We start from the raw sequence: 267,125 nt of genomic DNA, 5'->3' as shown, positions 1-267,125 counted from the left end.
GCTCAACTGACTGAGCCACCCGGGTGCTCCAAGCCCATTTCTTTCATTGTCTCTTCCAGCTCCCAAGCCCAAATCTGAGCCAGGATGACTTCTAAGAGTCAAGATGATGAAGATTTCTGCCTCCTCGGCTGGCTTTATTCCCAAACCACTCTTCTCTGACGGTCTCAGCATAGGAATCTTTCTAGTTATGTCACTCTCCTGCTTCAAATCTTTCTACCCCTTCTTAGCATGGTCTATAAGGTCACTTGTGGTCTGCTCTTCCCCATCACTACAGACTCACTTCTCTCTTCTGACCTAAGTTCTAGTCGTAATGAGCGTCTTCTAGCTGCTCAAACTAACCATTCTCTGTCTTGGCTTCCTACCTTCACACAACTTGTTTCTACCTTTCCATCCAACTGGCCCAAATTCCACACTGATTCCTCCAGTTAACTCACTTCCTTGTGGAGGCTCGTCCCTTACTTCTAGCATAGGTGAGTTCCCGACGCCCTGGCTACCAAGATCCTACTTTCCCTGCATTGAAGCAACCAACATGTATTGCTATCACTCATTTATCTCCCTTCCCCACCAAACTCTAAACCCCTGGAGGGCAGGGGCCTTGTCCATCTTGTTCGTTGTTGTGTTGTACTGTTCAGCATGGTGTTTAGACATATAAGTACTCAGCAAATAGTTGTTAAATGAAACGCCAACTTCTGTTTAATCATGCATTCATCAGACATGCTAACAGCTGAGCGAGGGGCCTGGAGATTCAGAAATCAATGGGCATCGTAGGTGCTGCAGAATATCTCTACTTCCTCCTGTAACCCACGAACCATGGAGCTCCTGCCACTCTCATGAGGGAGCGACCAAGTGAAAAGTGGGAAGCAGGAGAAAAAACCGTGGATCCCAGCTATAAATTAAACAAATGCTCGGCATTAAAAAATTATTTTAACACATCAAATATTAAGTCATTCGTATGCTCTGCAATTACTTTATCTGTCATCAGCACACTCAGGCTATGTCAAGCGGTGACAGATGGAAAGGAGTCCAGGCCAAGTTTTCCTGCAGGTGTGCATCTGGGCTAGCGAGGAGAATTCTGTACGTGCAGGAAGGGAGGGGAAGGGGCAGGGTGACCGAGGTTATGAAACTGGAGCTGATGCTAGAGGCTTGGCAAAAAGTAAGAATTACAGATTTGCATCCTGGAGAGCTGCAGGGCACTGCAGTCCCTGGGAACTCAGCGTGATGGTTAACCAGGCCGCTCAAGGGAGGCGAAACAGCATGCTGCCCACATCACAGGAGGGGAAAATCAAGGCCCAGCATAACTGAGCACTTAGTAGGGCAGAGCAAGTAGTTCTGGCTCCTCTCACCCCCTCGTTTGGAGCCTAACCAGTTTGGTGAATCAATTCTGAAAGCAGCAACCCAGAGAAAGTCAGGCAATTGGAAGGGCGGGGAGAAGGGGGTATGAGATTGTCCAGAGACTAGGGCTCCTTAGAGGCCAGCGGGTGAGGGATGGAGGGCTGGCGGGAGGACCAGACACAAAATATCTGACCCAGGCCAAGGGATTTTTCTAGAATATTTCCTAATACAGGATATGAGCCTGACTCATAGCATAAGGAAAGACTGAATGAATGGTCCATTTCAACCCAACCTAATGCAACACTTCGCAGGTCTAAGGAGGTGCACTCGTGCCAGGTGGTATTACATATTTGCTCATGTCTGCTTGTCCCCAACTCCTCCCCCCAATTCCTAAACGTGGGGTTCTGCTTCACACAGCATCCTTAGCTGCCTCTGACAAGTGAGAACCTCTATCACCTACTCTAGGAGGGCAGCTGAGTCCCACCCCTCCTGTTACCCACACCGTGAAGCCCACACTCAGCCACTGTCTCTTCCTCCTTCTTCCACGGTCTGTATTCTGTCTGACACTTTGATTTCAAATCACACTGTCTTAACTCCCTTCATTAACTTTGATATCAGGGCTCACCACTCCCCCTGCCTTCTAATCTCTCCCTCATAAATCTGGACAAGTAAAACAGCCCCTCATGTAGACTGAACCCCCACCAGGACCCCACCTCACACACAAACACACACACGCTTGGCGTGTGGCCAGCTGTAAAAGCAAATCTGCTCTGCAGTGTTCGTCCTCTGAAGCCATGACAGCCTCGTCTCGGGCTGAACAGGAGGGAAATGACTGAAAGCACAGCATGAAGGAATTTAGGTTGATATGGAAAGTAACTTGCAGCTCATGGAGTTGTGGCGTTCAGGCTTAACAAAGTTCTGAAAGTCCTTTTCCACGTGACCGTGGAAGATGTCTTTCTGGGGAAGCTTGGGCAGGGCCATGCTTGGCAGAGGGATTAGGTCTCCCTGACACCAGGGTGCTCTTGCCCTGTGATAAGGCCACCTCGCTGAGAGCCAACTGCCAAACGGCCACAGTGCTAAAACCAAGACTTTCAGCAAAATTTCAGGGAACTGACTGACCCAGGGCCTAAGCAGGGCAGTGACAGGGCAGAAGAGGACTGCAGCCCCTGCAGGGCACAGCGTGTGTAGACCAGACGAGTGTATTCAAAAATGCCATCGCTTTGCTTTGGTTTAATAACAACGTCTGACTTGTTCAGAAATTTCAGTAACACTAAAGAAAAGGAAAAGATGTTGATGTTTCTCAAAAGAGGCAAAGGTTGTTAAGAATTGAGAAACTCTGTTCTTGGATAATGTACATCTTTTTAAAATATTTTTTATTAATTTTATTAATTTATTAATAAATGATTATTTTCTTTATTATTATTAACATTTTTATTATTTTAATACTTACGTATTTTTGAGAGAGAGAGTGTGTGAGCGGGGAGGGCAGAGAGAGGGGGACAGAGGATCCAAAGTGGGCTCTGTGCTGACAGCAGACAGCCTGACACGGGGTTCAACCTCACAAACTGTGAGACCATGACTTGGGCTGAAGTTGGCCGCTTAACTGACTGAGCCACGCAGGCGCCCCTACATCTTTGTTAAAGCAAAGGAAGGATGGAGATTCCAGCTTTATTCCTTCATCTGTTCTACAGAAGTGGGAACTCATTTCCTACTGCAGGCAAAGTACTCCACTAGGCCTGGGATTATATAGACAAATAAGGCTGAGGTCCCAGCCTCGAGGTGGGCCTGATATAACAGAGGGAGCCAGCAAGAGAGTGAATAATTGCCACTTGGGCAGGGTCTGGGTTGTAGGGAACTCTGGGAGGAGAACAGAGGAAATCACCAGGCCTGGCATGAGGCAAGAAGGCTTCACAGGGGCAGGAACATTTGAGTAAGTTCACAGCAAGGGGCTCAAGCAGAGGACACGTTTGGGGATGAGTCTGAGACCTGATAGTCTGTGCAGCAAACAAAATGTACGAACGTGTGCAGACAGAACCATCATCACATGTTCCAGAAATGCTCCCCAAGGCTCTGTGACTGAATGAATACGAATGACAGGGTGGTGGGAGCAGACGCAGGGGCGGGGAGGGTGGGGCCGGACCCAGGGAGCCCTGTCTACCTGTCTCCCAAGCTGAAGACTTACAGGCTTGTTATGTAGCCAATAGGAATCCAGTGAACTTTAAGGAAGGGAGCGACACAATTCAACTGAGATCTGGAAAAATCACCGTGGAAGGATGGACAGAGCCTGCTGTGTGGACAGCGAAGGTGCAGACCAAGCGGGATGCTACCACAAGACTCTGCGTGGGAGAGGTCTGTGCATGGAGACATATTCCGTATTGGAGATCGACAATGCATTACGCTTTGGCGTCCGCCACAATTACGAATTCTATCATCTTAAACTTCATAACATTTCAGATAGGAGTTGAAAATAAAATTGGAATAAAAATGCAGAAACCCTGGGGGCTAGGGGTGGAATATAAGTACCACAACACAGATCCAGAAGGATAAAGAACAGCTTTAGGAAAAGTACTCAGGAGAACCAAGAAGTTGGAAGAAATATCTTCCTAGTCCAGGAAGAACTTGAAGTTATATTCCAAAAGAATGCTTTTGGCATCGTCAAGTATCTGAGCTTCAAGTAGTTCCTGGTAAAGTGGCCTCCAGTCTGAAGGCTGCCTTGGAAGAGACTCCTCGGAGGGACCCTCAGCCCATGGGGTTTTATTTGCTGGCTGGTTCTGCTCGCTCCCCATGGGAGTCACAAACAGAACTGACCTACCCAACTCAGCAGCTCGAGCTCTGACAAGATCTCTGCCCCGGGAGGCCAGGTTCCCTGGCAGGCACCAGCTCCCTCACCACGCCTGATGTCAAGAGAAAATGATGCATCCTCCTGAATGGATTTAGGCTGAATCGGAGGACCAAGCCCTTTTCAGTCAAGTGCCAACAGGGCAGTTCTGAACCTGCCAGGCTGGGTTAGTCATCACCCTTATAAAATAAAATACCCCAATAATTAATACAGGACAAATTAATTAAAGGAAGTAGGAGCATTGCAGAGCCCATTATGAACTGGGTGATAATTATTGGCAAACACAGGAAGAGGTTTACTAAATGCCCCTGACTCTCGCTCCATTGACAATAAACTAAACCCTGAAATCTGGGCCTCCAAAGTCAGAAGGAAACCGTGTGGAGCCCACGTGACTGAAACATGCACGGCAACAGCCCAGGCTTGGCCCTTTGCCTGATCCTTTTACCCGTTCAGGGATTTTCTAAGTACCTGTGCCCCTTGGTCAGTTACAATCCCAGCCCTCTGATGAAAGAACCACAGGTTTCTCCTACATTTTTGACTGAGAAGGGGAAAACCAGGGAACATTAATCCTGTAATAACCAAGCCATCACTTTGGCTGATGCCTTTCCCACCTTTTTTCTGCCGTAGCATTCCCTAGCTCTGAAGCGATTACCCCCCAGCTCTCTGACCTCCATCCACGTTCATCTAGCCCAAATTTTCAGGGCCTCTGGGTAGAGCGTTATAGATGACTGGAAACAGGGACTATACCTAACTTCTGCTTAATCAACTCTATTTTTTCTCTTTTACCATCTTACTCACCAGCTCATTTACTACATGAACTGCTGCTAGAAGGTGGAGGAGGAACAGTAAAGTATCCCTCTAATCAAGAAGGCACTTTGAGACCAGAGAACGAAGCATGCCGCTCCATATAGTTCATAGTTTCATCCAGGGTAACTTACTGACAGGGGATCCAGCAGCCTCATATTCTCTGCAAAATCCAGACCTTGGTGCACAGATTCTATAGAGTGAGGGGACACACAGAAGGGCACTGTAGTGAGATTAAAGGGCTCACACACGCCTCAAGGGTTTGCATTCACCCAACTGACAACTTACCTTTAATTAGATCTTGTGGTACCACCTGACTACGTTGCATCTCCAACTATGCCAAGCTGATAACAGATTCAGGGGAGGCCAAAACAAGCCTCCCCCCATCCCAGCCTTAGCGTGCATTTCTAAGGTACGGATATTCATCTCCACTGGGCCTGGAACATGTAGCCCCACGAGAGGCCATTGAGTGACCCAATGAGAGCAAGGTGGAGGGCCAAAGATGGAGTCAGTATTGTCAGCTCTCCTACCATGACTTATCTGCCCATTGACCCTGCTCCCTCTCCCCACATCATGAACAGAACCGATCTTCCTAACTCAGCAGCTACCACAGCATGTCTACAAGCCACGTTTCTTGACGAGCTCTGAGAACCTGACCGACATTGGCCCTTTCACCACAACTGATGTCGAGAGAAAATGATGCATCCTCCTGAATGGATGGAACCAGATTTGGAGTTTATGCTCTCCAAAGGGGTCAAAATACTGTATTTAGTGTTTATTATCTGCCATCTGTACAATGAAAGTGCCATAGTGGTGCCTGGGTGGCTCAGTCAGTTAAGCGTCCTACTTTGGCTAGGGTCATGATCTCACAGTTTGTGGGTTCTAGCCCTGCATCAGGCTCTGTGCTGACAGCTCAGAGCCACCTGGAGCCTGCTTCTGATTCTGTGTCTCCCTCTCTCTCTGCACCACCACCACGCTGACCCCCGCTTGCAGTCTGCCTCTCTCTCTCTCTCTCTCTCTCTCAAAAATAAATAAACATTAAAAAAAATTTTTTTTAAACTGCCATAGTTTGCTTGCCAAAGTGCCATTATTTTATTGACAGATGTAGTCTGTAAAGCTAGAACAGGGCCTGGTACATAGTATGCATCAATAAATATTTTATTGAATAACTCGACGAATAAGATCCTGACAGTAACTGGGGCGCCCGGGTGGCTCAGTCAGCTAAGCATCCAACTTTGGTTCAGGTCATGATCTCATGGCTCATGAGTTCGAGCGCTGCATCGGGCTGGCTCCTGTCAGCACAGAGCCTGCTTTGGACCCTGTCCCCATTTCTCTCTGCCCCTCCCCCACTCACACTCTAAATAAATGTTTTTATTTTTATTTTTATTTTTTTTTTTGTTAACGTTTATTCATTTTTTTTTTTGGGACAGAGAGAGACAGAGCATGAACGGGGGAGGGGCAGAGAGAGAGGGAGACACAGAATCCGAAACAGGCTCCAGGCTCTGAGCCATCAGCCCAGAGCCCGACGCGGGGCTCGAACTCACGGACCGCGAGATCGTGACCTGGCTGAAGTCGGACGCTTAACCGACTGCGCCACCCAGGCGCCCCTAAATAAATGTTTTTAAAAAAAGATCTGACAATAGCATTTCAGGAGTATATTGTGTAAGTTCTGCAGAATTCCCAGGATGAAATGGCACCCGATCACACAGCACTTCTGTTTCCCATCCGCATCCCTGCACCCCTGCTCCCACAGAAACTGAGAAGAAGAAGGACCGGAGAAGAAACCACAGTAGCCTTTGTGCAATCCAAGCCTGTGAGGCTGCTTGGGGTCCCTGTGAACATGCAAGAGGCTGCGAAGAGACCAGCCATCAGTTAGATCTGAGTGTGTCACTGCACAAACATCTGGGCAGTTCTAGAGTTATAGGGTGTGCGTTCCCTCCCCTGGGGCTCCTAGAACCACATCTCCAGCAAACTCCAGTTTGCTCCAGCTCAGGCCTCCAAAGTTCCTAGTGCAGGACAGCTAATCTGGAGTTGTAGGAAGGCAAGGACCCTGTGTTCAGCACCTGATGGAAAACCCTTTGTTAGAATCCCAATCACTGGCCCTCTGACGCGGCCCAGCACCTGGTCCTCTGAGTGCCTTTGGTTCACTTTTGAGGCTTGTTGCAAAGCAGCCCAGCCAGTGTCTCTGACTGGGAGAGGCACACCCTCTGTCCTCCCAAGTCAAGGCTCCGAGTGGCTTACATTCTCTGCCATGGTCTCTGGTGGAAACAGCTGGGCTGCAAAATATTGACAGATCACAGAAGGAGAGTGTTTCTTAAATGGAGCTGAGAGCCTTTTGCAACCATTCCCTAGTAATAGACACCATCACGTTAATCCGGGTCTCTGGTTGAGTGTCCTCTTTCTCTCTAAGGCTGAAAATGCCAGAATATTTTAGCTGTGAAGCAAATAGGGCCCCTTAGGAAGAGTGACGGGTCTGTACAGCTACCTGTCCACACAGAGGCAACAATCTGCCTCCGTGGGGGAGGAGGTTTCACCGGAAGCAAGTATCTCTACACATTGTCTGTATTGCTTGAAAGGAACAAAACATTATTAATTTTGTCAATGAAGCTATAAGTTTTGGGGAGGGGGAAATCCCCCTAAGTTCTTCAGCTAAAACCCAGTTTCCCTGCCTTCTAAATATGTCTCCACTCCATACTACCCCAGCCCACCTCCTCTCTCATCTGGATGATCACACCCACCCCTCACAGCTACCCCAGCCTGTTGTCATTCTACCTCTAAACCCATTCGCTGCTCCAGCTAGAAAGATCTTCCCTGAGTCCCTTCCCTAAAACCTTCCAATGGTTTCCACTGTCCCTAGGGTTGAGTCTAGTCTCTTTAACGTGATCTGAATGCTCTCAAACACTCCAGTCTCATTTTTTACCCACTCCTCCGTCTCCTACTCAACAGAAGAGCCATACTCAACCCCCTTCCACTGTCCCCAGGACGTCTGTCATGCCTCTGTCCCTTCCAGGTCTTCCAGGATGCTATTTCCTTCACCTCGACACCCTCCAGCCCTCTAACTCCCTCCCTCCCCGCTGCTTCCAACCTACCCCTATGCTCACTAATTCCTACTTATCCTTATGGTCTGCTGCCCTCAGGAGATCTTCTCTGATCCCCAGACCAGGTTACACCCCCCAGCTGTCTATTAACATCTGTCTGAACTTAGCCTGTCTTAACTTTCATTAACACTTTGTAATGGGCAGGCTTCCCATGAAAGCTGCCCCTGGTGTCTCCTCTGCCCACCACTGCTTTCCCAGCGCCCAGGCCAGTCCCGGATCAGCAAATGTGTGCTAGATAAAAACATACACTCATTTTCAGAACAGCTATGAATCTCCGCCTCTCTGCTATCTCTCCAAAACTCTTGTCCACTATTAGCCTTTAGTTTATTTCGTATCTGGGATTCTCACTAGACCAATTTACCTGGCGTACTTCCCGATGAAATACCTGCCATTGTCACTTTTTCTTATCCCCTCACTAACTCAGCCTCATATTCCTGCCCTAGCCGTAAATTTCATCCCGCCAAGGAACTCAGAAGCGGCTGCTGAATTGGCTGCCTGACTTTTCAAGGCTGTAAAGAGGTCTGGCACGCCCCCTAGAGATGACCGTGAGTACTTTTGTAAGAAATCATCTGCACCACCTCCTGGATCCCTGGCGGCAGGCAATCACCAGAATCACTAGGTGTAAACCTGGAAGGACTGTTAGGAGTCGTCTAGCACAGCCTCCTTCATTCACAGATGAAAAATTGACTATAAGATCTTGAAGAAGGAAGATGGTGAAAATATTGGTCTGGTGTCCCCTTCTCCCCCCAAGTACCCTCCCCCTGCAGCATTCTAAACCCACCCCACCGTAAATTCAGAGTCAGCCAAGGCAGACCCCTTGGGTGGACACAAGTCTGTTTCCCTTTCCTCTCTAACAGCAGGAAGCACTGTAATTGTAACTCACGCGAGTTTGTTTCACAGCGAGGTAACAGAGGTCTAAAGTACCAAATGAGAGCCAATGTCCTTTCTGTGGGGGAACTCTGTTCCTGAATCTCTTTTCCAAAATTGTGCAAGATGGAATAGCACTGCAAAACTTCATTTTTCACAGATACCAATCATCCCTATAATAAAACGTTCTGGTCAAATTTAGTAATCATATGAAGTGAGAAATCTTTATGTCTAGACGTGTACTGGCACCTGCAGGCAGAACAAAATGAATGATATTTTCAGCTATTATCCTTAAATCAGATATAGCTTGACCCCATTTCTGCTGAGTCTGAATGAGACCGACCTATTTCAGTGTCAATACTTGGAGACATTAGGGCTTGAAAAAGATGAAGCGGGAGCTGTAGATTTAATATCTATTGATGTGCAGCAAAATGGTCACTGCACAATGAGAAGAGTAGACATGGTTTTTCAAGGGCCAGAGACTGTCTTATAAGGACACTTTCTCTTTACCACCTGTGGCACAAGCTGAATTTATCAGATTGGTGTTTCTAATATAGCATGACTATGAGTCAAGACATTAAATGTTTATGTGGTTTGAACACTCAGTCATTTAGATCAGTATTTCTCATAGTGTGATCTACAGACCAGCAAAGAGTCTCCAAAACTCTTCTGGGAGACTGTGAGGTCCAAACTATTTTCAAAATCATGTTAAGATATTATTTGTCCTTTCCACCGTGTTCACAGTTGTGCTGGTGGGTGAAACATCTGGTGCCTTGGCACAAATCAAGGTGGCAACACCAGACTTTACCGGTATCGTTGCATACTTCTTTGTGCCAAGTGCTCACAGGGGAAAAAATGCCAGTTTCACTTAAGAATTTCCTTGATGAAGAGATACAAATTAAAACCATACTGAGATACCACCTCACACCGGTCGAGTGGCTAAAATGAACAAATCAGGAGACTATAGATGCTGGAGAGGATGTGGAGAAATGGGAACCCTCTTGCCCTGTTGGTGGGAATGCAAACTGGTACAACCACTCTGCAAAACCCTGTGGAGATTCCTCAAAAAATTAAAAATCAATCTACCCTATGACCCAGCAACGGCACTGCTAGGAATCTACCCAAGGGATACAGGAGTATCCCTGATGCATAGGGGCACTTGTACCCCAATGTTTATAGCAGCACTTTCAACAATAGCCAAATTATGGAAAGAGCCTAAATGTCCATCAACTGAAGAATGGATAAAGAAGTTGTGGTTTATATACACAATGGAATACTACGTGGCAATGAGAAAGAATGAAATATGGCCCTTTGTAGCAACGTGGATGGAATTGGAGAGTGTTATGCTAAGTGAAATTAGTCAGTCAGAGAAGGACAGATATGTTTTCACTCATAAGTGCATCTTGAGAAACTTAACAGAAGTCCATGGGGAAAGGAAAGGGAAAAAAATAGTTACAAACAGAGAGGGAGGGAAGCAAACCACAAGAGACTCTTAAAGACACAGAACAAACTGAGGGTTGATGGGGGTTGGGGGAGAGGGGAAAGTGGGTGATGGGCATTGAGGAGGGCACTTGTTGGGATGAGCACTGGGTGTTATATGTCAGCCCACTTGACAATAAATTATATTTTTAAAAAAAGAATTTCCTTGATGAGAGGCACCTGGGTGGTTCAGTCAATTAAGCATCTGACTCTTGGTCTCAGCTCAGGTGTTCATTCCAGGGTCATAAGCTCAAGCCCCTCATTGGGCTCCACGTTGAGCATGAAGCCTACTTGGAAAAAAAAAAAAAAAAAGAATTTCCTTGATGAAACAGTAAAAAATATTGATTTTATTAAATCTTAATCCTTGAGTACACAGCTTCTTAAAATGTTACACACTCTACATAGAGCATTTTTGTAGCACAGTAAAGTACAACCCTGTCTAGGGGGTAAGCAATTGAGAGTTATTTGAATTGGGAGTTGAACTAGCTGCTTTTTTCATGGAATGCTATTTTTATTTGAAAGAGTGACTGACAAACTGCATTCACTCAGACGTGGATATTTAGAGATATTTTCATAAAAACTAAATGAGATGAGCCTGTCGTTTCAATGAAAGCAGTTGACAGTATTTGTTACTAATATTTGACCCTTCAACCAAAAATCACAATTTTGGAAAACTTGTATCTGCCCTATAAACTTGACAGCTTCCCCAGCTGTAAAGACTTTTCCAGTGAGGTCAGTGTGTTATTAACAAATGCGACGATTTTTATCTTGCATAATGAAATTTGTCAACACTTGGAAGATGTGCATAACTCAGTGAGTCATTATTTTCCAAATGACCAATGCATGAGGTTACAAAATCATGCATGCATAAAGATCCGTTCAAATGCGAGATTGACCAATAGACTCTAATGTAGCAGAATGTGAAATTCATTCACATGGTTTCAGATTCCACAATGCAACTACGCTTTCGGAAACTACCACTTACCAATTTTTTATGTAGAAAAGTATCCGTGATTATTAAATACTTCTCTAAGGGAGCTTGGGTGGCTCAGTCGGTTAAGCGTCTGACTTCGGCTAAGGTCATAATCTCGCAGTTCGTGAGTTGGAGCCCTGAGTCCAGCTCTGTGCTGACAGCTCAGAGCCTGGAGCCTGCTTCGGATTCTTTGACTCCCTCTCTCTGCCCCTTCCCCACTCGCGCTCTCTGTCTCTCAAAAATATATAAACATTAAAAAAAATTTAAATACTTCTCTTTACAATTACATATCTTTGCAAAGCCATATTTTCTCCATACATGTCCACTGAAACAACACCTTACAACACATTTTATTAGAAGCAAGCATGAGATATCAACCATCTTCTTTTAAGCCAAACATTAGAAAGAGTTGCAAACATGTAAAACAATGCCACTCTTCTTATTAAAAGGTATTTGCTTTGGAAAATATTTTTTTTATAGAAATCATTTTACCTGTGTTAATGTACAATGGGTTTATTATTTAAAAAAATTTTTTTAACATTTATTTATTTTTGAGAGAGACAGACAGAGCACGATCAGGGGAGGGCAGAGAGAGAGGGAGACACAGAATCCAAAGCAGGCTCCAAGCTCTGAGCTGTCAGCACAGAGCTCAACAGGAGGCTCGAGCCCACAAATGGTGAGATCATGACCTGAGCTGAAGTCAGACGCTTAACGGGCTTAACCGACTGAGCCACCCAGGCACCCCACAGTGGGTTTTTTATTTTTAATGAACACTTTTGGAAATGTCTCCGTTTTGATTTCTAATTTACATAAACAAAAGCATCCTTTTTGTCTCTTTCTAGTGCTTATCTCCGCAGAAGCTGGAATATAAATCAAGCTATCTCACTTCCTACTTAAAATCTTTAGTGGATTCCCACTGCAATTATAGTAACAAACCTGTTTCTGCAAGAGACAACGAGGACCCGCGGTCGCCCTCTGCTGCCCCCACGCGGCTGCAGCGCACGCCCCCCCCCCCCCCCCCCCCCCCCCCCCCCCCCCCCGCCCCTGCTGTTTCAGAACACACGGAGCTTCCTCTCACTTCAGGCCTTTGCGATCACCTTCCTTCCAGATCCCCGCCTGGTGGCCTGGCCATCGCACAGGACCTCCACTAACCCCCTTTAAAGCAGCATTTATGTGTGGCACTTACACTCCCTGAAATCATCCTGTCTGTGTTTTCACATCCATTTTCATCATCTGTCTTCCCACACCAGAAACAAAAGCTTCATGAGAAGGGTGGCCTCCTCTCCCTTTTCTGTCCCAAGATCCTCAGCTTATAGAACCATTCCAGGCAAGACACAGGATCTCAATCAATGCTTTGGGTTTTTTTTTTTTTAATGTTTATTTATTTATTTTGAGAGAGAGAGAGAGAGAGAGAGAGAGAGAGAGAGAGAGAATGCACATATGCAAGTGGGTGAGGGGCAGAGACAGAATCCCATAGCAGGCTCCAGGCTCAGTGCAGAGCCCGACATGGGGCTCGATCTCAAGACTGAACCGAAATCAAGAGTCGGACCCCTAACCAACTGAGCCACCCAGGTGCCCCCTCAATAAATGCTTTTGAAAATAAATCTTTCCTGTCCTAAAAGACACTTTGGCAAAGAAGGAAGAATGAAGGAGTAAGAATGATGTGACAGACACATCAGTCAAGAATCACGGTTGACAACAGCGGTAGAAACTTCATAAATGCTCAGGCTTCTGGAAACATCTGGAAAGGGGAATGAACGCAAGAGAAATCTCCTTACTCTGACACACGAGTGTGCGATCTCCCTTTCTCACGTACAAACCACACGCCCCAGTTTCACAGTCACGCATTCACACTGCTGCGCTCGTCGGCTTATGGGCAAAAATGGACATTCAACGGCACACACACAGGTACCTACCTTCACAAACATTTTTCTTTTTAGAATTCTTCTCTTTTCCTTTCCTGAAACATTCCCATTGCCTCTGTTCCTTCCAGACTTGAGTGACGACGCTACTTTTTTAATTAAGGATTTTCTTAATTCCCTGGATGTTCCGGGTGTCGTGTTCGTGACGGGGTGGATGCTTAGAGTCTTAGGCAACGTCTTCTCTTCTCTCAGCGTTCCAGCAAACCAAGCCTGCATCTGCGAAAAGATGTTTTCCCTCCGGGAACAATACTTGCTCGGTTTTATAAAGCATTTTACATACCGATGCAACTTTTCAGTGAATATCTTGCAAAGTCAACAAAATTGAAGTCGAAATCACTGAAGCCCCAGCAGTGTTTCCTTAGCTTCCACCAGCCTCCTACCAAAATAAATCTCTGAGGTAGGTGGCCACCGATTGATGCCGTGGCTGGTCTGGGAACTCACCGAAAAGTAAAGGCATTTGTCCAGAGTTGATTGGAATTCTTTACCCACATCTCCAAAGTAATTTCATTCTGTTCTGCTTCTAACTGTACAAGAGAGGTTGGGAAGGTCATATAAATGAGGGACTCTGAGGGGCACCTGGGTGGCTCAGTCGGTTAAGTGTCCCAGTCTTGATTTCATGGCCAGGTCATGATCTCACGGTTCATGGGATCAAGCCCCAAGTCCGGATCTGTGCTGATGGCACAGAGCCTGCTTGGGATTCTCTTTCTCCCTCTCTCTCTGCCCTCCCCACTCACTCTCTGTCTCTCAAAATAAATAAACAAAAACAATTTTAAAAAATGAGGGCCTCTGGGCCAGGAGAGGGTCACAGGTGTACATTGTGTGAGCTGTGGGTCTCTGATGAACTTGAGACCCTGCAGAGAGAGGCAGCCACCACGAGGGTCAGCTGCTTGCTCCCCGAAGGAGCACGGGCACTGCACGGCCAGACGTGCCAATTTTTTATGAGAAGCCAGCTAACTGGATTTTTATATTAAACTCCCCAATTGTTCAATGGTAGCTCATATTCTTTAAAAGCACTTTTAAAAACATGTTCAAAAACATACCTGCAGGTCAGACGTAACCTGACAGTCACCACTTTGTGGTTTTTGTTTGAAAAGTTCAAAGAAAAAAGAAAGAGGTACAAAACCCAAAAGCCATGGGGGTGGCGAAGGTGGGGTGGGGGTGAAGGCAAAGGGGAAAAAAGGAGAAACAAGCTTTTAGCAAAAATTTGAAATTTCAGGAGAGGAGAGAGGCCCCACCCTCAAGCACAATGTGACTGTCCCTGCCTTCATTCTGATCCAATCAAACCCCAGACAGGTCATTTCTGGGCCACTTGATGGAAGGAGGGCATGAAGAATTTGAGATGAAGAAAATGGGGACCAATCAGAGAAACTGGAATCAATCAGCCCCAGAGGAGTGGGGGGGGGGGGGGGCAGTGGGGAAGCTGACAGATGATGTAATGACGAACTTGACAAAAGCTGGAAATGGCGAAAGAATAGCCATGGAAGATTGAGGAGCATGGAAGGAGACTTTGTGGGCGGGGAAGGGGGTGTCCACACGTTGGGAAGCTAGCTCTCCACTGCCAGTCTTCTGACACAGCACTGTCCCCAATGCCCCAGGGCAGGAGGGGAACTGGCAACACTTCAGAGCTGCTGGGAGAGGCCCCCGGAGGCCCCGGCCACAGTTCAGCCTCAGCAAGCCTGCTGTTCTGCCACACTGAGGCCGGGCAGGAAGGCCTCCACCCCCTGGCACCTTCCTGGCAATAGGAGATTGAGTGGTGCTGAAAAATGACTCCACAGTTGGGAGTGAGCATAGCCTCTAGGGCTCCACTACCAACTTTAACTTCCCGCTTTTCTCCCCCAGCGGAGGCTTTTCCCAACTCAGCGGCCTCTGACGGCTTTTGACTCTTTGTCTTGTTTTTGTCCAGGAGAAAGGATAAGGAGTATGGCAGAGGTGACAGCCCCAAGAACTAAGATTCGTGAAGGTGGGAGCATCCTTACCTCCGTTAAAATGCAGCACGGGGGTGCCCAGGTGGCTCAGACGGTTAGGCGGCTGACTCTTGATTTAGGCTCGGGTCATGATCTCATGGCTGGTGAGTTCCAGCCCCACGTCAGGCTCTGTGCTGACAGTGCAGAGCAGGCTTGGGATTCTCTCTCCCTCTCTCTCTCTCTGCCCCTCCCCCCACTGGCACTTTCTCTTTCTCTCTCTCTCAAAATAAAGAAAGAAATAAACTTAAAAAGATGGAAATGACCCAAATGTCCATCACCGACGAAGAATAACAAAATGTGGCACATCCATACAAGGGACTATTATTCAGCCATAAACAGGAAAGAAATACAGATACATGCTACAACCTCGTAAACTTTTGCTAAGTGAAAGAAGTCAGACACAGAGGTCACATTTAGATAAAATATCTATCCTATCCTTCCAGTCAGAGAGTAGATCGGTGGAGGGTTGCCAGAGGCAGGGGAGAGAAGAGAATGGGGAATGAATGCCACAGGTTGCCCTTGGGGCATGATAGAGGTGATGGCTGTACAACATTTTGAATGTACTAAATGCCTCTGAACTGTACATTTTTCAATGGTTAGTTTATGTTATGTGAATTTTACCTCAATTTTGAAAATGAAAGTTAGCATAGTATGTTAGGTAAATATTGAATGCCTGATTTGGAAATCCAGCCATGCCATATTCCAGTCATGGGATGTTGGGCAAGCCGCTTACATCAAGCTTGTTGGGTAAGCTCATTGAGCCTGTTTCCTTATCCTACACTGGGGGATACTTTCCTCATGGAGTTGTTATGAAAACTAAATATGTTAATATTTGTAAAATACCTCAACCGTATTCTATTCATATTCTAGCACCATGTCAATGTTTTTCAATGGATACATGAGCCCCCAGCACGCTCCAAGCAGGCTGCTCAGACTCCAGGTGGTTCTCTCCAGGTCTGTGGTTCTTGGTCTCATAGGATGGTCTCTATGGGGAGCCGGGTGCAACGTGGGGGCTGCTGCGCTCAGCCCATGTCACCGCTCCTCTTTTAAAGATTCCCGTGGGAGCATCTGGGTGGCTCAGTGTGTTGAGTTTCTCACACTTGGTTTTGGCTCAGGTCATGATCTCACAGTTCATGAGTTTAACCCCTTGCATCTGTACTGATAGTGTGGAGCCTGCTTGGGATTCTCTCCCTCTGTGTCTCTCTGCCCCTCCCCTGCTCATGTTAGCACTCACTAGCTCTCTCTCTCTCATCTCTCTCTCAAAATAAATAAACTTTAAAAAAATTTTTTTTTAAAGATTCTCATGCAATGAAAATGAATAGGGGCTTCTGGTCTAGGACCCAAATTCTCAAGTGCCTTAGAGTATGGGACTCTTTATGGGCAGAGCCTCGTTGTTAAGAAATTTGAGACTCTTGTGAAGAAAAGGGAGATTGGGGACCTCTGGAGAAGCCACACAAGATAGCTTACAGGCATACATTGCCCGGGCTGTCACCCACAAGGCCAGAGTTCTCTGGTGCCAGCCCCTTCTCAGGCCAATCAGGATGGGCCTACGGAAGTGGTGAGGGTTCTGGAGCCACACTGTCCCCAGGCACTGGCCTCATGGAGCCCAAGCAGGGTGCTTGCACCTGTGAAGAGTCTGGGGGTGCATTCTCTGCTCTACCCCACTCAAACTCAGCTGTTACAACTGTGACCGTATTTGGGAACATGTTTTCCCCAGGTTTGTTTGTTTGTTTGGTCTTTTCCATGAAGTAGTTTTATTTTGTTTGGGGATAAGTATTACATTAGTCCAAAATCAAATTACCTAAAAAGGTATCCGGTGACATCACCCCACCCCACTTACTATCCATTTGTTCCTGACTCTACAGCTAATTTTAACAGTAGTCTGTGCATCTTTCCCGCAGTCCCTTGAAGGTAATACAAATGCAGATGTTTTCTCTCTTACTTACAGGAAGAAGGGCATATTATAAACACCGCACTGCACTTGGGCTTTTTTTCACTTAATATACCTTGGAAATCAGTTCCCAGGTAGCTTCCTCGTTCTTTTTTACAGCTGTGTAGCACTCTCTTGTAGGGCAGTATCATAATTAATTGAGTCACTCCCCTCTCAATGGATATGTGGATTGATTCCAGTCTTTTGTTGTTAAACACCAGGGGCATAATTTTGCATGTCATTTTGCAAAGATGAAATTTTCTATAAAGTAAATCCCCAAGAGTGTTACTGCCAGGTCAAAGGTTACATGTATTTGTAATTTTGATAGATATTGTCAAATTACTCTCCCTTTTACCTGCCAGCATGAATGCAAGAGAGTTCTATTTCCTCACAGATACACAACACGGTGTGTTCTCAAACTTTTGGACTTTTTCCGATCTGATGGCTGAAAAATGGTATCTCAGAATAATTTTAATTTGCATCGCTCCTATTATGAATGAAGTTGAACATCATTTTTATATATATAGGGCCCCTTTCTGTTTTCTATCCTATGAAATATCGGTTCACATCCTCACTCATTTTTCTTTTGGCGATTGATGTCTATGAGTTTTTTATCTGTTAGGAAGATTAGCCCTTTCTTCTGATCCTAATCACAAATATTTTCCCCAGTTAATCATATTTGCACGCAGTGTTTTTGCCGTGCAGCATTTTTTTATAGTGTTTAATTTCTCAATCTTCTATGGCTTGTGTGATTTCTGGGTTTTCAATCACAGAAACACATGACTCACCTCAAGGTTTCAAAGGTTTGAACATAGAAATTCTCCCAAATTTTCATCTAAGTACAAATATGCATTTTAAAAAATTAAATCTTTGGTCTGTTTGGAGCTTCCCCCCCGCCCCCACCGCCAGTTTGTTCTCACATGGGGAAGGGGATTCCTATGCCCTCTCTCTCCATCCAGCCACCCTCATAACTCTCTTTCATCCTAACCTGAACTTGGCCCTGGCACTGTACTTAGACATTACAACAGCTGCCAGCAATGTAGACTTTAGGAAAAGGCAGCAACCCTCCGGCACCTCCCAGAGTGATCAGAATTTCCACACGAGTCTGAGCTGTCTCGGGTGAAAACAAGGTTTAGGGGAACCAAAGGCAGCGACTGCCAAGAATCCAGTAGCAGGGACCCCAAAGTTGGTTGCCATAGCCACTTAAAATTCTCAGAAGCACTGCACAGAGTCACTTGGAAAGGGAGAAAAACGGACTTAAAAAGCAATTCCCGAGTTTCAACATGTGTTCTTTGTTGGTAGAATTCAGGATGAGGATTTGAAGGACCCTGTGGGAGTATCCTTTCACTGCTCGCCCCTAATCCTCTCCAAATCGCCTAGGCTCTACAGCTGTTGGTTAGCCAGATAAACTATTTGTTCAATTATTCTTGGCCTCGATGGGGCGGCTGGCCTCAAAGGCTTTGGGCTTCATAATTCGGGCTACTTCAATCAGCCCGGGCCCTCCCAGGGCTGCCTACAGGAGACAGGGCGCGTTTGAAGACACCATGCCCCTAGCAAGTCTTTCCTTCCATTTCCTTTTCATCTCCACCCAGACGGGGCCGAGGCGGCTGACACCTCCCCACGGACCCCAGTGTCGGGGAGCAGAGTTAGCTTTGGGAACAATGCCAAAGCAGAGAATCAAGGCGATAAAATAATTACAAATGAAAGGGAGATTAGCAGACACTGTCGGGACAAATGCTTCCAAAATGGTTCCTGAAACCTCGGGCAGCACATTCTCAGAGGACACGTTGCTGCAGCTGCTGTCGCCATGGCGATGGGGGCAACAGATGCCCGGCTGGGAGCACTCGCTGCAAATGTCAGACCCGACAAAACACCGGCCACGGGGAAGGAGATGACAGACCGGGTCACCTCTGCATCATGGAAATGGACTGGTAATTAACACAACTTTATTCTCTCCTTTTGTCTGCTCTCCCTCCCCCTTCCCTTGGCTTCGGTTGAGTCCCACTAATAAATGGTTGACAGCTGTTGAGAGATGGGTCCAGTCTGGCAGTTGCGATGAGAAATACTCTCTTTGGGGGTTTGATTCCCCCCACTGCGAAGTCCTCAGAAGGGCTGGTATGCTCTCTTTTCAGCTGAGTCCTCGTCCTGACTCCTCTGCCCCCATCTCTCCAATTTGCTACCTTTCCCTCAAAACTCTGTTTGGGTTTCCCGTAAGATCCCGAGGCAGCACTAAGAACTGTGGAATGTTCATCTTCACCCCATAGTGTCCACCATCTGCCTAAGACCAAACCTGAGTAACAGGAATGGAATTGCTACATAAGCCCCCGAGCTTTGTACTTCCAAAAAGATTGCCATTCCTGAGCTCTTCACATATAAAAATTCTAGAACGATTACTGATAGTGCCTCTCTACCTAAAATGGTTGTAAAATGTGACAAGCTCTTTCACATTCCATATCAACTTAGGCATCCCTCTGGGGTATCTCTCCTAGAAGCCATGACCAGGAATTGCATATAAATTTATATCTATTTTTACATTTATATTTATACATATACACACATACATACACAAAGGGTATGAATGGATACCTTCTTGGTTTTCCCCTTTTTTAGATTAAATTTTAGTTAGTTAACATACAATGCAATATTGGTTTCAGGAGTAGAATTCAGTGGTTCATCACGTAACATACAACACCCAGTGCTCATCACAGCAAGTGCCCTTCTTAATCCCCATCACCAATCTAGCCCATCCCCCACCCACCTCCCTCCATCAACCTATAGTTGGTTCTCTATCTTTAAGAGTCTCTTGTGGTTTGTTTCCCTCTCTTCTCCCCCCCCAACCCTTCCCATATAGTCATCTGTTTTGTTTTTTAAATTCGCATATGAGTGAAACCATATGGTATTTGTCTTTCTCTGATTGACTTATTTCACTTAGCATAATACACTCTAGCTCCATCCATGTCCTTGAAAATGGCAAGATTTCATCCTTTTTGATGGCTGAGTAGTATTCCATCATATATATATATATATATATATATATATATATATGCCACATCTTCTGTATACATTCATCAGACAATGGACACTTGGGCTGTCTCCATATCTTGGCTATTGTTGATAATGCTGCTATAAACATCAGGGTTCATGTACTCCTTTGAATATGTATTTTTGTATCATTTGGGTAAATACCTAATAGTACAATTGCTGGGTCATAGTGTAGTTCTATTTTTAGTTTCTTGAGGAACCTCTATAAATGAACAGGTACTTTCTAAGTACTCATGAAGAGACTCTTCTCCAAACAGTGATCTAATCATATAGTTACTGACTTGGAGTCAAGTGAACCATGCACAGTCAGATCCCCCATTCACAACAGACACTTACTTGTATAAGAGTAAACTGTAAGTTCCCAGAGAACAGCAATTACACAATTTTTTTGTGAATCTTCACTGCCCAACAGAATGCATCAAAAAACCATGAAAATTCTGTAAGGTAGGGTACTCCAAACTTTTAAAATCAGGTATCTTTATAGTAAGTTTTTAACAGGCAACCCCAATAGAGCCATGTTTATTTAAATAACATAACCTAGTAATATAATGAGCTTTACAGAACACACAGAAAAGTAGAAGTTGCTATAGAAAATTGGGCATGATTAAATATAAGTAGAAGTTCTAATATTTTCTTCTTATACTGCAATGGATCATCTTGCCCTTCTACTTTAGAGACCACCTCTCTGGAGAATACACAATTTCTACACTCAGTCTCAGGAGACTTACAGTCGACTTGAGAAGACTTAGGAAAAAAAAAAAAAACAAACAACACTGGAACTTCTGCTAAAAATAAAGTAAAATAAAATAAAATAAAATAAAGTTTAGAATGGGGGATGATCACCAAGCTCATGGATGGGCTTCATGAAGCCCAAGAGACCCACTGAAAATAAATGCTAAAGTTTATAGGTATGTACATATGTGCACATTTTTCTAAGGAAAGTTCCAAAGCTTTCAGATGATCCTCCAATGGATCTGGAATACACGAAAATTACAGAACAAGCGGCTGAAAGGGAGAAAGGAAGCAGGAAATACAGAAGCATCCTGTCCAACGGTGTCCTCCTTTGCAAAGAGAGCAATCAAGACCTGATGGAATATTGCTCCAAAAGCTACTCAAGGAGAGTATGGTTATTTCCGGGGACTGAAATTTTGTCTCTAGGTCAGTGAATTTTCAACCTCTTTCAGCAGTTCCCACTTTTCAAATGATATCTTACGTGAAAGCCACATAGATAAAAGTAGATCAGAGTGAAGGTGTTCTGGGTGAAGTAGGGTTGGTCGCAAACCACCATTCCCGTAGCATCCTCAACTTCCGCATCCCCATGATGGTGATTCCAGAGGACTGGAGTACTCCTTGGAATACAGCTGGAAATCCCTGCATTGGGTCTTCTTGAGTCTGTGATCTGACAGTTTTCCTTAACTAATGTTCTATTCAATTCAGTTTATGAACCATTCAAAATCACTCCCTCTGCCTTCAGCTCCGCCTCTGGCTATTTTCCTTTGCATCCTTTGCCAAAGTCCCCATTAGCTGTAGTCTCTAAATGTTTTTCACTGAGTGTGGTCCATGATCCACCCTCAGCAGAATTACCTGGTTTGCTTGTTAAAGATGGAAACTCGTGAGCATCACATAAGGCCTACTGACTCGGAATCACTGGCCATAAGTTCCCATCATGTGTAACTTCAACAGGCTCTTCACGTGATTCTCATGTGTCCAGAGTTTGGGGTCTACCATTGGGCTAGGGCACTTGGTCAGCAACTCTCACCCACTGACCCTCAACTACCAAAGTCACCAAAATTGACTCAGCTTCACTTGAGCCTACCCAAAAGCTAAAGAAAGAGACAGAAAGAGATGAAAATTCTCAGTGAACAATAACTGAGTGTCCTCTGGGGAGACAATCCTCTTTTTCCGGTCTGGATGCACAATGGCAGGTATTTTTCTTTTAATACAATGCCTAATGCTTTGCAGACTTGTGGAGGGGAACAAGGGGAACGCAAGTGGCATGGAATTTACCAACCTAAAAGTCAGTCATCTGTGGTGTGGTTGTGTGGGGGAGCTGGGGGGATGCTGAACCCCAGAGTGGGACCATTTGCTCTCAGGCCATATTCAGTGGAATAGGAGAGTCCCTAAACTTTTTGCATTTTTTTCCCACTTATGAAGACAGCAGTGGCAGGGTGCCTGGCTGGCTCAGTCCAAAGAGCGTGACTCTTATTCTCGGAGTCCTGAGTTCAAGCACCATGTTGGGTGTAGAAATTACTTAAATAAATGAATACGTAAAAACTCAAAAAAAAAAAAAAAAAGGCAGCAGTGGCTAAGCCTATGTGTAAGCTCCCTGGTAAACTGCCATCATGGGGATGTTCCTGAGCTAAGCGGTAAAAGTTGTTTTTGCCATACTGCTATAAAAGCAAGAACAATTCAGAGAGCTGTAAATGGCAGCAAGTCGGCAAATTAAGTCTCCATACTCTTCCCTCTTTTAGACCCAAATCAAGTTCTGTTTCTTTCACGAAGCCCTTCTTCAACCCACACTACTCTCTCCTTTTTTGAATTCCTAATACATATATCAGCAGCACATATTTTAGCACAAACTTATTCTTCACTTTTAGTATTTTGCTTCTGTCTCTACCTCTCCATATCATAAGCCCTTGAGTGCAGAGACCACATGTAATCTCAGTCTCTCCCCCAGCGTCCACCAGGGTATTTTCCACACGAACATCAATGAGTACCTTCTGAACAGAGAGACCACATCAAAGAGAGAGGTTGGGAAAAGAGGAGGTAGTAATAATAGCTAATGTTTGCTGAGTACCAATTATGTGCCAGTACTGTTGCAAGCATTTAATGTGTATCAATCTGCTTAATTTTCACCACCACTTTTTGAGGTGAACCCTACATTATAGAAGAGATGATTTAGTTACAGAGAAGTTAAGTGAATTGCCCCGGGGTCACATAGCTACAAAGAAGCGAAGCCACATTTTGAATCTAGGGAGTCTACTTCCAGAACCCAGGCTCTATACACACCCTAATGCTGCAGAAGGAGAGCTATCCCCTGTGGACGCGTGAGAGGTAGATGATGTAAGAGAAATGGAAGAAGTATAATGCTTCCCAGAAAAAGGAAACTAGATCCCAGAATCACGACCCCCCCCCCCCCCCCCCCAGCTCAATCTGCAATGACTGGCAGCAAAAATGCAATGAGCTTTTTTCCAGTGTCTCAGCTCTGGGCTCAGCCCCTGACAAGTCAACTTTTCCCTCTGCTGCACCAACCATAGCCTTCCCCCTCCGCCCCCCCCCCCCATATCCTTCCTGCTTCTGCATTGATTGGAGGAAGCAGGGAGGGAGGAATTTGTCAATGGACAGTATCTTGGGAGGAATTTGTCAGTGGAGTCACCTGTTGGGGATAACCCCCCACTGGGCTGCACCAAACCCAAACTGGCAAATGAACTCTCATTGCCCTAGAAAAGCAACCCCAAAATTGAAACAATGCCTCACTCCAGGGCGCCTGGGTGACTCAGTCGGTTAAACATCCAACTTTTTTTTTTTTTTTAATTTTTTTTTTTTCAACGTTTATTTATTTTTGGGACAGAGAGAGACAGAGCATGAACGGGGGAGGGGCAGAGAGAGAGGGAGACACAGAATCGGAAACAGGCTCCAGGCTCTGAGCCATCAGCCCAGAGCCCGACGCGGGGCTCGAACTCACGGACCGCGAGATCGTGACCTGGCTGAAGTCGGACGCCAACCGACTGCGCCACCCAGGCGCCCCTAAACATCCAACTTTTGATTTCGGCTCAGGTCATGATCTCACAGTTCGTGAGTTCGAGCCCTGTGTCAGGTTCTGCATGCTGACATCGTGGAGCCTGCTTGGGATTCTGTCTCCCTCTCTCTCTGCCTTCCTCTCTCTCTCTCTCTCTCTCAAAATAAATAAAAATAAACTTAAAAAAAAAAAAAAAGTCCCTCACCCCACCTCCTGCCCCTTGCCACAGACTTTTTCAAACCCTCTGATGCTAATAAGATTATTTGACATCCCTGAGCCCCACCTCTAAAGCCCAATCCCAGTTGGCCATTCCAAAAACCACGTGTCGCCTGAGAAGATGCTTTCCATGAGGTGGGGGGAGAGTCTTTCCTTTGAAGGTAGCAACTATTTGAAGGACTTAATATATGAAGTAAAAAGTAAACATCTTGCTCTGGTAATTATTTAAAAATGTAAATACATTCCAGGGTCTATAGAGAAACAATGACTAAAGCATCAGATCAATTGTACAAGTCATAAAATACTAGTGTGGTTGAAAGAGACACTGGCTTAGTTTGGTTTTTATGGGGAAAAAATTTTTTTGAGAGAAAGAGGGAGTGAGAGCTAGTGGAGGAGGGGGAGGGAAAGAGGGAGAGACAGAACTAAGCAGGCTCTGTTCCCAGTATGGAGCCTGACCCAGAGCTTGATCTCACAATTGTGAAATCATGACCTGAGCTGAAATCAAGTTGAACACTTAACCAACTGAGCCACCCAGGTGCCCCCAGAAATTTCTACCTTACATAAATTCTTTCTAAAGTGGAGTATACCATTTTTCCTTCATTCATCCACTCAGTAAACTGGTACTGAATGTCCACCATGTTCTGGGCTCTTCCTTGGGCAGCACACTGAAGATGTGAAGGTGTGAGAGCCTAGAAGACTCAGAAAGGTAAGTAAATAGTCATGTGCAATGACTGGGATGGACATCCATAAAGGGAATCCATGGCGGGGGAATAGTTAGATCTACCAAGGGGCTACGGAAGTGCATTATGGAACAAAGAGTGCTTTTGGAAATCCTGAAGAGTATGTAGGGACTCATACTAAGCATAGGCTCAGGGCGCTGTGAGCTGCACAGCAGATGTGAAAATTAATATATTGGAGAGGTAAGCAGGAGTCAGATCATACACTTAAATTTGGCTTCTGTAAGCACTTCCTACTGAAGTAGCCAAGAACTTGACTCAAAGTCCTTTCTTTGGTCAAAATTGTCTGGAATTCTTCAAGGAAGGAAACAAGCCTTCCACTGTCATGAAGGGAATGGCTGGCCCTGGTGGAACCCAGGCCCTCAGGAGACTGGCCCTGGGTGAAGGCCACGAGGGCAATAGAGCCAGGCACCTGAACCCTTCATGGTGAAGTGCCAGCTAGGCTCCTCTTGCAGTGCCGGCTGCTTCACACACCTGACTTTGCCTAAAGTTCAAGGGTGCTCTTTCTTCCTTTCTGTCCACAGTGCTCAGCCCAATACTTGTTATATCATAAACATTAACTGGCCAAAATTATGGTGATTTTTTTCATGTGATTGCTTTTGGGTAGTAGGATGTATGTTGTCTCTGAATTAGTTCTATAAGGTGGAACAAAGGTACTAAACCTAAGGTAGTAAAATAGAACGGGCACCACTATTTCTTGTGTGTCAGCTCTCAGGCCCTGTACTAATGGCTTGTACTATATATATATATATATATATATATATATATATATATATATAAACCTTGGCTTGTGATTGTAATTCATTCCAGAAACATGCTTATAATCCAAAGCACTTGTATATCAAAGCAAATTGCAAGAACCATTGGGGTGCCTGGGTGGCTCAAGCGGTTAAGCACCGATTTTGGCTCAGGTCATGATCTCACAGCTCACGAGTTCCAGCCCCCTGTCGGGCTCAGTGCTGACAGCTCAGAGCTTGCAGCCTGCTTTGGGTTCTGCGTCTCCCTCTCTCTCTGCCCCTCCCCCACTTGAAGCATTGGCTCAATTGTGATCATCTGATGTTTGGTGTCATGTACTACTTGTGTTGCAAGACATTGCTCGTCTATCAAGTTATAATTTATTAGAAATGTTTGCTTGTCATGTGGAACACTCACAGAATAAGGTAAATATATATTTTATATATGTGTGTGTATATATTATATATAATCCTATTTAATACTCATAGCAAACTTACGGGGAGAATTACTATCCATATTCCACAAAGGAGAAAAGTAGCCTCAGTCTGTACTCAAACTACACATAAATGGCAGGTGAGGGACTCAAATTCAGGTCTTTCTGCTCCATTACCAACATCCTGGGCTGGCCCTGGGACTCACACAGGGTATGGGGTACTGCAGTCAAACGTCTAAGAAGTGAGTTCAGTGGATGTTACATTCCTTCCCTCTTGCTCCTCCTACATCACCTCTGCGAATGGGGCAAAAGTTCAGATAAGGTATCGTTTTCTCAGGGTCCTCTCCATCCAAAATTTCACCCACTCCTTCTCTGACATTCAGATTGTCTCGATCCCTACCAGATTCACATCCTTTCATTTCCAGCATTGGGTTTTCCCTCTTTCCTCCTGCCCCTGCCTGAGAGAGAGGAACTTCTGGACGCCAAAAACCTGTGGCGGTAAATAAAAGGGCTTTTGGACTCCATGAAATTGTTGGCCTCATGGCTAGAATAAAGTAAGGAGGTAAGATGCTGGGAAGCCTGCAGCCTTCTATTCTCTGCCCAGGGCCAGTTGGAGAAGATGGTTCTGGAAGGGATAACCCAGGCTTGCAGCATTCACCTCTGACGGAGGTCACCCAGCCTCCCTGTCTCCTGTTCCTACCTGTCTCTGATGAAACCCCCAGGGTGCTAACTTGGCAAGAACAGGGATAAGGAGGTGCACTCCTTTTGCCCTTGAGAAGAAGAATTTGCCAAAGCAATTCATATTTGTGTTAAGTGATAACATATTAATAGGATCCAGTTTTGTGTCTCAATGACAGGCTTCTCCTGATAGACAAATGCCAGGGTGGACCTGGGACACCTTTATTGATCATTACATCTGGCTTCTTCAGACGACCTTTTCATGCCTTGACTTTTTCAAAACCTGGTGACTTCTCACCTCTCAGAATGATAAGAGCCCAAGAAGCCCGGAGAGAATACTGCGTGAAACGGTCTTGGTCCTGGGATGTGTAGGACCCGAGCTATACCTTGGAAGGTAAGAGGAAAAGAGAGAGGAGATAGACTTTTGCCTAGTACTTGAGTGGGCAAGCTCTGCTCAGTCCTGTACTTTTCTAGGAGAGCTGAGCATGAACCTGTCTCTGGATTAAACTTGGTCCAGAAGACTATTAACATAAGAACTCTAGCTGAATGCACACGGAGAAATAGGACTTCGAGGTCCCCCACTGAAGGAAAAGAATATGCTGAGATTGATTCGGTGGCTCTGGTGTCAGCTCTGGGGAATCAAGAGTCAGAGGGAACTCTCCTAGCAGTAACACATCTCCGGGAGCAGGACAACACCCCCTAGTGACCGAAGGCGTGTGGATGTCATTGTAATGTCGGGGAAACAGCGCCACCTACTGAACATTCTGTAACATGCTGATTTGTCAACTTAAACTTTCCTGTAGGTAATTTGCTTACTTAAATTAAGCAGTATTGGGCTTATTGGAAGTGTACTGGTGAAATGGAAAAAGCAAGTGAAAAAACAAGATGGTGTGCTTACTAGAATAGTCGGAATCAAAGAAAAATAGGCAGACATTATTTCAATAATAGGTGCTGCCTATCAATACTGAGTTGTGGAACACAGGGCAGCAAGCATGTTGCAGTGAAAAAAGCATAAATTTTGGAGTCAGACAACTGAGATCAAATTTACACTAGCTCTGTGAACTTTGGAAAGTTACTTAACTCTCTCTGAGCTTCAGCTTTCCATATCTTTAAAGGAGAGGGTCCTTGCAGTGTGTTACAGCAAAAGTTAAATGAGATGATGTACGTAAATTAAAAATGAAATGTGTATAAAGTAAACCAGATACTATTTATGATAAATAGGCTTCAAAAGTATAACAGAAAATATTTAACATAGAAATTTTTTTCCTCATTGTTAAAACTGTGAAATATTCCTGAAATGGATGTATCAAATGAAAAAATAGAATCTCTGAAACTTTTTTAAATAGTCTAGATTTTCTTTTCTCTAGAGTGGTTAATTCTGGCCCTTCTCCAAAAGACAGTGTATTTCTTTTTTAAGTTTATTTATTTTGAAGGAGAGAGAGAGAGAGAGCAAGTGAGCACGAACAGGGTAGGGGCAGAGAGAGAGGGAGAAAGAGAATCCCAAGCAGGCTCCATGTTGTCAGCACAGAGCCCCATGCAGGGCTTGATCCCATGAACCATGAGATCATGACCTGACCAAATTCAAGAGTTGGACACTTAACTGACTAAGCCACCCAGGTGCCTTGGCAATCTATTTCTGGTCACAGGGCCTGGAAAGAGAATTCTACCAAATTGAGACTCTAACGTTTATTGATAATGCCTGCCATGTACTAAACACTTTCAGAGATGGTCTTTTATTATCACCAGTAAAATATAAGGCTTCAAGAGCATCCCTTCTTTCCACCAGAAAAAGTCTTTGCCAAGATTAGGAGAACCTCCTGCTTTCATAGCCTTTCAAGATTACTCAGAAAAACCCAACACACGAAAGAACCCAAGTGCCCATTATCAAGAGGACAGATTGTAGTCTATCCATACACTGTAATACCACAGCATGATAGAAGGGACAGACAACTGGATAAACACGACAATCTGGGTAAATCTTAAATATCAGGGGGAAAAAAGACCAGACCAAAATAATAAATAAATAAATAAATAAATAAATAAATAAATAAATAAATGCTGTAATTTTATGAAGTTCTAGAATACAAACATTTCATCTGTGCTGGTAGAAATCAGAACAGTAGTTTGCACAGGTTGGGGCTGGGGAGGGACTACAAGGAGACACTAGGGAAATTGTGGGGTGGTGGAAATGTCGTAGGTCTTGATTTCAGTGATGGTTACACGGGTATATACAGGCAGTGCTGTGCCGGTACCCACAGTAACCATCAAGAGTGGTGATTGTTAAATTTTCAGGAAGTTGGCAAGCCGGTTGACATCGGTAGCTTGGAATTCACCATGGTAAAAGTATTCATACCACACCAATTCGAATACTACAACGTAGGGGCTTTCTATTCCACCAGAGAGCCAGTCGTTAAACATTTACGAACACACCACTGTGCAGTTTTCTCAAAACTCATCAAACTATATGATTAATACCTATGTATTACACCATCGAAGAGTGATACCTCAATAAATGAGAGGAAAATCTCCATTATCAAAGTGTGCAGGAGAACACAGCTATAGGCCCATACTGAGCACTCAGCTGAGAGAAGAAGATTGTTAGCAGCTTCCTGGAGTTGACAAGGAAAACTTAGGAAGTCTTTTTGTTCAGGGGCACCTGGGTGGCTCAGTTGGTTAAGCATCTGACTCTTGATTTCAGCTCAGGTCATGATCTCACAGTTGGTGAATTCAAGCCCTGCATCCCACTTGGGATTCTCTCTCTCCCTCTCTCTGCCCCTCCCCTGCTCTCTCTCTCTCCAAATAAGCAAATGCACTAAAAAGTTTTTTAAAAAAGGAAGTCTTTTTGCTCAGTCATAATGGATCCAAAGAAAGAATCCAAGTCAAAATACACGGACCTTGGAGAAGAGGCGCAAAGTCAAGTTGACATTTTAATAGTAGCTGCAAAGATTATAGATCACCAGCCTCACCTTAGTGAGGAGGAATTAGAATCCACTGTCCATCCTCTACAATTTTATTAATTTTTTTTTAAATCACACAAGGAGATTCCCTTGTATACAATTACATAACTTTAACACACGTTTCGATCCATGCAGCCACCACACCAGGGTACAAAGTAGCACCATCACTCCACAAAATTCCCTCATACTCTCCCTTTATAATCACAGCCTCCCCAACTCCTAAACCCTGGAAACCACTGATCTATGATCCATCAATATTTGTCTTTTCAAAAATTTCATGTAAAAATGACATATGAGGGGCGCCTGGGTGGCTCAGTTGGTCAAGCGTCTGATTTCTGCTCAGGTCATGATTGTGGGTTTCCATCCCCGTGTCGGGCTCTGTGCTGACAGCTTGGAGCCTGGAGCCTGCTTCGGATTCTGTGTCTCCCTCTCTTGTGCTCTGTCTCTCTCTCAAAAATAAATAAAAACATTTTTTAAAAATTTAAAAAGTGACATAGGAATGAGAAATACAATATGTGAACTGTTCGTTGATACAACTTCTTCCACTCAGCGTACCTTGAAGTGTCATTGATTGTTGCATGTATAAATAGTTGATTCCTGGGGTGCCTGGGTGGCTCAGTCAGTTAAGTGCCTGACTTCAGCTCAGATCGTGGTCTCACATCTTGTGGGTTCGAGCCTCACATCAGGCTCTGTGCTGACAGCTCCAAGCCTAGAGCCTGCTTTGAATTCTGTTTCCCTCTCTCTCTCTGCCCCTCCCCCACTTGCGCTCTCTCTCTCTCAAAAATGAATAAACATTAAAAAAATTGTTCATTGCTTTTTATTGCTGAGTAGTAGTCCATTGTATGGATGTACCACAATTTGCTTATCCACTTACCCACTGACGGACACTGGGATGTTCCCAGATTGGGCAATTACGACTAGGGCATCGGTAACCATTCCTATACAGGTTTTTATGTGAACATAAAGCTTTCATTTCTCTAAGGAGTGGGTTCTATGGCAATTGTATGTGGACTTTATAAGAAACTGTCAAAGTATTTTCCAGAATGGCTGTACTACCTTTCATTCCCCTGCAGAAATGTCTGAAATTGAAGTTGCTCTGTATTCTCAGCAGTGCTTAGGATCACCAGTAACTTTTAACTATCTTCGGTGTATAGTGACATCTTATGGCTTAGTGGTACCTTAATGCTTTCGTGGTTTTACTTGACAATTCCCTAATACCTAATGATGTTAACTCATTTGTGTGTGCTTATCTGTATTCACATATCCTGTGGACAAGTCCTATGACCATGTGTGGTTTGCGAATATTTTCTCACAGACTTTATCTAGTGTTTTCACTTTATTAAAAGCATATTTCATGGAGGTTTTTAATCCTGATGAAGAACAATTTATCAATTTTTTTTTAATGAACCATGCTTTTGGTATCCCACCTAAGAAATAGCTTCCCAACCTCAGGTCACGAGGGTTTGAGAAAACCCCTGTTTTCTTCTGAAAGTTTTAGTTTTCCATTCTATATTTAGACCTATTATCTACATTGAGTTCATTTTTGTAGGAGCTCTGAGGTCAGTGTTCTTTTCTATATATTATTTTATTCTGCATATGGATGTCCAGTTATTCTAACATCATTTATTGAAAAGAGGACACTTTCCCTCCTGAACTATTTGTTTTTGTACCTTTGTCAAAAATCAGGTGGTCCTGGGGCACCTGGGTGGCTCAAGTCGGTTAAGCGTCTGACTTCGGCTCAGGTCATGATCTCGTGGTTCACGAGTTTGAGCCCCACGTCGGGCTCTGTGCAGACAGCTCAGAGCCTGGAGCCTGCTTCGGATTCTGTGTCTCTCTCTTTCTCTGCCTTTACCCCACTAGAACTCTGTCTCTTTCTCAAAAATAAATAACTTAAAAAAAAAATCAGTGGGCCTGATTGGCTGGATCTATGTCAGGACTCTATTCTGCTCTGCCGATCAGTGTGTAACCTGCGATTCCACACTGTCTTGATGCCAGAAGCTTCATGGTATGTCGTAAAAGTGGGTGGTGGGATTCCTACAACGTTATTCGTACATTCCAAAACCATTTTAGCTATTCTAATCCTTTGCCTTTCTACATAAATTTTAAAGCCTACATCAACAAAATGTCCTGGTGAGATTTTAACTGGAACTGTGTTCAATCTATAGGTCAATTTTGGCAGAATCGCCAACGTTTGTATGTTACATCTTGCCTTTCATGAACACAGTGCGTCTCTTTATTTAGGTCTTTGAGTTCTTTGGCCAACAAAAATCAGTGAGATTTTTATCTAAGTATTTCATTTTGTGGAGCTTTTAAGTGGTATTGGTTTTTAATTTTATTTTCTAATCATTATTTCTGGTTGTGATAGTTTGTTTTATGCTGAATTGGCTAGGTCATGGTACCCAGCTTTGGGTAAAACACCAGTCTCCATGTTGCTGTGAGGTATTTTTTTGGATGTGATTAACATTTAAACCCCTAGAGCTTGAGTAAAATCTTTATAATGTGAGTGGGGTTTCATCCAATTAGAGAAAAGACGTAGGTCCCCCACAGAAAAAGGAATTCTGCTTCTAGAGAGCCTTCAGCCTCAAGCTGGAACAGCACGTTCTTCCCTGGGTCTCCAGCCTACTGGCCTGCCCTACAGATTCAGACTTGCCAGCCCCCATAGCTGTGTGATCTAACACTTTAAGATGAATCTCTTTCTTGCTCTTCCTCTTATATATATATATTCAGAGAGAGAATAGAGAGAATAGTGCATAGATATGTGCACACACACACACACACACACACAGGCACACACTCCGTATATTCTCTCTTTACACACACACACACACACACACACCCCTTTGGTTCTTCCCCTGGGGAACCCTAATACACTGGTATATAGAAATGTAATTGATATTTGTATATTGACTTTATATCCTGAAATCTTGTTAAATTCACTTACTAGTTCTAGGAAGATTTTTACAGACCCCTTAGGATTTTCTACATACACAGTTGTGTCAGCTATAAACAGGGACCCTTTGATCTGGCCTGGGATGGAGAGCCCAGGGCAGGAGGGTAGTATCTCCTTTAGATTTTCTGATTAGGTTAGATAGTTTATGAGACCAGTAATGTCCCTAGCCTTTTTGAAAGCATGAAGATTCTGAGAGAAAGTAACAGAGAACAAGAGTTTTGGCGAAGAGGTAAGGAGTGGTGATTCGAACACTAGATTAGAAAGAACAGGCCCCAGACAGTGGAACCGGAGATAAGTGGAAGAACAAAGTCCAAAGATAAACTCAGCCTGTTCCTCAATAAAAGCCAGGCCTTTAGATAAGGCAGGAATCTGAGCTTAACTAAGGTTGGGTCCATCATTGGGATCCAGGTAAGTCTGGTGCATTTGCGAGATGCCCAATGGAAGTCTTTGTAAGGTGTGGGGGATGGGAGTGCTAAGAACTTTTCTGGGCTAGAACTCATTATGACAAAGAAGAAACAGGCACTTACCCAGAGGCCTTAGAGCATTCTGAGCATAAGAGGAGAAATTTCACATAAAGTCTTCAGAATTCTGGGACATAAGCATCCCCTCTTGGGAGTCCCTCTCTTAAACTGTAACTCCAAGTAGAGAGAGGTACCCAGCACAGCAATGGTGGAGCAGATCTACAAAACTCATATGCGATGTGCAGGGGTGCTTCTAGCCCAGGAGATACAGCTGCTGTCCTGTGTAAGCTAATGTGTACATGAGCTACACGAACACATGAAATGCTCCTGTAGGACCTAAGCTTCTGCTCACCATATCCAATGTGGAATCTGTACCCAATTCCAATATGAGGGGCAGGGGTTGCCATACCACACCAAGCAATTCCTAGACACCAGCCGGGTGTCTTACAGTTTCAGTCAATTCTAACACTGTCTACCCCGAGATAACATCCACACAGAAACAACGTCTATTCAGAGATAACATCCCATCCCACAGGTTAAAGGCTCAGGCCTACAAGACTCCCTCCCCAGCCCCCCTCACTTCAGATGCCAATCATAAATCCAGGGAGTTACCTATGCTTCCAAATGACTGTCTGTAAATCAGAGATGCCCACCACCCCCTCCTTGGGTTCAATTAACTTGCTAGAGCAGCTCACAGACTCAGAAAAACATCTTAGTTGCTAGATTACCAGTTTATTATAAAAGGATATAATTCAGGAACGGGGGGGGGGGGGGGGGTGGAAGAGAAGCAAAGCCCAGGTGTATGGGAAGGGGCTCAGAGCCTCCAGACCCTCTCCAGCACCCAGAAGCACTCTGAACCTCATCCTTTTGGATTTTTATAGAAGCTTCATTACATAGGCACGATTGATTAAATCATTGGCCATTGGTGATTGAGCTCAAGCTCCAGCCCCTCTCCCTTTGGGGTTGGGGGGAGGGGCGGGCAGGAACTGAAAGTCCCAACCCTCTAGTCACTGGGTTGATCTCCACAGCAACCAGCCCCCCCATTCTTAGGCCATTTAGCAGCTTTCCAAAAGTCACCTCATTAACATAACAAAATACACCCTTATTGCTTTCATCACAGGAAATTCCAAGAGTTTTAGGAGCCCTGTGACAGAAATGGGGACAGTGGCCAAATATATATTTCTTATTATAAATCACAATACCCCAGGACCCCAGACCCTTGGTGCAGACTTTGAAGGGTCTGGCTCTCCTGTGAGATCAGAGGGATGCAAGGGCCAGTGATACTGGAGTTTTTAACTTGTGATGTGCTGCTTCTACAGGCCTGTGAGCTGAAAGAGAAATAATTAAATAGAAAGGGGAACTTCTTTTTTGTCCCCTGAGAACTCATCTTCCCTCCTCCATCACAGCACCTTTGAGATCTGTTTTTGCCATATCCACAGAACTGGAAGCTGTAACTGTGACCACCTATGAAGTCACTAAAGATGGCAGGCCGTCTTCCAGCCCCACATTAAGCTGCCTGTTAATCATCACGCCCCCCTTGCTCCCACTCACTTTTCTATCATCCCATGAAAGGTTCCTAACAGCTGTCCCCAAGTTCTTCCAGGCTGTAGAAATCATTCTCTAAACAATATGTCAAAACACCATTAGTGCCCCTAAACGTCCTCACTTCCCCACCCCTTCCTCTGCTGGCCACTTTTCTCTTCTGCCTCTCTTCCTCCACCTCCAGTAACCTCCATTGCTTCCCTCCAACCCACTCCTCCCCTCCTTTTCTCCTCCTCCTTTCCCAATTTTCCACACCGAGACTGAACACTTGTCAGAGAGCACATTACCTCTGGGCCCCTCAGAACCTCCTGCAGCCCAATCCCTGAGACTTCCAGGACTTCCTCTCCACCCCCACTCCCCCAGCTCCCTGACATCCCTGGGCCTCCCGACAGCTGGGCCCTTCCGGGATCCCTGCACATCACCAAGCTAAGCCAATGTTCCCAAATAGCCTCCCGAACAATGATGACAATTGCGTGCTTATTTGGAAGGTCTGTGCAGCGGAGACCAAAAACAATGCAGAGAGGACAATAGCATGGCGACCACTGAGAGGGATGAATTCTCAAGCCTGTACTTTTTGTAAAGGAGGACCAGGGAATGGATGAGCATTAAGGATGAATCTGAAAACAGGCTCCTATACAGGTCCCATCCTTTAGATACACAAGGACTGTGTTAAAAAAAAAATATCGACGGAAAATTTTTAATTAGTTTTATTAAATGACTTAAGAATCAGGCAGCATCCTGTGTAGGAAGTAGAGGGAGGCTCTGCTGATCTAAACAAAAGAAAGATTTTTAAAGGCAAAGAGAGGGCATAAAAAAAAAAAAAAAAAGAAGGGAATTTATCAGCAAGGAATGCATCGTTTCAGAAGGCAAGGTCGCCTTCCTAAGGAGCGGGGAAGTGCTCTATCAGTAAATTTCCTAGTATGGGCCAAGATATTTCTTGTTGACTGCTTAAAGGTTGCATTCCTAGGGGTACTGCAACTGCACTCTGGTTAGATATGAAGTCTTGGTTTGCGGACTTGGCCTAAGTGACACCATTTTGGGCCTGTGGTTTCCTTCTCAACAACTGTAAAGACATGGAGATGGCTTCCTTTAAAATCTGCTTTCTTACTCTCACGGGATGACCAGGGCCTGGATTCTTATACAGCAGGGTCTATACTAAGCCCTAGCTCCCTTCAAAGTATAGTTGCAAACTAGCCCAGAATGGAGTCCAGTTATATATGACAATATATTTCTGTATTTTTTTGTGTGTTAAACAAAAATTCAACTGAGTAATTTAAAAGATCCAATTGGCTTTTTTGAATGATTCATGAATCGGCAGCATCCCATCTAGCAAATTGAAAGGAGCCCCATCAGGCTGCAAAAAAGGGAAAAGTTTGTAAAGATAGAGAGGGAGTAAGAAAAAGGAAATTATTAGCAGAGAATCCGTTGTTTTAGGCAAGGTCTTCCTTCTAAAGGGAATGGAAGGAATCTATCAGTAAATTTCTAGTGCTGACCAAGCAATTCCATGTTGACTGGTTAAAGGTTACATGGGGAGGGAGGGCGGAAACTGCACTTAGGTTACATTAGGTATTAAGTCTTGTTTTGCTGACATAGGCCTTTACCATTAAGTGATCCCATTGGGGCCTGTGGTTTTCTTTTTGACATTTGTACATTTTATAAAACATACATATAGAAACATGCATAAGTCATTAAATTTACACCTTGATGTATGTTCACCAAGAGGACACACCTGTGAAACCAGCACCCAGATCAAAAAACAGAATACTACAAAATCCCGGAAGCCCCCAGCCCCACTTCCTGTCACTACTCCACCCCCAACCCCAGGGCAACTTCTAACTTCTAACATTGTAGATTAACTTTCCTGTTTTGTTCCTTTTTTTAATTTAAAATCATAGAGTATGTATACTTTAGTGACTGGCTTCTTTCACTTGATATAAGTTTGTGAGATTCTTTCTTCTTGAGTGTGGCTGTAGTTAATTCATTCTCATTGTTGTACAGTATTTCAATGAGGAAATATACCGCAGTTTATTCATCCATTCCACCTTTGGGCCTTTGGGCAGTTTCCAGTTTGGAGACATTAGTAATAGAGACGTTGTAAACATTCTAGAACATGTCTTTGGGTAAACATATGCATGCAGTTCTGTTGGGTATATATTTTGGAGTGGGATTACAGTTCTGAGAAATATATTTGAAAGAAAAGGAAACAAACTCAAGTTTGATATAGACTTGATTATTGCAAGAAATGGATTCCATGATTGTAGCGCACCAAGGCTGGCCGTGAGCAGTGGACAACTAGAATATTGTGACGCATGTACAGATCTCAAAGAGATTGTTTGGAGAAGCACCAGATGTATTTTATTTTATTTTTTGTTTATTTATTTATTTTGAGAGAGAGAGCACACAAGCATGAGTGGAGAAAGGGCAGAGAGAGAGAGGGAAAGAGAGAATACCAATAGGCTGCATGGTATCAGCACAGAGCCTGATGCCGTGCTGGAATTCACAAGCCCTGAGATCATGACCTGAGCCGAAGTCAAGAGTTGGACTCTTTTTTTTTTTTTTTTTTTTTATTTTTTTTTTAAATTTTTTTTTTCAACGTTTTTTTTTATTTATTTATGGGACAGACAGAGACAGAGCATGAATGGGGGAGGGGCAGAGAGAGAGGGAGACACAGAATCGGAAACAGGCTCCAGGCTCCGAGCCATCAGCCCAGAGCCTGACGCGGGGCTCGAACTCACGGACCGTGAGATCGTGACCTGGCTGAAGTCGGACGCTTAACCGACTGCGCCACCCAGGCGCCCCAAGAGTTGGACTCTTAACCGACCGAGCCACCCAGGCGCCCTGGCACCAGATTTATTTTAAATGGTAGGAGAGAGCCTTGGGAAAAGGTCACAGAATCACTCAGATAAATAAGGCCAATTGGTGGGGCCAGTAACTATCTTCAGGAAGTTTATGTGAGATCATATAGTTATTCTTCATTCTTATATGCAGAACTTTTTGATGAAGAGAGCTGTGAATCGCTGGAAAAAGAGACAAGCAGAGATGGGGAAGGTACCACATGTACATGTAGGCCCTTAAAAAAATCTGGACCAGGACACCTGGGTGACTCAGTCAGTTAAGGGACTGACTTTGGCTCAGGCCATGACCTCGTGGTTCATAAATTCGAGCACCATGTCAGGCTCTGTGCTCAGAGCGTGGAACCTGCTTCAGATCCTGTCTCCTTCTCTCTCTGCCCCCCCCCCCACAGTGATAAATAAACATTAAAAAAAGTCTGCACCAGGAGTTATTTATAATCCTGGGTGGAGGTAAGGAGGCAGTATTACCTTAAGGAAAGAAGATTCCATGTCACCATTCTCTGTCCTGGGTCCTCACACTGCATATGAGTAAAATAATTTTATTGATATCATCAGGTCCCCTCACTGATATATACAAAATACTTACTGCACAATTTTATGTCATTTCTGCTCTTTGAAGATAAGTGACAGAATTAATTTCCCATTCTAAAAATAGGAAAATGAAGTCCCAAAGGAATCTGCGGGGTTTTTTCTTCTTTTTTTTTTAAGTTAATTGATTTATTTTGAGAGAGACAGAGACAGCCTGAGTGGGGAAGGGGCATAGAGAGAGGGAGAGAGAGAATCCCAAGCAGGCAGCCAGAGCCCTTATGTGGGGCTTAAACCTACAAAGCTGCAAGATCATGACCTGAGCTGAAACTTAGGGTCAGACACTTAACAAACTGAGCCACCCAGGCGCCTCAGGAATCTGCACTTTCTAATTTCAGTTTTAGTCAATGATTGTGGAAGTTCTGTCCTAGTAACTGCAGTGGTCAACCTGTGAACCAAAGCCAATCTCCTCTTCTTGTGCCAACAAGGCAGCGTGGCTGGGCCTGCAGCGCCATCTTGTGTTCACAATGAAGCAACTACATGCTTTATACATTCTACCAAGCATTAGTCAGATATTCAGTTTTGAGTACTATTCAGAGATGGGTGAGACAGTTCTAGAGTTCACGTTTTAATTGCCATCTGGCTTTGGGAAGCTTATTTTACCTCGTTATCCCTCAGTTTTCTAAACCTGAAAATGGAGATAAAAGTAAGAAATTCAGTTTCTCAGAGGGATGTATAAGTTAAGCAACATAAGGCCTATAAAATGTCCACTTCATAATCACTCCACATGTGGTAACCACAAAGCATGATCCCTTGAAGAGTTGATATTCTTATGGGGGGAGTGGACATTAAGTGGCACACAGAATATACCTGACAAATAATGAAATAGAAATAGAAAATGTTTGTGAATATTGAAGCCACATACGCAAGCATCAAAATTAATGTTGCTCTCACATGTGACCTTCAGGCATTATGCATTAAGACTTCTTTGATCTCAGTAAAAAAAAAAACAAAAAGTGCATGCTAAAGCAACACTAAGGGATTTCCTGTGTGTCCAAAGAACCTTCAGACATAGGTGGCAAGTTACCTAACATCATGAAGTTTCAAGCTATAGTTCTCAAGTCTTAGTTGTTAGACATTACCATAGTCATATATCATGTGTATACATATTAATGTTTCAGAATTTTATTTCATCCATAACAGATATTCCCTAAGTTCATTAATCTTAGAGGGTTAATATCAAAGACTATGGTTGACAAGCTATTATTATTTAAAAAATAATAGCAGGGGCGCCTGGGTGGCGCAGTCGGTTAAGCGTCCGACTTCAGCCAGGTCACGATCTCACGGTCCGTGAGTTCGAGCCCCGCGTCGGGCTCTGGGCTGATGGCTCAGAGCCTGGAGCCTGTTTCCGATTCTGTGTCTCCCTCTCTCTCTGCCCCTCCCCCATTCATGCTCTGTCTCTCTCTGTCCCAAAAATAAAATAAACGTTGAAAAAAAAAATTTAAAAAATAATAGCATAGGGGTGCCTGGGTGGCTCATTTGCTTTAGCGTCTGACTTCTGACTTCAGCTCAGGTCATGATCTCACAGCTGGTGAGTTCATGGCTGGTGAGTTCAAGCCCTGCATGGGGCTCTGTGCTGACAGCTCAGAGCCTGGAGACTGCTTCAGATTCTGTGTCTCCCTCTCTCTCTGCCCCTCCCTTGCTCACGCTCTGTCTCTCTCTCTGTCTCTCAAAAAATAAAATAAAACATTAAAAAAAAAGTTTTTTAAATAATAGAATAGCTTCTGTCTTGAGCTCACCCCAGCAAAGACAGTGCGATGCAGTTTCTTTTCATTCTTGCTTCTTGTTATCAGAGTTCCTGGGTGGTTCAAGAATGATACCTTTAGACACTATCAACAACCTTCTTTGCAAGCATCTACCCTCCTCTGGTCAGTTGGTTCTTCCCGTCTTTGCTCAAGCTGCTTTCCTCTGTCTCTTATGATTCACTTTACTGATACTAAAATCTCTCCCCTCATCTGCCCTTGAGACTTACTGTGTCCTGAAGCTGGACCCACTAACTTTCCCAGGGGACCCTTCTTTTCCAGTCACCATTACTGCTTCTGGACTGAGCACAGACCCTTAGCTAATCGGTAACGGGAGAGCAAGTGCCTCAGGCTGGAGTGGGGACTGGAGGCAGCTGCTCCAGGAGAGGATGGCCACTTCTCTTGCTTTCCTTTCTGCATCCACAGGAAGGAGCGTCATGCCAGCTCTTGCGGCCAAATTGGTGGCCACCAAGACACTTGCTCCTCTAATCTCTTTTAGGTACAGTACCTGAGGTACAATTTACAATGTTTTGCATCCAATCAAAAATTACCAGGCATGAAAAGAAAACAAAAAGACAAAAGAAACAGAAAAATGCCATCCGTAAAGAAGAGAAAAAGCAAACATGAAGCCAAATCCGGAAACAACACACATTATACAATAAGTAGACCAGAACATTGAAATAGTTTCCTATAACTGTTGTGTATGACTGTTTTCTAAATGTTCAAGAAGTTAAAGGAGACACTGAGCATGTTGGTAGAAACGTGGAAGATACAAAATACCCAAATTGAATTTCTGAGAATAAAAATACAATTCTGAGTTGAAAAGTTGTTAGATTGGATTGACAACAGATTAGATGATGATAAAGAAAAAACTAGTGAACTTAATGACATAGCAATGTAAGCCATCCACAAGGAAATACAGAGAAAAAATACTAAAAAGAAAAAGAAAAGGAAAGAACATCAGTGCACCGTAGGACAAATTCAAGCAATGTAACATATAAAAAGAAAAACATGAAGAAAGCTTTCAAATGTAAAAAGGAATCCCTGAAAATGACAGAGAACCCATCAGAATTTTTATTTTTTTTATTTTTTAGAGAAAAAGAGCGTGTGCGCCTGCTCACTCAAGTGGGGGGGGGGGCAGAGAGAGAGAGAGAGAGAGAGAATCTCAAGCAAGTGCCACACTGTCAGTGCAGAGCCCGATGCAGAGCTTGATCTCATGATCATGAGACCATGACCTGAGCCGAAATCAGCAGTCAGATGCTTAACTGACTGAGCCACACAGGTGACCCCATCAGAATTTTTAAATAGCTTAATTGGGGGAAATTTTTTATTTTGATGCCCAAGGCCCGAACACATACATTCTTGTGATGTAATGTTTTAGTTGTCACCAATCCAAACAGTCTGCTCTTAGGCTGAGAGACTCTCATCCCAGGACTTTCAATCACATTGCTCATTTAGCAGTGTTTTTTAATAATATACTGTAGTGCCTGGGTGGCTCTGTCAGTTAAGCGTCCAACTCTTGATTTTGGCTCAGGTCATGATCTTACCATTTATGGGATCAAGCCCCACATCGGGCTCTGCACTGACAGCGTGGAGCTTGTTTGGGATTCTCTCTCTCCCCCTCTTCTCCCCTCCCCCAAATAAATAAGTAAGCATTAAAAAATAATATTAATGATAATATAAAAATAATACATGACCAAGAAGGGTTTATTCCAGGAGTGCAAAAGTTGTTCAACAATGGGAATCCTATCAATATAAGTCATTATATTTGTACACTAAAGAAGAAACCCTACATGATGTTATGAATAAATACAAAGAAAGTTTTTTCCTAATATTTAAAAGCATGTCTAATAAAAACTTTAATTAAAATATGAATAGAGGGGTGCCTGGGTGTCTCAGTCGGTTAGGCTTCTAACTCATGATTTCAGCTCAGGTCATGATCTCGAAGTTTGTGAGATCAAGCCCCATGTTGGGCTCTATGCTAACAGTGCCAAGCCTCTTGGGATTCTCTCTCTCTCTCTCTCTCTCTCTCTCTCTCTCTCTCTGTCACTCCCATGCTCATGCTCTCTTTCTCTCCATCTCTCTCTCTCAAAAATGAATTAATAAACATTAAAAAAAAAATAGGAAGAGAGGGGAGTGCCTGGGTGGCTGGGTTGGTTTAGCATCTGACTCTTGATTTCGGCTGGGGTCATGATCTCCCCGTTTGTGAGTTCAGGCCCTGCATTGGGCCCTGCACTAACAGTGCAGAGCCTGCTTGGGATTCCCTCTCTCTCCCTCTTTCTGTCCCTCCCCCACTCATGTTGTCCCTCAAAATAAATGAATAAACTTAAACAAAATAGGAATAGAAAGAAACTACTTAAACATGATGAAAACTTTATTAAAAACCAACATTCAGCTTCTGTTTTCAATCATAATGGAGTACCAGAGACTGCATTTACCCTTCCTCCTTAAACAAAAGTTTTAAATATATGAAACAAAAGTTTTTGGACATTGGAACTCCATCAGCACAGGTCAGTGATCCCTGAGAGAAGGAAAAACAGTGAGATGACTGCTAAAGTGCCCCAGCTCACCACTTGGAGAGTTTCCAGACTGGACACGGAAAGGGAACACCAAAACCGAGTCTAGCATTCTCATTGAGTTAAGGAGACAGGTTTAGAGCTCGAGCAGGGCGAGGTGATGAAAATTTGTTAGCAAAGTATCACAGAGGGAACTGGAGAGAGAGCGAGCTCCGGAGATCTACAGAGGAGTCCCTCGAGTCTTTGGCTGAGGACCTATAAGGAAACCTCCAAGGCTGAGGAATGAACACCAGAAAGGAGAACGCAGATCACATGGGGCCAGAAATTGTGCTCCCACTAGCCAGGGTTGGAAGACTCCCTAACACCTGGAACATTGGACCCAGTGCTCAGAAACATAGTGCCTCGGGGGGCCAAATTAGCCCTCTATGAAAAGTTGGATTGACCTATCCTATCAAAGCCTAAAAGCAAGCCTCAAAAAAATCAAACCCATTCCAAGTAATTTACTGTACTCTAAACCAAGCCCATTAAAATCTAAAGGAATTTTTGAAACCCCAGCACCTGATAACATACAATGTACAATGTCTGGCATCCAATCAAACATTACCAGGTATGCAAATAAGCAGGAACTATGACCTATATAGCCAAGGGGGAAAAATCTATCCATTGATCAAAAAAAAAAAAAATCAATTCAAAAAAACACCTATTAACTATATTTTAGCCAAGATTTCACTCTTTTGCCTCATCAGACCCTTTAGCAGCACATGCTGCCTCAAAATTACAGAATTGGCAGATTTCCTTTCCCCGATTTTTGGTGCTAATAAACCAAAAAGTTGTTAAAAAGAAAGAGGAACAAAAGCCCAACTGACACAGGTTATTTCTGCAGTATTTTCTAATCTTCAAGATTTCAAACCCTGCTTCACTTGACTCCTTTCTATTCTTCCTACATTCGGTTGTTTGTACTTTTCTTCTCTTTGCCGTTTGTCCTTTTTGCTTTAGATCTCTCTAGTAATAGAAAACATTTATATTCTACTGCTCTGTGCCAAGCCCAGTACGTGCCATGTATATACTCTTCTATGAAATACATGAATTTAGGTAATTATATCAGTCCTATGTGGTAGATATTATTATTGGTTCCATTTTACAGATAAAGAAATTGAGGCACAGAGTGGTCCAGAAGCTTGTACTAAGTCACACAGTTGGAAGATTTGGGTTTGGGCTCAGATAATCTACATCCAGAGCCCATGATTTTGACCATAAACTCTATTGTCTGTAACTAATACAGAGGCTATGGAATATATATTTTCTATTTTAAAAAATTAAACTATCCTGATGTAACCAATACAGATCCCTCCCATTATTTTTCTTCCCTCTCCACTCCAAATAACCACTAATCTGAAGATGTTCTCGTAAGTGATTTTCCCCTCACCTGTCCCCACCTTTGGATCCCAGATTAAGATGATTGAGTGAAGCCTTTTACCCAGTTTTCAGCAAGTAATCCTTATTGGTCTGCACAAGACCCGTCCCCTGGGTTTTTGAATTTATGTATACATTTCTATCCTCATTCTCTATTTCCATTCCCTCGTTTCCGCATCCTTCACCTCCATTGTTAACTATGTTTGTTGTTTTTTTTTTTTTTAGGTTTATTTACTTATTTTGAGAGAGAGAGAGAGATGCAGGAGGGGCAGAGACAGAGAGAGGGAGAGAGAGAATCCCAAGCAGGCTCTGAGCTGACAACGCAGAGCCCGATATGGAGCTCGAACTCAAGAACCATGAGATCATGACCTGAGCCAAAGCCAAGAGTTGGACACTCAACCAAGACTGAGCCACTCAGGTGTCTCTTAACCATGGTTTGAAGTGTTTTGTATGTCTCTTCTTAGTTCCATATTTCACCCATATTGGTGGTGGTAGTGGTGGTGGTGTGTGTGCTTTAAGTTTATATGAAGGTATTCTTTCTTCCTATTTTTACTCAGCAGTGTTTTTACAAGAGATTCATGTTATTGTGTACATTTCATTGTTGCTTCTCCTGCTGCACAACATTCCAATACTGTGTATCACCTGCATTGGTCCAGTTGTCTCCAACTACAATGACCATTTAGGTACCTGTCTTGCTGTGAGCCTGTGTGGAAATTTCTCTGGAATGCTTAATTAAACCAAATATTTACAAGTGCTCTGCAAATAAAACTGTACCAGTAACCACACCTCCTGCAATGCAGGAGAGTCCCTATTTTTCCAATACTCCTACAACATTTGGCATTATCCAATTTCTGGCTTTTGCCAATCTGATGCCCAGTGTTTTAATACACAGTATATTTTTCCAGTTGCTATTGAGTTGGAGTATCTCTTTATTACTTTTCATTTGGGTTTCTCCATTTGGAAATTACTGTTTGTATCATTTGCCCAGTTTTCTTTTGGGTTTCTCATTGTTGATTCACAAGAATTGTTTGTATATTCTAGCTAATAGCTAGAGACTAATTGTCTCTTGCCAGGTTTAGATATTGCAAATACATTCTCCCAATCTATGTCTGTGTGTTGACCTCGTCTCTAGGTCGAAAATCTGTAATCTTGATACAATGAAATCCATTAAATTATTTTGTCTCATGCTTTGTGCTTTGTGGTCTTAAATAGTAACAAAGATATTTTTATGTAAGCTTTTTTAGAAATGTGCCTTTAGATCTTTAGTACATCTGAAGTCCACCTCTATAAATAGGTAAAGATAAGGAAAGGAGGCAGTTTTATTTTTTTTATTTATGGGCCAATTTTTCCAACGCCATCTACTAAGCACTGATTTGTGGCACCAAATTTGTCATATAGAAGTTTATGTAAACAAATGGGTCTATCTCTGAGTTCTCTGTTTTGTTCCATTAGGCTATTTGTTAATCCTCTTTAAATTGCCTTTGTCTAAAATCGATTAAGCATAAATGTTAAGAACTCATTTCTCGGGGCGCCTGGGTGGCGCAGTCAGTTAAGCGTCCGACTTCAGCCAGGTCACGATCTCGCGGTCCGTGAGTTCGAGCCCCGCGTCAGGCTCTGGGCTGATGGCTCGGAGCCTGGAGCCTGTTTCCGATTCTGTGTCTCCCTCTCTCTCTGCCCCTCCCCCGTTCATGCTCTGTCTCTCTCTGTCCCAAAAATAAATAAACGTTGAAAAAAAATTTAAAAAAAAAAGAATTCATTTCTGGACTTTCACTTCTGTTCCATGCCTGTCCTTACACCAGTTCCAAACTATCTTGACTAGTATATTACAATTTAAAATCAGAAAGTGTAAATTCTCCAACTTAATTCACATGTAACAGGGCTAGCCCTCAGCTTGTTAGAACGTTTTATTATGCAATTTTTTAACACATACAAAAGTAGAAGGAATAGTACAATGAACTTTTCTTACTTATCACCCAGCTTCTCAATACTTCTCCACCCCCTATCCATCACGGATTATGATTTTTAATACCTTATACTAAGGTATAACTTACCAAAAACTTCACCCATTGTAACTGCACAGTTCAATGATTTTTAGTAAATTTATAAAGATGTGCAAACAACACCACAGGTGAGTTTTAGAATACTTCCATTGTTCCAGAATATTCCATCTTGCCCAACTGCCATCAATCCCTACTCCTGCTCCTGCTCCTGCTCCAGCCCCAGGCAACCATTCACCTGCTTTAAATCTCTATATATTTGTCATCTCTAAATTTCTTATAAATGGAATCATACAGCGTTTGTTCTTCTCTATCTAGCTTCTCACATGTTGAAGCTCATATTAGCAGCTCATTTATTTCTATTGTCGAGCAGTATTCCATTTTATAGATTTAACACATTTTTGATTACCCATTCATCAGTTAATTGATATTTGAAATGGTTCCACTTTTGAATATTATGTTATTATGTATAACACTATGAAAATTTATATATAAGTTGTTGTGTAGACACAAGTTTTCATTTCTCTTGGATACACAGCTAAGAATGAAATTGCTTGGTCAGATGATAAGTTTGTTTAATTTTTTAAGAAACTGACAAATTGTAATCCAGAGTGGCCACAGCGCTTTACATTGCTATAAGCAATATATGAGGGTTTCAGTTTATCCGTATCCTCCCCAATTCTTATAATTGTCTGTATTTTATGTTTATTTCCACAATTATTCCTGATTGACATCATCTTGAGGGTTTTTTTTTGGGGGGGGGGGCTCTGCATTTTTTATTATAATGATCTTTATGGGTATATTGATATCTCATTATGGTTTAGTTTTCATTTTCCTAATACTAATTTTGCTGGCCATCTTTTTATGGGCTTTGAGATATTCATATACCTTTGTTGGTGAAATATAGGCTCAAATATTTTGCCTGTTTTTAATTGCCTTTTTTAATTTGCCTCCTTATTATTGAATGGAAAAACTTCTTAGTGTATTCTATACACAAGCCCTTTATCAGATACATAATTTGGAAATAGTTTCTCCCACTCTGTTGGCTTGACTTGATTTTCTCACTGGTGCCTTTTGAGGTTTTCATTTTGATGATGTTCAATGTGCCAGATTTTTCTTTCATGGATCATGCTGTTGGTATGAATATCTTGGGTCGTCTCTGGTCTATTCTGTTCAGACATGTGGAAACTTGTCCTGAAATATTCCAGATCTTCTATTAAATTTTTGGCCAGTCCCTCACCTCATTCCCTGTGCCATCCAGGACTGAAACCTCAGGCTAACTGAACCATTGATGTTACATGTTTGTTTGCTACTGAGATCATAACTAACACTTCCAATCCTGCTAGGAGTAGACTTTGCTAAGTCCATTCAAAACCAAGTGAGACCCCTCTGGTGGTGAAGCTGTGGGTATTCACAGCTTGAACACCCTGCTAGAATATCCCAAAAACAGATGTGGAAGGTGGAAGCAATGGGAGCAGTCTCAGGTGCAATAATCACAGAACTTACTGTTTTTATTCAAAGTTTAGTTTCATTAATAACCACTCTAAATTAGTCATATGCCTTTGGTCAACTTCCAGAGCCCTGGAATGATTGTTTTGACCGTTTGGTCCAGTTTTATAATTAAATTTGGGGAAGAGAATTTGCTGGGGTGTTCCTTCTTGGCACTGCGCAATACTGGTTTGGGGGATGGAAGAATGCAGGTAAAATAAAGCTTTTCCTCTAAGACTGGGAGCGAGACAAGGGCGCTCACTCTCACCACTTCTATTCAACACAGTACTATAAGTCCTTGCCACAGCAATCAGATAAGAAAAAGAAATAAAGGGCACCTGGGTGGCTCAATCAGTTGAGGGTTTGACTCTTGATTTTGGCTGAGGTCATGATCTCAGGGTTTGGAGTAATATTCCATTATACATACATATATATGCACATATATATGTGTGTGTGTGTGTGTGTGTGTGTGTGTGTGTGTGTATGTATATATATATTATATATACATGTATGATATGGATATAAGGAGATGTGATATATGTGATATAAAGAGATGTGAGGTATATGTATATATATATATATATACACATATACACATGTATATATATATACATGTATATATATATATACATGTGTATATGTGTATATATATATATATATATATATACATATACCTCACATCTCTTTATATCACATATATACATATATATATATATATATATATATATATATATATAAATCCTTTCATCAATCGATGGACATTTGGGCTCTTTCTATAATTTGGCTATTGTTGATAGTGCTGCTATAAACATTGGGATGCATGTGTCCCTTCGAATCAGCATTTTTGTATCCTTTGGGTAAATACCTAGTATTGCAATTGCCGGGTCATAGGGTAGTTTATTTTTAAATTTTTGAGGAACCTCCATACTGTTTTCCAGAGTGGCTGCACAAGTTTGCATTCCCACCAGCAGTGCAAAAGCATTCCCTTTCTCCACATCCTTGCCAACATCTGTTGTTTCCTGAGTTGTTCATTCTGACAGGTGTAAAGTTTCTATTTGTGGATTTGAAGATTTCATTTGTGATTTGAGGATTTGATTGTGGTATTGATTTGTATTTCCCTGATGATGAGTGATGTTGAGCATCTTTTCATGTCTGTTGGTCATGTGGATGTCTTTTTTGGAAAAGTGTCCATTCGTGTCTTCTGCCCACTTCCTTATTGGATTATTTGTTTTTTGGATCTTGAGTTTGGTAAGTACCTTACAGATTTTGGATACTAACCCTTTATCCAATATGTCATTTGCAAATATCTACTCCCATTCCGTTGGTTGCCTTTTAATTTTGTTGATTGTTTCCTTCTCCCTAATGAGCCTGGATGCAAAAATTCTCAACAAGAAACTAGCAAATCAAATCCAACAGTACATTAAAAGAATTATTCACCATGATCAAATGGGATTTATTCCTGGGCTGCAGGGCTGGTTCAATATTCATAAATCAATCAACATGATACACCACATTAATAAAAGAAAGGATAAGAGCCATATGATCCTCCCAATAGATGCAGAAAAAGCATTTGACAAAATACAGCATCCTTTCTTGATAAAAACCCTCAAGAAAGTAGGGATAGAAGGATCATACCTCGAGATCATAAAAGCCATATATGAACGACCCAACACTGATATCATCCTCAATGGGGAAAAACTGAGAGCATTCCCCCTAAGATCAGGAACAAGACAGGGATGTCCACTCTCACCACTGTTGTTCAACATAGTACTGGAAGTCCTAGCCTCAGCAATCAGACATCAAAAAGAAATAAAATGCATACAAATTGACAAGGAATAAGTCAAATTTTCACTCTTTGCAGATGACATGATACTGTACGTGGAAAACCCAAAAGATTCCACCAAAAAACTGCTAGAACTGATACATGAGTTCAGCAAAGTCGCAAGATATAAAATTAACATACAGAAATCAGTTGCATTCCTACACACCAATAATGAAGCAAAAGAAAGAGAAATCAAGGAATCAATACCACTTACAATTGCACCAAAAACCATAAGACACCTAGGAATAAACCTAACCGAAGAGGTGAAAGATCTGTACACTGAAAACTATGGAAAACTTATGAAAGAAATTGAAGAAGACACAAAGAAATGGATAAACATTCCATGCTCATGGATTAGAAGAACAAATATTGTTAAAATGTCAATACTACCCAAAGCAATCTACACATTGAATGCAATCCCTATCAAAATAGCACCAGCATTCTCCACAGAACTAGAACAAATAATCTTAAAATTTGTATGGAACCAGAAAAGATCCCAAATATCCAAAGTAATATTTAAAAAGAAAACCAAAGCTAGAGGCATCACAATCCCAGACTTTAATCTGTATTACAAAGCTGTAATCATCAAGACAGTTATGGTATTGGCAGAAAAACAGACACATCGATCAATGGAATAGAATAGAGAATGCAGAAATGGACCCACAAATATATGGTCAACTAATGTCGACAAAGCAGGAAAGAGTATCCAATGAATAAAAGACAGTCTCTTCAGCAAATGATGCTAGGAGAACTGGACAGTAACATGCAGAAGAATAAAACTGGACCACTTTCTTACACCATTCACAAAAATAAACTCAAAATGGATGAAAGACCTAAATGTGAGGCAGGAAACCATCAAAATCCTAGAGGAGAAAACAGGAAGCAACTTCTTTGACCTTGGCCATAGCAACTTCTTACTAGACATGTCCTCGGAGACAAGGGAAATAAAAGAAAAAGGAACTATTGGGACCTCATCCCTTACTTGTTAAGCCTGCCATCCACCAATCTGGAGTGGTCTGCCTCTTTCTTGGGTCTCTTCCTGCCCTCTGAGTATGGGACCAGTTGCAGGTTTCACCTAGAAAGCATCCAAGGTTATGAACAAGTAGGGTCACTGGTGGTGTCTAAGGGAAGTAAGGGAGTCCTGTGCAGGGAGTTCCACCCAGTCCCGGTCATTTACATGCCTCAAATAAGATCTATTTTCACTCAGTGAAAAACCATCAATGGCATTGCTGAAAACAGAACTGTTGAAATGAGATCCTTCTCTAAGAATAAAATACAAAAGCTGAAAGACATAGATGGACAGAAGCCAGCGGTGTCTCAGGCAGCCTGGCTGGTGTTTCTGTTTGATAAAGGGACATTGCAAACACAAATGTCTCCGCCTGGAGGGCACAGTTAAGGATGGGGCCAAGGTCTTCAGATCCCCATTGTGGGTCAGTGGCCTTGTACCCCTGTCAGAATAAAAAGGGAAAAAAGAAAAATCGAGACTCATGGAGCTCTTGGATACTGGTGCCCGCATGACAATATTTTCAGGTCCCCATAAGGACCTGAAAATTAATGAGCTTGGGACATTTGGGGGTAAATGAGGTGACCCATGGCAGACAGGTGTTCATATGCTCCACATACTACAAGTGTGTGGGGTTTGACCGTCAACAAACCCAGGTCACTACAGGAGTTTTGGCCATCCATTACATTAATGACATCTGGTAGTGGAGCCCGCCAAAAGACAGGTGGAGGCGGTGCTGCCATTAGGCATTGATACAATGACTCACGGCAGTGGGCTATAAGCCCAGATGAAGTACAGGACCCATCACAGCAGGTGCAATTCCAAGGGTCACTTGTGCACAAAGCCAAAGAAGTATCCGTGATAGAGTAATAATTGTTGCCCCTGGTGGTGCCCGCTATTAAAAAGGAGGTGGCCTTCTCTAGTACAGCATGTATCCCCATTTGGATGTTCTTTTGTTCCCCTTGTTAAGGTGACCTATACAACTACCAATTTGAGGGACACCTGGGTGGCTCAGTCAGTTAAGCATCCGACTCTTGGTTTCAACTCTGGTAATGATCTCATGGTTCGTGAGTTTTGAGCCCCACATCAGGCTCTGTGATGACAGTGCAGAGCCTGCTTGGGATTTTCTGTCTCCCTCTCTCTCTGCCCCTTCCCCATTCTTTCTGTCTCTGTCTCTCTCAAAATAAAGAAATAAAATTAAAAAAAAATACTACTAATTTGAAATGCCTTTTGCAAGCAGCAAGTCTTGAAAACTGTTCAACAAGCCATGGCCCAGCTGCTGCATTTGAGACCTTTGGGGCCTGAACACCACAGTTGTCCACAACCTCTATACATGTTAATTAGTGTATGTAGTAACAAAAAAACTGCCACTAGGGGGATGCCCAGCTGACTCAGTTGATAGAGCACGCTACTCTTATTTTCTTTCTTTTTTTTTAATGTTTAAGGATTTTATTATTATTATTATTATTATTATTATTCTCAAGTTAGTTAACATACAATGTAGTCTTGGCTTCAGGAGTAGAATCCAATGATTCATCACTTACATATGACACCCAGTGCTCATCCCAACACCCATTTTCCCCACCCCCATCAACCCTCAGTTTGTTCTCTGTATTTGAGTCTCTTATGGTTCACCTCCCTCTCTGTTTTTATCTTATTTTTTCCTTCCCTTCCCCTATGATCATCTGTTAAGTTTCTCAAATTCCACATATGAGTGAAATCATGTCTTTCTCTGACTGACTTACTTCGCTTAGCATAATACCCTCCAGTTGCATCCACGTTGTTGCAAATGGCAAGATGTCATTCTTTTTTTGAAAAAGAGCATGCTATTCTTGATCTCAGGGTCCTGAGTTTGAGCCCCACATTGGATGTGGAGTCTACTTAAAAATTAAAAAATAAAATTAAAATATTTTTTTAAAAAACTGCCACTAGGGTGTTTGGCCTCTTGGATTTTGGAACTACGGGTTGACTAAGGCAGCCACCAGCCACACTTCATTTGAAGAGCAACTGCTGGCTTGCTAATCAGGCCTTGGTAGAGACTAACATCTTAGAGCCAGATACCACCTATGAGTTGTGACCTGAAATGCCCATTCTTACTTGGATGCTTACATCCAAGTCATCCAAGTATGACTCCACCAATAAAATTGGGCAAGTTCAATAGAGCTCAATTATTAACTAGGAGTGGTATATCCAAGGTCAGGCCCAGTCACAACCTCAAGGGACCAGTAGCCTCCACGAGCAAGCCAGCTTACCAGAAAGGACTGAGCAACCCACAAGGAATGCTTTGTCCCTGCCCCCACCCCATGACTACCTGGGGCCCAAGATTTAAAGATGTGCCTGCTGACAATATGGCATGGCTCACTGATGACTCTGCAAAACTAAAGGCTGGGACTGTACATGGACATTCTGCTCAGAGGGCTGGACTCCATGCAGTGGTGATTGTGCAGGCCACCCATACCACCAAAGCTTGCTACATTTTCACCAATTCATGAGTCATTGCCAATGGCCTAGTCATCTGGTTTGGAGAATGGCAACTGAATGATTGACTATTAAGGGATTCCTTGTATGGGGACAAGGATTATATCAGCACCTTGTTGCCTGGAAAGGAAAAATATATGTTAATGCTTATGTTAATGCTCATGGCAAAGGACTTTTTAAAATGGAACATGAAAGAACTCTCATGTCAATCAAGCTTGTACCCAATGGGTAACAACAGTAGCCCAAAGGATACGTCAATGAACTGGACACGGAAGTCTACTTCAGATGCAAGAATAGGCCAAGGCCCAAGGAGTGATCCTGGAAGATGTCAAGACTAAGGAAACAGTACAATCTTGGGATTCTTGCTAATGGACACAAATCATCCAAAGAAGAGAACTGGGACACATTAACCAAGGGTCTAGCAGATTAACCACATCATGCTCCTGACCCCAGCCATGGGCACCAGTGGTGCCTCACTGCTTTTGACTCTTATTCAGGCTATGTTGTTGCCACTCCAGTCCAACATGTAGACACTGGAACTTCCATAGCTGCCCTTGAAAATAACTTAAATCATATGTTTAGAAACTCTATGGCACTTTAGCCAAGGAACAGCTTTCACTGCCCAGACAACACAGCAATGGGTGTGCTTTCATGAAAACAATAGACTTTTCATGTGCCCTATCTCTCACAGACCAATGGAGCCATCAGATGATAAAGCAGTAAACTCAAACAGCAACTAAGGAAAGAATATCATGATGACCTGGTAGTGGAGTGGTACCCCTACCTGAGTAGGGCAGTATAGACATTAAAAATTGCACTCCAACACAAAGGGAAATATGGCGTTGCAATGCATGTTGGGAAATACCAACCGTGGTCAGGGTGAAGGTGGACCAGGAAGCCATCTGATCAGGCTGTGCCTGCAAAATCCCAATCTCAGAATGCCCAGCCTTTCTTTTCTTCTTTCTCCTTAGAGAAAGAAACATGTCTCAGGAGTGGTATGCAGTTTAGGCTGCCATAGTACCCTGGACAGGGCCTCCTGACTAATCTGGAGGTGATGCTTCTAGGCGATGGTTACAAGGAGCACCAGGGTTCTAGGAGATCTCTAGTAGTGCCAAGGACAGCTGATCTTTTCATTCAGGTGGGTGACATTATGGGATGTGCCAAGTTTGTGCAGAACATGACTTTCATGAACTAGATGCCCAGGATTGAATGGTCTGGATCAAGCAACAAGGCAATGAGTGACCGTGGAGTAGCCTTGGGACTGGGACAGACACCCAGGGCTGCAATACCTAGACAGCCAGTACCCCAAGTAACAGACAGGAACACCTTTGACCACATGAAATACATGAAGTAGTCAGGGGGTAGAAGAAAACTAATCTCTCCCCGTGTTGTTCCTTCAGATACCCAACGGTATCTGAATTGACAACACATTGGTGAAAATTGGCACGGTGGTAGCAGCAGAGGGTTTGAAGTATCTGCCACCCATATATTTGGAGCATTTCCTCCCCCTACTCAAATAGTCTACATGTGGTCTATTGCTAATCTCACAGGCGTCCCAACAGCTATCGAAAGTTCCAATTCGAGAATGACACCCTCAGTGCAGGTTCCTATCCACAGGGTACCCCATGCATGAAGCTTTCCTCCAACATAGACACAAATCAAGAGGCAGACTTTAAACATCATCAGTGGTATGAGACTGTCATACATCATGCAACTTTACTTTGTCACCTAACCTGTAGTTAAACCTGACACGAGCTTTGTACAATTGGGCTAGAGACTTTCATAAAGACTGCTCCCTGGCCCGAGTGACATGTGTTCCTCTGAGTTATATGTTCTCTGAGGGACATATGGGGCTATGAAGTTCTTGTCACCATCAGATGGGGCTTGCTGTTTGGAATTTCAGGGTTCTCGGGTGTTTGTACAAAATGATACTCTAAATTGGAAGAGCCCCACCCTTGTGACACATTGCCAGATTGCCAGAGACAGTCTGAAAGAAAAACAATCAGACAGCTGGTTCCATTCTGCTGTCACTGTCCTCACACCTGGTATATGCCCTGGAAAAAAAAAAATGGTTTACAGCTTGTCATTAACTAGAGTGGAGATATTAACACTACGCCCCATGCTATTCTCACCGAACTTACTAGCCATGGTGGTGATGGAACAGGGTGGCTTTTGTATTATTGCCAATGCCCCTTGCTGTGTATATATCAATAATTCAGGGGTGCCTGGGTGGCCCTATCAGTTAAGCATCTGACTCTTGATTTTGGCTCAGGTCATGATCTCAGGGTCTCAGAATCAAGCCCTGCATCGGGCTTTTCACTGACAGCATGAAGCCTGCTTGGGATTCTCTCTCTCTTTCTCTCTCTGCCCCTTCCTCACTTGTGCTTGCTCACACTCTCCTTCTTTCTTCCTCAAAATAAATAAATTAGCTTTTTTTTTTTTTTAATTTTTTTTTTCAACGTTTATTTATTTTTGGGACAGAGAGAGACAGAGCATGAACGGGGGAGGGGCAGAGAGAGAGGGAGACACAGAATCGGAAACAGGCTCCAGGCTCTGAGCCATCAGCCCAGAGCCTGACGCGGGGCTCGAACTCACGGACCGCGAGATCGTGACCTGGCTGAAGTCGGACGCTTAACCGACTGCGCCACCCAGGCGCCCCATAAATTAGCTTTTAAAAATAATAATAATAATTCAAGGAAAGTAGAAACCAAGCTGTAGAAAATCCATGCTCAGGTGGAATGTTTTCAGCTGGAAGATCCCCTTAGACTAATTCTTTGACTTCTTTAACTGGAATAACACATGCACTTGGGGTTCCTGGTTAAGGACCGTCCTCCAGGGAGGCCTGGCCATCCTCTTAGATCTGGTCCTCCTACTAACCCTAGTAAAGTGCTATCTCAAAATAACAAGGAGGTTCTGGCAACAAACCATATCCATATAGGTTGTTTATGGGCCTCCAAATTCGAGGTGGGCAGTGGTCCTGTTGGATTTGCTATGTTTCATCTGCTGTTTCAGTGGTCGAAAGAGGATTGCTGGGTGGACAGCTGAGAAAGGCAGTCTCAGGTGCAGACTTTCAACCCCCACATGGCCCCTTAAGGATGGGCCTTCAGCCCAGAGCACTTCCTCACCAAGAGACAAAGAGCCCACACAACTGTGCTGGCCTTACAGCCTTGTGTGGGAGTACCTTCCCCTGTTTCAGACTCAGTGTGTGCTCCTTTCTTCTGCTCAAGCATGAGTGTCAATGGCCCTCAGGCACTCCACCAGCATTCAGTATTTCAGACTCCATGGCGGAGGAGCTAGGGTCCTTCTGCTGTAGCCTGAGGGGGTGCCTACAGACCAGTTGCCCTACACTGGCTGCCAGGGCTGGAGGGAGACACGAGTAGAAATGATCTTATTCTCTCTTCTCTAGGTGAGTAAAGCATTGTTCCATCCAGGGCCCTACAGTGTTGTGTTTTCCTTGCCGACTCTGACACCAAGATGCAGTGAGCAGAATATATGGACTTCATTTTTTGTTGTTGTTGTTTAATATTTATTTTTGAGAGAGAGACAGAGGGAGAGAGAGTGGGGGAGGAGCAGAGAGAGAGAGGGATTCGAAGCAGGCTCCACACTGACAGCAGAGAGCTGGATAAGGGGCTCAAACTCATGAACCGTGAGATCATGACCTGAGCTGAAGTCAGACACTTAACCAAGTGAGCCACCCAGGCTCCCCCAGAATGTGTGGACTTCTATTCCTGGTAGTTGGCATTATGATAGCTTTGCTATCCTCTATGCAGTTAGCATGTTCTCCTGGGATTGGTAACCAATGCACTTTCTGCTCAACAGTTTTAGTCATCTTTCTCTTTTGAATATCACTATGACTTATGTTTCCAATATGTTTTTATAAATTGTTGGCATTCTATTGGATTTTCAAACTTTCCCATCTTCAGACTGTTTCTTCAAGTTACCTCCTGTGGCCTTTTGACAAAGCTCCTGCTTTTACCCAGGTTTCCCCAAATCAGAGTCTGAGAAAAAAGTTTGTGTGCAGGTAGTGTATTCGGGAAGCCGATTCCAGAGAGCAGGAGTGTCACGGGACGGAGAGACAAGTTGGCCACTGGGACTTCTTTTCTGACCGGTACCTCTTGAGGAGACTTTTGAAATATGTCTCAGAACTCTCCACCCATGGGACAAAAGAGTAAAGCATTTATTGATTAGCTACTATTCCCCATTGATGGAGAGTGGCTTCATTGTCATTGATCCTTCCCGAATTCCCAGGTGTACAGACATGACCACCAAGTGGAGTCCTGCCAAGGTTCTACATCCTGCAAGCTTCAAAGCAGCCCCAAGGCAGGAAGCAAAGCAAAGACAAGTGGGGGAAGCACTCTGTGATTGCACCTGCGGACACCTGTCAAAGCTCATGAAAACTGTCTGCCACCACCAAGACTAAACAAAGAAATGAGTCTAAGGTGATTGTGAAGTATTGCACAAGAGATGGCTGGTGTTATTCACTTTGAGCCACTCATGCTTCTCTTAAATCTAATCCATCGAGCGCTCCTTTCATGTACTGGCAAATCACAGTTTCTGCATGAGGATTAGGGGAACAAAGTGCAATCCCCACTGCTCACCTGCTCCTGAGGCCAGTATTAGGATAGTCATCACATACAACCCGATCTAGATTCCGTCACCCTTGACAGTCCTTCAGCTTGGAGCACACTTTTGGAAAGAAGTTAATCTCTCCCCTGCCTCTCTCCTGTCCATTGTTATTCCCACGAGGTAGCCAACGTAGCTTTCCACACCTCCCTTTCTACTCATACATGTAACACACACACACACACACACACACACACACACACACACACACCCCACCTGTGTGTTTACGTAGTATGTCATTATTGTGAAACAAAACAACAAACAAAAAGAAAAGAAAAAAATAAACTGGATCTAACAGACATATACAAAACACTTCACCCAACAACAGAATACACATTCTTCTCAAGGGCAAATGGGACATTCTCTAGGATAGACCATATGTAAAGCCACAAATCAATCCTCAATAGATTTAAACAGATAGATATCATACAAAGCATCTTCTCTGAGCATAACAGGATGAAAAGAGAAATCAATAGCAGAAGGAAAACTTAAAAATTCACAAGTCTGTGGGGGAATTAAACAACACACCCTAAACCCTCAATGGGTCAAAAAAAGAAATCACAAAGGAAATTAGGAAATACTTAGAGATTAATGAGAATGAAAACAACACATTAAAACTTGTGGGATGCAACAAAAACAGTACTAAGAGGGACATTTGTAGCTATGAATGCTTACATTAAAATCAAGAAGATCTCAAATTAACAATCTAACTTTACAACTGAAGGAACTGGAAAGAGAAGAGAAAAACAAGCCCAACGTTAGCAGAAGGAAGGAAATAATAGAAATTACAGCAGAGACGGGATACCTGGGTGGTTCAGTTGGTTGAATGTTGGACTTCTGATTTCAGCTCAGATCATGATCCCAGGGTCATGGGATCAAACCCCACATCAGGCTCCATGCTGAGCATGGAGCCAGCTTGATATTCTCTCTTTCCCTCTGCCCCTCTCCCCGACTCACATGCTCTCTCTCTCCCTCTAAAAAAAAAAAAAAAATACGGGATCCCTGGATGGCTCAGTCAGTTAAGTGTCCAACTCTTGATCTCGGCTCAGGTCATGATCTCACAGTTCATGAGATCCAGCCTCGCATTGGAATCTGCGCTGATGGTGGAGAGCCTGCTTGGAATTCTCCCTCTCTCTCCGCCCCTACCCAACGCATGTTCTCTCTCTCTCTCTCTCTATCTATCTCAAAATAAATAAATAAACTTAAAACAAAAACTTTAATTAAAAAATACAATAAAATAGAGACCAGAAAATAATGGAGGAAATCAATGAAACCGAAAGTTAGTTGTTCTAAAAGATTAACAAAATTAACAAAACTTTAGCTAGAGTGACTATAAAAAAAAGAGAAGCCTCAAATTACTAAAATCTAAAATACAAGTAGAGGCATTACTACTGATTTTATAGAAATAAAAAGGATTATAAAAGAACAATTGTACATCAACAAATGATACAGCATACATGAAATGGACAAAGCACACAACCTTCCAATGAAAAATACAAAATCTGAACAGACTTCTAACTTTTAAGAAGATTGAATCAATAATCAAAATCTTCCTGACAAAGAAAAATCTTGGACCTAATGACTTCACAAATTAATTCTACCAAACATTTAAAGAAGAACTAAAACCAATCCTTCTCAAACTCTTCCAAAAATTTTTGAAGAGAAAGGAACATTTCATAACTCATTTTTATGAGGCCATCATACCAAAGCCATATCAAAACACTACAGTTAAAGAAAATTATAGATCAATATCCCTGTGAACATTGATGCAAAAATCCCTTAAAAAATACTAACAGGGGTGCCTGGGTGGCGCAGTCGGTTGAGCGTCCGACTTCAGCCAGGTCACGATCTCGCGGTCCGTGGGTTCAAGCCCCGCGTCGGGCTCTGGGCTGATGGCTCAGAGCCTGGATCCTGTTTCCGATTCTGTGTCTCCCTCTCTCTCTGCCCCTCCCCCGTTCATGCTCTGTCTCCCTCTGTCCCAAAAATAAATAAAAAACGTTGAAAAAAAATTTAAAAAATACTAACAAATAGAAATCAACAGCATCTCAAAAGGATTATATCACAGGCACCTGGTTGGCTCAGTCAGTTAAGTGTTGGATGCTTGGTTTTAGCTTAGGTCATGATCTTGAAGTTTTGTGAGTTCAATACCAGCACAGAGCCTGATTGGGATTCTCTCTCTCCCTCTCTCTCTCTCTGCCCCTCCCAACTCACGCTGCCTCTGTCTCTCTCAAAATAAAGAAATAAACTTAAAAAAATAATAAGTTAAAAAAAGATTATATAGCAAAACCAAATGGAACTTATTCCTGAAATGCAAGGAGAGTTTAACATACGAAAATCAATCAGTATAATACACCATATTAACAGAATTAGCAGAGGGGAAAACCTGATATGATCATCTCAGTGAATTCAGAAAAAAGCACCAAGCAAAATTCAACATCCCTTCACAGAAAACACTCAACAAACTCAAAATAGAAAGAAAATACCTCAACATAATAAAGGTCATATATGAAAAACCCAGTTAGTTAGCATGATACTCAGTGGTGAGATACTGAAAACTTTCCCTCTAAGATTAAGAACAAGACAATGATGCTCACTTTTTCCACTTCTATTCAACACAGTATTAGAAGTTCTAGCCAGAACAATTAAGCAAGAAAAGTTAGGAAGGAAGAAATAAATTTTTCTTTACTCACAAATGATATGATCTTTCTTATATGTAGAAAAGCCTATTATACACACACACACACACACACACACACACACACACACACACAACTGTTAGAAGTAACAAACTAGGGGCGCCTGGGTGGCTCAGTCGATTAAGCATCCAACTTCGGCTCAGGTCATGATCTTGCTGTCCATGAGTTCAAGCCCCATGTCAGGCTCTGTGCTGACAGCTCACAGCCTGGAGCCTACTTCGGATCCTGTGTCTCCCTCTCTCTCTGCCCCTCCCCCACTTGTGCTCTGTCTCACTCTCAAAAATAAACATAAACAAATTTTTTAATAAAAAAAGAAGTAACAAACTAATTCAGCAAAGTGGCAGAATAAAAAATCAACACTCAAAAATCAGTTGTATTTCCATACACCAACAATAAAAATCTGAAAAGGAAATGAAGAAAACAATTCTATTTACAATAGCATCAAAAAAAAAAAAAATACTTAGGAATTACCTTAACCAAGGAGGTGAAAGACTTGTATGCTAAAAACTACAAAACATTGTTGAAAGGAATTAAAGAAAACATAAAGAAATGGAAAGACATCTTCTGTTCATAAATTGGAAGACAATATCAACACTACCCAAAGCAATCTGTATAGTCAGTGCAATCCTTATCAAAATCCCAAAGATGTTTTTTTCAGGAATAGAAAAATGAATTCCAAAATTCACATGGAATCTCAATGGATCCCAAACAACTAAAACAATCTTGAAAAAGAAAAACAAATTTGGAAGACTCATACTTCCTGACCTAAAATTTACTACAAAGCAACAATAATCAAAACAGTGTGGTACTGGCATAAAGACAGACATATAGATCAATGTAATAAAATAAAAATCCCAGAAATAAACCCTTATGTATATCGTCAAGTGATTTTTTTACAAGAGTGCTGAGACGCTTCATGGGGGAAGACCATTCAATGGGGAAAGGACAATCTTTTCAACAAATGGTGCCAGGAAAACTAGATGTCCAAATGTAAAAGAATGAAGTTGTATCCTTATCTAACACCATATACAAAAATTAGCTCAAAATGGATAAAAGACTTTTTTCCCTCTCTTAATTTAAATTTTAGTCAGTTAATATACAGTGCAATATTGATTTCAGGAGTAGAATTCAGTGATTCATCACTTACATACAACACCAAGTGCTCATCACAACAATTGCCCTATTTAGTACCCATCACCCATGTAGCCCATCCCCCACTCACCTCCTTCCAGCAACCCACAGTTTGTTCTCTATCATTAAGAGTCTCTTGCGGTTTCTTTCCCTCTCTTCTCTTTCCCCTCCCTTCCAATATGTTCACCTGTTTTTTTTTTTTTAATTCCACATATGAGTGAAATCACATGGTATTTGTCTTTCTCTGATTGACTTATTTCACTTAGCATAATACATTCTAGCTCCATCCATGTCATTGCAAATGGCAAGATTTCATTCTTCTTGATCGCTGAGTAACATTCCATTATGTATATATGCCACATCTTCTCAAAATGGATAAAAGATTTAAGTGTAGAGATAACACTATACAACTCTTAGAGAGAACATAGGGGGAAATCTTCATGACACTGAATTTGGCAATGATTTCTTGGATAAGACATCAAGAGCATAGGCAACAAAGGCAAAAATAGAAAATTGGGTTTTATCAAAATTAAAATTTTTTGCATCAATAGACACTAACAGGGTAAAAGGCAACCCACAGGAGAAAATATTTGCAAATCATGTATCTCTGATAAGATATTAATCCCAGAATATATAAAGAATTGCTAAAAGTCCATAACAAAAAGCCAAAATACCCAATTCAAAAATGGGAAAGTCACATGCATAGACAATACTCTAAAGAGGATATATACAAATGGCCAATAAGCACATGAAAAGATGCTCATCAGCATTAATCAGTAGGGAAATGCAAATCAAAACCACAGTGAAATACTACTTCATACTCATTAGGATGGCTACTATCAAAACCCAGAAAACAAGTGTTAGCATGGATGTGCAGAAACTGGAACCCTGTGCACTGATATTGGGAGTGCAAAATGGGGCAGCTGCTGTGGAAAACAGTAATGCAATTCCTTAAAAACTTAAACATAGAATTACCATTTGATTCAACACCGCTTCTGGATATACACACCAAAGAACTGGAAGCAGGAACCCAGAGATATTTATACACTAAGGTTTATGGCAGCATTGTTTGCAATAGCCAAAGGTGTAAACAATCAAAATGTTCATCAACAGATAAATACATCAACAAAATGTAGCATATTACATGTAATGTATGTAGTGTATATTCCTGCCTTAACGGGAAAGAAATTGATACATGCTACAACATGGATGAACCTTGAAGACATTATGCTAACTGAAATAAGCTAGACATAGGAAGACAGATACTGTATGATTTCAATTAAACAAGAAAACTCGAGTAGTCAATCTCAGAGTCAGAATCTAGAAAAGTGGTTACCCAGGGCTGAAGGATCAGGGAATGGATAGTTATTTAATGGGTATAAAACTTCAGTACAGGATGATGAAAAAATTCTGGAGATAGACGGTGGTAATGACTGCACATTAATGTGAATGTCATTAATGCCACTGCAGTGCACAATTTAAGATGGTTAAAATGGTAATTGTTTTCAATGTTTATTTATTTTTGAGAGAGACAGAGCATGAGTGGGGGAGCGGGGGGCAGAGAGAGAGGGAGACACAGAATCCAATGCAGGCTCCAGGCTCCAAGCTGTCAGCACAGAGCCCAGTGCAGGGCTCAGATTCACAAACTGCAAGATCATGACCTGAGTCAAAGTCAGATACTTAACCAACTGAGCCACCCAGGCACCTCCTAAAATGGTAATTGTTATGTTATGTATATCTTACCACAAAAAAAAAAAAAAAAAGGAAAGAAAGAAAGAAAAAGAAAAAAATCCCTTACCTCTCTGCAAACTTTTTAACTATAACAATACCCCATGACTATTTTCCTGGCCAATAAATATAAATCTAATTCAGCCTTTTTAGTAACTGCACACTATGTCATATAACGGACATGCTATACCATATTTAACTACTCCCACACTGACAAACATTTGCTATTATAAATAATATATATAATATAAATAATATATAATTCTGCAGTCCGAATCCTTAAGGTTCTTATGATGTATCAGTTCCATACAATGGAGTCTCCAAATTGCAATTACTGGGCAAAGTAAATAGTATATTGAGATCTTTAATCCATCTTCAATTTTTGTTTATTCATGGTCTAAAGCATGAGGAAAGATGGTCTGCGTTTGTTAGGTTATGAATTTGGTTGCATGTGACAAAAACCTCCGATAGCTGTGACTTATACCAGATACAGTTTTATGTATCTTTCACATAATCATCTAGAGATGGGCATTGCAGGACTGGTATGGAGACTACTGTGTGAGATAATCCAAGAATCCAGCCTCCTTTTATCCCTCACTCCACAGTTCATTTTCATGGTACAAGATGGCTGACTGCCATCTCCACGTTCCAGTCAGCAGGACAGGAGCAGGGAGAAGGTGGGTGTGTCCCCTTCGTTTCAGGCGAATAGTTGCCTATACTACTTCTGCTTCCAACCTATTGTCCTGAACTTAGTCACATAATCCATCCTAGCTAAAAGGGAGGCTGGGAAAAATAGTACTCATTCTGGGTGGCCATTTGCCCACTTGGGATTATGATGACTAAGGGGACTAATGAGCAAGTCTATGATAAGATCTTCCAAAAGAATCGTCAATTATGTCAGCAATGTTTATAAAAATAAGCCATTTCCCATTGAATTAAAAACCATCCTTGTGTTTATCAAGACCCACATATAATTGGATCTGTTTCTAGACATTAACCTGTTTCATTGTTATCTTTAATGGTTTTATCATAATTGGTAGCTGTTCTTGTATTAACTTATGGTTGTTGATATATTAGTAATTTATCTTTTGTTACCTGTTTGATTTAAGCTATTTGATTTATGTTCTTTTTATAGACCAAGTTAAAGACAAACTTACTTTGTAAGAACTAGTTTGTCCTCGCACTTGGATATTATAATTTGAAACAGATATAATTTTCTTAGTTCCAATTTTTCAATGTTAAGAAGCATCTCCCCCACCAGTAACTACTACTGAGGAGTCACGCATCTGTTTCATCATCATGGCCTTAAAGGACACGATCACTAAAAAGAAAGCCTGACCATTGCAGGAATCTGGTGACAGGGAACAGTGTTCCCCAGGGTAACTAACAGGCATCCAGGACTCCACCCTCTCAGCCATTTCAAAAACAATGGATGTGCACAAGTGCCAGATGAGACCTAGTAGTTAAGTAAATTCCCAAGTTGATGGGACCCAAAAGAGGTGGTCCTCCAGCTCCAGGCACTGGCGCATTATCCATCTGAGGCGTGTGGCTCCCTTAGCCTTTTAAGTGATAGCAGTGCCTCTCTGCCATTATCTCTTCCACCAGGCCTCATTCACTCTGTTCTATAGAGGAAGGATTTGCTCAAGTTGATGCCTTACTCTCAAAAGTCTCTTTTGACTTCACAAAAAAGAAAGACTACTTGATCAAGAGAAGCTGCCCTTGGGATCCTATCCCCTGCCGCCCTGCTAGGGTGTATCCTCTGCCTTTCTTTAAAACCCACATGCAGCATCTTTTCCATGAAGACTTTCTTGGTTTCCAGGACTATCAACAATGGGATCAGCTGGAAGGCATCTTAGAGATCCAGAGGGGGCGATTCTCAGCCCTGACTTCCTCTGGTCACCTAAGTAACTCTTAACCGGTCCCTCTGACGACCTCCTCCGGAGATCCTGATCAGTAGGTCTGAGATGGAGCCTTAGATCTTGCTAAGGGGGAAGTTTTCCACTTCCACAGGGGATTATGAGCTAGGGTAGGAAACTAGGAGGCCAACCCCTTACCTTACAGATGGGGGCACCGAGATCACAGGCTACTGCAAGAAAGGCGTGCATTTCTTAGCAGGAAGGGAGCCCCTTCCAGCAAGGGCTTTGTCTCCTTCGCAGCTCTTTCTCTAGCACCTAGAACTACGCGGGTGCACCAGGCGGCAGATCTGTCGGATGAATGAATGAACTCATGTGACCCCAAGCTTAAACCAGAGAACTGGACTCTCGTCCAGGATGGGACACCAGTGCCTGCCTTTGCTGGAGGGAGATCGGTGACTAGTTCGTCGGTGTGTTCACTGATTGCGTCGCTCGGTAAACAGTCTTCCTTGCGACAGCCTCTTCGCCACAGTCCTCGCCGCCTCCCAGGTTTCTGTAATTGCTTTGCATCATAGGAGGTCACGGTTAGTCGCAGTTCGCCCTGGGTGCCCAGGACCCCGCCCCTGTTGGAGCACACCTTAGGGCGTGTCTTGCGCCCCGGCGGGAGTGTCGGGGGGCGTGGAGGGAAGTTCGGGCTTAGAGCCGGGAGGCTCCGCACGTTCGGCACCGGCGGGGCGAGGCGGTCAGTCTGCGGTGGGGAGGGCAGGCAGTCGCGCTGCTGGGCCAGGCCGGGCCGGGCGCTCGCACCTGCTGGGTGGCGGCCGCAGTCGGCGCAGGACGGAGGCGCTCCGCGCAGGTGAGACGCCGCCACGGGCCGGGGGCTCGGACTCCGCGGACGCCGGGCCAGGGGAGGGGGCCTCCGATGGGGAGGGGGCCTCCGATGGGGAGGGGGCTCGGACAGGGCAGGGGGGCGCTCGGAACGGGAGGGGATTCGGCTGGGGGAGCGGGCTCCGGCAGGGCAGGGGGAGGGGCTGGACCGCTCGGGAGCGGTGCGCACCTGGGTCGGGTCGCCGGCGGCCCTAGGATGAAAACTGCTGCGTCCCCAGCCAGTGAGGTCGACCGTGTGGCCAGGCGAGCGGAGCTTCGGAGGGCGAAGCCCCTGCCCTCCATTCCACCAACGCCCCTCTCCCCCCCACCCCACCCCCGAGGACCCGAGGATCCGGGGACACCCGGCCCATGACCGCTCCTCTCCAGCTCCACACCGCCGTGGGCACTTACCTCCTACTGTCTGTCCTTTTAGCGCCACTCCACAAACACCGCCAACCAGATACTTCCTTAAACCAGGAAGCCTAGAATTTAATAAGAGGCGATTGACTGATAAAGTTTCCTGGGTCATGATTTAGCTCCCACTAATACTTCAGTGGGTAGAAACGGATGTCAGGCGCAAAGAGGTAAGATTAGCAGGGATTGGGGAGGTTTACACTAGACCTAAAAATAGTTTTAGGGGACCCTGCCTGGGTGCAGAAGGATAACCTCTAGAAACGTAATCTAGCCCTAGATATAAGAAAGATTTGCATTTCAGCCTTTCAAAGTTTTAGCCAGCTACCTCTTCTAAGAGTCACAGAAGTGACCATTTCCTTCACGTCTTCTGCCATTTCCCTCAGTGAGTGCCATGTTCCTCCCCATCCCTGACCATTTGCCTCATTGCCCTACTCACCGCCCTGTTTGGCTCATAAAGTGGCATAAGAATTTTATCTGTGTCTTTACATTCACTTTAATAGGTAGTATGGCTTATCATTCCTAAGAAACATGTACTCTTTGGCCAGATGTGCAACCTGTTCAATACAATCCGGGGTTTGTCCATGTTAAATCACGTAGGGGAGACTCCTCATACACTCTGAGAGTCCAACATAGTTCTTCATGGACTGAGAGTTCATGGGCTCAATAAGGATGTAGTTACCCTCGTTCCTAGAGTTTCTGAGAAAGCCATGCAATTGATACGAAAGCTTTATTGAATATGGTTCTCTGATTTTCCAAGGGAGAGTGCCTGACATAAGCAGAAGGGAGGCATTATTTCTGGCTGTGCACTAATGGTTCTGGTATTAGGAAAGCCAAGCATTCACTTTCCTTTTAAAGGACTTTGATAGCTTCTCACTTGTTCCATGGGAGGCACAGTATCACCACGTACTTATTTCATGTATTCTGTGGGTTCTGGAATTGGTTGTGATGGCTCAAGTGAGACTATCAAAGCTCGCGTTGACACCAGTGATTCTGTTTGGAATGTTCCCCAGTATGTCCTTGGTGTGTCTCTTGCCTAATCTCAGCAAATGGAATTTTGAGATAGGATTTGGCAAGGGCTGGGGGAGAAAAGGAGTAAAGAGAAAGAAAGACTTCTCTCTTGTCTCCTTACCACCTTCAAGTTAACATCGGCTGCCATGTTTAAACGGTCAAACTACAGAAATTGCTTATGTTGGTTATAATTAAAGGATTATCTCCTTCCCTCAAACGCATTTGTTTGTTGAAAGTGGGTAAGGGCAGTTTTACCACATGTAAAGCCTATTCCATAGCCAAATTTCCTGTTATTGCAAAACTTTTTATAATTGTCGGTAAGAGAATAGAAGTCACCACTCTGTCATCAACTAATGGGCATGTATGAGACAGATTTCAAATCTGTATTTGTTTCTATGGACAGGTCATGAAACAAAAACTAAATCATGTACAATACTATGCAATATCCAATAGGAACAATTAGAGGCTACAAGTAACTACTAGAATCCCCACACATCATTTGGACTCAGCTTCCCTTTTAATTAAACAGTCTTCTCCCCCAAACCTTTACTGGGGGCTAGAAATAAACAGAGATTATTTGAATTTGAGCTGTTTTTGTTTCTCTTGTCTGTTCTCTGTGTGAAAATAAAATGGGTCACAAGGTGCACTACTGAAGGGACAAAGAAACTCAAAAGATCTTTTTTTTTTTTTTTTAGTTTATTTATTTATTTTGAGGGAGTGAGCAGGAGCAGGGGAGGGGCAGAGAGAGAGGAAGAGAAAGAGAATTCCAGGCACGCTCCTCGCTGTCAAGAGTCAGACGCTCAACCAACTGAGCCACCCAGGCTCCCTGAAACTCAAAAGATCTATCAGCCTTCTGTGATGAAGAATTTAAGCTGAAGATACCAAAGTACACTCATGTATTTCCCTGTGGAATTTAGATATCATAAACCATTATTGATACCACGGCAGCTTTAGAGTACAAGGCGATTTCCATAAGCAGCACTGTGAGGAAATAGTAATAGCTTATTTCATAATTGAGGAAACTGAAACAGAAATACTGAGTATCTGGCCTGAGGTTATCCAGCTGTTAAGTGGCAAAGCCAACCTTAAGCCAGAACTTCTTCCGTAATACCTCAGCTCCCTACAGGGGAGCTCTTTTGTTTGCTTGTGTAATTTGGGGGTGAGGAGTTGTCTGTGATTTGTTTTTCCTGAACATTTACTTACCATACTCTCTGAGTATGAACTCTTAGAATCTAAATTTAGGAACATTCTTGTTTGGTATCTTTCATGCCCATCTTTGTTCATCGTAACTGCAAAAACATTTTAGAGCTGCGGATAGCCTGAAATATTTATCATGCCCAATCTTTTTGTTTCTTCCGAGAACAAAAGGGAATTCAGGAAAAATTAAGCAAGTACCCAAACCTACTTGGCTGAAGAACTGCAGCTAAAACCTAGGCTTCCCAGTGTTCAGACTACTGCTGTTTCCAGCATGTGGTCCCTCGAGGATTTCCTAGATACATAAGTCAAGTGGTTCAGTTTTGGGTCTGTGACAGCAAACTGTAGCCTCCCTGAATCCTGGACTCAAATATCCGTAGATTCTCCTACTCTAACTGGATTCCACAGTCCGTGAGAGAAAAAGCCTTTTGGTCTGGCCCATTGTGTTTTTCTGAGCACAGTGCCCGTAGTGGGCACTCAATAAAATGCGTTCAATACTTACCAAACAAACGTTTGAACAAGGATGAGATGTCATTAGGACTTCATTCAGCTACAAGTAACGGAAAACCCTACTACAATAACTTAGTAAGTGAGGAGTTTGTTTTTCTCAAAAGCTGGATGCCTGGGGGTGAGAAGCTGAGGATGGGGCCAGATTCCTCTGTCTTCCTGCACCACCATCCTTAGCATGCACCTTTTGTCCTCACTGAGAGACAGGCACCTCTTCATATCAGAGAGGGCTTACCAGAAAGAAGGGCAGAAGGAAGGGCAGAAGGCATGTACCAGCTGAATCTGTCCTTGTTTTTATAATAATACCACTCTTGAAAGTTCCACCCAATAGACTGCTTATACCTCATTCATATAAGAACTCTGTCACATAACCACTCCTAATTATAGGAAAACCTGAGCAAATCTAGTGTTTTAGTCAGCCATGTTGCCAATATAACAAAATAGGGAGTCTGTTAAGGAAGAAGGGGAAAATAGATATAGGGTAAGCAACTAGCAGCATCTGCCATAATATGTTTTATGAGTCATTGACTCTTTGTTTCTATATGGGTTGTTGTTGTTTTATTTTTATTTTTTTATTTTTATTTTTATTTTATTTTTATTTTATTTTTACCTGTTGTTGTTTTTTGGTTTATTAAAAAAGCAATAGATAATGCAGTGGATGTAGGGGAACTTTTTAAAATTATAGATTCCGAGGTCCACCCCCAAGAAATGCTGATTATTTAGGTCTGGAATGAGTCTATAAATCTGAATGATAAGCTGGCACTCCAGATAATTTGAACACAGGTGGTCACAGGATCATAATTTGAAAAACATTGAATTGGGGCTAGTTTATCAGAGGCACCTTCATTTTATTTCCAAAGGCTTTCTGTCTCATCCCACTTGAGGCTGTTTCTAAATTTTGGTCAACACAAATAAATGGAGAGTCTTAAAAGTCACAAGTTTTACAAGGCTTTTACTGAGTCTACACAGCTACCTCCCTAGAGGCAATGACTTTCAGTCTCTCATCTATGTTTTTCTCATACTTACCACCATATTCCCAAGTAACATGCTAATACTGGCTATTTCTCATTCTTTTCCCAGTTCTGGATAGTATCTATTGACATCCTACCAGGGAGGATAAGGATGTAGCTCTCTTATACCCTCATTATTCTTTTTCATATTTGTTTCCCTTTCTTGCAAGGTCCTAATATAGTTATAGCCTATTTTTTTTGATATAGCAATGTTTAGTGTTTACATTATTATGACTTTTTCCAGCTATGTGATACACCATGATTTCTACACTTCCTTTCTTGTACAACCTTTCTCTATACCTGGAGTTAGTAATTGCTACCTCTTCTTCAGTTGCTTAGGTTTTTTGAGTACTCATTACAATTCTGACTCAAACTTTGACAGGATGGTAAAATTCCTCTCAGTAGAGAGTTAAGCATCAAGTAAGTAGTCAGTCTGATATGCTTTTCTTGGAAGCATCCCTGCCCAGCCCCCTATTCTCTGAGACTGGTTATTCTGAGCTCCTTGTTGCACTGGGAGCTTCCTTTGCTACCACCTTGTCAATTGTACCGGATTCCTGTTTCTTGGATTCTGTGCCCTCTCACTCCTTGGTCTTGCTGGAGCATGGCTTCCTGAGAAAAGCCACGTGGAGACAGAGGCAAATTTATCCAGGAGCTGCTGAAGTTCACATTTGCAGGCCTCTGTGAGGGCTGCAAACTGTTGAAAGTTGACAAGTGGAGAGGAAAAGCCAGATCGCCATCATGAAGCATTTGGGGCACATTTTCTAAAAAGATTTTAGAAGAAAGAGCCATGAATCTCCAAGGTTCCCATTTGTTGTGATTTCTCTTCTCAATCTAAATAAATATTCACATTCACACCCAATTTTGTGTTGGTAATTTTATTATTTTTTTCTTAAAGAGGGCTCCCCAAATTATAGAAGATTCAGGCCCCCCAGGACCTGGCTTTTTGAGTCTTTGTACATTTATGATGTCATTTTTCTTCCATCATATTTGATTGATGGTTTGGCTGGATACAGGTTATCAGTTGGAATTAATTTCCCCTCAGAATGTTGAAGGCATTCCTCCGTTTTCTTCTCCCTTCTTATCGCTCAGTTGAGAAGCTGATGCCATTATGATTTCTGATCCCATGCATTTTTTTTTTCTGTCTGGAAGTTTGTAGGGTTTTCTTTTATTTAGTCCTCATGTTCTGATATTTCACAATGTTGTTAGTTCATACTGGTTTGGGTTTTTTTCCCCCCAGTCATTGTTTTGGATACTTTAAAGGACTCTTTAATCTAAAAATCATATTCTTCAGTTTTCTTCTGTCGCATAATTTCCTCTGCTCTTTCTGCAACTTACATTAAATTACTTAGATGCTGGATCTCTTGAATCTTCCCTCTTGGTTTCTTATCTTTTCTATTTTTAAAAAAAAACTCTAATCTTTTAGTTCTAATAAATATTCCCACCCTTATGTTAAATTTTTACATTTCTATCATCATATTTCTAATTCCCAAGGACTTTTATTTGGGTGGGGTGAGGCGGCTTTCAAGAAATTTTTATAGCATCCTGCTCCTATTTTATGGATGCAGTATCTTTTTCCTATTTCCCTGAGAATATTAGCTCTGATTTTTTTCTAATTTTGAGAGTATCCCGAATGGTGTCTGTATATTTTCAAAGGCCCCTTTTTTTTCTGTTGTTTCTGTTCTGCCTTTTATGGCAGAAGCTTTATTCAACTGTCCGTGTTTAAGAATGGTGTACCAAAAATGCCAAAATGTATAGTCTGTGAGTGTGGCTTGCAGATTGTGAGCTTCATTGTAGGGCGATTATCCAGAGCAGGCTTTTTTGATGGCTCATCATTGTGTCTCTAGCAGCTTTCTAGTCTAATCAGTTTCTCATCAGGAAGACCCCATCTCTAGCCATTTATTCCTGTTTGAGAAAAGACCATTAGTAAGTTTGATTTATTTATTATGTAATCCATTTAATAGGAAAGGTTCTTGTTTTGAGTGGGTAAGTGGTAGTTTAGGATTCAAACATTTAGAATTTAGTTCTTGACTCTGCCCCCCCCTTTGAAGTGGCTGCCTCTGTGTACCCCTGTGTTCCTCTGTGTGTCTTTTGTCAGCAGCAGGGAGACAATCAGCAGTCTTCCACGGAGAGTGAGTTCTTTTCTATTAAAAAGCAAGATGCTCTGGGGCACCTGACTGGCTCGGTTGGTAAAGCATGTGACTCTTGATCTTGAGGTTGTGAGTTCAAGCCCCACACTGGGCATAGAGCTTACTTAAAAAATAAATAAGTAAAAATAAAAAGGCCTGAGATTTTAGTGTAATAAAAGTCTTGTAAGCACAAGTACAACAAATTGTTTTGGAATAACCATTTGCGAAACATTTATTACCCACCGGCGGAGAAATACTTAATCCAGAATAAGTTAGGGCCTTTGGAGAAGCTCCATATCATGCCAATATTTATCTTAATCTTAATAATGACACTTAGAAGAATATTTAATTAAGATGGAAAATTATAGTTAGCTTCTTATTTCTCTTTAAGAGGTTACATTGAGAAAATATTTTCCTAATACCTCCAAAGAATGTCTTAGTTACAGAATTTGGGAGAGAATTTCTGCCCTTGAAGGTCACTCTGCAAATCCATACTATTTTCTTTCTTTGCTTAGCCTGACATGTGATACCCAAAACTTGGGGCAGGGTCAGCACTTTTTCTTTGCTGGGAAAGTTTTAGATCACAAAAAGGCACCAGATAGTATGTGTCACAGGAATGATTCCTGACTTAGCTTTCAAAGACATCTTCATCAGAAAGCCTAGGCATTAGATACCAGATTTTGTACTGTTGGCTCTTCCTTCTCAGGCACCTTTAAAGAAGACAGCAAAGCCCTTGAAGACTGGGGCCCAGCCCTGTTATCTCTGTTTCGCCATCACTTAAAACCATGCCTGATACATAAGAGGCCCTAGATAAATTGACTCCATTACCCATTTTAAATTAACCCTTCCTACTTGTCCCCTTGATGTTTCCTCTGTTTCCTTTGCATCTTTTTATGCCATTTTTTTTTTTCTGGAAGATGATACCTCCTTCTCAAATTTGATTTGTGGAACAGCTGTTGGAAAAAAGACTGGGAAGATCTTCTACCAGGACTTCAGGTAGAATTTCCAGGAGTGACAACTCCCTGTATCATCTTACTGAAGATGTAATAATTTCTTGGGTTATCACCAAACACCCTACATCTGGCACCATTTTTAATCACAGTTCTATTTGGATGTTTTTTTCTCTCTTGTTCCATGCCACTCTTGTACTGTCCTTTACTTCCTTCCACTCTTTTTGATCTGGCCCCCACTTTGACCCAGACTTTCTCTTTGTTCCGTTCTAACATTTTTTTTCTGTCTCTTCTCCCCTACCATCATTTGTCTTCTGGTATATTTTGCACAAAGCACACTGATGTACTAATTTCAGAAGACCTATCCTGCCTATCAGGTGGACACCTGTTTAAACTAACCTAGACCCAGGATGAAAAATCTCTCTCTTCTGGCTGTTTTTGAGATAATTTCTAGGCTTTTTTCTCACTGGGATTGTTTATTTTTATAGAGAACAAGAACTGAACTACAAGATCAAATGATCTTGTAGATTAGTGTTTCTCAAATGCTACCACTCACCATAGAACTTATATTCTCATGGCATGGAGGCTTGGCTGAAAACAGCATGGCATAAGCTATAGTCTCCCTTAATGCTAAAAAAATTTATGCTACCTTCAAATACATCTTTTTAGTTGTTGTTGTTGTTGTTGTTGCTGCTGCTGCTGCTGCTGCCGCCGGTGGTGGTTTTTGGAAAGAGAGCATGAGCAGGGGAGGGACAGAGAGAGAGAGAGGGAGAGAGAGAATCCCAAGCAGGCTCCATGCTATCAGCACAGAGCCCCATGTGGGGTTTGATCTCACAACCTTGAGATTATGCTCTTGAGCTGAAATCAAGAGCTGGATGCTTAACAGACTGAGCCACTCAGGTGCCCCACATCTCTGTTTTAACATGAAAATAATTTTCCCCAAAATCTTAAGGTGAAATTGATAATTCTATGATGGTAACCATGTTGGTCCTGTGATTTCAGATATTTTGACTGTTGGGGCTTACCTGTACACCAGTCTGAGAGGCATGATCTCTTAAGGACTAGAAGATCTCTCAAGGACTCATCTCGCTCTAAAAATTATATGAAAAAGTAATGATAGCAGCACCCTTAGAAATGACTGGATTCAGGAGCTAGTGTCCTCATGATTCAGGATTATGGCTAGGTTGATTTAGTTCAGTTCAGATCAAGACCTGTTATATGGCAAGCTTTATGGGAACTTTATGGGAACTTTAACACGAAGTAGATAAGATCTCTGCTCTTGAGGAGCCTATGGTCTAGTGAGTAAGACATGTAAATGTGTAATTTTAATATAACAGGTTAAGTGATAAAAATCAAGATATGCGTAATGTACTATGCTAGAACAGAGGTGGGGCCATAGCCTAGCCTGGAAGTTCACAGAAGGCTTTCTAGAGGAGATATGGCACACCTATTGAAAACTGAGAAAAGGGAAGTCACGCGAAGAAAAAATGGAAAAGACACACAAGGTGGAGGGAATAGCATGAGCACTGTAAGGTTTGTGGTGGGGACAGATGGGAGATGAGGCTTGAGAGACAGGCCAAAAGCCACATTCTGGGTATATGCAATGCAAAGGGGCATGGACTACATCTGGGTGGTGGTTAGTCAGTGAAATATTTTAGATTCTATAGTGGCGTAGTCAGATTTACATTTTAGGCAGATGACTCTGGTAGCAGAGTGGAAAAAGGATTTATGGATGGCAGGATTAGAGGCACTGCAGTGGTCCAGGCAAAAGACAATGAGAGCCTAAATGAGATAACTATCGTAGGACTAGAAAGGAAAAAGAACATCAGAAAATTTGGGTAGCCAAAATAAGCAGAATATTTTAGTCTCTTGGGGAATTGGGACACTGCAGGGCAGAGAGAGGGATAAAAGGGAGTCTCAGATGAGTCCTAGGAATCTGGCTTTAGAAGTAACTGGATGTTAAGCCATTACCAATCTGGTGGGGAAAGAAGATGATGAATTCAGTTTGGGACATGTTGACTTTGAGGTGTCTAAGAAGAATCTACATAAAAACATGTGTGTCTGTTGGTTTAGCAAGTTGTTAGATATATGAGTTTGAAACTAAGGGCAAAGGCCAAGGCTAGAGAAAAGAGTCATCAGCGTGCAGGTGGTAATGGAACTATGGGTATGTATGAGTTCTTGCCAGAAGAAGCTATATAGAACAGTGGACCAAAGTCTGCTCATGTTTAAGAGACAGGAAAAAGAAGAGGACCATTTAAGGGAGAAAAAGAAGATTATAGCAGATGAAGGGAGCCAGGAGAGAATAGTATCTTGAAAGCCAAGAGCAGTAGATATTTCCAAAAATGAGTGACTAAGGGATGGTGTCAGCTACAGAGTAGTGCAGGAACAGAAGAGAGGTCTACTCAGATAATATTATAAAGATTTCCACTGATGAAGCAATATGAAGAGATTTGGTGACACCTGTGAATGTAATTTTAGTGTCATAGTGGTGAAGGAGCAGAACTAAATGGAGACAGCAATTGTATTTCCAGGTTTTTTCATGAAATTTAACTGATTTTGACAATGTTTGATTGCAATACACAAACCATCAAAATCCTTTTCTATCCAAAGACCATTTCATTTAAGTGGTAATTTAATTCAATAATTAATGACTTTCCAAATAATTTTAATATTAGAAACTGTAATTGTCTATAAATAAACCTATTATCAAAGGCATTTTGGCTCTGGACTAGGTGAGATGGTGAGAAAAAGATCCACCTATTTTGAGAACATATGTATAAAGTTTAAAAATTTGCAAAACTATATGTTGTTTGAAGATCATGTATGTACTAAATGTATGTAGTATAGAACAAGACAAAAGTGAGTGATTGCTAAACACACAATTCAAAATGATGCTACTTCTCAAGAGGGAAGTCAGGGAAGCTATCAAGGATGTGTCAATAGGAAGCTCCAAAGATGTTAGTAATGTTCTGTTTCTTAAGCTGAGTCATGCCACACAGTTGTTATTCTTTACAACTTTTATATTCATTAGCTATATTACTTTTATGTTTGGAATAGTAAATAGGAAGAGAGATACACAATGGTTCTTCAGGGACCCAGGTCCAAACAGAATTTTTTGTTTCTTTTTCCTTTTTCTCTTATTATTTTGTGTGAAAAATTCTTGGGCCTGATTATAGTTGACAGGAAGAAGGCAACAAAGGGTGAGAGAAGTTCATGAGTGCTAGAACTCAGAGGACACAGGTGAGGATCCAATCAAAAGCACAGATTAAAGGGCACCTGGGTGGCTCAGTCGGGTGAGTGTCGCCTCTTGATTTCAGCTCAGGTCATGATCCCAGAGTCATGGGATCCAGTCCCATGTCAGGCTCCGCGCTGAGTGCTAAGGGCTGCTTCCATAGTTTGACTATTGTATTTATTTAATGCTGCTATAAACATAGGGGTGCATGTATCTCTGAATTAGAATTTTTGTATTCTTTGGGTAAACACCCAGTAGTGTGACTGCTGGATCATATGGTAGTTCTACTTTTAACTCTTTGAGGAACCTCCACGCTGTTTTCTAGAGCAGCTGCACCAGTTTGTATTCTCACCAACAGTGCACAAGGTTTCCTTTTTCTCCACCTCCTTGCCATCATCCATTTTTTCTTGTGTTGTTGATTTTAGCCATTCTGACAGGTGTGAGGTGATATCTCATTGTGGTTTTGATTTGCATTTCCCTGATGATATGTGATGATGAGTATCTTTTCATGTGTCTGTTGACCATCTGTATGTCTTCTTTGAAGAAATGTCTGCTCATATCTTCTGCCCATTCTTTTTTTTTTTTTTTTTTTTTTTTCAACGTTTATTTATTTTTGGGACAGAGAGAGACAGAGCATGAACGGGGGAGGGGCAGAGAGAGAGGGAGACACAGAATCGGAAACAGGCTCCAGGCTCTGAGCCATCAGCCCAGAGCCCGACGCGGGGCTCGAACTCACGGACCGCGAGATCGTGACCTGGCTGAAGTCGGACGCTTAACCGACTGCGCCACCCAGGCGCCCCTCTTCTGCCCATTCTTAATCACATTATTTGGTTCTTGAGTGTTGAGTTTTATAAGTTCTTTATATATTTTGGATACTAATCCTTTATGGATATGTCATTTGCAACTATCCTCTCCCATTACATAGGTTGCCTTTTAGTTGCCTTTAGTTGTGTGATTTAGTTGTGTTTCTTTGCTGTGCAAACACTTTTTATTTTGATGTAGTCCCAATAGTTTATTTTTGCTTTCATTTCCCCTGCCTTAAGGTACCTAACTAGAAAAAATAGTTGCTACAACCGATGTCAGAGAAATAACTGCCTGTGCTCTCTTCTAGGATTTTTATGGTTTCAGGTCTCACTCTGAGGTCTTTAATTCATTTTGAATTTATTTTTGTGTGTGGTGTAAGAAAGTGGTCCAGTTTCATTCTTTTGCACTTTGCTGTCCAGTTTTCCCAGCACCATTTGTTGAAGAGACTGTCTTTTTCCCCGTGGATATTCTTTCCTGGTTTGTCAAAGATTAATTGACCATATAATTGTGGATTTGTCTTTGGACTTTCCATTCTGTTCCATTGACCAATGTGTCTATTTTTATGCCAATACCATACTGTTGATTAGTACAGCTTTATAATACAACTTGAAGTCTGGAATTGTGATACCTCCAGCTTTGCTTTGCTTTTTCAAGATTGCTTAGACTATTCAGGGTCTTTTGTGGTTCCATACAAATTTTAAGAGGGGTCATTTCTTATTCATTTTATTATTTCCTCAGCACCCAGTATATTTAATGGGATCCCATTAAAAAAAATGGAAGCAGGAATGAGACCATCTTTTGCTTAGAAATCTAAACTCACTTGGGAGGTAACTGAGCTCTTATTCATGGAATTTTGTTCCACGGCATCATGAACTCATGCCAGAACAAGGCTCAAATTCTTATTCTGGTTTTGAGCCTTCTGTCCAAGGACCTACCTACCAACTTACAGAGAAAATAACAATAACAGTAGTAGCTATAAAATTTTTAAAAAAGTGACAGACTCCAGAGTTATTTAAGGGCTCCCAGGCTACTATAGAGCAGGGATACTCTGCCTGAAGTTCAGGACTAAACCATAGTCACATCAGCCATGGGCCACAGAGAACTTTCAACTCTGTACCTTGTGCTTCCTCTGCATTTTACTACTAAGCAGCTCATAGAAGAAAGCGGGAGGTATTAGGCTTGTTATTTGCAGAGTAACAGAAAGCTGAGTCAGGCAGGGTTGGTTGTATTCCAAAGTAAACTCAGGCCAGAAGCCATTTAAGTGTTTCTGTTGGCAAAGACAGATTCAAAATAATATTCTCTGTTCTCCCCATTACCTATTTGCCTACTGACCAAACACATATCCCATTTCTATTAAAAAGGTATTCAGGGGCACCTGGGTGGCTCAATCGATTAAGCATCTGACTTTGGGCCAGCTCATGAATTCAAGCCCCACATTGGGCTCTGTGCTGACAGCTCAGAGCCTGGAGCCTGCTTCAGATTCTGTGTCTCCATCTCTGTCTCTCTGCCCCTCCCCCACTCATGCTCTGTCTCTCTCTCTCTCTCTCCCTTCTTCAAAAATAAATAAACATTTTAAAAAATGAAAAAACCCACTACCTTCTCCAGGGTCAGGTAAAGGTTCAACATATTTCCCCTCTCCCCACTTGAAGTTAGTACTAAAAGATACAGCAGCCTTAGTTCAATAATTATACTTCTCCTAAAAGAGAAACCAGGTTTCTCCCCCATTAATTGTGGGAATAAGTATGAGAACACCAGAGAAGAGAGGAAACTAATATTTGTTAAACACTTACTATAGTTAGCTGCTAGACATTCTCAGTTAATCCTCACAAGATGCTTCTGAGGTAGTGTTAAGGTCCTCATTTTGGAAGAAAGGGTACTGAAAGGGTACCAAGAGGTTAGGGAAGTTGTCCATGACCTTACCAGTAAAAGCAGCAAAGATTGACGCTCCATAGTTTGTGCTCTTTCTATTATATGACTGTATTTCCCCCTTAAAGGAACATGTAGGAATCCAGTTTCCTTTAGGGAAATTAAGGAAATAGAATTCACCTGAACTAATATAAAACTTGACTTGCATCTTTCTAACTTAACCTTCCTCAGGCCCATTTGTGAGTTGGTTTATATCCTTTCTAGAGATTCTTGGGCACATAGGACTACAATGTCTGGTTGATTTGACTTTTAAGTATACTGTTCTGTTCATTCCCAACCTAAGACAATTTAAAGGTTTAATGCATTCCAGCCATGGAAGAGAATGACATTAGGTCTTTCTTGGTAAAGAAAGTAGGAATGGTAGGGTAAAGAGAGTAAGAAACATTATCTAGCTTGATTCTGACCATATGGATGATTGGCTACACCTGCTTCTTAGTCTAGGCATGTACTATTTGCTCTGTCTGGAGCTTTACGCACACTACCTATGTTTACCTGTTTTTCAAGGAAGTTTTAGGGACACTTCCCTCTATAATCTTTCTCCTATTTCTCCCAGGCTGAGTCAGAGTCCTACTTTCATTGTCATAACACTCTGCACACTCTATTAAAACATTTAATATATGTGTCATAATTGTTGAATTACTCATTCTTTACCACAGTTTCATCTTATTGTAGGCAAGGCCCTTCTTTGAAGATTGATGAAATCCATTTTCAAGAGTAGAAGGTAGACAAAGGCACTAAGACAATTCAATGGGGGAAAGAAAAACCTTTTCAACAAATGGCTGGGACAATTAGATATGCAAAAAATGAAGTTGGATCACTACTTCACACCACATACAAAAGTTAATTAAATGGATCATAGACATAAATGTAAGAGATAAAACTGTAAAAATCCTAGAATAAAACATAGGATTCAATCTTCATGGTCTTGAGTTAAGCAATGGCTTCTTAGATATGACACCAAAGCACAAACCACAAAAGAAAAAAATATAAACTGACTTCATCAAAATCAAAAGTTTCTGTGATCCAAAGGACACAATAGAGAAAGTAAAAAGACAACCCACAAAAAGAGAGAAAATATTTTCAAATCATATATCTGATACAGGACTTGTATCTATAATATATAAAGAGCTATTACAACTCAACAAGTTAAAAATTTTTTAAATGGGTAATGAATTTGAATAGGCATTTCTCCAAAGAAGATATACAAATGCCCAATAAGCTCATGAAAAGATGCTTCACATCACTAATCATTAGGGAAGCAAAATAAAACAAAACAATGAGATATACTTCACACTCATTAGTATGGTTAAAATTAAAAAGATGAACATAACAAGTGTTGGGAAGGATGTGGAGAAATTGGAACCTTCATACACTGCTGGTGAGATGGGAAAATGGTGCAGCCATTTTGGAAAAGAGTCTGGTTGTTCCTCAAAATGTTAAACATAGAGTTACCATATGACCAAGTAATTCCACTCCTAGTATATGCCCAAGAGAAATGAAAACATAGGTACACACAAAAATTTGTATGCCAATATTCATAGTATCATTATTCATAACAACCCAAATATCCATCAACACGTGAATGGATATTATATGTCAACCATACTTCAGTTAAAAATATAAAGGATTGGGCACCTAGCTAGCTCAGTTGGTAGAGCATGCAACTCTTGATCTCAGGGTCATGAGTTTGAGCCCCACATTGGGTATGGAGCCTACTTAAAACATAAAACTTTTTAAAAAATTAAAAGATTAAGATTTAAAAACCAGATGAATGGATAAACAAAATGTGACATATCTGTACAATACAATATTATTCAGCAATGAAAAGGAATGAAGGACTTTTACATGCTACAACATGGATGAACCTTCAAACCATGCTATGTGAAAGAGGCAGAGATATATGATTCCACTTAAATGAAATATCTAGAATAGGCAAACTCATGGAGATAGAAAGTAGATTAGTGGTTGCCAGAGTCAGAGGGGTTGAAAGGAAATGGAGAATGATTGCTAATGGGTGTGGGATTTCTTTCGGGGTTGATGAAAATGTTTTAAAATCAGATAGTGGTAATGGTTGCACAACTGTGAATATACCATCAATCACTGAATTATATACTTCAAAGGAGTGAATGTTATGGTATATGAATTATATGTCAATAAGGCTGTTATTTAAAAAAAGAAAAAGAGAGAAATAGCAAGAAAGCATTGAGACTTCTAGAACCATATGAGGGCGATTTTCAGATTCATTAAGAAAAACTGTCCCAGAAATACAAAGCAGCAATACTTAGTAAGGTTGTTTAAACCTTCAGAGTGTCTTCTTTGATACATCTGATTTGTCTTTTGTAGTGATTTAGTAATTAAATCTACAAAAGTATATGGAAATGTCAATTAAGTGATGAATAAATAAAATGTGGTATAATGGGCTGAATTATGCTCCCCATCCCCCAATTTATATGTTGAAGTCCTGATCTCCAGTATGTCAGAAGGTGACTATATTTAAAGATTATCTCTTTAAAGAGATAATTAAGTTAAAATGAGGTCATCAGGGAGGTGTCTAATCTAACTGTTGCCCTTATAAGAGGACACAGGCACACACAGAGGGAAGATGTATGTGAAGACACGGGGAGAAGACAGCCATCTTCAAGCCAAGGAGAACTTGGGCACCATTTCAAAAGATAAAATGTGTCTATCTGGTATCAGAAAGAAAAGGCACGAGTCAGGACAGTTCCAGATACAATTTGCCAAAATAGTCTTTGGCGCCTTTTTAGTATAAATTCTACCATTCTTACAGCATCATAACTTCTTCCTTTGATATGATAAAGTTTTCCAATATTTTTTTTAATTTTTTTTAATGTTTATTTATTTCTGAGGCAGAGAGAGACAGAGCATGAGTGGGGGAGGGTCAGAGAGAGAGGGAGACACAGAATCAGAAGCAGGGTCCAGGCTCTGAGCTGGCAGCACAGAGCCCAACACAGGGATTGAACTCACAAACCGTGAGATCATGACCTGAGCTGAAGTTGGTCGCTCAACCGACTGAGCCACCCAGGCGCCCCTTTCCAATATTTTTTTAAAGAAACTGCAAAAGCCTGAGTGTCCTACCCATAACATGTTAACCTCATATATATGTGTACAACTCATAACAACTTAGGTTATCCTAGATAAAAACAGTCCACGAAGCTTAGTGGCTCATTACAACAACTGTTTATTTTTCCTATGCCATGTGTTCATCATGGCTTGTTTGGGGCTCTGCTCAATGTCTCCTCACTCTGGGATCTAGACTGATGGAGAAGCTACTGTCATGAACATTGATAGTAATGTGGTAAAGGGAAATGTGTTCTGAGAGGTCTGGAACTGCCAATTAATTATGTGTTTCCTCCCAGCACTAACACATGTCACTTCTGCCCACAACTCACAAGACCCCACCCAACGACAAGGGGGCCAGAAAGTGCAATCATACCATGTGCCTAGAAGACAGAGAGCCAGAAATACTTAATGAATAGTGTTAAATACCCTCAAAGTAGTCTTCCATTTTGCTTTCCCTGTTCATATAATCATATACCTGTATACATATGAATACATATATGCAGGACATTACCTTTGTTGTTTAAAATGGAGTCATATTGGGGCGCCTGGGTGGCGCAGTCGGTTAAGCGTCCGGCTTCAGCCAGGTCACGATCTCGCGGTCCGTGAGTTCGAGCCCCGTGTCGGGCTCTGGGCTGATGGCTCAGAGCCTGGAGCCTGTTTCCGATTCTATGTCTCCCTCTCTCTGCCCCTCCCCTGTTCATGCTCTGTCTCTCTCTGTCCCAAAAATAAATAAACGTTGAAAAAAAAAATTTTTTTTAAATAAATAAATAAATAAATAAAATGGAGTCATATTATAAGTAATAGTTTTTTCCATCTTGCTTGTCTCAGCCAGGTCTCTCATGGAAAACCTTCTAGAACAGCTGGTATAGCTCTAATTCATTCTTTTTAATGGTTACATAATATCCCATGGTGAAGATAAACCATAATTCATTAAGTATGTATTAGTAAGTATGAAAGCCAAGTCCTTGGTTCTAATGTTGGAGGGTGCTGGTTGCTAAGCCCAGGCACTCAAGGAAGAAAATAAAATTCATTTTTCTTCTTGGTTTTGAGTCTCTCACTCATCTAGGTACATCCTGTCCTTCCACTATGTGTACTTTCTTCATCTAAAATAAGGGAAAATTCAGGCTTTTTTTTTTTAAAGGCCCATATCACGTTTTGTTTTTAACTACAGGCAAATGACATTGGCCATAATTTTTCATTTCTTTTGCTCCCTCTCTCTATGTCTATGACTCTTCTGTCCTCTTCTTTCCTTGTCCCCTACTCTTCCTTACTCTTACCCGCATTTTCTCTTCTGGACACCATCAACCTGTCTTCATTTCACTTACCTCAAATGAGAAATAGAGAATATAGAGGGGGGAAATGGCTAAAGATAAGGAGGGCAAGGAAAAGCATGTCAAACCTCTTATTCAAATGATGTTCCTTTTCCTGTGATCTCCTTAGACAAAACACGAACCACTAGTCTTCTTGGTTGCCAGCTTTAACTCAAAGCTACCCCCTCTCCACGGCTGCCTGGATGGCTCAGCCCATTAAGCACCTGACTCCAGCTCAGGTCACAATCTTGCAGTTCGTGAGTTCCAGCCCGGCATCAGGCTCTGTGCTGGCATCATTGAGCCTGCTTGGGATTCTCTCTTTCTGCCCCTTCCCTGCTCATGCTCTCTCTCAAAAAGAAAATAAACAGTAAAAAAAAAAAAAAAAAAAAAGGTACCACCTCTCCAAAACACTCAATCTTCCTTTCACACTCCCATGCTATCTCACACAATATCAAAAAACAATGAATATATTAAAATAAGAATGTTAGGAAACTTTTCCTTGCAGAAGTACTTTCTGATGTTTCTTCTCTGTGGGTTTTCCTTAGATTGAAATATTTTGTACCATGTAATTCTTGGCAGCTTACCCCTTGAGTATTTGCTTTTTTTTTTTATTTAATACTTATTTTTAAATTATTTTTTTAAGCTAGACTTCTCAGGGACTTAGCCTGTTTGAATGGTGTTATCAAAATTATCAGAAGTCTAAATTTTTATTCTTCTATTTGAAATTAGTTATTACCTTGTTTCTCCTTATTGAAACTGACCCATCCTGTATTTCTACCACATGTCCTATGATGTAGCTAAGCAAATAAACTAATCTAATAATTGATTAATGGAAGAAACCTACCTCCCTGCTCCTCTCCCTCATCAAATCAAGGTATTCAGCTTTCCAAGTAGCATAAGTAAATTTAGAAACAGTTTCTACAGACATGCTGTGGGCCCTACCATCCACTGAGGTGCATCTTAAACCAGGTAAAAGGGAAGGGTGGGGTTTGACAAGTGGTATGCACTACAGAAAGACAGACAAGGACTCTGCCTGAGACGGGACAGGAAGGATTTGCAAAGCTGGTTTTTCTGCACTTCTGGCTAGGAAGACAAGGGAGTATAACAGGCTGGATCTTGAGAGGGACCTCGGTTAAACATGAAAAGAAAATGGAGGTTTTTAAAAAAATATATTGATCAGTGGGGCACCTGGGTGGCTCAGTCAGTTAAGCATCCAACTCCGGCTTAGGTCATGATCTCACAGTTCATGAGTGCAAGCCCTGCATCAGGCCCTGTGCTGACAGCTTGGAACCTGGAACCTGCTTTGGATTCTGTGTCTCCCTCTCTTTCTGCCCCTTCCCACTTGCACTCTGTCTCTCTCTCTCTCAAAAATAAATAAACGTTAGAATTTTTTAAAAAAATATTGATCAATATAGGGTCTTAAAAAAAATGAAAAAAAGAAGGGGAAGAAGACCTTCCAGTTAAGGCAGAATGAATAGGTAGGCAGTTTCTTTCTGCAAAAAAACTAAAAACAAGCCAAAAAATTGTATAAAGCTAGACAATTTGTCAAAACCAGCCATTTCTGGGAACTGGTAATGAACTAAAGTCAGACAACAAATTGAGAAGCTGTTGTGACTTTGTTAAATTAACATTTGCTAAGAAGGGTGCCCGGGTGTCTGATGGTGAGTCTCTGTTCAACAAGATACTACTGAAATAGAGAATTTTATTACTCCCAGGTCCTGGAGAAGGTACAAGTCCTGCCTCAAGGGGCCATACGGGGAGGTCAAGGCAGAGTACACGTGGAGACTGTGGCAGGACCCGGTGTACATACCTTTACTGGGACCCACAAATAGAGCCCTTAGGATTCCCAGGCTAAGTCTGGGTTGGTCAATTCAAACAAGAAAGAACAGGGTTTTGGTAAGCCTCACAGGGGTGTTATTTAAGGGCTGAATAAGGGGAAGGCCCTGAGAGGAGGAGGACTGTTTACCACAAGGGCCATTGGGGAACTCATATCTTGAACACGTTTACTTGTGGCCCTGCAGCTGTTATCTAGGGCATGTTTGCCCCTGCAGGCCACCTGGCTACACAAAATGGAGGAGACAGCAATATTATGGAGTAGTTCAGCTAAACTCTCAACAGAAGCTTTTATTTTTGAAAAGCTACTAGACTATGGCCTTGTTGCCTGGGGCTGCTGCCATTAATTCCCTTCACTCAAAGACTTTTAAGTAACTTGGTGCTAACCATGAAAACAAATAGTTTTGCTGCCAGGGGAAACAGACACGGTTCAGGGTAGTGATTGGGAGGTTGAAAATCCTTGGCTCAATGGGTTAAACATGGGAATGAACAGGGAAAGGGAGTCAGAAAAAATAATTGAAGAATTAATGGCTGGAAACTCCCCAAGTTTGATGAAAAATATTAAACTATAGACCCAAGAAGCTCAGCCAAGATAAAAACAACAACAAAAACAAAACAAAAAACCTACAAAATGAATAACACAAAGATATGTCAGAGTCAAACGGCTGAAAACCAAAGATACCAAGAAACAAAATTTTTTTTTTTAATTTTTTTAACGTTTATTTATTTTGGGGAGATAAAATAAATATCTGTGCTCTGTCAGCACAGAGCCGGATGCGGGGCTCAAACCCAGGAACTGTGAGATCATGACCTGAGCTGAGGTTGGAGGCTTAACCAACTGGGCCACCCAGGCACCCCAACAAGAAAATTTTGAAAGCAAGAAAAAAAGTGACTCACTGGGAAATAACAGTATGAGTAATAACTGATTCCTCACCAGTACCATGGGAGGTCAGAAGCCCGTGGAATGATATAATCAAAGTGTTGAAAGAAAAAACTGCCAACTAAGAAGTCTATATCCAACCTAACTAGTCTTCAAAAATGAAGATGAAATAAAGATATTTCCAGAAAAGCAAAACTGAAAGAATTCATTGGTAACAGAACTGCTCTATAAGAAATATTAAAGGATATCCTTCAGGCTGGAACTAAATGAGATTAGAGGGTTATTCAAATGCACAGAAAGGAATGAAGAACACTAGAAATGGTAAATATGTAATTAAATATAAAAGGCTATCTGTCTCTATTTCCTGAAAAATATAAGACTATTTAGTGCTCACTTCAGCAGCACACATACTAAAATTAGAATGATACAGCAAAGATTAATGTGGCCCCTCCCTGCACAAGATTGACACACAAATTCGTGAAGTGTTCCATATTTTTTTGTTGCATTACTATATTGTACACCTAAAACTAATATAATATGTCTGTTAACTATACTGGAATTAAAATTCAAAATTTAATAAAAAAGTAAAAAAATAAAAGGCCTATTTAAAGCACTAATTGCAATACTGTTGGTTTATAATATATATCACATACTTATATTTAATATATTTATTGACTGTTGATATGTATACCAACAATGGCATGATGAAGGGGGTTGGAAATGAAACTATAAATTAACAAAGCTGCTATATTTTACCAGAATTAAGTTAATATTAACCTAAAGTAGACAGGGATGCATACTGTAATTCCTAGAGCAAGCACTAAAAAAGAAAAATAAGGTTTCAAAAACATAGCTTAAAAAAATGAAAAGAAGAATTAGAATAGTACATTAGGGGTACCTGGGTGGCTCATTCGGTTGACAGTTTGACTTCCACTCAGGTCACGATCTCGCGGTCTATGAGTTCAAGCCCTGCGTCAGGCTCTGTGCTGACAGCTCAGAGCCTGGAGCCTGCTTCGGATTCTGTGTCTCCCTCTCTTTCTCTGTCTCTCTCCTACTCATGCTGTGTCTCTCACCCAAAAATAAATAAACATAAAAAAAATTATTTATACACAAAAGACAGCAGTAAACAAGGAACAGAGGAACAAAAAAGGTCTGAGAGAACAAGTGGAATTTGAAATTAAAAACACAACATTTACATTAGCACCCTGCAAAAAAGAAATACTTGGGGTACCTGGGTGGCTCAGTTGGTTAAGCATCTGACTTAGGCTCAGGTCATGATCTTGCAGTTTGTGAGTTCAAGCCTGTGTCGGGCTCTGTACTGACAGCTCAGAGCCTGGAGCCTACTTTGATTCTGTGTCTGCCTCTCTCTCTGCCCCTCCCTGCTCATGCTCTGTCTCTCTCTCTCTCTCTCTTTCAAAAATAAATAAACATTTTAAAAAAATTTTTAAAGAAATAAGTATGAAGCTAACAAAATAAGGAGAGGAAAACCATAAAAGTCTGATGAATGGAACCAAAGAACTAAATAAATGGAAAGATATTCCATATTCATGGACAGAAAGACACTATTGTCAAGATGTCAGTTCTTCCCCACTAGATCTATAGATTAAATGCAATTTCAATCAAGATCCCAGAAAGTTATTTCATGGATGTTGACAAATTGATTCTAAAGTTTATACGGAAAGGCCAAAGACCCAGAATAGCCAACAAAATACTGAAGAACAAAGTCAAAGGACTCATGTTACCCAATTTCAAGACTTATGTTAAAGCTATAGTAACCAAGAGAATGTGGTATTGGCAAAAAAAATAGATAAATAGATCAATGAAATATAGGGCCCAGAAATACACCTTGATCAACTGACCTTTGACAAAAGAATAAAGGCAACACAATGGAGCAGAGATAGTCTGTTCAATAAATGGTGCTAGAACAACTGGATATCCACATGCAAAAAAATTAATCTAGACACAGACCTTACACCATCACAAAGCTTGAAACTTTTGTTTCAACCAAATGCACCATAAATCTAAATGTAAAATGCACAGCTGTAAAATTCCTAGAAGATAATATAAAAGAATACCTAGATGACCTTGTATATGGTGATACCTTGTTAGATTAACAACACCAAAGACATTATCCATGAAAGAAGTACCTGATAAGGTGGACTTCATTAAAATTAAAAACTACTGCTCTGCAAAAGACAAAAATCAAGAAAATTAGAAGACAAGCCACAGACTAGGAGAAAATATTTGCAAAAGGACACATCTGTTAAAAGACTGATATCCAAAATAACTTAAAACTTAAGAAAAAAAAATTTAATGGGCCAAACCACCTTGACAGACACTTCACCTAAGACATACAAGTAAGCATATGAAAAAATGCTCCACATCGTAGTATATCATCAGGGAAATGAAAATGAAAATGATGAGACAGCATAACATACCTCCTGGAATGCCAGAATCCAGAACACTGACACCAGATGCCGGGGAGGGTGTAAAGTAACAGGAACTCTCATACGCTGCTGGTGAGAATGCAGAATGGTACAGCTGCTTTGGAAGATAGTTTGGCAGTTCCTGCAAAACTATCCATACAATCCAGCAATTCTGCTCTTTGGTGTTTACCCAAAGGAGATAAAAACTTATGTCCACACAAAACCTACACACAGGTGTTTCTAACAGCTTCATTCATAATTCCAGAATCTTGGAAGCAACCAAGATGTCCTTCAGTAGTTGAGTGTATAAATAAACTGCGGTATATCCAGACAATGGAATATTGTTCAGTGCCAGAAAGAAATGAACTATCAAGCCGTGAAAAGACCCGGAGGAAACTAAAGTGCCTATTAGCAAGTGAGAGAAGCCAATCTGAAGAGGCTACATACTGTATGATTCCAACATTTGACATTCTGGAAAAAGCAAAACTATGGAGATAATAAAAAGGGGTGGTGTCAGAGGTGGGGGGGGTAGAAATGAATAGGCAGGGCACAGGGAATTTTTAGGGCAGTAAAAATACTCTGTGTGTTATTTATAATGATGGGTACATGTCATTATAATTTTGTCCAAAGCCATAGAATGCACAACATCAGTAATGAACCCTCCGGCAAACTATGGACTTTGGTAATTATGATGTGTCAATGTAGACTCATCCTTGGTTTAAAAAAAAAAAAAAAAGCACCATTCTGATGAGTGGTATCAAAAATAGGGGAGACTGTGCACGTGTGCAGGCAAAAGGTGTAGGGAAAATCTCTGTACATTACTCTCAATTTTGTTGTTGTTTAGAGCTCTAAAAAAATAGTCTTTTTGAAAAAACATAAAAGAGACATAGAAAACAAGTAGCAAAATGTAACCACGTTGATAATTACAATGAATATGAATAGATTAAGGAAGCCCGTTTTGATTATTTAAAAATGCAGAGATTGTCAGCCATGCAAATTCTCAAAGAATCTACCTTTTGTTCATATTTTGGGGAATAACTAGAGGCATATTAATGGAAATAAACCAGGACAGAAGAATAAATGGCATCCAAGAAACAGGGGGGTCAAAAACAGGAAAAGGCAAAGGGAATTTAAAAGATAGTGCCAAATGCTCCAGGATGATAGACAACCAGTCCAGTTTTGGGGACAGAGGATAAAAGGTCCTGGAAGAAAGGTCTCTAGCAATAAAATGGAACTGACAAGTTTTCTGATGTTTGAATATCTAGACATTAATTTGGAGGACATTTAGCAGATCTGTTAGCTCTTTTGGGGAAAAACACAGTGATTAGGTATATGGGAAAGTAAACAAATGAAAAACAAGGCAAATATTAATTCCAGAATAAAATAACAATGGTGAAAATACAACCCATAATATGCTACTTGGATGAGCATGTATTCGTTCCACAAATATTTGAGTGCTTACCAAGTCAGGGCCTGCTGTAAGCACTGGGCTAACGGCAACAACAAAACAAATCAAATCCCTCCTTTCAGGGAGTGTACATTCTAGTGGATAGAGCTGGATGCTAAAAAGAAAATCAATATGCAATATCAGATAGTGATCCATGCCTTAAAGAAAATTTAGACGTACACCAGATAGCATTTGTTAGGTAATGATTAGCTGTAAATAATAAACATACAATGAATTCTTAAAAACAAAAAAAAAAAAGAGGGAAGAGGAGGAGGAAGAGGACGAGGATGAGGAGGAAGCGGAGGAGAAGAAGAAGGAGGAGAGGGAGAAGGAAAAGTAGGAGGAGAAGCAGTAGTATACCTGGATTGGAAAGTGGGACATGCCTGCTACTTTTCACAAAGTAGTCAGGGAATAAAGTAACATTTGAACAGATACCTGAAGAAAATGAAGGAAAGACCTGTTGGCTCTCTTTGGGGAACCACTAGAAAGAACAGACAGCCCAGGCCCAGAAGCAGGAGGGGGTCTGTACTTGGAAATGGAAGGCAATGGAAGGGACCCTGTGTTGCACGGCTGAAGGGGTAGGAGAGAGGTCAAAGAGATAGCTCAGGATCATGTAGGATTTATCAGCTCTGGTAAGGACTTTGGATCTACAGAGCCATAATAATGAAACTAATGATTTAAGCAAATGAACACAATGTAACTACTGTGAACATGACCGGTTGAAGAGGAGGGAGAGGTTATAAGAGAGCTCCAGGAAGTTGGTGGATAACGCCTGACAACGATATAATAACAAATGGCAGCATGCACAAATGAATGAGAATTGTGGAAGTAAGTACCAGAAGAAACAGTGGGAAGGGTTTAAAGTGGTTTCACTAGTGGGTGAGGAGGGATGGGACATGGGGCTGCTGCTTTTCATTTTAAGAATTTTAAATGCAATTTGATTTTTTTTTAACTATAAAGTTTTTTTTTTTTAAATTTGTGAAAGTTCTTGGTGAAGGGTGGAGACCTCAGCTGTAAATGTATCAGATGTGAAATAGCCCTAACCATGTACCACTGATAGAGGGGTAGATGTCCCTGATGGCCAGGGCTGGAATAGCATGTGCAGACCATCTTTATGTTCCTAGCAGATATGTTCTAATCACCATCACCTGCTGTTTTTCTCCCACTTTACACATTCTTTAGGTCACCACCCAGGTCCCCCAGGATTAGAATCATTTTCCTTCTGAATCAGTTCTAGCTAACACTTATCTTTTGTTGTTGTTGTTTTGTTTTTTATTATTATTTTCTTTATTTTCAAGTTACTTAACAGACAGTGTACTCTTGGCTTCAGGAGTAGAACCCAGTGATTCATGCACACCCAGTGCTCAACCTGAAAAGTTCCCTCCTTAATGCTAATAACCCATTTAACCCACCCCCGGCACTCCCCCCATCAACCCTCAGTTTGTTCTCTGTATTAAAGTCCTTTATGGTTTGCCTCCCTCTCTGTTTTTATCTTATTTTCCTTCCCTTCCCCTATGTTCATCTGTTAAGTTTCTCAAATTCCACATATGAGTGAAATCATATGATATTTGTCTTCCTCTGATTGACTTATTTCACTTAGCATAACACCCTCCAGCTCCATCCACATTGTTGCAAATGGCAAGGTTTCATTCTTTTTCATCAGTGAGTAGTATTCCATTGTATATATGTATATTTACATAACATCTTCTTAAGCCACTCATCAGTTGATGGACAGTGGGCTCTTTCCATAATTTGGCTATTGTTGATAGCATTGCTATAAACATTGGGGTGCATGTGCCCCTTTGAATCAGCATTTTTGTATCCTTTGGATAAATTCCTAGTAGTGCAATTGCTGGGCCATAGGGTAGTTTTACTGTTAATTTTTTGAGGAATCTCCACACTGGTGGTTGCACCAGTTTACATTCTCACCAACAGAGCAATAGGGTTCCCCTTTCTCAACATCCTCGCCAACATCTGTCGTTTCCTGAGTTGTTAATTTTAGCCATTCTGACCAGTGTGAGATGTATTTCATTTGTGGTTTTGATTTGCATTTCCCTGATGATGAACAATGAGCATATTTTCATGTGTCTGTTTGCCATCTGGATGCCTTCTTTGAAAAGTGTCTATTCATGTCTTCTGCCCATTTTTTCACTGGATTATTTGTTTCTTGGATGTTGAGTTTGGTAAGTTTTTAAATGTTTATTTATTTTGAGACACAGATATAGATAGAGAGAGTGAGCAGGGGAGGGGCAGAGAGAGGGAGAGAGAGAATCCCAAGCAGGCTCCAAGCTGTCAGTGCAGAGACCAATGCAGGGCTCAACCCCATGAACCATGAGACGATAACCTGAGCCAAAATCAAAAGTCATACGCTTAACTGACTGAGCTGCCCGGGGCGCCCCAAATTTGTGAAGTCCATTATAGATTTGGGATACTAACCTTTTATCTAATATGGCATTTGCAAATATCTTCTCCCATTCCATTGGTTGCCTTTTAGTTTCACTGATGTTCTTTGCTGTGCAGAAGCTTTTTATTTATTTTTTTAATGTTTATTTATTTTTGAGAGACATAGCATGAGTTGGGGAGGGACAGAGAGAGAGGGAGACCCAGAACCCGAAGCAGGCTCCAGGCTCCCAGCTGTCAGCACAGAGCCTGATGCAGGGCTCAAACCCACAAACCATGAGATCATGACCTGAGCCAAAGTTGGACACTTAACCAACTAAGCCACCCAGATGCCCCCAGAAGCTTTTTATCTTGATGAGGTCCCAATAGTTCATTTTTGCTTTTATTTTCCTTGTCTCTGGAGACATGTCAAGTAAGAAGTTGCTACGGCCAAGGTCAAAGAGGTTGCTGCCTGTTTTCTTCTCTAGGGTTTTGATGGTTTCCTGTCTCACATTTATGTCTTTCATCCATGTTGAATTTATTTTTGTGTATGGTGTAAGAAAGTGGTCCAGTTTCATTCTTCTGCATGTTACTGTCCAGTTCTCCTAGCACCATTTGCTGAAGAGACTGTCTTTTATCCATTGGATACTTTTTCCTGCTTTGTCGAAATTAGTTGACCATATATTGTGGGTCCATTTCTGGGTTCTCTATTCTATTCCATTGATCGATGTGTCTGTTTTTCTGCCAATACCATAACTGTCTTGATGATTACAGGTTTGTAATACAGGTTATAGTCTGGGATTGTGATGCCTCCAGCTTTGGTTTTCTTTTTTAATATTACTTCAGATATTTGGGATCTTTTCTGGTTCCATACAAATTTTAGAATTGTTCTAGTTCTGTGGAGAATGCTGGTGCTATTTTGATAGGGATTGCATTGCATGTATAGATTGCTTTGGGTAATATCGACATTTTGACAATATTTGTTCTTGAAATCCATGAGCCTGGAATGTTTATCCATTTCTTTGTGTCTTCTTCAATTTCTTTCATAAGCTTTCTATAGTTTTCAGTGTACAGATCTTTAACCTCTTTGGTTAGGTTTATTCCTAGATGTCTTATGGGTTTGGGTGCAATTGTAAATGGGATCTATTCCTTGATATCTCTTTCTGTTGCTTCATTGTTGGTGTGTAAAAATGCAACTGATTTCTGTACATTGACTTTATATCCTGTGACTTTGCTGAATTCATGCATCAGCTCTAGCAGTTTTTTAGTGGAGTCTTTCAGGTTTTCCACGTAGAGTATCATGTCATCTATGAAGAGTGAAAGTTTGACTTCTTCTTTGCCAATTTGGCTGCCTTTTTGTATTTCGTTTTGTCGTCTGGTTGTTGAAGCTAGGACTTCCAACACAATGTTGAACAACAGTGGGGAGAGCGGACATCCCTGTCGTGTTCCTGATCTCAGGGGGAAAGCTCTCAGTTTTTCTTGAGTATGATATTAGCTGTGGGCCTTTCAAATATGGCTTTTATGATGTTAGGGTATGTTCCTTCTATCCCAACTCGCTTGAGGGCTTTTATTAAGGATGCTGTATTTTGTCAAATGCTTTTTCTGTATCTATTGATAGGATCATATGGTTCTTATTTTTTAAATATTTTAATGCTTATTTTTGAGAGAGAGAGAGGGAAAGACAGAAACAGAAAGAGAAGAAGCAGGGGAAGGCTAGAAATAGGGAGACAGAATATCTGAAGATCAGAAACAGACTCCATGCAGTGAGTGCAGAGCCCAACATGGAGCTCAAACTCATGAACCATGAAATCATGACCTGAGCTGAAATCAAGAGTCAGCCACTTAACTGAGCCACCCAGGCACCCCCAGGATCATATGGTTCTTATCCTTTCTTCTATTAATGTTGCATATCATGTTGATTGATTTGCAAATATTGAACCAGCCCTGCATCCCAGAAATGAATCTCACTTGATCATGGTGAATAATTCTTTTATTGTACTGTTGAATTTGATTTGCTAGTGTTTTTTGTTGAGAATTTTTGCCTCCAGATTCATCAGGGATATTGGCCTCCAATTCTCCTTTTTAGTAGGGTCTTTACCTGGTTTTGGAATCAAGGAAATACTGGCTTCATAGAATGAGTCTGGAAGCTTTCCTTCCATTTCTATTTTTTGGAACAGTTTGAGCAGAATAGGTATTAACTCTGCTTTGAATGTCTGGTAGAATTCCCCCTGGGAAGCCATCTGACCCAGGACTCTTATTTATTGGGAGATTTTTGATAACTGATTCAATTTCTTCCCTGGTTATGGGTCTGTTCAAATTTTTATTTCTTTCCACTTGAGTTTTGGTAGTATCTAGGAATTTGTCCATTTCTTCCTGATTGTCCAATTTGGCATAAAATTTTTCATAGTATTCTCTAATAAATGTATTTCTGTGGTGTTGTGATCTCTCCTCTTCCTTTCATGATTTTTATCTATTTGGGTCCTCTCTCTTTAGTTTTTGAGAAATCTGGGTGTAGGTTTATCAATTTTGTTTATTCTTTCAAAAAACCAGCTCTTAGATTCATTGATCTGTTCTACTCTTTGTTTGTTTTGGATTCTATGTCATTTATTTATGATGTAATCTTTACAGTTTCCCTTCTTCTACTGGTTTTGGGTTTATTTGCTGCTGAATTTTGGGGTCCTTTAGGTGTGAGGTTAGATTGTGTATTTGGGATCTTTCTTGTTTCTTGAGATAGGCCTGAGCTGCAATGTATTTTCCTCTTAGGACTGCCTTTGCTGCATTTCAAAGGGTTTGGACTGTCGTGTTTTCATTTTCATTTGCATCCATGTATTTTTTAATTTCTTCTTTAATTTCCTGATTAATCCATTTATTCTTTAGTAGAATGTTCTTTAACCTCCATGTATTTGGGATATTTCCAAATTTTTCCTTGTGGTTGATTTCAAGTTACATAGCGTTGTGATCTGAAAATATGCATGGTATGATCTCAATCTTTGTGTACTTGGGCTGTTTTGTGACCAGTATGTGATCTATTTGGAGAATGTTCCATGTCCACTCAAGAATATGTATTCTGCTGATTTAGGATGAAAAGTTTTGAATATATCTGTTAAGTCCATCTGGTCCAATGTGTTATTCAGAACCATTGCTTCCTTATTGATTTTCTACCTAGATAATCTGTCCATTGTTGTAAGTGTAAGTATAATTACATTATCAGTAAGTTTGCTTATGTTTGTGATTAATTGATTTATATATTTGGGTTCTTTCATGTTGGGGCATATTTATGATTGTTAGCTCTTCTTGATGGATAGATGCTTTAATGATATAATGCCCTTCTTTATCTCTTGTTATTGTCTTGGTTTTAAAATCTAGTTTGTCTGATGTAAGTATGGCTACTATGGCTTTCTTTTGACATCCATTAGCATGATAGGTGGTTCTCCATCCCCTTACTTTCAACCTGCAGGTGTCCTGAGGTCTAAAATGAGTCTCTTGTAGGCAGCATATAGATGGATCTTGTTTTTTTTATCCATTCTGATACCCTATGTCTTTTGATTGAGGCATTTAGTCCATTTACTTTCAGAGTGATTATTGAAAGATATGAATTTAGTGCCATTGTGTTATCTGTAGGTTTTGTGTTTGTGGTGAGGTTTCTGATCTTTTGTAGTCTTTGCTGCTTTCCATTCAGAGGGGTCCCCTTACGATCTCTTGCAGGGCTGGTTTAGTGGTCATGAATTGCTTTAGTTTTTGTCTTAATCTCTCCTTCTATTCTGAATGACAGCCTTGCTGGATAAAGGATTCTTGGCTGCATATTTTTTCCTATTCAGCATATTGAATATTTCCTGCCACTCCTTTCTGGCCTGCCAAGTTTCAGTGGAAAGATATACTATTACCCTTACAGGTTAAGGACCATTTGTCCCTAGCTGCTTTCAGAATTCTCTTTGTATTTTGCCAGTTTCACTATGATACGTTGTGGTGTTGATCTGTTTTTGTTGATTTTGAAGGGAGTACTCTGTGTCTCTTGGACTTGAATGCCTGCTTCCTTTCCCAGATTAGGGAAGTTCTCAGCTATAATTTGTTCAAATAAACCTTCTGCCCCTTTCTCTTGCTCTTCCTCTTCTGGAACTTCTATGACACAGATATGGTTTCATTTCATGTAATCACTTAGTTCTCTAATTTCCCCCCTTTTGATCCAGTAATTTCCTTTCCCTCTTTTTTTCACTTCATCATTTCCCATAATATTATCTTCTGTTTCACCTATTCTCTGTTCTGCTTCTTCCATCCTTGCTGTCACTGTGTCTAGTTTATTGTGCACCTCAATTATAGTACTTTCATCGTGACTGTTCTCAGGTCTTTGATCTCTGCAGCAAGAGTTTCTCTGCTGTCTCCTATACTTTTTTCAAGGCCAGCTATTAGTCTTATGACTGTTAATCTAAATTCTTGTTCAGATATATTGTTTATATCTGTCTTGAGAGCAATTCTCTGTGATTTATCCCAGAATTTTCTTTTGGGGAGGATTCTTCCATTTTGTCATCTTGGCTAAGTTTCTGGCTTTTGTGTATTTTAAAAGCTTGAGATAGGCCTGAGCTGCAATGTATTTTTATCTGTATTTAGCTGCAATGTATTTTTTGCACCTGAGAGTACTATTTTAAAAAGGGATCATACCCCATCCAGGACCTGACACTTCAGGAAGTGTTTTTGGTGCATGCACTCTGTTGTCGTGTATTTGGCTGCTCTATTCCACTGGACAGTCCTCTGCAGAGTTCCTCCCTGCTTGTAGTGGTGGAGTGTTTGGACCTTCAGCCAGATGTGCTTTGATTTGTCTGTTTAACCCTGGAAAAAGAAAACGAGGAGGGGGCGGGGGGGAGCCTGATCCCACAGAAAGAGAAAATTGAGAGAAAAGACCAGAGAAAACTGTAAAGCTAAGTTCAGAGAAAGAGAAAGGAAAAAAAGCAGGTCCCCCCTCCACTGGGGGCTCTGCTGCACTCTGAAGCCCCACTGTGTTGGTGATGGGGAAAAAATGGCAACACCCCAATTTCTCCTCCCCAGATCGAGTGTCTCAAACCACACTGTTCATGCAGCCCTCCGAGAGTAGCTGGGGGGTCAGCTTGCCCTGCTCCAGTCTCTCACGCCTCCTAGGCACTCAGCCGGGATTCAAAACCCCATGTCTTTTTTTTAAATTTTTTTTTTCAACGTTTATTTATTTTTGGGACAGAGAGAGACAGAGCATGAATGGGGAAGGGGCAGAGAGAGAGGGAGACACAGAATCGGAAACAGGCTCCAGGCTCTGAGCCATCAGCCCAGAGCCCGACGCAGGGCTCGAACTCCCGGACCGCGAGATCGTGACCTGGCTGAAGTCGGACGCTTAACCGACTGCGCCACCCAGGCGCCCCCAAAACCCCATGTCTTAAGGGGCCCTGCACTTTGCAGACCCTGTTCTGGTGTAGTGCCACCCTGCCCTGCTGATAAAAGGTCTTTGGCTGGTACCTATAGGAACTCTTGTCCTTGGGGAGGCAATAAACCCTCTTCCCACAATACTCAAGGAAGGGGGCTGTTCTCTTCCAGTGTACCTCTGAGATCGTTACACTGCACTATGCATTCTGGGCTGGATCCCTCCTCCCCAGGAGCACAGCCATGTTTCCAGCTCCATTTGGAGAAAGGAGAAAGTGAGGCATTTTTGTACCTTTGAGTTTCAGCTCGAGGCTAGATCCTGCCAAGCTGTCTCCCTCCACCTGAGGAGATCTTTCTGCCACTCCGCAGATCGAATTCCTGGGTGTTTCAAGTGATCTGACCTCAATACTGCTGTGTTTGAGGGTTGAGGAAAATCCTGGTCCCCCTACTTCTCTGCCATCTTAAACCAATACTTACCATTTTAATCGTATAGTCTGCATGACTGTAAATGGGATAAATATAAATCATGACTGCTATCTTTTTTGGAATAAGGTGGTGTTTATATAATTTTTTTTTTTAACTAAAGTGTATTTATTTTTGAGAGAGGGAGGAAAGAGAGAGAGAGAGAGAGAGAAAAAGAGAGAGAGAATATATGGGTGGGGGAGGGGCAGAGAGAGAGGAGACAAGAGAATCCCAAGCAGGCTCTTAGTTCTCAGCACAGAGCCTGACTTGGGGCTCAAACTCACAAACCATGAGAACATAACCTGAGCCAAAGTCAAGAGTTGGGGCACTTAGTCAACTGAATGTCCCTATATAATCATTTTTACTTTTACCAAATTTGAATCATATAGACCATATTCCTTTATATTAGAAGGCTGCATCAAATCTCTAGATTTTTTTTGTTTTTATTTTTGTTTTACATTTATTTATTTTTGAGAGACACAGCAGGAGCAGGAGAGGGGCAGAGAGGGAGGGAGACACAGAACCTGAAGCAGTCTCCAGGCTCTGAGCTATGAGATCATGAGAACATGATCTGAGCCAAAGTTGGGCGCTTAACCAACTGAGCCACCCAGGTGTCCCTCAAATCTCTAAATCTTCAAATTATTTTCAAATTAGGTGGAAAATGATATTATACCTTCATTTGTCATCTGGAATTACAGTATTTATCAATTTGTATCATTTTGTGAATTGCATATTCATGTCTTTTGCCCATTTTCTTATTTGCAAAAGACTAACACAATAGCCATTTACCGTAACTATTACAAATGTCTTCCTGATTTAATGTTTTTGATATGCAAAAAATACTTACATAGATGAATTTTCTTTAATTCTCTCCACATTTAGGTAAGCTTTTGCACCCTGCGATCAGTAAATATTTGCCTACCCTCCTCCCCACCCCCAGCCCCCTTTTATTTTACCCATGTTTTTAGAAAAGCCTTAGAGCCAGGAGTATTCTCTTGCGCACTCACTCAGCAGACAAGACTTTGATGACATAACATGAAGGCTTATTTTATGAGAATGAGTGGATCCTTCTTAACATGGCTTATGATCTGGAATCCTCAATCACATACTGTGTTTCCTGCCAAAATATACATTTATGTTTTCTTCATTCAGTTACCTAACAGCTGTCCCCTATTTTCTTAGGTGTCCAAGAACACTGATGGCAAACTTTAAGGGCCATGCTCTCCCAGGGAGTTTTTTCTTGATAGTTGGACTGTGGTGGTCAGTGAAGTATCCACTGATATACTTCCACCAAAAGGGGAAAAGCAGCCAACTGACTCATTACCATCAGCGCCTTGAGATCATTGAAGCCGCAATCCGAACTTTGTTTTCAGTCATTGGTAAGAAGGGGCTTATCTGGTCCAGGGGTCTCCCCATCACATGCAGAACTTGAACCCATTTTCTGGTCCCTGTGAAATGGATGTTTCCACCAGCAGATAATAAACAGGGATATTCAGTTGGCCAGTAAAAATTTTATAGTATCTGTTGTGCACTGAGCTTTGTAATGTTAACAGTTAATAGCACCTTACATCGTAGCGCACCATGAAACACTGCCAAATAAACTACATTCTTTGCCCTAGAAGGACACAGGTATAAGATGTAGGAACAGAAGATATACTTTATGAGAAAGGTAAAACACAAATAAAAATAGAACAGAACAAATTAGAGTGAGCTCATGTACATGAGTTATAAGAAAGTACTAAATGGAGTTTAGCTTTAGAAAAAAACCATCTTTTTTCCAATTGTCCACTAGAATCTCAAGAGTAGTTACCACCCACTTCCTCGGCATATCCTCCAACCCCAAATCTCAAGCAATTACAAAGACGGGAACTTGATGTTGGACGGCTAATAAGAGAGGCAGTGGAAGAGACCCCCAAAAAAAGCCAACAGAGGGCTGTCTGAAAGGGATTTTCCCTTACTGTGTCCCATTCCAACAAAATTTCACATCCTTCCACCGTGACTGGTCATCCATTCCACTCCACTAATGGCCACATGAAAAAGGGCCAGCAGTGCCAATAGTAGAAAGTGTTCTTCCTCAGGATCCGCTCTGAGTAATGTGAGTAATGAGGGATCTTATTCTGCACTTGCATTTTGCCACGAATCACTTTGGCTGTCTCTCAGAAGGAATGGAAGCAACACCAGCAGCTTCTCTTGGAGGGAGCAAAGGTGCTTAGCTTGGTTTGCCTGGTCTAGCTGAATTTTCCCATTCACCATCCAGGCATCTCATCTTTCTGGAGTTGAGAAGTGACAGGAACTATATGGCTTAAATGCTAAGGACAGCATCAACTTTGCCTAGAAAATAGAGCCAGAAAAATATTTGGCCTCTTTGCTGGGTGAAAATTAATAGTCACTCAACGTCTCCTGAGCTCCTACCATGTGCAGGAACTCACTGCTCCAGGTTTTTAGGCTACAAGGGGGAACCAAACAGTCCCTGCTGCCACAGGACTTCCATTCTAGTGTCAGTGGGCCTCCCTTCTCCCAGCTTGTTTACACCAATTCCTTGATCCTTCATGCATAAATTCAGGAAGGGGCTGGGTTTAAAACAAAACAAAGTTTGGAGAACAGGGTTCAGAATGTGGCCGTAGAGAATTATTCGAGGCCCCAAGAACGTTATGGCACCAGGCATAAAGGCCAATCTTTTGCTTTCCTAAACAAAAGACAGAGAAGGGACAAGAACTGAGAGCTACCCCATCTCAAAGGCTTACGTCTCCTGACACCGCAGTGAAGGGACCCTCACCTGCTTCTCCCAGTGTTTAGGGCACAGAGACTGAAAGCTAGAGGAAGGTGCTCACTCTGTGCTCAGGAAAACCATGCACTTGAAGTCAGCCCTCACAGACACACCTGGCAGCTGCTTCTCCCCCTTAGGCGTGCACAGGTACCTTTATCACCAGCGTGTCTCTGCTCAGATTCCATTATTTGCCACCTACTTGTTCCTTTCCGCGACTTCTTTCACTGCTCACTGAGCCCCGAGATGAACATACCAGCCACATTCTCACATAAGTGATGATGCCTTGCCTTCATCTCAGCCACTGGACAAATATCCTGGGGACCTGTGTGGCTGTTTCTATTGCTTCCTTGCTCTGCACCCCCACCCCCAAAGAAACAACAAAGGCAAGAGGTCTACACGGGCTCCTCAGCAAATGCCTTCTTTTATACTCAAGTAGCTGCATCTGAGAGAGCAAAGTAGGCTTTCACCCGCATCTCGCATCTCGACTTCATTCATGACTTGGGGGCATCTGTTTCCCATCTGCCCCGGAGCTACACTTCCCTCCTTAATTTCCACTCTCACTTCCCTGCAGGGATCCTGGCAGAGCAGTTTGTTCCAGATGGGCCCTACTTCCACCTGTACCATGAAAACCAGTGGGTGAAGTTGATGAACTGGCAGCACAGCACCATGTATCTGTTCTTTGCAGTCTCGGGAATCGTGGACATGCTCACCTATCTCGTCACCCACGTTCCCCTGGGGGTGGACAGATTGGTTATGGCTATGGCAGTATTCACTGAAGGTAACTTAGGGGTAGGGATGGAAAAAAATAACAAAGTAAGAGACAAATTGCATTTGTAACAGACCAGAATATAAAGACCAGAAGTACTGCAAAGATAATAACTTTCCCCAGAAAATCCAAATCTCTGAATTTCAAAAACCTGAATGGGACTTGGTCCTGTGCTCTGGATGATACAGGTGACATATCCCATAAAACAGCACATGAAAACCTGAGGCTCTTAGCCGGTCTCTGGCTCTCTGCACACAGCCTCTCCCTGCTCCCTCCCCCCATCACACTCATGTACCTGAGTGCACACTGAAACACATAAGAACTCTCCAAAACGTGGATGGATGCTACCCATGCCAGAGAACTCCCTCTGTCCGGGGGAAGAGACACTGTACTCCACCCCCCACCCAGGAGTGTTCTTGCCTGGACTCCATTGCAAACCTCAGGAGACCCACCCAGCAGCTAGGACAGATCTCCCAATATAACTCATATTAACCAGAGTAATGAGAAGGCACTTTGTAATCCAACCACCTCACTTCTGTACCCCAGGAAGAGACGAAGAAAGGTTGAATCGGGGCAAAACTGAATTTCAAGTACACATACACACACGATTTGTCACCAATCAGCAACGTTTTTCACCTACACATCCTGTATTGAAGCTACCACGGGTTAAGAGATTTTAAGACACATCCTTTGCAATTTATATCCACTTCATACACAAAATAAATCTAATCTGCGTCTGTTGCCCCACGTCACATAAACTGACTTTGTAACTGCTGAAAAATCTCGCTTTGAGACAGGTGTAAGAGGGCATTCTAGCAATGGAGTAGAAACCAGCAAATCTCTGATGGCTGAAATGGCTTTGTGCAGGTTTTCTCTTCTACTACCATGTCCATAACCGACCACCCTTGGACCAGCACATCCACTCACTCCTGCTGTGTGCACTGTTTGGAGGGACTTTCAGCATCTTCTTAGAGGTGATCCTCCGGGACAACATTGTGCTGCAACTTTTCCGAACCACTCTTGTTATTCTTCAGGGCACCTGGTTCTGGCAGGTAATTTTTCAAAACAGTGCGCTTCACATTGTGTGGATTCAGGGAGCCCCACTGAGTTTGTCCAAGAGAAGTCATGTAGGGGCAGCACTGACATGCCATGTGAGTGGGTTGAGATGGCCACTGGTCTCCCCATGTCCGCCCCATGACTTAATTTTACCCATTAATACCTTGCTCACGGATCGACAAGCAGAATCCACGGAGCATACAGAGCGAGCATATTAAGAAATTCCCCATCTGCCCTCCCCAGTGGAGGTGCTGACCCCATTCACAGGGCTTCACATGCAGTACTTTCAGGGGTCATTTCTATAGTTTGTTACAAGCTCCACTTGCTAAACTGCTGACTTGCAATGTGGGCCCTGAAATTTCATTTTAATAAGCCCATACTAAAACCAGAATTGACTCAGGTCAGTTCTCCTATGCAAAAAGGCCTTTTCTATGCTAACGGAGGTATGAGAAATAGGAGGTAATGGGAATGCATGGAAACTTGGGTAGCATGGGAAGGACGTAAGCTTGTGCCTCTCAGAACCAACTAAGGCCGACTTCTCTGTACTACCCACCAGATCGGGTTTGTGCTGTTCCCACCGTTTGGAGCACCCGAATGGGACCAGAAAGATGAAGCAAACATCATGTTCATCACCATGTGTTTCTGCTGGCACTACATGGCTGCCCTCTGCATTGTGGCCATCAACTACTCTCTCGTTTACTGGTAAGCCCAAAGGAAGACAACTTTTGTCTAGCTTTTTTCTCCTAACCCCTTGTCCCCAAAATCTACTGCACTGCATTTTTATTTCCAGTGTCCCACATTTCATAACTAACCAGTGCTAACTTCCACCACTTCATGAGTGCCAAATACTTGCCAAGTTCTGTGCAAGGTAGTCTACACCTGCAAACGGGCAAGATATTAAAAGGCTGAAGGGCTGTCTGGTCGTAGTAACCTCACAGACTCAGGTTTCAAAGGCAGTTCTGACAGACTGGAAGGCTGTCGGGTGAAAGGAAAACCTGTGAATTAGGCATCGGTACTGGACCGCAGACCCTTGTTCCTGGATCTGCCCCACCTCCTCCCCAGAGATGTGACAATCAGACACGATGCCATGACAGCAAGTACCCTTTTGAGGGCTATTCAGAGGTTACTGGGATAGCTGATCATTCCTGTTCACTCACTCTCCCAGGCACTGTGGGAAGCACAAGTCTATTACACCACTGCACCCTCATTGTTTTATGAAGTATACACGGTAACATTTTACAGATGGGGAAACCAAGGCTTGAAAGACTAACTTGATCAAGGTCACCCTATGAGTCAATGGCAGACCGTCTTGAACTGCAGAGCAAGCGACTTTTAGGATATGCTATTATTAGTTCTGTCATTGTAGCTGCCCCTCTAGTTTCTGATTTACCTACCCAAAGCAGATATACATCACATACACAGTTCCACGCAGATCAAGCTGAAGAGAAGGTCACAGTTTCCTTTAGTTCTACTGCCTGGTCAGTGAAACATACACTGGGAGGCAGGAGACCTAGGTTTAGTCTGTTATGACATTAACTATTAAACTTTATTAATCATGAGTCCCTTTATCTACCAGTGAACACTGCCTAAGAAGTGAGATATGCAGACAACCACAGCATCTGGTGGACTTACAAAGAAAATGCGCTAAGAACCAGTAGATACTTTAACATAACTAACTTGGTTGAGAGAATAAGGGAATTCGGGGGGCTAATTTCATGGTTTCTTATTGTTACTCTATTATAGCCATTTGACTCGGTTAAAGAGGTGCGGAGGAGAAATCATTGGGATTCAGAAGCTGAAGTCAGATCACACTTACCAGACGGCCCTCCTGACTGGCTCAGATGAAGAGTGAGGAGGCTACCCGTCATCAGTGCGGGGTGGACATGTCCCTTTGAGCACAAACAGCTAGAGTGTGCAAAGGTGTAGCTTGTCTCCTCCATTTCAATGCTTCCTTTGGTCTGCTCTTACAGTTCTATGTATTTGCACTTTCTCATTTAATTGGCTAAAGTTTGTGTTGCTGTGGTATCCTTCATAAAGAAAAATGATGCAAGCCTTTACTTTTGTCTCAGTATGAAGAGAAATCAAAGACTCTGAAAGTTTGAGAACAGGAAGTGGCCACGGGATGAGTCTGGGATAGGAATCCAGCAGAACATCCTGCTTTTGATAACTTCTCTCTTTTTCAAATTTCAAGAAAACAGGTACTTTCTTATCAGAAAGTAAATACACGAGACTGACTTTATTTTAAAGATACAATTCTACCACGTACTTCTTAAAGTAATAGTTCACAAACTTTGGTACTTTAAATGTTACTAAACATTTCCTAATTTACCATTAATATTCCAGAGTACTGTAATATTACTGATAAGTCACGACGTTGGGCCAAAGGTATTTTTTTGTTTTGTTTTGTTTTGTTTTTTTAATCAGAAAGCTAGTCAGTGGCCCAGCTGAGAGCTGGAACGCAAATGTTCTGGCTCCTCAAAAGAACTCTAATAAGAAGACACTAACAGGAAGTCTGTATAATGAGGTAGAAAAATGGCAGGTTGCCGAAGACCTTGAATTTCAATACAGCTGAAAGCAAAGCATAAGAATCGTGCAAAAGATGTGACTCTTGAACTAGTAATATAAAGTCCTGACAGTCTAATCTTGGTTCTGGATCTGGTTTTTTCTTTTTTTTAAAAAACTTCCTTCAACAAATATTTATTAAACATCTACTTTGCGCCAGCACTGAAATGGTTGAAAGGATTAAGGAGATCCCTGTCCAGCAAGGAATTCAGTCTAATGGCGAAGATATGAAAGCGTTTACATACAGGGTGACTGGTGCCCTAAGGGGTAAGTACAACTACAAGGGAGGGGAGAAGATGGGGAGTTTGCCCTGTAGGAAAAAAAAAAGCACGTTCCAGGCACAGAGAATAGGATGCACAAAGGCCACAAAATCACAAAGGAACATGGAGAGTTGGTAAAGTTCTACAAACGGATAAAAGTGGCCTAGGCCAACTCTGAAAGGTCTTCCAGACCAAGTACCGTTGGTTTGCACAACACTTTCCACACTCTGAAATGCACTGTATCCCACCTGATTCACACAACCATCTGTAATGGAAGCCACGTTAGGTTCTTCAGAGAAGTTGATTAGCCAAAGGTCACACAGCTACCAAGTTGGGAAGCCAGCCTTCAGGACTCAAAAGCCAGCTTCCTTCCTGCTACTTCCCACAAATGCGGTAGAGATCTTTTACACAAAGCACCGGGTGCTCTCTGGAAGAAATGCTGTACTTAAGTGAAAGCTGACCTCCCACGGTTAGCCAGCCTTTCAATGCTGAAGTCACACGTCAGAGGTTAAGAATGAGCTACTTGAAAATATAGTTATGAGAAGAGAACCTGTGGTCCCCTTTCAGGGTCTACTTTCATTGGCCTGCTAACTAGGAAACCACACTTTCATTCAACAAGTACTGAAGGATCTATTATGAGCAATTAATTTAAAACATATTCTTTCTTTAGAGACTGGAAGTGGGTATAAGGAACCTATTCCCAGTTTTACTTTCATAGTAAAGATCTCTATTTTAGGTTTGAAGGGTGGGGGAAGTGCACCACACTCTAAGGAAATGCAGTATTTTCTCCAGAGCAAGCAGTTGAGGTGTGAAGACCAGATATACAATATTGAAACTTACTGTAAAATCCCTTTCACAGCAGCAGTTTGGGGTACCTTCATGGAATTGGTCAACCCTGGAGAAAAACATTCTTAGATGCGTTTACAATACAAACCCATCACAAACAATCCTATTCACCGAATCCGGTCTTAGACATGTGGTCTGACCACTTTTACCAACCTCTGAACCTCAGCGTCAGAGGCTCAGTGGCTGCCATGAGTTCTTCTGGACTTACTGCCCCCCCAAAACAGCCACCATCGCTACCACATCTCTACAAGACCCCTGAGGTCTGTATGCACAGAACCACATTGCACAGCATGCAAATGCTGGTGATGTCACTTCAACAACTCCAGCTGGGGCTTGCCATTCCTCAGTACTCCACTGACAGGCTGGACAGTACCAAATCGTACTTACCAGGGAGTCAGTCCTACACTAACATCCTGAAACATCCCTGTTCCCCAAGCATGCAGACAAATGTCTGCAGGCACTCAGGGACAGGCACAGCCAGGTGACTTCAGTAAAGAAAAGTCAGTGAAGGGCTGGGGCTGAATGCCAGAGCTACCTTCATGAAATCCTTTGTTAAGTAAATTCAGAAGGGGTTTGTTTTAACCAACAATAAATACCTGAGACAGGATCCCTCAAATTTCTACCGTTTTCTCATTCAGACACTGTCACGTGGACTCTTCATGTGAAATGTGCCTCTAGGAAGCAATGATGTGCAAATATCAAAGTACTGGAGAACACAGACGTGCTCTCCTCCACTCGGCTAAAAGGCCATTTTTCTCCTTCATGGCAGTCCCTACCTCTCCCCCCTTCCCAGTGGGACATCTGTGCCAGCCCCCCACTACTAGCAAAAGCTCAGTCACCTCTCCGCCAATTCTCCTCAGCTCTCTGTACCTTGGGCTTACCACCCTAGCTCCAACTGTCCCCACAGCTCAGCATGACATACAGCCATCCTCCCCTAGGAAGGCAAAAGAAAGGATACTTAAAATCAGAAGACTGGATTTATGTCTTTTTCTCTTTAACCTCAACTCAGACTCACCACTTCTCTCAGAGATGAGAAGTTAGAAGACGGTTGATGATGTCTATTTACAGAACTGCTTTAAAAATCAAATGCAAGGTCTCAAAAGCCACAAGCCACCCTGACCTTCTCTGCAATCTTCCTGATCACTCAGCTTCCACCTTGCAACCCCTCTAAACTACACCATTGGGACCTTCTGCCCCTCAACTCCACTTCCTCACCAGACCCCATAAAAGATCATCACTGAACTTCCAGATTAAAGACACATCTTTAATAATCTGGAAACGAGAGAGAAAGGCTCTGACACTGCAGAACAGCCTTGCCATCCAACCCCTGCTCCCATACAAAAGAGGCATATATTGTTAACAACCAGTGCTTTACTTACTTACTACATTTAAAAATACTGTTCTGAGCTCTGCCACAGCTTGATGGAGGCTGAGAAATGAGAGGCAGCCAGGATTAAAGGACTTGTAAACCCCGACTGACCTCTCCTGTGACTGTGCTGCTTCGTCCGCCCAGTGGGCACACCCACTCACTCTCTCTTCTTGCCGCCTCTCCTCTGGAGCAGAAGCCTGCAAAGTTTTACTTAACGGGCCTGAGGACATAAGAGACATTTTAGGCCTGAGGAGCATCTGGACTCTATGGCAACTACTCAGTTCTGCCTCCTGACTGCAAGCAGCCAAGGATAATACATAAGCAAATGGCCATGGGCTGTGTTCCAATAAGACTTTATTTACAAAAACGGGTAGCCAGCCCCAGGGCTGTGGTTTGCAGACTCTTGCCCTGGAGCAAAGCAAAACATATAATCTCTGAACTGCAATAAAGTCTATGCCGCAAGAGCAGCATGTCTGCTGGCACTTGCCTATCCTGTCCACAGGCTCTGGACTTCTGTGTGAACAGGCCTGACAAGGAGGACAAAGTCAGCAGATGAAGATACGGACCACAGTCAAGATCCTGATACCTCATCTTTATGAGGTAGTGCCAAACTAATCCCATTTCAGGGAACCCACGCTATCTCACTTATCTCGCTCCCTTGGTTTCTTACCCAGCTGACAGCCTCCCCATTGCCATGCAGCTCTCAAGTCAGCCACCAACTCACTGAGAATCCTGCTACTCTCCCATTCTGGTCAAGAGAATAATCAGTTCGGGGCAGTGGGGAGTGGGGGCTTTATAAAACCCAGGTTTCCACTGGATAAAGACATACAACAGGTTCTTTAAAAAAATAAGTTACGTAAAAATTTCTGGACATAAAATTCCTATCCAGACCACTAGTCACAGAGAAGACCAGAAGCTAAAAAAAAAATACAATCCACATCGAGAACGAGGCTTACTGACGGTCTGCACGCTCTGCAGCTGTAAGCCTTCCCCCGGTGTCTGGCTCTCAGGAGAGAACCATGGCTCGTGTGGCACAACTATGACTTCATCCCCAAACAGAGGAGCTTCTCCTGGATCGGAGCGGAACAGCCCTTGGAGCCTGGAGGGGACTTTTCTCAGCATGCTCCACTGTGGAGTGTGGTGGCAGAATCCACGCCACTGTTGCCATCATCCCACTGCTGGCCTTCCCTTCAACAGACAAGCTGAGAAGGACGACACAACCTCCCTGCTCCCCTCCTTTAAGCCAGAAGGGCAGCCTGGGTGTGTGCTTTCACGGACGTCATCTTTCTCTCTCTGAATCACTGCTGTTCAGGTGCCTGTTTAGGAGATGGAGCTGTGGTCACAACAACAGTGGAGACTGCTTTGGAGGAACCAGAAGCTGTTCCCTGTTGAAGATGGGATGCAGGGACAGTCTGGATGCGCACCTGTTTGCAAAGAGAGACGGTCTGGTCAACAGGCTGCAAACGAGCTCCTCAGCTGAGAGCAAACAGCAAGAGAAAAAGAGGCCTGGTAGAGCCCACCGTTTGCCTGGAACCCTTACCTGTGTGGCCTGGCCTTGCTGCTGAAGCTGCTGCAACTGCTGGGCAGTGAGGAAACTAACTGGCTTGTTGCCGGCAATGAGCTTAGTCCCCGCTGGCATGGTGGTCAGGATGATATTGCGGCCCAACCCGCCGAGGCTGTGAATGGAAAGCACCAGTGAAGCATAATGACAGGCAGGGTGCTCTCTCTGGCCCAGAATGAGGCCGCATGTTTAAGGAAAACAGGAAGGTCAGCAGCACAGTAAAAATCCCTGCATTCTAGACTGAAATGGAAACCAGCTGGTGAGACCACCTTTCTCCTAGCTTCTATGCTTCCCATAAAAAAAGAGCAAGCCCAAAGGCCCCCAGGGCTCTGGATACAATGACCCCAACATCCATATCTCGATCAGTAGAAATAATGGACAGGACCCCAGGAAGGTGTGTGTTTCAGACAAGAAACTCTCCCCCAAAACAGCCACCTTCCAACCATCAGACTGATTTCATCATGCCCCTTATCCTGGTTTAAGTCAAGACCAAAGGAAGGCCAGCTTCCCAAGTAAGACCTCCTGCTCAGAACACCACAGCACGGGGCTCAAATGTGAAAGCGAGGCCTTCCCCAACACCCACACTGGAAACTGCCATCTGAGCCATGTCACCAGCCCTCCCCATTCCAGAATGTTCTGTCGTCCCCTTCCTTGCTTTTCCTCCATAGTACACACCCCCACCCCATAGGGTATTTTACTCTATAATTTCTCTCCTCACCCTACAAGGTAGGCTTGAAGATAGCACAGCTTTTTGTCTGTTTTAATCGCTTCTCTGTGTCCCTGGCACCTGATACTAGGTGTTCAATAAATACTGTTGGTGAGCACAACAAAGGAGAAATACTCAAGAAGAGCCCCAGGAAAACTAGCTGCCTCTCCACTATGTGGCAAGGAGCCACCTGGAAGCCCCACCCGCCCATCACTACAGCACTTACTTGGCTCCAAGGTTGCCTTTGATGATGGGGGCCGTGACCACACTTTTGCCCTTCATAGGCTGGCTAATAACAGAGAGAGGAACTGTGATCCGCGTAGGCAGCTTCCCCTAAAGAGAAAATGAAATCAGGTTTACAGGCTAGATAAGGAAACCCCCAAGTGTCATGTACAGGGCCACAGAACTGAGGAGTGAGCACTCAGATACTCTCTTTTCCTGTATGCTGCAGGGTCCCGATATTTCTGAGGTGTGGGCCCAGGCTGCCCTCATAAAACTGCCAATAGGCTGTAGTTAAGAGCTCATGTACTGTATTTAGGTAGTCTCTGATCTGTGTAACAGCTCCTCGTTCACACTACCTACAAGAGCAACAACCATATAAAACTGCTGCCAGCAGGATAAATAGGTGCACTAAATCACTAAGGAAAGCGTGTGTTCACTTGAGCACAGTAAGAGTCTGAGCTCCTTCGAGGCCAGGCTCCTCGTCATCTGTGTGCCTCCCGATACCTGGCACACAGTACTGAAGGAAGTGTGATGAAGGACACAGGCACTCAGGAGTTAACAGAGTGCATAACTACTGCTTCACTGGGGCGCAGGCTCACTGGTAGGGAGCAGACAGCAGGGCACGCTAGATTAGCAACAGGTCACATTTTCCAGGTGCTTTCCGTCTCTCCCAGAGATAAGAGGTTAGTTAAGGGACATTAATAATAAACTCAACCAAGTGAAAAGTCCAACCCCAAAGCCAATAAGGTCTAAAAGGAACAAAACAGAAGGTGACCACGCCTAGTCTTTGGGATTTCAGGATGGCAAAGATGAGCTCACTGCATCACCTGTTTTTAGGCCACCTGCTTTTTAACCCCTGGTTGGTAATAAAATTTATATACAGTAAAATCTTGTGTGAATCTGATTTTAAAAACAGATTCAAGAGAAGTAGTTGCTAGGATACTAAGAAAAAGCATCAACACTTCCCTTGAGCAAGCTATTGCTAAAGAAGCCGGGCCCTCAGGTGCAAAACTGTGTCACAGTTCCCCATACCAATCTCCACAGTTTACTCACAATTTGTAGTGCATCAGAAAGCACTGAAAGATGTCAACAGAAAACAGAATACCTTGAGATGGTGCCTCCAGGTGGATTTCCTGGTGGTTTTCTTAAGAATGCCTCAGTTGTGTCAAAAGTTTCAGACCACCACAACACCAACTGGAATCACCCCTTGGTGAACTAGCCTAACTAGCTGACTAGATGGAGAAAAGAATCACTGCTCACTACTTCCCACCCCCTCACATGCTTTTCAGGTTCAGGTGCCCCTGGCTACTACCTTTCTGTGTGAGGAGTCGAGAGCAAAGTGGACCAAGTAAGCACTGTTTCCTTGCTTCCTTAATTTTTGTGATATGAGAACCTAAATAAATACTTCCTTTTAAGCCGCACTGTATTTCAGAGTTTGTTGGCTGGTTGGTTTTACTAATGTTCTTCCTCCACCACTCTGGCTTTTATCCAAATTGCTGAGGTTTTATTATACAGCCTGCTTAGGAAACGTAAAACTGTGTTTTATGCTGTCCGTATTCACCCCACTGTACAGAACAGGGCTCCTTATCCAGAAACTAAAGAGTAGAAATACACATGCACCCAGAAACACACCTATGTTGATATGGGAATTTGCTTTATGATAAATGTAGTATTTCAAGTTAGCAGGTAAGGAATAAACCAGTCAATGATGTTGGAACAAAGTAAGAAATACAAAATGAGATATCTACGACATGCCATTCACAAAATATATTTCAAATGGATTATCAATGACACCTTTTCTAAAACCCTGAAAATGTTGTGAAAATGAAGGCTGATATCTTTATAACCCTGGAGTAAGAATGGCACAAGATGCAAAACCTAAAAGCCATAACAGAAAATGTTGATAGATCTAATCAGATAAAATACCTGTAGAGCAGGCTCCATATGCAAGGTTAAAAAATAACAGGCTGGAAGAAAACATTTTCTATATGTAACAAGAATTAACATCCAGAAGATATACAGAGCCACCCAAACAACATGAAAAGCTGAATACCCCAGAAGAAAAGTGGCAAAGATTTATTCTGCACTGAGAGCACATGTCAATCTCCATATGAATGGATGCCCAACTCCACTAAAGATCAGGGAAACAAAACAGAAAAAGAACTCTTTTCACCAGTAAGATGGGTACTTAACTTAAAAAAACAAAAAAGAAAGAAAAAAACAAGATATCCAGCATTTGTTAGGATATGGGGGAAACAGGAGAGCTGCTGATGGAAGTGGAAGGTGGTAGGGCCTTTTTGGTTGCACAACTAGAGTTATCACAACCTTCAGTATGTATACCTGACCCATTCTACCTCCGCTCCAGAAATACTTTCATGTGTTTCTTCCTGGCAGCACTGCCCTTAAACAGTAAAAACGTATTCTTTAACAGATGAAAGGGTAAAGCACATGCCTTCTGTGGACTATCAGGTATGATTAAAAAGAATGCCGTCAATATCCGTGTAGGATCTAGAACAATCCCCAAAACATATTTTTAAATAAATAAGGCAATCCACAGGACAGTATACAGATGAAGCTCTCTCACAGGAATTTTTGTTTAAACTGAATGTGTACACACTGTACGAAAATGCTCGGGAAAAGGACCAGAAGGATAAATGCCAAAATACTAGTAATTAGTCCTCATGAAGGAAGAAGTAGAGAGTGCTGAAAGAAATTTTATTTTTTACTCTATGTACTTCTGTACTATTTTAATCACTTACGTACACACTACTTCAGAAATTTGTTTCAAAATCAAACAAAAGAGCCTAGTAGGAAATAAGCCTGTGTGGGTCAAATGAAGTGACAGAGACAGGGTCTACTTTCCATTCCTCAAAAGACAAGTTCCCCAAGCAGAAGGGCTATTCTTCCCCACTATGTTACTCACAGCCTGGGACGTGGAAACAACTGTGGTGCTGACAGGGACCTGCCGCACAGCAGAGGCTCCTGCCCCGATGCTGATGGGGGTGCTTGCAGCCCCAGAGGCCACGGCCACAGTCTTGGACACGGCAGCATTCATACTGGGCAAGGACACCGCCGAAGTATGGACAGTTCCAGACCCACTGGCCACTGAGGACCCTTGCTTGGCATGGGTCGCAACTGTGATGGTCTGGCCTGCTTTGGGGGGCATCACGCCCAGGCCCTGCACGATGCGGATCGTGGCAGCTGGTTTTGCTTCTGAAGAAGCCACTGTGTTTTTCCCCTTCTGGTCTGCCACACTCACACCAAGTGCCGGCATCAAGCGAAAAGCTGAACTGGAGGCTTCTGTTGGCTTGAGGTCAGGAGTCACTTTAACCACGGTGGTACCTGTTGGAGTGGACGAAGGGGCACTGGCCGAACTGGCCTTGGCAGGGCTATCCGTCGCGTGGACTGGATTAGAAGTGACGTGTAAGGTGGCAGAAATGCCTTTGCCCGAAGTGCCGCTTCCCGTCCCAAAGAGGTCCTGGGTCAGTTTCACTGTGGTAACCTGGGACTTGGCCAACGTGGCCATCATGTCCGGAGTGATTCGCAGAACCGTCTGGCCTTTGGCATCTGTGGTGATGGAAGAGGGTGGCAGACGCAATACGTCCTTACCCTGGATACGGAAGTTAGTGGCTGTGAGTGGAATGCTGCTGCCTGCCTGGGGCTTCACACCAAGCTGCCCAGTGATTGCCACCTGGATAGGGAAGAGACAGCACTGACAAGGGGATTCCCAGCGCTCAAATGGTTATGAGTATGATCACACAAACCTCCATTTCGTGGGTACGTGTCTTTCACATTTTTCTAATCTTTTGTTTTGAAAACTGGTAAACATTCACAAAAGTAGAAAACAGTGTAACAAATCCATGTACTACCACCCAGCTTCAAAGTTATCACTTTGCCAATCTTGTTTTATCTATCCTTCCCCACCTTTGGGGGGGGTGTGGAGGTGCTGGACAGAGGAGTTGGAATATCTTAAAGTAGGCCAATATATAGCATTTTGCCGATCAATACTTCTTTACATATTTCCAACACAGAAAAGGACTTTTTAAATTAAAAAAATAATAGTAATCACCTACACATTGGACCAGATGGACTTAACAGAGATCATGGAATATTCCATCCAAAAACAGAAGAATACACACCTTTTTTTAAGTGCACGTGAAACATTTTCCAAGACAGATCACACGTCAGGCCACACTCACACAAAAAAGTCCCACCTATTATTACCCAATAATGACCTACAAGTATTATCTAATAATATATATTTGTATATCCCCAACTGTTTCAAAAATGTCTTTTATTTATAGTTGTGCCGATCTTCAATTTTGAGAGGAGTATGGCACAGTGATCAAGCATGGGCTTTGGAGCCGCACCAATGCCTGTGGAAGGCCAATCTCCCATGTGTAACACATGTACTCTTCTAGCCTCAGGGACTGTCTGCTGCATGAGCAATTTCCTCCTCTCTACTGACTGTTGCCATCAGAATGCAAATGTGCTTTAACATTTCCCAACGTACACAGAAGCAGATCCTCATTTACTCCACATTCCCACCAGCCCCCATTCTCTGCTCTCTTTGAAAGTGCAATTGCTTAAAAACTGCCTCTATTCCCTGTCTCTACTTCCTCATCTTACATTCTCTTTTGAATCCATTCCCAAACCACCACCAATCCGCTGGGCCCAGTCAAGTGCACTCATTACCCATAACCAATGAGTGACCAATTTTTAGCTTCATGTCATTCACACCTTCGTATACCCGATATAGATGCTGACTTCAACACACTTTTCTCTCAGTCTGTATTCCAGTCTCTGCACCCCAGTGTTTTCTTCTATCTCAGTAAATGATATCACAATCTACCCAATCACCCAAGCCCAAAGCTGTGGGGCACACTCAACTCCCTTCTTTCAACAGACCCCATAATCTGCCCACTGGAGAAGAATCACACTGGCTCTACCGTCAACCCCATATCCGGAATCCCACTGCCTCTCCTACCTCCAAAGACAACGCACACAAGCCAGCACCAGTTGAGGATCTGGACCTGCTGCGACCACCTCGCCCCTGGTTTCCCTGCTTCTGCTCCTGTCCCTTGAATTCCATCCTACGCGGCAGCCAAGGGGTTCTGTAAATGTACACTAGATCAAGTCGCTCTGGCTCACAATCTTTAAATGGCTCCCCATCACATTTAAGAGAAAATCAAAGTCCAACAGGACTTAACCACAGCTAACCTCTCAAGCAGCCCCCCCCTTCTAACACTTTGATACTTGCTCACTAAGCTACACGCTTGATGGCTTTCCTGTTGTTCTTCAAGCATATTACTAACTCGTGGCACTTTCACTTACTACTCCTATGCCTAGAATGCTTTGTCCCCAGATAATCAAAATACAGCACACTAATATCATTCTTCCCCTCAGACCTTCATAGATTACCTTAGCTCAAATGGCACCCCTGTCACTCTGTAGTCCTTCCCCTGGTTACTGATGTTCATAGCTCTTCTATACCTGTCCCTGAAGTGGTTTTTGTCCCCTAGCCCCAGGAGAAGATAAGCCCACAAAGCAGGGATTCAGTCTATGTCATACACCACCACATCCCCAATACTCTGGACAGAGCCTGGCACAAAAGAGCACTCAGTAAGTATTTAATGAAAAAAATGACAATACTTTACCATTATATGGTTCCGTTTCTTCATCTATAAAACGAGAATAACAAAAGCACCTACCCCATGGCGTTATGAGGATTAAATTATTTAATATCTATAAAATATTCAGCACAGTACAGGCACATGATAAGCACACCTATCATTGCTATTTTACCTAAAAATTCTTTGTCGTTGTTTTTACAGATTTTATTTTTAAGTAATCTCTGTACCCAATGTGGGGCTCAAACTCACATGCCTGAGATCAAGCCGCCCACTGCCTAACCATTCTTTGAAGTTCAATTATCATCTGTGCATGTTCATAACCAGGAAAATAAAAATGTATCCTACTATTATTAAAGGTAAACAGAAAGGCCAACAAAGTGTATAATGTCACACTACAAGATATTCACTAAGTAAATTCATGGGAAGTCTACTCCAAATCAAGAAGCTCAACTACTACATGCTGAATTTTTTGGAAAGAAACAGGGGAAATCTTCAGCATTTTTGAAGCCTGTACTGCCGTTGGTGGGAACTCACCACTGAAATACCCATGAACTAAAGATCAAAGGTTACAAATCATTAAGATCTCTGACTCTCCTCTGCTTTGGGAAAAAGGATTTGGATCCACCCAGAGAGATTTCCACTGACCTGCTTGATAATGTTCTGTCCTGTGACATTCTGAATGACAGCAGCTGTGGAAGCACTCGGAGCGGAGCTCCCAGGAGAACTGGTGGCTGGCTTGCTCGCGGGGCTGGCTGTGGCAGGGAGACTTGTCATCGTGAGCCCTGTCCCAGGTCCAGGCCGCTGCACAGTGGCCGCCGCAGTCTGAGCTTTGACCGGCACGGTGGCCATTACTGTCTGGTTCAAGCGTGAGGTGGAGAGCTCAATTAGATACTGAGACGCAGCCTGGCACAGCGAGCCGCTTCCGGCATGTGCCACTGCCCAGGAAGTGCTCCCCCGAGACTACTTCTGCTCTATCGGTGCTTAAGGCTCACTGTGCTCTAAAGTGCACATTGTAAAGTTCTTGTATCTGTGTGGAGCACCTTAATTTTCAGAAAGCTTGCACATTTAACATCCTGTTGTATTCCTACATACGGAGAACAAATATTATACCCTTTTACAGCAAAGGAAACTGAGGCAGGAAGTAAGACTCTTCTCTAAAATTACCCAACTATTAGCGGTATGGCTAAGATGACAGGCACAATGGAAAGGGCCTGAGATTTAGAATCACATTCCACCTCCATCCACCAGGATCCTGATGTTACAATCCTGGGTAAATCACTAAACTTCTCAAAAGTTCTGATTCCCAACATGTAAAATACAACGACTTAAAAACGCTTAGCCAGCTTTGAACATCAAATGAGTCGCTGTGTGAAACAGCAGCAGCAGCAATAATCTAACGCTCCTTGGTCCTTACCCACTCTGCCAACTGGACCCATCAGACCACCTTGAGGTCCAGCTCTGCCGTCCCCGTTTACCTGTGGCACAACTTTGGTCTGAGTAGCAGTGGCTGGAACGCGCATCTGTGGTCCTGCTGGCATCTGTGGCAGTGTCTGAGTCGGCCCTGCTGACTGCTGAGTAGCAGTAGGAAGGCCAGGCTGGGCCACCACCCGCACCTGGGGCAGTCCAGCCGAGCCAGAGTGGCTCACCACACGGGCGGCTGCCTGAGAATTTGGTGGAGTCTGGCTGGAAGCTGGGGAGAGCATTGTTCCTAGCTGTGGCATTGTGGGTGAAGACACCAGAAGAACACTACGAGAAAATGGGGGCAAGGGGGATGATTAAAAAATAAAGCAAGTTAAGCCATACACACAAAAGATCTCTGGAGGGAGAAAGCTGGAGAAAACAGTGAAAGAGCTCACCCTGAGCTAGATTTCGCTGGCTCTGAGACAGGAGTAGGGCCGCTTTTGTTCACCGAGGACACAGGAGGAGGGGAGATCGGAGTGGCAGGCAGAGCCGGAGTGGTGGGGGTCACAGGTGTGACTGGAGTGGGAGGCATGCTGGAGTCACTGAGGCTCATCTGGCTCTGCTCAGAAGGGCCACTGCTGAGGACTTTCAATGAACTCTCCTTGCTACCAGACTTCTACAAGCAGAAGGCAGATAGTTTAGCCAAAGTCACCAAAGGATGGCATGGTTCCTGATGCAGGGAATTCAGGGAAGGCCTGGCTGCCACCATCCCTGACACCGCTAAGGCAGCTGCTCTCAGGAGGTCACTTACCACCTTGGATGGAGGCTTGGGTTTTTGCTGAAGGGCTTTTCTGGCTTTAGCTGCAGCTGCTTGTGCTTGGTGAATCCGCTCTGCAAACAAAGGTGGTTAAGTTTCAGCAACAGTTCAACCTCAGCACAGTAAGGAGGGTGGTTTCATTAAGAGCCAAGGCCTCACTGGTGGCCTCGCCAACGGGCTAAGTCTTGCCTCTATATTCCTATCCTGCCGGAACGTCATCACAAAGCAGAATGGAATTGGGGCAATAACTCAGAAGCATCCCTCATCTAGTCAGAGCCTCACACACCAAATTCCTCCTCGCTCCGGTCCCGATGCAGGTAGATCCACAGCTTTCGCCCAATGTCGTATTTCACACATGGGTCTTTTTCATAATGCAGCCGATCCAGGGCCCCACTCACTACTGTGTTCACCTGAGAAGCAGAACAAAGTGGAAAAGGGACCAGTCAGACTCAGACACCAGGGAAAAACCACCGGGTGTGAGTCGCAGATCCTATCTCAATCTGGTGGCAATACTACCAATGGCAAGATTCCTGGGAGACTGCGCAGTCCCCTGAAGGAGACAGTGACCTAAGAAGCTGCAGTAGAAGCAGAAGTAAAGGGTAGAGGGAAATCTGTGCTCCACAGACTGCAAGGGTCATAGGTCATCATTGTTCACATTTCTCAGGATCTCCTTCTTTCCTCTTTTTCATTCAGTTTTAAGAAATCATTATGTTGTATATTTTCTTGTAGGTTTTCTTAAATCCATTTTGGAACAAAACATTGTCTCTTTTCCATCCTACCTGAGTGCTGGTGACATCTGGTGCCAGAAACTGGGAGTCCTTGAGCAGCTCACAAATCTCGGCCCTGGTACCTTCCCCATTAGGCAGCCGGGCTGCAGCATCTCGAACTAAGGACATCAGAAAATGGAAAGTCGAAGAGTCAAGCAGGGCTGCCACTGAGGAGCATTGTCCCTCTACCTGCTCTTGTGGGGAGAAGCTGAGGTGTCTCTCTGCCTTAGTCAGACTCAGCACTAGGTGGACACTGCCCTCTGGAGACAGTTTCCTACACTCCAGACACCCTGAGCCAAAACTGAGGTCTGTGAACTTGGGTGAGGAAAAAAGTTATATATCTGACTAAAATTTAGCATTTCCTTCAATTATGAGCAATGGTAACAAACTTTATATTGGCAGTAGTGTGATATTGCGACAGAAATCAGGTATTTTCGTATCACACACATCACAGCTACTGTAGACAACTCACGATACCATTTCCACTCATCGCTATTCGGAAATTATAGGAGCTAAGTGACCTGCTACTAAAGGCTGTCATTTAATAACATAAAAAACACATATATTTCTGCACCATAAATTTAAGATTTTGATAAATATTTTAATAGGACTGGTTTCTTTTAGAACTCTTAAGTATTTTATTCATTTAAAGACAAAATCCTGGGGGCACCTGGGTGGCTCAGTCGGTTGAACGTCCAACTTCAGCTCCGGTCATGATCTCACAGTTCATGAGTTCAAGCCCTGCATGAGGCTTTGGGTTGACAGCTCAGGGCCTGGAGCCTGCTTCGGATTCTGTGTCTCCCTCTCTCTCTGCCCCTTCCCCACCTGCACTCACTTCTCAAAAATAAACATTAAAAAAAAAAAAAAAAAGACAAAATCCTGGGGTACCTGGCTGGCTCAGTCAGTAGAGCATGCAACTGTTGATCTTGGGGTTGTGAGTTTGAGTCCCATGTTGGGTATATAGATTAAAAATAAAATCTTTAAAAAAAATAAAAAATATAAATAAATAACAATAAATAAGGACAAAATCCTGAGACAGAGTCTGCAGGATTCACCAGACTGCCAAAGAGCTTCATGGCACAAAAAAAGGTTAAACGTCTTATGTTTAAAAGAATCCGTCTAGGGGCGCCTGGGTGGCTCAGTCAGTTGAGCATCCGACTTCGGCTCAGGTCATGATCTCGTGGTCTGTGAGTTAGAGCCCCGCATCAGGCTCTGTGCTGACAGCTCAGAGCCTGGAGCCTGTTTCAGATTTTGTGTCTCCCTCTCTCTCTACCCCTCCCCCGCTCATGCTCTCCCTCTGTCAAAAATAAATAAACATAAAATTTTTTTAAGAATCCATCTAGGGGCACCTGGGTGGCTCAGTCGGTTAAGTGTCTGACTCTTGATCTTGCTTCAGGTCATGATCTCACAGTTAGTGAGATCAAGCCCCGAGTCGGACTCTAAGCTGACAATGCAGAGCCTGCTTAGGATTCTCTCTCTCCCTCTCTCTGCCCCTTCCCCACGCATGTGCTCTCTCAAAGAATAAACTTAATGTGTGTATATATATATATATATATATATATATATATATATATATGTGTGTGTGTATATATGTGTATATATGTGTATATATATATGTGTATATATACGTGTATATATACGTGTATATATATGTGTATATATATATATATATATATACGTATATATGTGTATATATATAAAAGGAAAAATAAATCTCCTCTGCTAAATATCCATTCAAAAACAATAAAAAATAAAATGAAAGAATCAGCCTGGAGGTAGCAAATTCCATATTTATGCTAGTTGGCTGGTCTGTAAAAAATTCCTGAATGAAAGTAAACGTGAGCCCAAGACATCAGGGAAGAAACTGATTCCTGGCATTAATCTCTGGGGGTAGAATCCCCCTTCATGTCCCAAACTCCAAGGCCTCGTAAAACTACATTTGACCCTCAAAGCCCTCAAAGCCAGGGATTGGGAGAGACAGCTGATGACAGAAACAAATAGATGGCACATACCAAGAGACAGGATGGTAACGTAGGCAGGACGGTCAGAGCGCAGCAGGGAGTGCTCCCGAGCCTTGTTGAGCGAGGTTTCCTTGTCAAAAACACCCTTCACAGGCCCCACTACAGACTCAAAGCCATGCATGCGAAAGGTGAATGCCTTATGGGGCTGGCTGTATCTGTAACGCTCCTAACAAGAGAAAAGGAACAAGGCACCTAAGTCAGAATTAGTGGGGTTCTTTCTAACACTCTCAAACAGTAGGAGATCAACCCGGAGAGACTAATGGGAACAGGCTATTCCACTAGGAATACTGAGCCAACCAGAGTGGAAATAGGTGGTCTCCAAAGCCATAGTCATTACCAAAGGGACTGAGAGATAAATGTAAATTTATTTTGCTAACTGGAAGAAAAACCCATCAAAACATTTCTTACTCCCTTTCCTCACACCATTTCCACCCCCCAGCAAACAATCTCAACCAACAGAATGTCTAAGGTTAAGGGTATGAATTCCCTCTAAGAATTTGGACTCCAAGAAGATCGGGCTCAGAGCTTTTTCAGCATGGCCACACAGATGCAGAGATTTTCACTGGGTTCTAGGTATTTCTTACCTGTTCCTGAAAAACTCGTTTCTCCTCCCCCGTGCTGGGCCGCACCACATAGTCAGTTCTTCTGGAACATAAAGAATTTTGTATCCATCACCCCTTCTCCAGCACCCAGAACCATTCCTTTGCACCATGAAAAAAATGTCCCTTCATTAGTACTCTGTTCCCACAAAGGTCAAAAGTTGACTTTCCAGATCCTACCAAGTAACTCCTGTATTTCCAAAAATTACTTGAGTCTTAGAAATCCAGAAAAGTACTAGGTAGTGAGACTGACATTTTTACCTGTTTTCAGTACTGTTGCTAAGCCCCATGTAATGACAACAAAAAAATTCAGCCTTAGAGGAACAAAAGACTTCATATTTGTAATATGACAATGGTGGTTTTTCTGCTTCCAAGAGACAGTGAGTTCTATACCCCTGTTACATAAACAGTTCTGTCACATTCAGGCTGGCCCTCCATGCTGGCATTCAGGAATCTAAAGAACCAAACCACAGCATCAAAGCAATATAATGCTTAGAAATAAATTCAACCAAGGAGGTGAAAGATGTGTACACTAAAAGCTGTAAGACTCTGATTAAAGAAACTGAAGAAAACACAAATAAATGAAAAGACAGTCTATGTTCACAAACTGGAAAAATAATGTTAAAATGTCCATACAACGCAAAATCACCTATAGATTCAACGTAATCAAAATACCAATGCCATTTTTCACAGAAACAGAAAAAAAATCCTAAAATTTATATGCAACCACAAAGAACCTCGAATAGTCAATGCAATCCTGAGAAAGAACAACAAAGTGGGAAGCATCACATATGAAGACTTCAAGCTTTATTACAAAGTTATAATAGTCAAAATAGTACACTGCTGGCATAAAAACAGACACATAAGCCAATGGAACAGAATCAAAAGACCAGAAATAAACCATTTTGTGTATGGTCAAACCACTGGCTCCATATTTGACAATGGAGCCAAGAACACTCAATGGGGAAAAGACAGTCTCTTCAATAAATAGTATTGGGAAAACTGGATATCCACATGGGAAAGAATGAATTTGGACCCCATCTTATACCACTCACAAAAATCAACTCAAAATGGATTAAAGACTTAACTATAACACCTGAAATTGTACAACTCCTAGATGAAAACATATGAAAGAGGTTCTTGGACACTGATCTTGGCAATACTTTTCTGGACATGACACCAAAATCATAAGCAACAAAAGCAAAAATCAACAAGTGATACTACATCACATAAAATCTTCTGCACAGCAAAGAAAACAAAATGAAAAAGCAAATGGGAGGAAATATTTGCAAATCTACATGTATCAAAACCACAATAAGAGATCAACTCACACATGTTAGAATAGTTATTACCAAAAAGATAGAAAAACAACAAATGTTAGCAAGAATATAGAGAAAAGAGAACTGCTGTGTACTGCTGGTAGGAATGTTAAACTGCTTCAGCTACTACAGAAAGCATATGGAGATTCCTTAAAAAATTAGAACTATCATATGATCCAACAACCCCACTTCTGGGTGCACTTCCAAAGGAAATGAAATCTTGAAAAGAGATGTGTACCCTTATTTACAGCATTATGTACAAGAGCCACAACACAGAAACAACCGAACTGCCTATCAGTCAATGAACATATATATTCCTTAAGACACCATATGATTCAACCATAAAAAAGGAAATCTTGCCGTTTGCAACAATATGGATGGCCCTTGAGGGCATTATGCTAAGTGAAATAAGTCAGTCAGAGAAGACAAATACGGTACGATCTCACATATGTGGAATCTAAAAAAATCCGCACTGACAAAAATAGAGTGTAGAATGTAGAGAGTAGAATGGTAGTTATCAAGGGCTGGAGGATGGGGGAAATGAGTAGAGGCAGGTCAAAGGGTACAAACTTCCAGTTAGAAAACGAGTAAGTTCTGGGGATCGAATGCACAGCATGATGACTACAGTTACCAATACTGGTTCACACACTAAGAAGAGAGATCTTACATGTTCTCACCACAAAAAAAAAGAATGGACAATTATGTGAGATAATAAATGCAACTATTATGGTAATCATTTCATAATATATGCATGCATCAAATCAATTATGTTGTACATCTCAAACTTAAACAGTATTATATGTCAACTGTATCTCAACGAGGCTGGGGGTAACAAAAGGGACCACACCAGGTTGGAAACAGTCACATGACATGATGTAATATAAAGAGCTCAGGATTAGAGGTCAAGAGGCTTAGATTCTAGTCCTGTCACTAACCTTCAGGAAGTCACTTGAACTCATGACTCAATTTCTTCATAGGTAAAATGAGAAAGACAGATTAGATGAATCCTTCTCAAATGGGAACTGAAGGAGAATTTGGGGAAAAGAGTAAGCCCTCCTACAAGATAGATTACATCCACCTCAAAGACTCCACTATGCAGTCCTCCCCCAATTCAGAATCCTCTGCTCAGAAAGCCACTCTTACTGATGGGAATGTGCTGCCCTTCTCAGGTATGTTAAGGCAGGTAAGAACAGTGGACTCCTAGGATCTTTAAAGTCCACTTATGGCTCTAACATGCTAAGAAATGTCAGCAAAACCACGGCAGTACCTTAAACTATAATTTCATGGAAAACCACCCACCATTAAAGTATTATACTCACACCCGAGGAACAGGTGTTGTGGCATCTGAGCTGTCTTCATTTTCTTGCTGGAGAAAAGGAAAACATGAACAGGTAAATGGACTAAAGAATTCTGGCTAATTTAAGGGCTCTGGAAACCCAGTAAGAAAGATCTGGTATTCCTTTAATTTTTTATTTATTTTGAGAGACGGTGAGAACACATGAGTGCACTAGTAGGGAAGGGGTAGAGAGAGGGTGAGAAAGAATATCCCAAGCAGGCTCCTGCTTGAGAAGGGGCTTGCTCCCACAAACTGTGAGATCATGACCTGAGCTGAAATCAATAGCCAGTTGCTTAACTGACTGAGCCACCAAGGTGCCCCAGATCTGGTATTTCTTTAATACCTTACCTTACAGAAAGCCTGGTCTTTGGTTTCTAGCCATAGTTGAAAGAGTGCAGCTAATTCCTTTTCATTATCTTGGGACTGGCCTATCAGAAAAACAAAAAGGTAAAATAATAATAATAATAAAACAATCTAAAGTGTTACTCAGAATCCCACTTCTTCCTATGCCAGAGAGAAAACCCATCAGGACCTGTGCACATACTATCCCCTCAGCAGGTACTGCCCTCCCATTCACTCTCTGCCTGGACCACCACTTCGGATGTTCCCTAAATAAATCACTCATTCCCTAGGGATTTGCTGAGTAATCACTGTGCACCAGGCACTGCATGGGCTAGGGTTATTCCATGAACTCAGTCTCTGTTCTCATGGAGTTTACAGTCAAGTGACACAAGAATACATATTAATAAAACCTCAAAGTGGTAGGTGTCACAAAGGATATTATGGAAGCTTACCCTAGAAAAGTTACCTTATCATGGTGGGGTGTGGGGGTCAGAAAAGGCTTCTTCTCATTAGTGGGTCACCAGAGACATTTTGGCAACCGGCACAGCAGTAAGAAGGCCCCCAGGCAGGAGAAAAGCTTGAACCCCTTGACCTTCCTTAGAGAGACGAGCACTCACGACAGCTTGTGGGAAGAATACAGCCCCCAGGGCCCTACCCTTCTCAGAGGCAGCTGAGATGACACTTCTGAGGACTCTTACATGCTTTCACTAGACAATGTGCGGTACTGCCATCCCCAGAATGTGCTGAACTTCCTTATCCTGGGAGATTCCTCGTACTCTGCTCTGTCCTCTAGAAATGCTTCTTCATAATCAGTTTCCCTATAGCCTTAATCCTGTTCCCGCATCGCTCCCTCCACATCCCTGCCTGGTGTGAAGTCGGCCTCTCCCCAGTCCTTCAACCTTCAGGTGTGCCAGCTGCCTATCCTCTCACAGCCACACCCTTCAGAGTGGAGCTCCTCCTTCCATCCCATCACTGATGCCAAACTATTTCCCCCCAGCTCTTCTGGAAAATCAAAATAAAACAAATGCCTGGTACCTAAGGATCTTAGCATCCACCTGTTCCACCCTGTCCCCTGCTCCTCTCAGCTACTTACCTAGCCATTCCTCACGGGGAGCTCTGGCTCACCAGTCTACTCCCTGCCACACTGTGCAACTGGCACATCCATACAGATGGTACAGCCAATATCCAAACCCCTTGGTTCTGTCCTCACGACCTCCTCCCTCCACTCCACCCCAGCCACTCACTCCCACAATCACAACTGGATGTAGTCATTAGCTAAAACTGCCACATCCTCAACATGACTAATCCAGTGCCCCTCAACCCTGGCTACATACACACAGGAATCACCTGGGAACTTTTAAAAACACTAAGGCTCAGGTCCCACACAAGTCTATGGGTAAGACCTAGGGCATCAGTGTTTTTAAAAAGTTCCAAGCGCTTGCCAGACACAGCCAGAGCTGACAGCCTTTACGCTAATTCACACCTTCTGCTCCCAGACCACAGTCATCCAGAACCCTTGCTTGCTTCCCTTCTCCCACCAAAACAGCACTGTGACTCAACAGGGCTGCCAGTCCACTGACACCTGCACTTCTCCAAGCTCCCTTCTGTCACATTTCCCTCCCTACTGGGTTCCATCCGTGTCCATCACTTCAATGGCAATCTTACCAATATAGTAATACCTGCTAACCACTGCTCCTGTATCTACATCATTCCAATCCCACAAAACTCACAATCTCAACTGTCCACATTCTCCATGCTTCATCTCAGAGAGCTGAGGGCTGCCAAAGAAAAAACACACAAAAGGGCAAAAAATACCACTATAAATGCCCAATGAGCAGCCTCAACGGACCCTCAATGCTGTCGGGCAATCTAACATAACCTCTGATCAAGCTAGCTTCCCATAACCACAGCAACTATGTCCCCATTCTCTCAACCTCCCCTTCTTACTCATGACAACCTCACCTCTCTCACCTCCTACTTTACACAGAAAAGCCATCAAATCCAACTCCCTCAACGTTCCCACAATACAACCGTGAGCCTACTGCTGGGTGTCCACTGTTTCTGCCTACAATAAGAAATGTGCTGCCATTTCTGCCATCCAAGGCCAATCCCTCCCCATCTTCACAGGGATTTTTATGGTGAATTCTCCCTTCTCTCCTGTATTTTCAGCCTCCTTCTCTCCACTATACTCTTCCTATCAACACCTGGACTCTCTTAGACTTTCTCTCCTTTAAAAAAAAAAAAAAAATGCCTCCTTTGGTCACAAGTCTCCCTAACTTTCATTCCCTCCACTGCTAAAACTCTAGAAAGAGATGTTTAGATTCACGGTCTCTTTAACCAGACATGTACAGGTAAAGGTTTAACTGGCTACAGGAAAGGAGGTCCTGACTGGTAGCACCTGCAGATCTACAAGGGTGCATTATGGTCACCAAACTGGCCACCGGTTTTATCTGGTCCATGAACTTAAATTCCTTATTATCTCATCCTAGACAGTCTGCCACCCTGGGCATAAGTACCCCTCCAGGCTGACTTCAAGCCACCAGCCCTACAGAGCCAGACAGAGCTGCAGTCAACTATCATGGGTCACCTTCAGCTCCCCACTGTCCTTGATGCCCATCATCCTGACAAAGAGGCATTTTTACAAGAAATTCACCATTTCTTCTATGTCCACAGATCCGTGAGCTTTATCTTACTGAAACTTTTAGGACCAATCAAAACTAATTACCACTTCCCACTTCCTGACTCTGTCCTCCCCTGGATTCCAAGATTCAACTATCTCATGGTTTCCCCCCAAGTCTGTAGTCACTTCTCCATAGGCACTTCTGCTCAGCCTGCTCTGCCTTGGAACTTCTCCAAGGCCCTCTTTTCTCCTCACTTCACACTTCCTCCCTATGCCTTGGCTTCAATTCCTGCAGACATGCCAACAATTCTCTGCCTTAACTCTCCCATCTGGATTCTAAATCCACACACCCCACTGCTTACTCAACATCAACACTTAAAATACCTCAAAGGCAGCTCACACTCAGCATGTCCAAAACTAAACTCAAGATCTTCACCCTCACCTGAGGCAAGACGTCCTCCACACCTGCCTACCTCAGTGAATGACATCTTCACCACTAGGCACAAATCTAGCAGGAAATGATGCCTGACGGCACTCTCCCTTCACTCCCCACAGCCAGTCATAACCAAGTCCTGTGGCTTTTACCACCTAGAACTTTCTCAAATTGGTCCATTCTCTCTCCTCAGGTCCAGACTATCATGCTCTCTATGTGGGCTCGTGCAATCTTTTCGAATTGAACCTTCCCTAGCGCCACAAAACCATACTGCTTCCTCCATATGGAATGTTCTTCCCCTCAGCCTGCCTAGCTCCTTCTTAGTCATCATTACTGTCTCTGCTGAAATGTTCTTTCCTCAGGAAGGTCCTCCCAACTCTGCAGAATATACCAACACCTCAACATAAACTTCCATCCTTTCTGGTACTTTCCCCTTCCAGAATGTATATATTTATTATTTCAACTGAATGAACGTTCATTATATACTCCAGCACCTAACACAATGCCTGACACCTAAAAGCTAAATACACATTGTAAGAAATAAATGGATCTACTGAGTTCACAACCTTCTCTCCATCTCTTTCTTCACAGACCACTCAAGAGGGTAAAGAGAAAGGTCTGTGAATTTCAGCAGAAAATCAACACAGAATTTTCCTCTTACCAGGGTCATAACTGTCACCAAGTTACTTCAGGTGCATGATACTACAACTTAGTAAGTGGGACTTTGTAGATTTAAAACAAAAATAAGAATCCCAATCCTTGGAAATAGTTTATTCAGGGCTAACCAACATCTTTTTTTGTTTTTCAATGTTTATTTTTGACAGAGACAGACAGAATACGAGCAGGGGAGAGGCAGACAGAGAGGGAGACACAAAAACTGAAACAGGCTCCAGGCTCTGAGCTGTCAGCACAGAGCCTGACACGGGTCTTGAACCCACGAAACATGAGATCATGACCTGAGCCGAAGTCAGACACTTAACCGACTGTGCCACCCAGGCACCCCAACGGCTGTCCAATATCTTACTGCACGTTATCCTCAACAGCAAAGCCCATTGTTAGGAAAGAAAAACAGTATACTATTACACATTAATCTAAAACCATAGGTACAATTCAAATGTGGGTGCTACTGTAAATACCCCTGCAGATTTAAATTCACAAGTACCAGGATGCATTGTAATAGAAGGGCTGTCCCACCCCTGCTGGGGTAAGCCAAAATCCAATACAGCAGTAAAACTTAGTGTGAGATACTAAAGAGGTCATGAAGGATTTTTTTACTGAGCAAAACAGGCTTAATATTGCTGTTTTCAAGATTCTACTGGACTGTATTGACGGGAAGACAAAAGAGGCTGAGCAGAGGAAGTGAGAAAATGAAAACCTACTGCTATGGATAGGCAGTATGAATTACTTACCAAGCAATTTCCACTGCTGGGTTTTCTCTTTGAATTCAACAAACGGAGAGAAACTGGAAGGTACAGCTGCAAGAAATGAATCACATGAACAAGAACACAGGTCAGAGAGAGCACTAAACTCAGAATAATTACCATCCCTGACCTCTGAGATAACTTGAATGTATGATAGTGTATCAGGACAGCAGAGACCCCCCAAGGTACAGCATTATGCAAAGCCATAATGGATTGAACCAGGAAGCCTACAGTTTACCAGGAGAATGAAATAAAGAGGGAAAAAAATACCTGACTCTAAAGAAAGAAGTACCTTACCACGACTTTCTCCAGCAAGATACTGCAGGGCTGGTAACACCAACTCTGCCCAGTTGGGGGCCGCAGAGAACCAGCTATTGAGGGAGCTGGCTGGAGAGGACTGCCAATCCAAAACCCGTTCCTCCAGCTAAGGGAAAGTAAAGGCAGAACTCAGTTACAGTTCTACTCTACACCAGCAATTCCAGAGATGTGCCAGAACAAGCCAGAGTATATTTGCAAGTCACAAAGCAAGTTAACTGCAGAGCTTTGAGAGGAATCCAAAATTATTCTTCTCTAGCTTGAGACCGTTAAAGTTTTCCACAATTCAAAAACTCTGACGTACACCTGATTTTTCCAAAACTCTTACCATAGGAAGGCTAGCCTGCCCCTCCAGCAACAAGATCTCTAATAGCAAAGAGAAGAAACTGGAAGATATTTCATTGATTCCAAGGCAAGGCTTGAGATCTTCAAGAGGCCTAACAAAGGAAAAAATATGTAAGAACAACCAAAAAGATGAAGACAACATCCCCAGATGGTTTAGGCCCTCTAAACCTAACAGTCATAGAAAAGTTCAGTAAGGGACCACACTACACAAATTCCCCAGCAGGTCCCCTGGGACTCAGGTCTTTTGTGGTGTGTGTGTGTGTGTGTTTACACAGATTCAACATATACCAGCTCATTCCACATGAGCACTAGGTACACTCCCCAGGTTAACCTTTCACCCTTGAGCAGGTTATGTGTTGTTCACTTACTCCTCCTTGATAGCAGGTATAGCCAGCGGAGAAGGGGCCTGTGAGAGAGGTGGGATCCCGTCAGCACTGCTTAAGGGTTCAGCCAAATCCTCTGCCTCTGATTTGATCAGTTTTATTTTCTTCTTCTTCTTCTCCTCTTTTTCCTTAACCTTTTTTTTAAGGACAGCCAAGTCATATAGTGCTGGGAAGAAAAGGCAACAAAAATCAGAGAACTGCATTTTGTACATCAGGAAGCGAGGGGTGTTATCTGCATGTTATTTTCCCAACACCCACCAGTAAAAGAAAGAAAAGTCTTAGTACTAAGACATTTAGTTGTTTTTGTTTTGTTTTTTAACCAAACCTAGTGAGAGATTTTACAGGTTATAAAGGTTTACAGGTTAATTTTAGCACCTATTAAAGAGACAAAGATCTACTGTACTGATTTTATATTCATTTCCACCTATAAATCCACAAGATGCAATGATAAAAACAAACGTTATCAGCAAGAAGGAAAGCTGTAGTTTCATTTATTTTTGCCACATGTAAGTAGTCTACGTAACATAACACCACAGTCAGATAATGACTACCTACAGAGAATATCAATTACCTGCTAGAGAGCCCTTCCTGCCAGCATTTACTCGAGTCATGATGTCATTGAGAGTCAGGTCCCCTGTCAAAAGGTCCGGATGATCCTGGATGTGATATTCAGAGATTTGTTATAGAGGCCCAAATAAGGAGCTAAAACTGCCAATGATTTTGCCAATTTACCTAACAGATACAATCAGATGTTGGGCGCACTTGAGGAAATCATGCTGAATCAAAAAATGTATGGAGATTAAAACTACTGCCCTGCGTAATGGGGCACAGGAGAACTCAGTTCCAACCTTTCTACTACATAGCATCCAGTTTATAAAGCTCTTTTGCATTCCTTATGTTATGTGCTCTTCAAACAGTCGTGTTAAGTATCACTGTACTTTACAGTCTGAGAATGGGGTTCAGAGAAGTTAAGGGATTTGCTGACTTCCAGGGTGTGACACTTCCCATCTCACCTTAGATGGCCTGCCTTTTCTTCCTCCCCTCAAGCCAGATGGACTGGCTTGATTGCCCTGGCATTACCCTGATTCGGTCAAAGTGAAGGAACAGAAGGAGTAAAAAGTGAGAAGAGCACAGGATTTGACCCCTGACTTCCTAGCCAAAGGGGCAACGACAAGCCCCTTAACCTCTCTGAACACAGGTAAAACGGACATAATGATCCATGTACCAGTTTTGCTGTAAAGATGAAATCAGACGCTATGTTAGGCATCTGTCTTCCTCCTATCTTTGCTGTTAACTAGCCTCTACTGTTGCTCCTGTCCCCCAACAGTGACAGAAAAGGAAGCATAAATAACGATATTGTCACTACCTTCATCTTTCAATAGCCAATCCAAAAACATTAGACCGAAAACCTCTAACAACCACCCCACCCAATCTTACTGGTTGATGTTTCCGCTTCTCATGGTGCTTCTTTAACATTATCTTCAGGTCACTGTCCCCCAGTTCTATTTTATCTGAGAGAAAACGAACCAAACCACATGGACTAGGTCATTCACTAACATGATGCTCAAATTCACATCTTTCTGGCCACTTGTGATACTCAAATATAACATGTTTCTCCGTGTTTCCCTTCTGAGTCCTGTGTACTACAAGCCCAAACAATCTTGAAACAGTCACAGGATGAACTCTTCAGCTTTTCACTACCTCAATCAAGAACAACGACCTCAGTTACTTAGCTGCTCCAAAACACACCAAAAATTAACATTCTTCTTTGATTCCTACCCCAATTAAAAATTCCTCTCTCATTTCACAGACATTCTAAGAAACTGCTATAGCTCTGGTTACCCCTCTTGTTCTATTACTGAACTGCTCCTAAGTACTATTTTAAGAATCTACTTTCTTTAGCCGAAAATACCAGCTGATCAGCAACTAAGGAAAAGTTTCTAAACAAAGGAAGAAAGGAAGGCCTACCTAACTTGTAAAAAAGTGGAACTGTACAAAAACTTCTCTCAATCTCCTACTTCTAGAGAGCACTGCTTCAGTTCCCTGGCAGGTAAGAATCTAGCGCCCACCTCTATCTAAGGGAGTTCTCAGATCTACATCCTGATCTCCCAAAACATCCACGGCATCACTCAGTTCTCACCTGCAGTTTTCATATCCGTGGTTGAAAGCGTGGGCACCACCCTCAGGGGCACCGCAGGGCTAGGAGAACGCGCTGGAGAGCTCGGAAGCCATGAGCTGAGATCTTCAAAAGAAAATTTTTCTTGTAAATCCAACGTGGCTGTGGACTCCAATAGGGGAGATTGGGTAAGTGGCCATTTGGGTTCAACAAGGCTAAGCCAACAACATGGAGGCCAGGGTTCCACCATTCCTTTCTGACCCTTCTCCAGACGAACTGGAGCACACTTAGGTCATTTAAACGGCTCTTCCAGGAAGAGAGACTTCAACAGAGTGATGGGGTCGCATTGCAGCAGGCCAACAGTCACTACTACTCTCCTGTAAGGGGAAAAGCAGTTCTCTCAAGTGGCACAATAGGACCAGAGAGGCCTACTGTGGAGAGCCCTGCTGTGCAGGGATTCATCTCATCTAAGCTCAAATGCCACTTAAGTATCAATGCTAAAAAAGGTATGCACTCATACCCCATCTACCAGGAACATCTCGGTGCCCAAAGACTAAGCGGTTCTGAGCCCCATTTTCCACCCCCACCAAAGACAGACAACTGAGATGGCTTCCTTGCTGGGGAGATAAATGGCTACCACTGGCTCCAACTGAACAAGTTGCTGGTGTAGATCCACCACCCCAGGTACTCCAAATGCCCCCAGACACTCACCCTCTTCATCAGAGGACAGGTCTGTGTCACCACACTCCTCCTTCACTTCCCTCAAGACCTTCAAGTAGCGCTGCTGGGTCCGCCACTCCCGCTCCTCAGGGGTGCGGGATGGTGAAGGGCGCTTCTGGCGGAAGGGAAGGGCCGGGCCACTCCGTCGGGCCATCTCCAGCAGGTCCTAGGAAGCAATCAGATGAGGATACATGTCATCATCCAAAGCTTGTTCTGGTGCATTCCCTGGAGACTACATCTTCTTCAAGAGAAGACATTGTTTAACAAGCTCAAGTCCCTCCCTTCAGATCACAGAGATGCACATAAGAGAGTATGTCCAAATAAAAAGGGCCTCTACTGATTACTATGTTGCAAAATATCTTAAATCTGAGGGGTGAACTGCTCCTTCAAGAATGAACACTTTTATACCAGTCACCCAACTATTTCCATATCGAATCTTAAGGACCACTTAGAACCGTAACAACTTTGCCTCAAAGATTACCAGACTTACCAGATCCCAAGGCCGTGAGGCCTGATGCACTATTAATCCATCAGGATATCTGGAGGCCTGTGTGCTCTCATATAGCAACTGCAGAGCAACCTGCTTCTTTTTAATAATCCAAGATGGATCTCAAAGTCATTTGTTTACCTTGGTAAATACTGAAGCTCTGATATTTCATCAATTTTAAGAGGTACTTTCCCATATTTTCACATCTCTGAAATCAGGCTACATCTTAAAATTAGTTAGAATGATATAGCCTAACTGTTTCATGGCTTAACTGGCAGCATTTTCCTCTTAGTGCTTGCTACCTTTTGTATTTGGTACCTGAACCAACCGTTGAAGTCATGAGATCTGTGCGTTCACTGTCCACATCTGGTATCTAGTTCCCAGCATTACTTACATTCCGGGAAGCCAGGATCTGCTTCAGCAGCCTATGGAAATACTGCTGCTGGGAGGTGAGGTATCGCTTGTACTGGGACTTGAAGCACAGCTGCCGGTACTTAACCACCTCGGGGTTAAAGTGTCCATCTTAAAAGAACAGAAGTACAACTACATATATCTACATATATACCTAGATACCTATACCTATATACACATATATATACATATATATAAATATATATGTATACATATGTACTGACAGGCCAACAAATATTTAATGCATGCTTAAAGTGTGGTAAACTCTGTATCAAACTAGAATACAGTACAGGGGGAAAGAAAACAATCTATGTCAATGTGGGGTCTACAGTCCAATAAGAGACAGAAAATAAACAGGGGTGCCTCAGTCAGTTGAGTGTCTGACTCTGATTTCCGTTCAGGTCAGGATCCCAGGGTTGTAAGATCAAGCCCCGCATCCAGCTCCATGCTGAGCGTGGAGCCTGCTTAAGATTCTCCCTCTGCCCCATCCACCACTTGCATGCTCTCTCTCTAAAATAAAAAAAATAAAAAAAAAAGAAAAAAAAAAGAAACAGGCAAACAGGTAAATAGTCAACTCTTGTAAGTACTATCGGAAATTAACGTGAAAAAATTGTAGAGAGTAAGGAGGAGTTTCAGGAAAGGGATCTCTAAAGAATGAGACATAAAATGAAGTCTGATTAAAGCAATTGTGGCAAATGTTAACTGGCTGGTAAAAGTTATACAAACGTTTTAAAAAGTTTCATTAAGAGGAAAATAAATTGGAATTTACAAATGAGAAGTAAAAATGGTGAAAAGGCGAAAGGAACAGCCTGTGCTAAGGGAGGACCTGAGGCAAGAATGAACTTGGCATGTCCCCAAACCTAAAGAAATGTCTGCATGACTAACACAGAGTGGGCTGTAGATAGGGGGGGGCGTGCGATGCCTGAGGAAGCTGGGTGGAGATCCAACCACACTGAAACTTGCAGGTCACAGGTGGAGCTGGATTTTATCCTAAGTGGAACGCAAATAATTTGAAGAGGTTAAAGCAGAATGACATGGAGGGAGGAAGAAGGAAAACTACTGCAAGGGTCCAGGTGAGATGATGGCGGCTTCCCTCCACACTTAGAATAAAAGCCAAGGTCCAAAGATGGCCTGGCAGGCCTTCACGATCTATCCTGGGCTACTTCTGGCCTCATCTTCACCAGTCTCCCATTTCCTCCCTCTACCCCAGCCCCAATGGCCTCCATGCTGTTTCTTGAACAGGCCACGTATCTGACTTTCTCAAGGCCTTTGTACTTGAAGTTCATTCTACCTGCAATGCTTCCTACTAACACCTAATATTTTCACGGCTTGCTCCTCCTACCCTCGCTAAGCCTGTTCTGCTGTCATCTCATCAGAGAAGCCCTGGCCAGCCACCAGTTCTAACACAGCTCCTTACCATCACTCTAGTACCATTACCCTCCTCTTTCTTTGAAGTACTTAATGCCAGTAAGTATTTGCTTGTTCACCATCTATTTTTCCTTCTCCGAATGTAAGGCCATTACACCTCCACAACATTGAACAATGTCTGGCACGTACAGAAGTAGAGAGACTTGAGATCTATTTCTGAGAGAGGGATTAGACCTGCTGATAGTTCTGATGCTGGGGCAGGACCAGGGCAATGGGAAGGTCAACTGAACATGGTACCCTGTCATTGAACCTGAGCATCTGAAATCACTGCCTGAAATAAACAGGTCAAGGAGAGGTCCACTGTGGACGTATTAGACTTGAGCAGATGGGCCATGATGAGAACTGAGAGGGCAAGATTCAGAAGCTAAATCTTAGAAAAGATAAAATAAGGGATCAAATTACACAGTGTTTTTCTTTTTCCGCCCAACCACCCTAATACTATCAAAGGTAAGTAATAACAAATGCTTACAACAGACCTGACAACCACCACTATGTAAGGACCTTGCATATATTAACTCACTCGATCCTCATAATAACCCCATAAAAAAGGCACTACTAAATCCTCATTTTACAGATGAAGAAACTGAGGCACAGAGAAGTTAAATAATTTGCCCAAGTTCACACAGCCAATAAAAGGGGAATCAGGTTTCAACCCAGGTAGCCTAGCTCCAGAGCCCAGGCTCTTACCCACCTTGCTATGCTGCCTGCTGTAGGGAAATAGGAAGTGTGACCTTCAAGAAACAAGCCCAGAGTTCAATGCTATTGATGCTATTTGATATATAAAAATTAGACTAATATCTTTTTTGCCTCTGTATTTCTTTAAAATTCTATTCCTTCAGTTTTTAGTTTCCCCCACTTTTTGAAAGCTTGGGTGGCTCAGTTGGTTAAGCATCTGAATCTTTTTTGGCTCAAGTCATGATCAAGTCTGTGATATCAAGCCCCATGTTGGGCTCCGCACTGACAGCACAGAGCCAATTTGGAATTCTCTCTCTCCCTCTCTCTATGCCCCTCCCCTGCTCGTGCACTCGCTCTAAGAACAAATAAACTTAAAAAAAATACTATACGTCTGTTAAAAATATTTTGTATGAAGTGAATACAATTGAAATTATTAATAATTATGGTAAATTAAAATCTTATTAAAATTAACTTAACTGCCTTTATAATTCTTAATATGTCTACTGGAAATTTTTAATTTGAACACATGGCCCATGTAATATTTCCATTGACCAGTGCTGGTCTAGATAACAGGGAGAAAAGGAGTAGTACCAGATGAAGTTGGATAAGTGGGCCGAGGCCAGGTCACAAAGAGCCTTGAAGGCACTGAATTTTACTTCAAGTGAAGGCAACTGCTAAATATTCTGCAAAGTGAGTTTTAAGAAGCTCACTCTGGGAGCTGTGTGGAGATGGCTGCTAAAGCAGCCCAGACAACAGTCATCAGTGAAGAGATGGTGAGTGAAAGAAGGCAAGTAAGGAGGTAAGAAAGGAGCCTCAACAGCAGGAACAGACAAGAACAATGAGTGGATGAGCGGTTAGCAAAGAAAGTGGGGTAGGGGACAGGGTGTCAAAGACACAGGAAGACATCCAGGCCAGGGAAGAGCCACTGATACAAAGTGGGGGAAAGTCTCAAGATGGAGGAAGTGGTCAAGACAACAGATGCTGTGCTCTACCGGGGTGCCTGGCTGGCTCAGTTAAGTGCCTTACTTTAGGTTATGATCTCATGTTCATGAATTCGAGCCCCACATCCAGCTCTGCACTGACAGTGTGGAGCCTGCTTGGGATTCTCTTTCTCTCTGCCCCTCTCCCACTCACACACACATGCACGTGCGCTCTCTCGCTCTCAAAAAAAAAAATTTAATTTAAAAAAATAACAGAGACATGGAGCAGGAAAAAATGCTCACTGGAACAACTGGTGAGATATGAGCATGGACTATATAACAGTATGTCAACATTATGTTTTATATTAATATACAAAATCTAAATACAGAAAAATTGTGTTTACAGTATTTCTGAATCTGATCATTTGTGGTTATGTAAGACAATGTTCTTATTCCTCAGAGATTAATGCTGAAAAATTTAGAGATGCAATGTCCGCAATACTTTCAAATGGTTCAGCAAAACAATGATGGTAATCATATATGCAGTAATGATGAGAGTAAATGTGGTAAAATGTTAACATTAATAGCTGGTGAACCTGGTGAAGAACAGAGCTGACCCTCGAACATGGATTTTATTTATTTATTTTTTTAGTGTTTATTTTTGAGACAGAGAGAGAGCATGAGTGGAGATGGGGCAGAGAGAGGGAGACACAGAAACTGAAACAGGCTCCAGGCTCTGAGCCCTCAGCACAGAGTCTGACATGGGGCTTGAACTCACGAACCATGAGATCATGACCTGAGCTGAAGTCGGACGCTCAACTGACTGAGCCACCCAGGCGCCCCTGAACATGGGTTTAAACTGTGCGGGTCAACTTATACGTGGATTTTTTACAGTACATGCTATAACTGTATTTTCCTTATGGTTTTCTTAATAGTGTTTTCTCTAGCTGACTCTATTGTAAAAACAATTTATGTAACACACACAATATACAAAGTGTTAACAGATTATTGTGAGTAAGGCTTCTGGTCAACAGTATAGGCTTTTAAGTTCTCGGAGAATCGAGCTATACACGGATTTGTGAGTGAGTGGGAAGCAGGCACCCCTCCGTCTGTGTTGTTTAAGGGTCAACTGTATATGAGTGTCCATTATAAAATCTTTTATGAAGTCTTCTGTAGCTCTGAAATTTAAAAGTAAAAAAACGTTGAAGGGAAAGAAAAAAAAGCAGACACTGGTGGCATTAGTAAGAGCACTCTGTGAGGTCATAAGGTAAGAGCCATGAGGGAACGGAAAGAATGACTGAAAGAGACAGCTATCTATGGATACCTTTCAACAAGTTTAGAGATTAAAAGGCAAATGACAGAAGACAACAGAGGGGACAGATGGTTGAGGACTTTTTTTAGTCTGAGACCCCTGGTCGCATCCATAGGCTGAAGAAGAGCATGTGGAGTGAATAGCGAAATAATGTGAATCCACAGGACAGAAGGGATGGTTAACTGAGGAAAAAAGGTCCCAGAGGATGTAAAAGATGAAAGGATCATGAACACAGGTTAATCTTAAACAGAAGAAAAAACTCCTCCTTCCTCTGAGACAAGTAAAGTGGGTCAGAATGGAAATGAACACAGGGAGCTGGGGTGGAGGTTGGAAGTGGGAAGTGAGGAGTTTATGACACAAGATCCTTTATGAAACAGGAGGATATTTAAAACAGAATCAGGAAAGATAACCCAAGGTAAAAGAATACGGGAACACAATGACAGCTCAGAAAGAACTAACAACCATGGAACTGCAAACATCTGCAGCAACACTAGACCTGAAACACACAGGAATTCCTGTCTTGACATTCCTTGTCTGTATCCTCACCAGACAATCCTACTGTTTTGTGTTTGTGTAGTGCAAACACTACACAAGTCCCTGACAGAACCCCTCTAAAACCAGGCAAGCTCTACTGGAAGAGACGGTTTACTCCCACCTAAGGCCGCTGGCTGCAGGAAACCTTTGCCAACTACAGAGGAGAATTCCTCTTTAAACCAATAACCCACCAAATGAGGGAATGCTAGTTTTAAAATAGCCGAGGTAATGAAAGATCTGCAATGATAAGCCTGTTCCCTCCAGGCTTCTGTAGCTATCACGTTGCCCAGTTTAACAAAACTCAAGAAGATGCACTGTACTTTCAGGACTGCCTGCCAAAGCAAAGTCACCCCAAAGAGGGGAGAAGAGGCTTCCCTCTGCTTCTCTCCATTGGAGAGCAAATGGTGGCTTAACAGTAGCCCCAAAACATCCTGCAATCCCCAGTGTAATAACAGATTCAAGCAAGGATCATCAATGGATGTTAAACCACTGAGTAAACCAAAGGCTTTGGAGTAAGAATAGTATCACGTGGTCCCAAAGTATTAATCCTACATTTTCCTTCTTAATTAGGAAGGAAAAAATATACTGTTACAAACAGTATGTCTGGCAGATACCACTTAACCAAGAGATCAAACGCATCATTACCAACATTGAAAAGCTGACATCACGTGCCTCCTGAAGTGATTGGGGCGGGGTAAAATTTCCCATTTAATATTTGTGGCAAAACGTTTAACCCAAATCTAATCATGAGAAAACAAGACAATTCCCCAGAAAGCAGGACATTTTACAATTCAAGTGCCCTGGACTCTTCAAAACTATCAGTGTGTTTTGTATGGAACCACCCAAATAGCCAAAGCAATCTTGAGAAAGAAAAAAAAAAGCACAAAATATCACGTTCCTTTGTTTCAAACTACACAGTGAAACTACAGTAATCCAAACACTATGGGACTGGCACAAAGGACACACAGATCAATGGAACAGAACAGAGTCCAGAAATAAACCTTCAAATTATACAGTCAATTGATTTACAACAAAGAAAACAAAAATATACAATGGCAAAAAGACAGTCTCTTCAACAAATGGTGATAGGAAAACTGGAAAGCTACATGCAAAAGAATGAAACTGGACCACTTTCTTACATCATATACAAAAATAAACTCCAAGGAGATTAAAAATTTAAATGTAAACATCAACACTCCTAGAAAAAAACACAGGCAGTGAACTCTTGGGACATCAGTCTGAGCAATATTTTTTTGGTTCTCTCTCAAGCAAGAGGAACAAAAGCAAAAGATAAACAAATGAGACTACATCAAACTAAAAAGCAAAGGAAAGCAAAGGAAACCATCAACAAAACAAAAAGGCAACCTGCTGAATGGAGAATATATCCGCAAATGATTTATCCAATAAGGGGTTAATATCTGCATCATATAAAGAGCTCCTACAACTCAACACCAAAAAAAACAATCCAGTTAAAAATGGGCAGAGAACCTGAATAAATATTTATACAAAGAAGACATTCAGATGGCCAACAGATAAGTGAAAAAGATGTTCAACATCACTAATCACCAGGAAAATGCAAATCACAACCACAAGATACCTACACCTGTCAGAATGGCTATTATTGGGGCACCTGGGTGGCGCAGTCAGTTAAGCATCTGACTCTGGATCTCTGATCAGATCAAGATCATGATCTCACAGTTCCTGAGATCAAGCCCATGTTGGACTCTGCACTGACATCACAGAGCCTGCTTGGGATTCTCTCACTCTGCCCGTTCCGGCTCGTCCTCACTCACTCTCTCTCTCAAAATAAACATTTAGGTGGCTCAGTCAGTTGAGCATCCGACTTTGGCTCAGGTCATGGTCTCATGGTGAGTTCAAGTCCTGCATCGGGCTCTGTGCTGACAGCTCAGAGCCTGGAGCTTGCTTTGGATTCTGTCTCCCTTTCTCTCTGCTCCTCCCCTGCTCACTCTCTCTCTCTCCTTCAAAAATAAATAAACATTAAAAAAATTTTTTTAAACATTTAAAATTTAAAAAAGAATGGCTATTATCAAAAAGACAAGAAATAACAAGTGTAGATGAGGATGTGGAGAAAATGAAACCTTTGTGCACTAATGGTGGGAACGAAAGATGGTGCCGCCACTGTGGAAAATAGTATGGAGTTCCTCAAAATGAAGAAAAGAACTAGCATCCAGCAATTCCACTTTTGGGTATTTATATGAAGGGACTGAAAACACTAACTCAAAAGTGTATATGTATCCCTATGTGCACTGAGTCAAGCCATGGAAGCAACTTAAGTGTCCATCAGCAGATGAATAGATAAAGATAAATATATGGATAGACATTTTACATATACATAATGGAAATTACTCAGCTTAAAAAACAAATGAAATCTTGCCATTGAGACCACATGGATGGACCCAGAGGATATTATGCTTCCTAAAATAAGTCAGAGGAAGGCAAATACCATATAATTTTACTTTTATGTAAAATCTGAAAAACAAGTGAGCAACTAAAAAAACAGGCTCCTAGATATAGACAATGCGGTGACTGCCTTGTAGGGGGGCAAGGGTTAGGCTGTGCAAAACAGGGAAGGGGATTAAAAGCTACAAACTTCCAGTTATAAAATAAGACAAAAGGATACAATGTATATATAACACAAAAAATATAGCTAATAATATGTAATAACTTATATGGTGACAGATGGTACCTAGATGTATTATGGGGATTACTTCAGAATATACATACAGAATCACAATGTTGTACATCTGAAACTAACATTATATGTCAACTAAACTTAAATTGAAAAAAAACAAGTCATGCTTTTGAAAGACAAAGAAAAAAAGGCAGAGGGCCCCAGATTCAGGGAGCCAAGAGACATGAAATCCAACACAATACATGAACCTTGAAGAGATCCTGAATTGAAAGACCCACTATAAGGCACCTGGGTGGCTCAGTCACTAAGGATCTGACTTCGGCTCAGGTCATTATCTCACGGTTCATGAATTCAAGTCCCCCATCTGGTGAGCACGAGCCCTGCTTCAGGTAAAACACAAGCTCCACTTCAGGTGAGCCCCACTTTCTTTTTCTCCCTCTCTCCCTCTCTCCTTCCCTCCCTCCCTCTGGGGATTCTTTCTCTCTCTGCCCCTCTCACATGTGCCCTCTCTCTCAAAATATAAATAAATAAATAAGTGACCACTATAAAGAAGATTTAGGGAACAATTGAGAACACCTGAATGTGAGACAGTCTGTGATCTTATTTGCTCAGTGCAAAATTTCTTGGGTGTGGTAACGGGGCTGTGATTACACAGAATGTCCTTGTTAAAGGATACATACATGCTGAAGTGCCTAGCAGGAAAGTATCATGTTTTCTGCAGGAGAAAAAGGTGTATGTATGTGTGATGCACAAATACATACATCCACATATGTACATGTGGTCAAGTAAATGGTAAACTATTTCTAAGTTTTCTTAAAGCCTAGTCATAAAGGGTGCTGTAAGACACTAGTAATGTTTTATTTCTTGATCTGGGTTGTGGTTACACAGTTCTTACTACAATCAATCACTTATGATTTATGTTTCCTATGTAAGTTAAAAATTTTTACTGAAAAGAATGGCCTAGGCAAAGTATTGCACACAACCAGTCTCTGAGCCAGTATGTGTTCACAAAAATAAGTTCAATAAGTGAAGAAGGAGTATTCGTGTTAAGTGAATGTGTTCCTACTTCTCCCACTCCTCTCAACAATAGAATGACAAGCAGCATACCTCGGAAAAGCTTCTGGGCAATGTGCAGAGGGTTCCCAAAGCGGAAGTTCTCCCCGCTGAACAAGGCTAGGATGAGCTGATTCTGCTGCTCGAGACTGTCTTCAGGAAAGTGAGGCAGAAACTGCTGGAGGTGTTCACGCTGAGACTCACTCAATACTTCCTGCCATGTTGAGAGGCTGACTACATCAAAGAATATTTCGGGCTAGGAGAATTCAGAAAACCAGGAGAAAAACAAGCTTTTAACTTTTCCTGTGAGCGGTAAAATATACAGAACAGAAAATTTACCATTTTATCCATTTTTAAGTGTACACCTCAGTGATATTAAGTACATTCACAGAGCTGTGTAAACATCACTGCATCCAAGTTCTTAAGTTTGTTTGAACCAACGTGTCAATTATCTTCATTCAATGCTCAAATCTTATAGAGAATAATAAAGACTACATATAAACCACTATCTTATACCCAACAGTAAATCATAATCCAGAGGAGGGGTGCCTGGGTGGCTCAGTCGGTTAAGTATCTGACTCTTAATTTCAGCTCAAATCATGATCACACAGTTGATGAGATCAAGCCCCAGGTCAGGCTTTGCGCTGAGTGTGGAGCCTGCTTAGGATTCTCTCTCTCCCCCTCTCGGTCTCCCCTTCTCTCTGTCTGTCTCCCCCCGACTCAAAATAAACAAACATTTTTTTAATGTTAAAAATAATCCAAAGGAAAAACAATCTCAGTAAAGAGAATTTCATTTCTGCCAACAAGGGGTATGATGGACAACTGAATTCAGCTTAAAATGAGGGGCAGCAAACAGTTAACATGGGAGAGAACTTGAGGAGTTGAGGTCACCTCACAAGAGAGACCAGCAGCAGGATGGTATACACATTGCCTGGAGGGGAAAACAAGCAATTACAATGTTGCTTAAGACGTGCTAATGTGCATATAAGCACATAGGAGAAGCACACCTCCCAGACTCTAGATGTCAGGGAACATATACCAGAGGAAGTGACATTTAAGGTAGTTAATTAAGGGATAAGGAAAGGGGAAAAAAAAGATGATGAGGCAGGAGAGTTAAAAGTCCACAGAGCAGGGGTGTCTGGCTGGCTCAGTCGGTAGAGCACGTGACTCTTGATTTCAGGGTCAGGAGTTCAAGCCCTACAGCAGGCACAGAAATTACTTAAAAATACATAAATAAAAATTTTTAAAATCCACAGAGCAAAACCATAAAAACGTAAGAATTAATATGAAAGAAAGGACAGCAGTTACCTGCGGGGAGAATGAAGAGGGATGAGATGGGCACTTGAATGATACTGCTTGAATGGGCCCATTCTACTTCTTAACCCAAGTAGTAGCTAGTTGGGTGTTTTATTACTGCTTCAATTGTATACATACTGTAGAAACATGGATTTTATATGCTCTTCTTATGATACATCTCACTTTTTTTCTTAAGTAGGTTCCATGCCCAACGTGGGGCTTAAACTCACGACCCTGAGATCAAGAGCCACACTCTCCACCAACTGAGCCAGCCAGGCGCCCCACATTTTACTTTTTTTATAATTAAAAGAGTTGAGGCAATGTATGGCTAGGACAAGAACACAAATGAGGGGGGGCAGCAGACAGAAGAAAAGAGGAGCAAGGGACCTATAAACGTGTTAAATACTTGTGACATTATCCTAAGGACAATAGAGAGCCACCAACGTAAGCAGGAGACAACCCAGAAATCCAACCACCTGGTAGACATTTCTGCATTCATGTACCAATGCACCTCAGTATCCAAGATCTTCCCCTGTAAATCTGTTTTTGCATACCACTTTATGCCTAGTATCTCAGTGTCGGGCAGAGAGTAGGTACTTCATAAAGTGTTTGCTGACTAAACGAATAACATGAAGAAATTTATTTGAAACAGTAGGTATAGAAAGCATGGATGAGAAGGATATATATGTCAACTTCAGTAATTGTTACTTCAGGTGGCAAAGAGAATAAATGGTGGCTTTAATTCTATCTACAATGTTTGACATATTATGGAAGAAAAATCTGAACCAATTATAACTAAGTGAAATTATCTCCTAAAATTGGATAATGCACAAATAAATGTTTGCTAAATGACGCTCTATACCTGTTCTCTATAAGTAAAACATGGCAAAATAAACAAGATAGTTAAATACATGTTTTGGCATACGTAGTGCCTTGCATATTAATAAGCACTTAATAAGTAGTAGCCACCTTAATAATGATGCTGTTTACACAGCCTACCCGTGAAAGAGGCCAGAAGCACACAAATCTCCATGCACTATTAACTGACTACAGGGTTACTTTATTAACAGAGATAGTATGTTTGGGTTTTGTTTCATGATCCACAACGTGGGTAACCAATTTAATGTAAACACAACCATAATTTTGTCCTTAAAATATACAATTTCTTGTTAATTGGTCAAAATTGGTTAAAAACAGGGCTTCTATAATACCATCATAATGACATATTATTAAACATGCAGGATGTAGCTTATAGTTTCTTCTTTAATCAGAATGTTAAAAATTTTATGTTAAAAAAGAGAGAGGGGGAGGGAGCCAAGATGGCAGAACGGCATGGAAAAAAGAGAGAGAGATCACTCTGAATGCAATATATAAAATGAAACCAAAGAGAGCACGAAAGACTGAAAACTTGTAGGGTGTGGAAAAGGTTTAGCATAGCAGTTATACACAAGGCGACAGAAAAAGGTGGTGGCGGTGCTACTACTTACATCCTCCAGAAGGTCCTCAGGCAGACTAACCCTGGTGCCCCCCAGGAGGCAGTCCTCCATAATACGTGTGCCATGGCCATCTCCACATGGACCCAGTTCCAAGGGATCCGTCAGCATATGGTCCAAGGAATCCATTGTTTATGTTCCACAGATAATCTAGACAAATATATATGCAGTCATACCTCTAGGTATACCGAAAGGCAGGAATCCAAAGGATCTGGCTGATATTAACACTCCTTCAGAAAATATTCTGGCCCAGAAAATAGTCAATCTCAAGTCTAGTTTTATACCTTATAAACTTATATATATATATATATATGGTATATATACCTTATAATACTTTTATACCTCATACCCTAAGTGTAACTACACACCTCTGCACTCTTGTACCTCTGCATCCTTATCTCAATCTTCAAACCTTTTCTAGTAGGTCTCTTACTGCTCAGAATGCTTCAAAATCTACAGAATTTCTTACACCTTCATTTTATATTTGAGCAAAATGAGACTTAGAAATTAAAGGATAAACAGATCAGAGTTCATAATTTAGACTTCTCAGGCCAATAATCTCTCCGCTATAAAATAATCTAACAGTTATTGTTTCGTTTTTTTAGTAATTCTTTGTTGTACTTTCACAAAGAAAAATCTCTGACAACCCATATAGACTAGTAAAGCTCAGACGCTAACAGTAAGTCATTTAATGAGGACCTATTAAGTCCAAGGCCTTTCATGTTTCTCATTTAATTCCTACAACTGTGTGAGACAGGGTTATCATATCTATTCTAGAAATATTAAAATTGAGGATCAAAGCAGACAAATAACTTGCCCAACCCCAGGGGTAGGACTGAAACTCAGGTTTGCCTGACTACAAACAGATATTCACTATACCTCCTGTACAAACTCTCAATTGAAATTGTGAAAAGGGAGCATGGTAATATGACTTTAGTCCACATAAACTCCGGGGCTTCCAAGCACTTGATCATGACAGCCAGTAAATTTAGTAGTCAATCTGACAACTAAAGGTCCATCTGATATTTATAACCATGTAAATGTAATGTTGTTTCTCCTTCCTATAATAACTGAACGCCGCTAGTCACCTTTAGAAATGTACATATTAACACATTTTCAGAGAGCATTTCCTTAGGCTAATGGCTAGAAATCAGCTGTACAACTGCCATAGGATTGAACAAAACTAACAGGACCACAGGGAGTTTGAAAGGAATCACTCTACAAACATTTGCTAATCCCATTCTCTCTCCTATTCCTACCTCTCTCCTATACCTACCTAACAAGCGCATTAAAATGGAATCTAAAAACAGACTTAACAGTCAAAATGCCAAACTTCTAGCTTAATCTCGGTGAAGTTAGGCAAATCTTACCTTGCCGAGTGTCAATTTCCTTATCTGGAAGAAAAGAGGGGTTGTACCAGGTCCTGTGTACTATTTCCAATCTTGCAATCCTACAATAAATAATCTCCAGATGGGTAACAGTTTATATGATTTAATGCAGTCATGTAAACACAGTATTGTAATGAATTGATTCCAAAATCCTTAAATGATAAAAAACAGAACTGTAATACTACTAAAGTAAGCATCTTCCCACAAATTATTTCAAGTTATCTTTTAGAGATTTCAGATTATGTAAAGATACAGCAGGAAGATAAGTGTTGAACAAAGCAGATGGTCTCCAAGCAATTGTACTCCATCACCTTTCAGTACATGGAGAATTACAACATCCTGAACATTCTTGGTGCCTAAATAACCCAAGCAGGTGAGAAAGCACATGACACATGAGTTTAACAAAACTTTAAAACACAAAAAAAAATTTCTGCAGCAGCAACCGATGTTCAGAGTAGGGTCCTCTTTACAGAATTGACATAGAACAGGGTAATAACTGCAAAGCCAATGTTCTACCGGACTCTTAGGAGGAGGATCGCCCGTTTCACAACTTTGTTCACAGTTTCTTCAACTACCATGGAGGTGTAGCTAAATTTAATCTATCTGAGCGGCAACCTTTGTCCTGCTACTATTCTGAACAGGATCCCAAAATACAAAAAGCAGGTAGCTGCCAGAGGATTTGAACCCCGGAAGCCAAGGATTTCTAAATCCTGTGGCGTCCTAGCCCCCTTAACTAGACCCGGAAGGCGTCTACCAAGGGCCTTTTCTCTGTACCTGGGCTAGCCTGGCCTCCTGGACCCTCCCGAACGCAGAAGCTAAACCCGTGGCTGTTTCCGGAGCAAAAGCTCTCTCCAAATCCGCCGCCCCAGCAGCAAGTCCCTCCCTAGCCAACCCCGCCCTGCCCAAGGCCCGGGTCCCGCCCCTCTAAGCTGCACCTCAGCGCCCACGGCCCCTCCCCCACACCGTGCCTAACCCTAACCCCCACCCACCCGGCCGCCCGGCTCCCAACACGCTCGTTCCCCGGTCCCTGGCCTACAGGAGCAGAGAGCCTCAGAGGCCCAGCCGCTCCCTCCCCCGGCTCCCCGGCTCCACTTTAACCCTTTCACCGCCCCGGGCCCGCCCTCACCTGAGCCGCAGGCGCGGGTCTCCCTACCCGCAGCGCTTCTCGGCCCGCGGGCTCCTGGACGCGCTCGCTCCCGCAAGGCGTCTCGGTGCGCGCACGCTCTGGACTCGGGCGGCGGAAGGGGCGGGGTTTTGCGGGGCGGGGTCTGTAGAGTGCCGGGGCCTGTAGAGTGCCGGGGGTGGGGCCGCGCGGGGCGGGGTCTGGGGCAACGCGAGCCAGCGCTGCTCTATATTGGGCTGCAGTTTGCAAGCTGCCTGTTGGTCTCACCTGGCTTGGAAGCTGCCAGTGTCCGTCCGTAGTCTACCTGGCTGCGAACTGAGGCCCATGAATGAGTGAATGCAATTTTATTAGCTAACGTTTGCAGAGAGCCCTTGCTCCAGACACTGTGCTAAGCACTTTCTATCCCCTATCTTTGTACTACAGCTGTGTGCTCTTATGCACTATTCTCATTTTACAGCTGGGAAAATCAGTTTCTTGAGTTTCAGTGAGGCGAACGCAGACTCGGAGCCTGTGCCCCTGCGTGTCCTCATATCTTCCTCCTGTCCCTGGACCGCTGACTTTCGGAAAGAAAGTACACACGTCGAAGAAATACATTTAAATTTAAACTAGATAACGTTCTTAAGAATGTAGGTCCCTTTCGTATTCACCAGGTCTTATTTAGAACAGCTTCAGACTACTTAATCCACAGCTACTCCCACCAATGTTGTAGAAACCATACTCAGCTCTCTCTACTGGATGGAAATGTCAGGAAAGCTGGCAGGCCAAACTAATGTTCCTCCCTTGATGGAAAACAGCGGTTTCCAAACAAAGCCCAGTCTTTGCTCCCCTGCTAGCTGCCCACCTACCCTTAGTCCCTGCCACTTAGACCATGGGAAAGTTCTTGAATTAGGAACCGCCAAGTAAAAGGGCAGGGGAACACCATTCCATAGTTGTCATCCCTAAGTTCCCTTATGTTGGGTCTCTGACCAGACCCTGACCTGAGTAAACCAGAGTGAAAACACCGTAATAATATTAAAAAAAAAAAAAAAAAAAAAATTAGCCATCTCAGTAGCTTCACACATACAAACAAGGAAGATGTTTATTAAAAAAAAATATTTATTAATTTTTACACCTGCTGAGTAGCACAAGACTATTAACACTATAACTCACTGAATGTACAATAAATGTTCACATTTAAATAACAGGATAGGGTCAACATTTTCAACCTGTGGGTCAGCTTTAGCATCTCATGAAGTGCTTTTTAGCCCTAGATATCTTGAGAGTTTTTTGAAAGGATAATTCCAAATCAGAAAACAATTCAAGATCAAAACAATAGGTCTTTCCAGAATAATAGGAATTTTACATGATGAAATGTCTATTTATGTGGGCACAAATCAAACAATAAAAATGTAAAATCTATACGTAACCTACTCTGAAATTTTCACACTGCACTGATTGAAGTTTAGAGTGCCAATGCGTCTGAAGAGAGGCCACAATATAAACATTGGCTACACACATTTTTCCCCCATATATTGGTCTTCAGATGGCTTTAATCTACCATCTCTTCAAATCCAAGTCCTTTTGAAAATCTATCAACTTGGAATGAACGTGCAGAATACCTGATCTTAAAGAAGTGTTGTTTGGCTTTACTGCCACCTGCATCTCTGGTTGATACAAAATAGTTTCAGATCCTTTACTTACTCCACATAAGGACAAAAAAAAGTAAAAAAAAAATTAAAATTAAAATTAAAAAAAAAAAAAACTTAGATGGCAAAAAAACAGAGAGGTCCTTCCAAAGTATTTTCTTCTGTGTATTGTACAACTTGAAATAACTGGCATAAAATGAACATTCCGTTCAGTGACAGATTTCTATTTTAATCAATAAGTTATTCCTGAGGGAAGGGGAGGTACCTTGCTGGTTCAAATTAAAAAGGACCCAACAGGGCCAAATGTAAGGTGTAAAAATTAAACTGGACCTTTGGCAAAGTCTAATATTCCCCACCTAGTCTTTCTAGATTGGACACTAAGATATTTACAATCATTACACTGTGGGACTTTGGGACCCAGAGTCTCTGTTTTGTGACTCAGGGTCAATATTTTCTATTGAAAACATCGACATTACCTCTTTGTTACCAAAGAGAGAGTCCATCCCTAGTTCCTACACATTTATCAAGTATCTTTCTCATATTCTCTTAGTGCCCAAATTTTCAGGGATAACTGAATGGATGAGGTCTCAAAAATAAAGTGCAAAATCTACATATTAGTAAAGTTATTTCAACAGAATTGTTTCCTTTCCAAGAAGGTATCTTTACTGTGATGAAGCCTATACTTTTAATTTACAGAATGAGTTTTTACCCAGAAATGTAAATAAAATAGATTAGCTAACTTCATTTGAAATTGAAGTTAGGTCTTTCTATTCTGGAGTGGTAAGTTCTATCACACAATAAGTACTCTAAAAATGCGTTAGTATGTCACAAAAAGTTGTTAAAATACATTCTGATTTCTGCGATGTTTTATGTGTACAATTGGAATGTACAGTAAAAAGAAGGGAAATACTTTCTCCCCATTGAATTCATAGTTAACAAGACTGCAAACAGGAAGACATGTAAAAAAAAAAAAAAAAAAAGAAAACAAAACTGTCACTGAGCAGATTTTTTCCCTCTCCCAAATGACAGTGTAAGATACATAAAGATTAGATTTCTTCCATATCCCTTATAATTGCCTTGACATATAAATGGTCCCAATATTTCTATTTTTCCCCTAAGTGTGAAGGTGGTCATCTTATCAAAAGGTCCAGATGAGTTATAATATGCAGAAGTTAAAAGTGTTAAGAAATAAGGAGGGCCACTTTTCCATCCAACCTTAAAGAATGTTCATTTTAAGACAGCATGAGAAGTATTAAAATACACTGAATGATGTGAGTTGAATGTACACCTGGTAAGATCAAGGAATTCATCCTTCACCAGTGAATGGTAAATGGATCCTGCAAGGCAGGACAAGGCTTCAGTGCTTTCCACTTTATCTATACATAATTATCTTAGTAATTTTTCTTGGTACCGATATCTTGAATACCTCCTTCTTAATACACCACAACCAGAGAACGGGAGGCAAAGCTTTAATGTAGGAGTTCAAATTCTGCTGACATCAAACAAACCTTTTCTCTTACAGGGAGTCTACCATTGTAGACTAAGAAAGTAACTTCTATCAGAACAGGAGGTTCTGGCCTAAGCTGCTGAAGGCCAGCATCTGTGCAAAGCACTACCAGTAATGGCCTGCCAACAGTTTTCCCAAAGAGGCAAGTCGTTTTGTTTTGTTTTGTTTTGTTTTGTTTTGTTTTGATCAGCAATAAGAAAAATCTAGACAACAATTTTTCCTTCAGAACATCACTGTCAAACCTATTCATCATTTTTATTTTCATATTCAATAGGCTCCCTTTGTTAAATTACTGAAAATGCAAACTCAGAAGATGAAGCAGTTCTGACCTAATGAAATGCCCCTCTCCTATGGTGCCATGGCGCGGAATTAAGAAGTCCAGTGGCCATGAACTTGGCACATCCTTTCTCCACCTTTGGTACAAACGTGATACACCACTTAATATTTCCACAAAGGAAAAGTAAGGCCCACCAATGTATTAAAAAAAACAACTCAAGAGCAAGGCAAAGTCTCTCCACCTTGAAATCCACTTTCCGCTTAAAGGTCTCCATTCCATGGCAGAAGTTCCTAGGGTTTGAAGAGTCATTTTGGTAAAGATGACCTTGATAAAAGAAGCCCTGGGGTGTGTACAGTGTCAAAACTGTGGTTTCCAAATTCTTGAGTGAATGATAAATCTTAAAAAAGAGTTCCAACTGTTGGAAGCTTTCAGACTTCTGAATGAGAAAAGACATGATGTGACTGCTGGATTCTAGCTCCAGGGTGGAAGTTAAGGTTTAGTGATATGCACTTCACTGCTCCCATTCCCGTTGGTGGTGGCTGTAATGATGTACTGTGTGGGCTGCTGTTGGCTGGTGGTCTGGGGGTCCAAGTCACCGTGTGTGGCTGGCTGAACCTGGACTCCCGCAGAGAGAGCAGAAGCTTGCTTTTCCTCCAATTCTGGTTGACCTTCTGATAACACATAATGACCCTAGAACAGAAAACAAACAAACAAACAAAAGATCTTTAGAAATCTGAGGTCTAAAACTGGTGGGGAGGTTCTTGGTGGAAAGAGAAAGAAGGAATAGGAAAGGAGATGTTACAAAGTAACACCAAAATAGACACCTATGTTAGATGTTTTATGTAAGTGCTTTAGAGGGGATGGATCAGAGTAAGAGACTACAAAGGTAATTTAAAGGAGCGCTTTGATTGTTCTACCAAATGAGATAGTGAAGAGCTTCAGGTACAGAAATTTGCATCATGACAGCAATCTATGTAGCAAAGGAAAACACGTGCTATTGTACTACTCCTAAGAATTTTGAAATTCATAAGATTGCTGTCTGTAGATTAATTTTTTGTTTTTTGTGAGTTTCTTTGCTAGAGTAATACAAAATACATCACAGAAGAGATAAAGTTTCCTTAAAGAGGCAGAATGGCTCCCAAGACCAGTAGTCAGGGTCAGAGGTTCCTAGACTTCAGAATTTCATAGATGAGCAAATTAAAAGTAATAATAAATATTCCCAAATTTTATTTTACCAAGTAAAGTCATTTTTAAGACACTAACTGTCAAATGAGAGAAATTTTAACACTCAAAAGCATAGGAAGAATACAATCGCAGAATGAAGTCCCTTACATTGAATAAATTTAGCTTTATGGAAATATGCATTGTCATTATTCTTTCTCTGATCGTGAAACCTTCACAGACCTGGAGCTAGCTAGTCCCTTAAGTTAACATTTTTAAAGAAAGAATGTGTCCATTGGTAGGGTGATTGGTCTGCTATATAGGCTAGAAAAAAGAAGTCACAGAAGAAAGCCCAGACAGTAGCCTTTCCAAGCACTATCCAGAACAAAAGCCATAGCCAAATAACCATTTGTTATATCTAGGGCCATGTGCTCTGAGTGCACACTCATCAATCTCTGATAATAATCTGGTTTCCCATGTGGGTCTTTCTCTAACAGGAAGGGGGCTGTTTCTCCACTTAGGGTCAATGAACTACTAGGTGGTCCACAGGTAGGCTTTAGAAATTCTACAAACCCTGGAAAATGTACCTTAAATGTATGTGTGTCTCTGTGTGTGTGTGTGTGTGTGTGTGTGTGTGTGTGTGTGTGTGTGTATTGTGGCAGGGAAAGGGGAACATCCTTGGCTATAATCAGGTTCTCAAACGAGTTCCTGGCCAAAGAAAGGTAAAGAGTCAGTGGGTCCCATAGGCAGTAAAAATTTCACTGATTATGCCAGCGAGACTATTCCATTTTATATTAGTTATGGTCTTCACTGACAATAGTGTTACTCTGGATTTATACATCTCTCCTAAGACTAGGGAATGTGAGTTTGTGTGCTGAGAAATGGGTAAGCTCTGAGCATGCTCTGGGAAAAACAATCAGGTTTTTGAGGCCACTAGACTACCCTGCTGCTCTCTGAGACTTCTTGGGAAACAGTCTTCCCTGGAAGACTTCCCAATATCCCTAGCCACATACAAGTATAATTCTTAATTTAAATTTATATACTCTGTTTTCTAATTACTTAGAGGCAAGCCAGAACAAACCAGTGAAGACAAAAACAGAGATAGCAGATACAATCAACATTGACCTGCCTAATCTAAATATAACAAGATAATTCATGGAAATGTTTTTCACCAGGAAGGGGATTGAATGTTTAAAAGAGTTCAGGGGCACCTGGATGGCTTAGTCGGTCAAGTGTCTGACCTCGGCTCAGGTCATGATCTCATGGTTCGTGCGTTCAAGCCCTGTGTCGAGCTCTGTGCTGACAGCTCAGAGCCTGGAGTCTTCTTTGGATTCCGTGTCTCCCTCTCTCTCTGCCCGTGCACCACTCACACTCTGTCTGTCTCTCTCAAAAGTAAATAAACATTTTTTTTTAATTTTTAAAAACAACAAAATAAAATAAAGTATTTTAAAAGTGGGACCCCTGGGTAGTTCAGGCCCTGCATTCAGTCGGTTAAATGTCCAATTCTTGATTTTGGCTCAGGTCATGATCTCACAGTTTGAGGGATGAAGCCCCACATTGGGCTCTGCGCTGTCAACACAGAGCCTGCTTGGGATTCTCTCTCCCCCTCTCTCTCTGCCGCTCCCCATCTTGTGTGCATGCTCTCTCTCTCTCTCAAAATAAATAAATAAGCTTAAAAATAAATTTAAAAAATAAAAATAAAATAGTTTAAAAGAGCTCCATAATATTAATTTTATTACTTTCTCCCAACCCAGTTGAGGACCAATAGTCATGAATACTCTCCACAAAGCACATAAAAAGGCAATCAATTGTGAATCTGTATGTATATGGACCTGGAAGGTTCATTATAGTTATTAATTGCATAGGTATTTATTGAGCATTTGCTATAATCCAGCCTCCTGTGTAAGGCACTGAGAATAAAGAGATAAACACCAAGACACAGCTTTCAAGGAATTCATTGTCTGCTAGGAAAAGATAGACAGTAAATCAATAATTTAAACAAATTAAAACAAGGGTTATAATATAGCATAAGGAGTTACGGGAATACAGAGGAGGTATTTCTAACTCAGATATGGGAAGCTAAGGAATAGGAAATAGAGGCAAGGGAGACTGGTGCAGTACGATGGACAGGAAAGCCCTCATCAGCAGGTAACTTACCGGCGTAACTGCCTTCACTTGGCCAGTGGTGACAGGAGTGGCCACACTGCTGTCTGTAATCACAAACTGACCTGGGGGAAGCGTCATCATTTGAATCTCTGATGCTGAAAAACAGGAAATATCCATATTTCAGTGGTCTCAGATTTTAATACAAGCTGTAGAAACAAATACCTAACCAGTGGCCACATTCCCCATTGAGACATTTTCATGTATTTGCTTGCTGTGAGAATTTTATAATGATATGATTTCTTGATATTCTGATAAGAATGATCATAGGAGGTTAGCAAAGAATTATCAAATATCAGAAACAATCAATGCATCACCCCCAAATGAGCCTTTGAATATCCATAAAACAAAATATTCAATGATTTTTTAAAACCTTGAAATAAGTTGCAAAGGTTTACCTCTTAGCTCCATATTTTTATCTTTTATATTCAGATTTGAATCACTGGCAAATGTATCCACTATTGCCTAGTAATCACAATGTAATCTAACTAGAATTCTATTACACTGCAGTGTTATTAAAGCAAATTAAAAACAAAGTTCACCCTAGCATCCAGTTGATGGTCTTTATATAATATTTTCCTTTAAAAGGACCCAAAGCTTCTGGCTTCTGGCTAATTCCCGAGCTGGTGCAGATCAGCACCAGCTGGGCTCATCAGATCATACCAGCATGCAAGATGTTATAAAAGACTACGAAGGGGGCACCTGAGTGGCTCAGTCAGTTAAGCAACTGACTTCAGCTCAGGTCATGATCTCACAGACCATGAGTTCAGGCCCTGCATTGGGCTCTGCCCTGACAGTTTGGAGCTCAGGGCCTGGGGCCTGCTTCAGATTCTGTGTCTCCCTCTCTCTCTGCCCCTCCCCTACTCATGCACGTGTGCTCTCTCTCTCTCTCTCTCACACTCAAAAATAAATAAAAAATAAAAAATGTTTTAAAAAGACTACGGAGTCATATAGAAAAGACACAGAGGCCAATTTGAAGATGCTCCCATTGGCCAAGGATGGCATAATCTTAGCATCAATAAGGGTAACAATGGTTTGAAACATATCCAATGTGTTGAAATTCATGAGAACACAATGATTCTAAGATACACACACATACCCCTCATTAGTCACCTTGGATAATACTAGGAAATAACTTATTATTTTGAAAATTGGTAAATGAAGGAGATGAACTGGATATTTAAGTGTAAAACTGTACTTTCCTGTGCAAACTGTACCTCAGAATCATCTGTTAAGACAAAAACTTTTTCTTTACAGAAGTTTCCTAGCTGATAAGTGAGTGAAGAATGATAGAATCAGAATGACAACTTTATGATTCCTAATGAAATAGTGGAACCAAGGAAAAAGACAGACAACCAAACATTATGTGCCTCCTGATGAAAGTACACACCACCAGCCATAAATATCTTATGGCAAAAAACTGAACCTGAATTTGATTGAGCCTCCAGTCAACAGGAAATAAAAGGGACAGAAGAAAGCATCTTAAATGATAATTTAGGAATGCCAACAGCAAAATCCAGAATGTGAGAAATTCTACCAAATGACTCAGTTTCTTCAACACAGAAGTTGCAACTTAAAAGAGAGAGAACACAAACATTAAAAAAAAAAAAAACCCAAAAAACAAAAAACAAAACTCAAGGGCTGGCTGGCTCAGTCAGTGGAACAGGTGACTCTTGATCTAGGGGTTGTAGGTTTGAGCCCCACATTGGGTATAAAGAATACTTAAAAATTAAAATCTTAAAAAAGACTCAAAAGAAATAACAAATTGCAATGCTTGAGACTTATTTGGTACCCAATTTGAACAAACAAATTATTAAAAGAAAAATTACGAGACAGTAACAGAAACATGAACACTGGGTATTTGATGGTTATTAGAGAATTGCTGTCATTTATTTCTAGCTTTGAGAACAGTACTGGAGTTGTGTTTTAGAAAATATTTATGGGGGCGCCTGGGTGGCTCAGTCGGTTGAGCGTCCTACTTCAGCCAGGTCACTATCTCGTGGTTCACGAGTTTGAGCCCCGCGTCGGGCTCTGGGCTGACAGCTCAGAGCCTGGAGCCTGCTTCGGATTCTGTGTCTCCATCTATCTCTGCCCCTCCCCTGCTCATGCTCTCTCTCTCTCTCTCTCTCTCTCTGTCAAAAATAAATAAAACATTAAAAAAATTTTTTTTTAAAAAAGAAAATATTTATGGATGAAATAATATGGATTATTATATAGTTGGAGGTCTAGGAAAGAATGATGGGGGGTACAGAGGAGACAAGATTGACTCTGAGTTGATAACTGAAGTTGGATAATGGCTACAAAAGCATTCATTATGCTATTTTATTTTTGCATATTTTAAATGTTTTCCCTAAAAAAAAAAAAAAAAAAAAACTTCAATTCCAAGGGCATCTGGCTGGCTTAGTCAATAGAATGTGTGACTCTTAATCTCAGGGTCATGAGTTCAAGCCCCACAATGGGTATGGAACCTACTTAAAATTTTTTTTTTTAATTAAAAAAATTTTGTTTTTAATTAAAAAAAAAAAACCCCTTAAATTCCACAATCTTTTCTTCAGGTTGGAATACTAGCTCATACTATTATTACCATGGCAATCTTCATGATTCCACATTTCTTTAACAGGAATTGAACTTAGTGTAAATATCAGTGTACTCACCAGCATTCTGGTATTTCATGAGTAGGAATCTTTCCCTGACTAGAAACAAGACTAAACCCTCATTGGACCACCAATATTTAAGAGAGTAGATTGTAAATACAACTAAAAGGTAGAGTTTGAGCCTGATTCCATACCAAATGTATATAACATGGCCAAAGATCAATGACAATGGAGACGGACTCAAAGAAGGAAATCAATAGTAGAAGAATGATCAGCACCGGTCTCCCTTTCTTCTCCACTTCTGCTGCTCATAGTCCCTGCTCCTGAGGTCGAACTGTTCCTCTATTCCAGATCTTTGACCATAAAGATCTCACACTTTCCAGCTTATATCCAAGACTACCGTCCCCACCAAATCTGTTACCTTGAGCAGTCAGTCTTTTACTGCTTCTGTAACACTAATTGCAGAGCTGTGAAAGCAACTACTCATATCTCTTTCTCTCTACTAGATAATGATTTCTTTGAGCCAAAGACCATCTTATAAGGAGAGGGCACCCACAGTGGGGTGGTTTGGAGTATAAACTCTGAAGCCAGACTGCCTGGGTTCCAATCCTCTAAATACTTCAGAAACTAGGTACTATGTTCCTTGGGCAAATCACTCTGTGTCTGAATTTCCCTATTTGTAAAGCACAAATAACAACTGTACTTATAGGGGTTCCTAAGTGGCTCAGTTGTAAGTGCCCAACTCTCGATTTCAGCTCAGGTCATGATCTCACGGATCATATGTTGGAGCCCTTCATCAGGCTCTGTGCTGACAGTGCAGAGCCTGCTTGGGATTCTTTCTCTCCCTCTCTCTCTCTCTCTGCCCCTCCCCTGCTAGCTCTCTCTCTCTCAAAATAAATAAATAAATTGTGGAAAAATAATTATACTTACAGGTTGTTGTGAATCCTGAATGCAATATACATATGGTTTAGAATCATTCCAGGCACACAGTGAGAACTTAATAGAAATTGACTGACATTATTATTGTGTGGTGTTACTGATACGAATGTCAATATAAAATTTTTGTATACCCAGGATCTAGCACATCCTTTGATATGAAGGCAATCAACATATCCTACAACCACCTATTCTGCTCTTTAGTCTACCTGCCTCCACTTACTTCCTCTGGCAGTGTTCCTCATGTCTCTGAAATGGGTGGCTCTCTGAGATCAGAATGCTGCTTTGAACTTGGTCATGAAACTCATTCAAGTACATGCACTACAGACTGCAGAAAATGGCTAGTGATAATTTAATCCAGAACATCTATTTCTAAAGCTAATGAAACTATGACTCATGGCTGTAGATTTCCCCACCCATGAGCTACTCAGCATTATCCCCATTTCTTACAGTAGCCACGGAAAGAATTCCAAGCGTTGGGTAGGTAGGTGTGTTGTACAGAGGAGCCCTGCTGCTGCTGCTGGAGAGCCTGGCCGGGTGTGGAGGAACTGCCTTGTATATGGGAAGGACTGAGCCCTTGCTGGGACTGCTGGGAGGCAGGGCTCAAGGGCTGCCCAGATACCTAGAGAGAAAGACAAAGCAGGAGTAGAAAACAATGAATTTCCAGTAAAGACTCACAAATAACGGAAGAAAATAAATCTGGCTAACATGAATTATAACACTGAAAGTATCACTGCTAAAATAATAGTATTTTCAATAAGATCAGGATTAATGAAAAGCAATCATAACGATGCAGTCCTAATTAGCTTGCAAGGAATTATCTACAAGAATATCCCCAAAATTAATTTCACCAAGCTTACCAGAACGATAAGTGAATGAAAGTGTAATTATCTCCATTACATAAGATGTAAAAAATTGAGAAGCTAAAGGACTTGCCTGTATCACAAAGCGAATCTGTAGTAGAACCCAGAAATTATCATTTCCAGTGAGAACACTGGGAAATCCCACCCAGTTAGTGGAGATGAACACAGGTACACAGGCAGACATCCAGTGGAGAGGCTTACTCCTGTCCACAGGATAAAGTCCAAGCTCCATCGTTTGTGTTTAAGCCAGCTCCAAACTGCCTTTCTGTTTTCTCAAGCATCATTTCCTGTTACTAACCTAAACAGTTTTCCTTAAATGCACCAGTTGCCCACTCTGTGTCTTTACTCACAATGAGAGCACATTCAGATCTCAATGCCTTCCCCAACTACCATGTCAAAATCCTACCCCTCCTTCAAGACCTAATTCAAACACCACTTGCACATAAATACACTTGATTCCCTGCTAAACATAATCTTTCCCTCTTCTGAACCTTTATAACGTATCCATATAACCACATCGTCCTTAGACCCTGGCAAGACCCATCCTTAGACCACAGACCTGGAATATGTATCCCCTTAGAGGTGACATGTTGGGAACCAGAGTCCCCCATTCCCTGTGGAAACAGCCCTGTACCCACTTCCAGGGCTGCACAAGTGTCTTCCCTGGGTCTGTCATCCTGCAAGGGTCCTATCTTTTGGATACAGGCTCTGTTAATGGTATTTGGGCACGTGGAACCAAGGGGGTGGCCACTGGATCCCCATTTGCAAGAATGTGGAAGAAGCTGAGACGTGTGGGTCAGAGTATCTATGTGGGTACACAGAAGGCCCTGTGAGGTGCAGGCTGGAGGCTGCATGAGAAGAAAGGGAGAGCTGTCTTGGGGAAGGCTGTCCCTGTGCCACCATATTCTTGAAAAGGAACTCACAGGAGTCCCTCCAGCCTCTTTGAGAAACTTCGTGGTGTGATGCTAGGGGTTGGGGGGAGGGAGGCTGGGCCCTTTGTGGACAGAGGCAGCCTATCTGGGACTGGGAGAAGTAAGTAACAGAAACCTCGCGGTGGCTGGACCTCACACTAGAGGGAGGGGAAAGGCCGTCAGATGGCAAGAGGCACAGCCTCCCACCGCCAACGGCCCTCAGTAAACAGGAAGGCAGAGAAAGTAGGTGTTTATCCTATGGATTTCTGCAGCAATTCAAAGGGCACTGAGCCAGCAAAGGAGGGAAGAAATCCTTTCTCTCACTTCTTCCCACCCCAGCCAGGCAACTGCCAGTGCCACCCACGCATTTGGCAGAAATGCAAGCAATTTAGAATTGGCTCTATCCATGTGATTTAGGATCAATTATTACTTTACACATACTTTTCAATTTTGTTATTATGAAAGTATATGTATATATCAAGTTGGAAAACAGAACATTTTTTAAGTTGTTATTTAAATTCCAGTTAGTTAACATAGCATGTAATCTTACTTTCAGATGGACAATACAGTGATTCAACACATCCATACAACACCTGGTACTCATCACAAGTGCCCTCCTTAGTCCCCATCCCTTATTTCACCCATCTCCTCACCCACCTTCCCTCTGTCACCATCACATTGTTCTCTATAATTAAGAGTCTGTTTCTTGGTTTGCCTCTGTCTCTTTTTTTTCCCCTTTGCTTGTTTTGTTTCTTCAGTTCTACATATGAGTGAAATCATAAGCTATCTGTCTTTCTCCGACTGACTTATTTCACTCAGCATAATACTCTGTAGCTCCATCCATGTCGTTGCAAAGAATGTATTTTATTTAACAGTCTGTCAGCATGATTTAAAACTTTTAATTACCTAGGCACATGGCATACGGAACCAGTGGATATCAGAGGTGGGACTACGTGTATCCTTTCTGGTTCAGATACCTTCACTTCATATCCTGTTTCTTTCTTTTTTTCTCTTAAGTTTATCTTTGCTTATTTTGAGAGAGAAACAGACAGGAAGCAGGGAAGGAGCAGAGGCACAAGGAGACAGAATTCCAAGTAGGCTCTGTACTGTCAGCACAGAGCCCAATGTGGGGCCTGAACTCATGAACCGTGAGATCATGACCTGAGCCAAAATCAAGAGTCAGATGCTTAACCTACTGAGCCACTCAGGTGCCCCACCTCCAGTTTTATTTTATTTTTTAATTTTATTAATTTTATTTATTTTTTTAATGTTTATTTTTGAGAGAGAGAGAGAGAGACAGAGACAGAGCATGAGCAGTGGAGGAGCAGAGAGAGAGGGACACATAGAATCTGAAGCAGGCTCCAGGCTCTGAGCTGTCAGCACAGAGGCCAACGTGGGGCTCAAACTCACAAACCACAAGATCATGACGTGAGCCGAAGTCAGACCCTTAACCAACTGAGCCACCCAGGTGCCCCCCCCACCTCCAGTTTTAATATTGGCATTGTGGACACACTTGCTTTCAGTGATTAGCTTCCCCTGACCAAAAGGAGCCCTGTGATTTTACATCCTAGAGACTTTGCTTCCTATTCTAAAGGACTGTCTGATAGTATCCAATTGCTAAGGTGTTTCTTGAATTTTGGTGAGGAAGGTGACTTTGTGGAGTCTTATTGTGTCTGAATGACAGAGTCTGTTATTGAAAAAGCAGAGCTACATCCATTCAAAAAATATTTATTAACACCTTACCCTTCGCATGAAACTTTCCTAGGCTGTGTTACCCCCCGGGTGAACAGCCGGAGAGCGTACCTGGGATGACGATGAAGCAGGGGCAGTGGGCTCTGTGACTTGGATGTGCTGCACCTGGATGGCATGCTGGGCATAGGTCTGAGGATCGTGGAGCTGGCCGACGTCCACGGTGGACTGCTGAGACTGGTGAGGGGACGTGGCCTGGAGGGAGAACCAGATGCATATTGATGGAGAGTAAGGGAGATCCTTCCAGAGAAGATACTCAGCTAGGACAATATCCCAGCAGAAGAGCAGATGGAACTCGACAGCCTAAGCCTCACTCCCAGAGAGCCCATACCTGAGCCAAGCTGGTAAATGTTAGAAAAGAAGACAGTTGGGTTTTTTTTTAACGTTTATTTATTTATTTTTGAGACACAGAGGTGAGTGGGGGAGGGGCAGAGAGAGAGAGAGAGAGAGAGAGAGAGAAGGAGTAAGAGAGAATCTCAAGCAGGCTCCACACTGTCAGCACAGAGCCTGATGTGGGGCTCAAACTCACAAACCGTGAGATCATGACTTGAGCCAAAATCAAGAGTCAGACCCTCAACTGACTGAGCTACCTAAGTGGTCCAGAAAAGAAAACAGTTTTAAAAATTATGCTTATGTGGGGTGCCTGGGTAGCTCAGTCGGTTGAGAGTCCAACTCTTGATTTCAGCTCAGGTCATGATCCCAGGGTCATGGATCAGGCCCCACATTGGACTCTGTGCTGAGTGTGGAGCCTGCCTGTGACTCTCCGTCCCTCCTCTGCTCACGTACATGCACTCTCTAAATAAATAAATTAATAAATATTATGCTTATAAAACATAAGCCACTAACACTAACTCTAGAAAAGAAGGAGATAGAAGGAATACAGCTCCTTATAAAAAGCTGGAATGAGAAGCTCTCAGGAATCAAGTCTTTTTCCATTAAGCTTCAATTAAATTTAATGACCTACCCTTGATCAGTTAAAAGAGATCAAACAAGAGAGTTTGCTTTTAGCTTTTGTCACTATTGACCCACTATGATAGTGTTTCCTAACCTTTTATGTATCCCAGACATCTCTGAAAACCTGGCAAAAGTACAGTCCCCTTTTCTAGAATAATGTACATATACATCATACTCTACAGGCAACTTCAGGGATTCAAAGGTTCCTCCAAAGGCTGAGGTTAAGAACCTTCCCAAAGGGAAAAAAAGGTAAAGAACAGTCAATGACAGTAGCAACTCCCCATTTCCCTCTCTGGTATTAATTCTAAACTTTCAGAGACCAAATGATTTCAAAGCAACAAGTTTGTTCATTTGTGCCTTGAGTACACTTCCTCAGCATAATTAAGTAAAACAATAGTTTAGGGAGGATTCCTTCTTCTAGCTCCCTAATTAGTGAGAATGAGCTACTAATCGTCTGATAGAAGGAACACAGTTATACCTCTGTAGTAATAAGATATTGACTGACACTCAAAACTCACAATTACTCTTCACAACCTCCCACTCATGTTAGTTGTTCGATGCCCACATAGGGACTTATCAAGCTGGTTCCTCACCACATAGTCAACTTTGGTGCTCAAGGGTCCGGAAGAGGCTCCGAAAGAGTTCATATGGTACTGTCCTGCAATGGCACGGGATTACAGCGTACACTCGAGCCTAAAATCTCTACACTGCTATTGAGAGGAATCTCTTACACTGCTGAGTCCAGAGCCCTCTATAGCTGGCGGGGGGGCACGGGGAGGGGTTTACAAATGCCTTAGACTCAGAACTTAGGTGCACAAGCACATTCCGTCGGGTCCAGCCCCAGCTCTGAGAGTTGGGTGCTTGTGATGGCCCGCCTGCCATATTGGCTAGTGGCAACATGGCAGGCACGAAGGTAAAGAGAAGTAGGTGTGATACGGTACCGGAGCCACTTGCACCACCTGCAGCTGTATATGCTGCGGTTGCTGAAGACCAGATGTAGACTGTGACACAGGAATATACTGAATTCTCTGGTAGTCCCCTTGCGGCGTCCGGTAATCTGTTGTTAACGTCTGGGACAGCTCTGTCATGGCTTGGGTCAGGAGGTCTGTTGTCTAGAAAAGTCACCAAAAAACACATTAGCTGGTAACACTCCTGCTTGTACAAACTAGCCCTGAGCTCAGATAGGAAAAAATCCAAAGGTGAGAAGATGCTGGAAGATTACCTATATATCTGTATCTATCTCTCTGTGTCAGGCCCAATGGAGTTACCCTCTCGCCACAGAGGAGCAGCACTGAATATTTCTTGCTACCCCTTGTACAGAGAGCTTTGGAAAGCATCGACTAGGAGACCAACCAACCATAAGCATAATGCCCTGTGCAGAAAATTGAAGGAAAATGGGCTACATTTGCAGCCAATTAAATAGCAAGATAGACACAAGCTGTGGAAATGGAAGCTGTGATAGGCACTGAAGGAGGTGAGGTGCCCTCCTCAGTCACACACTTACCACCACGGTCTCTCCAGTGGCACTGTCTGTGGTTAACACAGCTGGGGTAGCACTGATCACGGCTGTTGTCAGTGGTGTATGTAAGGTGTTAGGGAGCTGGGCATACTCTGGATGCTTCTTTCGAATGTGTTGTACCATCTTGGTCTGAAAAATTACGGCAAAACCAAGAATAATTACTAGAATTTGTTGTTTTCCACCCTTCTCAAATGTAAACCCTCCAAAGATTCCTAACGTCTTTAATGCCTTAAAAAAACAACAACGACAACAAAAATACAGTGATGCTGACGCCACGCCTGTTCCTCCCAAAGCAGCACAACAGTATGAAAGAGAAAAAGAAAGAGGCTGAAAAGAAATTGAAGATTCATGTGACCCCCCACAATGTCAAGCAAGGTCAGAATACCTCATAGCATCCCCTAATCCACCAATACGTACAGCAATCAATCACAACCTCCCCCCAACCAAGAATGACCCCTTTTCAAGATCTATCACATAAGTTCCTATGTAGTGTTTCTGTAAGCCTGAGCTCATAAACTATGATCATAGAATATTCAAATATCAGACCCTCCGCAGACCAAGGGAAGAGGAAACCAATCGAGTGCTCGGCCTATATATGAGATGCATTAACTGGGGAAATTCCACTATTCTGTTCTCATTTTGGACTTGCGGTCCCTATTCTCAGGAAGCAGCTCCTTAGCCATCTGACCTAGGAAAACAACTCCGTTAGTGCCCCATCAATTCAGAGCAAGTGAATCGCCACCTTCTCTTAAGAGATTCCTTGAATAATGACCTTGATTCAGATGCAGTCAAAGCCTTTCCCCATACCTTGCTGCTGTACTGTTTGGAGCAGTGAGGGCAGCAGACGGGAGGGGTGGCGATCGTGCCAGTGAGTTGGGTGTGGGTGCTCAGCATGGGGTCTGGTTCTCCAGGGCCAGCTGGACGGAGTTTGCGAATGCTTGGTGGGAGCTCAGCCCCTGGATGGTTCTTCAGAATATGGGCTTTTCGCTTGCTGGCACTTTTATAAACCTGCAAATTCAAATGCTCCACCATGAAAGCGGTATGCGGTTCCACTTTCTTACTTAAAGCAAACTAACGGTTCCACTGTTAGGTATGAGAAATGAGAAAAAGCATTCATGTAGCCCAAAATAAAATATATTAGCAGATATATTAAAGGATAATAAGGATATAACCTAAATAAATAAAATAAGAACATAATATAGATATGCTAAGTATCTTCTTGGAATTTATATATCTAAGATAGTAATAATAAAAATACGCTTTACCCTAAAGTTTAAGAGGTGGTTACATAATCACAGAAAAAGGATTGTTTCAAAGGCCCATTCATCCCATTTTGCCTTTCTGCAAAAGCTCCCATATGTTTACTAGTACTAGATGCCAAAGAATCCTCCAAAATGGCAAGTCTAATAGCGACTAGTACCTGAAATGATGAATCTACACTTTAGAAAGCTTCCCAGTTTTAAGCTGACACAACTACATTGTTATATAAGGGAACAATATTGCAATGGAACAATGCGTGTATATTCTGTCTTTCTGTAACTGCACAAAAGTAAGAATGAAATAGTACAAAGAGTCTTCCATTGCAAAACTTCTCTACATCCTACTCAATCTTCTAGAAATCCAAAACCTGTATATTTTACAAGGAGGATGATGAACACCTTCACTTTGGAGCTTAGGAATTTGAAATGAATTCATATACTAAGCTCCTGGTAAGCCTCTACCTTTACAACAAAAATCACAGAATGAAGGAAAAGTGTTAAACACAAAGTCAACTAATGCTTCAGAAAAAAAAAAAAAATTGGCTTAAAATGAGGCTGCGCTTCTAGCCCTTTCTCATCTGAATGGAAAACTACCGAGAGACAGGGAACCATCTGTTAAGAGTAACTGCAAGATCCGAGTATGTATTTATACATGCAGACACATGGGCTCTGCGCAGGGCTCCCAGAGAGACACGTTGCCTTTTACCTTATCACAATACTGACAAAAGTAATCGCGGTTGGGTTTTATGATGGGCAGAGTTAACTCTGGCACCTCTTCTATCTTCATGTCTGGGTGCCTCTTTGATAAGTGATTTACCTAAAGAGGGGAAGAAGCAAATGAGAAAAAGAGAGCCCATTACAGACAGACACTAACCAAACGCCCCTGGTCTAGACTGCTGGAAGTTGGCATTCTCTGAAGCAGTGCCCCAAAACAATAGGGCATGTGGCCAGAACCAGCACTGCCAGGCCCATCTGACACCAAGCCTTAACAGTCAACCATTGACGGGAGCTAACAGTAATTCAGCAAATTACTGAAGGGGAATTGGGTCACTGCAGATTCCATTAACACTCTGACTGGAAGACCCGCTGATGGAAAATTGAAAATTACACTGGCACGAATTTCGTTGTTGAATTCTCCTGATGCAAACCTGTCTTTCATTGTTTAGTGCCCTAGCCTTACTGAGGACACTGAATGAGATGCAAACTCAGGTTCTAAGTTGTAAATAATGCCCTATGCCTTTAGCTGCCAGCAGAAATATATTCTGCCAAAACCGTAATGAGGTCCAAATGAATTGAGGGCAGTGAACTGGCTACCCTAATGTGTCTGCTAACCTGGGTTCACATACCCAGCTTTGAGGGGCAGTTTCCTTTTAGTATCGTGTCACATCTGGAAAAGGGAGCAGTTGGAGACAAGGAAAGACCTCACCAGAAAATATGTTCAGGAACACAAAAGAGAAGAGGGAAATAAAGTATAAGAGCAGAGATTGAGAAGGGTGAAGGCAAAGAAAACTAGTAATGAAAAGCGACAGAAAAAGACCTCTCCCAAGAGGTCACCAGAAATGAGCTGCGGCAAAGGAGGGCAGGGGGGGCCTGGAAAGGAGAGAACCCCGTTGGGCATTACGCACTTCCAGCTTCTCCCCTAACCACGGACAGAACCTACTGACCAATCTTGTACAGGATACTGCACAGAAGCCAGCCCCATAAACAGAAATAGGTGGGTCTGGAAGCCGTTTGGCACTGACCAGCATGCCCCGTCTCCGGAAGCCCATCATACACAGGCGGCACTTGAACGTGAAGCTGTCGTAGTCCGTGGACGTGATACGAGGCTTGAACGTCTTGGAGCGGCTGATGCGGTCGGCTTTCTTGGCCTCTCTCTCAGGATTATGCATCCTCTGCATATGTTCCCGTAGTTTGTCTTTTCGCTATTTAGAGGGAAGTTTTGAAAAGGCAGGGGAGTGGGGAGCAGGGGTAGAAAAGCTTTCAATGAAAGGATTAAAAAAAGCAATACAAGTTCCTAGTAAGCACAACCTGCCATGATGCACCTGAGTTGCTAGGGTGCTGGAGGGTACAAGGACATGAAAAATGACCGGGGATTACTCTGTCCACTAGCAAGTAAGTGTGTCCCACTGAGCCTTGGTCTCTGAGAAGAAGGACTTCACGTGTATATGGAAGAGATCAAAGGATAATGGAGTAGGTTTGGTATTATGAACCACAAGGTAAATTGATAATGGATGATAAGTAATACTAGATCTACAAAGCCACATGAATGCTCAATTCCCACACATTTTAGCAAATGTTATGATATTCTTCTAAATCCCACATAAATTTAAGAATTTCTCATTTTGTGGATTTAGAGGTTCAAGTAAACAATTCCATGACCCACTGTGGATGGAGCATAACGGTCTAGGTCACAGATCTTAGTTTGATGACCTCATCTAGTGATACATGTTGATATGAGTCCGTAGAGAGAAAATCAGGCAGAGCCCATCCCGAGTAAAAACGAATTCAAACAAATGCCACCTCCCTTATCCAGCGTGGCTCTCTTCTCTCACACATATGATTAAACTGTTACTGGTCTTACAAAGTTTTTTTTTTTTTTTAATGTTTATTTATTTTTGAGAGACAGACAGAGACAGAGTGCAAGCAGGGGCAGGGCAGAGAGGGAGACACAGAATCTGTGTCTCCCTCCAGGCTCCGAGCTGTCAGCACAGAGCCCGACATGGAGCTCAAACCCACGAACCACAAGATCATGACCTGAGTCAAGGCTGGACATCCAACCGACTGAGCCACCCAGGTGCCCTGGTCTTATAAAGATTTTGATCCTGCTCACCATAACAGTCTTCCCCACGTTTCCGTATAGGGACTTTTATTTAACCACTGCATTTTTCAGTGCATTTAACAAGTATTTCTTGAGTGCCCACCACGTATCAGGAACCACGCCGAATTCAGATTTCCAAAGCTCGGCACCCCTCACCTACCTCTCCCTTCTACACGACACCCAGCTGCTCTTTCCTCCTACTGTCACCCACCTAATTCCTGGAAAGCCCAGGAGAGAATTTGAGAGTCTCCTTATTTGCAGTAAAGTCTGGATTACAAACTCTGCCCTAAATAACAGTATTTATCTTTAGTCTCTTTAGATACAGTGATCAAAGTCACCGCCTCAGACTTCTGTTACGTTTCTATATTCACCAATTTCCCCCACCTATTCCCTTTAAACAAGCCAATTTATTTTTACTGAATCACTGCCTAAATCCAAAAGCCTACTACTAGTGCTTCTCTGTGCTCTGCATGCAGAGACAGACATGTTTGCTGAAGGACAAATCTCAGCAAGGCTTTTCCATCCTAACAGCCCTAACACCAATCCATTACGCCCCTACTCTCTCCTCCTGCCTAAATCTTGCTGCCGGATCACCAACTTTCCCAAACACCTAGCCTCCCAAGCTACAAATCCCAAGCCCTCGTTGTCTAACCATCAGCCTTTCATCCAGACACAAAGTCCTACCAATTCTCCCTCAGACGTTTGTTTTGAATAGGGGCCCTCTTCTCCGTGCCCACTGCCTGTGCCTTAGTTCAGCCCAGCTTTAAAATGCCTCTGGGGCGTCTTTATCCCTCTCTCCCTCCCTCCTCCTCCTGTCCCTTTCTCTAGCAGGCTAACTCTTCCCCACCCTTTCATGAATTCAAGGGTCACCTTATTTATGAAGTCTCTCCTACACCCGGAGTCAGAGTTCATCCTCATGGCATTTTATTCTTTTCTTTATTACAGTAGCAGTAATAATGTTTTTAAGTGCTATTTATTTAAGTAATCTCTATATCTGACACGGGGCTCGAATCAAGACTCTGAGATCAAGAGTCACACGCTCCTCAGACTAAGCCATCCAGGTGTCCCTCTAATCTTCTCTTTAAACTGAGAGTTCCTGAGGCGTCTGGGTGGCTCAGTCAGTTAAGTGTCCGACTTTAAGCTCAGGACATGATCTCATGGTTCATGGGTTCAAGCCCCTGCATCAAGCCCTCTGCTGTCAGCGCAGAGCCCGCTTTGGATCCTCTGTCCCCCTCTCTCTGCCCCTCCCCCACCTGCACCTTCTCAAAATCAAATAACCATTAAAAAAAATTTTATAAGAAAAGAAAAAAACCGGGGCGCCTGGGTGGCTCAGTTGGTTAAGCGACCGACTTCAGCTCAGGTCATGATCTCGCAGCTTGTGAGTTCAAGCCCCACATTGGGCTCTGTGCTGACAGCTCAGAGCCTGGAGCCTGCTTCAGATTCTGTGCCTCCCCCTCTCTCTGCCCCTCCCCTGCTCATGCTCTGTATCTCTCTCTCTCAATAATAAATAAACATTAAAAAAATTTAAAAAAAAAAAGAAAGAAAGAAAAAAAAAAACCCTGAGAGCTCCTAAAAGCCAGAAGGTCCTGCCTTGTCTTTACACGTGCTGCCCTCATGGAGCGTGTAGTAGGACAATTACAACTCAGTATAAGTGCTATGACAAGGTTATAAGTAAAGGGTCCTAGGGGAACACACAGGAGAAGCAGAAGCACTTCAGCCAGTGGAGGGGAGGGCAGCAAGAAATGCCTCTACGAAGTGCCATCAGCTGGTTGGAATGATGAGAGAGTTGGAAAGTATATTTCAAGCAGGGGTGGGGTGTAAAGGAGAGCAGATGCAAAGCCCCCAGGAGAGGCAGCATGCCACACTTAAGCAAAGCACACAGTTCAGTAGAACAGAGTACAAAGTGGAAGGGGGAAATGCAGAGGTAACTGGGAGCCAGATTCTGTTTTTAACCAGAGGGTAGGGGTGCTTGGGTGGCTCAGTCAGTTAAGTGGACAACTTTTTGATTTCGGCTCAGGTCATGATCTCACAGTTCATGGAATCGATCCCTGCAACAGGTTCTGCTTGGGATTCTCTCTCCTCCTCTCTGTCTGCCCCCCACCCTGCTGCTTGCACACGAGCACACACACACACTCTCTCTCTCTCTCTCCCTCAAAATAAATAAACATGTAAAAAAAACCACTAGAGTTTATTATTTTTTTATTGTAATTCATTGGTGGGGGAGGGGCAGAGAGAGTGGGAGACAGAGGATCTGAAGCAGGCTCCGTGCTGACAGCAGAGAACCCAAAGCAGGGCTGGAACTCACAAACTGGGAGACCATCACCTGAGCTGAAGCCGGACATTCAACCAACTAAGCCACCCAGGCGCCCGAAAAAAACACTAGAGTTTAGATGACACACAAGGTTACATTAGTTTCAAGTGTACAATTTAGTGATTTGACAACTCTGTATATTCTGTTATGGGAGCCAAAACTTGTGGTGACTTTTTTAAATTAAGTAAACTTTATACCCAACATGGGGCTTGAACACATAACCCTGAGATCAAGAGTTGCATACCCCACTGACTGAACCATCCAGGTGCCTTGTGGTGACTTTTAAGTGATAAGCACTTAGGAATCTATCTAGGTGGCTATTAAAATTAAAGGGTTTTGGGGCACCCAGGTGGCTCAGTTGGTTAAGTGTCAAACTCTTGATTTTGGCTCAGGTCATGATCTCATGGTTTGTGAATCAAGCCCCGTGTCAGGCTCTGTGCTGACAGCATGGAGCCTGCTTGGGATTCTCTCTCTCTCTCACTCTCTCTCTGCTCCTTGCCCACTCGGGCATACTCTCAATTTCTCTCTCCCAAAATAAATAAATAAACTTTAAGAACATTAATTAAAATTAAAGGGTTTTTCTGAAGGGACATGGCATCAGATTTGTGCTCTAGAAAAATAACTCACTATAGTCTGAAAAATGGGTTGTAGGTACATTGTGCTTTTATAATGTGTCAATCTGACTGAAGGGAACTAACTACATTTACACGGATCCCCTTCCCCGTGTGGTTCCCAGTTAGTCTTAGCTAAGAAAGAGGCTCGCGCCAGACTGCAAGGTGGAAATGAAGCAGCGGCCATGAGGCTGTGGGTCAGATGCAGGACAGCCTCACTCACCCTTGTTGTCTCCCACTAGGCCACCAGCCCTCTTCCTGGGAGCAGGTGCTGCTGGCCAGTCCGCGTTCACTAACACAGGCAGCACCAGCCTCCCACAGATAGCACCAGCTCTCTTTCCTGAGCCTGGTGCAGGTGCCTGGGTTCCCAGACTCCCAGGTAAATTCCCATTATCTACCCAGACCAGGGCTTCAGAAGGGTGCCTTAGTGACTCTTCTCTGATCCTCCAACTTTTCCTGACAGACTCTTACTTCTCTTCTTCTATAATGAAGTTCTTATTCCCATAAGAAAATCCTTTACCGCACAACTCTAGTGGGTTTGCTTCTCTGATTGAACCCTGTGTAACACACTGGGTGAAGGTAAAGGAGAACATGAAAGCAGCAAGGTGTTTTACCTGCACGGTGTGAAAATAACATCTGGCACAAAAGAGATTATGAAAAAATATGGAATGGATAGGATGGATGGATGGCCAACCGGTTAACATCATAAGACAGGGATCCTTCCTTTTACATATACTGTTGGTGTTGTTTTTTGATTCAGAAACAACAACAAAAAATACTAGGCCCATTTACACCTTTCACATTAGTTCTAAACCATGCTACTGTATACTGAAAGCTATCAGGATTATATTCCACAATATATCAACTTAAACTCTGAAAATTACTCCCTATTTCTCTTTAATGTCTACACATTCTATGTAATACAACTTTTTCAAATTAGTTTTTCCTTCCTGCATCCACTTCTGATTCTTTTCATTTCTATGACAGCATGACATACAACCACATTACTGGAGTTTCTCTATTGAATGCAAACCATCTGATTTCCCAACGAAGAACACTTTATTATTTCCACATTTACTTGTTTAATTCTTTTTTTTTTTCAACTTTTTTTTTTTAATTTATTTTTGGGACAGAGAGAGACAGAGCATGAACGGGGGAGGGGCAGAGAGAGAGGGAGACACAGAATCGGAAACAGGCTCCAGGCTCTGAGCCATCAGCCCAGAGCCCGACGCGGGGCTCGAACTCACGGACCGCGAGATCGTGACCTGGCTGAAGTCGGACGCTTAACCGACTGCGCCACCCAGGAGCCCCTACTTGTTTAATTCTTATCTGATTCTCCTGTAGGTTTTTCCTTTGCTTCTTCTAAATTCCAGGCAGGTAACTGATACTTATTATGTCTCATTTTATTTTTTAAAAAATTTTTAATGTTTATTTATTTGAGAGCAAGTGAGCAAATGGGGGAGGGGCAGAGGGAAAGGGAGAGGGAAAAAGAGAATCCCAAGCAAGCTTGCTTAGTGTAAAGCCCAATGCAGGGCTCGATCCCACAACCCTGGGATCATGACCTGAGCCAAAATCAAGAGTCGGACACTCAACCAACTAAGCCACCCAGGCACCCCGATTATGTCTTATTTTAATCCTTAGAGTCATTACCATTCCCCTAAAGTTGTCTAAGCCATTCAGTGTTCTACAGATTTCCCACCTCCCTTAGATGAGAGTCCTACGACTTTCAGGGCTCAATTACCAGGCCCTAATACTTCATAAGTGCTCAATAAAAATCTCTTGATTTGGTAAGTAAATGTATTGTTCTCTTAGGAATTCCTCAATAGCAACTTAGTTCTGTTCATTATGCATTTAGATCTTTTAAGGAGATGTGGTATTACTCTATTCAGCAATTTGAATTAATTATTTGGAGAAATTAAGGTGAGTTTTTTTTCCTTAATTTTATAATAATAACTAAGTCAAACATGAGACATAAAATGCATTTCAAGTTCAGTTCTTTGTAAGTAGGTGATTAACTGATGAAATGAACAGGCCTTAGCTTGACATAATTTCAGCAGCATGAGAACTACCTTAGGCTGTTCCCTGCTTACATACCTTGAATTGCTTTCCACATGTGGAACACAGGAAATCTTTGCGGTCCGAATGTCGGAGCATGTGGAGACGCAGTTTGTCAGGACGACAGAAGGCCTTGTCGCACTCTGTACACTGGTAGATCTTTTCCGAGTGGAAGCTTCGCACGTGTTTTTTCACCTGGCAGTTAGAAGACACGAAAAAGTCAGAGGACTCAAGCACCAAATGAAATGGCAAAAGGTGGCTTATCAACACTAGAGGGAGCCAAACGCATTACCATGGATTTTCATCAACCTGGCGGTATAATCCAATCAGATGTGATTGATAATTGGCCTCAATCACACATAGTATCCCTGTCACAAAGAAACAGAACAAGTAGCCAGAAAGCCTTACAAATCTTAACCTGAATTTGAAGAAGAGGAAGAAAGAGTACTTGCTTAGTCAAAGCCCCGATCACATAAGACCCATTTTTCCTTCTCTCTCTTTAAGATTAAAAGCAAGCAGAGTTCCTTTGGATTTAAATGAATCTTGCTAAAAATTATCTGCAGAAAGATAAAGAAATAATTCTTTCTCACTTTTTCCTGCCTCCAACATGTACAGAAGCAATTTAGCCCCTTTTAGTAATTGGTCCTTTTACATCTTTCTATTAAATCACGTTCTGAAGAATAAAGACATGAATTGGATGACATAAAATATATTATGCATTTATGAGAAAAATACAATCATCAGCATCATTTCTCCTTGAGACTTATTCCCTACACTTTTAGATAACTTAAATAAAGGAATATGACCTCTGAACTCTCTTAGCCATAAATATCCAATGAAGGAGAGTTGTGAATGAGAGCTAAGTAGTCATATCAAGGTATTTCTGTAAGACATTTTGCTTCGTTGTTTTTGAGTCTCTTTTGCCATTAGATTCTGCCTTAAGCCACTTGCTAATTGCTTGTGTGAAGTGATAAAATTACCAAGAGTCCCAACACTAATAAAACTATGATCTTTTATTTGGGTAATTTTTTTTAAAAGAGAATATTTTTCATTAGATATTTATATTTAATTACTCATTGACTAGCATAGAACTAGCATATCATCACTTGAAGTCCAAATGAAATCATGAATATTCTGGAATTTATCCTCACCTATTTTGCTCCAGACTATAGTCCAAGGAAGGAGGTCAGTGCTTGACACAAAAGTATATTATATACCAACTTTCTCTTTGTTTCCTTCCAAAATGCATGACCTTAGTAAAGCAAGACAGGATACCACAGTAGTAGAGAGAAAATGTTTCCAGGCCAGGAAATGGGAGTATGTCTTCCACAGGCTCTCTATATTTTATGAGTAGAGGGTACTGGCAAAGATTAAGAAAGACTTTGTAAAAATTATAATCAGATCTGGGTATTTGTTACTTGTAATAAAACTTAAATGTTTAAATGCCAATGTCTGATTTGGACAATTGAGGGTCATAATAATCTTTTGTTTATCAAAAGCAGCTTGATTGAAGAAATACCGTTCTCAACCGTAAAGTTCAAAGAAGGGATGAAAATGCAGGCGACAGGCAGTCTCAATTTCCCAAACATCGAAGTGTCTCTTACCAAAGAAGAAAGTGTACAGGAATCTCAGGAGTAGACACTCACCTGGATAAAATCTGGGAATCGTTTCTTACAGGTTGGGCAGGTGAAGCAGCCATCATTGATATGAATGGCCACATGATCCTTCAACAAATCAAGGCGGTCAAAGGATTCTGGGCAAAAAATGCAAGAATAAGTCTTCTGATCTGAATGGAGCTTCATGTGGCTCTCCAAGGACGCACTGCTGATGAAGCCCTTGTTACAGAGATCACAGGTCAGCGGGCAGTTCCCCTCCCGCCCATGGAAGCGCAAATGTTGGTCCAGTTTGTCCTTTTCACGGAAGGCCTTCCCACATTGCAAACACTTAAAAGGCCGGAAGGACTTCCGGATAAACAGATGCTGAAGAGCTGCATTCTGAAAGACACACACAAATACGATTATTTAGTGAGGAAATCAAGTGCAGAAGCAGCTCACACCTTTATAGACAAGTAGGATGATCTCTGCAGTCAGACTTTCCATAGAAATTCAACTCTGGGACACACAGTTGAAAGAAGTCTTTCAGGGGCGCCTGGGTGGCTCAGTCAGTTAAGCGTCAGACTCTTGATTTCAGCTCAGGTCATGATCTCAGGGTTCATGGGATCGAGATCTCAGGGTTCAGGGTTCATCAGGCTCTATGGTAACAGCATGGAGCCTGCTGAGGATTCTCTCTCTCCCTCTTTCTCTGCTTCTCTGTCTCTCTTTCTCTCTCTCTCTCTCAAAAATTTAAAAAAAAAATTTTTTTAAAGAAAGAAGATTTTTCTGGTGAAGACATTAAAAATGAAGCCAGCCCCAAATGCTGAAAAGACAAATTTCTTTTATGTCTCACAATATTTATGGATGTTGGGGGGAGGGGGTGAAAGAATTTAAGTAAGATCCAAAAAAGAATTCCCAATCAAGGATTTGTATAAAAATAAATCCCCGAATGGAGTAGAATAATAGAAGATTTATTAGAAATGATGTGGATAAGTCACACACGCATTAATGAGGTTGGAGCAAGTCAGCCAAATGTTACTTGCTGAAGCTCTTGAGAAAAATAATTAGAAGCTTGATTAAAATGTTTAGGAGGAAATAAAAGATATAAAAAGGACTGAAGGGCAGTACTTGCCAGGGGCAGGGGAAGGAGGCAATGGATACAGGGTTTCTTTGAGGGTGAGGGAAATATTCTGGAATTATCATGGTGATGATTGTACAACTTTGGGAATATTCTACAAGCCACTATAAAAGGGTGAATTTTATGGTATGTGAATTATATTTCAATTTAAGAAAAGAAACTTGAGAGAGAAATGAAGGATACAGATTTATATGAACATGTTTATTCATGACATAAGATACATGAACACCCATCATAAATGGAATATGTGTATTTGACCACTTCCTACTTAGAAATTGCAGAAGACAAGTTCTCAGTGTAGCTAGTTAGTTCCACTGGTTAGAAGGCCATGCTAAGAAAGTTAAGCTTATCACTTTGTTCTCTGTCTAAACCAGCCAATTTTTTTTTTTCAGTCACAGACCGCACTTCTAATGTTGATTAGCTATCTTGTAAATTCATGCAATTGTTACAGGGAATCCTAGTGGCAGAATATGGATGGATATTCAATGCAAATTCATCACTACGGCGGCTGGAAAAACAGCTCATGCTCTACTGAGAGCAGATCAACAGAATCATCTTTCACACAGAGAATTCTGAATCAGTATTTTAGTTATACTATAATGAAGACTCATTCATTAGTTCCTCAAAATGCCAGAGAGAATGCTCTAGAGAGCTAGGAGAAGGAAAAATAATCCTTCAAAAAAATATATCTGTGAGTGGGTATGCTTATGAAACTATGAGGGAATAGTAATTGAAGGGTTAAAGGAGACCTTAACGCTTAATTTGTGCGATGAAAAAAGTACAAGGAACCATGCTTAACCCCTTACTTTCAAATTACTTACAAGAAGCAATGTCTAAACTGAATTTAAAGTGAAATAATCATTCGGGGAAAAGCAAAATAATTATGTTTTAGTTAGTGGAAATTCTGAACACAGTTACTATGTGACAGAAAACTTCCTCTTCAGGGGTCTCTCACAGGGCTGGGAGAGACATTTTACCTACTCATTTATCTCAAGTAGGTATTTAGAAATTCTGTTGTCTTCCCAAGTTGACTGAGGTTGCTTCCAGACTGCATCATATTTTATTCTCCTTTGTATCCAAATCCCTTGACATATAGCTTAGCTCATAGGAAGTGTTCAATAAAAGTTTCAGAATTAATGAAATGTATTCCATATGAAAATCAAGATGAATTTTTTCAAGGTCTTTTATAGTATCTGCAGAGATCTTAAACAGTAGCCCTTTTTCACATCAGCCACAGAGCTTTCTTGCACTGTTATACGGTTCAGCAGCTACCTAATCTTTTTACTCTGCCTGAACAAATACTTATTTTACATAAAAGCTTACACTATTCTGGCTACTTCTAAAACTTAATGGAAATATTGCAAATAAACAAATACTATCCTGAGGTTCAGACATTCAAGATTTAGAGTGCTTTTGGCAGGTAAGAATCAGTTCCTTTATCCAAGTTCGATAAGGTTTCCAAGGGCAGACACAACGTACCACTGATCTTGGTCCCACTAGGGATTCCATTCCTTTTTGGGGGCCAAATCCAGAACTCGATTTTGTTTTGGACTATTATGCTAATAAGTCTTCTGCCATTCCTGATTAGCAAGAGTGTCCTCAGACACTTGACCGCTGACCAGCCACTGGGCTCCTCATTCTTAGTTCTGTCCACAAACCTTGTTCTTGTCATCTTTCTAATCCCCATGAAGCCCTGAAGACCGTATTTCTCTGATCTAATGATCCTCATGTAATCCACACAGCACAGGGCAGTGAAAGTGCTGAAAACTGTCCCTACCCCAACCCACTTCCAGGCCACTGGTATCCTCTGTAGTTCAGAGCCGTGCTGGCACATATTTCTAGAGGAAACCATGAAAAGTGGCAGAAGCAGCACAGATGGATCCATTATGGATCTTCAGATCCCTGAGTTGCCATCAGCCAACCATGCCATACTATTTGGTATATAAGATCCTCAAGGGTACCACAATGTTATGGTTGCTAAAACCTGTGATAAGGGATTCAACCCACAATTAAATGAGTTCTTAGGTGCACCTGAGTGGCTCAGTTGGTTGAGAGTCCAACTCTTGATTTCAGTTCAGGTCATGATCCCAGGGTTGTGGGATCGAGCCCCACATCCAGTTCTACACTGAGCATGGAGCCTGCTTAAGATTCTCCCTCTCTCCCTCGCTCTCCCTCTGCTTTTCCCCTGTTCACGAGTGCTCTCTCTCTCTCTGTCTCTCTCTGTCTCTCAAATTAAAAAATAAAATAAGATCATTTAAAAATTAAAGGGCACCTGAGTGTCCCAGTCGTTTAAGCATCCAACTCTTGATTTTGGCTCAGGTCCTGATCTCATGGTTCTTGAGTTCGAGCTCTGTGCTGGGTCACACTGAGAGTGCAGAACCTGCTTGGGATTCTCTCTCCCTCTCCTTCTGCCACTCCCCTGCACTCACTCACTCACTCTCTCTCTCAAAAATAAGTAAATAAACATTTTTTTTAATTTTTAATTAAAAAAAATTTTAATGACTTCTGAGACAACATTCTTTATAGACAAATACCTATAATGATTCTCAAGTTTGATATTAATAGCTAAAGGAAACTTAATTTAATTGATCAATTTGCATATTGTTTTGATCTTGACACTAAAAAGAAATAAATCCTGTTGACTTTTTTTTAAGTTTTATTTTTATTTTTGAGACAGAGAGACAGAGTAGGAGTGGGAGCAGGGCAGAGAGAGAGGGGGACACGGAATCTGAACCAGGCTCCAGGCTCCAGGCTCCGAGCTGTCAGCACAGAGCCCAATGTGGGGCTCAAAGTCACAAACTGCCAGATCATGACCTGAGCCGAAGTCAGACGCTCAACCAACTGAGCCACCCAGGTGCCCCTGTTGACTTTTTTAAGTAGGCTCTACATGCAGCATGGAGCCCAACTTGGGGTTTGGACTGACAACCCTGAGATCAAGACCTGAGCTGAAATCAAAAGTCAGATGCTTAACCAACTAAGCCACCCAGGGGCCCTGTTTGTTGGCTTTTTAATTAATTAATTTACTTTTAACTTTTCTCCGTCTGTTTTCTACCCGGCTTTCAAAGCCTTTGGTGGACTAGCCAACAAATCTCACTCTCCACTGTCCTTCACCTGGCACCCCACTAGGGTCAAGCTACTATGTGCACTGTCCCATAACCATTCCAAGCACATGCCCGTGTGTTGGCCTTTGATCCTATGGCCACCATCCACAGAAACAGCGTACCTTCTTCCCGTCTCTCTCCCAGATTGTTTAAATCTCACATCATCCATGAACTGCTGCATCCATATTCCCTGACTGCTTCCTCTTTCTTTGGCCTTCCTAGCTTCCCAGTTTTGGTAGCAATTACAGGTTACACTTTTAAACTTAGCACTCAACTGTAAGCCACCTTACATGACCATTATCTCCCTAATTGGACTATAAGCTCCTAGAGGGCAGGACTCATGTGAAAATTGTATTGTGCCCCCAGCACAGTGCCGAGCCTATAGTCAGATCTCACGACTATCCCACAAGTCATTCAAGTTGTTGTAGAGCTGGAAGGGACCTTGGAGATCACTTGGTCCTACCCTTTATTTTGTGTAGGAGGAATCTGCCGCCCACAATTTATTCACTGACCTATCTGAAGATCAACTGTTGCTCATTAACTAATTAGCATTCACTGTAGCAACCAAATTGTAGTTTCCACCAGGATTTAGCACGTACAGGTTGCAAAGAAGAGCAGGTCAGGCAAACACTTAAATAACATTCTGTTACGTGAGACACAGGAAACAAACCTACCTGCAGCTCCAACTGAGCAGGCAGCATTAGAGGAGAGAAAAATAGTTACATTACCAATTGGATTGGAAGACTTCCCTTCAGTTGGTCATTACCAACCTGGATAGAAAAGATGAAAAAATACATAGCCCTACTTTTTAGAATGTGTGAAAGGAAAAAAAACAAAAGCTCAACTAAGACTGACCTCCAGAAGCCACATGCACATGGCTTTGGCTTTGACACAAGGAACCCTGTACCTAAACCAGTTACCCAACTCACTGAAGAATGCAAGTATGGTTATAACCACACTACGCTTGTACAACCACAACTTCACTACACGTGTGGGCTTTGAGGTTGGTTTTTTTCCTTCAAAAAAAATTAAATCTGGTAAGCATTTCTCTGAACTCAGTAAAAATTCAGAATGGCCAAAGCAGAAAAGACAGTAATTGAGCAGGAGAGTAAAACGAAGATTGAGAAATAATGTAGAATGACAGATGGGAAGGTATTAATTCACAGCTTTTTGCCTTTCTGGTCTATGTTTATGTATGTTTACATGTCCTTTTGAAAGAATATACATGGAGCCAAGAGTGTTATGTGTTTCCATCACAGGACCCTTAAAAAGGATGTTTGAATACTATTACACAGCTGAAAGTGTTTAAATGTACTTTTACATGAAGGCATGGACTGAACTATTTTTCAAGGTCCCTTCTAGCCCATAGGCAAATGAGAAGTCCAAAAGAAACATAAGCTAAAACAATCACCTATCTAGAAATTGTGAAGCCTGAGAAGTTACACAGAAAAACCCCTCTTTCTATCCACATATAAAGTACAATAAAAGTATATACCCTGCTGCCACAGACAGGGGTATAAGTAATTGTCTTCTGGATGTAAATTGGTCAGCATATGCACTTATCCTGCTCTCCACATGCATCCCCTGCAGCAACTAACTCAGACTCTGAGGCTATCTGTGAAATAAGACTAACACGCATCTGATCTGGAAGCCAAGGAGGTCCCGTGGCCACATGGTCTAAAGTCAAGACGCAGGCCACAGAAGTGAGGCACTGACCAACTCTGAACCTGGAGCTTAAACTTCAAGCTGTCCTGGGTGTGTAAAGCGTACCTGCCATATCAACTCGGCCACGGGTCCCTTGGCGTTGACGAGTAATGACATTTGCCAGTCTCCCCTTGGAAACTGTAGACAACCAAGTTCATTTACCCAGAATTAACCTGAGAGCTCTCATTCGTCACAGATCAGCCTCGCTGTAAATCACAGATACAGCTTCGCTGTAAATCATTATTATAATTAAGTGGACTTATTTCCCCATTTCCAATCTGTGAGTTTAGGGATCCAGAGCATGATCCTATTTGAACTATTCTTGTCCCGAAGCTGCCAAAAGCCAGGCTTCTGTGTCATTACTAAACTGATGGGATCTAGGACCAGCCATTCCAGCCCGTCACAGGACACAAAGACATTGAGAAGTAGTGAATACGTTCTTCTGAAATAAGGGAATCAAGCATGTGGTAGGTTAGATGCAGGATTTCGAAGTGGACGGTGAATAATAAGTCAGGAAACGTGGCGCCTCGAAAGCCAGCTGACTGGAGAAAGGGCAGCACCTCATCAGGGAGGAGCCGCGCTCCCCACTTACTCGGATACGCTTGGCTCTGCGCATGTCATCGGCCGTCAGAGTGCTCTGGGCGGGCAACGCGCTCTCCTCATGCTGGGGCTGCAGGTGCAGGCTGTGAGTCTCTGGCTCATGCTCCAGAGAAGGCTGGGTGTCCTGTGGCAGCTGTGGGATGGGGAGAGCAGTCTGCTCTGGTTGATCCAGCCCGTTCAGAGTCGCTGGCTCAGCCTCATCAAACTGCTCCTTGGTGGAAAAATGTAGCAAGTCCTGAAATTGCAATAACCAGGAATTATTTCCCCACCTAGGTAGAGACTCGTGCTACAGAGATTGTCAGCTAAGATTCAGAGTTCCTGCATGATTTTTTAAAAGGCTAGAGTCATGATACCCAGAAAAAAAAAAAAAAATTCTCCTTCTGGGAAAACCATCCCCAGGCTGTGAAAACTAGGAGATATTCCAGATCACTTCTTGAGGAAGGGACTCTAATGGGAGAACTCTTCTGGAATATAATCATTTCAACTGTTTCAACGGATTAAACAGGGTCCCCCAGTAATATCTCTGATCAATCTCAAATCTTGAGGGCAGCAATGTTGGGTTTTTGTTGTAACATTCAAGAATACGTACTTCTTATGTGGGGTGTGTGTGTGCGTGTGTGTGTGTGTGTGTGTGTGTGTGTGTGTGTGTGTATATATATATATATATATATATATATATATATAAAATGGAGTATTACTCGGCAATCAAAAAGAGTGAAATCTTAGCATCTGCGACTACGTGGATGGAACTAGAGGGTGTTATGCTAAGTGAAATTAGTCAGTCAGAGAAAGACAAATGTCATATGACTTCACTCCTATGAGGACTTTAAGATACAAAACAGATGAATATAAGGGAAGGGGACAAAACATAAGAGACTCTTAAATATGGAGAACAAACAGGGGGTTGCTGGAGGGGTTGTAAGAGGGGGGATGGGCTAAATGGGTAAGGGGCATTAAGGAATCTGCTCCTGAAATCATTGTTGCACTCCATGCTAACTAACTGGGATGTAACTTAAAAAATAAATAAATTATGAATAAAAAAAAAAAAGAATACGTTCTTCTTGCCTTTCTCCGGTCACCCTTTAAGGAACAGGCGGCAAAGCACCGGCATGGCAGGATGCTCAGCCTCTGTGGGGGGGTGTTTGTACTGAAACCTGGTAATTGCTCCAGGTCCCCTAAGCAAGCATCTGACAAGGAAGGAGCTCTTCCCTCGCCCAATACCTGTGTCGTGTCATCACACTTTTCCCCATTTTCGCTGGTTATTTCCAAGCGGATAAATTTTGGAGGGCGCCCTGGCCGTCGACCTGGGCCAAATCGCCTCTTGCCTCGTCCCCTTCCTCTGCCTCTTGTTCTGGGGACAAAAGATTGGGTTATAAACAGTCATGGTTACACAGTTCTCACTAACAAATATTTCCCTCGATGGTCCTGATGAGCCCTGAATCTTGATTTTCTCTCATTTTACTACTTGTCTTGATTCTTTTTCGAACAGGAACAGTCGTTTTGATAATATACACTTTCTAAACGTCTCATCCTTGCCATCTAGATAGCTCTTACATTATTCAGGGAAAAAAGGAGCTATAAAAACTCAAAGCACTGACACCATTTCATTATTGAAAGTTCTGGAAACACAAACATATCTCTGAAATGCCATGAGAAATGCAGACAGGACAGAACACGCTAAGCCTTATAGCCATTCCTAGAAACGAGATTCCATTCTTTCCTTCTTGTCTCCTTGCTTCACTTCCTATTCCTTCCAAGAACTGTGGCTGGATTCAAAAGAACTTTCTTGTTTTACCATAAGCTTCTGGAAGCTCAAAACAAACTTCTAATTCAATTGTTCCATAACATGCCTAGTAAACACCAAATCAATTTCATCCCCTTTAATAGATTCCTAACATACAAAAATTCCTTAATAAAACGAATTCAGAAAGTGTATCATTAAAATCTCTTTCAGAAGATGCGTGTGTGAGGGGATTAAGAGTACACTTACTTGATGAACAGTGAGTAATATATGGAATTATTGAATCACTATGTTGTACACCTGAAACCAATATAACACTGTATGTTAACTACATTGGAATTAAAAGAAAAGGAGATGTGTGCGAGAGATATGTATAAAATTAATCAGATCATGTTTTATTCTTCCACTCATCTATTTCACAATTTAACAAAAATTATACGTTGTTCCAGAACTTTTAAAAGACTCCTTACTATTGAAAATTCTGAGCCTAGGCAAATGTAGAGAGTAAGACCAATGTGCCCATTACCTAATTTCAATCCTTAGCAATTCATGGCTAATTTTATTCCATCATATTCCCACTATTTCACTCACACACACAAACACCCATTAGATTTTTTCTTAGTTACTTATTACTTTTTTTGGTAAGTAGGCTCCACACCCAATATGGGGCTTGAACTCATAACCCTGAGATCAAGAGTCGCACGTTCTACTGACTGAGCCAGCCAGGCGCCCCCATTAGATTATTTGTGAAGTAAGTCCCAGATGTTATTTCATCCGTAAATATTTCAGTAAGCGTCTCCACAACATAAAGACTCATATTATGGAGCGCCTGGGTGGCTCAGTCGGTTAAGCATTCGACTTCGGCTCAGGTCATGATCTCATGGTTCAGTTCAGCCCCGCGTTGGACTCTGTGCTGAGAGTCAGAGCCTGGAGTCTGCTTTGGATTCTCTGTCTCCCTCTCTCTCTGCCCCTCCCCCATTCATGCTCTGTCTGTCTCTCTCTCTCTCAAAAATAAATAAATACTTTAAAAAGATTCATATATATCCACAATACCATTATTACACCTTAAAAAAAATCTGATAGTTGCTCAATATTATTAAATCTAGTCAAAGTTGAAATTTTCCTAATTGTCTCAAATTTCTTTTTAACAGTTAGCCTACAAATATCTTTACCTACCATGTGTCACGCTTGTGCTAGGCAATAAAGACAAGTTCTATATGACAGTTTTTACCTTCAGAAGTCTAGTAGAGGCAGCAGGCACATAAACCAAAAATCACAATAAAACACAAAAAGTGTTATAATAGAGCCATGAACAGAGTTCTAGGGACACCTGACAGAAAATGACTCAACTCTCACTGTGTCCTCCACCCACCTCAGACATTTACTCCCATGGTCATATCCTAGACCTTGTTATCCTCAATAAGTGCAGAGCCTCCCGCTTTACACCAATTCTGTGCATCGTCCACTCTAATGCTATCTCTAGCTTTCTAGCGCACATCCTCAAATACCTGGACTCAACAATCCTTCTATCTCACTACCACCTACAATCTAGTCCTTGTCACCTATTTGCAATCTTAAGTCTTCTTGATGTTTTCCCTCCCTTCTTTCCACCCATTAAGCAAAGTCATTCGCTGTCAGCACTCCCTCGTGTATGCTCTTGATTGCCATTCCTGATCCATCACTTTTGCTGTGTTGCACGCGCTTGGGAGAAACTACTGTGCAATCCAATTCCCCAGCTGCTCTGCACTGACATTATTGCAGCAAATGGAGCTGGAAAATGACACCCAGCATGCTAGTGGTCTTATTTTAATGTCATGACCATGAACCTCAAGGGAGCTCTTACCTTGCAGGCAGTCAGGCTGTGCCTCCCTAGAACACTGACTTTCTTACTTTCCTAAATGCCTTGTCACACCATCTCTTCTCTTTTCAAGTCCTGTAAAAGCTGGCAACCCTACATCTGTCCCATCACCCTAGTCCAACGTACTCTCGTTCTTGACCTAAACTGTTGAAATAGCTTCCAGCTGGCCTCCCGTCCTCACTCTTGCTCCAATGAAAGCAAAAGTGACATTTTTTTTTATCCAGCATGACATTTCGACACATAAATTCACATCACAGGTACTCCCTGATCAGAACCATTTAAGACTTCTTATCATGCTTAGAATGAAATCCAAATTTCTTACCATTATCCACAAAGCCTACCTGATCTGGCTCCAGCCTACCCCATCCTATATGATTCTCTCTGATTTATTTCTTTCAGACAGTGGAATGAAACCTATGATTTAGTTTGATGAAGAAATCCTACTTCTGAAAAAAAGTTTACAAATCAAAGATGCAGAATGTGCTATCTTAAGAATTCCTATCCGAGAATCTCAAGTTAGGGGAGATTTAACTGAGGGGGAAGGATCTCCTGTTGCTGGGTACTCTGGTCATGCTGGAAAAGAAGTAAATAGTAAATGAGGATGGGGGTGGGGCAAAGGAAATGACAGATAAGAAACTTCCCTCAGTGGGGGCACCTGGATGGTCAGTCGGTTAAGCATCCAACACTTGATTTCAGCTCAGGTCATGATCTCACGGTTCATGAGTTTGAGACCCACGTTGGGCTCTCTACTGACAACACAGAGCCTGCTTGGGATTCTCTCTCTTCTCTCTCTCTGCCTCTCCCCTGATCTCTCTCTCTCTCTCAAATAAATAAACATTTAAAAGAAGAAGAAGAAGAAGGAGGGGGAGAAGAAGAAGAAGAAGAAGAGGAAATAATTTCCCTCAGCAGCCCACCTGATTACCTGTCTATACACAGAAACACTCATTAATTTACAGACAATGAATGTGGACCTTTAAAACTGGAAATGAATGTGGACCTTTAAAAACTGAGTTGGTGAAACTTTCTTCCTCATTATACCTGCTAAACACATCCAGTTTTTCATCATGGGAATTGAGATGCTGCTGCAACTGCTCCGAGCTTATAAATCGGCGGTTACATTCGTAGCAGGGCCAATTCTTCTCCTGCTCGCGAAGAACTGTAGTCACAGGAGAGAAATCATAGAGGCTAATGATCAACAGACAGCGATAAACTCAAGTGCCCAGTACCTCCACCAATGTCATCTCACAGGTAGCCCAGTGTTCATAAACATAGTGTCTGCTGTTTGCATCACTGTTTTGTGATAAAATCAAAGGCTACAGTTTGACAAAGAGTAGTTGTTAGGATCTTATTTTCTTCTACATTCATGTATGACATCAAAGAACAAACTCTGTCATACTACCCTTTGACACCTCCCCAACAGACACACACACACACACACACACACACACACACACACACACAGACAACACCTCACCACACCGGAAAGGCAGAAATGTGCTACAATGGAAATCTGGATTCAGATACCTTAGTGATTCAGATCCAGGTTTTATAATCTGAAGGCACATTTTGTCACAAAAAAAAAAAAACCTTAAAAGTCAATGCTCAATAATAAAATGTTACAGTATCTACTAACTATCTACTAAAGTTGATTACTGGCACACCCGATCCCAGCAATTCCACCCCTGAATACACACCCCACAAAAATATACACAAATGTTCGCTAAAGACATGTAGAAGAATGTTCACAGTGGCACTTTTCAAATTAGCCCCAAACTGGAAACAACCCTGTTGCATCATAAAGAATTTGGCTGGCTTTTATCCCTGGGTCCTGGCAAATTACCTGTAAGTCTTTGGAATTTCCCATGTAATAGGAGTGTTTGTTGTTATTCGTTGTGGTCTTTGACCATACCTGAGTTTCTGCTAATATGAATTAGGATGGGGGCTGCCTGTGCCAGAAAGCTGAGCCATGTGATTACAGGGTTGGGGCTTTGAAACAAGTGGTATCAGCCAGGGAGGAAGAGCTGGAGAGTAAGTTCAATCGTGTGCCCAAATGATTCTATCAACCATTCCTATGTTGTGATGCCTCAATAAAAACTCTGCACACTGAAGCTCAGGAGAGTTTCCCTGGTTGGAAATCACATATCAATGTGCCAAGGAAGTCACATGGCCTAGCGACATGGAAGCTTTGCATTTGGGACCCTCACAAACCCTGTCTTCAGTATGTCTTCATTTGCCTGGTCTTGATGTGTGTCCTTTATAATCCTAAGTATAGCACTTTTCTGAGTTCCGTGAGTCACTCTGGTAAATTATCCAGCCTAAGGAGATACTAGCTCCCTAAACTGTAGTTAGTTGGTCAGAAATACAGGTAGCATGGGAACCCCAAGCTTGCAGATAGTGTCTGAAGTGAAGAGAGTCTTGTAAAAGACGTGGCCTTTAACTTGCAAAAACGTAATCTAACCCAGGTAGTGTCAGAAGTGCACTGTGCAACCTAGATTTTCATCTACAGTTAAATAGATAAATGAATTATGGTATATTCATACAAGAGAACACCAAATAGCAATGAGGATGAATGAATTACAATAATATACAACAATATGGATAAATTGCACAAATAAATGTTGAGCAAAATATTCCCAGACATACATCATATAATTCTACTTATATGAAATTTGGTAACAAGCATATTATATCTGTGGTATCAGAAGTCAGGAGATCCATTGCACTTGGGAGTGAAGAAGAATTGGAAAAAGGCACAAGGGACTTCCAAGGTACAGGTCATGTTGTGTTTCTTGATCTGAATGCAGGTTACATAGATATGCTCACTTTGTGAAAATTCATCAGGCTGTATACTTATGATTTGTGCATTTCTCTGTATGTAAATTATACTTCACTAATATTTATATCAAAAACAAAGTCAATGCCTGTCTTGCTAATGTCCTCAGAGATGATTAAATCTAGATAGAGATCATCCTCTGGTCTAGGTCCTAATTTAGTATTTGGAGGTTTTCATTATATTAAATACTGTTTTCCAGCACCCACGAAAGAAATGTAAACATGTCCCTGTCGTTTGATCCTAGAATTAGACAGGGATATGTAGCTGGAAAAACAAAACAAAACAAAACAAAAAAATACTGGAATATCATTAGATATATAGAGGTAGAAAAGTTGGAGATTGCATAATGATGTAATATATACAATTTACAATTCATGTAGAAAATAGAAAATAGAAAAAAGTCCAATCACCTTTCCTTTCTTCCTCAGAAATGTCATGAATTTTCTGGTTCACAAACTCAGCATAGGATGCAGCATACCACACCTGCAAGAACCAAGTACGGCATCAAGAACTAAAGGACATCACCAGATGTTCTGTGCATGCATAAATTCTTTCTCCTGCTTGCATAAAACAATTCAGGCTTTCCCACAACCCACAAAAAACAAACAAACAACAAAAAGATCGCACTGGGAGCCGATCTCTTTCACACCAGATGGTCAGTCGGGAAGCTCACATGCCAAGACACACTAACTGTGTGTTTTCTTTTTCCTTTTTAAAAAATTGTTTTTGTTACCAGAAAAACTTCACAAGAGATAATATTAATAGTCTCTTCATCAAAATAAAGCATAGCCTTCTGGTTGTTTTATCTGTATGTAAACACGGGTTTTCACACAGCTGGAATCATAGTGGCTTCCACCCCAACATGTCACCCAATGGCTCTTGCTGGGATCGCCAATGAGGATTTCAAACGCTACCACACTCTCCTGAGTCTCCTCCTCCCTCCAATCTCACTGGCTGCTTCTGCTCAGTCTCCTCGTCGGGCTCTTCCTTTCTCAGCTTCCTCAGAGCTTAATCCAAGTCCAGGGCCTTCTTATTTTTCCCTAAAGTGACCACATCTATTTCCAACCAACTCTATGTCAACAGCTCCCAAATTAATATCCCTATCCCAGACCCTCCCTCTCTGTTCCCTCTACATACATTCCATGCCTACCTGGCATTTGGCATGTTTTACAAACAGCTCAAACTTAACATGTCCAGAATTGAATTCTAGATGCTTCCCTATTGCACCCCTACCCCTGGCCATCTTTTTCATCTCAATAAATACCCTGCCTTCCAACCAACTGCTCAGACTTGAAACCTAAAAGGTATCTCATATTTCTAAGTGTCCTTCTGTCATCCTTCAGCAAGAGCTGTGAACAGCTCAAATGTTCTCCAACTCTGCTTCTCCCACCAAGATGCATGCCAAGATGCGCTCTTGCCTGTTGTTCTAAGAGCCTCCTCTTTTCCACTCTTGCTCCCTCCAATCCATTCTTGACACAGGAGCAGAGAAGGCTTCTAAAAACATAATCAGATTTCATCATTCCCATGCTTAAACAGCTTCTCACTCATAAAAAACATGCCATGTTCGATGACGGTCTCTAAAGGGCTCCATGATCTACTCCAGGTCTTCTCACTCTCCCTTAGTGCCTTTCAGCAAGAGGGACTGCTTGCAGTTTCTCAAACGGGCTAAGGTCTTTCCCACCCCAACCTTTGCCCTTGCTGGTCCACCATCAGGAGTGTTGGGTTCTTCCCCTTCACCTCCCCTAGCCCTTGTACAGCACTGGCTCCTTCCCATTCCATAGTCCCTCACTTCTTATCATCTCCTCAGTGAGGCCTTCCCTCTCCAGCATTTCTAAATTGGTCCCTTGCCTGCTATATGCTCTTTCTGCACCATTTGTTTCCTTCATAGTTCCTACCACTATTTGATATTACAGTTGACCCTTGAACAACAGGAATTTGAACTGCATGGGTCCACTTATACACAATTTTTTTTATAGTAGAGTAGTGCGAATGCACTTTTTCTTCCCTATGACTGTCTTTTTTTTTTTTTAATACTTATTTATTTTGAAAGAGAAAGAGAGAGAGGGAAGGACAGAGAGGGAGAGAGAATCCCAAGCAGGCTCCACACCATGAGCACAGAGCCTGACATGGGGCTCAATCCCATGAACCCACGAGATCATGACCCAAGCCAAAACCAAGAGTCAGACCGCTCAACTGACTGAGCCACCCAGGCACCCCTGCCCCCCGCTGCCATGATTGTCTTAATAGCATTTTCTTTACTGTAGTCTACTTTATTGTAAGAATACAACATATAATACATACAGTATACAAAATGTATGTTAGTCAAGTGTTTATGTTATTGGTAAGGCTTCCAATCAATGGTAGGCTATTAATAGTTAAGTTTTTGGAGAGACAAAAGTTCTGTGTAGATTTTCAAATGCCTGCGGCGTCAGCAACCCTAGTCCCCGTTTTGTTTGAGGCTCAACTGTATTTGCTTATTTACATCTTTCTGCCCACTTTCCCTCTAGAACACAGGCACCAGTCTGTCTCTTCTTAGTGTCTGAAACAGAGTTTCAGAAGTTCAATATATTAATTGCCAAATGAATTAATCATGTATAATTGTTATGACATACTATTTTAACTATATGGAAATATTTGAGACCCCATTTTTAATTGTGGAATAATATTCTACAGAATCTGTGTTCTGTAATTTACTTGACCAGGACCTGTAGTTGGATTTTGAGTTTATCATTTTGCTGTTATAAATTCTACCCTATTCCATCAATTCCAAGATGTTTATTTCTCCTATTTTAATATCTCAGACCATCTCACTATCCATGGCATTCTGCAATTACTGCTGTAATGTAGCTTTCTTTCACTACCTGCTTGTTTCTCTTGTACAAACCTGGCCATGCTCTTTACGCTGTTTTCACCTCATTCAGTTGTGTGCCCCACCGGCACTCCATGACTTATGACTTATTAACACTTGATAAGAAATGCAAAATAAAGAAAAAAAAAGAAAAAAAAAGCCATCTTCCTGAGAATAAATAAAGGAAATGTCAAAGCAATGCAAGGCTGGTGTGATCACCTTGCAGGACTTCTATGAATATACCAAACATCAAATTGTCAGAAACTTCCTACTGACTTAATGAAAAACCACCTAACTTCCAAAAATATGTGTTTTAATTGAGGGAAAAGACATATGGGTTCAGTCAGTGAGAAAGTATAGGGTCAAAACTTGCACAGAAATGCCATCAGTAGTTTGGAAAAATATCCAAGAGGCAACAGTAGATCATTTATTTTAAAAATACTACAGCATCGGGGCACCTGGGTGGCTCAGATGGTTAAGCGTCCGACTTCGGCTCAGGTCATGATCTCATAGTTCGTGGGTTCTAGCCCCGTGTCGGACTCTGTGCTGACAGCTCAGAACCTGGAGCCTGCTTCGGATTCTGTGTCTCCCTCTCTCTGCCCCTCCCTGACTTGCACACACTCTCTCTCTCAAAAATAAATATATATATTTTTTAAATACTACAGCATCACGAACACCTTGATGGCACAGAAGACAATAGATAAACAAAACACAAATATCCATGACAAAGTAAAACAGTGATTCTGGTTTTTTTTTAAATGTTATGGGCGTCTGGGTGGTTCAGTTTGTTAAGCACCTGAGTCTTTATTTCGGCTCAGGTCATGATCTCGCAGTTTGTGGGATTGAGCCCCAAGTTGGGCTCTGCACTGACAGCTCAAAGTTTGCTTGGTATTCTCTCTCTCCCTCTCTCCCTGCAACTCCCCCCAACCCCCTACTCTCTCACTCTCTCTCTCAAAACAAATAAACTTAAAAAAAGTTACACCGTACACAAAGGCAGTTTATACCTTAACCAATTTTTTGCTTATATGTGCCTTTTTAAGTATGCAGAAATGTGGTATGATTTCAAAATTATCTCTAAATAAGTCTAACACAGCTCCTGCAATAAGTAGAAAATTACTCTTTTTGGTGATAAAAATAAGCACAGTAACATAGCTTAAAGTGGCAACATATTTTTTTCTTAATGGTGTATAAAATAATGGTTCATCTTCAAGTCCTGGGTATCTGAGTCAGTGAAACACGGCATTACAAAATTAGAATGTATCTAGTTCTATCTTTGTTTATAATTATTTCCTCAGACTAATTTTCAAGGACTGGATTTACCAAGCCAAGTACATTTTTACTACACACAGCCAGAAATAATCCCACAAAATACTGCAATTTTGTAACAAATATCCCTATTTTTTAAACCCTCACATTCATTGTACTACATCCATTTATTTTTTGCTAATTAATAACAATAGTAACTCAGAGTTGCTTTAAGGGTTTTATAATTATCAACATTGAAAAAACATTTTTTAATATTTCTTTACTAGTGATTCCTCCTCCAAATAAAGTCTGTTCCTGGTATTCAGTCATGTGTCTGCGTGGATACCAAAAAGGGTAGAGGTGTTTTCTCTGTTTTTTATCTTAAACCTTTTAACGTGTATTACAAATACTTATCCCACCCTGTTGCTTCCTTTGCATCTGTTGTTTTGGTTGTTCGTTACACTGATAGTCTTATTTAATTGTTTCTGCCTGTCTTTACCTCTACAGTTCTATCTACTGATTTAAGAGAGAAAATAATCTCCCTTCCTCAGTGAAGAAGTATTCACTTTGGTATCAAGAATTTACTGCGATGGATAATATGAGATATGAATCTCCTTTCCTATATTTTCTTTGGGGCTAATGAATCATCTATTTGATGGTTTCAAAGACACGGGTTTTGTATAACTTTTGAACAAAGCCCAGGTCTTTTTTCTCCCCCTAAAGAGGTACGTACTTCTCACTCTTACCCCATTGAAGCACTGTGCAATTCAGTGTTCGTGTACTGATAAAATCATTTCTCACCTCTTTTTTCATTTATATCAAGAATTTTTCCTTAGAATCACAGCAGAATTTTCATTATGTCATCAAGAGTTGGTATTTAGACAAATTTCTATCGTTATTCCCCCAAAATATATTCCTGAAATCAGAAGGCAGTGCATAGAATTCTTTGGGTAAAACGAAGTAATCCGGTAAAGAGATCTTGCCTATACATCTACATTTGATTTTATAAGATTTCCTGTTTCCAACCAATTCTGCAGAGTGTATAAATGACATTAAGTGACCCCAACTTTAATCACTCCATCACAAATACCAGTCTGTTCCCCAAACACAACTACCTCTTTACCCATGGGCCTTATTGTAGGCGTTGGACAGACCCCAAAGTCATACACTTTTCATTCTGGTTTTTTTTTTTTTTTTAATGTTTATTTTTGAGAGAGAGAAAGTGACCGAGTGTGAGTGGGAAAGGTGCAGAGAGAGAGGGAGACACAGAATCCGAAGCAGGCTCCTGGCTCCGAGCTGTCAGCACAGAGCCTGACGCAGGGCTCAAACCCACAAACCGTGAAATCGTGACCTGAGCCGAAGTTGGACGCTTAACTGACTGAACCACCCAGGCACCCCTCGTTCTTTTTCATTTATGGAATTACCACAGATGTACTGTACACAGCAGGTACTCAATAAGTAAGCAAATTATAAGGAAAGGAACATTTTTATAAGAATCCCACTTCAGAGAAAAAATAAGAAGAAAAGCGTGAAACAATCACTATTTCTGACAAAGGTACCACGGCCCCCAGCACTGTACCTTCAGTTCCTGTTTGGGTTCTACATTCTTTATTGTTGTATAATACACATGGTGGCCATATTGGTAAGCCACCAGGTTCTGCTCCAGGTGATTCTGGGCTGGACGTACGAACATCATCCAGTTACATAGGGTCTCATCAGACAATTCAAACCACAGGTCTTCATGCAAATCCCTATCTTTTCTGTCCCCTTTCTCAAGAGAAACCTGTAACCAAAGAGAACGTAAAAAGCCACACCAAAAAAACAAACAAAACTTTTAACATGCATTAGTGTAGTAATATACAAAACACTGCTCCTTAAATTAACCATGTATCCTTATTCTTCCTTGTGTATCTAGAAAGATACAGGCATTGTGTCTTGCCAAATGTAAAAGGAAAAGGACATTTTCTGAGAATTACCTGGCAAAATGTTAAAGTTAACAATCTCACTGTAGCTTCAGTTGAGGCTTCATCATTAACTAACACATCAAAAAATGCTGTAAACAAGCCGGGAAATCAAAGCAAAATACTCTCTAGTTCCTTACAAGTTCCTTATTTTAGGGATTCAACTGCATTCATTTCTAATGAGTAGCCTAGGGGCACCTTGGTGGCTCAGTCTGTTAAGAGGTTAAGCGTCCGACTTCAGCTCAGGTCATGATTTCAGGGCTTGTGGGTCCAAGCCCCATGTCAGGCTCTGTGCTGACAGCTCAGAGCCTGGAGCCTGCTTTGGATTCTGTGTTCACCAAAGAAAACCTCCCCATGACAACAGCTGATTTCTCAAAAACCACACCCCAAATATTCTTCCTTCCTGCTGCCCTTTCGTGGTTCTCCAGAGTGGCTCTCCAAGAAGCAGACAGCGCAGAGGTTAGATAGAAGCAAAAGCATCAAATGTGAAGAACAGAGATCAGTATAAATACACTTTAATATTAGGTGAGCCATTCTTTAACAACAGCTTCAACAGGACAGACCTGTTTCAGAAACTGAAAAGTAGTTTTCCTATTTTAGGGAAATTGTCCTCTCCCAAAAATATATATTTAAAAAAAAGAAGAAAGAAAAGGAGATTGGGAGACATGGAGAGACACCAGGGATGGGTGCGCACACAGAGGAAAGGCATGAGGACACAGAGAGAAGGAGGCCGTCTACAAGCCGAGGAGAGAGCCCTCAGAGGAAACCAACTCCACCAGCACCTGCATGGTGGCCTTCCAGCCTCCAGCACTGTGAAAAAAAATAAATTTCTGTTCTTGAAACCACCCAGACTGTGGTAGTTGTGACAGCAGCTCCAGCAGACAATACAGCCCCTGAGAATGGCCACCTCTCAGAATAATCCCTGAGGGGGCTGAAACTGCAATCTCCAATTTATTGGTGAGAGAGAAAATGTTTCCCTTCCAAACAAATTCAGCAGTGAAAGAAAATACTAGCAAACAACTGCTATGGAATTAAGAAAATCAGTAGGAAAACATGTGCCTCTTTAAAAGTTATTAAGAGCAAGAGTGAACTATAATAAAGCAGAAATTACCTTCAGATGAATGTAACAGTCTTTCAGCTCGGACTCCCTGACGAGGGGTCCCTCCACAGGGCCAAACTGGGTGCGCTTGGGAATGCGCCTTTTGGAGAACACCCCTCCAAGGAACCTGTCGATGTAGAGGACCAGGGGGAGGCTCGCTCGTGCTCTAGTGAGCACAGGCCGATTGGGGATTGGATGCAAGGGGCCATGCTTTGGGCACACTGAAGAATGAGCGTTATTACACTCTTCACACCCTGCAAAAGAAAGAAAATCTTAAAGTCAAATTCCTGAACATCACCTGATCTCAGGTAAAAAGTTCTAACCTGAAGCCTGCCCCCCCCCCCAATCTAAGGTTGCAAGCCAAAATCCAATTACCTCCTACAATTATACTACCCGTTCAATTGTAATATGCCAGCTTTCATAGACTGTAGACCAATAAAATCCTGTCCCTTTACTCTAAAATCAGCCAGAATTTTCTTGTGCCTATCAAAAATAATACACAGGCAGTGACTTATTTCTCTACTGGAGATTAAGTCACATAGTAGTCCACTAAATTTACAAATCAATTATAACAGTTCTGAAAAGAAAAAAAGAAGAGCTTATTAGGATAAATGCTGCAAAATCTGGTAAGACAAAATAGGTGAATTTTATAGTATGTAAATTATAGCTCAGTGAAGCTATTTAAAAAACCCTGACAATACCATTTAATCAGTTTCCTCAAAGGGAGTCATGGAAGCCTCATTGTCTGGGAATGTCTAACTCAAACAGAAAGAGCACAATGCAGAGTTTGAGATTTCAATGCATATTGTGCGAAGATAATGCTAAGATGAATGAATGAATTTAGCATTCTATCCTGCATTCTCTTGAATGATAGTTAGCCCAGACCAGACAGGACACATTTCCAGCTCTTTCTAGGAGTGATAACTGTGCACTCAGCATCTACACTCAGCCTCTCTTTCCCAGTGGTACCTATTTGTAAGCTAACTGCCAGCACTAGATATAAATGGCCACAAAACAGAGAAAAGTGCCTGGACCACACAGGCATCCTACTCATGACCCTTAACCACATTTAATTAACCAAACGTCCTTCACCCAACTGCAGCTGTGTGATGACCTGGCTTAGGAAATAGGTACTTTTCAATTCCTACAATTCTCCAATAACAGAGAGTTACTTTGTATTACTATTTGTAAGATAAAGTAACCTTATGTGTATTTGACTAAGGAGTTGCTTTGAAAACTCACGAATTCAAGGAAAAACAAAATGAGGAAGTTCTCTATTGCCCATGGAGGTGAGCACTGGCCCCAAGCACACAGACTTTCTCATCACCACACAGAAGGCCCCAGGAAAGAGTTGGCGTGTCCACAAAGTTCTGAACAGCCTCAGTAATTCAACTAAATGAGATAAGAACTTCGCCATGTAAGCATGAAAATCGATGAAAAGCAGAAATTATTTGGTAGGTGAAAGCAGGAACCCTCCCATTCTCTCCCAAAGCAGACAGTACAGACAGGCAGTAAGTGTGGCAGTTAACGGGGGTCACACTGGAGCCAGACCACCTGAGCTGCAATCCTGACTCTCAATTAACATCATCTCTGGAAAGCGACCAACCCCATCAAAAGGCTATGGAAAGCATTAAGTAACTCAGAAAATGTACCACCAGTGCCTACAATATAATAGGCACGTTTAAAAGGTTACTGTGAAGAGAGGCAAGACAGCAAAGCAAACTTGTTGAAGCTGAAGTGGCAGAAAGTTCCAGGACTGGACAAACGTACCCCAGTGGTGTGACAGCTCAAGGGCTGGTCTCAGAGACTTGGGCTCCGAACCCGATCCACCACTCACTCCTGCGTGACGTGAACCACTCACAGAGCAGGCTGCTTAGCTTCTTCTGACCATTGGTTCACTCATCACTAAAATCTGAACCCACGAGAAAGCATCAGCGCCTCCCTCACAGGCTGCGGTGGGGACTGAGTAAGATGGCACATGCAGAGCAGGAAGCACGGCATCTGCACACAGGAAGCCCTCAGCACATGGTAACCATGTTGCTGTGACCACACACACTCTCAAGGAACAGCTCATACTTACATAAGTCATGCGGGTCAAAGGGCCGAGGCGGATCCGGTTCCCAGTCATCCAGGTCTGTGTCTTCACCATCCTCCTCCTCTTCTTCCTCAGTATCTTCGTCCTCATCCTCATCCTCTTCCTCTTTGGCCTCCAGTCTACCCATAGGGTTCTGCAGTGTTGCCAAAGGGTCTGAACCGTCCACACCCTCAATTGAAGGTAACACCTGGTTATGCACCGGTAATGAGGCCTGGACAAAGTTTAACCATAAAGTTAGCACACATTTGCTTTCACCTGGCTGGTATACACACACACACACACACACACACACACTACAAGGTTCTGGTGGAAGATGTTCATCACATCAGCTCCCTTCAAGACCCTGAAGAAGAAATTATTTCCAGCTCTAGGCTGCCTTCATCTTTGCTATTTCTACCCCACATCTGGGAAAGCTGTTAAGAAAGCCTGGGCGCTCCCTCCTTTAGTGCCTGCCCTGTCTCCCCAGAGACTTCAAACCTTTCCATACCTTCTCGGTGTATCCGTGGTGTCATGTCTCAACATCTGAACTCAATTTTGAGTGTGCGTATGTGTGTGTGTGTGGGGGGGGGTCTCTCCTGCCTTTTCAGGGTGGACACAACACAGTGTAAGTAATAATTTGACCAATATTCAACCACTTCACTTTTAAAACTAAACACACGGCAGGGGGCAGGGGTGGTGCCTGGGGGCTCAGTCGGTTAAGCGTCCAACCCTTGATTTCAGCTCAGGTCATGATCTCACAGTTCGTGGGTTCAAGCCCAGTGTTGGACTCTGCACTGACAGTGCAGACACCTTTTTAAGACACCTTAAAAAGTTCCCTACCTAAGTAAGTGTCACAGGGTTATATGCTACCCCAGGTTCTTTTATCCAATCTTATTTCCACTGCCCGTACTCAAGTCATGTCCCTTTCCTGTTCAATAAATAAAGCAAGTTTTTTAAATGCCTAATCCTTTTTTCTTTATCTTCCCATATGTTGCCGTCCCCACCCAGAAGGCTCTTCCCCCACCAATCTCCCAAACCCTGTCGTGTTCCGGTTTCTCCATGAACCATCTCTGACCACTCTAGTCCTCCCTGATTCTCCTCTGCTCTGATCCCTGTAGCATTTGGAGTCATGGAATCCCATTCTACAACATCCCTCTGCTCCAACATTTCATCATCTCACCAGACAGGCCAGATCATTTGGAATCATTCAGTGATGGTTCCGTGAGGCCGAGTTCTCCCTGTCTCCATGTAGGAGGCAGCGCCTGCACCTTTCCCCTCAAGTAAGACAGAATCGGCGAAGATAAGAGGCTCTGCAAATACTCCAAGACCAAAACCCCTACCTCATTCAAGCATTTTCACATGGCCAAATTTCCAGATCCCTCACCATCCTGTTGGCTTCAAGTATTTGTCAATGGAGTCCATATTTTCAAATGAATATGGCTTCAGATTACATTAGCATTGATGACAGCCATTGTTCCACTACTGACCCAGTTTGAACTTGAAAATAACTAAAATCCCTGAGTCCTTTCTTCCTCCCACAGAGTGTCATTAAACCATTTTACTCCTCCTCATGACTTAAATAGCTGATTTTTACTTAAGTGGTGGGGGGGGGGGGGGAGGCAGATTTTGCATTTATCTCCAGTAATTTCATTTTGTTACTTTTTCTCTTCTTCCAGTCTGCCAAGATCCTTTAGAGTCTTGATTCTGACGCCTCACACATTAGCTATTTCTCATAGCTTTGTATCCAGTGCCAAACACCATCTAGGTTTCAATTAGCGTGCATTTGCATGTGAGTCCTTCTTGCCTCTCCAACTGCACCTCGGGGAAGTAGACCATGGGCTTTGGACTCACACAGACTTGGATTAAAATCCCGGCCCCACTATTTAGTGAGTTTAATAAAGCCTCTCTGAACCTCAGTTTCTTTACCTGTCAAATGGACATAGTCATACATGCCTCATTAGTTGTTGTGAGGATAAAATGAAACACTATGTATATGAGGCCAGTAGTAGAGTATCTGGCATTTAGTAACTGCTTGATATTAATAATAATCAACTACTATCACAAGTTCTTTAAGGACTGAGATATCACATACTTCCTCCACAACCTTAAAAGAGCATGTAGCAGGGATTCAATGAAGATTCATTTATAGAAATACATTTGGCCCTTTAGGAAATGACATTAATCTCTTCAGCCACGTAAAGGAACTCTACTGTATTCACAGAAAGTCCTTTTTCAGTAGTGCTTCTTTTTTTTTTTTTTTTAAGCGAGAGAGAGAGTGTGCATGAGCAGGGGAGAGGGAAGGGACAAAGGGGGAGAGAGAGACAGAGAGAGAGAGAGAGAGAGAGAGAGAGAGAGAGAGAGAGAACATTTAGCAGGTTCCATGCCACAGAGCCCAATGAAGGGCTTGATCCCAAGACCCTGAGATCAATACCTGAGCAGAAATCAAGAGTAGGATGCTCAACCAACTGAGCCACCCAGGTGCTCCTCAGTTGTGCTTCTAAGAACTTCTCAAACTCCATGAAGAAACAGTATTGTCTGTGTTTACAGAATCTGACCTGGACAGCTGTACAGCAGCTTACGATTACTGCCCAATATTTGAAGCACTCAGGCTCCAGAGAGCAGATAAAATCAGTTACCTCAAAATAGCATGAGCATGTTTAAACATGCATTCATTTAACCCAGGAGCCAGACTCGTATATGACATTCCATCTCTGGCTCAGGGCCTTTTAGAAGCTTTTATATGAGAGAACAAAATTCTGGGAGATGCTTCAGCATCACAATAAAAACAGGATAAAACATCCACTGAAGTGAGACTCGTCAAGGAAAAGAACAAGGGACTTCTGGCAATGAAACTGCGTGCGTCACCTCCCCCCGGATCCTCTCCTGATCCTGCAACCAAGCTATTCTTGCTATCTCAGAGTGCGTTTTCCTTATCACCCTTTATTCGAAGCCACTTAAATTTCATGCCAGCGTTAGTGATGAATGTTATCACACACTGAACAAACTAAAGCATATATATCCACCTCTACTCCACATAAATTCTTTATCACTTTGCAGAGCCAACCGAAACGAATAAATTCAGTAACCCAGAGTTATCCCAGTGAAGCTGTAATGCATTTTTTCCCAACAGATGCTGCTAGAGAGACTGTGGTTGGGCAAGGTTACCGCTGGCTTCTGGCCACTGCTGAGAAAGCTGACATTAAAATAGTACCAACAACCTCCTCCTCCCCCGTGCTGGAACACTCCTGAAAGGCTGTAGCAACTAAAAGGCTTGAATCCTTCAGCATTAGCTTGAAGAACTGACGCTAAAGCAGAGGTTGTGTATAGACCAGAATCACGCGAGATACTGTGAGCATTAGTATCGATGATAATCACTTCTAGGTAACCAGTGTATTTCTAGGTAGCACAGACCTTAATACACAGTGGGCACACCTTACAAATTTGTTTAATTAATAATTCAAAGCCAACTGACATTTCTGGAGAGCTAGGCATGTCTTTAAATTCCTTTGAGGTCGGGTAACACAACCACACGGCTCCTAAGTGACAGAGAGGGAATTCAAATTCAGACTCTGCCCTGCTTTTTCCACTCCGTCACAGTGGCACCTATGTGGTTAAGTCTGTTCAAGGAGGGCACCAGAGGAGGTAAACATCACACACACCTTGAATACCAGAGCAACAAGGTAACCACACCTGCTCCGGAGGCAACAACCAGGCAGTGAGGAGGCGAGCTGTGTGTGCCAAGTTCACTTACAGGAAGTGAGTAAGCAACAAAAATATGTTAATCCTATGCACTTTATCATGCACAACAAAACACAGGACAAGGAAAAAGAATGTGTTCAACTTATGGTACACTTTCTCCTGCCCACTTAATATCAGTCTCCGTAATTATTTCTGAAATTACATAATGCATTTCAGGATACAATGTATCCCAGAAGTGAAATATGAAACTACATTGGACAGCAGCAAACACAACAGAATGCTTCTGGATTCCTACTGAGACCAATTATCATTGTAGCATATTTCCTTCTCAGTGTGTGGGGAGTCACACATGTTCATTTTCAGAAACAAAGGAGAGAGCGTGCTTCTAGGTCTGGAGAGTGCCAGTGTCTTCCTTAAGGACAAGGGATGCACATATATGAAAAAGGCTTCAGATGAATGTTGCCACCACTATAAACAACTGAAAATAGGAAAGTTTTTGCTAAGGGGAGAGGGGAAAAAGCACTCATCCACTGTGGTAAACTGTCACTCTTAACTTCCTATCTAGAATTTTTCCAGGTCACAGAATAAACTGACCATCTCTAAGGTATTTATTAGAGGCAGAAATAAAAGCCATGCTGGTTGAAAGGAAACTGCAAGAAGGAAAGGTGCTAAGCCAATAGTTACACCGCCTCGTAACGCCAGGGCTCAGAGAACTCTCCGACTACAAAACATGAGAGGAGCAGATTGTTTCTGGAGATTAGAGAAAATGAAGGGCTCTTTGAGGTGCCAAGGGCAGCAAAACTTCTAATTAAAACTATGCCTTGATATTAAAACAACAAGATGCCATTTTGCCTATCAGATTGGCAAAATTTGAAAAGAATGCAAATACTCAGTGTGGCAAGGGTGAGTGGAAATAGGTATTCGCACGTATCGTCAGTGGGAAGGTAAATTTTTCAGCATCTGCAAAGCAATTTAGAGAGTCTTATCAAAATAACTTTCCCAAGTGCTCACTTCCGCAGCACATATACAAAATAACTCCCTCTCATCCCCGCAAATAACTTTCCCGTTTATAATAACAATTTTCAATCCCAGACTTTAGCCTCTACTACAAAGCTGTAATCATCAAGACAGCATGGTATTGGCACAAAAACAGACACATAGACCAGTGGAATACAATAGAAACCCCAGAATTAGACCCACAAAAGTATGGCCAACTAATCTTTGACAAAGCAGGAAAGAATATCCAATGGAAAAAGGACAGTCTCTTTAACAAATGGTGCTGGGAGAACTGGACAGCAACATGCAGAAGAATGAAACTAGACCACTTTCTTACACCATTCACAAAAATAAACTCAAAATGGATAAAGGACCTGAATGTGAGACAGGAAACCATCAAAACCCTAGAGAAGAAAGCAGGAAAAAACCCCTCTGACCTCAGCCACAGCAATTTCTTACTTGACACATCCCCAAAGGCAATGGAATTAAAAGCAAAAATGAACTATTGGGACCTCATGAAGATAAAAACCTTCTGCACTGCAAAGGAAATAATCAACAAAACTATCAACAAACTTTGACACATCCCCAAAGGCAATGGAATTAAAAGCAAAAATGAACTATTGGGACCTCATGAAGATAAAAACCTTCTGCACTGCAAAGGAAATAATCAACAAAACTAAAAGGCAACCAACAGAATGGGAAAAAATATTTGCAAATGACATATCGGACAAAGGATTAGTATCCAAAATCTATAAAGAACTCACCAAACTCCACACCGAAAAACAAATGACCCAGTGAAGAAATGGGCAGAAAACATGAATAGACACTTCTCTAAAGAAGACATCCGGATAGCCAACAGGCACATGAAAATATGCTCAACGTCACTCCTCCAGGGAAATACAAATCAAAAACACACTCAGATACCACCTCACACCAGTCAGAGTGGCCAAAATGAACAAATCAGGAGACTATAAAGGCTGGAGAGGCTGTGGAAAAACGGGAACCCTCTTGTACTGTTGGTGGGAATGCAAACTGGTACACCCACTCTGGAAAACAGTGTGGAGGTTCCTCCAAAAAATTAAAAATAGATCTACCCTATGACCCAGAAATAGCACTGCTAGGAATTTACCCAAGGGATACAGGAGTGCTGACGCATAGGGGCACTTGTACCCAAATGTTTATAGCAGCGCTTTCAACAATAGCCAAATTATAGAAAGAGCCTAAATGCCCATCAACTGACAAATGGATAAAGAAATTGTGGTTTATATACACAATGGAATACTACGTGGCAATGAGAAAGAATGAAATATGGCCTTTTGTAACAATGTGGATGGAACTGGAGAGTGTTATGCTAAGTGAAATAAGTCACACAGAGAAAGACAGATACCATATGTTTTCACTCTTATGTGGATCCTGAGAAACTTAACAGAAGACCATGGGGGAGGCGAAGGAAAAAAAAAAAAAGGTTAGAGAGGGAGGGAGCCAAAACATAAGAGACTCTTAAAAACTGAGAACAAACTGAGGGTTGATGGGGGGTGGGAGGGAGGGAGGGTGGGTGATGGGTATTGAGGAAAGCACCTGTTGGGATGAGCACTGGGTATTGTATGGAAACCAATTTGACAATAAATGTCATATTAAAAAAAGAAAGAAATAAATAAAATAATGTAATAAATAAAAAATAAATAAAACAATTTTCAACACATCAATTAGCGAGAACAGTATAATAAACCTCATGCGCCCATCACTCAGCTTCAACAATTATCAATTCAACGCCAACCTTATTTCAGTTACCCTGCCACTCACTTTCCCCCTCACTAAATTATTTTGAAACAAACTTCTGACAGGACACGTTTTCATCTATAAATAAATGGCTTAGTAGATATCTCAAAAAGAAAAGAACTTCTGTATTGTATGCATCATTCCTTAGTAATATCAAATATGTAGCTGGTGTTAGAATTTCCCCAATTGTCTTACACTGCTGCATTTTTTTAAAGTTATTCATTTATTTATTTATTTTGAGAGAGAGAGAGAAAGAGTGGCAGAGAGAGGGAGACAGAGAGAGGGAAAGAGAATCCCAAGCAGGCTCCACTCAGCACGGAGCCCAACTCAGGGCTGGATCCCATAACCATGAGATCATGACCTGAACCAATAACAAGACACCGTGGGGCGCCTAGGTGGCTCAGTCAGTTAGGCATGCGACTTTGGCTAAGGTCATGATCTAGCGGCTTGTGAGTTTGAGCCCCGCATTGGGCTCTATGCTGACAACTCAGAGCCTGGAGCCAGCTTTGGATTCTGTGTGTGTCTCTCTCTGTCTCTCTCCTGCTCGTGCTCTCTCTCTCTCAAAAATAAATTTTAAAAATTAAAAAAAAAAAAAAAAAAAGAGAGAGACGCCAAACTGACTGAGCCACTCAGGTGCCCCTCATGCTGCTGTTTTTGAACAGTTAGTTTGTTCAAATCAGGACTCAAGGTCCACATATCACATGTGAAGGATATGTCTGTGAAGACTCCTTGAATGTGTAAATTCCTGTTCCTCTTCTTTTCCTTCACAATTTACATGTGGAAGAAAATAGGCCATTTGTCCAAAGATCTTCCCACAGTCCAACTACACTGACTGCATCCTTTTGTGTCTTTCACTTGTTCCATTTTGTCTACTGTGCTTCCTCTAAGCTGAAAGTAGAATCTGGAGATGTAATGAGATTCAGGTGTTCGGTGTTGGGGGAGGAACACTTCATATGTTGTAAAATGCAATAGGAGGTACACAACACCAGGAGGCCTATAATGAATGGTTCTCTCTTCTCAGTGATATTAACTATGTCCAGAGGGTTAGGTCGAGCCATCCATTATAAAGTGCCTCATCAGCTTTTTCCTGATGCTTTCAGACTATTGTTGATGATCATTGCCTAGATCCCCATTTCATTAGGAAATGAAAAATGGTGATATTCCAAGCCAATCACCCTCTCTTTATTTATTAGTTGGAATGCTCCTATAAAGAAATTTCCCTCAAGTAATTATTTACCTGAGTGCATTCAGAGAGAAAGGCTGGATTCCTTTCGAACATTTACCAGTTTTTCAAATAATGTGGTCGTCCCCAACATCCTCAAAGAGTGACCAATGAGTTACTTCTTTTACTATTTAATGACCTTACAGATTTGAAATATATTTGATGTATTTCAATCTATTGTTGATGCTTTCCTTTTTTTACAGGTCAAATGTCCCATTTTGACATTTTCAAGCTGGATTGTGAGTTCTTTCCACAGGACCCCAGAAGTTTTCACTACCTTTCTTGCATTCTGACAAGACACTTGAGGCACATCTTGTATATTTCCTGTCCCAGAGCTTGAATCTGCCATTTCCCTTTTATTGGAAAATTGTATTAGAGACCACACTGGCTCATTGTTACTGGATTGATGACTCGGGCTAAACCTTTTCAGTGGTCCAAACTAGAAAACATGTGTTTTAAGAGAAAACACATTATGAGTTTACACAGACATTCTAATTCAGATTTAGCATTCTGGGATTTTATTTAACTTGTTTGATTTTTACATCTGTATCTTTTTTTCACTTTTACAAAAAATCTTGGCTCTTAAATAACTTTAAATATGAATACCTCTAGTCTCTATCATTTCTCTTTGGGGAATTTATTCTAAGGAAATAAGTGGATATGATATCTATGGCAATGTTCTATATAGTAGCAAAAAAAGAAAATAACTTACATATAAAACAATAAACAGAGAATATAAATAATAGAATGCTATACAGGGGCACCTGGGTGGTTCAGTCAGTTGAGCACCTGACTTTGGCTCAGGTCATGATTTCATGGTTCATGAGTTCAAGCCCAACATCCAGCTCACTGCTGTCAGCACAGAGCCTGCTTCAGATCATCTGTCCCCCTCTCTCTCTGCCCATCCCCCACTTATGCTCCCTCTCTCTCTCTCTCTCTCTCTCTCCAAACATTAAACATTAAAACATTAAACAAACATTAAAATACATATATATATATATATATATATATATATATATATATATATATGCATGCTATACAGTCAATAATGACAATGTAGCTTTTCAGGATGCTATTAAAAGAAAAAAATCAAGATGAAAGCTACTTCTGTTTTCTCTTCTTTTTTAAAAAAATGAGCTGTAATTGACATATAACATTATATTAGTTTCAGGTATACAACATAATGATTTGATATTTGAAAGTCATTTTAAAAGAAAAAAATTGAATACTCTAGTTGAAAACACCATCGACTACTGAATAAATATGCAAAATCCAAACAAAATATTAGCAAACCAAATTCAGACATATATGAAAAGGATCAAGTAGAGTTTATTCCAGAGTGCAAGTCTGGCTTAATTTGTAAACATCAATTAATATAATTCACCATATTAACAGAAAAGAGGAGAAAAATCTCAACAGATTCAGAAAAAGCATTTGAGAAAAGTCAACATCCATAGGGGCGCCTGGGTGGCTCAGTCTGCTAAGCATGTAACTACTGATTTTGGCTCAGGTCATGACCTCATGGTTCCTGAGATCCCTGCCACGCCAGGCATGGAGCCTGCTTGGGATTCTCTCTCCCTCTCTCTAAGCCTATTATGTGCTCTCTCTCAAAATAAATAAATAGACATTTAAATATATAGATTTTAAAAATCCTACATTAAACATCATTTTTAATAGTGAAAATTTTTCCTTTGAGACCAGGAAGGGAAAAAAAGAAACCTACTAGCACCACTTCTGTTCAACAATGTATTAGAGATCCCAGCCAATAGATGAAAAGGGGAAGAAAAAAGAAATAAAATTAAAAGATATAAGGTTTAGGAAGTATCGGAAAGAAAGAAAAGTGTCAGTATTCACAGACAACATGACTGTTTGTTAAGAAAATCCAAAATAAAAGTTAGAAAATGAAAACTTTAGAGGCGCTTGGGTGGTTCCTTCGGTTAAGTGCCCGACTTTGGCTCAGGTCATGATCTCGTGGTCCATGAGTTTGAGCCCCACATTGGGCTCTGTGCTGACAGGTCAGAGCCTAGAGCCTGCTTCGGATTCTGTGTCTCCCTCTTTCTCTGCCCCTCCCCTGCTCATACTCTGTCTCTGTCTCTCCCTCTCTCAAAAATAAACAAACATTTAAAAAAATGAAAACTTTAAAAATTATACCACTTATAATATCATCAAACACACCAAATATCCAGGAATAAGTCCACTGAAGGATGTGTAAGACTCACTACTCAGAAGATAGTTTTTTAACTTTTATTTTAAACTTAGGGATATATCATGTCCGCAGATTGGAGGACTCAAAACTATAAAGATGTCAATTCTTCACAAACTGATTCATAGATACAATGAAATTCCAAGCGAAATAAATCCTGCAGGACTTTTGTGGACACTTCCAGTTTGATTCTAACATGCATGTGGAAAAGCAAGGGGCCAAGAAACTCTTGAAGAACAAAGTGGAGAAAGGATCACACTCTGGAATATATATTGTGGTATATTCATAAAACCGAATACTAGATGGCAATAAAACAAGAAGGAAACAAAACCCCACAGCTTCAACACAACAACAACAACAACACAACAACACAAACGGATCTCTGGGGGCTTATGCTGAACAAGAGAAGCCACAAAGAAAGGAAATGATACTAAATGGTTCCGTTTATATACAGTTCAAGACCATGGAATATTAATCTCCGATGTTAGCAAGCAGGCGAGTAGTTACTTTGAGGAGGAAGGAACAAGAAGTGATTAGGAGGAAGCATGAGGTTGGCTTTCAGGAGCTGGGAATGTTCTATATATCTGTGTGTTGGTTATACTGCATGCTTACTTCACAATATATCAGTGTGCTATATGCTTACAATCTTTTGTGCTTTTCTAGATGTATGTTGTTAAGTCGGACACAAAGGAAACTACACAATAACATGGAAGATAACAGATATAAAAATGATTATAGAGAATAGATTAGGTACAGAACTAGAAGAAGAGTCAATATACTTGTGACTGATGTTCCTGAAAAGTAAACATATCAAATGAAACTGAAAAGATTTTCAAAAGTCTGATAAATGAAAACGCTCCTGAAATAGTCTTAACCTATACATCTCAAGGACATACACTGTATAGGGAAATTCTGATTCATATGCTGGCGAAGTCATTAGACTTCCAAGGAAAACTTCAAGGATAAAGTATCAGATAGGCATGAAGACAGAGAAGGAATGAGGAAAATAATCAAAATTAGACTCAAGATTTCTACAGATTAAATGCCAGTAGAGAATGCAGCTAAACTCTAAATAACTGTGGTTAGTGAGCAGGACATAAATATATGAGTCACAATAATAATGCACCTGACACAGAACAGTGGTGAGGACACTGGGAGGAAGTGTCAGCGTCAGTGATGCTCTTATCACAGCAGGAGCCAAGGACAACACAGGGCTAGAGCTCAAGTGCAGTCCAGGAGAACATGATGACTCCAACCTCCTTTACTTTCACCTCAGTTTTATTTTCTTCTGCTCAAGTCAATTTAAGTTTAAAGCATTTAGATTCGTCACAGCATTTAGGGCACAATGCCATTTCTCCCCCCCCCCCCCCATGCCTGTTTATCTATTTGTATGTCTAGAAGGATGTCTGGAATAATAGTCACCAAATATTAAGTTAATGAGGATGTTTCTGGACAGAATTTTTTTTTATGTACTTCTTTTTTTTTGTTTTTGTTTTTTGTATTGCTTCAATATTTTATGAAAAAAAATTCATTACCCCAAAACTGAGTAAATGAACTAATCACCTAGGAAAGACAAAATTTTTTTTTTCTGCCAAGTTGTCAAAACTAATTAAATCTAGCCTTTGCTTGCTTGATGGAATCAATAAATACAGAAAAGGACATGATTTGTCAAGAATATACCTTATTATTTTAAAACTATTAAAATAAAATAACTCTGCTATGGACTGTGTCTCCCCAAAATTTGTATGTTGAAAGCTAATCCCCACACCTGAAACTAATATAACACTGTATATTAGCTACACAGGGAATAAAAATAAAGAAAGCTAACCCTTAATGTAATGATATTAGGAGGTGGGGCCTCTGAGAGGTGATTAGGTATTGAAGGTAGAGCCCTCGTGAACGGGCATCCCCAGACACCTGGAGACTTCTTAGCCTCCAAAACTGTGAGAAATAAATTTCTGTTGTTTATAAGCCACCCAGTGTATCATATTGTATTTCAGCAGCCTCAACAGATTAAGACAAATTCTCATTCAAGTTCACAGACACCACAAAATTGCAGATTATTATCAATCAGGAATAAATTCAACTATAACTTAAATGACAAAGACTCCTAAGAATTCTTTCTAGATTTCATAAATAACATTAACAAAACTACTGTTCATATTTCAAATGGAAGTATCTGAATCATCTACTAAAAGAATTTAAATGCACAAAGTGCTTACTAATGGGAATTTACTTCATAATCACTCATGACACTCAGTAGTACCGCTAAGTAACAGTCACGCTAGCCAACATGGAAATAAAACCATTTGGATCCATAGCTCCTTTACAGTAAGACTGAGGGGTATCTAGCTTCTATACCTTCTTTACCAGTTTCACAATCTGGAGGAAAATAAGGAAGAAATCCCTCAAAGTAAAATAGAACATACTAGAAACATGGATAAAAGGGGAAAAAAACATTTTAAAATAAAACCAAGAAGGATCTCAATTTTTCAGAAGCTAGGATGAGAAAGGGTGCTATCAAATTTACATGTAGAAATGTTTTCCCTAATATTTAAAAATAGGAAAAGTACCAAAATGTTTCCAAATTTCCAAAAAGAGACATTTTTTAACTCAGGATTATTCTTTGGAACTTGAATCAATATCTTATTGATAGACTTAATTTTCACATCTTCCTGATGAATCATTTTCTTATTACCAGACTATTTCAATATGTACTGATTGGAATGTGTTCGGGCTATGTTTTGCTTTGTTTTCATCAAAGGAAGTAGAGACCATTTGTAACACATAAGAAATAGACAACCAGAGAATGCACAGCATAGGGTGGGGGAGGGGGGCACATTCCAGGGAACGGTAAACAATAAAAAGGCAAAAAAAGCAACTCATTACCTGCTGAGCTGTAGCATCCTGCTGGACATAAGCTACCTGCCCTGGGTCTGTAAACAGAGTCTAGGCAAAAAAACAAAACAAAACAAAAAACATATCAATAAATCTTTAGACAGCTTGCCTGCACAGGAAAAATTCTTGACAGGCTTTGTTCCCATGTAGCTAGTAATAATCCTTCATTAATAAAGAAGATAAAGATAGTAATTGTACTTTTAGCTAAAGCCTTTCATTCAGAGGGCTCCAAAGAGATTGTATAAGTTAACCATCTCAACTAGCTAACATACTGGACAATTTTACTCTTAAGCGAAATCTCTCTTGAGGTTGAATGTCAGCACTAATTAAAAGGGCATGTCACAGAAACGTAAAAGACATGGCATGAACAAGAGTGCATACGTTCACACATGACACTATACATCACAGGAGGAGACTCGTGATTAAGCGAAAATGGATAGAGACACAGACACACAGAAAACTAGTATATACACAAGGACATTTTTCAAACACAATGCATGCTCATTAGCAAAAAAGAACGAGAAGGAAAATAAGTTGAATTTAATGTTCCACAGATTCATCCCTGGATAAAGCCAGTAAAATCATAATTTTGAAAAGTTCTCATTATAAACACATAATAATTTGGGTCATGATACAACAAAGCTAACTAGGGAAGGAAAATCTTCAAAGTTATTTTAGCCAGGGCACCACAAAAAATCACCAATCCAGAAAAGTTTTCTTTCCTCTAATTTGTTCAAGCCTTTAGCAAACCTAGGGGAATAAGAACTGTAGTTGAGTTTTGATTCCAGAGGTACACATAGGAGAATTTCAGCCAGTTGTAAGATTTCTTAGACTTGGTATTTAAAACTTATCGTTAAGTCAGGGGGGCACCAGCCTGGCTCAGTCAGAAAAATAGGTGACTCTTGATCTCAGGGTTGTGAGTTCAAGCCCCAGCTTGGGTGTAGAGATTACTAAATTTAAATAAACTTAAAAAAATTATCATAAGTCAAACATCTAATTTTTCTAGTAAGTCAGACATTTGTACTTTTCTTCATAATCAGACATTTAGTAACATAGTAATAAACTAAAGTTGGGCTCTTTACATAAACTATATGACCTTATTTTAATATAGTTATGTGACTAAAACGCAGCAGAGGCATTCTGAAAGTACCATCTGACTATTTGGTCATTTCACCTTCATATAAATTTGAAAGGTATTAATTAGGTGGGCCCTATTTCTTCTTTAGAGTGACTAGAATCTCTTGATTAAATATTGGATGAGGGTAAATTTTTATTACCAGGATTCTACTATAAAAGTATGGAACTTTTTTGTAAATATATTTAGAAGTGCTCTGTGCATTCTAAAGTGGTAACATACAAACTAACAATTAAATATTTGTGGGGGTTTGGGGTTTTTTTTGTTTTTTTTTTTTTAAAGATTCTATTTTCAAGTAATCTCTATACCCATCGTGGGGCTCTAACTCACAATCCCAAGATCAAGAGTCACATGCTTTTCCAGCTAAGCCAGCCAGGTGCCCACCCGCGTATATATATGTGTCATGCATTTGGAAACTAACACCCCAAGTCACTGAGAAAAAAAAATAAAAGTAATTCTAATTGTGCAGCATTTACCTTTGCTTCCATCACAGTTCTACAAATCAGTAAATTAATAAATAGTAGTTAATAAGCTAGTAGGACTTTTTGCTTACACATTTAACTGAAATAGTCTGTATGGTTTTCACTGATCTGTCTTTGATTAAGCTATACGAAACTAAATGCCATTTTTGACCTGGTTCTTGATACAAAGAAAAGTAACAAGTTGAGAATCAATAGTGACTGGGACAAGAACTCATGGGAAGGCAGTGCTCTAACTCCTTATCACATTTAATTTAAATAAACAAAGCACATCTTCCTCTGCCAAGATAGTTATAAGCTCCTGAAGAGCACAAATCTTATCTGAAGCATATCATACATCACCACACCTAGCACAGTGACTGGCAGAGAATGAACACAGAAGTCACTGGTGAGTTAACCAATTAACAAACGAACTACAAACAATAATCCTTCACATGCCTGTGCAGCTTCCACAGGATGGATGTACACCAGCGTATGCTCAGGACCGTCCACTGAAGCGTAGGAGGCACCATCTGCCGTGTATACCACCTGCTGGGGTGGACGAACCTGGTCATCGGTGTAGACAATCTGAGCCACAGTTCCAGCGTCAGGAACAAAGTGCACCTGGGGCAAAAAGCAGCAAGTAGGTAGAAAGTGTCCTTGTAGAACAAAACCAATCTCACAAAGCTGTATGGCTGACCAAGCACAGTACACGATTGCATTTCTAAAACATCCCCAATGAAAGAAGAATTGATACACCTTCATCTACACTATTAGTGACTTGGAGACAGGATCCAATGACCTTGTTGTCAGATCGTTTACTGCTTTATATTAAGCAACTGATATAAATCTCTCTTTGCCTCGAATGTCCAATGCAGACATCTCTTTTGGGAGTCCTGAGGGGGCAGTTAGCTAAACCTGGAAATGTGACTGAAGATTCCTGGTTGTCGATATGACCAAAATACAAAATACAAATTATTCTGTAATATAAAAAAATGTCAACTCAACAGCCAATGGCTCTCAACACAGCATAAATATCATGCTTTATAACTAACAGTGCCTTTCGGGAGACACATTAACACAAGGTCACTTTCTTTCCTACATGTTTTTTCACAGTCCAAGTCTATATGGACACATGTCAGTGACCGTTTGCTAAATCAGTGAGTGTAACTGAACTCTTCCTTGCCAGAAAGGAAATTCTAATCAAGCACTTTCAAGGGGTTTTGGAAAACTATTGCAGTTATCACCAAGGTAAGTAATTTTCTATCTACCAAGAACTAAAGCAGAAACTGAATTCTATAAAATGCTTTCTGAGTAGTCAGCTTTGGAGGTTTGAATTCTTGAAGGCTGGAGCTTGGCACATAGCCTGATGCCTGATATTGAAGGTATGGAAGCAGATGGCCAAGTACACATTTTGGGAGAGAAATAATTTATGTGCTGATACTGAAGTTAGGTTGGGATCTTTACTCTTATATCATCTTGGCTTCAGACCTAACTTGTTTTCTTCCAGTGTTCTCCAGTGGAGAATAGTAGATTCCAAAGATGAAATAAGCAAATTTAATCCCCAGAAAGAAACCTGGGGACCAAATACAATCAAACCATCAGAGAAATAAAACAAACCTCCACTTCTATACTCAGTGATTAGTCCAGTTTCTACACAAATTTGATTGTCTATGAAGATATAATTTGTCTATTGGAAGAATTAAGCTTATAACATATTTGCAGTTTTAAGTGCTACATGATAATTTTGTGACTTTAGATTTGTTCATTAACATCAAAACTTGGTCTCCATCACTCAGCACTTTGCTAAATCAGAGTTCTTGGCTAGGAAAAGAATCAACTGAGAAGGGGGACTTCAATGAGGGGTGTTGAGCTCTACTATCTGGTTACCTACAAATGGGGACCCTGTTTCTGAATGGACTACATTTTTGTTTATAAACAAAATACACCAAAATGCATAGCTACATGAAAGTTGTCTTCAAAATGTTTTCTATGAGAAACAGCAGAGTTTTCTCAGTTATTCCGCTAGAAGCATCACTAGAACATTTTTTTGTTTGTTTGTTTTTAAGTATTGAAGATCAACTTTATTTATTGTAACATTTGTCATGCTACTTAAGCTAAATGAAATGTGTATATTTAAGGATCTCAATGTTAACTGCCTGATTTTGATTATAATACTAAGGTTATGTAATTTAACAAAACACTGAATTAAAATTGCATATTTATTACAATGCTTAAAAATCAAGTTTTATACTTTGGCCACGTATGGTTCCATATGACTGCTGACTGTTCCCAAAATTCAAATCCACACCAAAAAAGCAGACATTTGCCTTTGCTAAGAATATTCAAAAGAACATGCAGCTGGCTATGATCACAGTCCAAAAGGCAGTGATCATCCATTATGGCTACATTTTAGTAAGTGACTAACCTCCAAAGAGGTTGACTCAATGGGACCACTTTCAATTAGACCTTTACATTCTGAATTTGAAAGAAAAGAAAAAGCCACTCTACAGACATACTTTGTGCTTCATTACACGTGAAGAATCAAAACCCTATAGGAGATAACATAAAAGAAACACTACAGTTGGAGGCTTTCAGTGCCAATAACATAAAATAAAACAGTGAAACAAAGTATGACGATAAGTTGCAGAAATGGCAGAGAAGCCTGTGGGGGGGGGGGGGGTCACAGAGCTCCTCTAAATCATAGTGACTCACACTGATGGAGCATTCAAAGTGCTAAAACCCTCCTTATTCCTCCTGTGCAAGTCCTGTGTGCTGCTCCCTCCCAGCTACTCATCCCTACAGAGAAGCTGCAATTTCTGTAGCTGTCCGCAAACTGTACCCAGCTGAAAAACTGTTATCAGTACCAAGCTGGAAAGGCCACTCTTCACCTGTGCAGCATTCTCTTCATGTTCTGCAGATGTAGACCACACGTGTGAGCTGTCATCTTTGGAATCCATCCTTCCCCCTACTGGACAGCTCCACGTCCAGGGCACCTAGAACAGCACAGGGTGGGGGACAGTCATCTGTCCACCACGCGCGTGTTCATGAAGGACAGAAAGACCTCTCTGCAACGTGCCTGAAAAGAGAGAGAAAAGGAACCACGTCTTTAAATAGATAAATGCATTTTAGTAAATTGCAGTTTCAACCACAGAGAGAGAGAAAAAAGGAGCTTTGTAAAAGATAACACACCTGGACAAAAAGGTAAAAATGGAGAAATTATTTATAATGATAATACAATGTATTGCATGCTTGCTATGTTCTACACACTCATTAGATAGGTGTAACCCTCATTTAAAATACTGAAGGTCTGGGGGCGCCTGGGTGGCTCAGTTGGTTAAGTGTCCAACTTCAGCTCAGGTCATGATCTCACAGTCTGTGGGTTCAGGCCCCACGTCGGGCTCTGTGCTGACAGCTCAGAGCCTGGAGCCTGCTTCGGATTCTGTCTCCCTCTCTCTGCTCCTCCCCTGCTCGCTCTCGCTCTCTCTCTCTCTCTCTCTCTCTCTCTCCCTCTCTCAAAAATAAATAAACCCTCATCAGGGAAATACAAATCAAACCACACTGAGATACTACCTCACGCCGGTCAGAGTGGCTAAAATGAACAAATCAGGAGACTATAGATGCTGGAGAGGATGTGGAGAAACGGGAACCCTCTTGCACTGTTGGTGGGAATGCAAATTGGTGCAGCCACTCTGGAAAACAGTGTGGAGGTTCCTCAAAAAATTAAAAATAGACCTACCCTATGACCCAGCAATAGCACTGCTAGGAATTTACCCAAGGGATACAGGAGTACTGATGCATAGGGGCACTTGTACCCCAATGTTTATAGCAGCACTCTCAACAATACCCAAATTATGGAAAGAGCCTAAATGTCCATCAACTGATGAATGGATAAAGAAATTGTGGTTTATATACACAATGGAATACTACGTGGCAATGAGAAAGAATGAAATATGGCCTTTTGTAACAATGTGGATGGAACTGGAGAGTGTTATGCTAAGTGAAATAAGTCACACAGAGAAAGACAGATACCATATGTTTTCACTCTTATGTGGATCCTGAGAAACTTAACAGAAGACCATGGGGGAGGGGAAGGGGAAAAAAAAGTTACAGAGAGGGAAGGAGGCAAACTGTAAGAGACTCTTAAATATTGAGAACAAACAGGGTTGATGGGAGGTGGGGGAGAGGGGAAAGTGGGTGATGGGCATTGAGGAGGGCACCTGTTGGGATGAGCACTGGGTGTTGTATGGAAACCAATTTGACAATAAATTATATAAATAAATAAATAAATAAACAAACAAACAAACATTAAAAAAAAATTTTTTTTAATACTGAAGGTCTGGAGTGCCTGGCTGGCTTCAATAGCAGAGTACACGACTCTTGGTCTTGGGGTCATGAGTTCGAGCCCCATGTTAGGGGTAGGGTTAACTTAAAAAATAAATAAATGAATGAATAAACACGGAAGGTCAACAATGTGGAATAGAGAGGCGAAAAAAGCTAACGGTAGCTCTCTTAGCTCTGCTGATAAGGAGAATGAAGTTCCTGGATGGTAAACACAGATAAGTGATGGGTTCACATGCACTCCTGAATGCTGCACGGCCCCAGCTCAGCTCTCCCCTGCACACTTGCTTAAACACTGACCTCCTATACCCCCTACTTGAAATGAATAGCAGAATCATAAAAGTCACAAAACAAGGGGAAAATGGCAGGCGAGGAGGGCTGAGTTTTCTGAGTTTTCTAAGTTCACAATTAGGTGAACACAAATGTAAACTGTTTCCCATTTGGTCAATACAGGAGCAATTAATGAACAAATCACAAGCCTTACTAAACATCAACATGCACTAACTCTGCATCTTGAAACCCTATTGTTTTCCAAAATAGGCGTTTTAAGGAAATCAATCTTCTTGGGGTGCCTGGGTGGCTCAGTCACTTAAGTGTCCAACTTCAGCTCAGGTCACGATCTCACAGTCTGAGTTCAAGCCCCACGTTGGGCTCTGTGCTGACAGCTCTGTGCTGACAGCTCCGAGCTTGGAGCCTGCTTTGGATTCTGTGACTCCTTCTCTCTCTGCCCCTCCCCCGCTCACACTCGGTGTCTCTCTCTCTCTCAAAAATAAACATTTAAAAATTTTCTTTTTAATTAAAAAAAAAAGGAAATCAATCTTTCCTTTTCATAATGATAAAACACTGACATGTTAAGAGTCACGTGAGATTTGCTGTTTAATAGGGCAGCTGTGCCTGATATACATCCTCCCACCACCCCATGAAAGTAGCATACGTAAACAGAAAAGGTTAAAACTGTTCAGAACACCATTAAACCAAAGGTAAGGAAGACCAGATCCAGTCAGAATTTTCCCCATTATCAATGGAAATAAGCCAAGAAGCACATTCTTAGATTGTACATGCTCCAGCCTCTTAACCAGAATAAGACCCAAAGAAGAAAGAAAGAAAAGACGGGAACATCCAATGTCTGGGCCTTACTCCAGAATACAGGAACTGCCACATCCCAACCACCTGGCAGCCTCTTCCGACCTTCTGAGGAGACTGTTCCTGCTTCATCTCAGCACTGTCAGCCTTACCCCCACAGAAACCACACCCACCACACACAGTCACCCCCCATACAGCCTACTCTTCTCTCCATCAGAGGGTACTAGAAACAACACCCACATCTACCAACAGGTGCATGTACAAACAGAGGGGTTTGGGGAACTTTCTCATAAATGGAAATGTTCTTTATCTTGTATCTATCTAGACTGGTGGGTAGTTACAGAGGGAATACGTGTGTCAACAGAGGAGCCTGGGTGGCTCAGTCAGTTAAGTGTCTGACTTCAGTTCAGGTCATGATCTCACAGTTTGTGAGATCTAGCCCAGCATCCAGCTCTCGGCTTGGATCTTCTGTCCCCAACCCCCTCTCTGCCCCTCCTTGAGGGTTCTCTCTCTCAAAGTAAATAAATAAACTTAAAAAAAAAAAAGTCATCAACCTATTCAATTAAAATATGTGCAAATTAGGCTGGGTGGTTCAGCTGTACGGAGAGCAGAGCCTGGTGCCTGCTTCAGATTCTGTGCCTCCCTCTCTCTCTGCCCCTCCCCTGCTCCCTCCCTCTCTCTCTCTCTCTCTCTCTCTCTCTGTCAAAACTAAATAAACATTTAAAAATAATTTGTTTAATATATGTACATTATACCCTAAAAAAGTTTATTATTGTTTAAAAAAAAGCATACTTTCCTTATATAACAGTGCCATTTAAGCATGTATAAAAAGACATTCAGGGCAAGCTATACAATATGTGGCTTATAAGTCAACAAAGCTGTTTTTTTTTTTTTTTTAAGTTTATTTACTTATTTTGAGGGAGTGTGTAAGCACGGGAGGGACAGAGAGAGAGGGAGAGAGAATCCCAAGCAGGTTCCATGCTGTCAGCCCAGAGGCCAATGTGGGGCTCAATCCTACGAACTGTGAGATCATGACCTGAGCCGAAACCAAGAATCAGACATCTAACCGACTGAGCCACCCAGGCACCCCACCTGTTATTTTTTTTAAAGGAACAAATATATAAAGAAATCTAGGACTAAATGTTATCAAAGATATAAAGATCTACATGAAGAAAACCATAAAATTGTATAAGAGGATATAAAAGGCTCAGTATTATAAAATCACAAAATGTTCCATACAGGAAATATTTTTTTTTAATAGTTTGACAGAATAGCTGCAAAATGGTAGAAAGAATACCTGTATTTCTTCACTCAGACTCACCAAATGGTAACATTTTACCCCATTTACTTTACCATTCTTTCTTTTATTTATTTTTTTTTTTAATTTTTTTTTTCAACGTTTATTTATTTTTGGGACAGAGAGAGACAGAGCATGAACGGGGGAGGGGCAGAGAGAGAGGGAGACACAGAATCGGAAACAGGCTCCAGGCTCTGAGCCATCAGCCCAGAGCCCGACGCGGGGCTCGAACTCACGGACCGCGAGATCGTGACCTGGCTGAAGTCGGACGCCTAACCGACTGCGCCACCCAGGCGCCCCTTTACCATTCTTTCTTTCTCTCTCCTCCCTCTTTTGCTTTTTACTTGAACTACTTGAGAGTAAGTTGCAGACAATGCCACTTTACTACTAAAATCATAAGTGCCTATTTCCTAAAAATGGGAATCTAGTTAATGTCTTTTATGGTGAAAGAAACAACTTTCTTTCTGGCCCTGGATCCAATCTGGCATTGTACACAGTGCGTTCAGTTGTCATATCCCCCTATCCCCTCTGATCTGGAACAGTCCCCTAGTCTTTCTTAGCCATCCATGACCTTGACATTTTTGAAATGCACAGGCCATTTATTTTTCAGGCTGTTCCTCAATTTGAGTTTGTCTGATGTTTCTTCATGGTTAGATCCAGGATATGTATTTTTAGCAGGCGTACCACAAAAGAGATGCTGTACCCTTCCTATACAGGAATTTGAGATATTTTTCTCAACGCGGTTCATTGATTGCACAAATACGCAAGTACATACTATGCCAGGCACTGGGATGGAGCAAGGACGAAGGCAGGCTTATCCCACACATTCGTGAAACATACACAGCCTTGAAAGCCTTTCTGTATTTGTTTTCATTTCTAGGAAGGAGCTTACTATTTGAAATCCAAATTCAAGACACACAAAAGGTATATAGCAGACAATCTCCCTACCTGGAATCCCTTAACCACTCTACAGAAGTAACCTATATTACCAATCTCTGTCTATCCTTCCATAGATATTTTATGCATGTACAAACAAAAATAGAGGGGTGCCTGCCTGGTGGCTCAGTCAGTAAAGCATGCAATTCTTGATCCCTGGGTTGTGAGTTCAAGCCCCACATTGGACATAAGGCTTGCATACAAGCATACATACATACATACACTCTCTGCCTCTCCCACCACAAATGACAGCGTACTATTGATTCTATGCAAAGTAACATCTCTTCTAAATTACGTTTATTCCACATAATGCCCTACCTTTTATATTGTCCCACATCTATATGTCATTTCCTCATTCTTTAGCACAGCTGCATCATTTCATTATATAAATATATTCTAATTCATTTAATCAATCTCTTTTTTTTTTTTTTTTTTTTTTTTTAATTTTCTTTTTTAACATTTATTTATTTTTGAGACAGAGAGAGACAGAGCATGAACGGGGGAGGGTCAGAGAGAGGGAGACACAGAATCTGAAACAGGCTCCAGGCTCTGAGCTGTCAGCACAGAGCCCGATGCGGGGCTCGAACCCACGGACCGCGAGATCATGACCTGAACTGAAGTCAGCCGCTTAACCGACTGAGCCACCCAGGCGCCCCTAATCAATCTCTTTTCGATCAACACTTAGGTTATTTCTTTTTTATTATTTTATTTTTTTATATATATTTATTTTTGAGAAACAGAGTGAGACAAAGCATGAGCGGGTAAGGGGCAGAGAGAGAAGGAGACACAGAATCTGAAGCAGGCTCCAGGCTCTGAGCTGTCAGCACAGAGCCTGATACGGGGCTTGAACCCACAAACTGTGAGATCATGACCTGAGCCGAAGTCGGACGCTCAACCGACTAAGCCACCCAGGCGCCCCAACACTTAGGTTATTTCTAATCTTTTACTATTACAAGCAATACTGTGATAATAACTTGGACACTGTTTTACATTTGTTCAGATCTTGAATTCCTTTGAAGCCTCTCAGGGAAGATGCTGAATCATTTAGAGAGGCTGTCTGACTCGTAAGTTGTTATTAGTTTTCAAATTCCAACTGTGGCACACGGTGAGTGAGGGCACAGGGGACACACAGGGAAAAGTCCTTTGAGCTGTGCAGAGGCAGTAGTCAGTACAAGAACACAGTGGTTAAGAGCTTGGGCTCTGGACCTGGATTTGGGTAGCAATTCTGAAACGTAACTGACCTCACACAGAACACAGAAGTTCTCTAAATTCCATTTCCATCTCTGTAAAATGGGAATCATAAGGTTATTGAGAGAATGACATGATATAATAAATGTGAAGTGCTTATTAACACAATGCCTCTATATAACACTCACATATTAGCTTTAAAAAAAAAAAAAAGGTATTCAATCATGTTTCTATCAAATTGTCTGGCTCTCCAATCTCAACTATTAAGTTCTTACAGGCCAAGGAATGTGTGTGCTCACGAGAGGAACTCCAGATCTGCCATGTGCCAGGTACCCAATGATCTGTATGGAGTGTTCAAAGCAATTCCAGTGTGCTAGGGAAAACAGGACACCTGGTCCCAAACGGGTGCTCAAGAAGGGGCTCAGAGAAGAGGGCACCTGAAGGAAGGAGAGGAGCAGAAAAGCAAAACAGGAAGGGACAGGACATTTGCCCCAGACTGAAACATCTTGCTTCTAATCTTACCCAAATAAGGGAGTAGACATTACACGGCATAAAACACCAGTAAGCTACACAAGGCAAGGATAAAGGGCAGAAAAAAAGGAAATAACTACTTAGCAGATGTGGAGCAAAACAACGCAATAGTTAATCTACACGTAGGAAAGCTTGCCAGTAAAATTTAGCAACGAGGATGTGAAATACTGCTCACAGTCGCATTTCCCAATAATTTTAGAATACCATTAGCAAATAAAGGAACCCAAGAGGGTGAGAACTCTTTAATTCGGAAAGTGTCCGGAATCCAAAGCAGTCCCTAGATTACCCACTTGGTAGTTCTTGTTCTTTAAAATATAGTCATAAACCTATTCAGCTTCTGTAGCTACGAAACTACTTAAAACACCAGTGTGACATTCCATAATTACTTACTGTTTAATAAATTGCTCAAGAAAACTAAATTCTAAAGGGTGCCTGACTGGCTCAGTCAGTAGAGCATGTACTCTTGATCTCAGAGTGGTGGGTTCAAGCCCCACATTGGGTGTAGAGATTACTTAAAAATAAAATCTTTAGGGATGCCTGGGTGGCTCAGTCGATTAAGCATCCGACTTCGGCTCAGGTCATGATCTCAAGGTTTGTGAGTTTGAGCTCCGCGTCGGGCTCTGTGCTGACAGCTTGGAGCCTGGAGCCTGCTTCGGATTCTGTGTCTCCCTCTCTCTCTCTGCCCCTTCCCCGCTCATGCTCTCTCTCTCTCAAAAATAAATATTTAAAAAAAATTTTAATCAAATCTTTAAGAAAAAAACCACCTAAATTCTAGACATGACTCCACTACTAAGTAACTTTATATCCCCTATTATCAGTGTCCCCATTGTAAAATGAGAGTGTAAAGTGGTTTCTAAAGTCTAGTCCTGCCTTAAGCTTAGAGGGGAGGGGCATCTGGGTGGCTCAGTCAGTTAAGCATCTGACTCTTGGTTTCTGCTCAGGTCATGATCTCACGATTTGTGTGTTCAAGCCCCTCACTGGGCTCTATGCTGGCGGCTCGGGCCCTGCCTGGGATTTTCTATCCCTTTCTCTCTGCCCCTTCCACCCTCACACCATCGGTCTCTCTCTCTCAAACAAATAAATAAAAACTTAAAAGAAAACAGCTTAGAGGGGAAGCAGCAGAATGCAGAAGAAAATCCACAGAATCCCAATTGAACATCCTGGCTCCCAGACTGGCTCAACTGTTCACAGGTATATAACCTTGGCCAAATCACTTACTGTCTGCCCTCAATATCATCATATGTAAAATGAAGACAGTAATCACCTCCTAGAGTTATTATAAGGGTTACATGATATATGAAAAACTTCTAGGCACAAGATCTAGCACATAGTAGTGTCCAAATATGTCAACTTTTATATCTTACAGATGAGCTATAAGACTTTCAGAATTTTCAAAACATTTCATGTATTTTTTTAAACCCAGAAATTGATCCAATAACATATGCCCTATATACAAATTTCCTGGATAGTAAGTCTTCTCAGATTTGTTTTCCTTTCTTATTTTTAAAAGCTTATTTTTTAATATTTTATTTATTTGTTATTTATTATTTTTTGAGAGAGAAAGCCCATGCAAGTGTGGGAGAGGGGCAGAGGAAGAGAGAGAGAGAGAGAGAGAGAGGAGAGAGAATCTTAAGCAGGCTCCACTCTCAATGCAGAGCCCAATGCGGGGCTCGATCCCACAACCTGGGGATCAAGACCTGAGCCAAAACCAAGAGTCCAATGCTCACCCAACTGAGCCATCCAGATGTCCCTCCATTTTTATTTATTTTAACTATACAATCCATAGAGTCCTGTTGATCTTTTTTTTTTTTAATATTTTATTTTTTTAAGTAGGCTCCTCACCCAACATGGGACTCGAACTCACATTCAAGGTCAAGAGTCACACACTCCACTGACTGAGCCAGCTAGGTACCCCCCTTGTTGATCTTGATTTATCTGAGATGGGGAGGAAGAGTCCAGGAACTACTTTAGTGCTGTCCAGCAGCCTGGTGCTGACAGCCTCCTAGCTAGCGATGGACATCCTTCCATTCCTCACCATTGTGCTTCTTCTAAGGCCTGAAAGAACTGGTAAACTACACACTACACTTTGTCTAGAAAATTGTCACCCATCTTCCCTGCTTTTACCCATTGTCCAAAATGTATAGATTTCATTTCCAGGAAAATAGGACATGATTGCATCTGTATCCTCTCTCAAAAGACTTTATTCAACAACTATTTATTAAGTACTTAGTAAATGCCAGGTACAATTCTGGGTCCTTAAGACCTGGATGGCTCAGTTGTTAGGCGTCCAACTCTTGGTTTCGGCTCAGGTCACAATCTTGTGGTTCATGGGTTCAGCCCCACATCAGGCTCTGCTCTGATAGCACGGATCTTGCTTGGGATTCTCTGTCTCCCTCTCTCTCTGCCCCTCTCCCACTCATGCATGCTCTCTCTCTCTCTCTCTCTCTCTCTCTCTCTCTCTGTCTCTCTGTCTCTCTCATAAATAAATAAATAAACATAAAAAAAAAAGAAACATCAGTGTATCAAAAACAAAAACAAGGACACCTGCGTGGCTCAGTCGGTTAAGCATCAGACTTCAGCTCAGGTCATGATCTTGTGGTTCATGAGTTCGAGCCCCACATCAGGCTCTGTGCTGACAGCTCAGAGCCTGGAGCCTGCTTCGGTTTCTGTGTCTCCCTCTATCTCTACCCATCCCCTGCTTGTGCTCTGTCTCTATCTCTCAAAAATAAAAATAAACATTAAAATAAATAAATAAATAAATAAATAAATAAATAAATAATCAATCCTTGCCTCCTTGAAGCTTCTAGTCTAGTTATTTTTTCTTGAATAATGTTGTATAGTTGAAAGTATGAACTTTATAATCAGACAAACCTGGGTTCTACTCTCCCAAATCTACCGGGTGCTTAGTAGCTCTGACGTTAGTAAGCCACACACTGATCCCCAGTTTTCTCATCTGAAAATCCAAATGATCTGCCCAGCATGGTTGTTGTTGGAATTAACAATCTATATTTTGTCAAGCCTATAATGCATTTCCCCCCCCATTTTAACACTTCTGAATCCATTTTACAACCGTTGTGTCCTGTGGCCACTATCTTCCAGGTGGCAGTCAGGATGTGGATGCCACTGCCTGCTTGTGTGTGACCTTGCTCACAGCCATTCATTAGCTCTGTCCTCGCTTCACTGAGTCATGATGTTGTCAGCACTGGACACCCTGAGTCTAACTGCCATTTTAAATGTCTTCAAAAAGATTACACTATAATTTGGCATTAAAACTGAAAGGCATGGGAACAGCAGCTAAGCATAAATCTGATTAGGGAAGCAAATATTCATCACTGGGAAAATAACCTTAACAACCAAGGGCCAATATAGGACCTGGGGAGACAGTGATGGCAATGAATATGCACTGTTATTACTGAGATACGGACAACACTAGCCTGCCACAGATCGAGTGAAAAAACACTGGGATTAAAACTCCCAGAATGGGTACTAGGTGCTTGGAGGAGATTCCTGGAGACAGTACGCCTTCTTTTAAGAAATACTGCATCACCAACACTTTTGATGACACAGAGATACATCAATGACTCTGAGTCAAAAAAGATTCTGAAGAGTCAGACTCTGGAAGTGATAAAATTGGGGGAATACCTTAATCAATTTATTTCACTTACATTTTTCCCTTTTATGTGTGCATAAGAGCAACGTGATAAAAATCCATGTTTAAATAAACCTACAAGAGCTCTTTCAGTAAGTATATAATAAAAATTCTAAGCGGCAAAAGCACTTGTATCAGAGTTTAATTGGCAAGGCCTTTTCTTTTGTAACAATACATAAAGCAATTACGTATCTTACCATAGACATCTTAGATTCAATAAAACATGGTAACACTTGGGATAACATAGCATAATGATGAACATTCAAGAAATGGCAGCAATATTTTTTCATGCTTTGTGAACATCAAACACATAAAAAGGTGAGCAAAAACCCTGCTCCTGTAGAATTCATAGTCTGGTGGAGGAGACAGGCGGCCCAATTCCCAGCTCATCCCAGTAATACTTGCATGAAAAACTGACCACGCTGAAGAGTAAGGGGAAGGAAGAAGGAAAGATACATGCCTGCTGTTCCAGCCAGTTCACTAATAAGGTTGGGTCTAAACAGGTCAGTGGCGCGTGCTACTGTGCCCAGCCTCCCCAAATGCCTGCCCTCCTCCTACTTCCTAGAGTTCCCATCCTGCCATTCACCCCTGAGCCATACCCCTCATCATCCACCAGCCTAGTTCCCACCACCACTGGGCCTAGAGCGCTAAATGAAGCCACTACTCTAGAACTGCCCAGGACTTAAAGTTGAGAGACTCTCACTTCATCACCTGAATGTAGAGGTGTTAGACAAGGCACAGGTCTGCCTTCAAAGGTAGATGTGTACCTAAGATAAGGGTTGAACTATAAACACAATTTCACTTTAAAATGTTGTTATACAGTGGCGCCTGGGTGGCTCAGTTGGTTGAGCGTCTAACTCTTAATCTCAGCTCGGGTCACAATCTCAGTGTTCGTGGGGTGGAGCCCCGCATCGGGCTGTGTGCTGATGGCGTGGAGTCTACTTGGCATTCTCTCCCTCCCCCTCATTTTCTGCCCCTCCCCCACTTGCACATAAATTTCTGCCTTTCAAAATAAATAAACAAAGAAATACATTTAAAAAATTTTTAATGTTGTTATACATAGTTATTGGGGCACCTGGGTGGTTCAGTTCGTTGAGTGTCCCACTCTTCATTTTGGCTCAGGTCACTATCTCATGGTTCACAGGATCAAGCCCTGCATCAGGCTCTGTGCTGACAGCTCGGATCCTGCTTGGGATTCTCTCTCTCTGCCCTTCCCCCCACCTCCACCATACATGTGCTCTCTCTTTCTCTCTCTGTCTCTCCCTCTCTCTCTCTCTCTCTCTCTCTCTCTCTCAAAAATAAACATTTTTTTAAACTAGAAAAAAATTAAAAATAAAAATAAAATGCTGTTACACAGAGAGATTAAATTCCATAGGATTATTGGTACATTATTAAAACTCAGAAACATTAAGAATTCAACAGCGGTTTCTGTATTGGCCTGGCACCTTATGTGCCATCATTATTCATACGGAAAGAGCTGTCCCACATTCCAGACAGTGCACTTACAAATTAACTTTCCTGGCTCATTACAAACTGACTAATTATCATAAACTGCTGGCTCCTTCCCTGAAATCCAACACTAGACACACCATAGGAAGAAGCTAGAGGGAGACTGACAGATTTGCAAAGTGAACATAAAAAGTGTGAGAAATAAAATGGAGGAAGCGGAGTCTCAGTCCGGAGAAGGAGCTGTGGATGGGCTCATGAGGGGAACAGAAGGGGACCAGTCACCACAGAAGGGGAGGAGGAGGCAGAGTGTTTGTGTACATCTCGCCCTAATATTTCCCTGAGCTCCCACTGCCCACGTTGTACCTATCATCACTGCCACACAGGAACACAGGAGCCAGCCCGGTGCTGCCAGAGGTGAGGAATCCTCAAGGTAGCACAAGAAGGCTGGGTGGCAAACAGAGAGACCACAGGCCAGGCAGGAGACTGGCTAGCTGCCTCCCCTCGGGGTGAGGACAGAAGTGTGCACAGACAAGAGGTTCTTCTGGGGCAAGCAGAATGTGGCTGGGCCCAGAGGCTCGCTGACCTGATACACAAACAACTGCTTATGGTCATTGTTTGATCTTTCACCTTTCTTTGAACGAGTATGAACAGCTACACGGTGATTTCAGCTGACCGTTGTATAAAAAGATCATCCCTCAAGAATGTTCACATAGAGGGGCGCCTGGGTGGCTCAGTCAGCTGAGCGTCCAACTTTGGCTCAGGTCATGATCTCCAGTTAGTGAGTTCGAGCCCTACATTGGGCTTGCTGCTGTCAGTGTGGATCCTGCTTTGGATCCTCTGTCCCCCTGCGTCTCTGCCCTTTCCCCACTCCCTCTCTCTCAAAAATTAACATTAAAAAAAAAAATAGAATACTCACATAGAAATTAGTCTCCACTTAAAGGAGAGCTGCTTGAGCTTGCTTTAAATTAGTTTCCATAAACACTACAGCAACTGGAATAGGAACTCAGATTTGCTGTATTTCTAGCAGGGCAAGCTTTGGAGTCAGATAGCCTGGCTTAGAATCTTGGATCTGCCACTTAGAGCTTTTGACAATTTGTTTACTGTCTCTGAGCTTCAGATTCTTCAGCCTTAAGGACAAAGAATAAAGTATATTAGGTATTTAATGATAGATAACAATTGTAACTAATGTATGTAATATAAAAACACCTTTGCGTCAAGAAACAGAAAGGAAACCCTTCTAAAGCCCTATTTAAGATTAGATTCTACTTGATAAATGAAAAAAGTGACTTCACTCTATGTATAGAGAAAAAACATGTTCAGTAAGGCACTAAGTTATAAAAAGGGAGCAAGAAGATTATAGGAATCCAATTCTATGACATAGAATAACAGAATTTCAGAACAAGAAGAGAAATTCCAGGCCCTTGCCTCTCAAATATGTTTAAAAGATCTCGGGAAATCAATGTTCTTGGCTGAGTACCATTAGATATTTATACATTTGTTACAGAATAACAATAGCTAACATTTGTAACATACTTACTATGTGCTAGGCATGTTCTAAGCACCTTAATATGCATTGATTCATTTAATCCTCACAATAATCATGAAGTAGGTATGTTATCATCTCCACCTTACAGGTGAAGGACTGAGAAAGAGGTTAAATGCTTTGTCCAGGCAACTGAGCTAGTAAGAGCTAGTGAGAGTAAGTAGGAGAGCTCAATATGAGCTTGAGCGATCCTGCTGCCAAGCTCATGTGTTTGGCCACTATTCTACACTGTTTCTCATCCTATAAACTAAGAACACTTCACCTGTGTTATGATTCCAGCACAAATAACTCCATTACATAAACTACATAAAAATCATATCTGACCTCACTTTATAATTTTTTCAAAAATGATCAAATAGGACTCTTGATTTTGGTTCAGGTCATAATCCCAGGGTCATGGGATGGAGCCCCATGTCCGGCTCTGCACTGGGCATGGAGCCTGCTTAAGATGCTCCCTCTCCCCCTCCCTCTCCCCCTCCCCCTCCTCAAAGAAAGAAAGAAAGAAAGAAAGAAAGAAAGAAAGAAAGACCTATCAATTAAGCAGGACTAGGGTTCCAAGTTTTCCCCGATTTTTTTTTTCTTTTTGCCACTTTTTTGTGACCTCCTAGTGCTGGCTAAGACAACTGACAGAAACAGCAACAAAGGGTTAATGAGATTTCATGTGGTAAAAACTCAAAACTAAGAAAATTGTACCCTTTATTTTTATTTAAAAGAAAGAACACCTTGGTACAGCTGTAGAGCACTAGTGTTGGGCCAGAAGGGGCGGGGTGTCGGGGAGAAGTTTGAGAACCACCCATCTGGAGCAACTTCTATTTTGTAGATGACAAACTGAAAAACCAGAGATTAGGTGCATCACTTCAAGTCACACAGCAAATAAAGAGCGCAAAAAGCAGAGCCTGTGACTTGTAGGGCTCTCACCCCTCCACCCCTCCACCCCTCCACCCCACTGCCCCCACTGGACTGAATGTGGAAAAGATTTAGAAGATGCTTTAGGCAGAGATTTCTTACACTGCCTAAAACTGTTTATCTTAGCTTTCCTTTTTTTTTTTTTTAAGCTTATTGTCCTTGACTCCCCAGTTAGAGAAACCTTCCTAGTAAAGATGAGTAGAAGACAAAAAGCAACTTAGACATGGATTACACTCCAAACGGTGGTAATTTAAATTGATGGACAATGCTTTGTGTATTTCCTTTAAAGTTATGTTACGTACTATATTTTGATTCCCTGGATAATAAAAAAGTTCACTTACTAATAATTTAATTGAAATAACATAAATTTAGCTGAAATAAAAATTTAAGGAACCATCTGTTATGTTATGATGTCAGATGTCAGTGATTAAACAAAGCTAGAAAACAAAACTAAATGTATTAAGGAAAATCAGTTACCTCTTTAGAAAATAAGTTTGTCAAAATACTTTTCACCTTTATAATTAAGATTAAATGATTTTTTTAAATCATGGTACTTGAAAAAAATACAGGTTCAAATAGTGTAAGATAAAAGTTGTAAAGACTCCTATAAAGATACAAGATGATGAAAACGGACTCTGACTGCCTCTGTTCTGACCTTAAACTTTCCAGTTGGGTTCTTTTTTGTAGCGGATGGAAGGCTCTGAGAGCATAACCTTCCCTGATGGGAACCGAACCTGCCCCCTCGAGAAGTAAGGACTGCCCTGGGCCAGCAAGACACAAGACTCAGTGTGACTGACCCCAAGACAATGATTGACCTGACCTTTCCTGCCCACCTGCACGTGCCCACCCAGCTTTGCCCCACATTTTCCTTATATAAACCTGAAACTATTTTTGGCACTTTGGAGACAGTCTTTGAGACGCTGGACTATCTTCCCAGTGTTGGCCTCACTGAAATAAATTCCTTTCTTGTTTCCCCACTTGTTTCTCTCTGCCTTTGGATTCTCACAGCTGTGAGCAGCGTGCCCTGTTTGGGACCCCCGGCCAGGTGCTCTTGTGCCCCTGCGCCCTTGCTACAATGAGACTTCTGGATATGGCACCTGTAAACATTTAGAGCTTGGTGGGACAAGCATTGTTTACATTTAACTTGACCATGAACTACAAAACCCCTCTGCCCGTGAGCTAGGGAACGGCATTCAGTGTGGCAAAGTGGGTCAGGCCCATAAGCTGGAGCCACACTCCTGGGTTCGAATCCTGGCTCCACCCCTCACTAACGGTTGGCCTTGCACAAATTACCTAACCTCTCTGTGGCTCAATGTCATCATATATAACACAGAAACAAGAACAGGATCTATTTCGTAGAGGTGTAAAGAGGACTAAGGGCGCTAATATCTGCAAAGTGCGTAGAACACTAGAATATAGTCAGCACTTTAGGTGTTAAATGAAAGAGGTAATAATTAGGGTCAATTCTGAGCCATAAATTAAAAATGGTAGAGCAAGAAGAAATTAACTGGGGGAAAGAGAGAAGGGAGTAAGTAAGGCAAGAAAAGAAGAAAAGAGAGGAAAGCAACAAGGAAACAGAAGGAGATACGAGTATTCCAGAAGACAGCGATAAGACTGGGAGGAAAGGAGGCAGGAAAACACAGGAATAAACAGAGTCAGGGTGGAGAGAAATCTAAGAAAGGAATAACTAACAAGCAAAATAGGCAGGGGGGACGGGGGATGGGCAGGAGAAGGGAAAGAAAAGCCAAAGACAAAAAGTGAATCTGATTGTTCTGAGCTAACTGGGTAAGAACTAGAAGGGAAAGCCGAACATGAGATTATTCCCATGCTAGAGATTTCCTGAGGTAAAAGACGCCCAACAGTTACAGTCAGGTTTGGGGGAGGAGACACCTGTTAGGCTCCCACCATTCTCAGACTACTAAGTACAGTGACCTTTTGGGAACAAAGGGGACCCTGGTAAAGTGCCCAGAACACTGCTCTTAAAAACGTCCTAGGTGCCATCAACAAATGAAAAGAGAAACACAACGTGGTTTATACATATAATGAAATATTACTCAGCTTTAAAAAGGAAGGAAATTCTGACAGATGCTACAAGGTGGATGAACCTTAAAAACATTATGCCAAAGGGGCACCTGGCTGGTACAGTAGGAGGAGCATGTGACTCTTGATCTCGGTTTGTTCAGGGTCATGAGTTCAAGCCCCATGTTGGGTGTAGAGATGACTTAAATAAAAACTTTAAAAAAAAATTTTTTTTTCAAAGCCATTATGCTAAGTGAAATAAGCCAGGCACAAAAGGACACATATGGTAGGACGCCACTTAGGCAAGGTACCTGGAATAGTCAAATGCATCGGGACAGAAAGCAGAAGAGAGGTTACCAGGTCCTGGGCAGGTTACTGTTTAATGGGTAAAGTATCTGTGTGGGGTGATGAAAAAGTTCTGAAAATGAGTAACGATGATGGTTGTTCAACACTGTGAATGTACTTAACCTCCACCGAACTGTACGCTGAAAAATGGTTAAATGGCAGATTTTATTTTATGTATACTTTACCACAAAAACAAATTAAGATAAAAATATACCATATGGCTGCAGTAGTAATAATGGTCAACCATCTCCACCATGCCGGACATGGGATTCTACTGGTCCCTTTTACATCAGGACCATGAAGAAACACCATGGTCACTCGGGGCCCCTAATCGATTCTCCCATCCAAGATGAACCCTGCCCTCCAATGGCCTCCGTCCAGCCAGATTGAACCTGCACTCCTGAGGTCACCACTGCAATCACTCCCAGCTCAGGTCAAAGGGGCTGACTTCCAATACACCTGTCTCTGGAATTCCTGACAGCCAATTAGCTGTTCTTTTCTTCTAGCAGGATAGTTGCCATATAAAGCACCCCCTAAGTGTCTGGCACACAGTAGGTGAACAATAAATAGAAGTGACTGCTCTTATTGCCAACGTCCTGTCCAACCTTAGTCTCATTCTTCCCACTTCTTTGGTACAAATACCTCCCTGACAAGAGAGACCTCTGAGACTTTCATTTTAGGGGGAGCAGGGTGGGTGGGTGAGAGGGTACAAAGGAAGCCAAGTTCAGTTCACTTTCCTATTAAAGGCCCAGTCAGTACAGGCTGCCCTGTGGACCTATTTCAACTGCTCCTTTTTTCCCTCACATCCTGGTTTCCTAGCCCACAAACTCCCTGACTCTGGTTCTAGATTTATTTCTTGGATCTCAGCCCCCCGTCCTGATTTATCTTGGGTTTTACACCATGTTTTTTAATGCAAAGTTTGGGAAACTCCCTATCCCACCAGCCACAGGAGCGTCTACTGTTAACCATAGCCCTCTGGTCCTGGCACTGTGCCCGGGGCATGGCCCGGGGGCGCAGCGTGCACAGGGCCAACCCTGGGGACAGGATATGTGGATAGCTAACATGTATTGAGTGCCTTCCATGCCATAGTCACTAGTCTAAGCAATGACCACTTAGCAATTTGTGAATCAATTTAATAGCACAACAACCCAATGAAGTTGTTTAAAACCCATACCTTCATCATTCAGAAAACAACAGTACAGAGTCATAAACAAGCGCTCTGAACAGCTGCTAACCACTCCATGACTGAGGTGTAGTATTAAATTCGAAAGCTATAAAATTAGGCCAAGTGGAGTGAAAATAAAGGGCTTCTGTTATGTTCACTCACTTAGAATGGCAAGTAGAGATTTTACATTTAACTGACTTCTGGGAGAGATCATTTCGGAACTCAGAAGAAAAGCAAAAAGTACTGGACTCCATTCTAAAGGAGGAACAGGAACTGGTAGCGCAAGCAGCGATGGGCAAATCCCAAAATGATACAAATTTCAGCACAAATTCTCCAATCTTGCTGAGAAGGGGGAGTCTAAACAAGCTGTCACGTGAGTGTCGCAATTTTAAAAATTCACAACAAATTCGGAACATTGAGAAAAACTAGAAATGAGACGTTTAAAAGAACAATACTAGAACCTCGTCCAGCAAGGTTCCAAGCACCCCGACAAACGCTGTTGATTTGCTCTTGACCTCAACCCTGGGAAGAGACTAAGGCCACACTGTGTGCCATTTCACAGAGCGGGAAGTGACTGCAGGGAGAGGTGGCATAATTTGCCCAGCCGTGGGTCTGGTCAGCCTGAGCCCCCTCTGTTTGCCAGGGCTCAGCCCCACCCTACTGTGCCCCTCTGCCCCAGCTAAAGGGCTATTGCAAACCCATGCTTGAGGGCAGAGTCACAGGACTAAAATATTATTTTTAATTCCACAATGAAGTAAAATAAACACAATGTTAATTAGGGAAAATATGCCTACGGAACTAAGGGTTTCTGAGAAAGTAAATAATCAGGGAAGCCAGTTAGGTGCGAGCAGGGGGAAAAATAATGAGGGAAACTCGGCTCTCATAAAAGCTTTCAACAAACTTAAAATGTAATAACAACAAGCCTCTGACTAGGTTCCAAGTGTAAAAAGTGTTTCTAAGTAAGCTGTTATGCATTTGGAATATTTCCATATCACCAGAGAGGTCTGAGGGTAAAGATAAAAAATTAACCAGTGATAACAGTGGGGTCCTCGAGGTATTTTTACTGACACCGTTCACATTTAGTATTTGTTATAAGTGTTAACAGTGAAGCAAATAATGAAAAGTTCAAGATTGCAGAAAAACTCCTCCAGATAAAATCTTAGTTTATTCATTTATCTTTTTTTCAAGTTGGCTCCAGATCCAATACGGGGCTTGAACTCACCGTTCTGAGATGAAGAGTCACACGTCCTACCAACTGAGCCAGCCAGGTGCCCCTCCAGGTAAAATTTTATGCCATTGGAAAAAAAACTCCAGAAAAAACTTCCGAAATTGGGTAAATGAGCAATGATGGCAGACAAATTTCAGAATAAGCTGCACTTTTAATATTACAAGCCTGATGTGTTACAGTCTAAAAACCATGGCAGAATATATCCTAAAGAAACTTTCCTAATTCGTTTCTGGCCGTCATCAAGAACAACACTGTGTAACCAGAAGAGAACTGGACTAAGGTTTAAAAGTAATAATAATAATAATAAAGATTAAAAACACAGGATAACAAAAACAAGCAAGAAATGAAGTGTATCAAGCAGTATGAAGCAGAACTGAAATGGTAACCTTGGCCTTCTTTTCCCACTCCATTTATCTGTCCCTTTGCCCTTCTACTTCCCATGCAGAAATCTTCCCACCAGGCAATGAGTCCTCCTCCTTCCTCAAAGAAAAGAAAAACCTTGGCTAAGAGTCTTATTGAGGGTCTTAGCCTACAAGTCTACATTAAAATCCTTGAGGGTTCAAAAGGAACCACCACTCAGTGTGAGTTCTAAAGAATGCTAAACCTTGATGTCTGCCTTTTCCTTTTTACAAAGAATAGCTAGTTGGCTGGTAAAACCTGAAAGCAATTTCAAAGAGAGTCTATCAGGAGTCCTCTATTCTCCTCTCACAAGATTTTAGGAGGGAACCTCAAAGCAGCAGAGTGTATCACAGGCCTACAGAAAAGAGCACAAATCATTAGCGTCCAACTTGAGGGATGTTCACACAGTTAAGGTGGTGGAGCAAGGAACAGAACACCACCACCGCCTGAAAGCCTCATGGTGCCCTCTCCCACAGGTAGCTACCACCTTCCTCCACGATCCACCCATCCCGTGGCAGGCTGCGGGAGGACAGGGCACTGAGTCCCAGGGAGCTGACCCCTGGCTGTTCTGCAGTCTATGAAACTAGAAGATTGGGTCTGCTCCTAGCTTTGACCTTCTGGGAGTTGCAGCAGAGACTTTGAGGTGTTACCTAGGGAGGTTTGTCCTTGCTGGGCCCTGAGTTCCAGTTTCTATCACCCCAGCAATGTGAGACTACCAAAATCCGTGCTCTTCTGTTCTGTTGCTTTTGTGCTTGTTAGCCCCTTGACCAGCAGAGCTTAGCAGTGAATACCTTCAGAGGAAAACCAGTGCTAGTCTCAGGCTCACCTCTCTGTGTGTTCCTTGCCTCTGAAATGTTGGCCCTCCTGTTATGACTGCCTTCAACTAGGATCTTTATCTCTCCAGTCCCAAGAGACTGCCTAAATCTCTTTGGATTCTCTGCCTCTCAGACTTCTCAGCAAGCCCCTTCCAACCAGCTTCTTAGACTCCTGATACATCCCAAGAACTAAAAAATGGTCGAAGAGGAAAAGCAAGTGCAGAAAGCCTAGGCTCATTTTCATAAACATCCCCTCTGCCCAGGATCTGATCCCTCAAGGCCTGGCTGGCTGCCCCCCTCAGTAGGAAAGTGAGGGCAATCCCAAAGATATGAGACTGTGGAAAACATTTCCTCTTCTATCTGATGACTGTGTTTATCAAAAATGGAAGAACTGGGGTGCCTGGATGGCTCAGTTGGTTAAGTGTCTGAGTCTTGATTTCAGCTCAGGTCATGATCTCATGGTACATGACATCAAGCCCCATTCGTGGGAGCTGCACTGTCAGCCCTCAGTCTGTTTGGGATTCTCTTTCTCTCCCCCTCTCTCTGCCCCTCCTGCGCTTGCACTGGTGCATGGGTGCACACAGGCGCTAAATAAACAAACAAACAAACAAACAAACATTGAAAATAAATAAGGGGTGCCTGAGTGGCTCAGTCCATTGAGCATCTGTCCTCAGCTCAGGTCATGATCTCACAGTTCGTGGGTTTGAGCCCCACATTGGACTCTGTGTTGACAGCTCAGAGCCTGAAGTCTGCTTCGGATTCTGTGTCTCCTTCTGCGTCTCTCTGCCCTTTCCCTGTTCATGCTCTCTCTCTCTCTCTCTCTCTCTCTCTCTCACACACACACACACACACACACAAACATTAAAAAAATTTTTTTAATAAAATAAAATCTTAAAAAAAAAAAAACCTGAAACAGGGTGCCTAGGTGGCTCAGTTGGTTAAGCATCCGACTCTTGGTTTCGACTCAGGTCATGATCTCACAGTTCATGGGTTTGAGCCCCATGTCACGCTCTGCACTGACAGCACAGAGCCTGCTTGGGATTCTCTGTCTCTGTCTGTCTGTCTCTCTCTCTCTCTCTGCCCTTCCCCTGCTTGCACTCTCTCTCTCTCTCTTTCAAAATAAATAAATAAACTTAGAAAAAAAAAACTGGAATTATTTGTAGCCACCAGTAAGGAAAGTACTGTAGTATGGCATGTCTGATAGGACCAGGTGCAAAGTGCTCTGCTAAGTCAAAGAAGCTACTCACAAAGGACCAAATACTGAATGATTTCACTTGTAGGAAATATGCAGCATGGGCAAATGAATAGAGGTAGGCAGCAGAATGAACATGGCTGAGAGGTATGGAATTTCTTTTGGAGGTAATGAAAATATTCCAAAACTGACTGTGGTGACACTTGCAAACCTCTATGAATATACTAAATCCTCTGAACTGTATGCTTTAAATGAGTGAATTGTATAGTATATGAATGATACCTCAATAAACTCATTTTTAAAAAAGAAAAAGAAAGATGAGCATTTATTTATTTATTTTTTTTCCAACGTTTATTTATTTTTGGGACAGAGAGAGACAGAGCATGAACGGGGGAGGGGCAGAGAGAGAGGGAGTCACAGAATCGGAAACAGGCTCCAGGCTCTGAGCCATCAGGCCAGAGCCCGACGCGGGGCTCGAACTCACGGACCGCGAGATCGTGACCTGGCTGAAGTCGGACGCTTAACCGACTGCGCCACCCAGGTGCCCCAGAAAGATGAGCATTTAAATCAGTGCAGACCTTCTAGGAAGCAATTTGGCGATAAACATCAAGAACTTTGACATATGTGTACATACATAATATTTATGTTATTATGTAATTGTTATATATTATATATTACTGTATATATATATATATATATATATATATATATATATATATATATATATATATATATATAAAACAGGTTAAGAAAGTTCCAGACTTGAGAGGAATTGAGGGCATGCTCAGGGTGTACTAACTGAGAGAGAAAAGTCTGGAACAGGATGAGCCTGTAAAAGAGTTACAATTCCCAAAGTTCACGAACTGGTTTTATCAGAATCACCTAGGGAGCTAGGCAAAGAAACAAATTCCAGAGCCTTACTCCTGAGAATTTTTTTTAAGTAAGTTGTAAACCCCACATGGGGCTTGAACTCATGACATTGAGATCAAGGGTCACATACTCTACCAACTGAGCCAGCCCTGCACTCACTTCCTTGAGAATTTTGATTCATTCCATTGCAGACATAGGCGGGAACCACAGGAATTTTAGTTTTTCAACATCCCCAGGAGGTGTTCCCTTCGGCAGCACACATACGAAATCTGGAACGACGTTCAGATTAGCAGGGCCCCTACACCAGGATAGCACGCAGATTCGTGGTGTTCCATATTTTTAAAAACTAAATAGGGGCACCTGGGTGGCTCAGTCAGTTAAGCATCCGACTTTGGATCTGGTCATGATCTCACGGCTCATGGGTTCGAGCCCCTCGTGGGCTCTGTGCTGATGCCCAGAACCTGGAGCCTGCTTCAAGGTTGTCTGTCTCCCTCTCTTCTCTGCCCCTCCCCCGCTCCTGCTCTGTCTCTCTCTCAAAAATAAATCAACACTAAAAAAAAAAAAAAACAAAACTAAATAAGTAAATGTCCCCAAGTGACTCTGATGTCAGCCAAATCTGGCCAACCCTTGGACAAATGAGGAAAGAAAAATCTTTTATCACAGCAGTAACACTTTTTGAAAATCATTCTAGAATACGAGAGACTGATTATAATTAGGCCAAGACCTGCCTTTAATATGCAAGGAAGGATCAGAGCTCTGAATTCTTACTGGGGCTTAGTGACATTAATAGACATTCATACACAAACTTTCAGTGCCATAAGTCGTCACCTAAAAAAAAAACAAAGTAAAACGCTTTATTACTAAACAAAAACTTAGCAAGAATCCCGACACCTTTCAAAATACACAACTTACCAGCCTCTCTAAAATGTTTGTGGAATTTATGTCAGAATTCTGAAATGGCTGAGGCAATTGTTAATTTAGGTGGTCTTCCTTGCCAACCACCTTGCTCTGATGGGTATTTGATTTTCCAGCTTCCCTTCGCCACTTGCTAACAAGCAAATCTGTTCTGTCTACTTAATGAGTAACATTTGAAAAGAGCTTCCAAAGTAAATATGGATGTATGAGGAACATTTGAAGACTCAACGATGGACACGAATGGATACAAATGACTCATCAAGTAATATTGAGCACCCATGTTTTTCAACTTCAGATAATAGATTTACATAGCTGCAAGCATTTTACCCCAGCTCCCTTTTCAAACAGTAGCATTGCTTCACCAGACAACTAGCAGGGGTACAAATACTTGCTGTGGCCTTGGCACACCTAGACACAGAAAGCTATCTGGCCCAAATATCTCAAGCTCTTCTGTTGAATTAGCAATTGCAGTAACTAAGTAGGAGACTGCAGATGGGTGTTCTGAAGCTCTAAAAGCCTTTCTTACAGATGGTTCTCCATCGTCACGATGACTCAACCATCACAATCCCAAATTGTTAGGATAAATTACTGGATAATGTAAAGAAGCATAATCTTAAGTACTAAGCTGTTTCTCTCTCTCTTTTTTTTTTTAATGTTTACTTATTTCAGAGAGAGCAAAAGAGGGCAGGGGCAGAGCTAAGCTGTCTCTTTAAATTCAAGTGGTTTAAGTTGTTTTAACTAAAAAAAAAGAATTTCCTATTAAAATTGGTTGCAGGAAATTATTCTGGAACACAATTTTCCTTAATTAACATTATGTGTTTAATACAAGAGAAAACAGCGTGACTACCTGTTCAGGCTACTTCAACTCCTGAAATATACACAGCACCATGGCGGGACCATGGCGCTGACCCAGGACAAAAAGCAAATTGATACTAGTTTGAAGTAATTCCCTTTATATCCAATTCACTCCCCCACAACAGGTTAATGTGGGTCTCACCTGCTGTTCCTTTTCAAATTTTCATTCCTCAACCTCAGTCCCTTGTTTGCAAATTTAAAAATAAAACACAGAATGGTCAAAAACAAGCATTTGATTAACAAGACGGATGACAAGGGGAAGCAGTTATTGTCTCCATAAAAACTCTATCTTACTGGCATATGAGTAAGACTTGTAATCAAAATTCAACCTTCTTCAAATTTCAACTTCCTCCATCTTTAAGAGGCCAGCATGGTCTAGTATTCACAATTGTCTTCTATAAGCCAGGATCTATCTATCTTCCTCCCTCCCTCCCTTCCTTCATGTCTTTCTCTCTTTCTCTCTTTCTTTCTCTCTTTCTTTCCTTCCTCCCTCCCTCCCTCCCTTCTTTCTTTCTCTCTCTGTCTACCTTTCTCTCTATCCCTCCCTTCCATCCTTCCTTTCTTCTTCAAGCCAGGACATTTCTTAAAGTACAGAGCAAGGTGAAAACACTGAATGTGAAGACAAGTAAAAAGTTACAATATAGTACAACAGTATTGAGCATATTATAAATGTTAATAACTATAAAGTTATGATCACCCCAGGTTAAGTATTAGATCATGAAGGTATATCCAGAAAAGTTTTACTTCCAATTAAAAGACATTTTGATATGTTTTCATTATTAAACAATTGATTTGGGAATAAATATCTCTTAACTATAAGCAAGGGTTCTCTCAGCTGATATGTTTCACAAGAAAATATGTATATTTCAAACAAAAAAGAAAATGTGTATATTTCAAATTAAAACTGATAGAATTTTAAAACTACATGATTAGCATTTTCTTCCATAAAGAGAAACAAAATAGTGGCATTGCATTCCTGTTTAGAAATCTCAGCCATATCTACTCTACAAACACTTTCATTCTACAAACCATTTCATTCAGATGTAGACTAAAACATGTTGGATTCATTTGCAAATTCAGTGAAGTAGTCAACGGAAACCACAAAATTAGAATCCCCTAATGGATGCAGTTTTTTATTTTAAAATTCAGCATAATCATAGTCCATCTTAATGAAAATGTATACTGTGGAAATCCAATGTTAGTAAGTAAACACCAAGGGAATAGTAATAATTATAGCTATTACCATTTACTGAGCATCTATCACATGCCAGGCATTGTGAGATGGCCTTTTTAAAAAAAATACTCAAGGGTCACCTGGGTGGCTCAGTCGGTTGAGCGTCCAACTTCAGCTCAGGTCATGATCTCACGGTTCGTGGATTGAGCCCCGCGTCGGGCTCTGTGCTGACAGGTCAAAGCCTGGAGCCTGTTTCAGATTCTGTGTCCCCCTCTCTCTGCCCCTCCCCCACTTGCACTCTGTCTCCCTCTGTCTCAAAAATAAATAAACATTAAAAAAATAATAATTAAAAAAAATAAAAAATATTCAATTGGGGCTCCTGGGTGGCTCAATCTGTTAAGCTTCTGACGTTGGCTCAGGTCATGATCTCACCGCTCACGAGTTCAAGCCCTGCATCAGGCTCTCTGCTGTCAGCACAGACCTTGCTTCAGATCCCCTGTTCTCCTCTCTCTCTCTGCCCCCCCCCCACCCCCCACCATGCTCAGGCTCTCTCTCTCAAAAATAAATAATAAACATTTTTAAAAAAATTAAAAATTTAAAAATACTCAATTTCGGGGCACCTGGGTGGCTCTGTCGGTTGGGCGACCAACTTGGCTCAGGTCATGATCTCACGGCTCATGAGTTCGAGCCCTGAATCAGGCTCTGTGTTGACAGCTCGGATCCTGGAGCCTGTTTCAGATTCTGTGTCTCCCTCTCTCTCTGCCCCTTCCCCACTCATGCTCTCTCTCAAAAATAAATAAACATTTTAAAAAATTTAAAAATACTCAATTTCAATCTTCACAACAACCAAAAATGTGTACTTGTCCAAGGTCATAACGCTGGTAAGTGGGATTTGAACCCAGATCCCTTTGACTCCAGAGCTTGATCATTTCCTTCTCTGCTGCACAGCGTCCTCCTAGGCAAAGCTGCCAGAACCCACGCTTGGGTTGGACCTGCTGCTGTCGCCTTGGCCTCCTACCAGATGATGCAATCACTAGGCTAGGCTTGATCTCAAAGGAACCCGAAGAGGTTATAATTTACCAAACCCACAAAGAGGTTTAAATGGGCCAGAGAGTGGAGGTAACTACAAAGCTATAAAAATTATAAAAATTCAAACAACAATTTTTAGAAACACAATATTTATTAAATGCCAATTTTGTGCCCAGCATTATTTTAGGAACTAAACAACAGATTGGATGGAAGATTGTATTAAAATATTCAGCAGAAAGGGAAAATATAAATAACATTAATTCACAGTTGTACCAAAACAAAAGCTACCTGTGTGTACAGAACAGAAAATAGCAGCCCTCAAATACTCAGTGTTAACTGAGTCAGCTCATATCAGGAAAATTAATTACTCCAAATATACTTTCTGGTTATCTCATGTATATGCATTTCTCTAACACTGGAATTGCTAGGCTTTAGAGACTGCACATTTTTTTACTTTCTAGGTAATACCAAACTGCTTTCCCAAAGTAGTCATAGCAACTTATATTCCCATCGGCCAGGTGTGAATATTCATATTGCTCAACACAGCTTCAGAATTTGTTATTGCCAACTATAATTTAGGTATACAGGAATATGGCACTGTGGTTATAGCTTGCATTTTCTTAATTATTAACAAGGATGAACACCTTATTATCGGTTTATTAGACATTTGGATATCTCCTTTTCTGAAGGGCCCGTTCAAGACTTCTGCCCATTATTTTATTAGTGCAGGTAACAACTTATCTACAATAAGATTCAATATTTAAGACCTATACTGAGTCATGGATATATTCTCCTATGTTAACTTAAAAGCTTTATTGTTTTGCCTTTCAACTGCCATGCTTCCTGGTCATAAATTAAGTGTTTGAATGCATGTGAATCTGTTTCTGGACTCCTGCGGCATTCCATTGATCAATTAGTCTATCTTGGTGCCAATACTACACTGTCTTAATTATTATAGCTTTTGTTGACTTCCAGTAGAGAAGTTTTTCCAATTTATTTTTTTCTTTTTCAAGAGTCTCTTACCTTTTCTTAGGCATTGACAAATATTTTAGCATCAGCTTGTCTAGTTTTTTGTTTTTGTTTTTTTTTTGGGGGGGGGGGCAGAGGACAAAGGGAGAGGAAGAGAAAGAGAGAGAATCTTAAGCAGGCTCCACACTCAGCACAGAGCCCAACACAAGGCTCGATCCCATGACCCTTGGATCATGACCTGAGCCAAAATCAAGAGTTGGTCGCTCAACCAAGTCACCCATGCACCCCATCAGCTTGTCTAGTTGTTGTTTTTTTTTTAATTTGCTGGGATTATATTAAATCTATAAGTCTGTTTCCAAAGAACTGACACACTGCAATATCCAATCTTCCAATCCTTGACCCAGTGTATCTTCTTCATTTATTTAGACTTCACTTAAAGTCACTCGATAAAGTTTTAGAATTTTTTTGTAAAGGTCTTTTATACATATTTTGTTAGACTTAAAATATATCTCCTATACTTTTTTTTTAGGATTTTATTTTTAAACAATCTCTACACCCAACATGGGGCTCCAACTCACAACCCTGAAATCAAGAGTCACATGCTCCACTGACTGAGCCAACCAGAAGTCCTACAGCTCCTATAGTCTGAAAAAAGAAATGATTTTATAAATGATGTATAAAAATATATCATTTTTTTTTGATGAGACTAGAGTTTGGGATAACTCATATATCATTCATATATAAAAGAATGAATATAAACATACTTAAAATTTTTCAATAAAACAAAGTTCATCAAAGTACAATTTCAGCTATATAATTTAGGTTTGGGGTTTGTTTGTTTTGTTTTTTAAATAATCTCTACTCCCAACTTGGGGCTTGAACTCAAAACCTTGAGATCGAGAGTCACACATTCCACTGGCACCCCATAATTTAGTTTTAATTCTAGAATTATCATTTTGTACTTATGTCATATCTCACCTCAGCAGGTTTAATGTAGTTGAGAAAACTTATATGTCACATAAACAAGTGGCCTAAACACCTACTGGTTGTAGGTCCTTATAGTTATCAATGTATGAAGTACTTACAATGCAGAATAATTTCATTCATCAACTTCAAGACAGGATGAATAAATAAGTAAGAGACTGAAATCTTGTTAATATACACACTGTTGTCTGGGATTGAGAACCCACAAACCTTGCTCCTGGCCTTAGCTCCCACCACTCTTAAATCATTCGCTAAAATTGCCTCCTTTTTTTCCATTTGTAAAGTAGTTACAATATGGTTCTGTCAATGTCACACATTAAGGATGAAACATAAACAAATTCCTTACAAAACAACTAAAATGGTTGGTCAAAAACACAAAGCAACATTTACTCAAAGGTGTTCCACCATCAGAAGGACATGAGACTAAGGTTGCCTACAATCATGGTTTGTAGCAAGACTGAAAATAACCCCCAACAGATTGGCCTCAAAATCTTCAAGCAACGCTAAGAAAATGGTAGAGATTTGCACACAAAAATAAGAATTTTGAAGAAAATGGGGTGCCTGGGTAGCTCAATTGGTTAAGCATCCGACTCTTGATTTCGGCTCAGGTCATGATCTTACACTTCGTGAGATCGAACCCCACATCCAGCTCTGCACTGACAGCACAGAACCTGCTTGGCATTCTCTTTCTGCCCTCCCCCACTCATGCTCACACACTCTCTCCCTCTCTCTCAAAAACAAATAAACTTAAAAAAAATAATTTTGAAGGGAAGAAAACTTCAGAAATCACTTTGAATACCTTAATTACACTCACTGCTTTATTCCTCCAAACATTTAGAATCCAGTAAGTAAAAGGCATTCTTGTACCACATTCTATATGACCAGGGAGGCAAAAAAGTATCCATCACTTCTAGGAATTTATAACACGTTTAGGAAACAAGACATAAGCACAAATAATTGCTACGTGATACAGATTAATTACTCAATAAATGGTACTATTAATTACAAAGCAGTACAAAAATCCTGTAGGACAGAGACAAAAGGATCACTTCCAAGTAACATGGTCAAATAGGTCCTCAGTGAACAAAGACTATGTGCTTTCGACTTGCTCTAGCATAGAGGTTGGCAAACTACAGCCCAAGTGTGGCTCGACACCTATTTTTGGATATAACCTGTGTGCTAAGAATGGTTTCTACATTTTAAAATAGTTGCAAAGACTTAGAAAAAAAAGAGTATTTCATCATACATGAAAGTTATATTACATTACATTTCAGGGCCCATAAATAAAGTTTCATTGGAATACAGCCATGCTTTCACACGACAGAGGTGAAGGAATAGTTGTAACAGGGACCATATGGCCCACAAAACCACAAATATTTAGTCCCTGGTTCTTTACCAAAAAAACAAAAAAAATTACCAACCAACTGCTCTAGAAGGATGGATTGGAATTTGGTAGGCAGAACTGAAGGAGGAGGCTGGGTTGGGGGCAGGGGAGTGGGATGTACAAGGAGAAGACAAACATTCCATTTGAGAAATGAAGGAGTGAAAACATGAAGGAAATCTCCAGAATACTGCAGGACAGTGGGAAGACCAGTTTGGCTGAAGCAGAGGGTCCAAAATCGGCAAACAGATACTGACCCACTGATCACTATTTGCTTTGTTATTGAGCTATTTATACTACCGTACTAATTAATGACAAGCATCCTCGCACTGAGACTATGAGAGGGATACTATTATTATCCCCATTAACAATTAAGAAACTAGTCAAGACACCTGGGTAGCTCAGTTGGTTGAGCATCCGACTTCAGCTCAGATGATGATCTCACCACTTTTGAGTTCGAGCCCCGTGTCCAGCTCTGGGCTGACAGCTCAGAGTCTGGATACTGCTTCAGATTCTGTCTCTCTCTCTCTCTCTCTCTCTCTCTCTCTCTCTCTCTCTCTCTCTCTGTGCCCCTCCCTGGCTTGCGCTCTCTCTCTCTCTCTCTCTCAAATATAAATAAGCATTTTAAAAAAATTAACAAATAATAGTAATTAAGAAACTAGCCAAATGATTTGATAAACTAAGTTTACAGATATTATGTAATGGACCCAAGATGAGTCAAGTGAATCTAGTCTATAAATCTAGGTTCTTTTCCCCGCAGAGCCCATGCTGTTCAATGCTACACCATATCAAACCTCCATACAGGGTAGTAAAAGGAAATATTTCTACAAAAGTAAGTTGTGGCAAAACTCTCAATGTTTTCAATTATAGGTGTAAAAGGGATATGATTTTATCTGTAGGCTATGACTCTTTTGTGTTTAAAAGGACAGTTATCGCAGGGGCACCTGGGTGGCTCAGTTGGTTAAGCATCCAACTCTTGATCTCAGCTCAGGTCTTGATCTCGGGGTCGTGAGTTTAAGCCCCATGGTGGGCTCCACGCTGGGCATGAAGCCTACTTTAAAAAAAACAACAAACAAAACAAAACAAAAAGACAATTGTCCCATGAGCTGGTGGTCCAAAATGTTCCACAATTGAAATCAAATTATCATGGGTTTTTCCCAAGTCATAGGAGAAAAAGAACTGTGAGCTTGATTTTCTCAATTTCAAGTTTTGCCTAGAAATATTTCTTAAATCTTTGCAAAAGTGATTCATTATAAAAATCAATGAGTAAGTAGCAGACCAAGTTTGAGAAAATTCAGCTGATTATGCTTAGCTCAACTTTTTTTTAATGGATTATGTGCTCAACAGATTTCCATTTTTTATTTTAAGTTCAAATGATTAATTGAATACATTAATTCAACAGTTAACTCAATTATCTGGAGGTGGTTTTAAGATTTTCTTCAAAAGAATAATGTGTCTGAGAGAGCTATCATAAGCACTAAGAAAAAAATCAGACACATGTACACATTAGCAGTATCTATTAGATGAAACCATAAAAAGGAAAAGATAATACATTATCTTATTACTTACTCCATATTAAGTACTAAGTGTATGTAATAATACATATTAATTAATACATAGGTAATTACTTATTACAGCTTACTGCTTAGAAACACTCCCACCCCTATCAAACTAAGTCTAAAGCTGCACAGTTCAATAGAAATATCATATAAGCCATACATGCAAGCCACGTATAATTTTATTTTATTATTTTTTTTTTTTTAATTTTTTTTTTTTTTCAACGTTTATTTATTTTTGGGACAGAGAGAGACAGAGCATGAATGGGGGAGGGGCAGAGAGAGAGGGAGACACAGAATCCGAAACAGGCTCCAGGCTCTGAGCCATCAGCCCAGAGCCTGACGCGGGGCTCGAACTCACGGACCGCGAGATCGTGACCTGGCTGAAGCCGGACGCTTAACCGACTGCGCCACCCAGGCGCCCCAGCCACGTATAATTTTAAATCTAAGTAGCTACATCTTTTAAAAGTTGAAACAGGTGAAATTAACTGCAATTATATATTTATTTAACCTAGTACATGCAACATATTATCATTTCAACATATAATCAGTATTTTTTTTTCAACGTTTTTTTATTTATTTTTGGGACAGAGAGAGACAGAGCATGAACAGGGGAGGGGCAGAGAGAGAGGGAGACACAGAATCGGAAACAGGCTCCAGGCTCTGAGCCATCAGCCCAGAGCCCGACGCGGGGCTCGAACTCACGGACCGCGAGATCGTGACCTGGCTGAAGTCGGACGCTTAACCGACTGCGCCACCCAGGCGCCCCAATATAATCAGTATTTTAAGAGCACCTGGCTGGCTCAGTTGGAAGAGCATGGGACTCTTGATCTCCGGGTCATGAGTTCAAGCCCCACACTGGGTATAGACATTACTTAAAAATAAATAAGTAGGGGCACCTGGGTGGCCCAGTCAGCTAAGTGTCTGACTCTTGGTTTCAGCTCAGGTCATGATGTCACGTTTGTGGGATAGAGCCCCAGGTTGGGCTCCATGCTTACAGCATGGAGCCTGTGTGGTATTCTCTCTCTCCCCCTCTAGCTGCCCCCTCCCTCTCTCTCTGTCCCCCTCTCTCTCTCAAAAATAAATAAGTAAACTTAAAGAATTCTCTAAAAAAAAAGAAATTTTTAAAAATACTAAACTTTATAGTATTTTATACATTGAATTTTTTTCATACCGAATCTCAAAATCTAGCATGTATTTCACACTTACAGCACAAGCTAAATTTCAAGTGCTCCATAGCCACATACGGCTACTGACTACCATGTTGGACGGCACAGATCTAAGGAATAGCTCTTTTCTTTTTTGAATAAATGTATTTATTTATTTTGTTTTTTAGAGGGGTGGGTGGTACATGGTGGGGAGAGGGACAGAGGAAGAGAGGTGGGGAGAGAGAGAGAGAATCCCAAGCTGAGTCTGACACTAGGCTGCATCCAACGATCCCGGGATCATGACCTGAGCTAGAATAGAGTCGGTCGTTGAATCAACTGAGCCACCCAGGTGCCCGAGGAGCAGCCCTTCTAAAGATCACAACATGGAGCACCTGGGTGGCTCAGTAGATTGAACGACTGAGTCTTGATTTTAGAGCAGGTCCCAATCTCACAGTTGGTGGGTTCAAGCCCCGCATCAGGCTCTGCACTGACAGTGTGGAGCCTCCTTGGGATTCTTGCTCTTCCTCTCCCAAAAATAAATAAACATTAAAAAAATAAATTATATATATATATATATATATATATATATATATATATATATATATATGTGAGTGTGTGTGTATGTGTGTGTGTGTGTGTGTGTGTGTGTGTGTGTGTGTGTGTGTATAAAGATCACAGCCGGAAAGAGGCTGTGGATCACAACCAGAGAGTCAGACCCAGAAAGTGAAGGATATGGGTCAATAAAAGGAGCATGTAGCTCCAATATTCTAATGTTGAAATAAATGAGAGTTCAACTAGGAAATGAATAACAAACAATAATGGGCCATTTTAGCAGATAATGACCTTTCAGCAATGTACTGGAGGTTCTTAAAGTATTGTACAGTATTGACTTTATGATATTTGTTTCCTCTACATTGTAACTAGTCTTGCTATAATTGTGATTTGGAATTATCCATAATTTCTCCCCTCCCTCCCCATTTCCTCACCACCCCCACCAAGTAATCTCTAAACTATTTCAAACTTATCAAAAACAAAAGATAAAAACAAACAAAAAAACTACTTCCAGGTGCTTTCCACAACCTGAACAAATTTAAAATCTACACAGGTAATGTGTAAGCCTCTGAAGGATTTGGATAAGGGAATTGGAAATAATGTTTCAGTACTAATAGAGAAGTATCAATGTCACAGAAGGTGCTGTAGGCAATAAACTGGAAAGGCACCTGTTCAGAATGTTCCACATAAATCTTGAAATAGGAATGTGGCTTTGAAAACAAAAAAAAGACAGAGGCTAGATTTAGCAGTGATTTAAGTAAATCATGTAAACGGTAAAATGCCAGGAGAGAGAGAGGAAGGCTTCAACAGAGAAGAACCAAAATAATGAAGTCAGAGCTACCCTCTCACCCTCCTCCTCCCACACAATACCCAAGGAGAATTCCAGAGGTACCATTCAGCAAAGATTTGGTGGTAGCAAACGTTTCCTTTTTCTTTTCTTTTTTTTAATGTTTTATGTATTTTTCAGAGAGAGAGAGAGAGAGAGAGTGCGCGCAAATGGGGGAGGGGCAGAGAGAGAGGGGGACAGAGGATCTGAACCCAGCTCTGAGCTGACAGCAGAGAGCCTGAGGCAGGGCTGGAGCCCCAGAACTGAGCCGCATCGGACTAAGGCACCCTGGAGCCCCCATTTCCTTTTTCTTAACTCACTGGGTCTTAAGATCTAGACACCAGATCAAATTCTTATTTGCTAATCTATTGAAGTACTTATGATAAATTTAGACAATAATCAGTAAATTCTGCCTGTAAAAACACATATAAATTGCTGGACAGGGTGTGTCTCCACTCTCTGGGCAAGAGGTAGGGTCGGAGATTATTTATTTTATGTGGTAATAGGTCAAAGTACATCAGCATTCAATTTTAAAACAGACTCTCACTAAACCATTCAAACATTGCAAACAAGAGTTTCACCGTTTATCGCTTTTACCAAATCAAAGTATGTAGTTACGATGTGTTGACTAGTGCTTAAAAGGTAAAATTAAGCAAACCGAAGTGACAGCTCAGTATTTCTCAACTCTGATCAATTCTGCTTGTTATACAGAAACTCATCCCATCAGGATACGTTTGTAAAAAGTAAAAGAAATCAAACGCTGTAATTCTTGCAGTTCAGAGGATTTCATGATGCCCCTTCAAGTAATGGGGAGAACTGCAAGTGGCAAATCATCAGCGAAGTCCTCAGGGTACCAATCTACATTAAAAACAACGGAAACTAGATACAAAAACCACATATGCGATGCCAAGCTTGTAAAAATGTTTCATACACACACACAAAAGATTTGGAGCACACTAAAAATAGCAGCACGGATTATCTCTGGTAATTTTACTTTTAGTGGTTATTTTATACTGTTCCTAGGTTTTCTGCATTTTCTACAATGATCACGTATTATTGTTAAAACTAGGGAGAAAAAATTTAGACAGGTGGAATCTGAGGCAGTGCCAATCAACAGGATTATATTGGATTGACAGGCTCTCCCTTACACCACAGTAATCTAAGAAGAAAGCATTCGGGGCCCATGCCTTGTCTGTAGTAGAATCTTGATTATATTCACGCGTACAATACAGATGCACACATTAATACTTGTGCTGCAAAACAGAAAACTAAAAAATGCTTCACTTAGAAAAACAGAAAGCAGTTTAATGCTCAAGGAATAAATCAATCTTAATTGATTCCTCTTAAGGAGTCTCAAGGTGGGAAAAATGTCTTGGTCGAAAATTTTAAAATGTAGACCGACGACTAAATTGTTCGCTTTAAAACGGCTCATTTGTCAAGTTCACCTCAATTCACGAAAAAAGTAAACGTAGAAGTAACTTTCTAAATATATCAGTTCGAATCAACACTGCTTGAAACAGGGCTTTGCCCCCAACAAAGGCAATTTTGTTTTCTGAATTGGACGGCAACATAGAAGTATGGTTCCTGAGGGTGCAAACTACTGAGGTGGGGGGGAGTGGGTGTGGAGTGCGGAGAAGAGTATCCAAAACAGTGTACCTTCCTGCCTTCAAAGAGCTTACTGCAAAAGGTGGAGTGATGTCAAAGGAATGGGTCGGGCAAAGAGGCCACAGTACAGTCACGAGTGATTCTTTTGGTTTTTAATGAAGGTAAGTACTGTTGAGGATCAAGAATTTGGGGGGACAAGATTTGAACAGACGATGGCGCAGACTTAGGCACAGGGCTGAGCTGGGTGGGACTCGTCGCACACTAAATCCTCGATGACAGCACCACCAGCAGCCCTCCTTGTGCTTAAATGTACACAAACACTGTTTGAAAATTGAAATCCAACAAATCCTCCAAACAAGGCTAAACACGCCCGCACACAAAATTCAACAGCGCCGCGTTTTCATCTTACTTGGTAGAGTACCTAACACCTGGCTGCGGACTTAGAAATGCTTAAGGAAAGCTGACGATCGGCTGGAACTACACACAACCAACCCGCTCGCAAAGGGCCTCGGGCTCACGCCTTTGCACGCAACACCGGGCGCAGGTTGACCTCGGCCTGCGCCCTACCCACCCCGGGACGCTGTTTACCGAGACTGACCCAAACGTGCCATCCCCACACCTCTCCAAGCCCGGCCTCCCCGGGTCCCGGCGACGCCAGCTTGTAAATGTGGGACTGGGGGGGGGGGGGGGGGACCGGCAATCAATGGCAGGTGGGTGGCGCGGCCTCACGAGACAAAGCGGGGCGCCCCAGCCGCGGGAGCCCTCCATCACGCGGGCCGACCGCCCGCTTGGCCCCGAGGCCCGGACCGCGCCGCCACCCCCGCGCCGCCCCCCGGGTATCGGGCCGGCGGAGACCGCCCGCCGCCGCACCCCGAGCGGCCGCCGCACCCCGAGCGCCGGCCCAACCGCCGCCGCAGGAGCGCGCAGGGCGCCCAACTGCCGTCCCGGCCCAACCAACGCGGGCAGGGGAGGAGAGGTGCGCGCGGCCGGCGGAGCGTGCGAGCCATTCGGGGGTCGCAGAGGGGAGGCTGCGCGCGGGGAAGGCAGGGGCCAAGAGGCGCCGAAGCCATCGCTGAACGCAGCGCCAGGAGGGGCTCCTTTAGGGGGTTTTGCCCCTTTCCCCTTAGAAGGTGCAGATGGTTTGACCCCCCACCCCGAGTGAGGTGCCTTGTCCCAGCCCCGGCTGGACTGTACCATCGGGCGGTGCCGCCGGGATTTCTCCCCCCCACCACCACCATCAGTTTCCCCCCCCACCCGGGTCCGCGGTCGGTTGGCCCCGGCCGGGCTCTGAGACGCGGAAAGAGCTTGGCGCCATTTTGGGTGGGACTAAGCAAAGACGAAACACCCTCCCAGTCGATGGGGTACTCTGGACGCTGGCTTATCCGGTTCCCTTAATCCTTTAGGTACTTACACGACGTTGGGTGAGGGGAGCTGGAAGATCAGCGGGTCCCCGATCCTCTCTCCCTAGGGGTGATGGAAATCAAACCCCCCCCGCCACCTCCAGGTGGTTCTTCCCGCCGCAGAGTGGGAGCAGCATAAAAGGCGGGGCCTTATTAGCATAATCTGCCTGGCAACCTGATCTCGACGTCATATGATTGGTTGAACTCCGTAAACCCCATGCCCTGCTTAGAGACGAGTAATGCTGGGGCGAACTGACAGGCCCAGATTTAAGACTCATGACGAAGATCCTGAGACGCTTATTCAGGCGGCAGAGAAAGCCAAAAGGAGATTCACACAATGGCCCAATGACTGAAGGCCTCTTTATTTCGTGCTCTGCTGTTCATTTAAAACCCAATCAAAGAGCGGGTCTCAGTCAGCGCTCGCTTGCGTTTGTACTCTCAGCCAATCAGAAAAGCCGACTCTTAGGATTCAGGGTCAAGCCGGCCCTGAGGGTCCCGTGGCCGCGGAGGTGGGGAAACGTTCAACCTCGGTGGCCGGATTAGACGGGTTGGAGTGCTCTTAGGGGCCGAGCCAGCCTCCCGCACCCGAGATGCTCGGTGTGCTGAGCAGCCGCACCAGGGGATGTGGCGGGGGGAGCGCGCCGCCGGCTTACGGGTGTGCTCCTGCTTGGCGCCCTCAACACAGTTTTGCACCTGAAGCCGACCTGCCTGCGGAGGCTCAGCTGTACGGATGCTACGCGCCAACTCCGAAGGCGGCGCGGGCCTCGACCGGTGGTCAAGCGCCTTCCTGGGCCTCGGGCTCCAGCCTCCCGGAGTGCAGCGCGATCCGAGCGCCGCTCCTCCTGGGGCTGATGGCGTCGCCACCTCTGACCGCGCGACTGCTGCTTTGCTCAGTCCTTGCCCAACCCTGGAGCCCCTCACTGCATCTCTCCTTTACCCATTCCCATTCTGAAAAAGGAAATGATTTTCAGAAACATGAAATATTATCCAACACTGATGAACCGGCAACTCAATCACTCATTTCTTAACCTCAGGCTTCCACATCCTACCATCCCTTAAAATTGCCTCCCCAAAGGGCAGCCAAGTGCACAGAAATGAGCCCAAGCTTTGGAGCAAGACGCCCAGCCCTCGTTACACACCCTGAATAAGAATGGCAACTAAATCTCGAAAAAACTTTGAACCTTGGAACCTTCCGGGAGCGTTCCCTTCCAATACATCTACCTTGCTACATTGTTTTGAAGACAGATTTACATGTAAAAGTACCTCCCACGCTGGAACTCAAACGAATAGAGGGTGTTAATGACGATGAGACATACAAAACTGCTAAACTAATTGGCTAACCAAGAAGGGGAAGAAAGCACAACTAAGCGAAAGACTTGAGGCTGGAAAACACCCACTGGTGGGGAGGGGAATCTGTAAAATTCATTCAGCAATGTCCTCCTCACTGTTTCGTTTATTAAAAACAAAAACGAAAAAAAAAAAACTGGAAACAAAGTGGAAAGAAGAACATAGTGTTTTTCAAGCTTCAAGACAGTTGATTACCTTGTAAGGTAGACCATGACTAGACCATGTCTTGTTCCTCCACAGAGATGGAGGTCACGCTGGATTTAGAATTCAGCGATCCTTAAACACTTGAATTTAATTGAGAAGAAAGCGTAATCTGGGGCCTGATAAGGCGGATGCTAGTAACTCTTTAGTGAACAGACACTTGGAAGCAGTTGCCTTAACAAAGATTGTATTGGTTAAAAGAGTCACTCCAGTGTTCCCCTTTAGTGCTGTAAGCAGACAAACAGTGCCAGAGACTCGACAGGTCCGCTCTTGTATCTCTTGACCTCTAGAGAAAACTTTCCCCATTTTGAGATTTGACATTACATGCCCCTTAATGGATTACAATGGTCCCAACTGAGGTCTGCTGACTAGAAATAACACCAAGGAATCCAAAAGAGGAAGTTGCCATGAGGAATGGGGCCATCTGGACTGCAAAGCACCAGTTACCCTCACAGACTTGGAGAAATGACCTGAAACTTTAGAGTGCACACATATTACAGGGAGACACCACCCCAGAGATTTTTTTATTCAGAAGGCCTTGAGTGAAACTCAGGACTCTGCATTTCATATAAATTTTTAATTTTAAATTTACAATCAGTAAAATTCACCCCTTTTGGCATGTATTTATTGAATATGTACTGTATGTAGTAGAGGCATCAGAAGAAAATTAACAAGATAATTCCGGGCAATGATAAGTGCTGTGAAGAAACTAAAGCAGGAAAAAGCAAAGGAGAGGGAAATGCTGACAATTTAAATAGAGTGTCAAAAATGTCTTTTCTAAAATACTAACGTTTGAGCTGAGACTAGAATAATGGGGGAAGGGCAGAGGGGGGAAGACAGCCATTAAAATTCACAACACAGGAAACAACAGATGTTGACAAGGATGTGGAGAAAGGGGAACCCTCTTACACCGCTGGTGGGAATGCAAACTGAGCACCCACTCTGGAAAACAGTAAGGAGGTTCCTCAAGAAGTTAAAAATAGAACTACCCTACAATTCAGCAATTGCGCTACTAGGCATTAACCCAAAGGATACAAAAATACAGATCTGAAGAGGTACATGCACCCCAATGTTTATAGCAGCACTATCAACAATAACCAAATTATGGAAAGAGCCCAAATGTCCATTAACCGATGAATGGATACAGAAGAAGTGGAATACATACAGAGAGAGAGAGAGAGAGAGAGAGAGATGCAATAGAATATTACTCAGCCATAAAAAAGAATATCTTGCCATTTGCAATGACATGGATGGAGTTAGAGAGTATTATGCTAAGCAAAATAAGTTTGTCAGAGAAAGACAAATACCATATGATTTCACTCGTATGTGGAATTAAGAAACGTAACAGATGAACATAGGGGAATAAAAGAGAGGCAAACCATAAAACAGATTCAACTGCAAAGAACTCTGAGGATTTTAGGGTTGCTGGAGGGGAGTTGTGAGGGAGGATGGGCTAAACGGTGATGCATATTAAGGAGGGCACCTGTGGTGATGAACACTGGGTGTTGTAAGTGATGAATCACTAAATCCTACATCTGAAACTAATATTACACTGTATGCTAATTAACTAGAATTTAGATAAAAACTTGGAGGAAGGAAACAAAAGCCATCCTTGCTAAGATCTTGGAGAACATTCCAGTCTGAGAAAATGGCAAACGTAAAAACATAAGAGGAAAAAAAAAAAAAAGGCATGGTGTGCACATATTGATTCATTCCCCCACTGAATTAGTATTCATTGAATGCTTATGATATGCCAGGCAGTGTCCTAGGTGCTTTGGGATTTGTCAACACTGTAAACAAAAGGAAAAACTCGACACAAAAATCCCTGCCTTTATGAAGCTTTCACTCTATCACACTAAAAACAGTAAGAAAGCGAGGTAGCTGGAATCCAAAACAAGGGGGACAGTGATACAAGAAAACTTGGAGAGATAGCAAGAGCCAGGTACATCATACAAAGCTTTGAAGGCTGTGGTATTGACATTGTTAGTGTATTCTATGTGCAGTTTAAAGTAATTGGAGGTGGGGCGCCTGGGTGGCGCAGTCGGTTAAGCGTCTGACTTCAGCCAGGTCACGATCTCGCGCTCCGTGAGTTCGAGCCCCGCGTCGGGCTCTGGGCTGATGGCTCAGAGCCTGGAGCCTGTTTCCAATTCTGTGTCTCCCTCTCTCTCTGCTCCTCCCCCATTCATGCTCTGTCTCTCTCTGTCCCAAAAATAAATAAATGTTGAAAAAAAATTAAAAAAAATAAAATAAAATAAAGTAATTGGAGGTTAGGGGCTCCTGGGTGGCTCCATCGGTTGAGTGGCTGACTTGGGCTCAGGTCATGATCTTGCGGTCTGTGAGTTCCAGCCCCCCGTCAGGCTCTGTGCTGACAGCTTAGAGCCTGGAACGTGCTTTGGATTCTGTGTCTGCCTCACTCTCTGCCCCTCCCCAGCTCACGCTCTGTCTCTCTCTGTCAAGAATAAATAAGCATTAAAAATAAAGTAGTTGGAGGCTTTCAGGAGGGGTATAACTTTTAAACATTTTTTAAAGATAATTCTGGTGCTCTCGGGAGCTTACTTTGTTGGTGAGAAGGCAAGAAGTAAGAGACAGGGTAGTTAGAGGTCTGTTGCAGTATACTCTAAGAAATGCTGGTGATCTTGATTGAAGTAGAAGTAGTGTAGATGGGAGACGTTTGTGGACACGAGATATATTTTGGAGGGAAAGCCACAGAACTTGCAAGTAGATAAGATAATGGAACAGAGGGGGGGTTTCTGTGATGACAAGAGAATGATCAAGAATGACTTGAAAAGGGGCACCTGGGTGGCTCAATCAATTAAGCCTCCACTTCGGCTCAGGTTATCAGGCCATGATCTCCTGGCTCGTGGGTTTGAGCCCCACATTGGGCTTTCTGCTGTCAGTACAGAGCTGGCTTCAGATCCTCTGTCTCCCTCTCTCTGTCCCTCCCTCCACTCTCCCTCTCTCAAAAATAAACATTAAAAAAGAAAAAAAAGAATGGCTTGAAAAAGACTTAAAAAGAAAGAAAAATTGAGAATTGGGTGACCAAGTAAATGTCGATGGCTTCACAGAAATTGGGGAGATTGGGAGAGAAATGGTCAAAAAATACAGTATTCCCTTGTAGTCATGTTACATTTGAAGTATATATTTTAAAACCCAACTGGTCATATTGTACTGACAGTTGGAATTCAAGGAGAGATCAGGGCTATGACACAATTTCAGGATTCATCAGACTATAAATTGTATTTAAATACATAAGGTTGAGGGCATCTGGGTGACTCAGTTGGTTGAGCATCTGACATCAGCTGGGGTCATGATCTCACAGTTTGTGAGTTTGAGCCCCGCATTGGGCTTGTTGCTATCAGCACAGAGCCCGCTTCAGATCTTCTGTTGCCCTCTCTCTCTGTCCCTATCCCAGTCACACTCTCTCTCTATCAAAAATAAATAGAACATAAAAAAAAATTTTTTTTAATACATAAGGTTGGAGCACCTGGCTGGCTCAGTAAGTGGAACATGCAATTATTGATATCAGGGTTATGAGTTCAAGCCAACATTGGGCATAGAGTCTACGTAAAAAATTTAAGTATGTAAGGTTACGTGAAGTCTAATTAGATAGATAGGTCATCTAATAAGGCTTAGGTGAAGAAGAGAGTATCTGTACTCTCTGGACACAAGAAGGTCCAGGATTAAGCTGTTGGGAGCTGCTGAATTTAGAGGTGAAGGATAGGAGGAGATCCAACAAAAGAAACTGTGAAGGCCAGTAAAACAGAAGGAGAACAGAAGAGGATGATGTCTGAGAAGCTGTGGGAAGGAAGTGTCTCGAGAAGGGGGTAGTAGCTGCAGCTAATTTTGCTGAGAGGTAAAGAAAGATAGAGGCAGATAACCTTTGGATCTGGAAAAATGGAGGTGCAAGTAGCTTGTAACTTAATAGCAATTTCAAGGGAGGGTTGGGAAACAGTAGGAGTTGCCTGAAGAAATAATGGGAGGTGATGATTGGCATCTGTTGCCCATAGTGTAGCAGATAAACTAGGCCAATAAAAACATCAAAAATGCTGTATCTGCTGTTTGAAAAAGACTTTTTTTAAATGCATCACAGAGCTGACAAGAGTGAGGAGATGATAAAGGTTAACAACAAAGTCAGTGAGTGAAAAGGGAAAGCTCATCATTATAGAGGAAAGCAAAGGAATAAAGAAAAAGGAACACTGGGAAAAGAACACTACCATTTGACAAGCAACTGAAACAATTATTAAAGTTTTTCAAACAAGAATTTTCAGCGTATGCTGAAACCAATAGATGAAAATTTGATGGTTTGATGTCAACACAGTCTTGAAATATCTCCACAAAAGATACTTATTAATTACAGGGGAAAAGATAACTTTACAGTGGAGAAAATTGGCAGATACCATCATAGTGATCAAAGTTATTATCCTCAGGAATAGGACATTAGAGACTATGTGCCTCTGCCTATGATACACTGAGAAGAATACAACTTCACTTTTGCAATATGGCTGCCAAAAATTAATAACCTGAACCTAATTGTAAGGAAACAATAAACAAACCCAAATTGAGAGACATCCTACAAGATAACTAGCTTGTACTCACCTTAAAAATGTTAATGTCATTAAAAACAATGTTAATGTCATGGGGCACCTGGCTGGCTTACTCAGGGTCATGAGTTCAAGACCCATGTGGGGCATAGAGCCTACTTTATTTTTTTTAACATATCTTATTTATTTATTTATTTATTTATTTATTTATTTATTTTTAAATGTTTATTTATTTAGTTTGAGAGAGATAGAGTGAGCAGGGGAGGGGTGGAGAGAAAGGGAGACAGAGAATCCCTGCACTGTCTCACAAACTGTGTGTTCATGACCTGAGCCAAAATCAAGAGTCAGATGCCTAACCGACTTAGCCACCTGGGTGTCTCTAGAGACTACTTAAACAACAGCAACAAAAAGTTAATGTCACGAACAACAAAGCCTGAGAAACTGTTCCAGACTAAAGGAGACTAAAAAAAACCACAACAACTAAATGCCCTGGATTTTGATGCTGGACCGGGAAAAACATTTTTTCACATATAGAGAACAACTGGTCACGTTGGAATAAAATCTGTAGATGAGATAATAATATTGTATAAATGTGAATTTCTTGATTTTGAGCATTGTATTGTGGATTGGTAAAAGTATATTCTTACTTTTAAGAAATATACACCAAATGAAGGAAAAATGTATCTGCAATTTATTCTCAAACAGTTCAGAAAAAGAAAAAAATTTCCATGTACATATGGTTAAAATGTTAACATACGGAGAAACTGCATGATAGGTGTGTGGTAATTCCTGTGCTATTTTTGCAACTTTTCTATCATTTCAAAATAATAAAACATGATAATAGTCAAAAACACAAACAAAAACAAAAAACCCAGAAGCCCCGTCATTTGGCTTCAGGTCTGCTCTATGAGGATAAGGGATGACTGATATTGGAATTGGGTGGGCTGCAGAGAAAGAATCAAGGAGTTTGTGACCAGGTCAGAAATTTTCAGAGTTTCACACTTAGATAGGGGTCATTCAGAAAGAAACCTAAAAGGGTTCAAGTGTGGGGTGACTATGCGTACAACTGGGTATTTGACGTTTATACTGCATTAGACACTGTCCTCCAAAGTTCGTATCTGGAACTTGTGACTGAGTTATTTGGAAAAAGGATCTTTACAGATATAAATAGTTAAGGTAATGTTGTACTAGATAGGTTGAGCCTTAACATAACGACTGGTGTTCTTATAAAAAGGGCAAAAGAGATTGAGCCACCCAAGTGCCCCTTTATTATTTTTTTTAAAGATTTTATTTGTAGGGACACCTGGGTGGCTCAGTCCATTAAGCGTCTGACTGTTGATTTTGATCAGGTCATGATCTCATGGTTTGTGAGTTCAAGCCCCACATCGAGCTCTATGATGACAGTGCAGAGCCTACTTGAGATTCTCTCTCTCTCCCTCTCTTTCTGCCCCTACCCCACTCATGCATGTTATCTCTCCCTTTCTCCCTCAAAATAAATAAATACACTTTTTTAAAAAAGATTTTATTTTTAAGATTTTTTTTTAATTTTTATTTTATTTTTATTTTATACATGGGGCTGAAACCCATAACCCTGAGATCAAGAGTTGTGTGTTCCACTGACTGAGCCAACCAGGTGCCCCACAAATTTCTACAGTTTTAAGCACCTAGTTTATGGTACTTGAGTAAGAAGCTATATGGGTACAAGGTTGTGTGTGTTGGAGTGGGGTAGGTACTGAATGTGGATGGCTGGGATTATGAGCATTTATGAGATAACAGTTTTGGGTTTGTTTTTGTTTGTTTTTTGGATTTGAAAAGAAAAGGAACTGAACAGACAAATATTTTTAAATGTTGTTTTTGTATAAAATTAAATATACTTATTATGGAGAAAAAATAAAATCAACTTAAAAAATAGGGATGGCCAGCTAGCTCAGTTAGTGGAATGTGCAACTCTTCATCTCAGGGTTGTGAGTTCAAGTCCCACATTAGGTGTAGAGATTACTTAAAAAATTAAAATCTTCCAAAAAAAATAGATGACTGCAAAAGAACTTGCTGTTACAGAGCATTTGCTTTTGTTTGTGGTCCAGACTGCTGGAGATCTTTTTTTTTTTTTTTAAGTTTTATTTATTTAAGTAATCTCTACATCGAACATGGAGCTTGAACTCACAGTCCCTGAGATCAAGAGCACCAGCCAGGTGCCCCAGACTCCTAGAGATCTTAAGTCACAAAACTAGACATGATCTTCAGTTCAAACAACCAGAGTCATGCATGTTGAGAAAGAATTGGAAAGAAGATAATGTCCAGAAGAAGCCTGGGTAGTTTAATAAGCAGAGAGGGAAGCATTATGAAAACTAAGTCAAGTGGCATCTTTTTTTAAATTAATTTTAATTTTATTTTTTTAATTTACATCCAAATTAGTTAGCATATAGTGCAACAATGATTTCAGGAGTAGATTCCTCAATGCCCCTTACCCATTTAGCCCATCCCCACTTTCATAACCCCTCCAGTAACCCTCTGTTCTCCATATTTAAGAGTCTCTTATGTTTTGTCCCCCTCCCTGTTTTTATATTATTTTTGCTTCCCTTCCTCAGGTGGCATCTTTTTTCCTGAAATACAGTCAAGGTAAAAAGCAGAAAATGTATCAAATGGAAAAGTGCTTTCCATCAAACACTGTTATTTCAAGAAAATACCTTTATGGATGTGACTCAGTTTGAAAAATTGGGGTAGTAACTTGGATTTTGATATGAGGGAAGCTGTGTAAGCAAGAATTATTATAATGAGTATGTTATGATTCATCTGATTTGCAGTAATCTCATTTAAGGGTAATCATTGTAAGAAAAGTCTTCTCTCAAAAATTTAATGTTGGGGGTGCCAGGATGGCACAGTCAGTTAAGTTTCCAACTTCAGCTCAGGACATGATCTCGCGGTTCATGAGTTCAAGCCCCGCATCGGGCTCTGTGCTGACCACTCAGAGCCTGGAGCCTGCTTTGGATTCTGTCTCCGTCTCTCTCTGCTCCAACCCCGCTCACATTCTGTCTCTCTCTCTCAAAAATGAATAAAAACATTAAAAAAAAAAAAAGAAATACAATATCAACAGATACCTGAGATTTAATCCAAAAGAGAAACTATAGCATATAAGATATATTGGAAAGCCTCCAGCCAACTCAAATCTCCTTACACATAAGAAAAATTCATACTGGAGAAAAATTCATGAATGAAATAAACCTTTAGCCTGAAGCAATAACTCAAAGATCATGAGAAAATGCATACTGGAGAAGTGTGCATTCATGCATGTGCTGAACGTAGTCAAGTATTCTTTCTTCAAATGTTTTCTTTACTTCTTCAATTTTTTTAATGTTTATTTATTTTTGAGAGAAAGACAGAGAGACAGAGCATGAACAGAGGAGGGGCAGAGAGGGAGACACAGAATCTGAAGCAGGCTCCAGGCTCCAAGCTGTAGGCACAGAGGCCTATGTGGGGCTCAAACCTGCGAACTATGAGATCATGAGCTGAGCCGGAGTTGGACACTTAATCAGCTGAGCTACCCAGCCGCACCTTAAGTGTTTTCTTGAAGCTCATCCCTCACTGTATTTAAGAATCTATAAAGGGAGGAAATCATATAAAAGTGATAAATGTGCAAAAGCCTTCAGCTGTAATAGAAAAACTTTATACTCATCATTCTAAAGACAAACCTTATAAATGTGGAAAAGCTTCTCTTCAAATGCCAAGATTCATTAGACACCAAAGAAGATGTACTGGAAAAAAAACCCTATGCATATAAAGAGAGAAAGCCTTGGGGCACCTGGGTGGCGCAGTCGGTTAAGCGTCCGACTTCAACCAGGTCACGATCTCACGGTCCGTGAGTTCGAGCCCCACGTCGGGCTCTGGGCTGATGGCTCAGAGCCTGGAGCCTGTTTCCGATTCTGTGTCTCCCTCTCTCTCTGCCCCTCGCCTGTTCATGCTCTGTCTCTCTCTGTCCCAAAAATAATAATAAATAAACGTTGAAAAAAATATATATATAAATAAATAAATAAATAAAGAGAGAAAGCCTTTAGTAGTGAAGCAAACCTCACAGAGCATGAGGTTTTTGTACTGGATTTGTACTGGATTTATGCTTTGTACTGGAAAGAAACCCCTGAATGTAACCCATGTGGGGGGCTAAAAGTAATACTGCATTAAAGATCAAAATATGCATACTGGAAAGAAACTCTATGAATGTAATAAATGTAGAAAATCTTCAGCCAAAAGGAAAAACCTGGTTATTCATCAAATAATCCATACAAAAGAGAAATCTTATGAATGTAATAGGTATAAGAAAGCTTTTATTCAGAAGTCAAGCATCATTAGACACTAGAGAAGTCATACTTGCAGATAAATCCTATGCATGTAAGGAATATGAAAAACATTCAGTAGCAAGTGAAAATTCATGTTTGGGAGATGCCTTATAAATACAATGTATGTGGGATGCCTGGGTGGCCCAGTCCATTAAGCATCTATTTCAGCTCAAGTCGTGATCTTGAGGTTTGTGGGTTTGAGCCCCTCATCAGGCTCTGTACTGACAGCTCAGAGCCTGGAGCCTGCTTCAGATTCTGTGTCCCTCTCTCTCTGCCCCTCCCCAACTCATGCTCTGTCTCTCTCTCTCAAACTAAAATACATATTTAAAAATTTTTAAATACCACAAATGTGCAAAAATCTTCAGCAGAAGCTGTACCTCATTAAATATTACAACATTCATATAGAAGAGACACAGACACCCTATGAATGTACAAAGGGTGGAAAAGTCTTCTCTCTCAGATCACACTGCTTATTGTATATGCAAGAACCCATACAGGTAATAAACACTAAGGTAAAATGTGTGTAAAAGCCTACTCTCAACTTTCAAACAATGCTGTACATATAAGAATCAACACTGACTGGAATGTCCATTAACAAATGAATGAGTAAATATTTTGTGGTATATCTATACAATGGAGTGCTACTCAGCAAGAAAAAGAAATAAACCATTGATACATGCAAAAGCATAAATCAATTTCAAAGTAATTATGCCAAGTAAAATAAGCCAAACCAAGAAAGAGAGAATATATTTTTAATGATTACATTTGTATAAAATTCTAGAAAGCACAAATTAATCAGTAGTGATAGGAAGCAGATCAGTGATTGTCTAGGGTGTGGGGAGTGAGGGAGGCATGGGGAGTGATTGCAAAGGTTCAAAAGGAAACTTTGGGGGAGCCTGGGTGGCTTAGTTGGTAGAGCATGCAGCTCTTGACCTCAGGGTTGTGAGTTCAAGCCCCACATTGGGTGTGAAGCCTACTTAAAAAATAAAATAAAATAAAAAAGAGGACACCTGGATGGCTCAGTCAGTTAAGCATCTAACTCCTAATTTCAGCTCAACTCATGATCTCACAGTTTGTGAGATTGAGCCCCAAATCAGGCTCTGAGTGGACAGCACAGATTCTCTCTCCCCCTCCCTCTGCCTCTCCCCGCTCATAGTCTCTCTCTCTCTCTCTCTCTCTCTCTCAAAATAAATGAACTTTAAAAAAAGGAAACTTTGGAAAATGATGAGTATGTTCACTTTCTTGATTGTTGTGATGGATTCATGGATGTGTACAAATTGCAAAGTTTATTCAGTTGCCTACTTTAAACGTGTATTATTTATTTATATATGTATATATTTTATTTATTTATTATTTTTTGTTTTAAGTAAGCTCTATGTGGGGCTCAAACTCACAACACCAAGATCAAGAGTCATATGCTGTACTGACTGAGCCACCCAGGCATCCCTAAATATGTGCATTATATTTTATTTTATTTTATTTATTTGTGGGGTTTTTTGATTTTTGTTTTTGAGAGAGAGAGGACTCAGGTGAGTGAGGGGCAGAGAGAGAGAGAGAGAGGGAGAGAGAGACAAGCAAGGCTTACCCAAAACAGGGCTCATGCTCACCCAAAGTCAGGCTCAAACTCACGAACTGTGACATCGTGACCTGACTGAAGTCAGATGCTTAATCGACTGAACCACCCAGGCGCCCCACCATGTGCATTTAGTGTATGTCAGTTACACCTCTGTAAAGTTGTTAAGATTATTTTTGGAGTTTCTGAAAACTGTAATCATAATTCAATAAAACTTTTAAATTGGTTAACAGTATGTTAAGGAGAATTTAAAACAGAGTCTCTATCTGTTTATAATATGATTAGGCTTTACCAAAGTCTCTTGGGTTTTTCAGGTAAACATAGTATAAAAATTACTAAGAGATCTAAATAAAAAATAAAAATCTTCTAAGATAATCTAGGATACTATATGTACCACCTCTTCTGGGGTATCAGTGACATTCTTCACCAAGATTTGAAGCCAAGAAGGTGTAATGGGAAAAAAAGCTAAAATGAAGACAATAGGTATATTTTAATTCCTTGTAAATAAAAACTTCAGCTATATATTCCGTATATGAAGTCAATAAGCAATACGTGAAAATTTTGCTATGCAGAAAACAAAAAGCAATTTCTTATAAGTTTATGAAAAGAGGTTAACAACCCATTAGTAAAATAGACAAAGGGTAATAAGAAAACACCAGGAAAGAGCAAATCCAAATGCTCCAAACCATATTAACATATTAAAAGATGCTCAAACTTTAAGTATCAGGGAAATGAAAATTAAATTATTAGATATCACTTTTTAAATTTTATTATTATTTTTTAATGTTCATTTATTTTTGAGAGAGAGAGACAGAGCACGAGCAGGGGAGGGGCAGAGAGAAAGGGAGACACAGAATCCGAAGCAGGTTCCAGACTCTGAGCTGTCAGTACAGAGCCCAACGCCAGGCTCGAACTCACAGACGGTGAAATCATGACCTGAGCCAAAGTCAGCTGAAGTCAGCTGAAGTCGGACACTTAACAGACTGAGCCATCCAGATGCGCCCTAGATATAACTTTTTTAAAAGTAATCTCTATGCTCAACGAGGGGCTCAAACTCACAACTGCATGACCAAGAGTCACATGCACTACCGAGCCAGCCAGAAGCCCCTAGATATGACTTTATATTAATCAGAAATATTAAAAAGAACAGTAGCATCTATTGTTGGAGTGCTTTTATATAATGTTAGTGGCATTATGAATTGTTCCAATTTTTTTGGAAAGCAAGGTAGTAACACCAATTAAAATTAAATTTGTATGTATATATATATACATATTATAGGAGAAAATCACCAACATAAGGGTGTTTAATGCAGCATTTTTCATAATGGCATAAAATTGGAAACAGTCAAAGCATAGTGGTACATCCACATTATAGAACAGCACACAGTGATTAAAGAGAGTGAACTATAGCCATATCAGTGGGCTGGGAGTGATTTCCAAGAAATACTGTTGAATTAAAAAGGCAAAATGAAAAAAGTATGTTGTATTAGCCAGGTCTCAACTAGAGAAACAAAACCAGTAAGGACATATATTAACAGACTTATTGTAGGAATTGGCATATACAACTGTGGGGGCTGGCTAGGTAATTCCAAATTACACTGGACACGCATTTAAGAAGAGCAGGCTGGAACTCTCTGCCCTCCACAGGTAGAATTTCTTCCTTTTCCTGGAAGTCCCAGTTTGGTTCTTATGGCCTTTCAACTCATTGGATAAGGCACTCCCAGATTACCCAGGATCTTACTTAACATCACTGATTATGGATTCTAATCACACCTACAAAATATCCTTACAGTAACACCTAGGTTAGTGTTTGTTGGAATAACCAAGTTGACACATATAACTGACTGTCACATGTGTAATGTTTCATTTTTGGAAAGCAAATAATGAGAATGCCCCTGTATATTTATGTGCATATATGTATGTGCAGATGTCTGTATGTTTGTGAATATATGTATGACATATGTGTTATGTATATGGTTGAGCATGGAGAAAAAATAATTCAACAGTTACCTAGGTGTGTGGGTTGGGGTGATGTGGGTGGAGGGGCAGGAGAAGGGGAGGAGAGTGCCAAGTTAAAAAAAAAAAACTACAATATAAAAAACATAAAACCCAGGGTGCCTGGGTGGTTCAGTCAGTTAAGTATCTGACTTCAGCTCAGATCATGATTTCACAGTTTGTGAGTTCAAGCCCTGCCTTGGGTTCTCTGCTGTCAGTGCAGAGCCTGCTCTGGATCCTCTGTCTCCCTCTCTCTCTGCCCCTCCCCTGCTCGCTCTCTCTCAAAATTAAATAAACGTTAAATATATATATATTAAAAATAATAAAATTTAAAAACATAAAATCCAAGATATATCTTATCTTCACATTTAGGATTTACATAAAATCATCTATATGCATATGAATATATAAAAATATTTTGAAAATATTTTGTGAGTATTTAATAGATAAGAGTACTCATTACTTTTTAATCTTCCTTTTCTTTTAGTGTTTTATTTATTTTTGAGAGAGAGAGCGTGAGTGAGGGAGGGACAGAAAGAGTGGGGGACAGAAGATCCCAAGCAGGCTGTGTGCTGAGAGAAGCAAGCCTGATGCGGGGCTTGAACTCACAGAATGCGAGATCATGACCTGAGCCTGAGCTGAAGTTAGATGCTCAAGCCACTGAGCCACCCACGTGCCCCAATTTTCTAAAATATCATAATCGAAGAGGGATGCCTGGCTGCGACTCTTGATCCCGAGATCGTAAATTTGAGCCCCACGGTGGGTGTAGAGATTACTTACAAAATAAAAATCCTTTTTTTAAGTTTATTTATTTATTTTGAAAGAGACAGAGGGAGACAGAGAATCCTAAACAGACTCCCCACTGTCAGCACAGAGCCCAACTGAGGGCTCAAACTCACAAACTGAGATCATGACCTGAACTGAAATCAAGAGTTGGACACTTACCCAACTGAGCCACCCAGGCACCCCCCAAAGACAAAAATCTTATAAAAACAAAAAAGCAAAGAGAAGTGGAAGTGTTCTTCTTAAAAATCTATGTAAACACACACACACACACACACACACACACACCCCCACCCCACAAACAATATCTGTATTAGTTTCCTAGGAACAATTTACCATACTAGATGGCTTAAAATACCAGACATGTGTCACAGTTCTGGAGACTAGAAGTCCAAAATCAAGGCATTGTCAAGGCCATGTTCCTTCCTGAGGCTCTGGGGAAGAATCCTTCCTTGCCTCTTCCTAGGTTCTGGAGGTAGCCAGCAATCTCTAGTGTACCTTGGCTCATAGTGACATCACTCCAATTTCTGCCTCCATCTTAGTGTGGCTGTCTTCCTTCTGCGTGTTGGTGTGTGTCTCCAAATCTCCCTTTCCTTATAAAAACAACAATCACTGGATTTAGGGCTCACCCTAATCCAGTATGACCTCACCTTAACTTGATTACATCTGCAAAGACAATTTCCAAATGAGATCGCATTCGCAGATACTGAAGGCTCCGACTTTAACATATCTATTTAGGGGGACACAACTCAACCCGCTACAGTATCCAACTCATAATAATTGACTGAAGCATTTCCATTAAAAGAAGATAACAACAATGCCACAGTTACGCAATGTGCCACAGTTACGTAATGATTTAACACTGCCCTGGAAGTTCAAACCAATGCACTAAAATATAAAACAGAAATAAGAGATAATTCTTGGAAGGGAAAAAACAAAATCAGCATTATGTGCAGAAATCCAAAGGAGATGCGTTGATATGCAATCGAGTCTATAAGAGAGTTTGAAACGGTGACCAGATGCAAAATACAGTAAAACCTTGGATTGTGAGTAATTTGTTCTGCGAGTGTTCCGCAAGATGAGCAAACATTTCTAATAAATTTTAATTTGCTAAATGAGCGATGTCTTGCAATACGAGTAGTATGTGACGCCGAACGTCAATGATCACGACTGAGCCAATGGTTCTTGAAATTAGCTTGGATACACAAGTGCTTTGGATTACAAACATGTTTCCAGAACAAATTATGCTCACAAACCAAGGTTTTACTAATTAAATACAGATTAGTAGTTTTCCTAAATAGTAATAATCATAGGAAACACCATAGAAAAATATGTAGGCATCAAGAGCCTATTCCACAGAAATGAGATGTATGAGATGCATCAATTATTAAGAAGAATTTTCTGGAATCCCAGGGGTTGAGGTTTCTGCTCCACACACACTTGACCTGCTTTATCATGTTGCCTGTGGTCTGCTCCCTTGCCAAGGTTACCTATGATCCTCTCTGCACTCGTCACTGAGAGTAGGAAACACAAATTGTGATCTAAAATCCTCTTTTCTCTGATCACACCTTTTGTTCCAAAGCGGTGTGTAAGTAGCAGCACGCAGGTAGGCTTTCATTTGTGGCTAAACCATTAGAGTAGCTCCATTGCTGGTTGTTTATTAGTGAAAGTTACTTTCTAGAAGAAGAGAGAGCTGTATTAAAGGTAAATTGTTTTGGGGCACCTGCGTGACTCAGTTGGTTAATCATCTGATTTCAGCTCAGGTCATGATCACGCAGTTCATGAGCTCGAGCCCTGTGTCAGGTTTGGAATTCTCTTTCTCCCTCTCTCTCTGCCCCTCCCCAACTCTCTTGCGCACGCTCGCACGCTCTCTCTCAAAATAAATAAAAACTTAAAACAATAAACATAGATTGTTTTAAACAAGCTGTGGCCTTTTGCCAACTTTTCCCTTCTGTTTATAAATATAAATTTTCTTAACCTCTGACCGCGCAAAGATGGAAGAAAATAACAGGACTCAACAGTGGATGGAAGAGAAAGACAGGTGCCGATTCTGAGTCAGTGGTGGGAGGTGTAGTATGGGTAGCGAAATGGAGCAGGGGTGTGGGGGGGGGGGTGCGTGGGGGTGAGGGGCGGACCTTTAGTGGAGTAGGCTGAGAAGATGTGAAGAA

General features: G+C 41.8%; 3 protein-coding genes and 2 non-coding genes across 9 annotated transcripts; 3 read left to right on the top strand and 2 right to left on the bottom strand.

The window, feature by feature from the left end:
• The first annotated feature begins 65,288 nt into the window (after nt 1–65,288).
• TMEM45B (transmembrane protein 45B) lies at nt 65,289–105,093 on the top strand. Of its 2 annotated transcripts, XM_086678668.1 has the most exons (6): nt 65,289–65,481; nt 99,046–99,242; nt 101,202–101,408; nt 102,264–102,448; nt 103,009–103,154; nt 104,196–105,093. In XM_086678668.1, exons 2-6 carry the CDS (start codon nt 99,062–99,064, stop codon nt 104,302–104,304), a joined length of 828 nt encoding a protein of 275 aa, XP_086534794.1. In that variant the 5' UTR covers nt 65,289–65,481; nt 99,046–99,061; the 3' UTR covers nt 104,305–105,093. The 2 variants fall into 2 exon arrangements, with proteins under 2 accessions (XP_086534794.1, XP_025784822.1); XM_025929037.2 differs by lacking the exon at nt 65,289–65,481 and having other exon boundaries at nt 98,954–99,242.
• LOC112866194 (U6 spliceosomal RNA) lies at nt 86,154–86,264 on the top strand. Its single transcript, XR_003224058.1, has one exon. It is a non-coding gene; the product is annotated as a U6 spliceosomal RNA (small nuclear RNA).
• Nucleotides 105,094–107,826: 2,733 nt separating the features above from the next.
• NFRKB (nuclear factor related to kappaB binding protein) lies at nt 107,827–147,451 on the bottom strand. 3 transcript variants are annotated; one of them, XM_025928363.2, is made up of 27 exons: nt 147,343–147,451; nt 146,199–146,278; nt 144,823–144,978; nt 142,094–142,295; nt 133,448–133,575; nt 132,558–132,732; nt 131,871–132,008; nt 131,168–131,241; nt 130,302–130,386; nt 129,716–129,896; nt 129,331–129,439; nt 128,985–129,111; nt 128,676–128,741; nt 124,220–124,299; nt 123,855–123,901; nt 121,202–121,262; nt 120,609–120,783; nt 118,609–118,715; nt 118,116–118,239; nt 117,824–117,903; nt 117,468–117,688; nt 117,087–117,357; nt 116,257–116,466; nt 112,902–113,669; nt 109,983–110,089; nt 109,030–109,165; nt 107,827–108,913 (listed from the first exon to the last, which is right to left on the bottom strand). In XM_025928363.2, exons 3-27 carry the CDS (start codon nt 144,955–144,957, stop codon nt 108,788–108,790), a joined length of 3,933 nt encoding a protein of 1,310 aa, XP_025784148.1. In that variant the 5' UTR covers nt 144,958–144,978; nt 146,199–146,278; nt 147,343–147,451; the 3' UTR covers nt 107,827–108,787. The 3 variants fall into 3 exon arrangements, with proteins under 3 accessions (XP_025784148.1, XP_086534793.1, XP_025784149.1); XM_086678667.1 differs by having other exon boundaries at nt 121,202–121,259; XM_025928364.2 differs by having other exon boundaries at nt 131,871–131,972.
• A 965-nt stretch (nt 147,452–148,416) lies between these two features.
• On the bottom strand, nt 148,417–250,376 carry PRDM10 (PR/SET domain 10). 2 transcript variants are annotated; one of them, XM_025928351.2, is made up of 22 exons: nt 250,198–250,376; nt 213,728–213,915; nt 211,296–211,460; nt 209,235–209,294; nt 196,453–196,678; nt 194,385–194,626; nt 192,892–193,095; nt 187,630–187,702; nt 185,425–185,542; nt 182,009–182,138; nt 180,780–181,022; nt 174,299–174,646; nt 172,692–172,847; nt 166,600–166,779; nt 165,564–165,674; nt 164,406–164,606; nt 163,584–163,727; nt 163,021–163,191; nt 161,180–161,320; nt 158,053–158,224; nt 154,067–154,170; nt 148,417–151,438 (listed from the first exon to the last, which is right to left on the bottom strand). In XM_025928351.2, the coding sequence occupies exons 2-22, from the start codon at nt 213,794–213,796 to the stop codon at nt 151,238–151,240; spliced, it is 3,459 nt and encodes a 1,152-aa protein (XP_025784136.1). In that variant the 5' UTR covers nt 213,797–213,915; nt 250,198–250,376; the 3' UTR covers nt 148,417–151,237. The 2 variants fall into 2 exon arrangements, with proteins under 2 accessions (XP_025784136.1, XP_086534792.1); XM_086678666.1 differs by lacking the exon at nt 174,299–174,646 and having other exon boundaries at nt 250,198–250,373.
• Nucleotides 236,032–236,133, top strand: LOC147576857 (U6 spliceosomal RNA). Its single transcript, XR_015241479.1, has one exon. It is a non-coding gene; the product is annotated as a U6 spliceosomal RNA (small nuclear RNA).
• Nucleotides 250,377–267,125: the final 16,749 nt, after the last annotated feature.

Source organism: Puma concolor, chromosome D1 (assembly GCF_028749965.1).
Source record: "Puma concolor isolate L17-30 chromosome D1, mPumCon1.1.hap2, whole genome shotgun sequence".
Taxonomy (NCBI): domain Eukaryota; kingdom Metazoa; phylum Chordata; class Mammalia; order Carnivora; family Felidae; genus Puma; species Puma concolor.
The sequence above is the reverse complement of the archived record's forward strand: the minus strand, read 5'-3'. Positions and strand labels throughout refer to the sequence as shown.

Coding starts and splice junctions, on each gene's coding strand:
- TMEM45B (XM_025929037.2), top strand. CDS start 98,999: ATGTTTTCTTCATTCAGTTACCTAACAGCTGTCCCCTATTTTCTTAGG. Junction 99,243..101,201: donor AACTTTGTTTTCAGTCATTG/GTAAGAAGGGGC, acceptor ACTTCCCTGCAG/GGATCCTGGCAGAGCAGTTT. Junction 101,409..102,263: donor TATGGCAGTATTCACTGAAG/GTAACTTAGGGG, acceptor GGCTTTGTGCAG/GTTTTCTCTTCTACTACCAT.
- NFRKB (XM_025928363.2), bottom strand. CDS start 144,957: ATGGATTCCTTGGACCATATGCTGACGGATCCCTTGGAACTGGGTCCA. Junction 130,387..131,167: donor AGAAGCGGAAACATCAACCA/GTAAGATTGGGT, acceptor TATCACATCCAG/GATCATCCGGACCTTTTGAC. Junction 124,300..128,675: donor CCAGCAGTGGAAATTGCTTG/GTAAGTAATTCA, acceptor TTTTTCTGATAG/GCCAGTCCCAAGATAATGAA.
- PRDM10 (XM_025928351.2), bottom strand. CDS start 213,796: ATGGATTCCAAAGATGACAGCTCACACGTGTGGTCTACATCTGCAGAA. Junction 196,679..209,234: donor AGGATGCTACAGCTCAGCAG/GTAATGAGTTGC, acceptor AACTTTGTCCAG/GCCTCATTACCGGTGCATAA. Junction 164,607..165,563: donor TTTGTCAGTATTGTGATAAG/GTAAAAGGCAAC, acceptor TTGAATTTGCAG/GTTTATAAAAGTGCCAGCAA.